This window comes from Ranitomeya imitator, chromosome 5 (assembly GCF_032444005.1).
Source record: "Ranitomeya imitator isolate aRanImi1 chromosome 5, aRanImi1.pri, whole genome shotgun sequence".
NCBI lineage: Eukaryota > Metazoa > Chordata > Amphibia > Anura > Dendrobatidae > Ranitomeya > Ranitomeya imitator.
In genome coordinates, this window is record NC_091286.1 from 125,591,263 (window position 1) to 125,872,464 (window position 281,202).

The 281,202-nt window shown below is 40.4% G+C and overlaps 115 non-coding genes across 115 annotated transcripts; 114 read left to right on the top strand and 1 right to left on the bottom strand.

Moving 5' to 3' along the window:
* Positions 1-12,863: 12,863 nt before the first annotated feature.
* Positions 12,864-12,946, top strand: TRNAL-UAA (transfer RNA leucine (anticodon UAA)). The gene has a single exon. It is a non-coding gene; the product is annotated as a tRNA-Leu (tRNA).
* A 70,920-nt stretch (positions 12,947-83,866) lies between these two features.
* On the top strand, positions 83,867-83,950 carry TRNAL-UAA (transfer RNA leucine (anticodon UAA)). The gene has a single exon. It is a non-coding gene; the product is annotated as a tRNA-Leu (tRNA).
* A 2,314-nt stretch (positions 83,951-86,264) lies between these two features.
* On the top strand, positions 86,265-86,347 carry TRNAL-UAA (transfer RNA leucine (anticodon UAA)). Its single transcript has one exon. It is a non-coding gene; the product is annotated as a tRNA-Leu (tRNA).
* A 3,354-nt stretch (positions 86,348-89,701) lies between these two features.
* On the top strand, positions 89,702-89,784 carry TRNAL-UAA (transfer RNA leucine (anticodon UAA)). Its single transcript has one exon. It is a non-coding gene; the product is annotated as a tRNA-Leu (tRNA).
* A 2,318-nt stretch (positions 89,785-92,102) lies between these two features.
* TRNAL-UAA (transfer RNA leucine (anticodon UAA)) lies at positions 92,103-92,185 on the top strand. The gene has a single exon. It is a non-coding gene; the product is annotated as a tRNA-Leu (tRNA).
* Positions 92,186-93,189: 1,004 nt separating this feature from the next.
* On the top strand, positions 93,190-93,272 carry TRNAL-UAA (transfer RNA leucine (anticodon UAA)). The gene has a single exon. It is a non-coding gene; the product is annotated as a tRNA-Leu (tRNA).
* Positions 93,273-94,274: 1,002 nt separating this feature from the next.
* TRNAL-UAA (transfer RNA leucine (anticodon UAA)) lies at positions 94,275-94,357 on the top strand. The gene has a single exon. It is a non-coding gene; the product is annotated as a tRNA-Leu (tRNA).
* A 1,003-nt stretch (positions 94,358-95,360) lies between these two features.
* TRNAL-UAA (transfer RNA leucine (anticodon UAA)) lies at positions 95,361-95,443 on the top strand. Its single transcript has one exon. It is a non-coding gene; the product is annotated as a tRNA-Leu (tRNA).
* A 1,002-nt stretch (positions 95,444-96,445) lies between these two features.
* TRNAL-UAA (transfer RNA leucine (anticodon UAA)) lies at positions 96,446-96,528 on the top strand. Its single transcript has one exon. It is a non-coding gene; the product is annotated as a tRNA-Leu (tRNA).
* Positions 96,529-105,596: 9,068 nt separating this feature from the next.
* TRNAL-UAA (transfer RNA leucine (anticodon UAA)) lies at positions 105,597-105,679 on the top strand. The gene has a single exon. It is a non-coding gene; the product is annotated as a tRNA-Leu (tRNA).
* A 2,090-nt stretch (positions 105,680-107,769) lies between these two features.
* TRNAL-UAA (transfer RNA leucine (anticodon UAA)) lies at positions 107,770-107,852 on the top strand. Its single transcript has one exon. It is a non-coding gene; the product is annotated as a tRNA-Leu (tRNA).
* A 1,006-nt stretch (positions 107,853-108,858) lies between these two features.
* TRNAL-UAA (transfer RNA leucine (anticodon UAA)) lies at positions 108,859-108,941 on the top strand. Its single transcript has one exon. It is a non-coding gene; the product is annotated as a tRNA-Leu (tRNA).
* Positions 108,942-109,708: 767 nt separating this feature from the next.
* TRNAL-UAA (transfer RNA leucine (anticodon UAA)) lies at positions 109,709-109,791 on the top strand. The gene has a single exon. It is a non-coding gene; the product is annotated as a tRNA-Leu (tRNA).
* Positions 109,792-110,777: 986 nt separating this feature from the next.
* TRNAL-UAA (transfer RNA leucine (anticodon UAA)) lies at positions 110,778-110,860 on the top strand. Its single transcript has one exon. It is a non-coding gene; the product is annotated as a tRNA-Leu (tRNA).
* Positions 110,861-112,932: 2,072 nt separating this feature from the next.
* On the top strand, positions 112,933-113,015 carry TRNAL-UAA (transfer RNA leucine (anticodon UAA)). The gene has a single exon. It is a non-coding gene; the product is annotated as a tRNA-Leu (tRNA).
* Positions 113,016-114,018: 1,003 nt separating this feature from the next.
* On the top strand, positions 114,019-114,101 carry TRNAL-UAA (transfer RNA leucine (anticodon UAA)). The gene has a single exon. It is a non-coding gene; the product is annotated as a tRNA-Leu (tRNA).
* Positions 114,102-115,105: 1,004 nt separating this feature from the next.
* TRNAL-UAA (transfer RNA leucine (anticodon UAA)) lies at positions 115,106-115,188 on the top strand. Its single transcript has one exon. It is a non-coding gene; the product is annotated as a tRNA-Leu (tRNA).
* A 1,004-nt stretch (positions 115,189-116,192) lies between these two features.
* TRNAL-UAA (transfer RNA leucine (anticodon UAA)) lies at positions 116,193-116,275 on the top strand. Its single transcript has one exon. It is a non-coding gene; the product is annotated as a tRNA-Leu (tRNA).
* A 1,005-nt stretch (positions 116,276-117,280) lies between these two features.
* TRNAL-UAA (transfer RNA leucine (anticodon UAA)) lies at positions 117,281-117,363 on the top strand. Its single transcript has one exon. It is a non-coding gene; the product is annotated as a tRNA-Leu (tRNA).
* A 1,004-nt stretch (positions 117,364-118,367) lies between these two features.
* On the top strand, positions 118,368-118,450 carry TRNAL-UAA (transfer RNA leucine (anticodon UAA)). Its single transcript has one exon. It is a non-coding gene; the product is annotated as a tRNA-Leu (tRNA).
* Positions 118,451-119,454: 1,004 nt separating this feature from the next.
* Positions 119,455-119,537, top strand: TRNAL-UAA (transfer RNA leucine (anticodon UAA)). The gene has a single exon. It is a non-coding gene; the product is annotated as a tRNA-Leu (tRNA).
* Positions 119,538-120,541: 1,004 nt separating this feature from the next.
* TRNAL-UAA (transfer RNA leucine (anticodon UAA)) lies at positions 120,542-120,624 on the top strand. The gene has a single exon. It is a non-coding gene; the product is annotated as a tRNA-Leu (tRNA).
* Positions 120,625-121,628: 1,004 nt separating this feature from the next.
* Positions 121,629-121,711, top strand: TRNAL-UAA (transfer RNA leucine (anticodon UAA)). Its single transcript has one exon. It is a non-coding gene; the product is annotated as a tRNA-Leu (tRNA).
* A 1,004-nt stretch (positions 121,712-122,715) lies between these two features.
* TRNAL-UAA (transfer RNA leucine (anticodon UAA)) lies at positions 122,716-122,798 on the top strand. Its single transcript has one exon. It is a non-coding gene; the product is annotated as a tRNA-Leu (tRNA).
* A 1,004-nt stretch (positions 122,799-123,802) lies between these two features.
* TRNAL-UAA (transfer RNA leucine (anticodon UAA)) lies at positions 123,803-123,885 on the top strand. Its single transcript has one exon. It is a non-coding gene; the product is annotated as a tRNA-Leu (tRNA).
* Positions 123,886-124,890: 1,005 nt separating this feature from the next.
* TRNAL-UAA (transfer RNA leucine (anticodon UAA)) lies at positions 124,891-124,970 on the top strand. The gene has a single exon. It is a non-coding gene; the product is annotated as a tRNA-Leu (tRNA).
* A 1,020-nt stretch (positions 124,971-125,990) lies between these two features.
* On the top strand, positions 125,991-126,073 carry TRNAL-UAA (transfer RNA leucine (anticodon UAA)). The gene has a single exon. It is a non-coding gene; the product is annotated as a tRNA-Leu (tRNA).
* A 767-nt stretch (positions 126,074-126,840) lies between these two features.
* TRNAL-UAA (transfer RNA leucine (anticodon UAA)) lies at positions 126,841-126,923 on the top strand. The gene has a single exon. It is a non-coding gene; the product is annotated as a tRNA-Leu (tRNA).
* Positions 126,924-127,927: 1,004 nt separating this feature from the next.
* TRNAL-UAA (transfer RNA leucine (anticodon UAA)) lies at positions 127,928-128,010 on the top strand. Its single transcript has one exon. It is a non-coding gene; the product is annotated as a tRNA-Leu (tRNA).
* Positions 128,011-129,014: 1,004 nt separating this feature from the next.
* Positions 129,015-129,097, top strand: TRNAL-UAA (transfer RNA leucine (anticodon UAA)). Its single transcript has one exon. It is a non-coding gene; the product is annotated as a tRNA-Leu (tRNA).
* Positions 129,098-130,102: 1,005 nt separating this feature from the next.
* Positions 130,103-130,185, top strand: TRNAL-UAA (transfer RNA leucine (anticodon UAA)). The gene has a single exon. It is a non-coding gene; the product is annotated as a tRNA-Leu (tRNA).
* A 1,005-nt stretch (positions 130,186-131,190) lies between these two features.
* TRNAL-UAA (transfer RNA leucine (anticodon UAA)) lies at positions 131,191-131,273 on the top strand. The gene has a single exon. It is a non-coding gene; the product is annotated as a tRNA-Leu (tRNA).
* A 991-nt stretch (positions 131,274-132,264) lies between these two features.
* Positions 132,265-132,347, top strand: TRNAL-UAA (transfer RNA leucine (anticodon UAA)). The gene has a single exon. It is a non-coding gene; the product is annotated as a tRNA-Leu (tRNA).
* Positions 132,348-133,351: 1,004 nt separating this feature from the next.
* Positions 133,352-133,434, top strand: TRNAL-UAA (transfer RNA leucine (anticodon UAA)). Its single transcript has one exon. It is a non-coding gene; the product is annotated as a tRNA-Leu (tRNA).
* Positions 133,435-134,438: 1,004 nt separating this feature from the next.
* Positions 134,439-134,521, top strand: TRNAL-UAA (transfer RNA leucine (anticodon UAA)). The gene has a single exon. It is a non-coding gene; the product is annotated as a tRNA-Leu (tRNA).
* Positions 134,522-135,526: 1,005 nt separating this feature from the next.
* Positions 135,527-135,609, top strand: TRNAL-UAA (transfer RNA leucine (anticodon UAA)). The gene has a single exon. It is a non-coding gene; the product is annotated as a tRNA-Leu (tRNA).
* Positions 135,610-136,613: 1,004 nt separating this feature from the next.
* TRNAL-UAA (transfer RNA leucine (anticodon UAA)) lies at positions 136,614-136,696 on the top strand. The gene has a single exon. It is a non-coding gene; the product is annotated as a tRNA-Leu (tRNA).
* Positions 136,697-137,702: 1,006 nt separating this feature from the next.
* Positions 137,703-137,785, top strand: TRNAL-UAA (transfer RNA leucine (anticodon UAA)). Its single transcript has one exon. It is a non-coding gene; the product is annotated as a tRNA-Leu (tRNA).
* A 1,005-nt stretch (positions 137,786-138,790) lies between these two features.
* Positions 138,791-138,873, top strand: TRNAL-UAA (transfer RNA leucine (anticodon UAA)). The gene has a single exon. It is a non-coding gene; the product is annotated as a tRNA-Leu (tRNA).
* Positions 138,874-140,946: 2,073 nt separating this feature from the next.
* Positions 140,947-141,029, top strand: TRNAL-UAA (transfer RNA leucine (anticodon UAA)). Its single transcript has one exon. It is a non-coding gene; the product is annotated as a tRNA-Leu (tRNA).
* A 990-nt stretch (positions 141,030-142,019) lies between these two features.
* On the top strand, positions 142,020-142,102 carry TRNAL-UAA (transfer RNA leucine (anticodon UAA)). Its single transcript has one exon. It is a non-coding gene; the product is annotated as a tRNA-Leu (tRNA).
* A 6,524-nt stretch (positions 142,103-148,626) lies between these two features.
* TRNAL-UAA (transfer RNA leucine (anticodon UAA)) lies at positions 148,627-148,709 on the top strand. The gene has a single exon. It is a non-coding gene; the product is annotated as a tRNA-Leu (tRNA).
* A 1,004-nt stretch (positions 148,710-149,713) lies between these two features.
* TRNAL-CAA (transfer RNA leucine (anticodon CAA)) lies at positions 149,714-149,796 on the top strand. The gene has a single exon. It is a non-coding gene; the product is annotated as a tRNA-Leu (tRNA).
* Positions 149,797-150,799: 1,003 nt separating this feature from the next.
* On the top strand, positions 150,800-150,882 carry TRNAL-UAA (transfer RNA leucine (anticodon UAA)). Its single transcript has one exon. It is a non-coding gene; the product is annotated as a tRNA-Leu (tRNA).
* A 990-nt stretch (positions 150,883-151,872) lies between these two features.
* TRNAL-UAA (transfer RNA leucine (anticodon UAA)) lies at positions 151,873-151,955 on the top strand. Its single transcript has one exon. It is a non-coding gene; the product is annotated as a tRNA-Leu (tRNA).
* A 990-nt stretch (positions 151,956-152,945) lies between these two features.
* On the top strand, positions 152,946-153,028 carry TRNAL-UAA (transfer RNA leucine (anticodon UAA)). The gene has a single exon. It is a non-coding gene; the product is annotated as a tRNA-Leu (tRNA).
* Positions 153,029-154,032: 1,004 nt separating this feature from the next.
* TRNAL-CAA (transfer RNA leucine (anticodon CAA)) lies at positions 154,033-154,115 on the top strand. Its single transcript has one exon. It is a non-coding gene; the product is annotated as a tRNA-Leu (tRNA).
* A 1,004-nt stretch (positions 154,116-155,119) lies between these two features.
* TRNAL-UAA (transfer RNA leucine (anticodon UAA)) lies at positions 155,120-155,202 on the top strand. Its single transcript has one exon. It is a non-coding gene; the product is annotated as a tRNA-Leu (tRNA).
* Positions 155,203-156,206: 1,004 nt separating this feature from the next.
* Positions 156,207-156,289, top strand: TRNAL-UAA (transfer RNA leucine (anticodon UAA)). Its single transcript has one exon. It is a non-coding gene; the product is annotated as a tRNA-Leu (tRNA).
* A 1,000-nt stretch (positions 156,290-157,289) lies between these two features.
* Positions 157,290-157,372, top strand: TRNAL-UAA (transfer RNA leucine (anticodon UAA)). Its single transcript has one exon. It is a non-coding gene; the product is annotated as a tRNA-Leu (tRNA).
* Positions 157,373-158,376: 1,004 nt separating this feature from the next.
* TRNAL-UAA (transfer RNA leucine (anticodon UAA)) lies at positions 158,377-158,459 on the top strand. Its single transcript has one exon. It is a non-coding gene; the product is annotated as a tRNA-Leu (tRNA).
* Positions 158,460-159,449: 990 nt separating this feature from the next.
* On the top strand, positions 159,450-159,532 carry TRNAL-UAA (transfer RNA leucine (anticodon UAA)). The gene has a single exon. It is a non-coding gene; the product is annotated as a tRNA-Leu (tRNA).
* Positions 159,533-160,522: 990 nt separating this feature from the next.
* TRNAL-UAA (transfer RNA leucine (anticodon UAA)) lies at positions 160,523-160,605 on the top strand. Its single transcript has one exon. It is a non-coding gene; the product is annotated as a tRNA-Leu (tRNA).
* Positions 160,606-161,595: 990 nt separating this feature from the next.
* TRNAL-UAA (transfer RNA leucine (anticodon UAA)) lies at positions 161,596-161,678 on the top strand. Its single transcript has one exon. It is a non-coding gene; the product is annotated as a tRNA-Leu (tRNA).
* A 990-nt stretch (positions 161,679-162,668) lies between these two features.
* Positions 162,669-162,751, top strand: TRNAL-UAA (transfer RNA leucine (anticodon UAA)). Its single transcript has one exon. It is a non-coding gene; the product is annotated as a tRNA-Leu (tRNA).
* A 990-nt stretch (positions 162,752-163,741) lies between these two features.
* Positions 163,742-163,824, top strand: TRNAL-UAA (transfer RNA leucine (anticodon UAA)). The gene has a single exon. It is a non-coding gene; the product is annotated as a tRNA-Leu (tRNA).
* A 1,004-nt stretch (positions 163,825-164,828) lies between these two features.
* On the top strand, positions 164,829-164,911 carry TRNAL-CAA (transfer RNA leucine (anticodon CAA)). Its single transcript has one exon. It is a non-coding gene; the product is annotated as a tRNA-Leu (tRNA).
* Positions 164,912-165,915: 1,004 nt separating this feature from the next.
* Positions 165,916-165,998, top strand: TRNAL-UAA (transfer RNA leucine (anticodon UAA)). Its single transcript has one exon. It is a non-coding gene; the product is annotated as a tRNA-Leu (tRNA).
* A 990-nt stretch (positions 165,999-166,988) lies between these two features.
* Positions 166,989-167,071, top strand: TRNAL-UAA (transfer RNA leucine (anticodon UAA)). Its single transcript has one exon. It is a non-coding gene; the product is annotated as a tRNA-Leu (tRNA).
* Positions 167,072-168,074: 1,003 nt separating this feature from the next.
* Positions 168,075-168,157, top strand: TRNAL-UAA (transfer RNA leucine (anticodon UAA)). The gene has a single exon. It is a non-coding gene; the product is annotated as a tRNA-Leu (tRNA).
* Positions 168,158-169,147: 990 nt separating this feature from the next.
* Positions 169,148-169,230, top strand: TRNAL-UAA (transfer RNA leucine (anticodon UAA)). Its single transcript has one exon. It is a non-coding gene; the product is annotated as a tRNA-Leu (tRNA).
* Positions 169,231-170,234: 1,004 nt separating this feature from the next.
* On the top strand, positions 170,235-170,317 carry TRNAL-UAA (transfer RNA leucine (anticodon UAA)). Its single transcript has one exon. It is a non-coding gene; the product is annotated as a tRNA-Leu (tRNA).
* Positions 170,318-171,317: 1,000 nt separating this feature from the next.
* TRNAL-UAA (transfer RNA leucine (anticodon UAA)) lies at positions 171,318-171,400 on the top strand. Its single transcript has one exon. It is a non-coding gene; the product is annotated as a tRNA-Leu (tRNA).
* Positions 171,401-172,404: 1,004 nt separating this feature from the next.
* Positions 172,405-172,487, top strand: TRNAL-CAA (transfer RNA leucine (anticodon CAA)). The gene has a single exon. It is a non-coding gene; the product is annotated as a tRNA-Leu (tRNA).
* Positions 172,488-173,491: 1,004 nt separating this feature from the next.
* On the top strand, positions 173,492-173,574 carry TRNAL-UAA (transfer RNA leucine (anticodon UAA)). The gene has a single exon. It is a non-coding gene; the product is annotated as a tRNA-Leu (tRNA).
* A 1,000-nt stretch (positions 173,575-174,574) lies between these two features.
* Positions 174,575-174,657, top strand: TRNAL-UAA (transfer RNA leucine (anticodon UAA)). Its single transcript has one exon. It is a non-coding gene; the product is annotated as a tRNA-Leu (tRNA).
* Positions 174,658-175,661: 1,004 nt separating this feature from the next.
* On the top strand, positions 175,662-175,744 carry TRNAL-CAA (transfer RNA leucine (anticodon CAA)). The gene has a single exon. It is a non-coding gene; the product is annotated as a tRNA-Leu (tRNA).
* A 1,004-nt stretch (positions 175,745-176,748) lies between these two features.
* TRNAL-UAA (transfer RNA leucine (anticodon UAA)) lies at positions 176,749-176,831 on the top strand. Its single transcript has one exon. It is a non-coding gene; the product is annotated as a tRNA-Leu (tRNA).
* Positions 176,832-177,831: 1,000 nt separating this feature from the next.
* Positions 177,832-177,914, top strand: TRNAL-UAA (transfer RNA leucine (anticodon UAA)). Its single transcript has one exon. It is a non-coding gene; the product is annotated as a tRNA-Leu (tRNA).
* Positions 177,915-178,918: 1,004 nt separating this feature from the next.
* Positions 178,919-179,001, top strand: TRNAL-CAA (transfer RNA leucine (anticodon CAA)). Its single transcript has one exon. It is a non-coding gene; the product is annotated as a tRNA-Leu (tRNA).
* A 1,004-nt stretch (positions 179,002-180,005) lies between these two features.
* On the top strand, positions 180,006-180,088 carry TRNAL-CAA (transfer RNA leucine (anticodon CAA)). Its single transcript has one exon. It is a non-coding gene; the product is annotated as a tRNA-Leu (tRNA).
* A 1,004-nt stretch (positions 180,089-181,092) lies between these two features.
* On the top strand, positions 181,093-181,175 carry TRNAL-UAA (transfer RNA leucine (anticodon UAA)). The gene has a single exon. It is a non-coding gene; the product is annotated as a tRNA-Leu (tRNA).
* Positions 181,176-182,175: 1,000 nt separating this feature from the next.
* Positions 182,176-182,258, top strand: TRNAL-UAA (transfer RNA leucine (anticodon UAA)). Its single transcript has one exon. It is a non-coding gene; the product is annotated as a tRNA-Leu (tRNA).
* A 1,004-nt stretch (positions 182,259-183,262) lies between these two features.
* Positions 183,263-183,345, top strand: TRNAL-CAA (transfer RNA leucine (anticodon CAA)). Its single transcript has one exon. It is a non-coding gene; the product is annotated as a tRNA-Leu (tRNA).
* Positions 183,346-184,349: 1,004 nt separating this feature from the next.
* Positions 184,350-184,432, top strand: TRNAL-UAA (transfer RNA leucine (anticodon UAA)). The gene has a single exon. It is a non-coding gene; the product is annotated as a tRNA-Leu (tRNA).
* Positions 184,433-185,436: 1,004 nt separating this feature from the next.
* Positions 185,437-185,519, top strand: TRNAL-CAA (transfer RNA leucine (anticodon CAA)). Its single transcript has one exon. It is a non-coding gene; the product is annotated as a tRNA-Leu (tRNA).
* Positions 185,520-186,519: 1,000 nt separating this feature from the next.
* On the top strand, positions 186,520-186,602 carry TRNAL-CAA (transfer RNA leucine (anticodon CAA)). Its single transcript has one exon. It is a non-coding gene; the product is annotated as a tRNA-Leu (tRNA).
* Positions 186,603-187,607: 1,005 nt separating this feature from the next.
* Positions 187,608-187,690, top strand: TRNAL-UAA (transfer RNA leucine (anticodon UAA)). The gene has a single exon. It is a non-coding gene; the product is annotated as a tRNA-Leu (tRNA).
* Positions 187,691-188,694: 1,004 nt separating this feature from the next.
* Positions 188,695-188,777, top strand: TRNAL-CAA (transfer RNA leucine (anticodon CAA)). Its single transcript has one exon. It is a non-coding gene; the product is annotated as a tRNA-Leu (tRNA).
* Positions 188,778-189,777: 1,000 nt separating this feature from the next.
* Positions 189,778-189,860, top strand: TRNAL-CAA (transfer RNA leucine (anticodon CAA)). The gene has a single exon. It is a non-coding gene; the product is annotated as a tRNA-Leu (tRNA).
* A 1,005-nt stretch (positions 189,861-190,865) lies between these two features.
* TRNAL-UAA (transfer RNA leucine (anticodon UAA)) lies at positions 190,866-190,948 on the top strand. Its single transcript has one exon. It is a non-coding gene; the product is annotated as a tRNA-Leu (tRNA).
* Positions 190,949-191,952: 1,004 nt separating this feature from the next.
* TRNAL-CAA (transfer RNA leucine (anticodon CAA)) lies at positions 191,953-192,035 on the top strand. The gene has a single exon. It is a non-coding gene; the product is annotated as a tRNA-Leu (tRNA).
* A 1,000-nt stretch (positions 192,036-193,035) lies between these two features.
* Positions 193,036-193,118, top strand: TRNAL-CAA (transfer RNA leucine (anticodon CAA)). Its single transcript has one exon. It is a non-coding gene; the product is annotated as a tRNA-Leu (tRNA).
* Positions 193,119-194,123: 1,005 nt separating this feature from the next.
* On the top strand, positions 194,124-194,206 carry TRNAL-UAA (transfer RNA leucine (anticodon UAA)). The gene has a single exon. It is a non-coding gene; the product is annotated as a tRNA-Leu (tRNA).
* Positions 194,207-195,196: 990 nt separating this feature from the next.
* Positions 195,197-195,279, top strand: TRNAL-CAA (transfer RNA leucine (anticodon CAA)). The gene has a single exon. It is a non-coding gene; the product is annotated as a tRNA-Leu (tRNA).
* Positions 195,280-196,284: 1,005 nt separating this feature from the next.
* On the top strand, positions 196,285-196,367 carry TRNAL-UAA (transfer RNA leucine (anticodon UAA)). Its single transcript has one exon. It is a non-coding gene; the product is annotated as a tRNA-Leu (tRNA).
* Positions 196,368-197,142: 775 nt separating this feature from the next.
* Positions 197,143-197,225, top strand: TRNAL-UAA (transfer RNA leucine (anticodon UAA)). The gene has a single exon. It is a non-coding gene; the product is annotated as a tRNA-Leu (tRNA).
* Positions 197,226-198,229: 1,004 nt separating this feature from the next.
* TRNAL-UAA (transfer RNA leucine (anticodon UAA)) lies at positions 198,230-198,312 on the top strand. Its single transcript has one exon. It is a non-coding gene; the product is annotated as a tRNA-Leu (tRNA).
* A 1,004-nt stretch (positions 198,313-199,316) lies between these two features.
* Positions 199,317-199,399, top strand: TRNAL-UAA (transfer RNA leucine (anticodon UAA)). Its single transcript has one exon. It is a non-coding gene; the product is annotated as a tRNA-Leu (tRNA).
* Positions 199,400-200,403: 1,004 nt separating this feature from the next.
* On the top strand, positions 200,404-200,486 carry TRNAL-CAA (transfer RNA leucine (anticodon CAA)). Its single transcript has one exon. It is a non-coding gene; the product is annotated as a tRNA-Leu (tRNA).
* A 1,004-nt stretch (positions 200,487-201,490) lies between these two features.
* Positions 201,491-201,573, top strand: TRNAL-UAA (transfer RNA leucine (anticodon UAA)). The gene has a single exon. It is a non-coding gene; the product is annotated as a tRNA-Leu (tRNA).
* Positions 201,574-202,577: 1,004 nt separating this feature from the next.
* Positions 202,578-202,660, top strand: TRNAL-UAA (transfer RNA leucine (anticodon UAA)). The gene has a single exon. It is a non-coding gene; the product is annotated as a tRNA-Leu (tRNA).
* Positions 202,661-203,664: 1,004 nt separating this feature from the next.
* Positions 203,665-203,747, top strand: TRNAL-UAA (transfer RNA leucine (anticodon UAA)). The gene has a single exon. It is a non-coding gene; the product is annotated as a tRNA-Leu (tRNA).
* Positions 203,748-204,751: 1,004 nt separating this feature from the next.
* On the top strand, positions 204,752-204,834 carry TRNAL-UAA (transfer RNA leucine (anticodon UAA)). Its single transcript has one exon. It is a non-coding gene; the product is annotated as a tRNA-Leu (tRNA).
* Positions 204,835-205,836: 1,002 nt separating this feature from the next.
* Positions 205,837-205,919, top strand: TRNAL-UAA (transfer RNA leucine (anticodon UAA)). The gene has a single exon. It is a non-coding gene; the product is annotated as a tRNA-Leu (tRNA).
* Positions 205,920-206,923: 1,004 nt separating this feature from the next.
* TRNAL-UAA (transfer RNA leucine (anticodon UAA)) lies at positions 206,924-207,006 on the top strand. The gene has a single exon. It is a non-coding gene; the product is annotated as a tRNA-Leu (tRNA).
* A 990-nt stretch (positions 207,007-207,996) lies between these two features.
* TRNAL-UAA (transfer RNA leucine (anticodon UAA)) lies at positions 207,997-208,079 on the top strand. The gene has a single exon. It is a non-coding gene; the product is annotated as a tRNA-Leu (tRNA).
* Positions 208,080-209,083: 1,004 nt separating this feature from the next.
* TRNAL-UAA (transfer RNA leucine (anticodon UAA)) lies at positions 209,084-209,166 on the top strand. The gene has a single exon. It is a non-coding gene; the product is annotated as a tRNA-Leu (tRNA).
* A 1,004-nt stretch (positions 209,167-210,170) lies between these two features.
* On the top strand, positions 210,171-210,253 carry TRNAL-UAA (transfer RNA leucine (anticodon UAA)). The gene has a single exon. It is a non-coding gene; the product is annotated as a tRNA-Leu (tRNA).
* A 991-nt stretch (positions 210,254-211,244) lies between these two features.
* Positions 211,245-211,327, top strand: TRNAL-UAA (transfer RNA leucine (anticodon UAA)). The gene has a single exon. It is a non-coding gene; the product is annotated as a tRNA-Leu (tRNA).
* Positions 211,328-213,111: 1,784 nt separating this feature from the next.
* TRNAL-UAA (transfer RNA leucine (anticodon UAA)) lies at positions 213,112-213,194 on the top strand. The gene has a single exon. It is a non-coding gene; the product is annotated as a tRNA-Leu (tRNA).
* A 1,004-nt stretch (positions 213,195-214,198) lies between these two features.
* TRNAL-UAA (transfer RNA leucine (anticodon UAA)) lies at positions 214,199-214,281 on the top strand. The gene has a single exon. It is a non-coding gene; the product is annotated as a tRNA-Leu (tRNA).
* Positions 214,282-215,285: 1,004 nt separating this feature from the next.
* TRNAL-UAA (transfer RNA leucine (anticodon UAA)) lies at positions 215,286-215,368 on the top strand. The gene has a single exon. It is a non-coding gene; the product is annotated as a tRNA-Leu (tRNA).
* Positions 215,369-216,359: 991 nt separating this feature from the next.
* TRNAL-UAA (transfer RNA leucine (anticodon UAA)) lies at positions 216,360-216,442 on the top strand. The gene has a single exon. It is a non-coding gene; the product is annotated as a tRNA-Leu (tRNA).
* A 1,004-nt stretch (positions 216,443-217,446) lies between these two features.
* On the top strand, positions 217,447-217,529 carry TRNAL-UAA (transfer RNA leucine (anticodon UAA)). The gene has a single exon. It is a non-coding gene; the product is annotated as a tRNA-Leu (tRNA).
* Positions 217,530-218,532: 1,003 nt separating this feature from the next.
* TRNAL-UAA (transfer RNA leucine (anticodon UAA)) lies at positions 218,533-218,615 on the top strand. Its single transcript has one exon. It is a non-coding gene; the product is annotated as a tRNA-Leu (tRNA).
* A 1,004-nt stretch (positions 218,616-219,619) lies between these two features.
* TRNAL-UAA (transfer RNA leucine (anticodon UAA)) lies at positions 219,620-219,702 on the top strand. The gene has a single exon. It is a non-coding gene; the product is annotated as a tRNA-Leu (tRNA).
* A 1,003-nt stretch (positions 219,703-220,705) lies between these two features.
* On the top strand, positions 220,706-220,788 carry TRNAL-UAA (transfer RNA leucine (anticodon UAA)). Its single transcript has one exon. It is a non-coding gene; the product is annotated as a tRNA-Leu (tRNA).
* A 1,004-nt stretch (positions 220,789-221,792) lies between these two features.
* Positions 221,793-221,875, top strand: TRNAL-UAA (transfer RNA leucine (anticodon UAA)). Its single transcript has one exon. It is a non-coding gene; the product is annotated as a tRNA-Leu (tRNA).
* Positions 221,876-222,879: 1,004 nt separating this feature from the next.
* TRNAL-UAA (transfer RNA leucine (anticodon UAA)) lies at positions 222,880-222,962 on the top strand. The gene has a single exon. It is a non-coding gene; the product is annotated as a tRNA-Leu (tRNA).
* A 993-nt stretch (positions 222,963-223,955) lies between these two features.
* On the top strand, positions 223,956-224,038 carry TRNAL-UAA (transfer RNA leucine (anticodon UAA)). The gene has a single exon. It is a non-coding gene; the product is annotated as a tRNA-Leu (tRNA).
* Positions 224,039-230,930: 6,892 nt separating this feature from the next.
* Positions 230,931-231,013, top strand: TRNAL-UAA (transfer RNA leucine (anticodon UAA)). The gene has a single exon. It is a non-coding gene; the product is annotated as a tRNA-Leu (tRNA).
* A 2,084-nt stretch (positions 231,014-233,097) lies between these two features.
* On the top strand, positions 233,098-233,180 carry TRNAL-UAA (transfer RNA leucine (anticodon UAA)). Its single transcript has one exon. It is a non-coding gene; the product is annotated as a tRNA-Leu (tRNA).
* Positions 233,181-275,146: 41,966 nt separating this feature from the next.
* TRNAL-UAA (transfer RNA leucine (anticodon UAA)) lies at positions 275,147-275,229 on the top strand. Its single transcript has one exon. It is a non-coding gene; the product is annotated as a tRNA-Leu (tRNA).
* A 264-nt stretch (positions 275,230-275,493) lies between these two features.
* Positions 275,494-275,576, bottom strand: TRNAL-UAA (transfer RNA leucine (anticodon UAA)). The gene has a single exon. It is a non-coding gene; the product is annotated as a tRNA-Leu (tRNA).
* Between the last annotated feature and the right edge of the window lie 5,626 nt (positions 275,577-281,202).

Here is a 281,202-nt window from a genome sequence, read left to right on the forward strand (position 1 = left end):
CCACATAGTATATTGCCCAGTGACGTAGTATATTGCCCAGTGACGCAGTATATTGTCCAGCCACGTAGTATATTGCGCAGCCACGTAGTATATTGCTCAGCCACGTAGTATATTGCCCAGCTACGTAGTATATTGCCCAGCCACGTAGTATATTGCCCAGTCACGTAGTATATTGCCCAGCCACGTAGTATATTGCCCAGTCACATAGTATATTGCCCAGCCACGTAGTATATAGCCCAGCTACATAGTATATTGCGCAGCCACGTAGTATATTTCCCAGTGACGTAGCATATTGCCCAGGGACGTAGTATATTGCCCAGTCACGTAGTATATTGCCCAGCCACGTAGTATATTGCCCAGCCACGTAGTATATTGCCCAGCCACGTAGTATATTGCCCAGTCACGTAGTATATTGCCCAGCCACGTAGTATATTGCCCAGCCACGTAGTATATTGCCCAGTCACGTAGTATATTGCCCAGCCACGTAGTATATTGCCCAGCTACATGATATATTGCACAGCCACATAGTATATTGCCCAGTGACGTAGTATATTGTCCAGCCACATAGTATATTGCGCAGCCACGTAGTATATTGCCCAGCCACGTAGTATATTGCCCAGCCACGTAGTATATTGCCCAGCTACGTAGTAATTGCCCAGCCATGTAGTATATTGCCCAGTCACGTAGTATATTGCCCAGCCACATAGTATATTGCCCAGTCACGTAGTATATTGCCCAGCCACGTAGTATATTGCTCAGTCACATAGTATATTGCCCAGCCATGTAGTATATAGCCCAGCTACATAGTATATTGCGCAGCCACGTAGTATATTGCCCAGTGACGTAGTATATTGTCCAGCCACGTAGTATATTGCGCAGCCACGTAGTATATTGCCCAGCGACGTAGTATATTGCCCAGCCACGTAGTATATTGCCCAGCTACGTAGTATATTGCCCAGCCACGTAGTATATTGCCCAGTCACGTAGTATATTGCCCAGCCACATAGTATATTGCCCAGTCACGTAGTATATTGCCCAGCCACGTAGTATATTGCCCAGTCACATAGTATATTGCCCAGCCACATAGTATATAGCCCAGCTACATAGTATATTGCGCAGCCACGTAGTATATTGCCCAGTGACGTAGCATATTGCCCAGGGACGTAGTATATTGCCCAGTCACGTAGTATATTGCCCAGCCACGTAGTATATTGCGCAGCCACGTAGTATATTGCCCAGTGACGTAGTATATTGGCCAGCCACATAGTATATTGCCCAGTGACGTGGTATATTGCACAGTGACGTAGTATATTGCCTTCCTCACTGTGTCACGTCACCTGATTTCCTGAGGACCCCTCCCCCACTGTGTCACCTAATTTCTTGAGGGCCCCCTGTGTGCCCCTTTGGGGCCCTTCCCCAGAGGTGAAATGGTGGGAGAGGTGACCCCACAGTAAATTAGCAGACAGTGGGGAAGGGGGACCACAGGAAATTAGAAATTTTCTATGGGGGCCCGGACCCCCACCTTGTGTCACCTTTAGATTGCAGGGGGGCCTCCCATGCCATAACTGTCTCAGTGGCTGTGTAGAACTATGCTGCAGGGTGCAGTCTGCCTCCAGGCATATTTTACTGTAAGTTACACATTACATTAGTGTACTACATTACATTAAAGGGACACTGTCACCTGAATTTGGAGGGAACAATCTTCAGCCATGGAGTCGGGGTTTTGGGGTTTTTGATTCACCCTTTCCTTACCCGCTGGCTGCATGCTGGCTGCAATATTGGATTGAAGTTGATTCTCTGTCCTCCGTAGTACATGCCTGCACAAGGCAATCTTGTGATTGTGCAGACCGTTCTCTGCAGAACACTGACTGACAGTGTCTCTGTTAGGCTAGGTTCACATTTGCGTATGTGTCTGCAGCGTATCGTCTGCATGTGCAAACGCATGCAAAAACGCATGCAAACACCCGCAAATGCATGTGTATGCAGCTTTTTTTATCTGCATGCTCTTACACATGACAAAAAAAATGCAGCGATTGCATGCGTTTGTATGCATTTTTGCATTTATGCACATACGTACATTATTTCCCAATGGGCATGGTTTATGGGTTTTCTATATATAGAGGCACTGCACAGATGGAATCCGCTTCTTTGGATGCTGGATGCTGCTGCAAGATGGATAGAGTGGAGGGCTTCAATCTGAATCTGGATTTATCATTGAAATTGGCTTTTGCTTTTGCTGTGGCTTGTGAAGAAGAAAGGAGAAGAGAAAGACTGAAAATACATCGTTGTCGCTATTGGCAACACCCCATTGTTGAACTCCGACATAGCCGTGGAGCCTACCACTCATTGTACACAGAGCTTCATGAAAACCCAGAGAAGTTTTTTTACTACACCAGGATGTCGCAACAGAGCTTCGATGACTTGCTGCAACGTGTCCGAGGATCCATCAGCAGGCAGGACAACCAACTACATAGAGCAATTCCTGCTGAGGAACGTCTGTTGGGGACATAATTTGAACAACAAACACCTGTCATTACTATTATTGTTAGAAAAGCCATGTGTGGGAATGATTTTAATTTTCTACCCCCACAACCTTTTCCTAACACTGAAGGACCGCTAATGCCGTTTGTTATGGTTGGGGATGAGGCCTTTCAAATGTGTGCCAACCTCATAAAACCGCTCTGCTTTCCTGCACTGACTGTGAGCACAGCGGCCGGAAAGCAGAGCGGTGACGTCACCGCTGTGCTTTCCGGCTGGCCGACGCTGACACAGGATGCAGGAGGAGTGCAGAGAAGCAGAGCGCCGGGAACAGACAGCTGAAGGTAAGTATGTAGTGTTTGTTTTTTTTACTTTTACGATGGTAACCAGGGTAAACATCAGGTTACTAAGCACGGCCCTGCGCTTAGTAACCCGATGTTTACCCTGGTTACCAGTGAAGACATCGCTGAATCGGCGTCACACACGCCGATTCAGCGATGTCTGCAGGGAGTCCAGCGACGAAATAAAATTCTGGACTTTCTGCAGTGACCAACGACATCACAGCAGGGGCCTGATCGCTGCTGCGTGTCAAACACAACGATATCGCTAGCCAGGACGCTGCAACGTCATGGATTGCTAGCGATATCGTTGTGAAGTTGTTTAGTGTGAAGGTACCTTTAAAAACACAAAACAAACATCAGATACACATATAATCAATGATTTCCAACACCTGTCCACTTAGCCTACATATCGCATAAAAATTATAGCATGTGTCATAATTTAATACTATGTTTACTATTGCATTGGCAAATCAACATATTGCATTCCTATTTCCATAGAGATCTTCCACCAATCCACAGGGTCATATGTTAATTATCCCAGCCTGTCATAGATTCTATACCAATGATGTTACTTATAGACAAATGTGCCAAAAAGATCAAATCACCAATCCCAAATTCCTTCACATCCCGGCGCTTTTACACCTCCCAATAGGGTCAATCCTACCAAGACTTAGTCATGCATTCGTCATCCAGCTGAGCCCCCGGAAAGCCTGTCCGACCGCAAGCCACGCTGGAGCCGCCTCACCTGCGATCATGCGCACAGCGCCATTAGAAGCGCCACTGTCACATGATCGGGACAGGGACCCATCACACAGCGCCACACGCCCACAACACACGTCATCAGCCCCACGTGACCGCAGCCAAGCAGGATCACCCCGGATACCCAGCCAAACTACGCTGCCACAATCAAGTCAATGCATAAAGGTAACTGCAGGGAAAATTAACTCTCTAGACAGAAATCAATCTTAATCCGCCCAGTAACCCAAATATACATTAAAGGGACCAATTATATTCCCTTAATAAGGAAAAAAGCCTCATCTTCAATCCTTATTTATCCAAAACATGAAAAAATATAAAAAAAAAATATATACTGTATATAGGTATACAGTAAACAGACAGTCGGAAGGCAAGGGAAGAAAAAAGCGATATTGGCGCATCCATGACACGCTCAAATCCCCAGTGTTTAACATCCTCCAATGTTTCTTTCCCAAGTCCGCCGACTGTTTCACCATATACCTAAAAAAGAAAAAGAAAAAAACACAAGAAAAAAATTAAAAAAAGACTAATTATGTAAATTATATATCTGAACAACTAAAAAATAAAAATAAAAAACACCCAATAATGAAACCCAAAAACAAAGGCACAGGTAATCAATTCAAGACAAGAGCACCTGTAGATTAAAGTCCAAATTTAGACCCTTAGGTTGTTAAGATCCCAATTCATAAATCCATCTCATTTCCTTCTCTTTTAATATCTGTAGTCGGTCACCCCCTCTTCTTAATGTTGGAACACTGTCAATGATCCTAAATCTTAATTGGTTTACCAAATGTCTGTTCTCAATAAAGTGTTTTGGAACCGGCAGCTCCGTAAGTCCTGTCCTTATTGTACTCTTGTGCTTACTGATACGAGCCCTAACTTCCATAGTGGTCTCACCTACCTATGTCAAACCACAAGGGCACACAATCATATATACTACATAACTTGATGCACAAATGTATCTTTCCTTCAAAAATTTTTTTTTGCCAGTATGGGGATGATAAAAAAATCCCCCTTTCAACATATTATTACAACAGGCACAGCCCAGACAGGGAAAATTTCCATGTCAGGCTGTACTCAAAGTTTGTTGGATAGAGGTCTTGGACGTCCCAATGTCAGATTTAACCAACTTATCTCTCAGATTTCGTCCCGTTTTGTATGACATCATAAGATACAACCCAAACTCAGGAACGGACGGCAAGCCCCGTTGTAATAAAGTCCAGTGTTTTTTTAGGATCCTACTGATCTGATTGCTTACTGGACTATATGTTGATACAAGTGGTATACGTTTACATACTTGTTTCTTAGAATCCTTTTTACGAATGTCTTCACGTGAGAGATTCAAAGCCCTCTCCTTATATCTGCCTACTTCTTTCTTGGGGTACCCTCTTGAAATGAACTTCAAACACATCTCATCTAACCTTTGATCTATCCTATCCTCGTCGGACACTATCCTCCGAACCCTCAACAACTAACTCCACGGTAATGAACTTACCATCCTGCTGGGGTGATTGCTATCAAACAACAATAGACCATTTCTATCAGTGTCCTTTACATAAATATCAGTTTTCAATCTATCCCCACCTTTGTAGACCAAGGCATCCAAAAATTGTATCTGGGACCTTGAGTGTGTCAAAGTGAATTGTAACTCAGGAAATATTTGATTCAAATCAGTCTGAAAATTACAAAGCTCTTCAAAGCTACCCTCCCAGATGAGAAAAATATCATCTATATAGCGCTATATATCCTGAGTTACAATTCACTTTGACACACTCAAAGTACAGGCCGACATGGAAATTTTCCCTGTCAATAGATAATAACAAATCACTTGCCACTCAGAGGTTCTTTTGCAAGATGAAATTGAACATTTCGTTTATTTATGCATCCAGTTCAAAGATTTAAACGTTTTCGGTCTAATCACAAGATCTTCATCAGAAACATCTTTAACAAAACTAAAAATATATGCAAAATTACATGGAGATTTAGCAAAAAGAATCAAATGATGCACAATCAGAATAACACATGAAAATATAATAAATTCTGTTCAAGAACAAGTACATCACATGCTATATAGAAGGTGACAACTGTGGCGGTCAGAACAGATCCAGACTGGTGCTCCAAGAGTCGTGGAACTTTCAATCATAGGAAGCTATAAGCTGTGAGCGTGGATAAGGAAATGAAAAAATGAGATGTAAAACATGATATGGATCTTAAGCCCTGTAGAAGGACTACAGTTGTGAAATGCAGCCTAAATGCCCCGAAGGATACTGAGTAAGAGGATTGCCAGGGCGCTCGGCCATAGCGCTAGGAGCGAGAGTGCAGAGTGAAAACCTATAATAGAGATGTGACATCATGAATTATTAAGCGCCAATGCCGATCCCGGGTATCGAGCTGCAAAGAAACGTGTCAGCACGTGACCACAATCAATATAAACAGAGAAGCCACCACATAAGTAAACACCATATAAATAAAAGGATGTCATTATAAGATGAAGAGTTCTACTGCTGAAATGTGGATCATAATGCATGCACCAGACATAGCACTATAAAAGGTACCTGGAAGCAACTAGCACGGTATACTGGCCTAGAAGGCCTGCGCATAAATGTACCCGGGAAATTACACCTGGGGAATATGAAGAGGGGAGGAAAGGAAAATTATAAATATGAACAGGGGGAGGTGTGCTGGATGCCATACGAAACGATAAACAGATTAGGTGTACTCCTAATTACCTCTAGGGTCCTGGAGAATATACTTGAGGTAAGGCGCAGAGGCAGGGCAAGGAATTGCAGGGAGAGATGGCGCTGAGAAGACAAGTGCACATGGGGACGGTGCCCTCAATATCGTGCAATGAGGCAAAGTCTATCATGCATACTCCCTCTGTTTTACCTGATATCTCCAGGTCCGTGGCGCTGAGCTGCAGAGGAGATGGTGATCCCGGGGGCCGCTGTGTGACAGAGGTACTTCCGGGTATAAATGCGCCCTGGGAGAGGGTCGTGTGACCTGCTGCGTCATCGCGGTCACGTGATCGCGGCTGCAGTAGCCGCGCCTGTGCAGACCTAACTCTGTGCTGAAGATCAGGGAATGACTGAATGCCTGAAGCATGCGCTGAGACTAAGTTGGGAGGTGCTTAAAGTACCGTAGAGGGCAGAGGGCCTGACTGCAGAGAACTGGGCAGTGCTATACTATAAGATGACTATAACAATAAAAGCGTGGGCACAGATGGTGTGAGGGTGGCAGTAATGCACATGTATGAGAGAAATAAAGAAAATCTCCATAGAGAGTACAGCGCATGAATACTCTACCATGTGAAGTGCCACCAGTGCCCTGTGCGTGACGTGACATTAACGATTCTAAAAGAGAACAACAAACAACATAATTAGGTAAAAACGCAAAATATCCTGATGAGCAAAATATTACATATCACATTAAACAAGAGCTTCACATTTATGCAGGCAATAGGTTATAAAAAAGCTGAAACATCATAATCCCTATTTAATCCCTTTGGCTCTAGGGTCTGTAAAGTAAAAATCCAGAACGCTTCCCTTCTTTTAAGCATTTTGATGCGATTCGGGCCTTTCCTCAGGGGGTCTATCTGCTCAAGAACCTGGAAACAGAGCTGGGAGATGTTATGGTTTTTTTCAAGAAAGTGGCGTGGAAGGGGGAGGTGGGTCTTTTTCCATCGGATGGTGGATTTATGTTGGGAACCGAACAGCTTGCGTGGTTTCCCCCACATAGGCCAAGCCACATGGGCATTTGATCAAGTAGATAACGAATGAGGATTCGCATGTGTAAAAAAGATCTAGTTAAAAAAGATCTAGTGTCAGTTCCAGAGGATAGATTATCTTACAATTTGACCTCTTTGGAGAATAGGTCTATTCAGGAATTACGTAGCCTAAAGCAGGTGGTAATTAAACCTGCAGATAAGGGGGGAAATGTTGTGATCTGGTCTTGCACTATGTACGAGCGTGAGGCGTTTCGACAGCTTCATAATAAGAAATGCTACAAGAGATTAGATGGCAATCCACTGGTTCCATTTAAGATGGAGCTAGATGCCATATTACAACAAGCATATCAAGAAGGTATTTTCACAGGTAGAATGTTGGAGGGGTTGGTCACCGACACACCCGTAGTTCCAACATTCTACCTGTTACCCAAAATACATAGGGATATGACTAACCCACCGGGTCGCCCTATCGTCTCGGGGATTGGGGGCATTAGTGAGGTCATTTGCCGCTTCATTGATTTCTATCTCCAGCGCTGTGTAGAAAACCTGCCATCATTTATAAAGGACACCACAGACATTTTGACACGTTTGAATAACATACAATTAATTGGAACAGGACATGTTCCTAGTGGTTTGTAACGTTGAGTCACTTTATACATCGATATGTCATGACCATGGGATCACGGCATCGAGGTCCTTCCTAGAGATGACAAATTTGGATGATTTTTTGGTGGGATTTATTTTAGACCTTTTAAAATTTGTTTTGACGCATCATTTTTTCACATTTAAGGACAGATTTTTCCTACAGCTCCAGGGAATAGCGATGGGGGCGACTTGTGCGCCCTCATACACTAACCTGTTCCTGGGGCTGTGGGAGAAAGAGGTGGTCTATGAAATGGGGGACTTCTCTGCCGTGGTCTCATGGTCCAGATATATCGATGATATATTGTTTATATGGCAGGGTTCAGAGACATCACTGATTTCTTTTATTAATCAATTAAATGACAATCAGTACAATAGCAAACTTACCTACAAATATAGTAAAAGGGAAGTGGAATTCCTTGATGTCTTGATACAGACATATATCAATGGCTATCTTACAACTGATGTTTTTTGCAAGAGCACTGCGGTAAATGCCTTTCTTCATGCCGCCTCAGCACATCACCCTCAGACGACAAGGGCGATACCGGTGGGACAATTTCTACGCATGAGGCGTATTTGTTCTGATGAGGGCATGTTTCAGAATCAGGCAGGGATCCTTACTAGGCATCTACAACAACGAGGATACAACCACAAATGTATACGGAAAGGTTATAGGAGAGCTACTAGTACACAGAGATGTGAACTTTTAGCAAAAAGGAAGAAATTACAACAACTGGAAGAACCAATAAGACTCATCACGACATTTAATTCTAGATGGACAAACATAATGGACATTTTGAGGAAAAACTGGCCCATTTTGCGAGCAGATGAGGATTTAAGCAGATATTTGCCCGAGAATCCCTCTGTGACTTGGAGGCGCTCAAAGAATCTCAAGGATTTGTTGATACGCAGCCATTATGTGGCACCGCAGAAGTCCCATTCTTCTGAACAAGTGGGCCCAACATGATGGTGTTTTAAATGTGGCGACTGCTCTGCGTGTCAATATATTGAAAGATCATTCACATTTGATAGCAGTGACGCCACCAAGACATATAAAATTACACACCATATCTTGTGTACTACGGATATGGTTGTGTATTATGCTTATTGACCATGCAAACTAATATATGTCGGGATGACAACTAGACAATTGAAAGTCAGGACCTTGGAACATGCTAGGGATATAAGGAATGCAGCAACGGTCCATGACCCTTCAATCCTGAAAACCATACCGAGACATTTTCGTACCCACCACAACAGTAATCCAAAAGTGCTCAGGGTTAAGGGTATAGACAGGGTTCAAATGGAGATTCGGGGTGGAAACTATAAAAAGGAACTATTGAAAAGGGAAACGAAATGGATAGTCTGCCTCGACACAGTCACTCCAAAAGGCCTTAACGAGACATTAAGCTTCAAGCCCTTTCTTTAATGAGTAGGCACGAATTTTATGTGTTTTTAACTTAATGGTTGTTGTGTGCTTTTTGTAATATGTGTTTCTCATTTTACTTTCATGATTTAGCTCTGTTTAATGATGCAACATATGTTACAATATATGTATGGGTTGGGACTTTGGGAGGCTGACGGTGGGGTACATGTTTTATGTATCCATATTTTTTGTCAGATGTGAATCTGTGCCGGGTTTGCAATGCTCATTTCTGCCCTTGGTACATTGTAATCGCACTCTTTAATATGTAATGACCTTTTGAGTGATTAGTATTCTAATATGATTCGGGATGTGCAGTTCGCAATTACTGGGCACAGATGATTGATACAATACCTCTTCAATTTCCTTGTTCCGTGGACCCCTTCTCTTTACCTAAGCCTGAGCACGCACCGCGCATGCACTGCCTCGCGTGGTGGAGGGAGGTGCTCAGTATGGGTGATGCATCGCCATGGTCGCGGGTCTGGTCATGTGACCGGGCCAGGTGACGTGATGACGTGCACTTTGAGCGCCGCTCTCCTCGGCGCGTCGCAAAATGGCGGGGGCGCGCCGTACATGGCTGTAAGTAATTAGATCAGATATCATCATTATATAAAAGGGTCACACAAGTCGCTTGCTCACCTTCTGACGAAGCCACGGATGTGGTGAAACGCGCGTCGAGATGCAGTAATTTCTGGATCACACTGAGGACACCATAACTGCAGGTACAACATGATTGCTATTATAACCGGACTGTCTTATGGGATTTATAAGGATATAGGCTATAGGGTGGAGTGCAATGATCGTGGTTACTGTTAATTTATATATTTTGAGTGAGTTTCTTTAGGATTTGCACATATGCACTTTCATCCCTTTGATACTAGCACCTGTTACCCATGGATTGGCTGGATAGATATACGGCTGTGAGCAATCTATAATATTTGAGTATGGTTACATGGCCTTTAGTTTTGTGATCCAGTATTCTCTTTCTCTGCTAAAACCTCTGTACAGATGGATAAAACCATCTGAATTGTACTCTTTTCACTATATGTGCTTAAAACAAAAAGGTTTTTTGTTGTAATGTAATAATTTTATGAAGATAAATTAATAAATATTGTTATACTGGGAATCGCTCCTTCAGTTGTCTCTCTATTGGCATATATCCACCACGTACTTGGCCCGCACATGTTTCCACATATTTGTGGTATTGAGGTTGCTGACACGTTTCCCTCTTTTGACTTTCTGATGACACAGCTTGCATTTGACAAAGCAAATGTCATCTGCAACTGTGTCAAAAAAGGACCAGGAACTGCAAGTCTTGGGAGCGCCCGTTTTGGAAGAGGCATGCTCCTAATAAGTGCCGAAGTGGAGGCTACAGGCAACGCAGTCTTCCCCCTCCCTCTCCCTCTTTTGGGCCGTTTGGGGAATCTCTTCCTCAGAGCTGCTCCCACCACCTTCCGGTACCTCACGCCATGATGGGTCAAGGACCTCATCATCTACACTACCCTCTTCCAACAACTGCTTCTCCTTGGTAGTCTCGGCAGCACAGTACGCACCAGAAAGTGGCACCTGAGTCTCATCATCAGATGCGTAGTGAGGTGTAGTGACCGTAGGCACTGGCCCACCCGCCTCTTCAGATTCAAAGAGAAGAGCTGTTGTGCATCACTGCATACTACCTCTTCAGATTCTAGAATGCTGCTTGGCTGGCCCCCTATTTCCAAGCCAAGAGATTCAGAGAACAGAAATAGAGATGGTTCCTGTAAAGGGCTCTCTGACTGCCTGGGCAATTTGGCAGGTGGTGAAGAGACAGATGGGTGCTCTTCAGTGCTCTGTGCCTGAGATGATGTGGCACTAATTGAAGTCAATGCGTTAGCTGCCATCCATCCAACAACGGCTTCAATTTGTTCGTCCCGCAGCAGCGGGGTACGGCGAGCTCCTACAAAGCTGCGCATGAAGGACTGTTCCCTGCTAAAACTGGGGGATAATGAGTCACCAGTGCCCACAGCAGGCACAGAATCCCCACGTCCTCTCCCTGCTCCACGCCCATGACCACGTGCCTTACTCCCTGCCTTTTTCATCTTGGTAGACTGATAAAGATAGGCAGAAAAGTACTAAGGGCTTAGTGTGCTTATTCCTGAACAGCTGCTAACAGGTATAAGAAACACTAATTTTATAAAGTGTGGACTAGACTTTAATATGAGCTAATGTGGCCTACACAACTGTAAAGTGGAGTGTTTGGTGAATCTTAATAACTTTTATGTTTTTTGCGCACAACAGACTACAGCGTGAGCTGAAGTCACACAGAGACCTTGCAGACAGCGGTGAACGGCACTGAAAGGCCTAAAAAAGCTCCTCTATGTTCTCCTATATAGTGTTTTTCCACAATCTAGCAGGATACGGATGGAAACCCACTAATAGGATAAATCAGATTCAGGACAAAATGTGCAGCAGGAAGCACTAATTGAAAAATGGGACAATGGAACAGTATGAGGCAGTGACGCCACTGAGCTGTCTACAATCGACTGTGGCTGCAGAACAGACTACAGAATGAGCTGCACTCACACACACAGAGACCTTGCAGACAGCCGTGAACAGGGCAAGGCAAAAACAAGGTTCTCACACAGCGGTTGCTAAATTAGCCTGGGTAAAGCAAAGTGAAGTAAATCGCTATCTCAAACTGGCCCTCAGTCAGAACACAGCGTCCTGTCCCTAACTGAATTCACAGCAGAGTGAACCCAAAATGGCGGCGGCGACTTTTATAGTGCATCATAACATCATTTCAGCCAATCACAGCCATGCCAGTAGTTACATGACTAACATGCATAACAGGATGTGCTCACACTTCTTATGATTCCTCATTGGCTGAATTAAAATAAACTGGCTCATTGAATTATGGGAACTTCCGATTCTGGTATCCGATATCGAGAAAGTATCGGAGCTCAGTATCGGAATTCCGATACCACGAATATCGGCCGATACCCGATACTTGCAGTATCGGAATGCTCAACACTAAGTGAAACATAAATATCTGACAAAATATAAAAAATCTTAACATAGTCAATATCTTTGTAACTCCGAACATCTTAAAAAAAAAATTAATTCTTGCTATTCCATTTGATTGGGCTAAACCTCTATGCCTTTAATGTCTCCTCCACCCCCCCCAATACATCCTACATTATTCTTAGTTGTTTTCCTTCACGTAGAATTAACCTACAAGGAAAGAAAGGGTTTATTTTAATTTCGATATTTTTGTCCCATTGACTTGCATTGGTATCGGGTATCGGTATCGGCGATATCCGATATTTTTGGGATATCGGCCGATCCAATCCGATACCGATATTTCCGAATATCGGAAGGTATCGCTCAACACTAGTTCCCAGTAAAAGTCTGTGTACTGCTCTTGATAAGTGTCTTAAAAAAAACTGTTAGTGCAAACTTCGTAAGAGAGCACACATTCAATAAACACTAGCTGTCTACAAAATCCAAAACTTCATGTACATTCACCAGGATGGCCGAGTGGTTAAGGCGTTGGACTTAAAATCCAATGGATGTGTATCCTTGTGGGTTTGAACCCCACTCCTGGTATGCGTTTTACACTTGAAATTCTACAAGATTTCTGAAAGAGGAGTAATGTTTCAGCAAAAGAAATGTTCTTGATGCCCGACAGCACAGTATTAACCCTTCAATATACCTGACTATGACCCTTTTATGTTTATTTTTTCCATTATGAGATGAATCTCTAGTACATTAGAGCATGATATTACAGTAAGTTCCAAACTTAAAAATTAAGGGGATTCGAACCCCACTCCTGGTATGAGTTTTATACTTGAAATTCTACAAGTTTCTGAAAATGGAGTAATGTTTGAGCAAAAGAAAGGTTCTTTTTGCCCGATAGCACAGTATTAACCCTTCAATATACCCAAGGTCATGAAGGAGTTAATAATCATCCTGAATACGTGCATATACCAATAAGACTGTGCCGTTAAGTGTTTTTCACTTACACAACCCTCATTGTTACACAGCATTGTTGAGGGCTGCTTGTATTGTATTTATTTACCTTAGGAGTTTCTTTGTGCCTGTGCTATCTGCCCTTGTAGTCCGGTGGTTTTTACCCCCCTCCCTCCCAGATTTTATTGTCTCTATGTAAAAATTATTTATTTATGTAATAAAATTAACCTTTTAATATCAATTCCTTTATCACTTCTTTTCTCATATGGTATTCCATATCTGAATATGTATCTATCGTCCTTTTATGTTTATTTTTTCCATTGTGAGATGAATTTCTAGTACATTAAAGCATGATATTACAGTAAGTTCCAAACTTAAAAATTGAGAGGGTTCGAACCCCACTCCTGGTATGAGTTTTACACTTGAAATTCTACAAGATTTCTAAAAAATGATTAATATTTCAGCAAAAGAATTGTTCTTGTTGTCAGAGAGTGCAGTATTAACCCTTCAATTAACCCTTCAATACACTCTTTTATTTTTATTTTTTCCATTATGAGATTAATCTCTAGTATATTATAGCATGATGTAACAGTAAATTCCAAACTTAAAAATTGAGGGGGTTCGAACCCCACTCCTGGTATGATTTTTATACTTCAAATTCTACAAGGTTTCTGAAAATGGAGTAATGTTTGAGCAAAAGAAAAGTTCTTGTTGCCCGATAGCACAGTATTAACCCTTCAATATACCTGACTATCGCTCTTTTATGTTTATTTTTTCCTTTATGAGATGAATCTCTAGTACATTAGAGCATGATATTACAGTAAGTTCCAGACTTAAAAATTGAGGAAAATGTAGGGATTAAGACAAATTTGAATATTTGAGGTAAATATTCAAACTACAGTCCCAACGAAACATTTGAAGTTTAAATAATATGAGAAATATAGAAATATAGCGCAATCCATTCACAAAAAAACATTATCTACTACAGGGGGTAATCCAAGAAAAAAAGATGGCCAGTGTAAGTAGGATGTCATGAAATGTAAAATATGCCTGAGAAAATCTGGCCTATGGTAAAGTGATGAATTTGACAACTATGAGCTTTGCTGAGAGTTTAACCCCTTCGCGCCACGCGCCGTACTAGTACTGCGCTGCTGGCACTGCATTTGTGCCAGCAGCAGTACTAGTACGGCGCGTCGATCACCGCGGTCTCGCGCTGAGCACCGCGGTGATCGGGTGCGGGTGTCAGCTGTATATGACATCTGACACCCCGCAGCAATGCCCACGATCGGCGCTATCGCCGATCGCGGGCATTTAACCCCTCTGATGCCGCTGTCAGTAGTGACAGCGACATAGAGGGGGATCGCGCAGGGACGGGGGCTCCCTGCGCTCTCCCACCGGAGCAACGCAATGAGATCGCGTTGCTCCGGTGACCCGGAAGGAGTCCCCGGATCCAAGATGGCCGCCGGACTCCTTCCGGGTCATGAAATGACCTGGCTAGCCGGCGCCTGCTGAGAGCAGGCGCTGGAAAGCCAGCTAAACTGCCTGTCAGATCGTTGATCTGACAGTGTGCTATGCACAGTGTCAGATCAACGATCTGATCTAATACAGAGATGTCCCACACTGGGACAATGTTAGAAAGTAAAAAAAAAAAAAAAAAATAGAATGTGTAAAAAAAAAAAAAAAATCCCCAAATAATAAAAAAAAACATTTCCCAATAAATCCATTTATGTATGTAAATTAAAAAAAAACAATAAATGTACACATATTTGGTATCGCCGCGTCCGTAACGACCCACTCTATAAAACTATCCCACTAGTTAACCCCTTCAGTGAACACCGCAAAAAAAATAAATAAAAAACAAGGCAAAAAACATTGCTTTATTATCATACAGGCGAACAAAAAGTGGAATAACACGCGATCAAAACGACGGATATAAATAACCATGGTACCGCTGAAAACGTCATCTTGTCCCGCAAAAAAAAAAGGTGCCATACAGCATCATCAGCAGAAAAATAAAAAAGTTATAGCTCTCAGAATAAAGCGATGCAAAAACAATTATTTTTTTATATAAAATAGTTTTTATTGTGTAAAAGCGCCAAAACATAAAAAAAATTACATAAATGAGGTATCGCTGTAATCGTACTGACCTGAAGAATAAAACTGCTTTATCCATTTTACCACATGTGGAACGGTATAAACGCCCCCCCTAAAAGAAATTCAGGAATTGCTGGTTTTTGTTCATTCCGCCTCCCAAAAATCGGAATAAAAAGCGATCAAAAAATGTCATCTGCCCGAAAATGGTACCAATAAAAACGTCAACTCGTCCCGCAAAAAACAAGATCTCACATGACTCTGTGGGCCAAAATATGGATAAATTATAGCTCTCAAAATGTGGTGATGCAAAAACTATTTTTTGCAATAAAAAGCGTTTTTTAGTGTGTGACGGCTGCCAATCATAAAAATCCGATATAAAAAATGCTATAAAAGTAAATCAAACCCCCCTTCATCACCCACTTACTTACGGAAAAATAATAAAATGTAAAAAAATGTATTTATTTCCATTTTCCCATTAGGGCTAGGGTTAGGGCTAGGGTTAGGGCTAGGGCTAGGATTAGGGCTAGGGTTAGGGCTAGGGTTAGGGCTAGGGTTAGGGCTAGGGTTAGGGTTGGGGTTAGGGTTAGGGGTGTGTTTGGATTAGGGTTTCAGTTATAATTGGGGGGTTTCCACTGTTTAGGCACATCAGGGGCTCTCCAAACGTGACATGGCGTCCGATCTCAATTCCAGCCAATTCTGCTTTGAAAAAGTAAAACAGTGCTACTTCCCTTCCGAGTTCTCCTGTGTGCCCAAACAGTGGTTCCCCCCAACATATGGGGTATCAGCGTTCTCAGGACAAGTTGGACAACAACTTTTGGGGTCCAATTTGTCCTGTTACCCTTGGGAAAATAAAAACATAGGGGATAAAATATCATTTTTGTGGGAAAAAAAATATTTTTTATTTTCACGGCTCTGCGTTATAAACTGTAGTGAAACACTTGTTGGTTCAAAGCTCTCACAACACATCTAGATAAGTTCCTTGGGGGGTCTAGTTTCCAATATGGGGTCACTTGTGGGGGGTTTCTACTGTTTAGGTACATCAGGGGCTCTGCAAATGCAACATGACACCTGCAGACCAATCCATCTAAGTCTGCATTTCAAATGGCGCTCCTTCCCTTCCGAGCTCTGCCGTGCACCCAAACAGTGGTTCCCCCCAACATATGGGGTATCAGCGTTCTCAGGACAAGTTGGACAACAACTTTTGGGGTCTAATTTGTCCTGTTACCCTTGGGAAAATAAAAACGTGGGGGCTAAAATATCATTTTCGTGGAAAAAAAATATTTTTTATTTTCACGGCTCTGCGTTATAAACTGTAGTGAAACACTTGTTGGTTCAAAGCTCTCACAACACATCTAGATAAGTTCCTTGGGGGGTCTAGTTTCCAATATGGGGTCACTTGTGGGGGGTTTCTACTGTTTAGGTACATCAGGGGCTCTGCAAATGCAACATGACACCTGCAGTCCATTCCATCTAAGTCTGCATTTCAAACGGTGCTCCTTCCCTTCCGAGCTCTGTCATGCACTCAAACGGTGGTTCCCCCCCACATGTGGGGTATCAGCGTACTCAGGACAAATTGGACAATAACATTTGTGGTCCAATTTCTCCTGTTACCCTTGGGGAAAAAAAAATTGCGGGCTAAAACATCATTTTGTGGAAAGAAAAAATGATTTTTTAATTTTCACAATGCTACATTCTAAACTTTAGTGAAACAATTGGGGGTTAAAAGTGCTCACCACACATCTAGATAAGTTCCTTAGGGGGTCTTCTTTCCAAAATGGGGTCACTTGTGGGGGGTTTCCACTGTTAAGGCACGTCAGGGGCTCTCCAAATGCGACATGGCGTCCGATCTCAATTCCAGCCAATTTTGCATTGAAAAGTCAAATGGCACTCCTTCCCTTCCGAGCTCTGCCATGCGCTCAAACAGTGGTTTATCCCCATATATGAAGTATCGGCGTACTCAGGACAAATTGCACAACAACTTTTGGGGTCCAATTTATCCTGTTACCCTTGGGAAAATAAAAAATTTGGGGCAAAAAGATCATTTTTTGTGTAAATTAATATAAAAATTTTTTACGGCTCTACATTATAAACTTCTGTGAAGCACTTGGAGGTTCAAAGTGCTCACCACACATCTAGATTAGTTCCTTAGGGGGTCTTCTTTCCAAAATGGGGTCACTTGTGGGGGTTTCAACTGTTTAGGCACATCAGGGGCTCTCCAATCGTGACATGGGCTCCGATCTCAATTCCAGCAAATCTTGCATTGAAAAGTCAAATGGCGCTCCTTCCCTTCCGAGCTCTGCCATGTGCCCAAACAGTGGTTTACCCCCACATATGGGGTATCGACGTACTCAGGACAAATTGTACAACGAGTTTTGGGGTCCAATTTATCCTGTTACCCTTGAAAAAATAAAAAATTTGGGGCAAAAAGATCATTTTTTGTGAAAATTAATATAAATTTTTTTTTACGGCTCTACATTATAAACTTCTGTGAAGCACTTGGAGGTTCAAAGTGCTCACCACACATCTAGATTAGTTCCTTAGGGGGTCTACTTTCCAAAATGGTGTCACTTGTGGGGGTTTCCACTGTTTAGGCACATCAGGGGCTCTCCAATCGTGACATGGGCTCCGATCTCAATTCCAGCAAATCTTGCATTGAAAAGTCAAATGGCGCTCCTTCCCTTCCGAGCTCTGCCATGTGCCCAAACAGTGGTTTACCCCCACATATGGGGTATCGGCGTACTCAGGACAAATTGTACAACGAGTTTTGGGGTCCAATTTATCCTGTTACCCTTGGTAAAATGAAACAAATTGGACCTGAAGTAAAAATTTTGTGAAAAAAAGTTAAATGTTCAATTTTTTTAAACATTCAAAAAAATCCTGTGAAGCACCTGAAGGGTTAATAAACTTTTTGAATGTGGTTTTGAGTACCTTGAGGGGTGCAGTTTTTAGAATGGTGTCACTTTTGAGCATTTTCTGTCATATAGACCCCTCAAAGTCACTTCAAGTGTGAGGTGGTCCGTAAAAAAATGGTTTTGCAAATTTTGTTGCAAAAATGAGAAATCGCTGGTCAAATTTTAACCCTTATAACGTCCTAACAAAAAAAAATTATGTTTCCAAAATTGTGCTGATGTAAAGCAGACATGTGGGAAATGTTGTTTATTAACTATATTATGTGATATAACTCTCTAATTTAAGGGCATAAAAACTAAGAGTTTGAAAATTGCTAAATTTTCATAATTTCCGACAAATTTTTGTTTTTTTCACAAATAAATGCAAGTCATATCGAAGAAGTTTTACCACTATCATGAAGTACAATATGTCACGAGAAAACAATGTCAGAATCACCATGATCCGTTGAAGCGTTTCAGAGTTATGACCTCATAAAGTGACAGTGGTCAGAATTGTAAAAATTGGCCCTGTCACTTAGGTGAAAACAGGCTTTTGGGTGAAGGGGTTAAAGTGTTTAAAAAAACTAAAACTTTGTGCTTAGTGCTGTTGACAAATCTCGATGGCATTTTATTCCAATATTCACTCTTGGTCACCACACTAAACATGTAATCAAAAATGAAAATCTACATATAGTGGAAAAATATTTTTTTCTGGATGAAATTTACAGACAACAGGAAGGTTCCCAGTAAAAGTCTGTGTACTGCTCTTGATAAGTGTCTTAAAAAAGATTTGTTAGTGCAAACTTCGTAAGAGAGTTCACTTTCAATAAACACTAGCTGCCTACGAAATCCAAAGCTTCATGTGCATTCACCAGGATGGCCGAGTGGTTAAGGCGTTGGACTTAAGATCCAATGGATATGTATCCTCGTGGGTTCAAACCCTGGTATGAGTTTTACACTTGAAATCCTACAAGATTTCTGAAAAAGGAGTAATGTTTCAGCAAAAGAAATGTTCTTGTTGGCAGATAGTGCAGTATTAACCTTTCAGTACCCCTGACTAGGGTTGAGCAAAACGGATCGGACAATTTCAAAAATTTCAAAGTCGGGTTTCGTGAAACCCGACCCTATCCTAGTGTGGGATCAGCCATGGGGTCGGCGATCTTCGCGCCAAAGTCGCATTTCGTATGACGCTTTTTTCATTTCTCTTCCAATGAAGGCGGACGCAGAGTGTGGGCAGCGTGATGACATAGGTCTCGGTCCCCACCATCTTAGAGAAGGGCATTACAGTGATTGGATTGCTTTCTGTGGTGTCACAGGGCTATAAAGGGGCGTTCACGCCGACCGCCATCTTACTTCTGCCGATCTTAGCATAGGGAGAGGTTGCAGCTTCTGCAGCTTCATCAGAAGAAGGGATATAGTTAGGAAGATTAACCCCGAAACTGCTTGTGCTGTAGCGATTTCCACTGTCCAACACCACCTTTTGTTTGCAGGGACAGTGGAGTTTTTTTTTGTGCATCAGCGCTGTAGGTTATTAGGCTGCCCCATAAGGCTCCCTGATAGCTGCATTGCTGTTTGTACGCCGCTGTGCAAACCAACTGCTTTTTTTAAAGCAAAAATCCTGTTGCTCATTTCTGCACAGTTCTCTTGTTTCTTTGTCCACACTTTTGTGTGCAGCAGTCCTTTTTATTGCTGCCATACTTTTCTTTTCTCTCGAGCATAAACAGTCGCACTCAAAATATCTTTAGAGTTTTTTTCAAAACAAGTGTTTTTTTTATTTTCAAAACACCAAAATAGAACAATTCACCGCAGTGTTGTAAGGTAACGTTTCGACCAACTGGGTCTTTGTCAAACCTTACTTATAGAAAAGAAAATAGGAAGAGGGCATATTCCCAGGAGAGGTGCTGGAGTCCCGTTAGGGGATATATGTGTGCAGCATCAGGCATCTGCAGTGGTAGTGTGTTTTGTCCTTTGATCATTGTAGGGATATTGAAATTGTACTACAGCCCTTGTATTTTTTAATATATCTGCCAGCCACGTTTTGCCACTTACTGTTGTGAATCCCGCTCTTGGGCTCCCTCCGGTGGTTGTAAGTGGCACTTTTGTGAGTTCTGCTCTTGGGCTCCTGTTATGAATAGGTAATTCAGAACCACAATGGACCTTGAAGTTCAGAGCACACAAGTGACCTGACAAAAACCACAAAACATAGGACGAGCTCTGAGACATGGGAACTCTGCTGACCGCAATCCCTAAACCTATCAAACCACACTAGAGGTAGCCGTGGATTGCGCCTAACGCTCCCTATGCAACTCGGCACAGCCTGAGAAACTAGCTAGACCTGAAGATAGAAAAATAAGCCTACCTTGCCTCAGAGAAATTCCCCAAAGGAAAAGGCAGCCCCCCACATATAATGACTGTGAGTAAGATGAAAACACAAACACAGAGATGAAATAGATTTAGCAAAGTGAGGCCCGACTTACTGAATAGACCGAGGATAGGAAAGATAGCTTTGCGGTCAACACAAAAACCTACAAACAACCACGCAGAGGGGCAAAAAGACCCTCCGCACCGACTAACGGTACGGAGGTGCTCCCTCTGCGTCTCAGAGCTTCCAGCCAGCAAGCAAAACCAAAAAAGCAAGCTGGACAGAAAATATAGCAACAAAAGTAACACAAGCAGAACTTAGCTTATGCTGAGCAGACAGGCCACAGGAACGATCCAGGAGGAAGCAAGACCAATACTAGAACATTGACTGGAGGCCAGGATCAAAGCACTAGGTGGAGTTAAATAGAGCAGCACCTAACGACTTAACCTCATCACCTGAGGAAGGAAACTCAGAAGCCGCAGTACCACTCGTGACCACAGGAGGGAGCTTGATCACAGAATTCACAACAGTACCCCCCCCTTGAGGAGGGGTCACCGAACCCTCCCCAGAGCCCCCAGGCCGACCAGGATGAGCCATATGAAAGGCACGAACAAGATCGGCAGCATGGACATCAGAGGCAAAGACCCAGGATTTATCTTCCTGACCATAACCCTTCCACTTAACCAGATACTGGAGTTTCCGTCTCGAAACACGAAAATCCAAAATCTTCTCCACTATATACTCCAACTCCCCCTCCACCAAAACCGGGGCAGGGGGATCAACAGATGGAACCACAGGCACCACGTATCTCCGCAACAATGACCTATGGAATACGTTATGGATGGAAAAAGAATCTGGAAGGGTCAAACGAAAAGACACAGGATTAAGAACCTCAGAAATCCTATATGGACCAATGAAACGAGGCTTAAACTTAGGAGAGGAAACCTTCATAGGAATATAACGAGATGACAACCAAACCAAATCCCCAACACGAAGTCGGGGACCCACACAGCATCTGCGATTAGCGAAACGTTGAGCCTTCTCCTGGGACAAGGTCAAATTGTCCACTACATGAGTCCAAATCCGCTGCAACCTGTCCATCACAGTATCCACACCAGGACAGTCCGCAGACTCAACCTGCCCTGAAGAGAAACGAGGGTGGAACCCAGAATTGCAGAAAAACGGCGAAACCAAAGTAGCCGAGCTGGCTCGATTATTAAGGGCGAACTCAGCCAAAGGCAAAAAGGACACCCAATCATCCTGATCAGCAGAAACAAAACATCTCAGATATGTTTCCAAGGTCTGATTGGTTCGTTCAGTCTGGCCATTTGTCTGAGGATGGAAAGCCGAGGAAAAAGACAAATCAATGCCCATCCTAGCACAAAAGGCTCGCCAAAACCTTGAAACAAACTGGGAACCTCTGTCAGAAACGATGTTCTCTGGAATGCCATGTAAACGAACCACATGCTGGAAGAACAATGGCACCAAATCAGAGGAGGAAGGTAATTTAGACAAGGGTACCAAATGGATCATCTTAGAGAAGCGATCACAAACTACCCAAATGACCGACATTTTTTGAGAGACGGGGAGATCCAAAATAAAATCCATAGAGATATGTGTCCAAGGCCTCTTCGGGATCGGCAAGGGTAAAAGCAACCCACTGGCACGAGAACAGCAGGGCTTAGCCCGAGCACAAATCCCACAGGACTGCACAAAAGAACGCACATCCCGCGACAGAGACGGCCACCAAAAGAATCTAGCCACCAAATCTCTGGTACCAAAGATTCCAGGATGACCAGCCAACACCGAACAATGAACCTCAGAGATAACTTTATTCGTCCACCTATCAGGGACAAACAGTTTCTCTGCTGGGCAACGATCAGGTTTATTAGCCTGAAATTTTTGCAGCACCCGCCGCAAATTAGGGGAGATGGCAGACACAATTACTCCCTCTTTGAGAATACCCGCCGCCTCAGGCAAACCCGGAGAGTCGGGCACAAAACTCCTAGACAGGGCATCCGCCTTCACATTTTTAGAGCCCGGAAGGTACGAAACCACAAAGTCAAAACGGGAGGAAAACAGCGACCAACGAGCCTGTCTAGGATTCAACCGTTTGGCAGACTCGAGATAAGTCAAGTTCTTGTGATCAGTCAAGACCACCACGCGATGCTTAGCTCCTTCAAGCCAACGACGCCACTCCTCGAATGCCCACCTCATGGCCAGCAACTCTCGACTGCCAACATCACAATTTCGCCCAGCAGGCGAAAACTTCCTGGAAAAGAAGGCGCATGGCCCCATCACCGAGCAATCAGCACCTCTTTGCGACAAAACAGCCCCCGCTCCAATCTCAGAAGCATCATCCTCAACCTGGAACGGAAGCAAAACATCTGGTTGACACAACACAGGGGCAGAAGAAAAACGACGCTTTAACTCTTGAAAAGCTTCCACAGCAGCAGAAGACCAATTGACCACATCAGCACCCTTCTTGGTCAAATCGGTCAATGGTTTAGCAATACTAGAAAAATTACAGATGAAGCGACGATAAAAATTAGCAAAGCCAAGGAACTTTTGCAGACTCTTCAGAGATGTCAGCTGAGTCCAATCTTAAATGGCCTGGACCTCAACAGGGTCCATCTCGATGGTAGAAGGGGAAAAAATGAACCCCAAAAATGAAACCTTCTGAACACCAAAGAGACACTTTGATCCCTTCACAAACAAAGAATTAGCACGCAGGACCTGGAACACCATTCTGACCTGCTTCACATGAGACTCCCAATCATCCGAGAAGACCAAAATATCATCCAAGTATACAATCAGGAATTTATCCAGGTACTCTCGGAAGATGTCATGCATAAAGGACTGAAATACTGATGGAGCATTGGCAAGTCCGAATGGCATAACTAGGTACTCAAAATGGCCCTCGGGCATATTAAATGCAGTTTTCCATTCATCGCCCCGTTTAATACGCACAAGATTATATGCACCACGAAGATCTATCTTGGTGAACCAACTAGCCCCCTTAATCCGAGCAAACAAATCAGATAGCAGCGGCAAGGGGTACTGAAATTTGACTGTGATTTTATTTAGAAGGCGGTAATCAATACAAGGTCTCAGCGAACCATCCTTCTTGGCCACAAAAAAAAACCCTGCTCCCAATGGCGATGACGACGGGCGAATATGACCCTTCTCCAAGGATTCTTTTACGTAACTCCGCATAGCGGCGTGCTCAGGTACAGATAAATTAAACAGTCGACCCTTAGGAAACTTACTGCCAGGAATCAACTCGATAGCACAATCACAATCCCTATGCGGAGGTAGGGCATTGGACTTGGGCTCATCGAATACATCCCGGTAATCAGACAAGAACTCTGGGACCTCAGAAGGGGTGGATGATGAGATAGACAGAAATGGAACATCACCATGTACCCCCTGACAACCCCAGCTGGACACAGACATTGATTTCCAATCTAATACTGGGTTATGGACTTGTAGCCATGGCAACCCCAACACGACCACATCATGCAGATTTTGCAACACCAGAAAGCGAAAATCCTCCTGGTACGCAGGAGCCATGCACATGGTCAGCTGGGTCCAATACTGAGGCTTATTCTTGGCCAAAGGCGTAGCATCTATTCCTCTCAATGGAATAAGACACTGCAAGGGCTCCAAGACAAACCCACAGCGCCTAGCAAACTCAAAGTCCATCAAATTCAGGGCAGCGCCTGAATCCACAAATGCCATGACAGAATAGGAAGACAAAGAGCAGATCAAAGTAACGGACAAAAGAAATTTCGACTGTACCGTACCAATGGTGGCAGACTTAGCGAACCGCTTAGTGCGCTTAGGACAATCGGAGATGGCATGAGTGGAATCACCACAGTAGAAACACAGCCCATTCTGACGTCTGTGTTCTTGCCTTTCAGCTCTGCATAGGCTCAGGTTTATGCTCAGATAATACCGCCAAATGGTGCACAGATTTACGCTCACGCAAGCGTCGACCGATCTGAATGGCCAAAGACATAGACTCATTCAGACCAACAGGCATAGGAAATCCCACCATGACATCCTTAAGGGCTTCAGAGAGACCCTTTCTGAAGATTGCTGCCAAAGCACATTCATTCCATTGAGTGAGCACAGACCACTTTCTAAACTTCTGACAATAAATCTCTATCTCATCCTGACCCTGACACAGAGCCAGCAAATTTTTTTCTGCCTGATCCACTGAATTAGGTTCATCGTACAGTAATCCGAGCGCCAGAAAAAATGCATCAATATTACATAATGCAGGATCTCCTGGTGCAAGGGAAAATGCCCAGTCTTGAGGGTCGCCACGTAATAAAGAAATAATGATCTTAACTTGTTGAACTGGGTCACCAGAGGAGCGAGGTTTCAACGCCAGAAACAGTTTGCAATTATTTTTGAAACTCAGAAATTTAGCTCTATCTCCAGAAAACAAATCAGGAATAGGAATTCTTGGTTCTAACATAGAATTCTGAGCCACAAAGTCTTGAATATTTTGTACTCTTGCAGTGAGAAGATCCACACATGAAGACAGACCTTTAATGTCCATCACCACACCTGTATCCTGAACCACCCAAATGTCTAGGGGAAAAAAAAGGCAAAACACAGTGCAAAGAAAAAAAAATGGTCTCAGAACTTCTTTTTTCCCTCTATTGAGAAGCATAGTACTTTGGGCCTCCAGTACTGTTATGAATAGGTAATTCAGAACCACAATGGACCTTGAAGTTCAGAGCACACAAGTGACCTGACAAAAACCACAAAACATAGGACGAGCTCTGAGACGTGGGAACTCTGCTGACCGCAATCCCTAAACCTATCAAACCACACTAGAGGTAGCCGTGGATTGCGCCTAACGCTCCCTATGCAACTCGGCACAGCCTGAGAAACTAGCTAGACCTGAAGATAGAAAAATAAGCCTACCTTGTCTCAGAGAAATTCCCCAAAGGAAAAGGCAGCCCCCCACATATAATGACTGTGAGTAAGATGAAAACACAAACACAGAGATGAAATAGATTTAGCAAAGTGAGGCCCGACTTACTGAATAGACCGAGGATAGGAAAGATAGCTTTGCGGTCAACACAAAAACCTACAAACAACCACGCAGAGGGGCAAAAAGACCCTCCGCACCGACTAACGGTACGGAGGTGCTCCCTCTGCGTCTCAAAGCTTCCAGCAAGCAAGCAAAACCAAAAAAGCAAGCTGGACAGAAAATATAGCAACAAAAGTAACACAAGCAGAACTTAGCTTATGCTGAGCAGACAGGCCACAGGAACGATCCAGGAGGAAGCAAGACCAATACTAGAACATTGACTGGAGGCCAGGATCAAAGCACTAGGTGGAGTTAAATAGAGCAGCACCTAACGACTTAACCTCATCACCTGAGGAAGGAAACTCAGAAGCCGCAGTACCACTCGTGACCACAGGAGGGAGCTTGATCACAGAATTCACAACAGGCTCCCTCTTGTGGTTTCTAGTGGTATGGCTGCTCCTTGGAGTTAGCTATCATCAGCTGCCTCCACTTATCGTCTCTTCTGCTCCGCTATTTAAGTCTGGCTCTTTCTTCAGCCTGTGCCACTTGTCAGTGTTTCCTGGCTGGATTCACATCTCTGCTTGGATTCTCCTGGTTTCCTGACCAGTTCTGCAAGATAAGTTCTGGCTTTGCTCATTTCAGTCCACATGTTGTGGACTTATTGTTCTAGTCAAAAGAAATACAAAAGAAAACCAGAGCAGCACAACGTCCCACACACAGAGAAACTTACAATAGGCTCATTTGTTTTGATCTAGCAGTCTGGGAAAGAGGGGGAGGTGCTATTTGCATGAAAAAAGTCTGTGTAAATCCAACATAGTAAGAAAGGATTGCAAATGCACTCACCGACTGCAGTTCAAAGTGTTTATTCCAACAACAAGTGAAACATCTTCACGGCACGGGGGAAAGGAAATTAGCCAGGGAGAGTGCGGCAGACGAGACGACGGCCGTTTCGCGCTGCACAAGAGCGCTTCTACGGGTCCATAGCCAGACGGGAAGTGACACCAGGTTAAGTAAGTAACTGAATACAAGCTCCACCTGTGTCATCAACCCGCCGGGCAAAGAAAGAAAGTGCACAGTGTGTTAAAACTAATTAAAAACAAACGCATATAACTGACACTGAACAGATGTTACATAGATATATACGTACAGTCCTACAAACGAAATCTAACAATGAATACTTCATATCTAGTTGCTGAGAGATTGCTGAAAGATTGCTTAACATAAATCACTAAATCCATAAAAGAGACAGGTATAAACAAATATATTTCCATATTGATTGTGACTAAGAATATGTAGACGTACCGAGAATACAATTCTATATCGGTCCTAGATATTCACACCTAAATCTAAATCATCACCTCGCTGCAAGACACGAAACAAATCCATGATAATATACAAGAGCTACAGAAAAACCGACATATCGACTCTGTCGTTTAGGCCGGCCGGGCCGGTGGCTTTCGTCTTTAATATCCATGTAGCTTCCTGTCTCAATAATATCTTATGGAGATCGCCGCCCTGTACCGGTAATGTTATTTTTTCTACCCCCGCGAATGTCAGAACTTCTGGGTTACCGTTGTGACTTTCTTTGATATGATCGATTAGTCTCGGTACACCCTTGCCTGAGGTGACTGATTTAAAGTGTTCCCTAAAACGCATATACAATCTACGAATGGTCTTACCGATATAAAAACGCCCACAAGGACAAAAAACGACATAGACTACAAACTCCGTCTTACAAGAGATGAATTGTCGGACCTGATGTATCACAGGTCCAATATGTAATGTTTGGCCCAATAGATGAAATCTACAGTACTGGCAATGACCACACCGATGGTTACCTATTGGAACAGACCGCTCCAGCCAATTTGATCTATCCCTAGTAATCCGATTCCGTACAAGTACGTCTCTAATCCGTGTCCCCCGTCTATTAGAGACCAAGGGGCCTCCTTTGCTCCTCCCAGTAAGCTCTCTATCTCTCTCCAAAACATGCCAATGTTTGCGGAGGGTGGCTTTAATCTCGCTATCCAAAGGACTGTATTGAAAGCAGAAGGAAAAGCGTTGTGACGCTGTGTCTGGTAATTTCTTTTTCTGACCGCAATGCACGGTTTCTACCCGTTCTAACGTAGATTTTAATAATTTTTCCGGATAACCTCTATCCCGAAGTCTACTGCAAAGTTCCTCTGACTGTTGCGCAAAGCCCTCCTGGGTATTGTTCACACGTCGTGTTCTAAGTAACTGGCTATACGGTAAAGATTTTTTTGTATGATGAGGGTGAAAACTGTTATAGTGTAGAATGGAATTAACCGAAGAAGGTTTTCGAAAGATGGAAGTACACACCTTCCCTTCCACCACTTCTAACCATACATCCAGAAACTCCAACGTACAACCCCCAAATTTATGTGTAAAAGACATCCCCATCACATTGCTGGTATTAAGATATTCCACAAAAGAATGAAATTCTGTCTCAGTGCCGTCCCATATCAAGAACAGGTCATCCACATATCTCAATAATAGCTTGATATGTTTCAAAAAAACGTTGTTAGTAGAGTAAATATAATCCTCCTCAAAGACAGCCATGTACAAATTAGCAAAAGTACATGCAGCCGGGGTCCCCATGGCAGTCCCCGTGGTCTGCCTATACCAGACATCCAAAAAGGTGAAGGCATTATGGGTTAGGATGAAATCTAAGCCTCCACATACAAATTCAATGTATGCCTGACTCTTATCTGTGGTATCCAGAATCCGTCTCACGGTTTCCACACCCAACACTTGGGGTATATTAGTGTATAAGCTGACCACGTCAATGGACACCATGGAGAACCCCGGCTGCCAAACAAAATCCTGAACATGTCTGAGAAAGGAATCCGTGTCCTTGATATAGGACGGCACATTAATGAGCAAAGGACGCAACAACCAATCAATGTATTGTGAAAGGGGTTCAGTAAGGGAGCCGACCCCTGACACAATAGGTCTCCCAGGGGGAGCAGTGTTAGATTTGTGAATCTTCGGTAAGTAATACCAATGAGGTCTCATGGGGAAATTGGGGAGCAATTTTTCGGCTTTCCTCTGCGGGATGACACCATTCTCTACTGCCCTCCTAAGGAAGGAGCAAAGCTCTCTTTTAAACCTCTGGGTAGGATCACCTTGCAATTTGGCATAAACGGAGGTATCAGATAATTGCCTATTGGCTTCGGCTATATATGACTCCCTCGGCAACAAGACCGTCTTTCCGCCTTTGTCTGCGGGACGTATAATAACATCAGTCCAATTGGCCATTTCTTTTAAAGCCTTACTTTCATTGATGCTCAAATTAGGAATGGCCTTGTTGTATACCAAGGCTTCTACATCCTTAAGGACCAAAGTTTCAAATAGATCGATCATGTTGCCGGGGGAGACTGGGGGTATATATGTAGAGGGAACTCCTCCCAAAAAAGGTTTATACCCATCAGAATTGGTGATCTCTTCACCAAGTCTCTCATCAGAAATGCTAAGCAGACATTTAGCATCTTCTTGTAAATCTGCTAACGCTCCCCCCTGTGCACTAGCCATAAAGCCCAAAGGTCCTATATTACAAGGACGTTCTCCTTCCAATACTGCCGATTCTACAGAATTGCAACGAAAATGTCTATACAAGTGCATTTTTCTTGTAGCCTTAAATAAGTCCACCTGGAAAGAAACAAAGTCAAATTCATCAGGGACACAGTAGTTCAGACCCCTGGCCAAAACAGACAATTGGGAGGAGTCTAAACTGCGTTGTGTCAAATTGACAACGTAGTCCTCAGGAGAAGTATTTAGAACCGTTCCTGTCTCCAAGAAACGAACTTCCTTTTGCGCTGCCATGTAGCGCCGGCACTTGTGCTGGCCCCTCCGTGTTTTTCTCCTAAAGGGATAGGGGTAGTGTGTTGAGAATCCAAGTGCACCTCTTCTGATGAACCTGCATTGGTAATAGGGCCTTCGCTGAGACTGGAATCCGATTCCGTTGTCAAGTAATCTCTCCCATATTGCTGGTTAGATCTTTTTTTCTGCTGGAAGCGACGTTTCCTTTGTCTGAATCTATTGCCTTGTGAATACATGGGCTGGTTATCTTTAGATATTTTATTCCAAGAGAAAATATTACCGGAATCATAGTCGCCCTTGTCGCGTAAAAATTTGTCTCTTTTACGTTGTTTTGTCTCTACTTGTATCAGAATCAGTTTGGAATCTAATTTTTTATTGAAAGCCAACCACTGGCTATCTGACAATCTACCCTGCAGCTCCGATTGAGCCTTCAGGATTTCTGCATTAAGTAACTCGTAGCTCTGTATATTGGATTTTAAGACCAATTCCAATAAGTCCTGGGAGCATTTCAACATGATTTTCTCCCATTCACTTTTAAAAGCCATATCATTATTATTATGCGCAATATCCTTCCATACTCGTAGACCTCTCGGCACTCTTTTATTATCCACATAGGACTGTAACGAATTATTCGTCCAAAAAAGTCTCACTTCCCTTTCGGAAAGATTAGTCAGTTTATGCTCTAAAGACCTGGTGCTTAACATCTGCACTTCATCAGTCTGCTCGCACTCTTTAAAATAATTAATGGCATCCTCCCGGCCGGCTTGTAAACTGCCACGAACAGGTGCTGACTCAGGCTGCATGACGTGGTGGAGCTGATCGCAATCACACCAAGATCCAGAGCCACGAGAATCTCAAAGGGAGTGTGCGTGCTAAAAAAGTCTTAGTCAAAAGAAATACAAAAGAAAACCAGAGCAGCACAACGTCCCACACACAGAGAAACTTACAATAGGCTCATTTGTTTTGATCTAGCAGTCTGGGAAAGAGGGGGAGGTGCTATTTGCATGAAAAAAGTCTGTGTAAATCCAACATAGTAAGAAAGGATTGCAAATGCACTCACCGACTGCAGTTCAAAGTGTTTATTCCAACAACAAGTGAAACATCTTCACGGCACGGGGGAAAGGAAATTAGCCAGGGAGAGTGCGGCAGACGAGACGACGGCCGTTTCGCGCTGCACAAGAGCGCTTCTACGGGTCCATAGCCAGACGGGAAGTGACACCAGGTTAAGTAAGTAACTGAATACAAGCTCCACCTGTGTCATCAACCCGCCGGGCAAAGAAAGAAAGTGCACAGTGTGTTAAAACTAATTAAAAACAAACGCATATAACTGACACTGAACAGATGTTACATAGATATATACGTACAGTCCTACAAACGAAATCTAACAATGAATACTTCATATCTAGTTGCTGAGAGATTGCTGAAAGATTGCTTAACATAAATCACTAAATCCATAAAAGAGACAAGTATAAACAAATATATTTCCATATTGATTGTGACTAAGAATATGTAGACGTACCGAGAATACAATTCTATATCGGTCCTAGATATTCACACCTAAATCTAAATCATCACCTCGCTGCAAGACACGAAACAAATCCATGATAATATACAAGAGCTACAGAAAAACCGACATATCGACTCTGTCGTTTAGGCCGGCCGGGCCGGTGGCTTTCGTCTTTAATATCCATGTAGCTTCCTGTCTCAATAATATCTTATGGAGATCGCCGCCCTGTACCGGTAATGTTATTTTTTCTACCCCCGCGAATGTCAGAACTTCTGGGTTACCGTTGTGACTTTCTTTGATATGATCGATTAGTCTCGGTACACCCTTGCCTGAGGTGACTGATTTAAAGTGTTCCCTAAAACGCATATACAATCTACGAATGGTCTTACCGATATAAAAACGCCCACAAGGACAAAAAACGACATAGACTACAAACTCCGTCTTACAAGAGATGAATTGTCGGACCTGATGTATCACAGGTCCAATATGTAATGTTTGGCCCAATAGATGAAATCTACAGTACTGGCAATGACCACACCGATGGTTACCTATTGGAACAGACCGCTCCAGCCAATTTGATCTATCCCTAGTAATCCGATTCCGTACAAGTACGTCTCTAATCCGTGTCCCCCGTCTATTAGAGACCAAGGGGCCTCCTTTGCTCCTCCCAGTAAGCTCTCTATCTCTCTCCAAAACATGCCAATGTTTGCGGAGGGTGGCTTTAATCTCGCTATCCAAAGGACTGTATTGAAAGCAGAAGGAAAAGCGTTGTGACGCTGTGTCTGGTAATTTCTTTTTCTGACCGCAATGCACGGTTTCTACCCGTTCTAACGTAGATTTTAATAATTTTTCCGGATAACCTCTATCCCGAAGTCTACTGCAAAGTTCCTCTGACTGTTGCGCAAAGCCCTCCTGGGTATTGTTCACACGTCGTGTTCTAAGTAACTGGCTATACGGTAAAGATTTTTTTGTATGATGAGGGTGAAAACTGTTATAGTGTAGAATGGAATTAACCGAAGAAGGTTTTCGAAAGATGGAAGTACACACCTTCCCTTTTTACATAAATTTGGGGGTTGTACGTTGGAGTTTCTGGATGTATGGTTAGAAGTGGTGGAAGGGAAGGTGTGTACTTCCATCTTTCGAAAACCTTCTTCGGTTAATTCCATTCTACACTATAACAGTTTTCACCCTCATCATACAAAAAAATCTTTACCGTATAGCCAGTTACTTAGAACACGACGTGTGAACAATACCCAGGAGGGCTTTGCGCAACAGTCAGAGGAACTTTGCAGTAGACTTCGGGATAGAGGTTATCCGGAAAAATTATTAAAATCTACGTTAGAACGGGTAGAAACCGTGCATTGCGGTCAGAAAAAGAAATTACCAGACACAGCGTCACAACGCTTTTCCTTCTGCTTTCAATACAGTCCTTTGGATAGCGAGATTAAAGCCACCCTCCGCAAACATTGGCATGTTTTGGAGAGAGATAGAGAGCTTACTGGGAGGAGCAAAGGAGGCCCCTTGGTCTCTAATAGACGGGGGACACGGATTAGAGACGTACTTGTACGGAATCGGATTACTAGGGATAGATCAAATTGGCTGGAGCGGTCTGTTCCAATAGGTAACCATCGGTGTGGTCATTGCCAGTACTGTAGATTTCATCTATTGGGCCAAACATTACATATTGGACCTGTGATACATCAGGTCCGACAATTCATCTCTTGTAAGACGGAGTTTGTAGTCTATGTCGTTTTTTGTCCTTGTGGGCGTTTTTATATCGGTAAGACCATTCGTAGATTGTATATGCGTTTTAGGGAACACTTTAAATCAGTCACCTCAGGCAAGGGTGTACCGAGACTAATCGATCATATCAAAGAAAGTCACAACGGTAACCCAGAAGTTCTGACATTCGCGGGGGTAGAAAAAATAACATTACCGGTACAGGGCGGCGATCTCCATAAGATATTATTGAGACAGGAAGCTACATGGATATTAAAGACGAAAGCCACCGGCCCGGCCGGCCTAAACGACAGAGTCGATATGTCGGTTTTTCTGTAGCTCTTGTATATTATCATGGATTTGTTTCGTGTCTTGCAGCGAGGTGATGATTTAGATTTAGGTGTGAATATCTAGGACCGATATAGAATTGTATTCTCGGTACGTCTACATATTCTTAGTCACAATCAATATGGAAATATATTTGTTTATACCTGTCTCTTTTATGGATTTAGTGATTTATGTTAAGCAATCTTTCAGCAATCTCTCAGCAACTAGATATGAAGTATTCATTGTTAGATTTCGTTTGTAGGACTGTACGTATATATCTATGTAACATCTGTTCAGTGTCAGTTATATGCGTTTGTTTTTAATTAGTTTTAACACACTGTGCACTTTCTTTCTTTGCCCGGCGGGTTGATGACACAGGTGGAGCTTGTATTCAGTTACTTACTTAACCTGGTGTCACTTCCCGTCTGGCTATGGACCCGTAGAAGCGCTCTTGTGCAGCGCGAAACGGCCGTCGTCTCGTCTGCCGCACTCTCCCTGGCTAATTTCCTTTCCCCCGTGCCGTGAAGATGTTTCACTTGTTGTTGGAATAAACACTTTGAACTGCAGTCGGTGAGTGCATTTGCAATCCTTTCTTACTATGTTGGATTTACACAGACTTTTTTCATGCAAATAGCACCTCCCCCTCTTTCCCAGACTGCTAGATCAAAACAAATGAGCCTATTGTAAGTTTCTCTGTGTGTGGGACGTTGTGCTGCTCTGGTTTTCTTTTGTATTTCTTTTGACTAAGACTTTTTTAGCACGCACACTCCCTTTGAGATTCTCGTGGCTCTGGATCTTGGTGTGATTGCGATCAGCTCCACCACGTCATGCAGCCTGAGTCAGCACCTGTTCGTGGCAGTTTACAAGCCGGCCGGGAGGATGCCATTAATTATTTTAAAGAGTGCGAGCAGACTGATGAAGTGCAGATGTTAAGCACCAGGTCTTTAGAGCATAAACTGACTAATCTTTCCGAAAGGGAAGTGAGACTTTTTTGGACGAATAATTCGTTACAGTCCTATGTGGATAATAAAAGAGTGCCGAGAGGTCTACGAGTATGGAAGGATATTGCGCATAATAATAATGATATGGCTTTTAAAAGTGAATGGGAGAAAATCATGTTGAAATGCTCCCAGGACTTATTGGAATTGGTCTTAAAATCCAATATACAGAGCTACGAGTTACTTAATGCAGAAATCCTGAAGGCTCAATCGGAGCTGCAGGGTAGATTGTCAGATAGCCAGTGGTTGGCTTTCAATAAAAAATTAGATTCCAAACTGATTCTGATACAAGTAGAGACAAAACAACGTAAAAGAGACAAATTTTTACGCGACAAGGGCGACTATGATTCCGGTAATATTTTCTCTTGGAATAAAATATCTAAAGATAACCAGCCCATGTATTCACAAGGCAATAGATTCAGACAAAGGAAACGTCGCTTCCAGCAGAAAAAAAGATCTAACCAGCAATATGGGAGAGATTACTTGACAACGGAATCGGATTCCAGTCTCAGCGAAGGCCCTATTACCAATGCAGGTTCATCAGAAGAGGTGCACTTGGATTCTCAACACACTACCCCTATCCCTTTAGGAGAAAAACACGGAGGGGCCAGCACAAGTGCCGGCGCTACATGGCAGCGCAAAAGGAAGTTCGTTTCTTGGAGACAGGAACGGTTCTAAATACTTCTCCTGAGGACTACGTTGTCAATTTGACACAACGCAGTTTAGACTCCTCCCAATTGTCTGTTTTGGCCAGGGGTCTGAACTACTGTGTCCCTGATGAATTTGACTTTGTTTCTTTCCAGGTGGACTTATTTAAGGCTACAAGAAAAATGCACTTGTATAGACATTTTCGTTGCAATTCTGTAGAATCGGCAGTATTGGAAGGAGAACGTCCTTGTAATATAGGACCTTTGGGCTTTATGGCTAGTGCACAGGGGGGAGCGTTAGCAGATTTACAAGAAGATGCTAAATGTCTGCTTAGCATTTCTGATGAGAGACTTGGTGAAGAGATCACCAATTCTGATGGGTATAAACCTTTTTTGGGAGGAGTTCCCTCTACATATATACCCCCAGTCTCCCCCGGCAACATGATCGATCTATTTGAAACTTTGGTCCTTAAGGATGTAGAAGCCTTGGTATACAACAAGGCCATTCCTAATTTGAGCATCAATGAAAGTAAGGCTTTAAAAGAAATGGCCAATTGGACTGATGTTATTATACGTCCCGCAGACAAAGGCGGAAAGACGGTCTTGTTGCCGAGGGAGTCATATATAGCCGAAGCCAATAGGCAATTATCTGATACCTCCGTTTATGCCAAATTGCAAGGTGATCCTACCCAGAGGTTTAAAAGAGAGCTTTGCTCCTTCCTTAGGAGGGCAGTAGAGAATGGTGTCATCCCGCAGAGGAAAGCCGAAAAATTGCTCCCCAATTTCCCCATGAGACCTCATTGGTATTACTTACCGAAGATTCACAAATCTAACACTGCTCCCCCTGGGAGACCTATTGTGTCAGGGGTCGGCTCCCTTACTGAACCCCTTTCACAATACATTGATTGGTTGTTGCGTCCTTTGCTCATTAATGTGCCGTCCTATATCAAGGACACGGATTCCTTTCTCAGACATGTTCAGGATTTTGTTTGGCAGCCGGGGTTCTCCATGGTGTCCATTGACGTGGTCAGCTTATACACTAATATACCCCAAGTGTTGGGTGTGGAAACCGTGAGACGGATTCTGGATACCACAGATAAGAGTCAGGCATACATTGAATTTGTATGTGGAGGCTTAGATTTCATCCTAACCCATAATGCCTTCACCTTTTTGGATGTCTGGTATAGGCAGACCACGGGGACTGCCATGGGGACCCCGGCTGCATGTACTTTTGCTAATTTGTACATGGCTGTCTTTGAGGAGGATTATATTTACTCTACTAACAACGTTTTTTTGAAACATATCAAGCTATTATTGAGATATGTGGATGACCTGTTCTTGATATGGGACGGCACTGAGACAGAATTTCATTCTTTTGTGGAATATCTTAATACCAGCAATGTGATGGGGATGTCTTTTACACATAAATTTGGGGGTTGTACGTTGGAGTTTCTGGATGTATGGTTAGAAGTGGTGGAAGGGAAGGTGTGTACTTCCATCTTTCGAAAACCTTCTTCGGTTAATTCCATTCTACATTATAACAGTTTTCACCCTCATCATACAAAAAAATCTTTACCGTATAGCCAGTTACTTAGAACACGACGTGTGAACAATACCCAGGAGGGCTTTGCGCAACAGTCAGAGGAACTTTGCAGTAGACTTCGGGATAGAGGTTATCCGGAAAAATTATTAAAATCTACGTTAGAACGGGTAGAAACCGTGCATTGCGGTCAGAAAAAGAAATTACCAGACACAGCGTCACAACGCTTTTCCTTCTGCTTTCAATACAGTCCTTTGGATAGCGAGATTAAAGCCACCCTCCGCAAACATTGGCATGTTTTGGAGAGAGATAGAGAGCTTACTGGGAGGAGCAAAGGAGGCCCCTTGGTCTCTAATAGACGGGGGACACGGATTAGAGACGTACTTGTACGGAATCGGATTACTAGGGATAGATCAAATTGGCTGGAGCGGTCTGTTCCAATAGGTAACCATCGGTGTGGTCATTGCCAGTACTGTAGATTTCATCTATTGGGCCAAACATTACATATTGGACCTGTGATACATCAGGTCCGACAATTCATCTCTTGTAAGACGGAGTTTGTAGTCTATGTCGTTTTTTGTCCTTGTGGGCGTTTTTATATCGGTAAGACCATTCGTAGATTGTATATGCGTTTTAGGGAACACTTTAAATCAGTCACCTCAGGCAAGGGTGTACCGAGACTAATCGATCATATCAAAGAAAGTCACAACGGTAACCCAGAAGTTCTGACATTCGCGGGGGTAGAAAAAATAACATTACCGGTACAGGGCGGCGATCTCCATAAGATATTATTGAGACAGGAAGCTACATGGATATTAAAGACGAAAGCCACCGGCCCGGCCGGCCTAAACGACAGAGTCGATATGTCGGTTTTTCTGTAGCTCTTGTATATTATCATGGATTTGTTTCGTGTCTTGCAGCGAGGTGATGATTTAGATTTAGGTGTGAATATCTAGGACCGATATAGAATTGTATTCTCGGTACGTCTACATATTCTTAGTCACAATCAATATGGAAATATATTTGTTTATACCTGTCTCTTTTATGGATTTAGTGATTTATGTTAAGCAATCTTTCAGCAATCTCTCAGCAACTAGATATGAAGTATTCATTGTTAGATTTCGTTTGTAGGACTGTACGTATATATCTATGTAACATCTGTTCAGTGTCAGTTATATGCGTTTGTTTTTAATTAGTTTTAACACACTGTGCACTTTCTTTCTTTGCCCGGCGGGTTGATGACACAGGTGGAGCTTGTATTCAGTTACTTACTTAACCTGGTGTCACTTCCCGTCTGGCTATGGACCCGTAGAAGCGCTCTTGTGCAGCGCGAAACGGCCGTCGTCTCGTCTGCCGCACTCTCCCTGGCTAATTTCCTTTCCCCCGTGCCGTGAAGATGTTTCACTTGTTGTTGGAATAAACACTTTGAACTGCAGTCGGTGAGTGCATTTGCAATCCTTTCTTACTATGTTGGACTTATTGTTCTGTGCATTCTATATTTGTCCAGCTTGTCAGTATGGATTATTTCTGTTAGCTGGAAGCTCTGGGAAGCAGATTTACCCTCCACACCTTTAGTCAGGTGTGGAGATTTTCTAAACTCTGTGTGGATTGTTTTGTAGTTTTTATACTGACCGCACAGTATCCTTTCCTGTCCTATCTATCAAGCTAGACTGGCCTCCTATGCTAAAATCTGATTTAATTTCTGCGTATGTTATTTTCCCCTCCTCTCACCGTCAATATTTGTGGGGGGCTATCTTTCCTTTGGGGATTTTCTCTGAGGCAAGATAGGTTTCCTGTTTCCATCTTTAGGGGAAGTTAGATCTTAGGCTGTGCCGAGGGGTCTAGGGAGCGTCAGGTACCCCCCACGGCTATTTTTAGTTGCGCTGCTAGTTTCAGGGTTTGCGGTCAGTACAGATACCACCTCCTTCAGAGCTTGTCATGTTGTTCCTAAACCACCAGATCATAACAGTACAAGTGGCCAAAAATGAATTAAATGTATCTCAAAAGAAGGAAAAGAAAGTTCTGAACGATTTTTTTTTCTGTGCTTTGGTTTGTCTTTTTTTTTCCTCTTGATATCTGGGTGGTTCAGGATATATGTTTTGGCATGGATGTTCAGGGTTTGTTTTCTCGTGTGGATCAACTTGCTGCAAGAGTACCGAGTATCCAGGACTATGTTTTCCAGACTCCGGCTTTAGAGCCCAGAATTCCTACTCCTGATTTGTTTTTTGGGGACAGATCCAAGTTTTTGAACTTTAAAAATAACTGCAAATTGTTTTTCGCTTTGAAACCCCGTTCTTCTGATGATCCCATTCAGCAGGTGAAAATCATCATATCCTTGCTGCGTGGTGACCCTCAAGACTGGGCTTTTTCTCTTGAAACAGGGGATCCGGCATTATTGAATGTAGATGCATTTTTTCAAGCGCTCGGATTATTGTATGACAAACCTAATTCTGTGGATCATGCTGAAAAAACCCTGTTGGCCTTGTGTCAAGGTCAGGAAGCGGCAGAATTATACTACCAGAAATTTAGAAAATGGTCTGTGCTCACTAAATGGAATGAAGAGGCTCTGGCTGCTATTTTCAGAAAAGGTCTTTCTGAAACCCTTAAAGATGTTATGGTGGGCTTTCCTGCGCCTGCCGGTTTGAGCGAATCTATGTCTCTAGCCATTCAGATTGATCGGCGTCTGCGCGAGCGCAAAGCTGTGCACCATATGGCAGTATCCTCTGAGCATAGTCCTGAACCTATGCAATGTGATAGGATTTTGACTAGAATAGAACGGCAGGAATTCAGACGTCAGAATAGGCTGTGTTTTTACTGTGGTGATTCGGCTCATGTTATCTCTGATTGCCCTAAGCGTACTAAGAGAGTCGCTAGGTCTGTTACCATTAGTACTATACAGCCTTAATTTCTCTTATCTGTGACCCTGATTTGCTCATTGTCATCCTTTTCTGTCATGGCATTTGTGGATTCAGGTGTTAGGGGTCGAGTTCCCGCTTCTGCACAGGGGGAATCTCGAGCCACCTCCGCTGCGGTCTTATCCAGCCGTAGTGGAGTCTGCTCAGCAAAGACGTCGGTCCCAGCGTCTTGCTCATTCTCACTCTGTTCTGAGAGTTACTGCTGTTTCTCCAGTCTCTGCCATTAAAGCCAGTGCTGGTCAGCAGCGAGCGGACTTCTCTGGGACTAAGTCCTTGTCTGCGCATACTGAGCATGCCCAGGGTAAGATCTCCCGTTGGAGATCGAGGGTCATGTGCTCAGGCTCTGCGGCACGTTCCATTGGTCCTCTTGACAGGTCTTGGAAGGGCAAAAGTCCTGTGGCCACTTCCTGTGCTGCAACTATATAAACTGCGCATGACCGCACGGCCATGCGCTAGTATTGTTCAATAATGATATATGTGTGTGTGTAGATGGATGTATGTCGATGGATGAAAGCTCCTAAATATCCCTCCCTAGAGTTGTTGTCTGCTCGCGGATGTTGGTAGCTATCTAGCGCCCGACTTATCATCTGCACGATACACACATTACAGCGTCCTCTTGCTGTGTCTGCCTGTACGGCGCCATGCGCTTGCCTTGCGCTTTCCATACCCAAGCCTCAGTGGTTGGTGGCGTCCGTCAGTGCGACATTGCTTGCACTCCTGTGCATTATATATTTCCATTTAGTTTCCTTACACACCCAGTTGCGGTGTAGTGCCAGCAAGGGTCATGGGGGATTTAGATCGTCCACAGATATGCTATTGTTTGTAGGTGTTAGTGCACAGCGGGGTGCGGGCAGGGTATCTGTATATGGGTCTAGAGACAGTGGGCGGTAACCCTGATGAAGAAGTGCGTGACACTTCGTAACGCGTAGGTTTGGACTGGCCCCACTGAGTCTCCTTAGGCCAAGTGACGTCACTCACTGCTCGGCGGTGTCGGCCATCTTCCACGTGTATCCAGAGACGCCTCCGGCCGGGACGTCTCTGGCTCTACACGCATTCCAAGCAGCCCTTGCCTGCCATACCCGCAGCCACCGCTATAGGCTGTGACTGATAGCTGTATACTCACCTACCAGAGGGACGGGACTTGTCTCCGGCGCATCGGACTTCTATGAGCGCAACCTCGTCATCCGAATCTGAGGCTAACAGTCCACCCGTGCGACGACACCTACGTACCAAGTAAGGACCATATTTTCAGTAGTCACCATTTATGTGTGCGATCCCCAGGCGGTCATTTGAATATTATATAGCAGCTACCGCTTAGGATCATATGCGGTTTTGCATAACATAGAAGCAAGGACTATACTATCAGCAGTCATCTTTAATGAGTGTGATCCCTTATATATAGCAGCTACTGCTCAGGATCATATGCGGTTCTGTACAATATAGGATTATCTCGCATGTTCATTAGTTCTAGCCACCTGTAGCGCGGTATTCCCACTGTCATATATCAGTTTCTTTCTCTTGTTTGTCGGATTGGGCACATTATCCGACTGGGATACCAGCGGCACTTGTGGAGTTTTCACGTGTTGTTTTAGCGCCAGTGTATTTCATTGTTTAGTATTTTCAGAAAAGGTCTTTCTGAAACCCTTAAAGATGTTATGGTGGGCTTTCCTACGCCTGCAGGTTTGAGCGAATCTATGTCTCTAGCCATTCAGATTGATCGGCGTCTGCGCGAGCGCAAAGCTGTGCACCATATGGCAGTATCCTCTGAGCATAGTCCTGAACCTATGCAATGTGATAGGATTTTGACTAGAATAGAACGGCAGGAATTCAGACGTCAGAATAGGCTGTGTTTTTACTGTGGTGATTCGGCTCATGTTATCTCTGATTGCCCTAAGCGTACTAAGAGAGTCGCTAGGTCTGTTACCATTAGTACTATACAGCCTAAATTTCTCTTATCTGTGACCCTGATTTGCTCATTGTCGTCATTTTCTGTCATGGCATTTGTGGATTCAGGTGTTAGGGGTCGAGTTCCCGCTTCTGCACAGGGGGAATCTCGAGCCACCTCCGCTGCGGTCTCCCATTCTTATCCAGCCGTAGTGGAGTCTGCTCAGCAAAGACGTCGGTCCCAGCGTCTTGCTCATTCTCACTCTGTTCTGAGAGTTACTGCTGTTTCTCCAGTCTCTGCCATTAAAGCCAGTGCTGGTCAGCAGCGAGCGGACTTCTCTGGGACTAAGTCCTTGTCTGCGCATACTGAGCATGCCCAGGGTAAGATCTCCCGTTGGAGATCGAGGGTCATGTGCTCAGGCTCTGCGGCACATTCCATTGGTCCTCTTGACAGGTCTTGGAAGGACAAAAGTCCTGTGGCCACTTCCTGTGCTGCAACTATATAAACTGCGCATGACCGCACGGCCATGCGCTAGTATTGTTCAATAATGATATATGTGTGTGTGTAGATGGATGTATGTCGATGGATGAAAGCTCCTAAATATCCCTCCCTAGAGTTGTTGTCTGCTCGCGGATGTTGGTAGCTATCTAGCGCCCGACTTATCATCTGCACGATACACACATTACAGCGTCCTCTTGCTGTGTCTGCCTGTACGGCGCCGTGCGCTTGCCTTGCGCTTTCCATACCCAAGCCTCAGTGGTTGGTGGCGTCCGTCAGTGCGACATTGCTTGCACTCCTGTGCATTATATATTTCCATTTAGTTTCCTTACACACCCAGTTGCGGTGTAGTGCCAGCAAGGGTCTAATCGGACTTCAATCCCAGTTGGGGTTAAGTACGCTGACTACTTGCTCGCGCTTTAGGTGCGGTACCGCGGTCCTGTGACTCAACAGGATTGCTCCTTTCACGCTGGGTGAGGTTGAACCCACGTGTATATACTTTAGTGTACCGCCATATAGTCTGCTATTTACTAGCAGCAGGGTTTCTCCTGCACGGTGGACCCCGGACTGCAAACGCATCTATAACATCTTTCTTGGTGCGTTCCGCCAGTCCTAACAGAATACTAGCGCCAGGGTCTGGCTAGTAAATGGTGGACGACCAGCGTTTACAGAGGTACATCCAGCAGCTGGAGGGAAGGTTGGCGGCTCTTGAGCGTACAACCTCAGCTGTGGATGTCACTGCTGTAGCTGTTCAGGCTGCTAGTGTAGCCGCAGCCAGTTTGTCCGCTGCCACCCCTGCTCCGACTTTATCCCGTCTCCCGCTTCCTGACAAGTTTGCTGGCGACAGTAAACAATGTCGCGGATTCGTGAGCCAGTGCTCCATACATCTTGAGCTCCTGGCGTCACTTTTCCCTACGGAACGGGCGAGAGTGGGATTTATTCTATCTCTCTTGTCGGGCAGGGCGTTGGAGTGGGCAACGCCACTTTGGGAGCGAGATGATCGTGTGGTACAGAGTGCTCCTCTCTTCTTGGACACTCTGAAGCAGGTCTTTTTAGGACCTCGTGTTACCCACGATACCGCGCTCCAGTTGTTGACTATTATTCAGGGCACGTCCGTGGTCAGCCAGTTTGCCATCCAGTTCCGGACTCTAGCTTCTGAGTTAGAGTGGCCAGACAAAGTTCTTATTCCGGTGTTCTGGAGGGGACTGGCAGACCATGTGAAGGACGCCTTGGCCACCAGGGAGATACCCGCCACACTGGAGGAACTTATTTCAGTATCTACCCGCATCGACCTCCGTTTTCACAAGCGGAGGTTGGAGCGGACCCAGTGTAGGCACAGGTTTCGGCTGGCTCCTACCTTCGCCAGACCTCTTGAATCTCCTGTCTTGGCGTCAGATTCCCATGAGGCCATGGAGGTTTCTCAAGCGGGACCTAAGTCTCAGGCCGCTCGAGTACCCGTGGTTTGTAAAAACTGTCATCAACTTGGACATTACGCCAATAAATGTCCGCGGCGGTCGGGAAGACGATCGCGTCTAGTAACCATTGGGGGAGGTTCACTAGACACAGCAGCATTTTCCTCCAAACTGTCCTTTAAAGGGACAATCCTGTTAGGCTCCTCCACTCTAACAGTCGAGCTTTGTGTGGATTCAGGAGCAGAGGGAAACTTCATGTCCTCTGCTTTTGCTCTACGCCATGCTATACCACTAGTCATGCTCGCCAAACCAGTTACAGTTAGAGTTGTGAATGGGGCGACACTTCCACTGCAGATCACACACCAGACAGTTCCGTTTACGCTGTCCATGTCCCCTTCCCACCAGGAGATTATTTCCCTTCTTGTTCTTCCCGAGGGAATGGATGAGATTTTGCTGGGAATACCCTGGCTCCGTTTCCACTCCCCACATATTGAGTGGTCCTCAGGGAGAATATTGGGTTGGAGTAAGTCTTGTATGGGCAGGTGTGTGAGTGAGTGTCTACAGGTTTCTACTACCGAGGTACCCGCAGACCTTTCATCTCTTCCTAGGTGCTATTGGTGCTATGCAGACGTATTCTCTAAGAAGGCTGCTGAGACCCTACGGCCTCATCGCCCCTACGACTGTCCTATAGACCTCTTGCCTGGAGCTGAACCTCCTCGGGGAAGAGTATATCCCCTCTCTCTTACAGAGACGGAGGCTATGTCTCAATACATTCAGGAGAATTTGGCAAGAGGGTTTATAAGGAAGTCGGTGTCTCCGGCAGGGGCGGGATTCTTCTTCGTACAGAAGAAGAACGGGGAGTTACGTCCTTGCATCGATTACAGGGGTCTCAATGCTATCACCATTAAAAATAAATACCCATTGCCCCTGATATCGGAGCTCTTTGACAGGCTAAGGGGAGCTAAGATATTCACCAAATTAGATCTGCGGGGTGCCTATAATCTGATTCGTATCCGTGAGGGGGACGAATGGAAAACGGCTTTCAATACCAGGGATGGGCACTATGAGTACCTGGTGATGCCCTTCGGGCTCTGTAATGCCCCAGCCGTTTTTCAGGACTTTGTCAACGATATCTTCCGGGATATGCTTTCCACCTCGGTTGTAGTCTATCTGGATGATATTCTCATCTTCTCTCCAGATATTGACTCCCACAGGAGAGATGTTGGCAGAGTCTTCGAACTCCTACGGGCGAATTCCTTATATGCAAAGTTGGAGAAGTGTGTGTTTGAGCAGGAGTCCTTACCTTTCTTGGGCTATATCATCTCGGCCCAGGGATTGGCTATGGATCCTGCCAAACTACAGGCAGTGATGGACTGGCAGGAACCCCATTCTCTTAAAGCGGTGCAGCGCTTTATGGGGTTCATAAATTACTATCGCCAGTTCATCCCCCACTTCTCAACTTTGGTAGCTCCCTTGGTATCCCTAACCAAGAAGGGAGCGAATCCCAAATTGTGGTCCGAAGGGGTCTCCAAGGCCTTCGCTTCTATAAAGTCCCATTTTGCTAGCGCTCCCATCTTACATCGTCCCGATGTAGATAAGCCATTCCTTATGGAGGTGGATGCCTCATCCGTTGGTGCTGGAGCAGTCCTCTATCAAAAGGATGCTCAAGGTCGGAAGCACCCATGCTTCTTCTTCTCAAAGACCTTCACACCAGCGGAGAGAAATTACTCCATCGGGGATAGGGAGTTGCTGGCAATGAAGTTGGCCTTTTCGGAGTGGAGACATCTCTTGGAGGGTGCTCGGTTCCCAATCCAAGTCTTCACGGACCACAAGAATTTGGTCTATTTGCAGACAGCCCAGCGGCTGAATTCTCGTCAGGCCAGATGGTCCTTGTTTTTCTCCCGGTTCCACTTTACTCTACATTATCTCGCCAGGGAGAAGAACATTCGTGCTGACGCTCTCTCTCGCTCCCTTGTGTTAACTGAGGAGGAGGAGGACGAGCCTCGGCTCATTGTCCCTTCGGAGAGTCTGAGAACCGTAGCTCCGGTTTCGCTTGAGTCTGTGCCTCCGGGCAAGACTTTTGTTCCCATCAATTTGCGACCGGAGGTTCTCTCCTGGGCTCATTCGTCCAGAGTGGGTGGACACTTTGGGGCAAAGAGGACATCAGAGTTGCTGGCGAGAATGTACTGGTGGCCACATATGGTTCGTGACGTCGGAGACTACGTTCGGGCATGTGTCTCTTGTGCCAAGAATAAGTCTCTCCGTCAACGGCCAGCTGGTTTGTTATACCCTCTGCCGGTGGCAGACAGGCCCTGGGAGATGGTCGGGATGGACTTTGGGGTGGGTCTGCCCAAGTCTCGTGGCTGTACCATTATTTGGGTAATCACCGACCATTTTTCTAAAATGGTGCATTTGGTGCCGCTTCCTCGGCTACCTTCTGCACGGGCCTTGGCAGCGTTGTTTATTAAACACATCTTCCGTCTTCACGGTATGCCAGACAAAATTGTCAGTGATCGGGGTCCCCAGTTTGCGTCTCGGTTCTGGAGAGAGCTTTGTCATCTTCTCACTATTGAGTTAAATCTCTCTTCGGCATATCATCCCGAGACGAATGGGTTGGTGGAGAGAGCCAACCAGACCTTGGTCACATATCTGCGACATTTTGTCTCTGCTAAGCAAGATGACTGGGCATCTTTGCTACCGTGGGCGGAGTTTGCTCTTAACAATGCTGTAGCTGACTCCACTGGACAGACCCCATTCCTCCTTAACTATGGTCAGCATCCGCGGGTACCTGTGCCCATGCCCGTGTCTTCCGCCGATTCCAGGGTGGCAGACTGGGCTGTGGAGGCACGGGACATTTGGGATTGCACTCAGGATGCCATTCGGGCTTCCAAGGAGAGAATGAGGTTCTCCGCCGACGCACATCGGCGCCCCGCTCCAACCTTTGCTCCTGGCGATTTGGTGTGGCTCTCCGCCCGTAACATCAGGCTGCGAGTTGAGTCTACCAAGTTTGCACCTCGCTACTTAGGTCCTTTTAAGGTCCTCGAACAGGTTAATCCTGTGGTTTACCGTCTGGCCCTTCCTCCACGCCTTGGTATCACCAACATTTTTCATGTGTCCCTCCTTAAGCCCGTCTACATGTCCTGTTTTTCTGAGTCTTCTACTGGGACGTCGGGTTCGTCTACGGACGATTACGAGGTGAACGCTATCTTGGGGTTCAAGGTGGTTCGTGGCAAAAAATTTTATTTGGTGGACTGGAGGGGTTACGGTCCTGAGGATAGATCCTGGGAGCCTGCTGAGCACATCCGGGCTCCGCAGCTCATTGCTGCCTTCGAACATAGCGAGGCCCAAGGAGGGGGGGCCCTAGAAGGGGGGGTAATGTTAGGGGTCGAGTTCCCGCTTCTGCACAGGGGGAATCTCGAGCCACCTCCGCTGCGGTCTCCCATTCTTATCCAGCCGTAGTGGAGTCTGCTCAGCAAAGACGTCGGTCCCAGCGTCTTGCTCATTCTCACTCTGTTCTGAGAGTTACTGCTGTTTCTCCAGTCTCTGCCATTAAAGCCAGTGCTGGTCAGCAGCGAGCGGACTTCTCTGGGACTAAGTCCTTGTCTGCGCATACTGAGCATGCCCAGGGTAAGATCTCCCGTTGGAGATCGAGGGTCATGTGCTCAGGATCTGCGGCACATTCCATTGGTCCTCTTGACAGGTCTTGGAAGGGCAAAAGTCCTGTGGCCACTTCCTGTGCTGCAACTATATAAACTGCGCATGACCGCACGGCCATGCGCTAGTATTGTTCAATAATGATATATGTGTGTGTGTAGATGGATGTATGTCGATAGATGAAAGCTCCTAAATTTCCCTCCCTAGAGTTGTTGTCTGCTCGCGGATGTTGGTAGCTATCTAACGCCCGACTTATCATCTGCACGATACACACATTACAGCGTCCTCTTGCTGTGTCTGCCTGCACGGCGCCGTGCGCTTGCCTTGCGCTTTCCATACCCAAGCCTCTGTGGTTGGTGGCGTCCGTCAGTGCGACATTGCTTGCACTCCTGTGCATTATATATTTCCATTTAGTTTCCTTACACACCCAGTTGCGGTGTAGTGCCAGCAAGGGTCTAATCGGACTTCAATCCCAGTTGGGGCTAAGTACGCTGACTACTTGCTCGCGCTTTAGGTGCGGTACCGCGGTCCTGTGACTCAACAGGATTGCTCCTTTCACGCTGGGTGAGGTTGAACCCACGTGTATATACAGTTAGGGCCAGAAATATTTGGACAGTGACACAATTTTCGTGAGTTGGGCTCTGCATGCCACCACATTGGATTTGAAATGAAACCTCTACAACAGAATTCAAGTGCAGATTGTAACGTTTAATTTGAAGGGTTGAACAAAAATATCTGATAGAAAATGTAGGAATTGTACACATTTCTTTACAAACACTCCACATTTTAGGAGGTCAAAAGTAATTGGACAAATAAACATAACCCAAGCAAAATATTTTCATTTTCAATATTTTGTTGCAAATCCTTTGGAGGCAATCACTGCCTTAAGTCTGGAACCCATGGACATCACCAAACGCTGGGTTTCCTCCTTCTTAATGCTTTGCCAGGCCTTTACAGCCGCAGCCTTCAGGTCTTGCTTGTTTGTGGGTCTTTCCGTCTTAAGTCTGGATTTGAGCAAGTGAAATGCATGCTCAATTGGGTTTAGATCTGGAGATTGACTTGGCCATTGCAGAATGTTCCACTTTTTGGCACTCATAAACTCCTGGGTAGCTTTGGATGTATGCTTGGGGTCATTGTCCATCTGTACTATGAAGCGCCGTCCAATCAACTTTGCAGCATTTGGCTGAATCTGGGCTGAAAGTATATCCCGGTACACTTCAGAATTCATCCAGCTACTCTTGTCTGCTCTTATGTCATCAATAAACACAAGTGACCCAGTGCCATTGAAAGCCATGCATGCCCATGCCATCACGTTGCCTCCACCATGTTTTACAGAGGATGTGGTGTGCCTTGGATCATGTGCCGTTCCCTTTCTTCTCCAAACTTTTTTCTTCCCATTATTCTGGTACAGGTTGATCTTTGTCTCATCTGTCCATAGAATACTTTTCCAGAACTGAGCTGGCTTCTTGAGGTGTTTTTCTGCAAATTTAACTCTGGCCTGTCTATTTTTGGTATTGATGAATGGTTTGCATCTAGATGTGAACCCTTTGTATTTACTGTCATGGAGTCTTCTCTTTACTGTTGACTTAGAGACAGATACACCTACTTCACTGAGAGTGTTCTGGACTTCAGTTGATGTTGTGAACGGGTTCTTCTTCACCAAATTAAGTATGCGGCGATCATCCACCACTGTTGTCATCCGTGGACGCCCAGGCCTTTTTGAGTTCCCAAGCTCACCAGTCAATTCCTTTTTTCTCAGAATGTACCCAACTGTTGATTTTGCTACTCCAAGCATGTCTGCTATCTCTCTGATGTATTTTTTCTTTTTTTTCAGCCTCAGGATGTTCTGCTTCACCTCAATTGAGAGTTCCTTTGACCGCATGTTGTCTGCTCACAGCAACAGCTTCCAAATGCAAAACCACACACCTGGAATCCACCCCTGACCTTTTAACTACTTCATTGATTACAGGTTAACGAGGGAGACGCCTTCAGAGTTAATTGCAGCCCTTAGAGTCCATTGTCCAATTACTTTTGGTCCCTTGAAAAAGAGGACGCTATGCATTACAGAGCTATGATTCCTAAACCCTTTCTCCGATTTGGATGTGGAAACTATCATATTGCAGCTGGGAGTGTGCACTTTCAGCCCATAGTATATATATAATTGTATTTCTGAACATGTTTTTGTAAACAGCTAAAATAACAAAACTTGTGTCACTGTCCAAATATTTCTGGCCCTAACTGTACTTTAGTGTACCGCCATATAGTCTGCTATTTACTAGCAGCAGGATTTCTCCTGCACGGTGGACCCCGGACTGCGAACGCATCTATAACATCTTTCTTGGTGCGTTCCGCCAGTCCTAACATCAGGCTCTGCCCTGAACTTAATGGACTTAGAATTCGCCAGGCGCTGTGGTTTTTCCTTGCAGCCTTTGCAGAGCCCTATTCCTTTGAGGGGCATTGATGCTACACCCTTGGCCAAGGATAAACCTCAGTACTGGACACAGATGACTATGTACATGACTCCTGCACATCAGGAAGATTGTTGCTTTCTGGTGTTGCATAACCTGCATGATGTTGTTGTACTGGGATTTCCATGGTTACAGGAACATAATCCGGTGCTGGATTGGAAAACTATGTCGGTGACTAGTTGGGGTTGTCGAGGAGTACATAGTGACGTTCCTTTGATGTCAATTTCCTCTTCCCCCTCTTCTGAGGTCCCTGAGTTTTTGTCGGATTTCCAGGATGTATTTGATGAGCCCAAGTCCAGTTCCCTTCCTCCACATAGGGACTGTGATTGTGTTATTAACTTGATTCCTGGTTGTAAGTTCCCTAAGGGCCGACTTTTCAATCTGTCTGTGCCAGAGCATGCCGCCATGCTGAGCTATGTTAAAGAATCTTTGGAGAAAGGGCATATTCGGCCCTCTTCGTCACCATTGGGAGCGGGTTTCTTTTTTGTTGCTAAGAAGGATGGCTCCTTGAGACCCTGTATTGATTATCGTCTTCTTAATAAGATCACGGTCAAATTCCAATACCCCTTGCCTTTGCTTACTGATTTGTTTGCTCAGATTAAGGGGGCTAGTTGGTTTACTAAGATTGACCTCCGAGGGGCATATAATCTTGTTCGTATTAAACAGGGTGACGAATGGAAAACTGCATTTAATACGCCCGAAGGCCATTTTGAATACCTTGTGATGCCATTTGGGCTCTCTAATGCTCCATCTGTGTTCCAGTCTTTCATGCATGATATTTTCTGCAATTATCTTGATAAATTCATGGTCGTATATTTGGATGATATTTTGATTTTTTCCAATGATTGGGAGTCTCATGTGAAGCAGGTCAGGATGGTGTTCCAGATCCTTCGTGATAATGCTTTATTTGTGAAGGGGTCTAAGTGCCTATTCGGAGTTCAGAAGGTCTCTTTTTTGGGTTTTATTTTTTCTCCCTCGTCTATAGAAATGGATCCTGTTAAGGTCCAAGCTATTCATGACTGGATCCAACCCACATCTGTGAAGGGTCTTAAAAATTTTTTGGGCTTTGCTAATTTCTATCGCCGTTTCATTGCCAACTTTTCCAGTGTGGTCAAGCCCCTTACTGATTTGACGAAGAAAGGCGCTGATGTGACGAATTGGTCCTCTGAGGCTGTTGAGGCCTTTCAGGAGCTTAAACTGTTATGGACCTGGTGGTTAGGAGCACCCGGAACGACCTGATGGTTAAACTCACACAGGACAAGCTCTGGGAAGTGGGAGCTCTGCTGACCACAACCCCTAATCCTATCACACAACTAGAAATAGCTGTGGAGCGTACCTAACACGACCTAGACGCCTCTTCACAGCCTAAGAGCTAACTAGCCCTAAAGATAGAAAATAAAGCCTACCTTGCCTCAGAGAAATTCCCCAAAGGAAAAGGCAGCCCCCCACATATATTGACTGTGAGTTAAGATGAAAGTCACAAACACAGAAATGAAACAGGTTTCAGCAAAGGGAGGCCAGACTTACTAAACAGACTGAGGATAGGAAAGGTATCTTTGCGGTCAGCACAAAAAACTACAAAAGACCACGCAGAGTGTGCAAAAAGACCTCCGCACCGACTCACGGTGCGGAGGTGCCACTCTGCATCCCAGAGCTTCCAGCTAGCAAGGCAAAATCATGATAGCCAACTGGACAAGGAAACAATGAACAAATAATAACTTATCAGGGACTTAGCTTCTGCTGGAGTAGACAGGTTACCAGAAAGATCCAAGAGCGAACTGAACCAGTACAAGAACATTGACAGCTGGCATGGAGTAACGATCTGAGTGGAGTTAAATAGAACAGACAGCCAAAGAATAAACTACGTCACCTGTGGAAGGAACCTCAGAAGCAGCAGCTCCACTCACAGCCACCAGAGGGAGTCCATGAACAGAACTCGCCGAAGTACCATTCATGACCACAGGAGGGAGTTCGAAAACAGAATTCACAATATTAAACGCCGATTTACTTCTGCCCCTGTGTTGCGTCAACCGGATGTTTCTCTTCCTTTTCAGGTTGAGGTCGACGCTTCTGAGATTGGGGCAGGGGCCGTTTTGTCTCAGAGGGAGTATGATGGTTCTTTGATGAAACCGTGTGCTTTTTTTTCCAGAAAGTTTTCGCCTGCGGAACGCAATTATGATGTCGGCAATCGGGAGTTGTTGGCTATGAAGTGGGCGTTTGAGAAGTGGCGAGTGGCGACATTGGCTTGAGGGAGCTAAACACCGTGTTGTGGTCCTGACTGATCATAAGAATCTGATTTACCTCGAGTCGGCCAAGCTGCTGAATCCTAGACAGGCTCGATGGTCCCTGTTTTTCTCCCGTTTTGATTTTGTGGTCTCGTATCTTCCGGGATCTAAGAATGTTAAGGCTGATGCCCTCTCTAGGAGTTTTTCGCCTGATTCTCCTGGAGTCCTGGAGCCGGTTGGTATTCTTAAGGAGGGGGTGATTCGTTCTGCTATATCCCCTGATTTGCGGTGGGTGCTTCAGGAATTTCAGGCTGATAGGCCTGACCGCTGTCCAGTGGGGAAGCTGTTTGTTCCTGATAGATGGACAAGTAAGGTAATTTCTGAGGTTCATTGTTCAGTGTTGGCTGGTCATCCTGGGATTTTTGGTACCAGAGATTTGGTTGCTAGGTCCTTTTGGTGGCCTTCCTTGTCTCGCGATGTGCGTGCTTTTGTGCAGTCCTGTGGGACTTGCGCCCGGGCCAAGCCTTGCTGTTCCCGCGCTAGTGGGTTGCTTTTGCCTTTGTCGGTCCCTGAGAGGCCCTGGGCACATATTTCTATGGATTTTAATTCGGATCTTCCTGTTTCCCAGAAGATGTCTGTTATCTGGGTTGTTTGTGACCGGTTCTCTAAAATGGTCCATCTGGTACCTTTGCCTAAGTTGCCTTCCTCCTCAGATCTGGTTCCAGTGTTTTTTCAGCATGTGGTTCGTTTGCATGGCATTCCGGAGAATATTGTGTCTGACAGAGGTTCTGAGTTTGTCTCTAGATTTTGGCGGGCCTTTTGTGCTAGGATGGGCATTGATTTATCTTTTTATTCGGCGTTTCATCCTCAGACTAATGGCCAAACTGAGCGAACTAATCAGACCTTGGAGACCTATTTGAGATGCTTTGTGTCTGCTGATCAGGATGATTGGGTGTCTTTCTTGCCGTTGGCCGAGTTTGCCCTTAATAATCGGGCTAGTTCGGCTACTTTGGTTTCACCTTTCTTTTGTAATTTTGGTTTTCATCCTCGTTTTTCTTCTGGGCAGGTTGAGCCTTCTGATTGTCCTGGTGTTAATTCTGTGGTGGACAGGCTGCAGCAGATTTGGACTCATGTGGTGGACAATTTGACGTTGTCTCAGGAAAGGGCTCAACGTTTTGCTAACCGCCGTCGGCGTGTTGGTCCCCGGCTTCATGTGGGGGATTTGGTTTGGTTGTCTTCTCGTCATGTTCCTATGAAGGTTTCTTCTCCTAAGTTTAAGCCTCGGTTTATTGGTCCTTATAAAATTTCTGAAATTATTAATCCGGTGTCTTTTCGTTTGGCTCTTCCTGCCTCTTTTGCCATTCATAATGTTTTCCATAGATCTTTGTTGCGGAGATATGTGGTGCCCGTTGTTCCCTCGGTTGACCCTCCTGCCCCGGTGTTGGTTGAGGGAGAGTTGGAATATGAGGTTGAGAAGATTTTGGATTCTCGTTTTTCGAGGCGGAGGCTTCAGTATCTTGTCAAGTGGAAGGGTTATGGCCAGGAGGATAATTCTTGGGTTGTTGCCTCCGATGTCCATGCTACCGATTTGGTTCGTGCTTTTCCCTTGGCTCATCCTGATCAGCCTGGGGGCTCTGGTGAGGGTTCGGTGACCCCTCCTCAAGGGGGGTACTGTTGTGAATTCCGCTCTTGGGCTCCCTCCGGTGGTTGTAAGTGGCACTTTTGTGAGTTCTGCTCTTGGGCTCCCTCTTGTGGTTTCTAGTGGTATGGCTGCTCCTTGGAGTTAGCTGTCATCAGCTGCCTCCACTTATCGTCTCTTCTCAGGGCCGTATTTAGAGTTTCTGCTGCCTTAGGCACTTTTAGCGCTGCCTCCCCCTCTGGTGAGTATGACACTATCGGCAGTGACTTTGGGAAGAATCACTGATGTGAAAGTTGCCGTTTGCAGCAGATAAGGCAGTTTTTCTGCATCTGCCACGTAACGGATCACTTACGGCAACACTGCGTTTGGTTTCATTCATTCCTTATGGGATTTGCGGTACTTGATGTGATCTGGGAAATGCGGTGCCATACCTCCCAACTTTTGAAGGGAAAAAGGTCTAAAGGTTGCGGTGCACATAGTGCGCCGCGGCAAATTTTAGGCCACGCCTCTGACCACACCCATTTCACAACTAATCACACCCATATCCAAGTCCCAACCACACCCATTTAGCACTGCTGATCACACTGTTTCATATACATTAAAACAAAAAAAAAATATGGCCACGCAGTGCTTCATACTGTACAATGGCTATGCAGTGCTCCACATACTGTATAATGGCCCTACATGATGTTCCATACTGTATAATGGCCACACAGTGCTCCATACTGTATAATGGCCACGTCTGTCCTGTGTCCTTATGTGTACCACATTGAGAATGGAGAAAAGAAAGAAGACCAAAGAACTGTCTGAGGACTTGAGAAACCAAATTGTGAGGAAGCATGAGCAATCTCAAGGCTACAAGTCCATCTCCAAAGACCTGAATGTTCCTGTGTCTACCATGCGCAGTGTCATCAAGAAGTGTAAAGCCCATGGCACTGTGGCTAACCTCCCTAGATGTGGATGGAAAAGAAAAATTGACAAGAGATTTCAACGCAAGATTGTGCGGATGTTGGATAAAGAACCTCGACTAACATCCAAACAAGTTCTAGCTGCCCTGCAGTCCGAGGGTACAACAGTGTCAACCCGTACTATCCGTCGGCGTCTGAATGAAAAGGGACTGTATGGTAGGAGACCCAGGAAGACCCCACTTCTTACCCCGAGACATAAAAAAGCCAGGCTGGAGTTTGCCAAAACTTACCTAAAAAAGCCTAAAACGTTTTGGAAGAATGTTCTCTGGTCAGATGAGACAAAAGTAGAGCTTTTTGGGCAAAGGCATCAACATAAAGTTTACAGGAGAAAAAAAAGAGGCATTCAAAGAGAAGAACACGGTCCCTACAGTCAAACATGGCGGAAGTTCCCTGATGTTTTGGGGGTGCTTTGCTGCCTCTGGCACTGGACTGCTTGACCGTGTGCATGGCATTATGAAGTCTGAAGACTACCAACAAATTTTGCAGCAGAATGTAGGGCCCAGTGTGAGAAAGCTGGGTCTCCCTCAAAGGTCATGGGTCTTCCAGCAGGACAATGACCCAAAACACACTTCAAAAAGCACTAGAAAATGGTTTGAGAGGAAGCACTGGAGACTTCTAAGGTGGCCAGCAATGAGTCCAGACCTGAATCCCATAGGACACCTGCGGAGAGATCAAAAAATGGCAGTTTGGAGAAGGCACCCTTCAAATATCAGGGACCTGGAGCAGTTTGCCAAAGAAGAATGGTCTAAAATTCCAGCAGAGCATTGGAAGCAACTCATTGATGGTTACCGGAAGCGGTTGGTCGCAGTTATTTTGGCTAAAGGTTGTGCAACCAAGTATTAGGCTGAGGGTGCCAATACTTTTGTCTGGCCCAATTTTGGAGTTTTGTGTGAAATGATCAATGTTTTGCTTTTTGCTTCATTCTCTTTTGTGTTTCTTCATTTAAGACAAATTAAATGAAGATAATAATACCAAAGAATTTGTGTTTGCAATCATTTTCAGGAAGAAACTGAGTATTATCTGACAGAATTGCAGGGGTGTCAATACTTTTGACCATGACTGTACTGAGCCCGAGTGACGGGCGAGACACCACATGTACTGAGCCCGAGTGACGGGCGAGACACCACATGTACTGAGCCCGAGTGACGGGCGAGACACCCCATGTACTGAGCCCGGGTGACACTGTAATATACAAGTAACATCAGACTGTATTGTTGGGACCATTCACTTCTATGGGAGGGTGTTAAAGGGAACCTGTTACCCCCAAAATCGCGGGTGAGGTAAGCCCACCGGCATCAGGGGCTTATCTACAGCATTCTGGAATGCTGTAGATAAGCCCCTGATGTATCCTAAAACATGAGAAAAAGACGTTATATTATACTCACCCAGGGGCGGTCCTGCTGTTGGTCCGGGTCCGGCGCCTCCCATCTTCATCAGATGACGTCCTCTTCTGGTCTTCACACCGCAGCTCCGGCGCAGGCGTACTTTGCCTGCCCTGTTGAGGGCAGAGCAAAGTACAGCATTGTGCAGGCGCCGGGCCTCTCTGACCTTTCCCGGCACCTGCGCAATGCAGTACTTTACTCTGCCCTCAACAGGGCAGGCAAAGTACGCCTGCGCCGGAGCTGCGGCGTGAAGACCAGAAGAGGACGTCATCTGATGAAGGTGGGAGGCGCCAGACCCGGACCAACAGCGGGACCGCCCCTGGGTGAGTATAATATAACGTCTTTTTCTCATGTTTTAGGATACATCAGGGGCTTATCTACAGCATTCCAGAATGCTGTAGATAAGCCCCTGATGCCGATGTGCCTACCTCACCCGCGATTTTGGCGGTGACAGGTTCCCTTTAAGGAGGAGGAGGAGGTGAGCTGTGACATCTCCTATTGTGACTGTTGGATCTGGTTGCCGGGGTCTACCTTCCTGTGGTTGTTACAAGTATCCTCCGCTCACCTTTCGGGGTGTTGCGCTCCTCGTCCACTTGTCTCAGGAGATTCGGTTGAACGCTCAGTCCGGCGCTGACATCCTGCAATATAATGGAAATGGCGGCTGAAGCTGCAGCACAAGGAGACACCGGAGAACGGCGGGGACAGAGCGCTCTGCGGCCGTGGACACGTGCAGTATAGCACGCGGCTGCCGGTCATGTGACGCCTGCACTCACTTTCACCAGAGGAGCGGCGCTATAGGTCAGAATATCAGAGTAGAAGCCTCGCTGTCTGATCACCGGATATTTCCGCGGGAGGACAGCGCTGATCCGAGCGGATGACACCGGCACAAGCGACTGCGGACGCGGGATCTCCCATTGTGGACGGGACTCCGCGGAGGATGGGGGTCGTCTGCCGTTATCTGCTCCATCTGCGCCCAACAGAGAAGACAAACATGTCCAATAACTCTACAGGACCGTCCGTGACAGCTGCAGAACATCGCCCCCCCCCCTCCCTCCCTCCCTGCAGAGCTTCATCGCCCCCCCTCCCTCCCTCCCTGCAGAGCTTCATCGCCCCCCCTCCCTCCCTGCAGAGCTTCATCATCGCCCCCCCTCCCTCCCTGCAGAGCTTCATCATCGCCCCCCTCCCTCCCTGCAGAGCTTCATCATCGCCCCCCTCCCTCCCTGCAGAGCTTCATCATCGCCCCCCTTCCCTCCCTGCAGAGTTCATCATCGCCCCCCCTCCCTCCCTGCAGAGCTTCATCATCGCCCCCCCTCCCTCCCTGCAGAGCTTCATCATCGCCCCCCCTCCCTCCCTGCAGAGCTTCATCATCGCCCCCCTCCCTCCCTGCAGAGCTTCATCATCGCCCCCCCTCCCTCCCTGCAGAGCTTCATCATCGCCCCCCTCCCTGCAGAGCTTCATCATCGCCCCCCCTCCTCCCTGCAGAGCTTCATCATCGCCCCCCTCCCTCCCTGCAGAGCTTCATCATCGCCCCCCCTCCCTCCCTGCAGAGCTTCATCATCGCCCCCTCCCTCCCTGCAGGGCTTCATCATCGCCCCCCCTCCCTCCCTGCAGAGCTTCATCATCGCCCCCCCTCCCTCCCTGCAGAGCTTCATCATCGCCCCCCCTCCCTCCCTCCCTGCAGAGCTTCATCATCGCCCCCCCTCCCTGCAGAGCTTCATCATCGCCCCCCCTCCCTCCCTGCAGATCTTCATCATCGCCCCCCTCCCTCCCTGCAGATCTTCATCATCGCCCCCCCTCCCTCCCTGCAGAGCTTCATCGCCCCCCCTCCCTCCCTCCCTGCAGAGCTTCATCGCCCCCCCTCCCTCCCTGCAGAGCTTCATCATCGCCCCCCCTCCCTCCCTGCAGAGCTTCATCATCGCCCCCCCTCCCTCCCTCCCTGCAGAGCTTCATCATCGCCCCCCCTCCCTCCCTGCAGAGCTTCATCATCGCCCCCCCTCCCTCCCTCCCTGCAGAGCTTCATCATCGCCCCCCCTCCCTCCCTCCCTGCAGAGCTTCATCATCGCCCCCCCTCCCTCCCTCCCTGCAGAGCTTCATCATCGCCCCCCCTCCCTCCCTCCCTGCAGAGCTTCATCATCGCCCCCCCTCCCTCCCTGCAGAGCTTCATCATCGCCCCCCCTCCCTCTTTGCAGAGCTTCATCATCGCCCCCCCTCCCTCCCTGCAGAGCTTCATTATTGCCCCCCCTCCCTCCCTGCAGAGCTTCATCATCAACCCCCCCTCCCTCCCTGCAGAGCTTCATCGCCCCCCCTCCCTCCCTCCCTCCCTGCAGAGCTTCATCGCCTCCCCCTCCCTTCCTCCCTGCAGAGCTTCATCGCCCCCCCCTCCCTCCCTCCCTGCAGAGCTTCATCGCCCCCCTCCCTCCCTCCCTGCAGAGCTTCATCGCCCCCCCTCCCTCCCTCCCTGCAGAGCTTCATCGCCCCCCCTCCCTCCCTCCCTGCAGAGCTTCATCGCCCCCCCTCCCTCCCTCCCTCCCTGCAGAGCTTCATCGCCCCCCCTCCCTGCAGAACATCGCCCCCGTCCGTCCTCATACTCACCTCCTGTCACTCAGCTCAGCTGCCTGTCCCACACACTGCGCGCGCCGCAGCCGCCGACATCCCTCTGGCGCTCTGTCCCGCCGCAGCGCCTTCTTCCTGACTGAGTGAGCGGTCATGTGATACTGCTCAATAAGGTCATGAATATGCGCATATTCATGACCTTAATGACCGGTACCATGTGACCGCTCACTCAGGACGCGCTACAGACAGTGAGAACAGGCATCGCTGGAGGCTGGAGCAGGAGGTGAGTATCGTCTCTCTTCATGGAGGGTGGGTGGAATGCGGAGGCGGGGAGGGGCGCGGGGAGGCAGGCGGGGGGGGGCGGGGTTTTGCGTCGGTCGCGTTTGTGACTTAAAAAAAAAAATCCTTGCCCAGGTGCCGCCCCCTGCAATGTCGCCGCCCTAGGCACGTGCCCTCGAGTGCCTAGTGGCAAATACGGCCCTGTCTCTTCTGCTCCGCTATTTAAGTCTGGCTCTTTCTTCAGCCTGTGCCACTTGTCAATGTTTCCTGGCTGGATTCACATCTCTGCTTGGATTCTCCTGGTTTCCTGACCAGTTCTGCAAGATAAGTTCTGGCTTTGCTCATTTCAGTCCACATGTTGTGGACTTATTGTTCTGTGCATTCTATTTTTGTCCAGCTTGTCAGTATGGATTATTTCTGTTAGCTGGAAGCTCTGGGAAGCAGATTTACCCTCCATATCTTTAGTCAGGTGTGGAGATTTTGTAAACTCTGTGTGGATTGTTTTGTAGTTTTTATACTGACCGCACAGTATCCTTTCCTGTCCTATCTATCAAGCTAGACTGGCCTCCTATGTTAAAATCTGATTTAATTTCTGCGTATGTTATTTTCCCCTCCTCTCACCGTCAATATTTGTGGGGGGCTATCTTTCCTTTGGGGATTTTCTCTGAGGCAAGATAGGTTTCCTGTTTCCATCTTTAGGGGAAGTTAGATCTTAGGCTGTGCCGAGGGGTCTAGGGAGCGTCAGGTACCCCCCACGGCTATTTTTAGTTGCGCTGCTAGGTTCAGGGTTTGCGGTCAGTACAGATACCACCTCCTTCAGAGCTTGTCTCATGTTGTTCCTAAACCACCATATCATAACACTTACATTGTGTAGTGTAATACACAGGGTCTGTTTTTTGCTGCAGTCTCCCCCCCCAAAAAAGTGAGATTTAAATTGACAACAAGCTTTTATACGTCAGTTCTGTTGGTCGTATATCTGCCAGCCACGTTGTGCCACTTACATTGTGTAGTGTAAAACACAGGGCCTTGAGAAAGACACCGAGTGTGTCGGAACGTGAGGATTCTGTACTCTTCCACACTCTGGCTGCACCGCTGCTCTAGGGACCAGGGGGTGACTGTAGTGGACCGGTTAGGGTAAAGTATATAACTGTCGTTTATTGCCTCTCTTTGCCAATTGTACCTGTGACCTATTATGTCGTTTGAGTTATGTGTGAGCATCTCTTGGGCAAACTAACAGGGTGCTTTAGATTATGGTATACACATACATTCTGATTGTACCTATTGCGGATAACATCGCCAGAGGGCTCATCACTTTATACTGGCATATGGTGAGGTCCACTTCCATCTAGACAGTGCCTTCAAAAAGGGTCCCACGTATATGGAAAAATCTTTCCTGTTAAACAATATATACAGCATTTGTATTATGTTATTTATTTGGTGCAGATAATCAGCTCATGGCCAGATTACATATATTTCAATGTGGAAGTTTGGAGTCTTTTACTCTTTGGAGTAACTTTTAAATGTTTTTAAATTGTGTGTAGCATTTCTTGTGTGCAAATAAAATTTGATACATTTTTTGTGAAAAACTTTGTGGAGTTCCAACCATTTTTTTGCATGTACTTTTTTCTTAAATTCATATACGGTATATATATTACATGCCTGGCAGTGAACCCAGAATATTTAGTGATAGGATTTTTTGGATGGTGCCCACTTGTTTAAAACTTTTTCTATACACAGGGCCTGTTTTTTGCTGCAGTCTCCTCCCCAAAAAAGTGAGATTTAAATTGACAACAAGCTTCTATACGTCAGTTCTGTTGGTCGTATATCTGCCAGCCATGTTGTGCCACTTACATTCTGTAGTGTAATACACAGGGCCTGTTTTTTGCTGCAGTCTCCCCCACCAAAAAAGTAAGATTTACACTGACAACATGTTTCTATATGTCAGTTCTGTTTGTCGTATATCTGCCAGCCACGTTCTGCCACTTACATTGTGTAGTGTAATACACAGGGCCTGTTTTTTGCTACAGTCTCCCCCCAAAAGAAGTGAGATTTAAATTGACAACAAGCTTCTATACGTCAGTTCTGTTGGTCGTATATCTGCCAGCCACGTTGTGCCACTTACATTGTGTAGTGTAATACACAGGGCCTGTTTTTTGCTGCAGTCTCCTCCCCAAAAAAGTGAGATTTAAAGTGACAGCAAGCTTCTATACGTCAGTTCTGTTGGTCGTATATCTGCCAGCCATGTTGTGCCACTTACATTGTGTAGTGTAATACACAGGGCCTGTTTTTTGCTGCAGTCTCCCCCCCAAAAAAGTGAGATTTACACTGACAACATGTTTCTATACGTCAGTTCTGTTTGTCGTATATCTGCCAGCCACGTTTGCCACTTACATTGTGTAGTGTAATACACAGGGCCTGTTTTTTGCTGCAGCCTCCCCCCCAAAAAAGTAAGATTGAAATTGCCAACAAGTTTCTATATGTCAGTTCTATTGGTCGCATATCTGCCAGCCACGTTGTGCCACTTACATTGTGTAGTGTAATACACAGGGCCTGTTTTTTGCTGCAGTCTCCTCCCCAAAAAAGTGAGATTTACATTGACAACAAGTTTCTATACGTCAGTTCTGTTTGCCGTATATCTGCCAGCCACGTTGTGCCACTTACATTGTGTAGTGTAATACACAGGGCCTGTTTTTTGCCGCAGTCTCCCACCCAAAAAAGTGAGATTTAAATTGCCAACAAGCATCTATACGTCAGTTCTGTTTGTCGTATATCTGCCAGCCACGTTGTGCCCACTTACATTGTGTAGTGTAATACACAGGGCCTGTTTTTTGCTGCAGTCTCCCCCCAAAAAAGTGAGATTTAAATTGCATTTGGCCTACTTGTTTAGTTTGGCCTTCTAACGGTGTCTGCCGCTGATTGTTGTTCTCCTCCGCTGAACAAAGCTGAGCCTCAATTTTCACCGTTTCAGATATTAACCCCTTCATGACCCAGCCTATTTTGACCTTAAAGACCTTGCCGTTTTTTGCAATTCTGACCAGTGTCCCTTTATGAGGTAATAACTCAGGAACGCTTCAACGGATCCTAGCGGTTCTGAGATTGTTTTTTCGTGACATATTGGGCTTCATGTTAGTGGTAAATTTAGGTCAATAAATTCTGCGTTTATTTGTGATAAAAATGGAAATTTGGCGAAAATTTTGAAAATTTTGCAATTTTCACATTTTTAATTTTTATTCTGTTAAACCAGAGAGATATGTGACACAAAATATTTAATAAATAACATTTCCCACATGTTTACTTTACACCAGCACAATTTTGGAAACAAAATTTTTTTTTGTTAGGAAGTTATAAGGGTTAAAATTTGACCAGCGATTTGTCATTTTTACAACGAAATTTACAAAACCATTTTTTTTAGGGACCACCTCACATTTGAAGTCAGTTTGAGGGGTCTATATGGCTGAAAATACCCAAAAGTGACACCATTCTAAAAACTGCACCCCTCAAGGTACTCAAAACCACATTCAAGAAGTTTATTAACCCTTCAGGTGCTTCACAGCAGCAGAAGCAACATGGAAGGAAAAAATGAACATTTAACTTTTTAGTCACAAAAATTATCTTTTAGCAACAATTTTTTTTATTTTCCCAATGGTAAAAGGAGAAACTGAACCACGAAAGTTGTTGTCCAATTTGTCCTGAGTACGCTGATACCTCATATGTGGGGGTAAACCACTGTTTGGGCGCACGGCAGGGCTTGGAAGGGAAGGAGAGCCATTTGACTTTTTGAATCAAAAATTGGCTCCACTCTTTAGCGGACACCATGTCACGTTTGGAGAGCCCCCGTGTGCCTAAAAATTGGAGCTCCCCCACAAGTGACCCCATTTTGGAAACTAGACATCCCAAGGAACTTATCTAGATGCATAGTGAGCACTTTGAACCCCCCCAGGTGCTTCACAAATTGATCCGTAAAAATGAAAAAGTACTTTTTTTTTCACAAAAAAATTCTTTTAGCCTCAATTTTTTCATTTTCACATGGGCAACAGGATAAAATGGATCCTAAAATGTGTTGGGCAATTTCTCCTGAGTACACCAATACCTCACATGTGGGGGTAAACCACTGTTTGGGCACATGGTAAGGCTCGGAAGGGAAGGAGCGCCATTTGACTTTTTGAATGAAAAATTATTTCCATCGTTAGCGGACACCATGTCGCGTTTGGATAGCTCCTGTGTGCCTAAACATTGGCGCTCCCCCACAAGTGACCCCATTTTGGAAACTAGACCCCCCAAGGAACTTATTTAGATGCCTAGTGAGCACTTTAAACCCTCAGGTGCTTCACAAATTGATCTGTAAAAATGAAAAAGTACTTTTTTTCACAAAAAAATTCTTTTCGCCTCACTTTTTTCATTTTCACATGGGCAGTAGGATAAAATGGATCCTAAAATTTGTTGGGCAATTTCTCCCGAGTACGCCGATACCTCATATGTGGGGGTAAACCACTGTTTGGGCACTCGGCAGGGCTCGGAAGGGAAGGCGCGCCATTTGACTTTTTGAATGGAAAATTAGCTCCAATTGTTAGCGGACACCATGTCGCGTTTGGAGAGCCCCTGTGTGCCTAAACATTGGAGCTCCCCCACAAGTGACCCCATTTTGGAAACTAGACCCCCCAAGGAACTTATCTAGATGCATATTGAGCACTTTAAACCCCCAGGTGCTTCACAGAAGTTTATAACGCAGAGCCATGAAAATAAAAAATAATTTTTCTTTCCTCAAAAATTATTTTTTAGCCTGGAATTTCCTATTTTGCCAAGGATAATAGGAGAAATTGGACCCCAAATATTGTTGTCCAGTTTGTCCTGAGTATGCTGATACCCCATATGTGGGGGTAAACCACTGTTTGGGCGCACGGCAGGGCTCGGAAGGGATGGCACGCCATTTGGCTTTTTAAATGGAAAATTAGCTCCAATCATTAGCGGACACCATGTCACGTTTGGAGAGCCCCTGTGTGCCTAAACATTGGAGATCCCCCAGAAATGACACCATTTTGGAAACTAGACCCCCAAAGGAACTAATCTAGATGTGTGGTGAGGACTTTGAACCCCCAAGTGCTTCACAGAAGTTTATAACGCAGAGCCATGAAAATAAAAAAAAAAAATTATTTTCTCAAAAATGATCTTTTAGCCTGCAATTTTTTATTTTCCCAAGGGTAACAGGAGAAATTTGACCCCAAAAGTTGTTGTCCAGTTTCTCCTGAGTACGCTGATACCCCATATGTGGGGGTAAATCACTGTTTGGGCACATGCCAGGGCTCGGAAGTGAAGTAGTGACGTTTTGAAATGCAGACTTTGATGGAATGCTCTGTGGGCGTCACGTTGTGTTTGCAGAGCCCCTGATGTGGCTTAACAGTAGAAACCCCCCACAAGTGACCCCATTTTGGAAACTAGACCCCCAAAGGAACTTATCTAGATGTGTGGTGAGCACTTTGAACCCCCAAGTGCTTCATAGAAGTTTATAATGCAGAGCCGTGAAAATAATAAATACGTTTTCTTTCCTCAAAAATAATTATTTAGCCCAGAATTTTTTATTTTCCCAAGGGTTACAGAAGAAATTGGACCCCAAAAGTTGTTGTCCAGTTTCTCCTGAGTACGCTGATACCCCATATGTGGGGGTAAACCACTGTTTGGGCACATGCCGAGGCTCGGAAGTGAAGTAGTGACGTTTTGAAATGCAGACTTTGATGGAATGCTCTGTGGGCGTCACGTTGCGTTTGCAGAGCCCCTGATGTGGCTTAACAGTAGAAACCCCCCACAAGTGACCCCATTTTGGAAACTAGACCCCGAAAGGAACTTATCTAGATGTGTGGTGAGCACTTTGAACCCCCAAGCGCTTCATAGAAGTTTATAATGCAGAGCCGTGAAAATAATAAATACGTTTTCTTTCCTCAAAAATAATTATTTAGCCCAGAATTTTTTATTTTCCCAAGGGTTACAGGAGAAATTGGACCCCAAAAGTTGTTGTCCAGTTTCTCCTGAATACGCTGATACCCCATGAGTGGGGGTAAACCACTGTTTGGGCACACGTCGGGGCTCAGAAGGGAAGTAGTGACATTTGAAATGCAGACTTTGATGGAATGGTCTACGGGTGTCACGTTGCGTTTGCAGAGCCCCTGGTGTGCCTAAACAGTAGAAACCCCCACAAGTGACCCCATTTTAGAAACTAGACCCCCCAAGGAACTTATCTAGATATGTGGTGAGCAGTTTGAACCCCCAAGTGCTTCACAGACGTTTACAACGCAGAGCCGTGAAAATAAAAAATCATTTTTCTTTCCTCAAAAATTATGTTTTAGCAAGCATTTTTTTAGATTCACAAGGGTAACAGGAGAAATTGGACCCCAGTAATTGTTGCGCAGTTTGTCCTGAGTATGCTGGTACCCCATATGTGGGGGTAAACCACTGTTTGGGCACACGTCGGGGCTCGGAAGTGAGGGAGCACCATTTGACTTTTTGAATACGAGATTGGCTGGAATCAATGGTGGCGCCATGTTGCGTTTGGAGACCCCTGATGTGCCTAAACAGTGGTAACCCCTCAATTCTACCTCCAACACTAACCCCAACACACCCCTAACTCTAATCCCAACTGTAGCCATAACCCTAATCACAACCCTAACCGCAACACACCCCTAACCACAACCCTAACCCCAACACACCCCTAACCCTAACCACAACCCTAATTCCAACCCTAACCCTAAGGCTATGTGCCCACGTTGCGGATTCGTGTGAGATATTTCCGCACCATTTTTGAAAAATCCGCGGGTAAAAGGCACTGCGTTTTACCTGCGGATTTTCCGCGGATTTCCAGTGTTTTTTGTGCGGATTTCACCTGCGGATTCCTATTGAGGAACAGGTGTAAAACGCTGCGGAATCCGCACAAAGAATTGACATGCTGCGGAAAATACAACGCAGCGTTTCCGCGCGGTATTTTCCGCACCATGGGCACAGCGGATTTGGTTTTTCATATGTTTACATGGTACTGTAAACCTGATGGAACACTGCTGCGAATCCGCAGCCAAATCCGCACCGTGTGCACATAGCCTAATTCTAAAGGTATGTGCACACGCTGTGGAAAACGCTGCGGATCCGCAGCAGTTTCCCATGAGTTTACAGTTCAATGTAAACCTATGGGAAACAAAAATCGCTGTACACATGCTGCGGAAAAACTGCACGGAAACGCAGCGGTTTACATTCCGCAGCATGTCACTTCTTTTGTGCGGATTCCGCAGCGGTTTTACAACTGCTCCAATAGAAAATCGCAGTTGTAAAACCGCAGTGAAATGCGCAGAAAAAAACGCGATAAATCCGCCATAAATCCGCAGCGGTTTAGCACTGCGGATTTATCAAATCCGCAGCGGAAAAATCCGCAGAGGACCAGAATACGTGTGCACATACCGAAACCCTAACCCTAGCCCTAACCCTAACCCTACCCCTAGCCCTAACCCTAACCCTACCCCTAACCCTACCCCTAACCCTACCCCTAGCCCTACCCCTAGCCCTAACCCTAGCCCTAACCCTACCCCTAACCCTACCCCTAACCCTAACCCTAACCCTATTCTAACATTAGTGGAAAAAAAAAATTTCTTTATTTTTTTATTGTCCCTACCTATGGGGGTGACAAAGGGGGGGGGTCATTTATTATTTTTTTTATTTTGATCACTGAGATAGATTATATCTCAGTGATCAAAATGCACTTTGGAACGAATCTGCCGGCCGGCAGATTCGGCGGGCGCACTGCACATGCGCCCGCCATTTTGGAAGATGGCGGCGCCCAGGGAGAAGACGGACAGGACCCCGGCTGGATCGGTAAGTATGATGGGGTGGGGGGGGAGCACGGGGGGGGATCGGAGCACGGGGGGGGATCGGAGCACGGGGGGGGAATCGGAGCGCGGGAGGGGTGGAACGGAGCACGGGGGGGCTGGAATGGAGCACGGGGGGGCTGGAATGGAGCACGGGGGGGTGGAACGGAGCACCGGGGGGGTGGATCGGAGTGCAGCGGGGGGTGATTGGAGCACGGGGGGGTGATTGGAGCACGGGGGGAGCGGACAAGAGCACGGGGGGGAGCGGAGCACTGGACGGAGGGGAGCCGTAGCAGTGTACCTGCCAGATCGGGGGGCTGCGGGGGCGATCGGTGGGGTGGGGTGGGGGCACATTAGTATTTCCAGCCATGGCCGATGATATTTCAGCATCGGCCATGGCTGGATTGTAATATTTCACCCGTTATAATAGGTAAAATATTACAAATCGCTTTGCTTGGCAGTTTCACTTTCAACAGCCAATCAGAGCGATCGTAGCCACGAGGGGGTGAAGCCACACCCCCTGGGCTAAACTACCACTCCCCCTGTCCCTGCAGATCGGGTGAAATGGGAGTTAACCCTTTCACCCGGCCTGCAGGGACGCGATCTTTCCATGACGCCGCATAGGCGTCATGGGTCGGATTGGCACCGACTTTCATGACGCCTACGTGGCGTCATGGGTCGGGAAGGGGTTAAACTGCATTTGGCCTACTTGTTTGATTGGGCCTACTAACGGTGTCTGCCGCTGCTTGTTGTTCTCCTTCAACTGTACAAAGCTGAGCCTCAATTTTCACCATTTCAGATGTTAAACTGCATTTGGCCTACTTGTTTGGTTGGGCCTACTAACAGTGTCTGCCGCTGCTTGTTGTTCTCCTTCAACTGTACAAAGCTGAGCCTCAATTTTCACCATTTCAGATATTAAACTGCATTTGGCCTACTTGTTTGGTTGGGCCTACTAACAGTGTCTGCCGCTGCTTGTTGTTCTCCTTCAACTGTACAAAGCTGAGCCTCAATTTTCACCATTTCAGATATTAAACTGCATTTGGCCTACTTGTTTGGTTGGGCATACTAACGGTGTCTACCGCTCCTTGTTGTTCTCCTCCACTGAACAAAGCTGAGCCTCAATTTTCACCATTTCAGATGTTAAACTGCATTTGGCCTACTTGTTTGGTTGGGCCTACTAACAGTGTCTGCCGCTGCTTGTTGTTCTCCTTCAACTGTACAAAGCTGAGCTTCAATTTTCACCGTTTCAGATATTAAACTGCATTTGGCCTACTTGTTTGGTTGGGCCTACTAATGGGGTCTGCCGCTCCTTGCTTTTCTCCTCCACTGAACAAAGCAATGCCGCCTGTCTACTCCTGTTACCTATTTTGAACTGCATTTAGCCTACTTACTTATTTGGGCCTAGTAACTGTGTCAGCCACTCCTTACAGTTGTCCTCCACTGAACAAAGCAATGCCGCCTGTGTACTCCTGATACCAATTTTGAACTGCTTTTAGCCTACTTTTTTATTTTAGGCCTATATCTGTGTTTCCTTCTCATCCTGCCCATTGCCCAGCCACTGCTAGATGAGTCTGCTGGTACATTGACCCAGACCACTACATGCCCCTTGCACTCTACACAGCCTGAATCTGACCCTGCTGAAAGTCAGGTTCCCCTTCCTGCATACTATGCCACCTTACACGGGGACAAAGAGGAAGGTGCAGATGAAAGTGCAGGTTCCTTCATCAGGTGTGGGGGCATACTCGTTGGCACTGGCACAGAGCCCCTCATAGTATGCAAAAGTGTCTCTGGCAGTGGGAGGCGCCGCCCACCGTCAAACACACCGCCTAAATATGAGGGGCCCTGTGCCAGTGCCAGCTAGTGGGCCCCCCCTGCTTGCTCAGGATCTCAGCACTTGCAAAGTTGTAATACTTACCTCTCCCTGCTCCACTGCCGTGACGTATTTCGCGTTTCCCGGGCCCATGAAAATATTGAGCCAGCCCTATGCCCCCACAACTTTAGCCAAATGAGCCCTGTTTTCAATGCCTAACTATTATTATAAAGTAAATTAAGATTGACAAGCTTAAGAAATAAGAATTGATGTTTTTGGCATTAAAATGGGCACTGTAGGTGTTTTCCTGTCCTCCACTCACTGCCGAATTTGATTCCCCATTGACTTGCATTGGTTTTGTGCTTCGGCCGAACCCCGACTTTTCGCAATAATCGGCCGATTTCACCCGACCCGACTTTTGAGAAAGTCGGGTTTCACGAAACCCGACTCGATCCTAAAAAAGTAAAAGTCGCTCAACTCTACCCCGACTATCGCCCTTTAATGTTTATTTTTTCCATTATGAGATGAATTTCTAGTACATTAGAGCATGATATTACATTAAGTTCGAAACTTAAAAATTGAGGGGGTTCGAACCCCACTCCTGGTATGAGTTTTATACTTGAAATTCTACAAGTTTCTGAAAATGTAGTAATGATTGAGCAAAAGAAAAGTTCTTGTTGCCCGATAGCACAGTATTAACCCCTCTCTGACCTTAGACGTAATATCCCGTCAAGGTGCCCTGGGCCTATCTGACCCTCGATGGGATACTATGTCATAGCGATCGGCCGCGCTCTCGGGGGAGCACGGCCGATTGCGGCCGGGTGTCAGCTGCCTATCGCAGCTGACATCCGGCGCTATGTGCCAGGAGAGGTGACGGACTGCCCCCGGGACATTAACCCCCGCCACACCACGATCATGTTTGATCGGCGGTATAGGGAAGCATCGCGCAGGGAGGGGGCTCCCTGCGGGCTTCCCTGAGACCCCCGCAGCAACGCGATATGATCGTGTTGCTGCGAGGGTCTCTTACCTCTCCTTCCTCGCTGCAGGCCCGGATCCAAGATGGCCGTGGCATCCGGGTCCTGCAGGGAGGGAGGTGGCTTCATAGCGCCTGCTCAGAGTAGGCACTGTGAAGCCTACAGCTGTGCATGTCAGATTGCTGATCTGACACACTGCACAGCAAGGTGTCAGATCAGCGATCTTACAATATAACATGATGCCCCCCTCTGGGGCAATGTTATAGTGTAAAAAAAAATAGTCCAATGTGTAAAAAAAATTTAAAAAAATTCCAAAAAATTCCCCCCCAAAAAAATATATATATTGTTCCTATAAATACATTTCTTTATCTAAATAAAAAAAAACAATAAAAGTACACATATTTAGTATCGCCGCATCCGTAACGACCCCACCTATAAAACTATATCTCTATTTAACCCCTTCAGTGAACACCGTAAAAAAAAAGGAGGCAAAAAACGCTTTATTCTCATACTGCCAAACAAAAAGTGGAATAACACGTGATCAAAAAGACAGATAAAAATAACCATGGTACCGCTGAAAACGTCATCTTGTCCCGCAAAAAACGAGCTGCCATACAGCATCATCAGCGAAAAAATGAAAAAGTTATAGTCCTCATAATAAAGCGATGCAAAAATAATAATTTTTTCTATAAAATAGTTTTTATCGTATAAAAGCGCCAAAACATAAAAAAATGATATAAATGAGGTATCGCTGTAATCGTACTGACCCGAAGAATAAAACTGCTTTATCAATTTTACCAAACGCGGAACGGTATAAACGCCTCCCCCAAAAGAAGTTCATGAATAGCTGGTTTTCGGTCATTCTGCCTCACAAAAATCGGAATAAAAAGCGATCAAAAAATGTCACATGCCCAAAAATGTTACCAATAAAAACGTTAACTCGTCCCGCAAAAAACTAGACTTCAGATGACTCTGTGGACTTAAATATGGAAAATTATAGCTCTCAAAATGTGGTAACGCAAAAAATATTTTTTGCAATAAAAAGCGTCTTTCAGTGTGTGACGGCTGCCAATCATAAAAATCTGTTAAAAAACCCGCTATAAAAGTAAATCAAACCCCCCTTCATCACCCCCTTAGTTTATTTCCATTTTCCCATTAGGGTTAGGGCTAGGGTTATAGGGCTAGGGTTAGGGCTAGGGTTAGCGTTAGGGCTAGGGTTAGGGTTAGGGCTAGGGTTAGGGCTAGGGTTAGGGTTAGGGCTAGGGTTAGGGCTAGGGTTAGGGCTAGGGTTAGGGTTAGGGCTAGGGTTAGGGTTAGGGCTAGGGTTAGAGTTAGGGCTAGGGTTAGGGCTAGGGTTAAGGCTACAGTTAGGGTTGGGGCTAAAGTTAGGGTTAGGGTTGGGGCTAAAGTTAGGGTTAGGGTTTGGATTACATTTACGGTTGGGAATAGGGTTGGGATTAGGGTTAGGGGTGTGTCTGGGTTAGAGGTGTGGTTAGGGTTATCGTTGGGATTAGGGTTAGGGGTGTGTTTGCATTAGGGTTTCAGTTATAATTGGGGGGTTTCCACTGTTTAGGCACATCAGGGGCTCTCCAAATGCGACATGGCGTCCGATCTGAATTCCAGCCAATTCTGCACTGAAAAAGTAAAACAGTGCTCCTTCCCTTCCGAGCTCTCCCGTGTGCCCAAACAGGGGTTTACCCCAACATATGGGGTATCAGCGTACTCAGGACAAATTGGACAACAACATTTGGGGTCCAAATTCTCCTGTTACCCTTGAGAAAATACAAAACTGGGGGCTAAAAAATAATTTTTGTGGAAAAAAAAAAGATTTTTTATTTTCCCAGCTCTGCGTTATAAATTGTAGTGAAACACTTGGGGGTTCAAAGTTCTCACAACACATCCAGATATGTTCCATGGGGGGTCTAGTTTCCAATGTGGGGTCATTTGTGGGGGGTTTCTACTGTTTAGGTACATTAGGGGCTCTGCAAACGCAATGTGACGCCTAGAGACTAATCCATCTAAGTCTGCATTCCAAATTATGCTCCTTCCCTTCTGAGCTCTGCCATGCGCTCAAATGGTGGTTCCCCCACATATGGGGTATCAGCATACTCAGGGCAAATTGGACAACAACTTTTGGGGTCCAATTTCAACTGTCACCCTTGGAAATATACAAAACTGGGGGCTAAAAAATAATTTTTGTGGAAAAAAAAGGATTTTTTATTTTAACGGCTCTGCGTTATAAACTGTAGTGAAACACTTAGAGGTTCAAAGCTCTCACAACACATCTAGATGAGTTCCTTAGGGGGTCTACTTTCCAAAATGGTGTCACTTGTGGGGGGTTTCAATGTTTAGGCACATTAGGGGCTCTGCAAACACAATGTGACGCCTGCAGACCAATCCATCTAAGTCTGCATTCCAAATGATGCTCCTTCTCTTCCGAGCTCTGCCATGCGCTCAAACGGTGGTTACCCCCACATATCAGGTATCAGCGTACTCAGGACAAATTGGACAACAACATTTAGGGTCCAATTTATCCTGTTACCTTTGGAAAAATACAAAACTGGGGGCTAAAAAATAATTTTTGTGGAAACATTTTTTTTTATTTGCACGGCTCTGCGTTATAAACTGTAGTGAAACACTTGGGGGTTCAAAGCTCTCACAACACATCTAAATGAATTCCTTGGGGGGTCTACTTTCCAAAATGGTGTCACTTGTGGGGGTTTCTACTGTTTAGGTACATTATGGGCTCTGCAAACGCAATGTGATGCCTGCAGACCAATCCATCTAAGTCTGCATTCCAAATGGCGCTCCTTCCCTTCCGAGCCCTCCCATGCGCCCAAACGGTGGTTGCCCCCCACATATGGGGTACTCAGGGCAAATTGGACAACAACTTTTCCAGTCCAATTTCTCCTGTTACCCTTGGGAAAATAAAAAATTGGGGGCAAAAAGATAATTGTTGTGAAAAAATATGATTTTTTATTTTTACGGTTCTGCATTATAAACTTCTGTGAAGCACTTGGTGGGTCAAAGTGCTCACCACACCTCTAGATAAGTTTCTTACGGGGTCTACTTTCCAAAATGGTGTCACTTGTGGGGGGTTTCAATGTTTAGGCACATCAGTGGCTCTCCAAACGCAACATGGCGTTCCATCTCAATTTCTGTCAATTTTGCATTGAAAAGTCAAACGGCGCTCCTTCCCTTCTGAGCTCTCCCATGCACCCAAACAGTGGTTTACCGCCATATATAGGGTATCAGCATACTCAGGACAAACTGTACAACAACTTTTGGGGTCCAATTTCTTCTCTTACCCTTGGGAAAATAAAAAATTGGGGGCGAAAAGATAATTTTTGTGAAAAAATATGATTTTTTATTTTTACGGTTCTGCATTATAAACTTCTGTGAAGCACTTGGTGGGTCAAAGTGCTCACTGCACCGCTAGATAAGTTTCTTAGGGGGTCTACTTTCCAAAATGGTGTCACTTGTGGGGGGTTTCAATGTTTAGGCACATCAGTGGCTCTCCAAACGCAACATGGCGTTCCATCTCAATTTCTGTCAATTTTGCATTGAAAAGTCAAACGGCGCTCCTTCCCTTCTGAGCTCTCCCATGCACCCAAACAGTGGTTTACCGCCATATATAGGGTATCAGCGTACTCAGGACAAACTGTACAACAACTTTTGGGGTCCAATTTCTTCTCTTACCCTTGGGAAAATAAAAAATTGGGGGCGAAAAGATAATTTTTGTGAAAAAATATGATTTTTTATTTTTACGGTTCTGCATTATAAACTTCTGTGAAGCACTTGGTGGGTCAAAGTGCTCACTGCACCGCTAGATAAGTTTCTTAGGGGGTCTACTTTCCAAAATGGTGTCACTTGTGGTGGGTTTCAATGTTTAGGCAAATCAGTGGCTTTCCAAACGCAACATGGCGTCCCATCTCAATTCCTGTCAATTTTGCATTGAAAAGTCAAATTGCCCTCCTTCGCTTCCGAGCTCTGTCATGTGCCCAAACAGTGGTTTACCCCCACATATGGGGTATCAGCGTACTCAGGACAAATTGTACAACAACTTTTGGGGTCCATTTTCTCCTTTTACCCTTGGTAAAAAAAAACTAATTGGAGCTGAAGTAAATTTTTTGTGAAAAAAAAGTTAACTGTTCATTTTTATTTAAACATTCCAAAAATTCCTGTGAAACACCTGAAGGGTTAATAAACTTCTTAAATGTGGTTTTGAGCTCCTTGTGGGGTGCAGTATTTAGAATGGTGTCACACTTGGGTATTTTCTATCATATAGACCCCTCAAAATGACTTCAAATGAGATGTGGTCCCTAAAAAAAAGGTGTTGTAAAAATGAGAAATTGCTGGTCAACTTTTAACCCTTATAACATACATAGTAACATAGTAACATAGTTAGTAAGGCCGAAAAAAGACATTTGTCCATCCAGTTCAGCCTATATTCCATCATAATAAATCCCCAGATCTACGTCCTTCTACAGAACCTAATAATTGTATGATACAATATTGTTCTGCTCCAGGAAGACATCCAGGCCTCTCTTGAACCCCTCGACTGAGTTCGCCATCACCACCTCCTCAGGCAAGCAATTCCAGATTCTCACTGCCCTAACAGTAAAGAATCCTCTTCTATGTTGGTGGAAAAACCTTCTCTCCTCCAGACGCAAAGAATGCCCCCTTGTGCCCGTCACCTTCCTTGGTATAAACAGATCCTCAGCGAGATATTTGTATTGTCCCCTTATATACTTATACATGGTTATTAGATCGCCCCTCAGTCGTCTTTTTTCTAGACTAAATAATCCTAATTTCGCTAATCTATCTGGGTATTGTAGTTCTCCCATCCCCTTTATTAATTTTGTTGCCCTCCTTTGTACTCTCTCTAGTTCCATTATATCCTTCCTGAGCACCGGTGCCCAAAACTGGACACAGTACTCCATGTGCGGTCTAACTAGGGATTTGTACAGAGGCAGTATAATGCTCTCATCATGTGTATCCAGACCTCTTTTAATGCACCCCATGATCCTGTTTGCCTTGGCAGCTGCTGCCTGGCACTGGCTGCTCCAGGTAAGTTTATCATTAACTAGGATCCCCAAGTCCTTCTCCCTGTCAGATTTACCCAGTGGTTTCCCGTTCAGTGTGTAATGGTGATATTGATTCCCTCTTCCCATGTGTATAACCTTACATTTATCATTGTTAAACCTCATCTGCCACCTTTCAGCCCAAGTTTCCAACTTATCCAGATCCATCTGTAGCAGAATACTATCTTCTCTTGTATTAACTGCTTTACATAGTTTTGTATCATCTGCAAATATCGATATTTTACTGTGTAAACCTTCTACCAGATCATTAATGAATATGTTGAAGAGAACAGGTCCCAATACTGACCCCTGCGGTACCCCACTGGTCACAGCGACCCAGTTAGAGACTATACCATTTATAACCACCCTCTGCTTTCTATCACTAAGCCAGTTACTAACCCATTTACACACATTTTCCCCCAGACCAAGCATTCTCATTTTGTGTACCAACCTCTTGTGCGGCACGGTATCAAACGCTTTGGAAAAATCGAGATATACCACGTCCAATGACTCACCGTGGTCCAGTCTATAGCTTACCTCTTCATAAAAACTGATTAGATTGGTTTGACAGGAGCGATTTCTCATAAACCCATGCTGATATGGAGTTAAACAGTTATTCTCATTGAGATAATCCAGAATAACATCCCTCAGAAACCCTTCAAATATTTTACCAACAATAGAGGTTAGACTTACTGGCCTATAATTTCCAGGTTCACTTTTAGAGCCCTTTTTGAATATTGGCACCGCATTTGCTATGCGCCAGTCCTGCGGAACAAACCCTGTCGCTATAGAGTCACTAAAAATAAGAAATAATGGTTTATCTATTACATTACTTAGTTCTCTTAGTACTCGTGGGTGTATGCCATCCGGACCCGGAGATTTATCTATTTTAATCTTATTTAGCCGGTTTCGCACCTCTTCTTGGGTTAGATTGGTGACTCTTAATATAGGGTTTTCATTGTTTCTTGGGATTTCACCTAGCATTTCATTTTCCACCGTGAATACCGTGGAGAAGAAGGTGTTTAATATGTTAGCTTTTTCCTCGTCATCTACAACCATTCTTTCCTCACTATTTTTTAAGGGGCCTACATTTTCAGTTTTTATTCTTTTACTATTGATATAGTTGAAGAACAGTTTGGGATTAGTTTTACTCTCCTTAGCAATGTGCTTCTCTGTTTCCTTTTTGGCAGCTTTAATTAGTTTTTTAGATAAAGTATTTTTCTCCCTATAGTTTTTTAGAGCTTCAATGGTGCCATCCTGCTTTAGTAGTGCAAATGCTTTCTTTTTACTGTTAATTGCCTGTCTTACTTCTTTGTTTAGCCACATTGGGTTTTTCCTATTTCTAGTCCTTTTATTCCCACAAGGTATAAACCGCTTACACTGCCTATTTAGGATGTTCTTAAACATTTCCCATTTATTATCTGTATTCTCATTTCTGAGGATATTGTCCCAGTCTACCAGATTAAGGGCATCTCTAAGCTGTTCAAACTTTGCCTTCCTAAAGTTCAATGTTTTTGTGACTCCCTGACAAGTCCCCCTAGTGAAAGACAGGTGAAACTGCACAATATTGTGGTCGCTATTTCCTAAATGCCCAACCACCTGCAGATTTGTTATTCTGTCAGGTCTATTAGATAGTATTAGGTCTAAAAGTGCTGCTCCTCTGGTTGGATTCTGCACCAATTGTGAAAGATAATTTTTCTTGGTTATTAGCAGAAACCTGTTGCCTTTATGGGTTTCACAGGTTTCTGTTTCCCAGTTAATATCCGGGTAGTTAAAGTCCCCCATAACCAGGACCTCATTATGGGTTGCAGCTTCATCTATCTGCTTTAGAAGTAGACTTTCCATGCTTTCTGTTATATTTGGGGGTTTGTAACAGACCCCAATGAGAATTTTGTTACCATTTTTCCCTCCATGAATTTCAACCCATATGGACTCGACATCCTCATTCCCTTCGCTAATATCCTCCCTTAAAGTGGACTTTAGACAAGACTTTACATAGAGACAAACCCCTCCTCCTCTCCGATTTTTACGATCCTTTCTAAACAGACTGTAACCCTGTAAGTTAACTGCCCAGTCATAGCTTTCATCTAACCATGTCTCGGTTATTCCCACTATGTCAAAGTTACCTGTAGATATTTCTGCTTCTAGTTCTTCCATCTTGTTTGTCAGGCTTCTGGCGTTTGCGAGCATGCAGTTTAGAGGATTTTGTTTTGTTCCAATCTCCTCACTGTGGATTGTTTTAGAAAAAAACTCCTTAACAAAAAAAAAATTTGGTTCCAAATTTGTGATGACGTAAAGTAGGCATGTGTGATGTATCTGTGATTTAATTGCATAAAAATTCAAGGTTGGAAAATTGCGAAATTATCAAAATTTTCGCCAAATTTCTGTTTTTTTTTCACAAATAAACGCAGGTAATATCAAAGAAATTTTACCACTATCATGAAGTACAATATGTCACGAGAAAACAGTGTCAGAATCACCAGGATCTGTTGAAGCGTTCCAGAGTTATAACCTCATAAAGGACAGTGGTCAGAATTGTGAAAATTGGCCTGGTCATTGACGTGCAAACCACTCTTGGGGGTAAAGGGGTTAAACCTTCAATACACCTGACTATCGCCCTTTTATGTTTATTTTTTCCATTATGAGATGAATCTCTAGTACATTAGAGCATGATATTACAGTAAGTTCCAAACTTAAAAATTGAGGGGGTTCGAACCTCACTCCTGGAATGAGTTTTACGCTTGAAATTCTACAAGATTTCTGAAAAATTATTAATATTTCAGCAAAAGAATTGTTCTTGTTGCCAGAGAGTGCAGTATTAACCCTTCAATTAACCCTTCAATACGCCCTTTTATGTTTTTTTTTTCCATTATGAGATTAATCTCTAGTATATTATAGCATGATATAACAGTAAATTCCAAACTTAAAAATTGAGGGGGTTCGAACCCCACTCCTGGTATGATTTTTATGCTTCAAATTCTACAAGGTTTCCGAAAATGGAGTAATATTTGAGCAAAAAAAAAAGTTCTTGTTGCCCGATAGCACAGTATTAACCCTTCAATATACCTGACTATCGCCCTTTTATGTTTATTTTTCCATTATGAGATGAATCTCTAGTACATTAGAGCATGATATTTGTTATGAACAGGTAATTGAGAACCACAATGGACCTTGAAGTTCAGAGCACACAAAGTGACCTGACATTTACCAAAAACATAGGACAAGCTCTGAGACGTGGAAACTCTGCTGACCGCAATCCCTAATCCTAACACACCACACTAGAGGTAGCCGTGGTTTGCGCCTAACACTCCCTTTGCAACTCGGCACAGCCTGAGAAACTAACTAGCCCTGAAGAAAGAAAAATAAGCCTACCTTGCCTCAGAGAAATTCCCCAAAGGAAACGGCAGCCCCCCACATATAATGACTGTGAGTAAAGATGAAATACAAACACAGAGATGAAATAGATTTAGCACAGTGAGGCCCGACTTACTGAATAGATCGAGGATAGGAAAGATAGCTTTGCGGTCAGCACAAAAACCTACAAACAACCACGCAGAGGGGCAAAAAGACCCTCCGCACCGACTAACGGTACGGACGTGCTCCCTCTGCGTCTCAGAGCTTCCAGCAAGCAAGAAAAAAACAATATAGCAAGCTGGACAGAAAATATAGCAAACAAAAATAACACAAGCAGAACTTAGCTTATGCAGGATAGAGAGGCCACAGGAACGATCCAGGAGGAAGCAAGACCAATACTAGAACATTGACTGGAGGCCAGGATCAAAGCACCAGGTGGAGTTAAATAGAGCAGCACCTAACAACTTAACCTCATCACCTGAGTAAGGAAACTCAGAAGCCGCAGTACCACTCTCATCCACCAAAGGAAGCTTATAGACAGAACCAGCCGCAGTACCACTCACGACCACAGGAGGGAGCTTGGCCACAGAATTCACAACAGTACCCCCCCCTTGAGGAGGGGTCACCGAACCCTCACCAGAGCCCCCAGGCCGACCAGGATGAGCCACATGAAAGGCACGAACCAGATCGGCAGCATGGACATCAGAGGCAAAGACCCAGGAATTATCTTCCTGACCATAACCTTTCCACTTAACCAGATACTGGAGTTTCCGTCTCGAAACACGAGAATCCAAAATCTTCTCCACAATATACTCCAATTCCCCTTCAACCAAAACCGGAGCAGGAGGATCAATAGATGGAACCACAGGTGCCACGTATCTCCGCAACAATGACCTATGGAACACGTTATGGATGGAAAAAGAAGCCGGAAGAGTCAAACGAAAAGACACAGGATTAAGAACCTCAGAAATCCTATATGGACCAATGAAACGAGGCTGAAATTTAGGAGAGGAAACCTTCATAGGAATATAATGAGATGACAACCAAACCAAATCCCCAACACGAAGTCAGGGACCCACACAGTGCCTGCGGTTAGCGAAACGTTGAGCCTTCTCCTGGGACAAAGTCAAATTGTCCACTACATGAGTCCAAATCTGCTGCAAACTATCCACCACAGTATCCACACCAGGACAGTCCGAAGACTCAACCTGCCCTGAAGAGAAACGAGGGTGGAACCCAGAATTGCAGAAAAACGGCGAAACCAAAGTAGCCGAGCTGGCCCGATTATTAAGGGCGAACTCAGCCAAAGGCAAAAAGGACACCCAATCATCCTGATCAGCAGAAACAAAACATCTTAGATATGTTTCCAAGGTCTGATTGGTTCGTTCAGTCTGGCCATTTGTCTGAGGATGGAAAGCCGAGGAAAAAGACAAATCAATGCCCATCCTAGCACAAAAGGCTCGCCAAAACCTCGAAACAAACTGGGAACCTCTGTCAGAAACGATGTTCTCTGGAATGCCATGTAAACGAACCACATGCTGAAAAAACAATGGCACCAAATCAGAGGAGGAAGGCAATTTAGACAAGGGCACCAAATGGACCATCTTAGAGAAGCGATCACAAACCACCCAAATGACCGACATTCTTTGAGAGACGGGGAGATCCGAAATAAAATCCATAGAGATATGTGTCCAAGGCCTCTTCGGGACCGGCAAGGGCAAAAGCAACCCACTGGCACGAGAACAGCAGGGCTTAGCCCGAGCACAAATCCCACAGGACTGCACATCCCGCGACAGAGACGGCCACCAAAAGGATCTAGCCACCAAATCTCTGGTACCAAAGATTCCAGGATGACCAGCCAACACCGAACAATGAACCTCAGAGATAACTTTATTCGTCCACCTATCAGGGACAAACAGTTTCTCCGCTGGGCAACGGTCAGGTCTATTAGCCTGAAATTTTTGCAGCACCCGCCGTAAATCAGGGGAGATGGCAGACAAAATTTCCCCCTCTTTGAGAATACCCGCCGGCTCAGACAAACCCGGAGAATCGGGCACAAAACTCCTAGACAGGGCATCCGCCTTCACATTTTTAGAGCCTGGAAGGTACGAAACCACAAAGTCAAAACGGGAGAAAAACAGCGACCAACGAGCCTGTCTAGGATTCAACCGTTTGGCAGACTCGAGATAAGTCAAGTTCTTGTGATCAGTCAAAACCACCACGCGATGCTTAGCTCCTTCAAGCCAATGACGCCACTCCTCGAATGCCCACTTCATGGCTAGCAACTCTCGATTGCCAACATCATAATTTCGCTCAGCAGGCGAAAATTTCCTGGAAAAGAAGGCGCATGGTTTCATCACCGAGCAATCAGAACTTCTCTGCGACAAAACAGCCCCTGCTCCAATTTCGGAAGCATCAACCTCGACCTGGAACGGAAGCGAAACATCTGGTTGGCACAACACAGGGGCAGAAGAAAAACGACGCTTCAACTCCTGAAAAGCTTCCACAGCAGCAGAAGACCAATTGACCACATCAGCACCCTTCTTGGTCAAATCAGTCAACGGTTTAGCAATGCTAGAAAAATTAGCGATGAAGCGACGATAAAAATTAGCAAAGCCCAGGAACTTCTGCAGACTCTTCAGAGATGTTGGCTGAGTCCAATCATAAATGGCCTGAACTTTAACAGGGTCCATCTCGATGGTAGAAGGAGAAAAAATGAACCCCAAAAATGAAATCTTCTGAACACCAAAGAGACACTTTGACCCCTTCACAAACAAAGAATTAGCACGCAGGACCTGGAACACCATTCTGACCTGCTTCACATGAGACTCCCAATCATCCGAGAAGACCAAAATATCATCCAAGTATACAATCAGGAATTTATCCAGGTACTCTCGGAAGATGTCATGCATAAAGGACTGAAACACTGATGGAGCATTAGAAAGTCCGAATGGCATAACCAGGTACTCAAAATGGCCTTCGGGCATATTAAATGCTGTTTTCCATTCATCGCCCCGTTTGATACGCACAAGATTATACGCACCATGAAGATCTATCTTGGTGAACCAACTAGCCCCCTTAATCCGAGCAAACAAATCAGACAGCAGCGGCAAGGGGTACTGAAATTTGACCGTAATTTTATTTAGAAGGCGGTAATCAATACAAGGTCTCAGCGAACCATCCTTCTTGGCCACAAAAAAGAAACCTGCTCCCAATGGCGACGATGACGGGCGAATATGACCCTTCTCCAAAGACTCCTTCACGTAATTCCGCATAGCGGCATGCTCAGGTACAGATAAATTAAACAGTCGACCCTTAGGAAACTTACTACCAGGAATCAAATCGATAGCACAATCACAATCCCTATGCGGAGGTAGGGCATTGGACTTGGGCTCATCGAATACATCCCGGTAATCAGACAAGAACTCTGGGACCTCAGAAGGGGTGGATGATGAGATAGACAGAAATGGAACATCACCATGTACCCCCTGACAACCCTAGCTGGCCACAGACATTGATTTCCAATCTAATACTGGTTTATGGACTTGTAGCCATGGCAACCCCAACACGACCACATCATGCAGATTATGCAACACCAGAAAGCGAATATCCTCCTGGTGCGCAGGAGCCATGCACATGGTCAGCTGGGTCCAATACTGAGGCTTATTCTTGGCCAAAGGCGTAGCATCAATTCCTCTCAATGGAATAGGACACTGCAAGGGCTCCAAGACAAACCCACAGCGCCTAGCATACTCCAAGTCCATCAAATTCAGGGCAGCGCCTGAATCCACAAATGCCATGACAGAATAGGAAGACAAAGAGCAGATCAAAGTAACGGACAAAAGAAATTTCGACTGTACCGTACCAATGGTGGCAGACCTAGCGAACCGCTTAGTGCGCTTAGGACAATCGGAGATAGCATGAGTGGAATCACCACAGTAGAAACACAGCCCATTCTGACGTCTGTGTTCTTGCCTTTCAGCTCTGGTCAAAGTCCTATCGCACTGCATAGGCTCAGGTTTATGCTCAGATAATACCGCCAAATGGTGCACAGATTTACGCTCGCGCAAGCGTCGACCGATCTGAATGGCCAAAGACATAGACTCATTCAGACCAGCAGGCATAGGAAATCCCACCATGACATCCTTAAGGGCTTCAGAGAGACCCTTTCTGAAAATAGCTGCCAGCGCACATTCATTCCATTGAGTGAGCACGGACCACTTTCTAAACTTCTGACAATATACCTCTATCTCATCCTGACCCTGACACAGAGCCAGCAAATTTTTCTCTGCCTGATCCACTGAATTAGGTTCGTCGTACAGCAATCCGAGCGCCAGAAAAAATGCATCAATATTACATAATGCAGGATCTCCTGGCGCAAGGGAGGGTCGCCACGTAATAAAGAAATAATGATTTTAACTTGTTGAACTGGGTCACCAGAGGAGCGGGGTTTCAAAGCCAGAAACAGTTTACAATTATTTTTAAAATTCAAAAACTTAGCTTTATCTTTAGAAAATAACTCAGGAATAGGAATTTTAGGTTCTAACATAGGATTCTGAACCACTAAATCTTGAATGTTCTGTACTCTTATAGTGAGATTATCCATCAAAGAGGACAGACCCTGAATATCCATGTCCACACCTGTGTTCTGAACCACCCTGATGTAAAGGGGAAAAGAAAGACAGAACACAGGGCAAAGAAAAAAAAATGGTCTCAGAACTTCTCTTTTCCCTCTATTGAGAAGCATTAGTACTTTGGTCCTCCAATACTGTTATGAACAGGTAATTCAGAACCACAATGGACCTTGAAGTTCAGAGCACACAAAGTGACCTGACATTTACCAAAAACATAGGACAAGCTCTGAGACGTGGAAACTCTGCTGACCGCAATCCCTAATCCTAACACACCACACTAGAGGTAGCTGTGGATTGCGCCTAACGCTCCCTATGCAACTCGGCACAGCCTGAGAAACTAACTAGCCCTGAAGAAAGAAAAATAAGCCTACCTTGCCTCAGAGAAATTCCTTAAAGGCAAAGGCAGCCCCCCACATATAATGACTGTGAGTAAAGAGGAAATACAAACACAGAGATGAAATAGATTTAGCAAAGTGAGGCCCAACTTACTGAATAGACCGAGGATAGGAAAGATAGCTTTGCGGTCAACACAAAAACCTACAAACAACCACGCAGAGGGGCAAAAAACCCTCCGCCCCGACTAACGGTACGGAGGTGCTCTCTCTGCGTCTCAGAGCTTCCAGCAAGCAAGAAAAAAACAATATAGCAAGCTGGACAGAAAATATAGCAAACAAAAATAACACAAGCAGAACTTAGCTTATGCAGGATAGAGAGGCCACAGGAACGATCCAGGAGGAAGCAAGACCAATACTAGAACATTGACTGGAGGCCAGGATCAAAGCACCAGGTGGAGTTAAATAGAGCAGCACCTAACGACTTAACCTCATCACCTGAGTAAGGAAACTCAGAAGCCGCAGTACCACTCTCATCCACCAAAAGAAGCTTATAGACAGAAACAGCCGCAGTACCACTCACGACCACAGGAGGGAGCTTGGCCACAGAATTCACAACAGATATTACATTAAGTTCCAAACTTAAAAATTGAGGGAGTTCGAACCCCACTCCTGGTATGAGTTTTACACTTGAAATTCTACTAGATTTCTGAAAAATGATTAATATTTCAGCAAAAGAATTGTTCTTATTGCCAGAGAGTGCAGTATTAACCCTTCAATTAACCCTTCAATACGCCCTTTATATATATTTTTTTCCATTATGAGATTAATCTCTAGTATATTATAGCATGTTATAACAGTAAATTCTAAACTTAAAAATTGGGGGGGTTTGAACCCCTCTCCTGGTATGATTTTAATACTTCAAATTCTACAAAGTTTCTGAAAATGGAGAAATGTTTGAGCAAAAGAAAAGTTCTTGTTGCCTGATAGCACAGTATTAACCTTCAATATACCTGACTATGGCCCTTTTATGTTTATTTTTCCATTATGAGATGAATCTCCTTTACATTAGAGCATGATATTACAGTAAGTTCCAAACTTAAAAATTGAGGAAAATGTAGGGATTAAGACAAATTTGAATATCTGAGGTAAATATTCAAACTACAGTCCCAAAGAAACAATTGAAGTTAAAATAATATGAGAAATATAGAAATATAGCGCAATGCATTCACAAAAAACATTATCTACTAGAGGGGGGTAATCCAGAAAAAAAGATGGCCAGTGTACGTAGGATGTCATGAAATGTAAAATATGCGGGAGAAAATCTGGCCTATGGTAAAGTGATGATTTTGACAACTGCGAGCTTTTTTGGAGAAGTTAAAGTTTTTAAAGAAACTAAAACTTTGTGCTTAGTGTTGTTGACAAATCTTGATGGCATTTTATTCCAATATTCACTCTTGGTCACCACACTAAACATGAAATGAAAAATGAAAATCTACATATAGTAGAAAAATATTTTTTTCTGGATGAAATTTACAGTCAACAGGAAGGTTCCCAGTAAAAATCTGTGTCCGGCTCTTGATAAGTGTCTTAAAAAAAATTTGTTAGTGCAAACTTCGTAAGAGAGTTCACTTTCAATAAACACTAGCTGCTGATGAAATCCAAAACTTCATGTGCATTCACCAGGATGGCCGAGTGGTTAAGGTGTTGGACTTAAGATCCAATGAATGTGTATCCTCGTGGGTTCGAACCCCCACTCCTGGTATGAGTTTCACACTTGAAATTCTACAAGAGTTCTGGAAAAGGAGTAATGTTTCAGCAAAAGAAATGTTCTTGTTGGCAGATAGTGCAGTATTAACCTTTCAGTACCCCAGCCCTTTAATGTTTATTTTTTCCATTGTGAGATGAATTTCTAGTACATTAGAGCATGATATTACAGTAAGTTCCAAACTTAAAAATTGAGGGGGTTCGAACCCCACACCTGGTATGATTTTTATACTTCAAATTCTACGAGGTTTCTGAAAATGGAGTAATGTTTGAGCAAAAGAAAAGTTCTTGTTGCCCGATAGCACAGTATTAACCCTTCAATATACCTGTCTATGGCCCTTTTATGTTTATTTTTTCCATTATGAGATGAATCTCTAGTACATTAGAGCATGATATTACAGTAAGTTCCAAACTTAAATATTGAGGAAAATGTAGGGATTAAACCAAATTTGAATATCTGAGGTAAATATTCAAACTACAGTCCCAAAGAAACATTTGAAGTTAAAATAATATGAGAAATATAGAAATATAGCGCAATCCATTCACAAAAAACATTATCTACTAGAGGGGGGTAATCCAGAAAAAAAGATGGCCAGTGTACGTAGGATGTCATGAAATGTAAAATATGCGGGAGAAAATCTGGCCTATGGTAAAGTGATGAATTTGACAACTATGAGCTTTTTTTGGACAAGTTAAAGTATTTAAAGAAACTAAAACTTTGTGCTTAGTGTTGTTGACAAATCTCGATGGCATTTTATTCCAATATTCACTCTTGGTCACCACACTAAACATGAAATGAAAAATGAAAATCTACATATAGTGGAAAAATATTTTTTTCTGGATGAAATTTACACTCAACAGTAAGGTTCCCAGTAAAAATTTGTGTCCGGCTCTTGATAAGTGTCTTAAAAAAAATTTGTTAGTGCACACTTTGTAAGAGAGTTCACTTTCAATAAACACTAGCTGCCTACAAAATCCAAAATTTTGTGTGCATTCACCAGGATGGCAGAGTGGTAAAGGCGTTGAACTTAAGATTCAATGAATATGTATCCTCGTGGATTCGAACCCCACTCCTGGTATTAGTTTTACACTTGAAATTCTACAAGATTTCTGAAAAAGGAGTAATGTTTCAGCAAAAGAAATGTTCTTGTTGGCAGATAGTGCAGTATTAACCTTTCAGTACCCCTGACTATCGCCCTTTAATCTTTATTTTTTCCATTATGAGATGAATTTCTAGTACATTAGAGCATGATATTACAGTAAGTTCCAAACTTAAAAATTGAGGGGGTTCGAACCCCACTCCTGATATGATTTTTATACTTCAAATTCTACAAGATTTCTGAAAATGGAGTAATGTTTGAGCAAAAGAAAAGTTCTTGATGCCCGACAGAACAGTATTAACCCTTCAATATACCTGACTATGGCCCTTGTATGTTTATTTTTTCCATTATGAGATGAATCTCTAGTACATTAGAGCATGATATTACAGTAAGTTCCAAACTTAAAAATTGAGGGGGTTCGAACCCCACTCCTGGTATGATTTTTATACTTCAAATTCTACAAGGTTTCTGAAAATGGAGTAATGTTTGAGCAAAAGAAAAGTTCTTGATGCCCGATAGCACAGTATTAACCTTTCAATATACCTGACTATGGCCCTTTTATGTTTATTTTTTCCATTATGAGATGAATCTCTAGTACATTAGAGCATGATATTACAGTAAGTTCCAAACTTAAATATTGAGGAAAATGTAGGGATTAAGACAAATTTGAATATCTGAGGTAAATATTCAAACTACAGTCCAAAAGAAACATTTGAAGTTAAGATAATATGAGAAATATAGAAATATAGCGCAATCCATTCACAATAAACATTATCTACTAGAGCGGGGTAATCCAGAAAAAAAGATGGCCAGTGTACGTAGGATGTCATGAAATGTAAAATATGCTGGAGAAAATCTGGCCTATGGTAAAGTGAGGATTTTGACAACTGTGAGTTTTTTTGGAGAAGTTAAAGTGTTTAAAGAAAGTAAAACTTTGTGCTTAGTGTTGTTGACAAATCTCGATGGCATTTTATTCCAATATTCACTCTTGGTCACCACACTAAACATGTAATGAAAAATGAAAATCTACATATAGTGGAAAAATATTTTTTTCTGGATGAAATTTACAGTCAACAGGAAGGTTCCCAGTAAAAATCTGTGTCCGGCTCTTGATAAGTGTCTTAAAAAAAATTTGTTAGTGCACACTTCGTAAGAGAGTTCACTTTCAATAAACACTAGCTGCCGATAAAATCCAAAACTTCATGTGCATTCACCAGGATGGCCGAGTGGTTAAGGCGTTGGACTTAAGATCCAATGGTTATGTATCCTCGTGTGTTCGAACCCCACTCCTGGTGTGAACTTTACACTTGAAATTCTATAAGACTTATGAAAAAGGAGTAATGTTTCAGCAAAAGAAATGTTCTTGTTGGCAGATAGTTTAGTATTAACCTTTCAGAACCCCTGACTGTCGCTCTTTAAAGTTAATATTTTCCATTATGAGAGGAAATTTCTAGTACATTAGAGCATGATATTACAGTAAGTTCCAAACTTAAAAATTGAGGAGGTTCGAACCCCACTCCTGGTATGATTTTCATACTTCAAATTCTACAAGGTTTCTGAAAATGGAGTAATGTTTGAGCAAAAGAAAAGTTCTTGATGCCCGATAGCACAGTATTAACCCTTCAATATACCTGACTATGGTCCTTTTATGTTTATTTTTTCCATTATGAGATGAATCTCTAGTACATTAGAGCATGATATTACAGTAGGTTCCAAACTTAAATATTGAGGAAAATGTGAGGAATAAGACAAATTTGAATATCTGAGGTAAATATTCAAACTACAGTCCCAAAGAAACATTTGAAGTTAAAATAATATGAGAAATATAGAAATATAGCGCAATCCATTCACAAAAAACAGGGGGGAATATAAGCCATGCAGGGGGGAATATAAGCCATGCAGGGGGGGATATGAGCCATGCAGGGGGGAATATAAGCCATGCAGGGGGGGATATGAGCCATGCAGGGGGGGATATGAGCCATGCAGGGGGGAATATGACTATGAGCCATGCAGGGGGGAATATGAGCCATGCAGGGGGGAATATGAGCCTTGCAGGGGGGGATATGAGCCATGCAGGGGGGAATATGAGCCATGCAGGGGGGAATATGAGCCATGCAGGGGGGAATATGAGCCATGCAGGGGGGAATATGAGCCATGCAGGGGGGAATATAAGCCATGCATACGGGGGGGGGGGGGGGGAATATGAGCCATGCATACAGGGGGGAATATAAGCCATGCATACAGGGGCGGAATATGAGCCATGCATACAGGGGGGGAATATGAGCCGTGCATACAGGGGGAGATATGAGTCATGCATGCAGGAGGGGTAATATGAGCTATGTATATGGGATAGGAGGGAGATGAGCCATGCATACAGGAGGGGGGTCATTATACAGTATTGAGCATCATGTGTGGCCGTTATACTGTATGGAGCATCATTTGTGGTCATTATACAGTATTGAGCATTATGTGGGATCATTATACAGTATGGAGAACTGTGTGGCCATTATACACTATGTAGCACTATGTGTGGGTGGTCATTATACAGTATGGAGCACTGTCTGGCCATTATACAGTATGGAGCAATGTGTGGCCATTAAACACTATGGAGCACTGTCTGGCCATTATACAGTATGGAGCAATGTGTGGCCATTATACACTATGGAGCATCATGTGTGGCCAGTATACAGTATGCAGCATCATGTGTGGCCATCATACAGTATGCAGCATCATGTGTGGTGGCCGTTATACAGTATTGAGCATCATGTGTGGCCATTATTCTATGGGGGTTACATTGAGTTGTATGGCAGGGCTGCGGGGGGGGGGCCCCATTTGGAAGTTCGCACCGGGGCCCCTAACTTTGTAGTTACGCCACTGCCCTTCAATATACCTGACTATGACCCTTTTATGTTTATTTTTTCCATTATGAGATGAATCTCTAGTACATTAGAGCATGATATTACAGTAAGTTCCAAATTTAAATATTGAGGAAAATGTAGGGATTAAGACAAATTTGAATATCTGAGGTAAATATTCAAACTACAGTCCAAAAGAAACAATTGAAGTTAAAATAATATGAGAAATATAGAAATATAGCGCAATCCATTCACAAAAAACATTATCTACTAGGGGGGGGGGGGTAATCCAGAAAAAAAGATGGCCAGTGTACGTAGGATGTCACGAAATGTAAAATATGCGGGAGAAAATCTGGCCTATGGTAAAGTGATGATTTTGACAACTGTGAGCTTTTTTGGTGAAGTTAAAGTGTTTAAAGAAAGTAAAACTTTGTGCTTAGTGTTGTTGACAAATCTCGATGGCATTTTATTCCAATATTCACTCTTGGTCACCACACTAAACATGTAATGAAAAATGAAAATCTACATATAGTGGAAAAATATTTTTTTCTGGATGAAATTTACAGTCAACAGGAAGGTTCCCAGTAAAAATGTGTGTCCGACTCATGATAAGTGTCTTAAAAAAAATTTGTTAGTGCAAACATCGTAAGAGAGTTCACTTTCAATAAACACTAGCTGCCTACGAAATCCAAAATTTCATGTGCATTCACCAGGAAGGCCGAGTGGTTAAGGTGTTGCACTTAAGATCCAATGGGTATGTATCCTCGTGGGTTCGAACCCCACTTCTGGCATGAGTTTTACACTTGAAATTCTACAAGATTTCTGAAAAAGGAGTAATGTTTCAGCAAAAGAAATGTTCTTGTTAGCAGATAGTGCAGTATTAACCTTTCAGTACCCCTGACTATCGCCCTTTAATGTTAATTTTTTCCATTATGAGATTAATTTCTAGTACATTAGAGCATGTTATTACAGTAAGTTCCAAACTTAAAAATTGAGGAGGTTCGAACCCCACTCCTGGTATGATTTTTATACTTCAAATTCTACAAGGTTTCTGAAAATGGAGTAATGTTTGAGCAAAAGAAAAGTTCTTGTTGCCCGATTGCACAGTATTAACCCTTCAATATACCTGACTATGGCCCTTTTATGTTTATTTTTTCCATTATGAGATGAATCTCTAGTACATTAGAGCATGATATTACAGTAAGTTCCAAACTTAAATATTGAGGAAAATGTAGGGATTAAGACAAATTTGAATATCTGAGGTAAATATTCAAACTACAGTCCCAAAGAAACATTTGAAGTTAAAATAATATGAGAAATATAGAAATATAGCGCAATCCATTCACAAAAAACATTATCTACTAGAGGGAGGTAATCCAGAAAAAAAGATGGCCAGTGTACGTAGGATATCATGAAATGTAAAATATGCGGGAGAAAATCTGGCTTATGGTAAAGTCATGAATTTGACAACTATGAGCTTTTTGGAGAAGGTAAAGTGTTTAAAGAAACTAAAACTTTGTGCTTAGTGTTGTTGACAAATCTCGATGGCATTTTATTCCAATATTCACTCTTGGTCACCACACTAAACATGTAATGAAAAATGAAAATCTACATATAGTGGAAAAATATTTTTTTCTGGATGAAATTTACAGTCAACATGAAGGTTCCCAGTAAAAATGTGTGTCCGACTCTTGATAAGTGTCTTAAAAAAAATTTGTTAGTGCAAACTTCGTAAGAGAGTTCACTTTCAATAAACACTAGCTGCCTACGAAATCCCAAATTTCATGTGCATTTACCAGGATGGCCGAGTGGTTAAGGCGTCGAACTTAAGATCCAATGGATATGTATCCTCGTGGGTTCGAACCCCACTCCTGGTATGAGTTTTACACTTGAAATTCTACAAGATTTCTGAAAAAGGAGTAATGTTTCAGCAAAAGAAATGTTCTTGTTGGCAGATAGTGTAGTATTAACCTTTCAGTACCCCTGACTATCGCCCTTTAATCTTTATTTTTTCCATTATGAGATGAATTTCTAGTACATTAGAGCATGATATTACAGTAAGTTCCAAACTTAAAAATTGAGGGGGTTCGAACCCCACTCCTGGTATGATTTTTATACTTCAAATTCTACAAGATTTCTGAAAATGGAGTAATGTTTGAGCAAAAGAAAAGTTCTTGATGCCCGACAGCACAGTATTAACCCTTCAATATACCTGACTATGGCCCTTTTATGTTTATTTTTTCCATTATGAGATGAATGTCTAGTACATTAGAGCATGATATTACAGTAAGTTCCAAACTTAAAAATTGAGGGGGTTCGAACCCCACTCCTGGTATGATTTTTATACTTCAAATTCTACAAGGTTTCTGAAAATGGAGTAATGTTTGAGCAAAAGAAAAGTTCTTGATGCCCGACAGCACAGTATTAACTCTTCAATATACCTGACTATGACCCTTTTATGTTTATTTTTTCCATTATGAGATGAATTTCTAGTACACTAGAGCATGATATTACAGTAAGTTCCAAACTTAAAAATTGAGGAGGTTCGAACCCCACTCCTGGTATGATTTTTATACTTCAAATTCTACAAGGTTTCTGAAAATGGAGTAATGTTTGAGCAAAAGAAAAGTTCTTGATGCCCGATAGCACAGTATTAACCCTTCAATATACCTGACTATGGCCCTTTTATGTTTATTTTTTCCATTATGAGATGAATCTCTAGTACATTAGAGCATGATATTACAGTAAGTTCCAAACTTAAATATTGAGGAAAATGTAGGGATTAAGACAAATTTGAATATCTGAGGTAAGTATTCAAACTACAGTCCCAAAGAAACATTTGAAGTTAAAATAATATGAGAAATATAGAAATATAGCGCAATCCATTCACAAAAAACATTATCTACTAGAGGGAGGTAATCCAGAAAAAAAGATGGCCAGTGTACGTAGGATGTCATGAAATGTAAAAAATGTGGGAGAAAATCTGGCCTATGGTAAAGTGATGAATTTGACAACTATAAGCTTTTTTTGGAGAAGTTAAAGTGTTTAAAGAAACTAAAACTTTGTGCTTAGTGTTGTTGACAAATCTCGATGGCATTTTATTCCAATATTCACTCTTGGTCACCACACTAAACATGTAATGAAAAATGAAAATCTACATATAGTGGAAAAATATTTTTTTCTGGATGAAATTTACAGTCAACAGGAAGGTTCCCAGTAAAAATGTGTGTCCGACTCTTGATAAGTGTCTTAAAAAAAATTGTTAGTGCAAACTTCGTAAGAGAGTTCACTTTCAATAAACACTAGCTGCCTACGAAATCCAAAATTTCATGTGCATTCACCAGAAAGGCCGAGTGGTTAAGGCGTTGCACTTAAGATCCAATAGGTATGTATCCTCGTGGGTTCGAACCCCACTTCTGGTATGAGTTTTACACTTGAAATTCTACAAGATTTTTGAAAAAGGAGTAATATTTCAGCAAAAGAAATGTTCTTGTTGGCAGATAGTGCAGTATTAACCCTTCAATATACCTAACTATGGCCCTTTTATGTTTATTTTTTCCAATATGAGATGAATCTCTAGTATATTAGAGCATGATATTACAGTAAGTTCCAAACTTAAATATTGAGGAAAATGTAGGGATTAAGACAAATTTGAATATCTGAGGTAAATATTCAAACTACAGTCCCAAAGAAACATTTGAAGTTAAAATAATATGAGAAATATAGAAATATAGAGCAATCCATTCACAAAAACATTATCTACTAGAGGGGGGTAATCCAGAAAAAAGATGGCCAGTGTACGTAGGATGTCATGAAATGTAAAATATGCGGGAGAAAATCTGGCCTATGGTAAAGTGATTAATTTGACAACTGTGAGATTTTTTGGAGAAGTTAAAGTGTTTAAAGAAACTAAAACTTTGTGCTTAGTGTTGTTGACAAATCTCGATGGCATTTTATTCCAATATTCACTCTTGGTCACCACACTAAACATGTAATGAAAAATGAAAATCTACATGTAGTGGAAAAATATGTTTTTCTGGATGAAATTTACAGTCAACAGGAAGGTTCCCACTAAAAATGTGTGTCCGACTCTTGATAAGTGTCTTAAAAAAAATTTGTTAGTGCAAACTTCGTAAGAGAGTTCACTTTCAATATACACTAGCTGCCGATGAAATCGAAAAGTTTATGTGCATTCACCGGGATGGCCGAGTGGTTAAGGCATTGGACTTAAGATCCAATGGATATGTATTCTCGTGGGTTCGAGCCCCACTCCTGGTATGAGTTTTACACTTGAAATTCTACAAGATTTCTAAAAAAAGGAGTAATGTTTCAGCAAAAGAAATGTTCTTGTTTGCAGATAGTGCAGTATTAACCTTTCAGTACCCCTGACTATCACCCTTTAATGTTTATTTTTTCCATTATGAGATGAATTTCTAGTACATTAGAGCATGATATTACAGTAAGTTCCAAACTTAAAAATTGACAGGGTTCGAACCCCTGTCCTGGTATAATTTTTATACTTCAAAATCTACAAGGTTTCTGAAAATGGAGTAATGTTTGTGCAAAAGAAAAGTTCTTGTTGCCCGATAGCACAGTATTAACCCTTCAATATACCTGACTATGGCCCTTTTATGTTTATTTTTTCCATTATGAGATGAATCTCTTGTACATTAGAGCATGATATTACAGTAAGTTCAAACTTAAATATTGAGGAAAATGTAGGGATTAAGACAAATTTGAATATCTGAGGTAAATATTCAAACTACAGTCCCAAAGAAACATTTGAAGTTAAAATAATATGAGAAATATAGAAATATAGCGCAATCCATTCACAAAAAACATTATCTACTAGAGGGAGGTAATCCAGAAAAAAAGATGGCCAGTGTACGTAGGATGTCATGAAATGTAAAATATGCGGGAGAAAATCTGGCCTATGGTAAAGTGATTAATTTGACAACTGTGAGACTTTTTGGAGAAGTTAAAGTGTTTAAAGAAACTAAAACTTTGTGCTTAGTGTTGTTGACAAATCTCGATGGCATTTTATTCCAATATTCACTCTTGGTCACCACACTAAACATGTAATGAAAAATGAAAATCTACATATAGTGGAAAAATATTTTTTTCTGGATGAAATTTACAGTCAACAGGAAGGTTCCCACTAAAAATGTGTGTCCGACTCTTGATAAGTGTCTTAAAAAAAATTTGTTAGTGCAAACTTCGTAAGAGAAATCACTTTCAATAAACACTAGCTGCCTACGAAATCCAAAACTTCATGTGCATTCACCAGGATGGCCGAGTGGTTAAGGCGTTGGACTTAAGATCCAATGGATATGTATCCTCTTGGGTTCGAACCCCACACCTGGTATGAGTTTTACACTTGAAATTCTACAAGATTTCTGAAAAAGGAGTAATGTTTCAGCAAAAGAAATGTTCTTGTTGGCAGATAGTGCAGTATTAACCTTTCAGTACCCCTGACTATCGCCCTTTAATGTTTATTTTTTCCATTATGAGATGAATTTCTAGTACATTAGAGCATGATATTACAGTAAGTTCCAAACTTAAAAATTGAGGAGGTTCGAACCCCACTCCTGGTATGATTTTCATACTTCAAATTCTACAAGGTTTCTGAAAATGGAGTAATGTTTGAGCAAAAGAAAAGTTCTTGTTGCCCGATAGCACAGTATTAACCCTTCAATATACCTGACTATGGCCCTTTTATGTTTATTTTTTCCATTATGAGATGAATCTCTAGTACATTAGAGCATGATATTACAGTAAGTTCCAAACTTAAATATTGAGGAAAATGTAGGGATTAAGACAAATTTGAATATCTGAGGTAAATATTCAAACTACAGTCCCAAAGAAACATTTGAAGTTAAAATAATATGAGAAATATAGAAATATAGAGCAATCCATTCACAAAAACATTATCTACTAGAGGGGGGTAATCCAGAAAAAAGATGGCCAGTGTACGTAGGATGTCATGAAATGTAAAATATGCGGGAGAAAATCTGGCCTATGGTAAAGTGATTAATTTGACAACTGTGAGATTTTTTGGAGAAGTTAAAGTGTTTAAAGAAACTAAAACTTTGTGCTTAGTGTTGTTGACAAATCTCGATGGCATTTTATTCCAATATTCACTCTTGGTCACCACACTAAACATGTAATGAAAAATGAAAATCTACATGTAGTGGAAAAATATTATTTTCTGGATGAAATTTACAGTCAACAGGAAGGTTCCCACTAAAAATGTGTGTCCGACTCTTGATAAGTGTCTTAAAAAAAATTTGTTAGTGCAAACTTCGTAAGAGAGTTCACTTTCAATATACACTAGCTGCCGATGAAATCGAAAAGTTTATGTGCATTCACCGGGATGGCCGAGTGGTTAAGGCATTGGATTTAAAATCCAATGGATATGTATCATCGTGGGTTCGAACCCCACTCCTGGTATGAGTTTTACACTTGAAATTCTACAAGATTTCTGAAAAAGGAGTAATGTTTCAGCAAAAGAAATGTTCTTGTTGGCATGTAGTGCAGTATTAACCTTTCAGTACCCCTGACTATCGCCCTTTAATGTTTTTTTTTTCCATTATGAGATGAATTTCTAGTACATTAGAGCATGATATTATAGTAAGTTCCAAACTTAAAAATTGAGGAGGATCGAACCCCACTCCTGGTATGATTTTTATACTTCAAATTCTGCAATTTTTCTGAAAATGGAGTAATGTTTGAGCAAAAGAAAAGTTCTTTTTGCCCGATAGCACAGTATTAACCCTTCAATATACCTGACTATGGCCCTTTTATGTTTATTTTTTCCATTATGAGATGAATCTCTAGTACATTAGAGCATGATATTACAGTAAGTTCCAAACTTAAATATTGAGGAAAATGTAGGGATTAAGACAAATTTGAATATCTGAGGTAAATATTCAAACTACAGTCCCAAAGAAACATTTGAAGTTAAAATAATATGAGAAATATAGAAATATAGCGCAATCCATTCACAGAAAACATTATCTACTAGAGGGGGGTAATCCTGGAAAAAAGATGGCCAGTGTAGGTAGATGTCATGAAATGTAAAATATGCGGGAGAAAATCTGGCGTATGGTAAAGTGATGAATTTGACAACTATGAGCTTTTTTGGAGAAGTTAAAGTGTTTAAAGAAACTAAAACTTTGTGCTTAGTGTTGTTGACAAATCTCGATGGCATTTTATTCCAATATTCACTCTTGGTCACCACACTAAACATGTAATGAAATATGAAAATCTACATATAGTGGAAAAATATTTTTTTATGGATGAAATTTACAGTCAACAGGAAGGTTCCCAGTAAAAATCTGTGTCCAGCTCTTGATAAGTGTCTTAAAAAAAATTTGTTAGTGCACACTTCGTAATGGAGTTCACGTTCAATAAACACTAGCTGCCTACGAAATCCAAAACTTCATGTTCATTCACCAGGATGGCCGAGTGGTTAAGGTGTTGGACTTAAGATCCAATGGATATGTAGCCTCGTGGGTTCGATTCCCACTCCTGGTATGAGTTTTACACTTGAAGCTCTACAAGATTTTTGAAAAAGGAGTAATGTTTCAGCAAAAGAAATGTTCTTGTTGGCAGATAGTGCAGTATTAACCTTTCAGTACCCCTGACTATCGCCCTTTAATGTTAATTTTTTCCATTATGAGATGAATTTCTAGTACATTAGAGCATGATATTACAGTAAGTTCCAAACTTAAAAATTGAAGAGGTTCGAACCCCACTCCTGGTATGATTTTTATACTTCAAATTCTACAAGGTTTCTGAAAATGGAGTAATGTTTGAGCAAAAGAAAAGTTCTTGTTGCCCGATAGAACAGTATTAACCCTTCAATATACCTGACTATGGCCCTTTTATGTTTATTTTTTCCATTATGAGATGAATCTCTAGTACATTAGAGCATGATATTACAGTAAGTTCCAAACTTAAATATTGAGGAAATGTAGGGATTAAGACAAATTTGAATATCTGAGGTAAATATTCAAATTACAGTACCAAAGAAACATTTGAAGTTAAAATAATATGAGAAATATAGAAATATAACGCAATCCATTCACAAAAAACATTATCTACTAGAGGGGGGTAATCCAGAAAGAAAGATGGCCAGTGTACGTAGGATGTCATGAAATGTAAAATATGCGGGAGAAAATCTGGCCTATGGTAAAGTGATTAATTTGACAACTGTGAGATTTTTTGGAGAAGTTAAAGTGTTTAAAGAAACTAAAACTTTGTGCTTAGTGTTGTTGACAAATCTCGATGGCATTTTATTCCAATATTCACTCTTGGTCACCACACTAAACATGTAATGAAAAATGAAAATCTACATATAGTGGAAAAATATTTTTTTCTGGATGAAATTTACAGTCAACAGGAAGGTTCCCAGTAAAAATCTGTGTCCGGCTCTTGATAAGTGTCTTAAAAAAAATTGTTAGTGCAAACTTCGTAAGAGAGTTCACTTTCAATAAACACTAGCTGCCGATGAAATAAAAAAATTCATGTGCATTCACCAGGATGGCCGAGTGGTTAAGGCGTTGGACTTAAGATCCAATGGATATGTATCCTCGTGGGTTCGAATCCCACTCCTGGTATGAGTTTTACACTTGAAGTTCTACAAGATTTCTGAAAAAGGAGTAATGTTTCAGCAAAAGAAATGTTCTTGTTGGCAGATAGTGCAGTATTAACCTTTCAGTACCCCTGACTATCGCCCTTTAATGTTAATTTTTTCCATTATGAGATGAATTTCTAGTACATTAGAGCATGATATTACAGTAAGTTCCAAACTTAAAAATTGAGGAGGTTCGAACCCCACTCCTGGTATGATTTTTATACTTCAAATTCTACAAGGTTTCTGAAAATGGAGTAATGTTTGAGCAAAAGAAAAGTTCTTGTTGCCCGATAGCACAGTATTAACCTTTCAGTACCCCTGACTATCGCCCTTTAATGTTAATTTTTTCCATTATGAGATTGTGACGCCCAGGAGACCGGGGTACCCAGCACCGGACCAATGGGGTCTGTCTCTTGAGGGGTATGTCACGGGTGGCTTGACCCGGTGCTGTGGCCTCAGGCAATGCACAGTGTAAGGGTATCGTGAGGGAACAGGCACTTACTTGATCAGCAGCAGGTTCTCCCAGCGGTGATGATCCCGATCCTGGATAGATGGCTATTGTCCAAATGAAAGACTGAGGCACTGAAACATTTAACCAGTTTACTTCAACATAAAGGGATTTACAACCAGTCCTGTCACCGGAGTCTGTATGGGAACTCTGAGTTACTTTGACCCTGCCGGGGTCTTCGCCTCTTATTGTACGCAGTTTCTGTGTGGCCCTGCTGCTGTATGTGAACTGGCTGCCAGCCCAATCTGTCCCCTCCGGGTCCTGGTTCGACGGGCAACCCGAGTCCTTTTATCGGCTTACCCCCTCCAGGAGTACCGCTGAACTCTGTGTCCGTTGCTGCGTCTGGCCCTAGTGAAGCTGATATCACCTCACGTTTTTCCGGTTGCTGTATTATATATAATGAGTACAGCCACGGATCCGGTATCCGTCTTTGCGCCTGTTCTGGGTAGTGATTAATGCTACCCGGTTCTCACAATGTCCTTTTTCTCTGTCCCTTTTCTCCTCAGGCCGGTGATTTGGGCCTGGAAACCGTCATAGGGCTGTTAGAAATTCAGCTGTATGACCTCTCACTTTCAGCTCCTTAGCCCAACTGCCAGTTCTTCTCTCAGACCAGAATGGATCAAGGGGAGTCTCTGGAGCTCCCCCTTCTGGCCGGAGGTGGTAGTGCAGTCTTGCTATTTTAGTATTTGTATCCAGTGTCAGTAACTGTTTTTGTGGCAAATACCCCTAGGGGGTGCCACATTCCCCCTTAGTTAAGAACAGTACTCCGGGACTGTGGGACGATAACATTTTGAAATAACAATTAATATGTACAGAGTCTTAAAAATGAAAAGTTACAAAAACCACTCAAAGAAATAAAAATAGAGTTCTGTAAAAAGTCACTTCAAATAGCGTCCATTAATACAGTTCTATCCTTGAAGGTACTAGGAAAGGCACTGCACTTTGTGTCCAGGAATTTAGTTCCATTTTTCCAACGAAGTTGTCAATATAAAGTCTAAAGAAAGTTCAAAAAGAGCAAAAAGCAAAGTTCAAAAAGCAGTCTTTCCGGAGCTTTGATTTAGTGCCTCCGGGCTGATAAGTTCAAGAATATGCAAGAAGTTCATACAGACAAGTCTCTGTAGGTACTGGTCTTAAACGTTGCAGAATGATAACAATGACTATAGTTTTATAATTGGTAATCTGCATACCTGGCCGGTAATTGACCCTGGGTACTACGCTGTGATCTACGTAATAGCGGTATCTCTTCATGTGGTGTACTACTGTCTCCTGCGGATGTAGTATCTGCCCGCTCTGCTAAAGATAATTCCATGACTATGGAGTTGGCAAGTCCACCGTGAATTGGATTACTCTGATCAGGAATCTGTTCTTCCTGGCCTGGAACCTCCCGTAGTACGGGGTCAGCCTCTTCCTGTCTTGGGACTTCTGGTATTGGGTTCGGTGTTGGGTAAAAGGCCACCATGGGAACCACTACTGCACCATGGTATGTTAGTAGGGTTTTGGGAAAGTCTCCTATACAGGTGTGATACATTTCCTCTTCTTTTTCCTTTACTGGTTGGACCTGCATGGGTTGAATAACTTCTGGTTCTGGCTGGACAACTTCTGGCTCTTTCAATGCTTCCGGACATAATTTAAGATTGTCTCTTGACACTAGTACAGATGTTAAGCCTCCATTTTTGCTAATGAGACACATTTTAGGATTATCCATTCTTGTTGGTAAAACTGTGTAGGGTACGGCTTCCCACTGATTGTCTAGCTTATTGGTTCGACGATTTCTCTTGAGCACTTGGTCATCCGGTCTTAATGGGGTCGCTAGAGCATTCTGGTTGAAAGTTCGCTCTTGTCTTTCTCTAGTTTGCTGAAGGCTTCTTTCCACACTCTCTTGCACTTGGCGATACTGCTTTTGCCGTATGATATCCCAATTAGAGTCTTGAACTTCTACGTCTGGTTTCAGAATTCCCATTTCTAGATCAATTGGTAATTGGCCGGGTCTTGCACGCATAAGGTAAGCTGGGGTGCAGTTGGTGAAGCTCACCGGGACATGATTATACAGATCCACCAAGTCAGGCAATTTCTCTGGCCATTGATTCCTTTCTGTCTCAGGTAAAGTCTTTAGTAGGTCTATTACAATATGGTTCATCTTCTCGCATAAGCCGTTTGTTTGTGGATGATAGGCCGTCGTCCGGATCTTTTTGCAACCATAGATATTACAAAATTCTCTGAAGATCTCTGATTCAAAGGCTGTACCTTGGTCGGTGAGAACCTGTTCCGGATATCCATGGGGTCTACAAAAGTACGTTTGGATCGCTTTGGCTGCTGTTTTTGCTGTCAGATCTTTTACGGGTACTACTACCAAGAAGCGTGAATAATGGTCCACGATGGTCAAGGCATAGACATAGCCGGACCGGCTTGGTGTCAACTTCACGTGGTCCATGGCTACAAGTTCAAGTGGTTGTTTGGTGATTATGGGCTGCAGTGGTGCTCTTTGGTTCTTTTGATCGTTTCTTCTGAGGTTGCACGGGCCACAATTTCTGCACCACTGTTCGATTGATTTTCTCATCCCGACCCAATAAAATCTTTCTCTTAGAAGTACTTCTAACTTTTTCCAACCGAAGTGACCAGCACCATTATGGTAAGCTTCGAGGACCATCTTGACATCTTGTTTAGGCACGATAATCTGCCAAACCAATTCATGTGTTTTCGGATTGGTGTACCTTCTACAGAGCTTCCCTTGATACAGGAACATTTTGCCTCTCTCTTTCCAGAGTTGATGCGTCTCTTCTGGGGCATCCTCATCGGGATATGCACTTTGCTCAGTTAACAGTTCCTTCACCAACTTGACAGCCGGATTGCTGTCTTGGGTGTCAGCCTATCTATGGTGTGCTAACGGATTAAAATTCACCTCTTGTTGTTTCTGATAGGTACTTGACTGATGATGTTTTGCCTTGGGATGATGGAAGGCTGGTAGTTCAATTTCTTCAAGCTCCCCCGTTTCTTCTTCTACATCTCTCAAGTGTGGCATCCGGATAGGGCATCGGCATTTCCATTCTTGCGACCTGCTCGATACTTGATCTTGAAGTTGTAATTAGATAACCGGGCTATCCATCGCTGTTCTAACGCACCTAATTTGGCTGTGTCCAGGTGGGTCAACGGATTGTTGTCAGTATAGACAATAAATTCTGCAGCGGCCAGATAGTGTTTGAAACGTTCAGTCACAGCCCAAACTACTGCCAGTAGTTCCAATTTGAAGGAGCTATAATTTTCTGGATTTCTTTCAGTAGGCCGGAGCTTTCTACTTGCAAAGGCGATGACTTTCTCCCGACCTTCTTGCTTTTGTGACAGCACCGCTCCTAGTCCCACATTACTGGCATCAGTGTAGAGAATGAAAGGTTGATGGTAATCTGGGTATGCCAGAACCTCTTCACCGGTTAGTGCCTTCTTTAGTTGTTCAAAGGAGTCTTCCCTTTCGTCGTTCCACTGAAAAGGAGGGTTTCGGTTTGAAGGTTTCTTCGTCTGCCCTACCAAGGCGTCTTGCAAGGGTGCTACCAACTTGGTAAATCCTTTTATAAATCTGCGATAGTAACCCACCAATCCCAGGAATTGCCTCACTTCTTTTGCGCTGGTAGGTCTCGGCCAATCCCTTATGGCGGTTATTTTCTCGGGATCCGGTGCTACTCCCTCCGAACTCACGATATGTCCCAGGTACTGTACCTTTGGCTTGAGAAGGTGACATTTGGATGGTTTGATTTTCATGCCATACCTGGATAAGGCTTCAAACACTTCTGCCAGGTCTTTTAAGTGTTGTTCGTAAGTCTTTGAGTAGACGATCACATCATCTAGGTACAGGAGGACGGTCTCGAAGTTCTTGTGTCCGAGGCAGCATTCCATCAGCCGCTGGAAGGTACCGGATGCATTGCAGAGTCCGAACGGCATGCGATTAAATTCACTTAGACCCATTGGTGTGGTGAATGCCGTCTTTTCCTTATCTCTCTCAGCCACAGGGACTTGCCAATACCCGCTTGTTAAGTCTAAGGTGGAAAAATAATTAGCAGATTTCAAAGCGGTCAAGGACTCTTCTATCCTAGGCAAGGGGTAGGCGTCTTTATGGGTGATGTTATTAATCTGCCGGTAGTCTACGCACATCCTCATGGTTCCGTCTTTTTTTTTGACAATCACTAGAGGGGCCGCCCAGGGGCTACAGCTGTCTCTTATTACCCCGGCCTGTTTCATATCCCTCAGCATATCTTTTGCACATTGATAGTGAGCGGGCGGTATGGGTCTATATCTTTCTTTTATTGGGGGATGGTCACCGGTGGGGATTGTGTGTTCTACCCCTTCTATCCGTCCGAAGTCCAATGGGTGTTTACTGAAGACTTGTTCTTATTCCGTCACTAGCCTATACACCCCTTGTTTTTGATGGGTAGGTGTTGAATTTATGCCCACGTGTAGCTGTTGGCACCAATCCTCCAATTCTCCATCTGAGCCGTTGACTTCCACCTGACAGGTTGGTTCTAAGGGCTCAATGGTTGTGATGGCATTGTTGTCAACAGTATATAGCTTTGCCACTGTAGCATACCTTGGCAAAGTGACCTCTTCCTCTCCACAGTTCAAAAGTCGTACCAGCACTCGTCCCCGGTGTACCTCGACTACCCCTCGTGCTGTGAGTATAGTGGGCCTACTGTCGGTGTACACTGGTTCTATTAAGGCTTGATAATCTCGTCCCTTAGTACCAATGGCTGCTCTACACCATACCAGCATTTCTGTTTTTGGTGGGATTACAATAGACGTTGGATCACTTACCCTCACACTGCCGATTTCTCCACCTGCAACTTCTACCTGTTGCCTTAACATCAATACTTTTATTTCCCTTTGGAGAACTCTCTGCTGGTAGGATTGGGCAGTTTCAGCAATTTGCTGTAAGACAGAAATAACTTCGGCAAAGCAGTTCTCTAACACATTCATTCCTATCAATACAGTTGGTTCACAGTTCCGCCGGTCAACATCAACAACAATTATACCCTGTTTCTTCAATTCTACTTTACCAATCTTTATGGTCATCTCCCTGAATCCTAGTTTCGGTACCAACTTACCATTACTGGCCCATATATCTAGTTCAACATCAGAGGGCCCTTTATCAATATCTGCATCAGCCCAGTACCTCTTATAAAGGATATACGGTATAGATGAAATCTGGGAACCTGTGTCCAGCAAAGCGTTGAGGGGAATTCCGTCCAGCATGATAGGGATAATGGGTCGTCCTCCGATGTACCTGTCGTGCCAGGGTGTTGGGCCTTGAAAGTTCATTCCTGCGAAGCAGCCCGCATTCCCAGGGGATTGCCGTTTAAATCACAATCTCGTGCAAAGTGGCCTGGCTGCTGGCAACGGCAGCAAATGGGCTGTCCATCCGGTTGGTAGCGGTCGCGGGGTCGTCCTCTCCATGTCGGGTATCTCCGGGGTCTCATCCATGGAACATCTTCTCTATGGTTTGCTAACTCCATCTTGGGTCCTCTCATCTCCTGCATGGTTTTAGCCATTGAAGCAACAATATCAGTTAAAGAGTCAAGCTTTTGTTGAAGAGCCTCATTAGTACTGGGCCCCAGGGGCTTAGCAATGGCCCCGGACATAGCTGATGTCACTGGCACTCCCTGTTGTTGAGGAGCCTCTGCCATGGGTTGCGCAGGCTCCTGATCCCGAGGTGCCTCTGCCAGCTGAAGACGTATAGCGCTCTCCTTTAATTGGGCAAATGTCAATTCAGGGTTCTTAAAAACAAGCATGCTCACATGCCCCCGGTGAGAAGGGGTGTAGAGTCCCTCAATAAATTGATCTCTTAGCAGTTTATCCGCTCCGGTGTTAAAAATGGGTTCAGCCAGTGTAAGTGATTTAAGGGCTTCCTGCAGGTTTAAGGCAAAGTCTCTCACGCCCTCATTAGCTTTTTGTTTGCAATTAAAGAATCGTACTTTAGCTTTGCTGCCGGCAGTGGTTTCAAATGTAGCTTTTAATCCAGCAAATATGCGTTCAACAGTGCCTTTTAGATCAGCTGCCCATGCTGTGACTTCTCGCTTAGCATGGCCACTTAACTGCATCATCAGGAGACTAACACGCTGAACTTCACCCACGGGGAACATGTCAAAATGGGCCAGCATCTTTTCTCTGAAATCGTCAAGGGTATTAGGCTCACCTTCATACATTGGAAGCCACGGGCCACCCGGAGTATATGGCATCAGCACCGGCATGATGGGCGCCACTCCTTGCACCGCTGCACTGCCGGACTCTCTATCGACACTCTGTCTTTCAGCTGCATTAGCGTCACCGGGTGCTGCGGCGACTCCGTGCTGCGACATACTGTGCCCCCTTAGTTAATCCGGACCCTTCCGGTCCTCCGCTTCCGTCAGGATAGTGTAGATTCGTTCCACCGTGCAGCAGGATTGGTTTTCCTCTTGCTCTGATGTCAGGGCGCTCAGCTTGGTGCCGCCCACAATGACACGCCCCCTGCTGCTCCCGCCTGCCGCGCGCTCTGTAATGGCGGATTCTGAAGTTTTTCAGTCAGACTGGGGCTCAGGTAATGGCGTAGCTCAATTAACAGTCTCGTGCCTAACGGTTATGAGGTGATGGCGGCCATCTTTACTCCATTATAACCAATGGGGAAAAGTCACTTTCAATAGTTTTTAATGGGAAATGGAATTTTCTTTAATAAAGTCAATTTTCAAGATTTTTCATCCAAGTTTTCACAGTTTTGGGCTCCAATCACGGCACACAATACCCGGTATACGGGCTGGCTGGATCCTTTTCGTGACGCCAATTGTGATGCCCAGGAGACCGGGGTACCCAGCACCGGACCAATGGGGTCTGTCTCTTGAGGGGTATGTCACGGGTGGCTTGACCCGGTGCTGTGGCCTCAGGCAATGCACAGTGTAAGGGTATCGTGAGGGAACAGGCACTTACTTGATCAGCAGCAGGTTCTCCCAGCGGTGATGATCCCAATCCTGGATAGATGGCTATTGTCCAAATGAAAGACTGAGGCACTGAAACATTTAACCAGTTTACTTCAACATAAAGGGATTTACAACCAGTCCTGTCACCGGAGTCTGTATGGGAACTCTGAGTTACTTTGACCCTGCCGGGGTCTTCGCCTCTTATTGTACGCAGTTTCTGTGTGGCCCTGCTGCTGTATGTGAACTGGCTGCCGGCCCAATCTGTCCCCTCCGGGTCCTGGTTCGACGGGCAACCCGAGTCCTTTTATCGGCTTACCCCCTCCAGGAGTACCGCTGAACTCTGTGTCCGTTGCTGCGTCTGGCCCTAGTGAAGCTGATATCACCTCACGTTTTTCCGGTTGCTGTATTATATATAATGAGTACAGCCACGGATCCGGTATCCGTCTTTGCGCCTGTTCTGGGTAGTGATTAATGCTACCCGGTTCTCACAATGTCCTTTTTCTCTGTCCCTTTTCTCCTCAGGCCGGTGATTTGGGCCTGGAAACCGTCATAGGGCTGTTAGAAATTCAGCTGTATGACCTCTCACTTTCAGCTCCTTAGCCCAACTGCCAGTTCTTCTCTCAGACCAGAATGGATCAAGGGGAGTCTCTGGAGCTCCCCCTTCTGGCCGGAGGTGGTAGTGCAGTCTTGCTATTTTAGTATTTGTATCCAGTGTAAGTAACTGTTTTTGTGGCAAATACCCCTAGGGGGTGCCACAAGATGAATTTCTAGTACATTAGAGCATGATATTACAGTAAGTTCCAAACTTAAAAATTGAGGAGGTTCGAACCCCACTCCTGGTATTATTTTTATACTTCAAATTCTACAAGGTTTCTGAAAATGGAGTAATGTTTGAGCAAAAGAAAAGTTCTTGTTGCCCGATAGCACAGTAATAACCCTTCAATATACCTGACTATGGCCCTTTTATGTTTATTTTTTCCATTATGAGATGAATCTCTAGTACATTAGAGCACGATATTACAGTAAGTTCCAAACTTAAATATTGAGGAAAATGTAGGGATTAAGACAAATTTGAATATCTGAGGTAAATATTCAAACTACAGTCCCAAAGAAACATTTGAAGTTAAAATAATATGAGAAATATAGAAATATAGAGCAATCCATTCACAAAACATTATCTACTAGAGGGGGGTAATCCAGAAAAAAAGATGGCCAGTGTACGTAGGATGTCATGAAATGTAAAATATGCGGGAGAAAATCTGGCCTATGGTAAAGTGATTAATTTGACAACTGTGAGATTTTTTTTGGAGAAGTTAAAGTGTTTAAAGAAACTAAAACTTTGTGCTTAGTGTTGTTGACAAATCTCGATGGCATTTTATTTCAATATTCACTCTTGGTCACCACACTAAACATGTAATGAAAAATGAAAATCTACATATAGTGGAAAAATATTTTTTTCTGGATGAAATTTACAGTCAACAGGAAGGTTCCCACTAAAAATCTGTGTCCGGCTCTTGATAAGTGTCTTAAAAAAAATTTAGTGCAAACTTCGTAAGAGAGTTCACTTTCAATAAACACTAGCTGCCGATGAAATCGAAAAATTCATGTGCATTCACCAGGATGGCCGAGTGGTTAAGGCGTTGGACTTAAGATCCAATGGATATGTATCCTCGTGGGTTCGAACCCCACTCCTGGTATGAGTTTTACACTTGAAATTCTACAAGATTTCTGAAAAAGGAGTAATGTTTCAGCAAAAGAAATGTTCTTGTTGGCAGATAGTGCAGTATTAACCTTTCAGTACCCCTGACTATCGCCCTTTAATGTTTATTTTTTCCATTATGAGATGAATTTCTAGTACATTAGAACATGATATTATAGTAAGTTCCAAACTTAAAAATTGAGGGGGTTTGAACCCCATTCCTGGTATGATTTTTATACTTCAAATTCTACAAGGTTTCTGAAAATGGAGTAATGTTTGAGCAAAAGAAAAGTTCTTGTTGCCTGATAGCACAGTATTAACCCTTCAATATACCTGACTATGGCCCTTTTATGTTTATTTTTTCCATTATGAGATGAATCTCTAGTACATTAGAGCACGATATTACAGTAAGTTCCAAACTTAAATATTGAGGAAAATGTAGGGATTAAGACAAATTTGAATATCTGAGGTAAATATTTAAACTACAGTCCCAAAGAAACATTTGAAGTTAAAATAATATGAGAAATATAGAAATATAGCGCAATCCATTCACAAAAAAACATTATCTACTAGAGGGGGGTAATCCAGAAAAAAAGATGGCCAGTGTACGTAGGATGTCATGAAATGTAAAGTATGCGGGAGAAAATCTGGCCTATGGCAAGGTGATTAATTTGACAACTATGAGCTTTTTTGGAGAAGTTAAAGTGTTTAAAGAAACTAAAACTTTGTGCTTAGTGTTGTTGACAAATCTCGATGGCATTTTATTCCAATATTCACTCTTGGTCACCACACTAAACATGTAATGAAAAATGAAAATCTACATATAGTGGAAAAATATTTTTTTCTGGATGAGATTTACAGTCAACAGGAAGGTTCCCACTAAAAATCTGTGTACGGCTCTTGATAAGTGTCTTAAAAAAAATTGTTAGTGCAAACTTCGTAAGAGAGTTCACTTTCAATAAACACTAGCTGCCGATGAAATCCAAAAGTTCATGTGCATTCACCAGGATGGCTGAGTGGTTAAGGGGTTGGACTTAAGATCCAATGGATATTTATCCTCGTGTGTTCCAACTCCACTCCTGGTATGAGTTTTACACTTGAAATTCTACAAGATTTCTGAAAAAGGAGTAATGTTTCAGCAAAAGAAATGTTCTTGTTGGCAGATAGTGCAGTATTAACCTTTCAGTACCCCTGACTATCGCCCTTTAATGTTTATTTTTTCCATTATGAGATGAATTTCTAGTACATTAGAGCATGATATTACAGTAAGTTCCAAACTTAAAAATTGAGAGGGTTCGAACCCCCGTCCTGGTATAATTTTTATACTTCAAAATCTACAAGGTTTCTGAAAATGGAGTAATGTTTGCGCAAAAGAAAAGTTCTTGTTGCCCGATAGCACAGTATTAACCTTTCAACATACCTGACTATGGCCCTTTTATGTTTATTTTTTCCATTATGAGATGAATCTCTAGTACATTAGAGCATGATATTACAGTAAGTTCCAAACTTAAATATTGAGGAAAATGTAGGGATTAAGACAAATTTGAATATCTGAGGTAAATATTCAAACTACAGCCCCAAAGAAACATTTGAAGTTAAAATAATATGAGAAATATAGAAATATAGCGCAATCCATTCACAAAAAACATTATCTACTAGAGGGGGGTAATCCAGAAAAAAAGATGGCCAGTGTACGTAGGATGTCATGAAATGTAAAATATGCGGGAGAAAATCTGGCCTATGGTAAAGTGATTAATTTGACAACTATGAGCTTTTTTGGAGAAGTTAAAGTGTTTAAAGAAACTAAAACTTTGTGCTTAGTGTTGTTGACAAATCTCGATGGCATTTTATTCCAATATTCACTCTTGGTCACCACACTAAACATGTAATGAAAAATGAAAATCTACATATAGTGGAAAAATATTTTTTTCTGGATGAAATTTACAGTCAACAGGAAGGTTCCCAGTAAAAATCTGTGTCCGGCTCTTGATAAGTGTCTTAAAAAAAATTTGTTAATGCAAACTTGTAAGAGAGTTCACTTTCAATAAACACTAGCTGCCTACGAAATCCAAAACTTCATGTGCATTCACCAGGATGGCCGAGTGGTTAAGGCGTTGGACTTAAGATCCAATGGATATGTATCCTCGTGGGTTCGAACCCCACTCCTGGTATGAGTTTTACACTTGAAATTCTAAGCGATTTGTGAAAAAGGAGTAATGTTTCACCAAAAGAAATGTTCTTGTTGGCAGATAGTGCAGTATTAACCTTTCAGAACCCCTGAGTATCGCCCTTTAATGTTTATTTTTTCCATTATGAGATGAATTTCTAGTACATTAGAGCATGATATTACAGTAAGTTCCAAACTTAAAAATTGAGGAGGTTCGAACCCCACTCCTGGTATGATTTTTATACTTCAAATTCTACAAGGTTTCTGAAAATGGAGTAATGTTTGAGCAAAAGAAAAGTTCTTGTTGCCCGATAGAACAGTATTAACACTTCAATATACCTGACTATGGCCCTTTTATGTTTATTTTTTTTCCATTATGAGACGAATCTCTAGTACATTAGAGCATGATATTACAGTAGGTTCCAAACTTAAATATTGAGGAAAATGTGAGGAATAAGACAAATTTGAATATCTGAGGTAAATATTCAAACTACAGTCCCAAAGAAACATTTGAAGTTAAAATAATATGAGAAATATAGAAATATAGCGCAATCCATTCACAAAAAACATTATCTACTAGAGGGGGGTAATCCAGAAAAAAAGATGGCCAGTGTACGTAGGATGTCATGAAATGTAAAATATGCGGGAGAAAATCTGGCCTATGGTAAAGTGATGAATTTGACAACTATGAGCTTTTTTGGAGAAGTTAAAGTGTTTAAAGAAACTAAAACTTTGTGCTTAGTGTTCTTGACAAATCTCGATGGCATTTTATTCCAATATTCACTCTTGGTCACCACACTAAACATGTAATGAAAAATGAAAATCTACATATAGTGGAAAAATATTTTTTTCTGGATGAAATTTACAGTCAACAGGAAGGTTCCCACTAAAAATGTGTGTCCGGCTCTTGATAAGTGTCTTAAAAAAAATTTGTAAGTGCAAACTTCGTAAGAGAGTTCACTTTCAATAAACACTAGCTGCCTACGAAATCCAAAACTTCATGTGCATTCACCAGGATGGCCGAGTGGTTAAGGCGTTGGACTTAAGATCCAATGGATATGTATCCTCGTGGGTTCGAACCCCACTCCTTTTACACTTGAAATTCTACGAGATTTCTGAAAAAGTAGTAATGTTTGAGCAAAAGAAAAGTTTTTGTTGCCCGATAGAACAGTATTAACACTTCAATATACCTGACTATGGCCCTTTTATGTTTATTTTTTTCCATTATGAGACGAATCTCTAGTACATTAGAGCATGATATTACAGTAGGTTCCAAACTTAAATATTGAGGAAAATGTGAGGAATAAGACAAATTTGAATATCTGAGGTAAATATTCAAACTACAGTCCCAAAGAAACATTCGAAGTTAAAATAATATGAGAAATATAGAAATATAGCGCAATCCATTCACAAAAAACATTATCTACTAGAGGGGGGTAATCCAGAAAAAAAGATGGCCAGTGTACGTAGGATGTCATGAAATGTAAAATATGCGGGAGAAAATCTGGCCTATGGTAAAGTGATGAATTTGACAACTATGAGCTTTTTTGGAGAAGTTAAAGTGTTTAAAGAAACTAAAACTTTGTGCTTAGTGTTGTTGACAAATCTCGATGGCATTTTATTCCAATATTCACTCTTGGTCACCACACTAAACATGTAATGAAAAATGAAAATCTACATATAGTGGAAAAATATTTTTTTCTGGATGAAATTTACAGTCAACAGGAAGGTTCCCACTAAAAATGTGTGTCCGGCTCTTGATAAGTGTCTTAAAAAAAATTTGTTAGTGCAAACTTCGTAAGAGAGTTCACTTTCAATAAACACTAGCTGCCTACGAAATCCAAAACTTCATGTTCATTCACCAGGATGGCCGAGTGGTTAAGGCGTTGGACTTAAGATCCAATGGATATGTATCCTCGTGGGTTCGAACCCCACTCCTGGTATGAGTTTTACACTTGAAATTCTACGAGATTTCTGAAAAAGGAGTAATGTTTCAGCAAAAGAAATGTTCTTGTTGGCAGATAGAACCCCTGAGTATCGCCCTTTAATGTTTATTTTTTCCATTATGAGATGAATTTCTAGTACATTAGAGCATGATATTACAGTAAGTTCCAACCTTAAAAATTGAGGAGGTTCGAACCCCACTCCTGGTATGATTTTTATACTTCAAATTCTACAAGGTTTCTGAAAATGGAGTAATGTTTGAGCAAAAGAAAAGTTCTTGTTGCCCGATAGAACAGTATTAACACTTCAATATACCTGACTATGGCCCTTTTATGTTTATTTTTTTCCATTATGAGACGAATCTCTAGTACATTAGAGCATGATATTACAGTAGGTTCCAAACTTAAATATTGAGGAAAATGTGAGGAATAAGACAAATTTGAATATCTGAGGTAAATATTCAAACTACAGTCCCAAAGAAACATTCGAAGTTAAAATAATATGAGAAATATAGAAATATAGCGCAATCCATTCACAAAAAACATTATCTACTAGAGGGGGGTAATCCAGAAAAAAAGATGGCCAGTGTACGTAGGATGTCATGAAATGTAAAATATGCGGGAGAAAATCTGGCCTATGGTAAAGTGATGAATTTGACAACTATGAGCTTTTTTGGAGAAGTTAAAGTGTTTAAAGAAACTAAAACATTGTGCTTAGTGTTGTTGACAAATCTCGATGGCATTTTATTCCAATATTCACTCTTGGTCACCACACTAAACATGTAATGAAAAATGAAAATCTACATATAGTGGAAAAATGTTTTTTTCTGGATGAAATTTACAGTCAACAGGAAGGTTCCCAGTAAAAATCTGTGTCCGGCTCTTGATAAGTGTCTTAAAAAAAATTTGTTAGTGCAAACTTCGTAAGAGAGTTCACTTTCAATAAACACTAGCTGCCTACGAAATCCAAAACTTCGTGTGCATTCACCAGGATGGCCGAGTGGTTAAGGCGTTGGACTTAAGATCCAATGGATATGTGTCCTCGTGAGTCCGAACCCCACTCCTGGTATGAGTTTTACACTTGAAATTCTAAGCGATTTCTGAAAAAGGAGTAATGTCTCAGCAAAAGAAATGTTCTTGTCAGCAGATAGTGCAGTATTAACCTTTCAGAACCCCTTTAATGTTTTTTTTTTCCATTATGAGATGAATTTCTAGTACATTAGAGCATGATATTACAGTAAGTTCCAAACTTAAAAATTGAGGAGGTTCGAACCCCACTCCTTGTATGATTTTTATACTTCAAATTCTACAAGGTTTCTGAAAATGGAGTAATGTTTGAGCAAAAGAAAAGTTCTTGTTGCCCGATAGCACAGTATTAACCCTTCACTATACCTGACTATGGCCCTTTTATGTTTATTTTTTCCATTATGAGATGAATCCCTAGTACATTAGAGCATGATATTACAGTAGGTTCCAACTTAAATATTGAGGAAAATGTGAGGATTAAGACAAATTTGAATATCTGAGGTAAATAATCAAACTACAGTAACAAAGAAACATTTGAAGTAAAAATAATATGAGAAATATAGAAATATAGCGCAATCCATTCACAAAAAACATTATCTACTAGAGGGGGGTAATCCAGAAAAAAAGATGGCCAGTGTACGTAGGATGTCATGAAGTGTAAAATATGCGGGAGAAAATCTGGCCTATGGTAAAGTGATTAATTTGACAACTGTGAGCTTTTTTGGAGAAGTTAAAGTGTTTAAAGAAACTAAAACTTTGTGCTTAGTGTTGTTGACAAATCTCGATGGGATTTTATTCCAATATTCACTCTTGGTCACCACACTAAACATGTAATGAAAAATGAAAATCTACATATAGTGGAAAAATATTTTTTTCTGGATGAAATTTACAGTCAACAGGAAGGTTCCCAGTAAAAATATGTGTCCGGCTCTTGATAAGTGTCTTAAAAAAAATTTGTTAGTGCAAACTTCGTAAGAGAGTTCACTTTCAATAAACACTAGCTGCCTACGAAATCCAAAACTTCATGTGCATTCACCAGTTTGGCCGAGTGGTTAAGGTGTTGGACTTAAGATCCAATGGATATGTATCCTCGTGGGTTCGAACCCAGCTCCTGGTATGAGTTTTACACTTGAAATTCTACGAGATTTCTGATAGAGGAATAATGTTTCAGCAAAAGAAATGTTCTTGTTGGCAGATAGTGCAGTATTAACCTTTCAGAACCCCTGAGCCCTTTAATGTTTATTTTTTCCATTATGAGATGAATTTCTAGTACATTAGAGCATGATATTACAGTAAGTTCCAAACTTAAAAATTGAGGAGGGTCGAACCCCACTCCTGGTATGATTTTTATACTTCAAATTCTACAAGGTTTCTGAAAATGGAGTAATGTTTGAGCAAAAGAAAAGTTCTTGTTGCCCGATAGCACAGTATTAACCCTTCAATATACCTGACTATGGCCCTTTTATGTTTATTTTTTCCATTATGAGATGAATCTCTAGTACATTAGAGCATGATATTACAGTAGGTTTCAACTTAAATATTGAGGAAAATGTAGGGGTTAAGACAAATTTGAATATCTGAGGTAAATAATCAAACTACAGTAACAAAGAAACATTTGAAGTAAAAATAATATGAGAAATATAGAAATATAGCGCAATCCATTCACAAAAAACATTATCTACTAGAGGGGGGTAATCCAGAAAAAAAGATGGCCAGTGTACCTAGGATGTCATGAAATGTAAAATATGCGGGAGAAAATCTGGCCTATGGTAAAGTGATTAATTTGACAACTGTGAGCTTTTTTGGAGAAGTTAAAGTGTTTAAAGAAACTAAAACTTTGTGCTTAGTGTTGTTGACAAATCTCGATGGCATTTTATTCCAATATTCACTCTTGGTCACCACACTAAACATGTAATGAAAAATGAAAATCTACATATAGTGGAAAAATATTTTTTTCTGGATGAAATTTACAGTCAACAGGAAGGTTCCCACTAAAAATGTGTGTCCGGCTCTTGATAAGTGTCTTAAAAAAAATTTGTCAGTGCAAACTTCGTAAGAGAGTTCACTTTCAATAAACACTAGCTGCCTACGAAATCCAAAACTTCATGTGCATTCACCAGGATGGCCGAGTGGTTAAGGCGTTGGACTTAAGATCCAATGGATATGTATCCTCGTGGGTTCGAACCCTGCTCCTGGTATGAGTTTTACACTTGAAATTCTACGAGATTTCTGAAAGAGGAGTAATGTTTCAGAAAAAGAAATGTTCTTGTCAGCAGATAGTGCAGTATTAACCTTTCAGAACCCCTGAGTATCGCCCTTTAATGTTTATTTTTTCCATTATGAGATGAATTTCTAGTACATTAGAGCATGATATTACAGTAAGTTCCAAACTTAAAAATTGAGGAGGTTCGAACCCCACTCCTTGTATGATTTTTATACTTCAAATTCTACAAGGTTTCTGAAAATGGAGTAATGTTTGAGCAAAAGAAAAGTTCTTGTTGCCCGATAGAACAGTATTAACACTTCAATATACCTGACTATGGCCCTTTTATGTTTATTTTTTCCATTATGAGATGAATCTCTAGTACATTAGAGCATGATATTACAGTAGGTTCCAACTTAAATATTGAGGAAAATGTAGGGATTAAGACAAATTTGAATATCTGAGGTAAATAGTCAAACTACAGTAACAAAGAAACATTTGAAGTAAAAATAATATGAGAAATATAGAAATATAGCGCAATCCATTCACAAAAAACATTATCTACTAGAGGGGGGTAATCCAGAAAAAAAGATGGCCAGTGTACGTAGGATGTCATGAAATGTAAAATATGCGGGAGAAAATATGGCCTATGGTAAAGTGATTAATTTGACAACTGTGAGCTTTTTTGGAGAAGTTAAAGTGTTTAAAGAAACTAAAACTTTGTGCTTAGTGTTGTTGACAAATCTCAATGGCATTTTATTCCAATATTCACTCTTGGTCACCACACTAAACATGTAATGAAAAATGAAAATCTACATATAGTGGAAAAATATTTTTTTCTGGATGAAATTTACAGTCAACAGGAAGGTTCCCACTAAAAATGTGTGTCCGGCTCTTGATAAGTGTCTTAGAAAAAATTTGTTAGTGCAAACTTCGCAAGAGAGTTCACTTTCAATAAACACTAGCTGCCTACGAAATCCAAAACTTCATGTTCATTCACCAGGATGGCCGAGTGGTTAAGGCGTTGGACTTAAGATCCAATGGATATGTATCCTCGTGGGTTCGAACCCCACTCCTGGTATGAGTTTTACACTTGAAATTCTACGAGATTTCTGAAAAAGGAGTAATGTTTCAGCAAAAGAAATGTTCTTGTTGGCAGATAGTGCAGTATTAACCTTTCAGAACCCCTGAGTATCGCCCTTTAATGTTTATTTTTTCCATTATGAGATGAATTTCTAGTACATTAGAGCATGATATTACAGTAAGTTCCAACCTTAAAAATTGAGGAGGTTCGAACCCCACTCCTGGTATGATTTTTATACTTCAAATTCTACAAGGTTTCTGAAAATGGAGTAATGTTTGAGCAAAAGAAAAGTTCTTGTTGCCCGATAGAACAGTATTAACACTTCAATATACCTGACTATGGCCCTTTTATGTTTATTTTTTCCATTATGAGATGAATCTCTAGTACATTAGAGCATGATATTACAGTAGTTTCCAAACTTAAATATTGAGGAAAATGTAGGGATTAAGACAAATTTGAATATCTGAGGTAAATATTCAAACTACAGTCCCAAAGAAACATTCGAAGTTAAAATAATATGAGAAATATAGAAATATAGCGCAATCCATTCACAAAAAACATTATCTACTAGAGGGGGGTAATCCAGAAAAAAAGATGGCCAGTGTACGTAGGATGTCATGAAATGTAAAATATGCGGGAGAAAATCTGGCCTATGGTAAAGTGATGAATTTGACAACTATGAGCTTTTTTGGAGAAGTTAAAGTGTTTAAAGAAACTAAAACTTTGTGCTTAGTGTTGTTGACAAATCTCGATGGCATTTTATTCCAATATTCACTCTTGGTCACCACACTAAACATGTAATGAAAAATGAAAATCTACATATAGTGGAAAAATATTTTTTTCTGGATGAAATTTACAGTCAACAGGAAGGTTTCCACTAAAAATGTGTGTCCGGCTCTTGATAAGTGTCTTAAAAAAAATTTGTTAGTGCAAACTTCGTAAGAGAGTTCACTTTCAATAAACACTAGCTGCCTACGAAATCCAAAACTTCATGTTCATTCACCAGGATGGCCGAGTGGTTAAGGCGTTGGACTTAAGATTCAATGGATATGTATCCTCGTGGGTTCGAACCCCACTCCTGGTATGAGTTTTACACTTGAAATTCTACGAGATTTCTGAAAAAGGAGTAATGTTTCAGCAAAAGAAATGTTCTTGTTGGCAGATAGTGCAGTATTAACCTTTCAGAACCCCTGAGTATCGCCCTTTAATGTTTATTTTTTCCATTATGAGATGAATTTCTAGTACATTAGAGCATGATATTACAGTAAGTTCCAACCTTAAAAATTGAGGAGGTTCGAACCCCACTCCTGGTATGATTTTTATACTTCAAATTCTACAAGGTTTCTGAAAATGGAGTAATGTTTGAGCAAAAGAAAAGTTCTTGTTGCCCGATAGAACAGTATTAACACTTCAATATACCTGACTATGGCCCTTTTATGTTTATTTTTTCCATTATGAGATGAATCTCTAGTACATTAGAGCATGATATTACAGTAGGTTCCAAACTTAAATATTGAGGAAAATGTGAGGAATAAGACAAATTTGAATATCTGAGGTAAATATTCAAACTACAGTCCCAAAGAAACATTTGAAGTTAAAATAATATGAGAAATATAGAAATATAGCGCAATCCATTCACAAAAAACATTATCTACTAGAGGGGGGTAATCTAGAAAAAAAGATGGCCAGTGTACGTAGGATGTCATGAAATGTCAAATATGCGGGAGAAAATCTGGCCTATGGTAAAGTGATGAATTTGACAACTATGAGCTTTTTTGGAGAAGTTAAAGTGTTTAAAGAAACTAAAACTTTGTGCTTAGTGTTGTTGACAAATCTCGATGGCATTTTATTCCAATACTCACTCTTGGTCACCACACTAAACATGTAATGAAAAATGAAAATCTACATATAGTGGAAAAATATTTTTTTCTGGATGAAATTTACAGTCAACAGGAAGGTTCCCACTAAAAATGTGTGTCCGGTTCTTGATAAGTGTCTTAAAAAAAATTTGTTAGTGCAAACTTCGTAAGAGAGTTCACTTTCAATAAACACTAGCTGCCTACGAAATCCAAAACTTCATGTTCATTCACCAGGATGGCCGAGTGGTTAAGGCGTTGGACTTAAGATCCAATGGATATGTATCCTCGTGGGTTCGAACCCCACTCCTGGTATGAGTTTTACACTTGAAATTCTACGAGATTTCTGAAAAAGGAGTAATGTTTCAGCAAAAGAAATGTTCTTGTTGGCAGATAGTGCAGTATTAACCTTTCAGAACCCCTGAGTATCGCCCTTTAATGTTTATTTTTTCCATTATGAGATGAATTTCTAGTACATTAGAGCATGATATTACAGTAAGTTCCAACCTTAAAAATTGAGGAGGTTCGAACCCCACTCCTGGTATGATTTTTATACTTCAAATTCTACAAGGTTTCTGAAAATGGAGTAATGTTTGAGCAAAAGAAAAGTTCTTGTTGCCCGATAGAACAGTATTAACACTTCAATATACCTGACTATGGCCCTTTTATGTTTATTTTTTCCATTATGAGATGAATCTCTAGTACATTAGAGCATGATATTACAGTAGGTTCCAAACTTAAATATTGAGGAAAATGTGAGGAATAAGACAAATTTGAATATCTGAGGTAAATATTCAAACTACAGTCCCAAAGAAACATTTAAAGTTAAAATAATATGAGAAATATAGAAATATAGCGCAATCCATTCACAAAAAACATTATCTACTAGAGGGGGGTAATCCAGAAAAAAAGATGGCCAGTGTACATAGGATGTCATGAAATGTAAAATATGTGGGAGAATATCTGGCCTATGGTAAAGTGCTGAATTTGACAACTATGAGCTTTTTTTGGAGAAGTTAAAGTGTTTAAAGAAACTAAAACTTTGTGCTTAGTGTTGTTGACAAATCTCAATGGCATTTTATTCCAATATTCACTCTTGGTCACCACACTAAACATGTAATGAAAAATGAAAATCTACATATAGTGGAAAAATATTTTTTTCTGGATGAAATTTACAGTCAACAGGAAGCTTCCCAGTAAAAATCTGTGTCCGGCTCTTGATAAGTGTCTTAAAAAAAATTTGTTAGTGCAAACTTCGTAAGAGAGTTCACTTTCAATAAACACTAGCTGCCTACGAAATCCAAAACTTCATGTTCATTCACCAGGATGGCCGAGTGGTTAAGGCGTTGGACTTAAGATTCAATGGATATGTATCCTCGTGGGTTCGAACCCCACTCCTGGTATGAGTTTTACACTTGAAATTCTACGAGATTTCTGAAAAAGGAGTAATGTTTCAGCAAAAGAAATGTTCTTGTTGGCAGATAGTGCAGTATTAACCTTTCAGAACCCCTGAGTATCGCCCTTTAATGTTTATTTTTTCCATTATGAGATGAATTTCTAGTACATTAGAGCATGATATTACAGTAAGTTCCAACCTTAAAAATTGAGGAGGTTCGAACCCCACTCCTGGTATGATTTTTATACTTCAAATTCTACAAGGTTTCTGAAAATGGAGTAATGTTTGAGCAAAAGAAAAGTTCTTGTTGCCCGATAGAACAGTATTAACACTTCAATATACCTGACTATGGCCCTTTTATGTTTATTTTTTCCATTATGAGATGAATCTCTAGTACATTAGAGCATGATATTACAGTAGGTTCCAAACTTAAATATTGAGGAAAATGTGAGGAATAAGACAAATTTGAATATCTGAGGTAAATATTCAAACTACAGTCCCAAAGAAACATTTGAAGTTAAAATAATATGAGAAATATAGAAATATAGCGCAATCCATTCACAAAAAACATTATCTACTAGAGGGGGGTAATCTAGAAAAAAAGATGGCCAGTGTACGTAGGATGTCATGAAATGTCAAATATGCGGGAGAAAATCTGGCCTATGGTAAAGTGATGAATTTGACAACTATGAGCTTTTTTGGAGAAGTTAAAGTGTTTAAAGAAACTAAAACTTTGTGCTTAGTGTTGTTGACAAATCTCGATGGCATTTTATTCCAATACTCACTCTTGGTCACCACACTAAACATGTAATGAAAAATGAAAATCTACATATAGTGGAAAAATATTTTTTTCTGGATGAAATTTACAGTCAACAGGAAGGTTCCCACTAAAAATGTGTGTCCGGTTCTTGATAAGTGTCTTAAAAAAAATTTGTTAGTGCAAACTTCGTAAGAGAGTTCACTTTCAATAAACACTAGCTGCCTACGAAATCCAAAACTTCATGTTCATTCACCAGGATGGCCGAGTGGTTAAGGCGTTGGACTTAAGATCCAATGGATATGTATCCTCGTGGGTTCGAACCCCACTCCTGGTATGAGTTTTACACTTGAAATTCTACGAGATTTCTGAAAAAGGAGTAATGTTTCAGCAAAAGAAATGTTCTTGTTGGCAGATAGTGCAGTATTAACCTTTCAGAACCCCTGAGTATCGCCCTTTAATGTTTATTTTTTCCATTATGAGATGAATTTCTAGTACATTAGAGCATGATATTACAGTAAGTTCCAACCTTAAAAATTGAGGAGGTTCGAACCCCACTCCTGGTATGATTTTTATACTTCAAATTCTACAAGGTTTCTGAAAATGGAGTAATGTTTGAGCAAAAGAAAAGTTCTTGTTGCCCGATAGAACAGTATTAACACTTCAATATACCTGACTATGGCCCTTTTATGTTTATTTTTTCCATTATGAGATGAATCTCTAGTACATTAGAGCATGATATTACAGTAGGTTCCAAACTTAAATATTGAGGAAAATGTGAGGAATAAGACAAATTTGAATATCTGAGGTAAATATTCAAACTACAGTCCCAAAGAAACATTTAAAGTTAAAATAATATGAGAAATATAGAAATATAGCGCAATCCATTCACAAAAAACATTATCTACTAGAGGGGGGTAATCCAGAAAAAAAGATGGCCAGTGTACATAGGATGTCATGAAATGTAAAATATGTGGGAGAATATCTGGCCTATGGTAAAGTGCTGAATTTGACAACTATGAGCTTTTTTGGAGAAGTTAAAGTGTTTAAAGAAACTAAAACTTTGTGCTTAGTGTTGTTGACAAATCTCAATGGCATTTTATTCCAATATTCACTCTTGGTCACCACACTAAACATGTAATGAAAAATGAAAATCTACATATAGTGGAAAAATATTTTTTTCTGGATGAAATTTACAGTCAACAGGAAGCTTCCCAGTAAAAATCTGTGTCCGGCTCTTGATAAGTGTCTTAAAAAAAATTTGTTAGTGCAAACTTCGTAAGAGAGTTCACTTTCAATAAACACTAGCTGCCTACGAAATCCAAAACTTCATGTGCATTCACCAGGATGGCCGAGTGGTTAAGGCGTTGGACTTAAGATCCAATGGATATGTATTCTCGTGGGTTCGAACCCCACTCCTGGTATGAGTTTTACACTTGAAATTCTACGAGATTTCTGAAAAAGGAGTAATGTTTCTGCAAAAGAAATGTTCTTGTTGGCAGATAGTGCAGTATTAACCTTTCAGAACCCCTGAGTATCGCCCTTTAATGTTTATTTTTTCCATTATGAGATTAATTTCTAGGACATTAGAGCATGATATTAAAGTAAGTTCCAAACTTAAAAATTGAGGAGGTTCGAACCCCACTCCTGGTATGATTTTTATACTTCAAATTCTACAAGGTTTCTGAAAATGGAGTAATGTTTGAGCAAAAGAAAAGTTCTTGTTGCCCGATAGAACAGTATTAACACTTCAATATACCTGACTATGGCCCTTTTATGTTTATTTTTTCCATTATGAGATGAATCTCTAGTACATTAGAGCATGATATTACAGTAGTTTCCAAACTTAAATATTGAGGAAAATGTAGGGATTAAGACAAATTTGAATATCTGAGGTAAATATTCAAACTACAGTCCCAAAGAAACATTCGAAGTTAAAATAATATGAGAAATATAGAAATATAGCGCAATCCATTCACAAAAAACATTATCTACTAGAGGGGGGTAATCCAGAAAAAAAGATGGCCAGTGTACGTAGGATGTCATGAAATGTAAAATATGCGGGAGAAAATCTGGCCTATGGTAAAGTGATGAATTTGACAACTATGAGCTTTTTTGGAGAAGTTAAAGTGTTTAAAGAAACTAAAACTTTGTGCTTAGTGTTGTTGACAAATCTCGATGGCATTTTATTCCAATATTCACTCTTGGTCACCACACTAAACATGTAATGAAAAATGAAAATCTACATATAGTGGAAAAATATTTTTTTCTGGATGAAATTTACAGTCAACAGGAAGGTTCCCACTAAAAATGTGTGTCCGGCTCTTGATAAGTGTCTTAAAAAAAATTTGTTAGTGCAAACTTCGTAAGAGAGTTCACTTTCAATAAACACTAGCTGCCTACGAAATCCAAAACTTCATGTTCATTCACCAGGATGGCCGAGTGGTTAAGGCGTTGGACTTAAGATCCAATGGATATGTATCCTCGTGGGTTCGAACCCCACTCCTGGTATGAGTTTTACACTTGAAATTCTACGAGATTTCTGAAAAAGGAGTAATGTTTCAGCAAAAGAAATGTTCTTGTTGGCAGATAGTGCAGTATTAACCTTTCAGAACCCCTGAGTATCGCCCTTTAATGTTTATTTTTTCCATTATGAGATGAATTTCTAGTACATTAGAGCATGATATTACAGTAAGTTCCAACCTTAAAAATTGAGGAGGTTCGAACCCCACTCCTGGTATGATTTTTATACTTCAAATTCTACAAGGTTTCTGAAAATGGAGTAATATTTGAGCAAAAGAAAAGTTCTTGTTGCCCGATAGAACAGTATTAACACTTCAATATACCTGACTATGGCCCTTTTATGTTTATTTTTTCCATTATGAGATGAATCTCTAGTACATTAGAGCATGATATTACAGTAGTTTCCAAACTTAAATATTGAGGAAAATGTAGGGATTAAGACAAATTTGAATATCTGAGGTAAATATTCAAACTTCAGTCCCAAAGAAACATTTGAAGTTAAAATAATATGAGAAATATAGAAATATAGCGCAATCCATTCACAAAAAACATTATCTACTAGAGGGGGGTAATCCAGAAAAAAAGATGGCCAGTGTACGCAGGATGTCATGAAATGTAAAGTATGCGGGAGAAAATCTGGCCTATGGTAAAGTGATGAATTTGACAACTATGAGCTTTTTTGGAGAAGTTAAAGTGTTTAAAGAAACTAAAACTTTGTGCTTAGTGTTGTTGACAAATCTCGATGGCATTTTATTCCAATATTCACTCTTGGTCACCACACTAAACATGTAATGAAAAATGAAAATCTACATATAGTGGAAAAATATTTTTTTCTGGATGAAATTTACAGTCAACAGGAAGGTTCCCACTAAAAATGTGTGTCCGGCTCTTGATAAGTGTCTTAAAAAAAATTTGTTAGTGCAAACTTCGTAAGAGAGTTCACTTTCAATAAACACTAGCTGCCTACGAAATCCAAAACTTCATGTGCATTCACCAGGATGGCCGAGTGGTTAAGGCGTTGGACTTAAGATCCAATGGATATGTATCCTCGTGGGTTCGAACCCCACTCCTGGTATGAGTTTTACACTTGAAATTCTAAGCGATTTCTGAAAAAGGAGTAATGTTTCAGCAAAAGAAATGTTCTTGTTGGCAGATAGTGCAGTATTAACCTTTCAGAACCCCTGAGTATCGCCCTTTAATGTTTATTTTTTCCATTATGAGATGAATTTCTAGTACATTAGAGCATGATATTACAGTAAGTTCCAAACTTAAAAATTGAGGAGGTTCGAACCCCACTCCTGGTATGATTTTTATACTTCAAATTCTACAAGGTTTCTGAAAATGGAGTAATGTTTGAGCAAAAGAAAAGTTCTTGTTGCCCGATAGAACAGTATTAACACTTCAATATACCTGACTATGGCCCTTTTATGTTTATTTTTTCCATTATGAGATGAATCTCTAGTACATTAGAGCATGATATTACAGTAGTTTCCAAACTTAAATATTGAGGAAAATGTAGGGATTAAGACAAATTTGAATATCTGAGGTAAATATTCAAACTACAGTCCCAAAGAAACATTCGAAGTTAAAATAATATGAGAAATATAGAAATATAGCGCAATCCATTCACAAAAAACATTATCTACTAGAGGGGGGTAATCCAGAAAAAAAGATGGCCAGTGTACGTAGGATGTCATGAAATGTAAAATATGCGGGAGAAAATCTGGCCTATGGTAAAGTGATGAATTTGACAACTATGAGCTTTTTTGGAGAAGTTAAAGTGTTTAAAGAAACTAAAACTTTGTGCTTAGTGTTGTTGACAAATCTCGATGGCATTTTATTCCAATATTCACTCTTGGTCACCACACTAAACATGTAATGAAAAATGAAAATCTACATATAGTGGAAAAATATTTTTTTCTGGATGAAATTTACAGTCAACAGGAAGGTTCCCACTAAAAATGTGTGTCCGGCTCTTGATAAGTGTCTTAAAAAAAATTTGTTAGTGCAAACTTCGTAAGAGAGTTCACTTTCAATAAACACTAGCTGCCTACGAAATCCAAAACTTCATGTTCATTCACCAGGATGGCCGAGTGGTTAAGGCGTTGGACTTAAGATCCAATGGATATGTATCCTCGTGGGTTCGAACCCCACTCCTGGTATGAGTTTTACACTTGAAATTCTACGAGATTTCTGAAAAAGGAGTAATGTTTCAGCAAAAGAAATGTTCTTGTTGGCAGATAGTGCAGTGTTAACCTTTCAGAACCCCTGAGTATCGCCCTTTAATGTTTATTTTTTCCATTATGAGATGAATTTCTAGTACATTAGAGCATGATATTACAGTAAGTTCCAACCTTAAAAATTGAGGAGGTTCGAACCCCACTCCTGGTATGATTTTTATACTTCAAATTCTACAAGGTTTCTGAAAATGGAGTAATATTTGAGCAAAAGAAAAGTTCTTGTTGCCCGATAGAACAGTATTAACACTTCAATATACCTGACTATGGCCCTTTTATGTTTATTTTTTCCATTATGAGATGAATCTCTAGTACATTAGAGCATGATATTACAGTAGTTTCCAAACTTAAATATTGAGGAAAATGTAGGGATTAAGACAAATTTGAATATCTGAGGTAAATATTCAAACTTCAGTCCCAAAGAAACATTTGAAGTTAAAATAATATGAGAAATATAGAAATATAGCGCAATCCATTCACAAAAAACATTATCTACTAGAGGGGGGTAATCCAGAAAAAAAGATGGCCAGTGTACGCAGGATGTCATGAAATGTAAAGTATGCGGGAGAAAATCTGGCCTATGGTAAAGTGATGAATTTGACAACTATGAGCTTTTTTGGAGAAGTTAAAGTGTTTAAAGAAACTAAAACTTTGTGCTTAGTGTTGTTGACAAATCTCGATGGCATTTTATTCCAATATTCACTCTTGGTCACCACACTAAACATGTAATGAAAAATGAAAATCTACATATAGTGGAAAAATATTTTTTTCTGGATGAAATTTACAGTCAACAGGAAGGTTCCCACTAAAAATGTGTGTCCGGCTCTTGATAAGTGTCTTAAAAAAAATTTGTTAGTGCAAACTTCGTAAGAGAGTTCACTTTCAATAAACACTAGCTGCCTACGAAATCCAAAACTTCATGTGCATTCACCAGGATGGCCGAGTGGTTAAGGCGTTGGACTTAAGATCCAATGGATATGTATCCTCGTGGGTTCGAACCCCACTCCTGGTATGAGTTTTACACTTGAAATTCTAAGCGATTTCTGAAAAAGGAGTAATGTTTCAGCAAAAGAAATGTTCTTGTTGGCAGATAGTGCAGTATTAACCTTTCAGAACCCCTGAGTATCGCCCTTTAATGTTTATTTTTTCCATTATGAGATGAATTTCTAGTACATTAGAGCATGATATTACAGTAAGTTCCAAACTTAAAAATTGAGGAGGTTCGAACCCCACTCCTGGTATGATTTTTATACTTCAAATTCTACAAGGTTTCTGAAAATGGAGTAATGTTTGAGCAAAAGAAAAGTTCTTGTTGCCCGATAGAACAGTATTAACACTTCAATATACCTGACTATGGCCCTTTTATGTTTATTTTTTTCCATTATGAGACGAATCTCTAGTACATTAGAGCATGATATTACAGTAGGTTCCAAACTTAAATATTGAGGAAAATGTGAGGAATAAGACAAATTTGAATATCTGAGGTAAATATTCAAACTACAGTCCCAAAGAAACATTCGAAGTTAAAATAATATGAGAAATATAGAAATATAGCGCAATCCATTCACAAAAAACATTATCTACTAAAGGGGGGTAATCCAGAAAAAAAGATGGCCAGTGTACGTAGGATGTCATGAAATGTAAAATATGCGGGAGAAAATCTGGCCTATGGTAAAGTGATGAATTTGACAACTATGAGCTTTTTTGGAGAAGTTAAAGTGTTTAAAGAAACTAAAACTTTGTGCTTAGTGTTGTTGACAAATCTCGATGGCATTTTATTCCAATATTCACTCTTGGTCACCACACTAAACATGTAATGAAAAATGAAAATCTACATATAGTGGAAAAATATTTTTTTCTGGATGAAATTTACAGTCAACAGGAAGGTTCCCACTAAAAATGTGTGTCCGGCTCTTGATAAGTGTCTTAAAAAAAATTTGTTAGTGCAAACTTCGTAAGAGAGTTCACTTTCAATAAACACTAGCTGCCTACGAAATCCAGAACTTCATGTTCATTCACCAGGATGGCCGAGTGGTTAAGGCGTTGGACTTAAGATCCAATGGATATGTATCCTCGTGGGTTCGAACCCCACTGGTATGTGGGTAAACTGGTATGAGTTTTACACTTGAAATTCTACGAGATTTCTGAAAAAGGAGTAATGTTTCAGCAAAAGAAATGTTCGTGTTGGCAGATAGTGCAGTATTAACCTTTCAGAACCCCTGAGTATCGCCCTTTAATGTTTATTTTTTCCATTATGAGATGAATTTCTAGTACATTAGAGCATGATATTACAGTAAGTTCCAACCTTAAAAATTGAGGGGGTTCGAACCCCACTCCTGGTATTATTTTTATACTTCAAATTCTACAAGGTTTCTGAAAATGGAGTAATGTTTGAGCAAAAGAAAAGTTCTTGTTGCCCGATAGAACAGTATTAACACTTCAATATACCTGACTATGGCCCTTTTATGTTTATTTTTTCCATTATGAGATGAATCTCTAGTACATTAGAGCATGATATTACAGTAGGTTCCAAACTTAAATATTGAGGAAAATGTGAGGAATAAGACAAATTTGAATATCTGAGGTAAATATTCAAACTACAGTCCCAAAGAAACATTTGAAGTTAAAATAATATGAGAAATATAGAAATATAGCGCAATCCATTCACAAAAAACATTATCTACTAGAGGGGGGTAATCTAGAAAAAAAGATGGCCAGTGTACGTAGGATGTCATGAAATGTCAAATATGCGGGAGAAAATCTGGCCTATGGTAAAGTGATGAATTTGAAAACTATGAGCTTTTTTGGAGAAGTTAAAGTGTTTAAAGAAACTAAAACTTTGTGCTTAGTGTTGTTGACAAATCTCGATGGCATTTTATTCCAATATTCACTCTTGGTCACCACACTAAACATGTAATGAAAAATGAAAATCTACATATAGTGGAAAAATATTTTTTTCTGGATGAAATTTACAGTCAACAGGAAGGTTCCCACTAAAAATATGTGTCCGGCTCTTGATAAGTGTCTTAAAAAAAATTTGTTAGTGCAAACTTCGTAAGAGAGTTCACTTTCAATAAACACTAGCTGCCTACGAAATCCAAAACTTCATGTGCATTCACCAGGATGGCCGAGTGGTTAAGGCGTTGGACTTAAGATCCAATGGATATGTATCCTCGTGGGTTCGAACCCCACTCCTTTTACACTTGAAATTCTACGAGATTTCTGAAAAAGGAGTAATGTTTGAGCAAAAGAAAAGTTCTTGTTGCCCGATAGAACAGTATTAACACTTCAATATACCTGACTATGGCCCTTTTATGTTTATTTTTTTCCATTATGAGACGAATCTCTAGTACATTAGAGCATGATATTACAGTAGGTTCCAAACTTAAATATTGAGGAAAATGTGAGGAATAAGACAAATTTGAATATCTGAGGTAAATATTCAAACTACAGTCCCAAAGAAACATTCGAAGTTAAAATAATATGAGAAATATAGAAATATAGCGCAATCCATTCACAAAAAACATTATCTACTAGAGGGGGGTAATCCAGAAAAAAAGATGGCCAGTGTACGTAGGATGTCATGAAATGTAAAATATGCGGGAGAAAATCTGGCCTATGGTAAAGTGATGAATTTGACAACTATGAGCTTTTTTGGAGAAGTTAAAGTGTTTAAAGAAACTAAAACTTTGTGCTTAGTGTTGTTGACAAATCTCGATGGCATTTTATTCCAATATTCACTCTTGGTCACCACACTAAACATGTAATGAAAAATGAAAATCTACATATAGTGGAAAAATATTTTTTTCTGGATGAAATTTACAGTCAACAGGAAGGTTCCCACTAAAAATGTGTGTCCGGCTCTTGATAAGTGTCTTAAAAAAAATTTGTTAGTGCAAACTTCGTAAGAGAGTTCACTTTCAATAAACACTAGCTGCCTACGAAATCCAAAACTTCATGTTCATTCACCAGGATGGCCAAGTGGTTAAGGCGTTGGACTTAAGATCCAATGGATATGTATCCTCGTGGGTTCGAACCCCACTCCTGGTATGAGTTTTACACTTGAAATTCTACGAGATTTCTGAAAAAGGAGTAATGTTTCAGCAAAAGAAATGTTCTTGTCGGCAGATAGTGCAGTATTAACCTTTCAGAACCCCTGAGTATCGCTCTTTAATGTTTATTTTTTCCATTATGAGATGAATTTCTAGTACATTAGAGCATGATATTACAGTAAGTTCCAACCTTAAAAATTGAGGAGGTTCGAACCCCACTCCTGGTATGATTTTTATACTTCAAATTCTACAAGGTTTCTGAAAATGGAGTAATGTTTGAGCAAAAGAAAAGTTCTTGTTGCCCGATAGAACAGTATTAACACTTCAATATACCTGACTATGGCCCTTTTATGTTTATTTTTTCCATTATGAGATGAATCTCTAGTACATTAGAGCATGATATTACAGTAGTTTCCAAACTTAAATATTGAGGAAAATGTAGGGATTAAGACAAATTTGAATATCTGAGGTAAATATTCAAACTACAGTCCCAAAGAAACATTCGAAGTTAAAATAATATGAGAAATATAGAAATATAGCGCAATCCATTCACAAAAAACATTATCTACTAGAGGGGGGTAATCCAGAAAAAAAGATGGCCAGTGTACGTAGGATGTCATGAAATGTAAAATATGCGGGAGAAAATCTGGCCTATGGTAAAGTGATGAATTTGACAACTATGAGCTTTTTTGGAGAAGTTAAAGTGTTTAAAGAAACTAAAACTTTGTGCTTAGTGTTGTTGACAAATCTCGATGGCATTTTATTCCAATATTCACTCTTGGTCACCACACTAAACATGTAATGAAAAATGAAAATCTACATATAGTGGAAAAATATTTTTTTCTGGATGAAATTTACAGTCAACAGGAAGGTTCCCACTAAAAATGTGTGTCCGGCTCTTGATAAGTGTCTTAAAAAAAATTTGTTAGTGCAAACTTCGTAAGAGAGTTCACTTTCAATAAACACTAGCTGCCTACGAAATCCAAAACTTCATGTTCATTCACCAGGATGGCCGAGTGGTTAAGGCGTTGGACTTAAGATCCAATGGATATGTATCCTCGTGGGTTCGAACCCCACTCCTGGTATGAGTTTTACACTTGAAATTCTACGAGATTTCTGAAAAAGGAGTAATGTTTCAGCAAAAGAAATGTTCTTGTTGGCAGATAGTGCAGTATTAACCTTTCAGAACCCCTGAGTATCGCCCTTTAATGTTTATTTTTTCCATTATGAGATGAATTTCTAGTACATTAGAGCATGATATTACAGTAAGTTCCAACCTTAAAAATTGAGGAGGTTCGAACCCCACTCCTGGTATGATTTTTATACTTCAAATTCTACAAGGTTTCTGAAAATGGAGTAATGTTTGAGCAAAAGAAAAGTTCTTGTTGCCCGATAGAACAGTATTAACACTTCAATATACCTGACTATGGCCCTTTTATGTTTATTTTTTCCATTATGAGATGAATCTCTAGTACATTAGAGCATGATATTACAGTAGTTTCCAAACTTAAATATTGAGGAAAATGTAGGGATTAAGACAAATTTGAATATCTGAGGTAAATATTCAAACTACAGTCCCAAAGAAACATTTGAAGTTAAAATAATATGAGAAATATAGAAATATAGCGCAATCCATTCACAAAAAACATTATCTACTAGAGGGGGGTAATCCAGAAAAAAAGATGGCCAGTGTACGCAGGATGTCATGAAATGTAAAGTATGCGGGAGAAAATCTGGCCTATGGTAAAGTGATGAATTTGACAACTATGAGCTTTTTTGGAGAAGTTAAAGTGTTTAAAGAAACTAAAACTTTGTGCTTAGTGTTGTTGACAAATCTCGATGGCATTTTATTCCAATATTCACTCTTGGTCACCACACTAAACATGTAATGAAAAATGAAAATCTACATATAGTGGAAAAATATTTTTTTCTGGATGAAATTTACAGTCAACAGGAAGGTTCCCACTAAAAATGTGTATCCGACTCTTGATAAGTGTCTTAAAAAAAATTTGTTAGTGCAAACTTCGTAAGAGAGTTCACTTTCAATAAACACTAGCTGCCTACGAAATCCAAAACTTCATGTGCATTCACCAGGATGGCCGAGTGGTTAAGGCGTTGGACTTAAGATCCAATGGATATGTATCCTCGTGGGTTCGAACCCCACTCCTGGTATGAGTTTTACACTTGAAATTCTAAGCGATTTCTGAAAAAGGAGTAATGTTTCAGCAAAAGAAATGTTCTTGTTGGCAGATAGTGCAGCATTAACCTTTCAGAACCCCTGAGTATCGCCCTTTAATGTTTATTTTTTCCATTATGAGATGAATTTCTAGTACATTAGAGCATGATATTACAGTAAGTTCCAAACTTAAAAATTGAGGAGGTTCGAACCCCACTCCTGGTATGATTTTTATACTTCAAATTCTACAAGGTTTCTGAAAATGGAGTAATGTTTGAGCAAAAGAAAAGTTCTTGTTGCCCGATAGAACAGTATTAACACTTCAATATACCTGACTATGGCCCTTTTATGTTTATTTTTTTCCATTATGAGACGAATCTCTAGTACATTAGAGCATGATATTACAGTAGGTTCCAAACTTAAATATTGAGGAAAATGTGAGGAATAAGACAAATTTGAATATCTGAGGTAAATATTCAAACTACAGTCCCAAAGAAACATTCGAAGTTAAAATAATATGAGAAATATAGAAATATAGCGCAATCCATTCACAAAAAACATTATCTACTAGAGGGGGGTAATCCAGAAAAAAAGATGGCCAGTGTACGTAGGATGTCATGAAATGTAAAATATGCGGGAGAAAATCTGGCCTATGGTAAAGTGATGAATTTGACAACTATGAGCTTTTTTGGAGAAGTTAAAGTGTTTAAAGAAACTAAAACTTTGTGCTTAGTGTTGTTGACAAATCTCGATGGCATTTTATTCCAATATTCACTCTTGGTCACCACACTAAACATGTAATGAAAAATGAAAATCTACATATAGTGGAAAAATATTTTTTTCTGGATGAAATTTACAGTCAACAGGAAGGTTCCCACTAAAAATGTGTGTCCGGCTCTTGATAAGTGTCTTAAAAAAAATTTGTTAGTGCAAACTTCGTAAGAGAGTTCACTTTCAATAAACACTAGCTGCCTACGAAATCCAGAACTTCATGTTCATTCACCAGGATGGCCGAGTGGTTAAGGCGTTGGACTTAAGATCCAATGGATATGTATCCTCGTGGGTTCGAACCCCACTCCTGGTATGAGTTTTACACTTGAAATTCTACGAGATTTCTGAAAAAGGAGTAATGTTTCAGCAAAAGAAATGTTCGTGTTGGCAGATAGTGCAGTATTAACCTTTCAGAACCCCTGAGTATCGCCCTTTAATGTTTATTTTTTCCATTATGAGATGAATTTCTAGTACATTAGAGCATGATATTACAGTAAGTTCCAACCTTAAAAATTGAGGGGGTTCGAACCCCACTCCTGGTATTATTTTTATACTTCAAATTCTACAAGGTTTCTGAAAATGGAGTAATGTTTGAGCAAAAGAAAAGTTCTTGTTGCCCGATAGAACAGTATTAACACTTCAATATACCTGACTATGGCCCTTTTATGTTTATTTTTTCCATTATGAGATGAATCTCTAGTACATTAGAGCATGATATTACAGTAGTTTCCAAACTTAAATATTGAGGAAAATGTAGGGATTAAGACAAATTTGAATATCTGAGGTAAATATTCAAACTACAGTCCCAAAGAAACATTTGAAGTTAAAATAATATGAGAAATATAGAAATATAGCGCAATCCATTCACAAAAAACATTATCTACTAGAGGGGGGTAATCCAGAAAAAAAGATGGCCAGTGTACGCAGGATGTCATGAAATGTAAAATATGCGGGAGAAAATCTGGCCTATGGTAAAGTGATGAATTTGACAACTATGAGCTTTTTTTGGAGAAGTTATAGTGTTTAAAGAAACTAAAACATTGTGCTTAGTGTTGTTGACAAATCTCGATGGCATTTTATTCCAATATTCACTCTTGGTCACCACACTAAACATGTAATGAAAAATGAAAATCTATATATAGTGGAAAAATGTTTTTTTCTGGATGAAATTTACAGTCAACAGGAAGGTTCCCAGTAAAAATCTGTGTCCGGCTCTTGATAAGTGTCTTAAAAAAAATTTGTTAGTGCAAACTTCGTAAGAGAGTTCACTTTCAATAAACACTAGCTGCCTACGAAATCCAAAACTTCATGTGCATTCACCAGGATGGCCGAGTGGTTAAGGCGTTGGACTTAAGATCCAATGGATATGTGTCCTCGTGAGTCCGAACCCCACTCCTGGTATGAGTTTTACACTTGAAATTCTAAGCGATTTCTGAAAAAGGAGTAATGTTTCAGCAAAAGAAATGTTCTCGTCAGCAGATAGTGCAGTATTAACCTTTCAGAACCCCTTTAATGTTTTTTTTTTCCATTATGAGATGAATTTCTAGTACATTAGAGCATGATATTACAGTAAGTTCCAAACTTAAAAATTGAGGAGGGTCGAACCCCACTCCTGGTATGATTTTTATACTTCAAATTCTACAAGGTTTCTGAAAATGGAGTAATGTTTGAGCAAAAGAAAAGTTCTTGTTGCCCGATAGCACAGTATTAACCCTTCAATATACCTGACTATGGCCCTTTTATGTTTATTTTTTCCATTATGAGATGAATCTCTAGTACATTAGAGCATGATATTACAGTAGGTTTCAACTTAAATATTGAGGAAAATGTAGGGGTTAAGACAAATTTGAATATCTGAGGTAAATAATCAAACTACAGTAACAAAGAAACATTTGAAGTAAAAATAATATGAGAAATATAGAAATATAGCGCAATCCATTCACAAAAAACATTATCTACTAGAGGGGGGTAATCCAGAAAAAAAGATGGCCAGTGTACCTAGGATGTCATGAAATGTAAAATATGCGGGAGAAAATCTGGCCTATGGTAAAGTGATTAATTTGACAACTGTGAGCTTTTTTGGAGAAGTTAAAGTGTTTAAAGAAACTAAAACTTTGTGCTTAGTGTTGTTGACAAATCTCGATGGCATTTTATTCCAATATTCACTCTTGGTCACCACACTAAACATGTAATGAAAAATGAAAATCTACATATAGTGGAAAAATATTTTTTTCTGGATGAAATTTACAGTCAACTGGAAGGTTCCCAGTAAAAATATGTGTCCGGCTCTTGATAAGTGTCTTAAAAAAAATTTGTTAGTGCAAACTTCGTAAGAGAGTTCACTTTCAATAAACACTAGCTGCCTACGAAATCCAAAACTTCATGTTCATTCACCAGGATGGCCGAGTGGTTAAGGCGTTGGACTTAAGATCCAATGGATATGTATCCTCGTGGGTTCGAACCCCACTCCTGGTATGAGTTTTACACTTGAAATTCTAAGCGATTTCTGAAAAAGGAGTAATGTTTCAGCAAAAGAAATGTTCTTGTTGGCAGATAGTGCAGTATTAACCTTTCAGAACCCCTGAGTATCGCCCTTTAATGTTTATTTTTTCCATTATGAGATGAATTTCTAGTACATTAGAGCATGATATTACAGTAAGTTCCAACCTTAAAAATTGAGGAGGTTCGAACCCCACTCCTGGTATGATTTTTATACTTCAAATTCTACAAGGTTTCTGAAAATGGAGTAATGTTTGAGCAAAAGAAAAGTTCTTGTTGCCCGATAGAACAGTATTAACACTTCAATATACCTGACTATGGCCCTTTTATGTTTATTTTTTCCATTATGAGATGAATCTCTAGTACATTAGAGCATGATATTACAGTAGTTTCCAAACTTAAATATTGAGGAAAATGTAGGGATTAAGACAAATTTGAATATCTGAGGTAAATATTCAAACTACAGTCCCAAAGAAACATTCGAAGTTAAAATAATATGAGAAATATAGAAATATAGCGCAATCCATTCACAAAAAACATTATCTACTAGAGGGGGGTAATCCAGAAAAAAAGATGGCCAGTGTACGTAGGATGTCATGAAATGTAAAATATGCGGGAGAAAATCTGGCCTATGGTAAAGTGATGAATTTGACAACTATGAGCTTTTTTGGAGAAGTTAAAGTGTTTAAAGAAACTAAAACTTTGTGCTTAGTGTTGTTGACAAATCTCGATGGCATTTTATTCCAATATTCACTCTTGGTCACCACACTAAACATGTAATGAAAAATGAAAATCTACATATAGTGGAAAAATATTTTTTTCTGGATGAAATTTACAGTCAACAGGAAGGTTCCCACTAAAAATGTGTGTCCGGCTCTTGATAAGTGTCTTAAAAAAAATTTGTTAGTGCAAACTTCGTAAGAGAGTTCACTTTCAATAAACACTAGCTGCCTACGAAATCCAAAACTTCATGTTCATTCACCAGGATGGCCGCGTGGTTAAGGCGTTGGACTTAAGATCCAATGGATATGTATCCTCGTGGGTTCGAACCCCACTCCTGGTATGAGTTTTACACTTGAAATTCTACGAGATTTCTGAAAAAGGAGTAATGTTTCAGCAAAAGAAATGTTCTTGTTGGCAGATAGTGCAGTATTAACCTTTCAGAACCCCTGAGTATCGCCCTTTAATGTTTATTTTTTCCATTATGAGATGAATTTCTAGTACATTAGAGCATGATATTACAGTAAGTTCCAACCTTAAAAATTGAGGAGGTTCGAACCCCACTCCTGGTATGATTTTTATACTTCAAATTCTACAAGGTTTCTGAAAATGGAGTAATGTTTGAGCAAAAGAAAAGTTCTTGTTGCCCGATAGAACAGTATTAACACTTCAATATACCTGACTATGGCCCTTTTATGTTTATTTTTTCCATTATGAGATGAATCTCTAGTACATTAGAGCATGATATTACAGTAGTTTCCAAACTTAAATATTGAGGAAAATGTAGGGATTAAGACAAATTTGAATATCTGAGGTAAATATTCAAACTACAGTCCCAAAGAAACATTTGAAGTTAAAATAATATGAGAAATATAGAAATATAGCGCAATCCATTCACAAAAAACATTATCTACTAGAGGGGGGTAATCCAGAAAAAAAGATGGCCAGTGTACGCAGGATGTCATGAAATGTAAAGTATGCGGGAGAAAATCTGGCCTATGGTAAAGTGATGAATTTGACAACTATGAGCTTTTTTGGAGAAGTTAAAGTGTTTAAAGAAACTAAAACTTTGTGCTTAGTGTTGTTGACAAATCTCGATGGCATTTTATTCCAATATTCACTCTTGGTCACCATACTAAACATGTAATGAAAAATGAAAATCTACATATAGTGGAAAAATATTTTTTTCTGGATGAAATTTACAGTCAACAGGAAGGTTCCCACTAAAAATGTGTGTCCGGCTCTTGATAAGTGTCTTAAAAAAAATTTGTTAGTGCAAACTTCGTAAGAGAGTTCACTTTCAATAAACACTAGCTGCCTACGAAATCCAAAACTTCATGTTCATTCACCAGGATGGCCGAGTGGTTAAGGCGTTGGACTTAAGATCCAATGGATATGTATCCTCGTGGGTTCGAACCCCACTCCTGGTATGAGTTTTACACTTGAAATTCTAAGCGATTTCTGAAAAAGGAGTAATGTTTCAGCAAAAGAAATGTTCTTGTTGGCAGATAGTGCAGTATTAACCTTTCAGAACCCCTGAGTATCGCCCTTTAATGTTTATTTTTTCCATTATGAGATGAATTTCTAGTACATTAGAGCATGATATTACAGTAAGTTCCAAACTTAAAAATTGAGGAGGTTCGAACCCCACTCCTGGTATGATTTTTATACTTCAAATTCTACAAGGTTTCTGAAAATGGAGTAATGTTTGAGCAAAAGAAAAGTTCTTGTTGCCCGATAGAACAGTATTAACACTTCAATATACCTGACTATGGCCCTTTTATGTTTATTTTTTTCCATTATGAGACGAATCTCTAGTACATTAGAGCATGATATTACAGTAGGTTCCAAACTTAAATATTGAGGAAAATGTGAGGAATAAGACAAATTTGAATATCTGAGGTAAATATTCAAACTACAGTCCCAAAGAAACATTCGAAGTTAAAATAATATGAGAAATATAGAAATATAGCGCAATCCATTCACAAAAAACATTATCTACTAGAGGGGGGTAATCCAGAAAAAAAGATGGCCAGTGTACGTAGGATGTCATGAAATGTAAAATATGCGGGAGAAAATCTGGCCTATGGTAAAGTGATGAATTTGACAACTATGAGCTTTTTTGGAGAAGTTAAAGTGTTTAAAGAAACTAAAACTTTGTGCTTAGTGTTGTTGACAAATCTCGATGGCATTTTATTCCAATATTCACTCTTGGTCACCACACTAAACATGTAATGAAAAATGAAAATCTACATATAGTGGAAAAATATTTTTTTCTGGATGAAATTTACAGTCAACAGGAAGGTTCCCACTAAAAATGTGTGTCCGGCTCTTGATAAGTGTCTTAAAAAAAATTTGTTAGTGCAAACTTCGTAAGAGAGTTCACTTTCAATAAACACTAGCTGCCTACGAAATCCAAAACTTCATGTTCATTCACCAGGATGGCCGAGTGGTTAAGGCGTTGGACTTAAGATCCAATGGATATGTATCCTCGTGGGTTCGAACCTCACTCCTGGTATGAGTTTTACACTTGAAATTCTACGAGATTTCTGAAAAAGGAGTAATGTTTCAGCAAAAGAAATGTTCGTGTTGGCAGATAGTGCAGTATTAACCTTTCAGAACCCCTGAGTATCGCCCTTTAATGTTTATTTTTTCCATTATGAGATGAATTTCTAGTACATTAGAGCATGATATTACAGTAAGTTCCAACCTTAAAAATTGAGGAGGTTCGAACCCCACTCCTGGTATGATTTTTATACTTCAAATTCTACAAGGTTTCTGAAAATGGAGTAATGTTTGAGCAAAAGAAAAGTTCTTGTTGCCCGATAGAACAGTATTAACACTTCAATATACCTGACTATGGCCCTTTTATGTTTATTTTTTCCATTATGAGATGAATCTCTAGTACATTAGAGCATGATATTACAGTAGTTTCCAAACTTAAATATTGAGGAAAATGTAGGGATTAAGACAAATTTGAATATCTGAGGTAAATATTCAAACTACAGTCCCAAAGAAACATTTGAAGTTAAAATAATATGAGAAATATAGAAATATAGCGCAATCCATTCACAAAAAACATTATCTACTAGAGGGGGGTAATCCAGAAAAAAAGATGGCCAGTGTACGCAGGATGTCATGAAATGTAAAGTATGCGGGAGAAAATCTGGCCTATGGTAAAGTGATGAATTTGACAACTATGAGCTTTTTTGGAGAAGTTAAAGTGTTTAAAGAAACTAAAACTTTGTGCTTAGTGTTGTTGACAAATCTCGATGGCATTTTATTCCAATATTCACTCTTGGTCACCATACTAAACATGTAATGAAAAATGAAAATCTACATATAGTGGAAAAATATTTTTTTCTGGATGAAATTTACAGTCAACAGGAAGGTTCCCACTAAAAATGTGTGTCCGGCTCTTGATAAGTGTCTTAAAAAAAATTTGTTAGTGCAAACTTCGTAAGAGAGTTCACTTTCAATAAACACTAGCTGCCTACGAAATCCAAAACTTCATGTTCATTCACCAGGATGGCCGAGTGGTTAAGGCGTTGGACTTAAGATCCAATGGATATGTATCCTCGTGGGTTCGAACCCCACTCCTGGTATGAGTTTTACACTTGAAATTCTAAGCGATTTCTGAAAAAGGAGTAATGTTTCAGCAAAAGAAATGTTCTTGTTGGCAGATAGTGCAGTATTAACCTTTCAGAACCCCTGAGTATCGCCCTTTAATGTTTATTTTTTCCATTATGAGATGAATTTCTAGTACATTAGAGCATGATATTACAGTAAGTTCCAAACTTAAAAATTGAGGAGGTTCGAACCCCACTCCTGGTATGATTTTTATACTTCAAATTCTACAAGGTTTCTGAAAATGGAGTAATGTTTGAGCAAAAGAAAAGTTCTTGTTGCCCGATAGAACAGTATTAACACTTCAATATACCTGACTATGGCCCTTTTATGTTTATTTTTTTCCATTATGAGACGAATCTCTAGTACATTAGAGCATGATATTACAGTAGGTTCCAAACTTAAATATTGAGGAAAATGTGAGGATTAAGACAAATTTGAATATCTGAGGTAAATATTCAAACTACAGTCCCAAAGAAACATTCGAAGTTAAAATAATATGAGAAATATAGAAATATAGCGCAATCCATTCACAAAAAACATTATCTACTAGAGGGGGGTAATCCAGAAAAAAAAGATGGCCAGTGTACGTAGGATGTCATGAAATGTAAAATATGCGGGAGAAAATCTGGCCTATGGTAAAGTGATGAATTTGACAACTATGAGCTTTTTTGGAGAAGTTAAAGTGTTTAAAGAAACTAAAACTTTGTGCTTAGTGTTGTTGACAAATCTCGATGGCATTTTATTCCAATATTCACTCTTGGTCACCACACTAAACATGTAATGAAAAATGAAAATCTACATATAGTGGAAAAATATTTTTTTCTGGATGAAATTTACAGTCAACAGGAAGGTTCCCACTAAAAATGTGTGTCCGGCTCTTGATAAGTGTCTTAAAAAAAATTTGTTAGTGCAAACTTCGTAAGAGAGTTCACTTTCAATAAACACTAGCTGCCTACGAAATCCAAAACTTCATGTTCATTCACCAGGATGGCCGAGTGGTTAAGGCGTTGGACTTAAGATCCAATGGATATGTATCCTCGTGGGTTCGAACCTCACTCCTGGTATGAGTTTTACACTTGAAATTCTACGAGATTTCTGAAAAAGGAGTAATGTTTCAGCAAAAGAAATGTTCGTGTTGGCAGATAGTGCAGTATTAACCTTTCAGAACCCCTGAGTATCGCCCTTTCATGCTTATTTTTTCCATTATGAGATGAATTTCTAGTACATTAGAGCATGATATTACAGTAAGTTCCAACCTTAAAAATTGAGGGGGTTCGAACCCCACTCCTGGTATTATTTTTATACTTCAAACTCTACAAGGTTTCTGAAAATGGAGTAATGTTTGAGCAAAAGAAAAGTTCTTGTTGCCCGATAGAACAGTATTAACACTTCAATATACCTGACTATGGCCCTTTTATGTTTATTTTTTCCATTATGAGATGAATCTCTAGTACATTAGAGCATGATATTACAGTAGGTTCCAAACTTAAATATTGAGGAAAATGTGAGGAATAAGACAAATTTGAATATCTGAGGTAAATATTCAAACTACAGTCCAAAAGAAACATTTGAAGTTAAAATAATATGAGAAATATAGAAATATAGCGCAATCCATTCACAAAAAACATTATCTACTAGAGGGGGGTAATCCAGAAAAAAGGATGGCCAGTGTACGTAGGATGTCATGAAATGTAAAATATGCGGGAGAAAATCTGGCCTATGGTAAAGTGATGAATTTGACAACAATAAGCTTTTTTGGAGAAGTTAAAGTGTTTAAAGAAACTAAAACTTTGTGCTTAGTGTTGTTGACAAATCTCGATGGCATTTTATTCCAATATTCACTCTTGGTCACCACACTAAACATGTAATGAAAAATGAAAATCTACATATAGTGGAAAAATATTTTTTTTCTGGATGAAATTTACAGTCAACAGGAAGGTTCCCAGTAAATATCTGTGTCCTGCTCTTGATAAGTGTCTTAAAAAAAATTTGTTAGTGCAAACTTCGTAAGAGAGTTCACTTTCAATAAACACTAGCTGCCTACGAAATCTAAAACTTCATGTGCATTTACTAGGATGGCCAAGTGGTTAAGGCGTTGGACTTAAGATCCAATGGATATGTATCCTCGTGGGTTCGAACCCCACTCCTGGTATGAGTTTTACACTTGAAATTCTACGAGATTTCTGAAAAAGGAGTAATTTTTCTGCAAAAGAAATGTTCTTATTGGCAGATAGTGCAGTATTAATCTTTCAGAACCCCTGAGTATCGCCCTTTAATGTTTATTTTTTCCATTATGAGATGAATTTCTAGTACATTAGAGCATGATATTACAGTAAGTTCCAAACTTAAAAATTGAGGAGGTTCGAACCCCACTCCTGGTATGATTTTTATACTTCAAATTCTACAAGGTTTCTGAAAATGGAGTAATGTTTGAGCAAAAGAAAAGTTCTTGTTGCCCGATAGAACAGTATTAACACTTCAATATACCTGACTATGGCCCTTTTATGTTTATTTTTTCCATTATGAGATGAATCTCTAGTACATTAGAGCATGATATTACAGTAGGTTCCAAACTTAAATATTGAGGAAAATGTGAGGAATAAGACAAATTTGAATATCTGAGGTAAATATTCAAACTACAGTCCCAAAGAAACATTTGAAGTTAAAATAATATGAGAAATATAGAAATATAGCGCAATCCATTCACAAAAAACATTATCTACTAGAGGGGGGTAATCCAGAAAAAAAGATGGCCAGTGTACGTAGGATGTCATGAAATGTAATATATGTGGGAGAAAATCTGGCCTATGGTAAAGTGATGAATTTGACAACTATGAGCTTTTTTGGAGAAGTTAAAGTGTTTAAAGAAACTAAAACTTTGTGCTTAGTGTTGTTGACAAATCTCGATGGCATTTTATTCCAATATTCACTCTTGGTCACCACACTAAACATGTAATGAAAAATGAAAATCTACATATAGTGGAAAAATATTTTTTTCTGGATGAAATTTACAGTCAACAGGAAGGTTCCCACTAAAAATCTGTGTCCGGCTCTTGATAAGTGTCTTAAAAAAAATTTGTTAGTGCAAACTTCGTAAGAGAGTTCACTTTCAATAAACACTAGCTGCCTACGAAATCCAAAACTTTATGTGCATTCACCAGGATGGCCGAGTGGTTAAGGCGTTGGACTTAAGATCCAATGGATATGTATTCTCGTGGGTATGAGTTTTACACTTGAAATTCTACGAGATTTCTGAAAAAGGAGTAATGTTTCTGCAAAAGAAATGTTCTTGTTGGCAGATAGTGCAGTATTAACCTTTCAGAACCCCTGAGTATCGCCCTTTAATGTTTATTTTTTCCATTATGAGATGAATTTCTAGTACATTAGAGCACGATATTACAGTAAGTTCCAAACTTAAAAATTGAGGAGGTTCGAACCCCACTCCTGGTATGATTTTTATACTTCAAATTCTACAATGTTTCTGAAAATGGAGTAATGTTTGAGCAAAAGAAAAGTTCTTGTTGCCTGATAGAACAGTATTAACACTTCAGTATACCTGACTATGGCCCTTTTATGTTTATTTTTTCCATTATGAGATGAATCTCTAGTACATTAGAGCATGATATTACAGTAGTTTCCAAACTTAAATATTGAGGAAAATGTAGGGATTAAGACAAATTTGAATATCTGAGGTAAATATTCAAACTACAGTCCCAAAGAAACATTTGAAGTTAAAATAATATGAGAAATATAGAAATATAGCGCAATCCATTCACAAAAAACATTATCTACTAGAGGGGGGTAATCTAGAAAAAAAGATGGCCAGTGTACGTAGGATGTCATGAAATGTCAAATATGCGGGAGAAAATCTGGCCTATGGTAAAGTGATGAATTTGACAACTATGAGCTTTTTTGGAGAAGTTAAAGTGTTTAAAGAAACTAAAACTTTGTGCTTAGTGTTGTTGACAAATCTCGATGGCATTTTATTCCAATATTCACTCTTGGTCACCACACTAAACATGTAATGAAAAATGAAAATCTACATATAGTGGAAAAATATTTTTTTCTGGATGAAATTTACAGTCAACAGGAAGGTTCCCACTAAAAATCTGTGTCCGGCTCTTGATAAGTGTCTTAAAAAAAATTTGTTAGTGCAAACTTCGTAAGAGAGTTCACTTTCAATAAACACTAGCTGCCTACGAAATCCAAAACTTCATGTGCATTCACCAGGATGGCCGAGTGGTTAAGGCGTTGGACTTAAGATCCAATGGATATGTATCCTCGTGGGTTCGAACCCCACTCCTGGTATGAGTTTTACACTTGAAATTCTACGAGATTTCTGAAAAAGGAGTAATTTTTCTGCAAAAGAAATGTTCTTGTTGGCAGATAGTGCAGTATTAACCTTTCAGAACCTTTAATGTTCATTTTTTCCATTATGAGATGAATTTCTAGTACATTAGAGCATGATATTACAGTAAGTTCCAAACTTAAAAATTGAGGAGGTTCGAACCCCACTCCTGGTATGATTTTTATACTTCAAATTCTACAAGGTTTCTGAAAATGGAGTAATGTTTGAGCAAAAGAAAAGTTCTTGTTGCCTGATAGAACAGTATTAACACTTCAGTATACCTGACTATGGCCCTTTTATGTTTATTTTTTCCATTATGAGATGAATCTCTAGTACATTAGAGCATGATATTACAGTAGTTTCCAAACTTAAATATTGAGGAAAATGTAGGGATTAAGACAAATTTGAATATCTGAGGTAAATATTCAAACTACAGTCCCAAAGAAACATTTGAAGTTAAAATAATATGAGAAATATAGAAATATAGCGCAATCCATTCACAAAAAACATTATCTACTAGAGGGGGGTAATCTAGAAAAAAAGATGGCCAGTGTACGTAGGATGTCATGAAATGTCAAATATGCGGGAGAAAATCTGGCCTATGGTAAAGTGATGAATTTGACAACTATGAGCTTTTTTGGAGAAGTTAAAGTGTTTAAAGAAACTAAAACTTTGTGCTTAGTGTTGTTGACAAATCTCGATGGCATTTTATTCCAATATTCACTCTTGGTCACCACACTAAACATGTAATGAAAAATGAAAATCTACATATAGTGGAAAAATATTTTTTTCTGGATGAAATTTACAGTCAACAGGAAGGTTCCCACTAAAAATCTGTGTCCGGCTCTTGATAAGTGTCTTAAAAAAAATTTGTTAGTGCAAACTTCGTAAGAGAGTTCACTTTCAATAAACACTAGCTGCCTACGAAATCCAAAACTTCATGTGCATTCACCAGGATGGCCGAGTGGTTAAGGCGTTGGACTTAAGATCCAATGGATATGGATCCTCGTGGGTTCAAACCCCACTCCTGGTATGAGTTTTACACTTGAAATTCTACGAGATTTCTGAAAAAGGAGTAATTTTTCTGCAAAAGAAATGTTCTTGTTGGCAGATAGTGCAGTATTAACCTTTCAGAACCTTTAATGTTCATTTTTTCCATTATGAGATGAATTTCTAGTACATTAGAGCATGATATTACAGTAAGTTCCAACCTTAAAAATTGAGGAGGTTCGAACCCAACTCCTGGTATGATTTTTATACTTCAAATTCTACAAGGTTTCTGAAAATGGAGTAATGTTTGAGCAAAAGAAAAGTTCTTGTTGCCCGATAGAACAGTATTAACCCCTTCAAGACCCAGCCTATTTTGACCTTAAAGACCTTGCCGTTTTTTGCAATTCTGACCAGTGTCCCTTTATGAGGTAATAACTCAGGAACGCTTCAACGGATCCTAGCGGTTCTGAGATTGTTTTTTCGTGACATATTGGGCTTCATGTTAGTGGTAAATTTAGGTCAATAAATTCTGCGTTTATTTGTGATAAACACGGAAATTTGGCGAAAATTTTGAAAATTTCGCAATTTTCACATTTTGAATTTTTATTCTGTTAAACCAGAGAGATATGTGACACAAAATAGTTAATAAATAACATTTCCCACATGTTTACTTTACATCAGCACAATTTTGGAAACAAAATTTTTTTTTGTTAGGAAGTTATAAGGGTTAAAATTCGACCAGCGATTTGTCATTTTTACAACGAAATTTACAAAACCATTTTTTTTAGGGACCACCTCACATTTGAAGTCAGTTTGAGGGGTCTATATGGCTGAAAATACCCAAAAGTGACACCATTCTAAAAACTGCACCCCTCAAGGTACTCAAAACCACATTCAAGAAGTTTATTAACCCTTCAGGTGCTTCACAGCAGCAGAAGCAACATGGAAGGAAAAAATGAACATTTAACTTTTTAGTCACAAAAATTATCTTTTAGCAACAATTTTTTTATTTTCCCAATGGTAAAAGGAGAAACTGAACCATGAAAGTTGTTGTCCAATTTGTCCTGAGTACGCTGATACCTCATATGTGGGGGTAAACCACTGTTTTGGCGCATGGCAGGGCTTGGAAGGGAAGGAGCGCCATTTGACTTTTTGAATCAAAAATTGGCTCCACTCTTTAGCGGACACCATGTCACGTTTGGAGAGCCCCCGTGTGCCTAAAAATTGGAGCTCCCCCACAAGTGACCCCATTTTGGAAACTAGACGCCCCAAGGAACTTATCTAGATGCATAGTGAGCACTTTGAACCCCCAGGTGCTTCACAAATTGATCCGTAAAAATGAAAAAGTACTTTTTTTTCACAAAAAAATTCTTTTAGCCTCAATTTTTTCATTTTCACGTGGGCAACAGGATAAAATGGATCCTAAAATGAGTTGGGCAATTTCTCCTGAGTACACCAATACCTCACATGTGGAGGTAAACCACTGTTTGGGCACATGGTAAGGCTCGGAAGGGAAGGAGCGCCATTTGACTTTTTGAATGAAAAATTATTTCCATCGTTAGCGGACACCATGTCGCGTTTGGATAGCTCCTGTGTGCCTAAACATTGGCGCTCCCCCACAAGTGACCCCATTTTGGAAACTAGACCCCCCAAGGAACTAATTTAGATGCCTAGTGAGCACTTTAAACCCTCAGGTGCTTCACAAATTGATCTGTAAAAATGAAAAAGTAATTTTTTTTCACAAAAAAATTCTTTTCGCCTCAATTTTTTCATTTTCACATGGGCAGTAGGATAAAATGGATCATAAAATTTGTTGGGCAATTTCTCCCGAGTACGCCGATACCTCATATGTGGGGGTAAACCACTGTTTGGGCACTCGGCAGGGCTCGGAAGAGAAGGCGCGCCATTTGACTTTTTGAATGGAAAATTAGCTCCAATTGTTAGCGGACACCATGTCGCGTTTGGAGAGCCCCTGTGTGCCTAAACATTGGAGCTCCCGCACAAGTGACCCCATTTTGGAAACTAGACCCCCCAAGGAACTTATCTAGATGCATATTGAGCACTTTAAACCCCCAGGTGCTTCACAGAAGTTTATAACGCAGAGCCATGAAAATAAAAAATAATTTTTCTTTCCTCAAAAATGATTTTTTAGCCTGGAATTTCCTATTTTGCCAAGGATAATAGGAGAAATTGGACCCCAAATATTGTTGTCCAGTTTGTCCTGAGTACGCTGATACCCCATATGTGGGGGTAAACCACTGTTTGGGCGCACGGCAGGGCTCGGAAGGGATGGCACGCCATTTGGCTTTTTAAATGGAAAATTAGCTCCAATCATTAGCGGACACCATGTCACGTTTGGAGAGCCCCTGTGTGCCTAAACATTGGAGATCCCCCAGAAATGACACCATTTTAGAAACTAGACCCCCAAAGGAACTAATCTAGATGTGTGGTGAGGACTTTGAACCCCCAAGTGCTTCACAGAAGTTTATAACGCAGAGCCATGAAAATAAAAAAAAAAATTATTTTCTCAAAAATGATCTTTTAGCCTGCAATTTTTTATTTTCCCAAGGGTAACAGGAGAAATTTGACCCCAAAAGTTGTTTTCCAGTTTCTCCTGAGTACGCTGATACCCCATATGTGGGGGTAAATCACTGTTTGGGCACATGCCGGGGCTCGGAAGTGAAGTAGTGACGTTTTGAAATGCAGACTTTGATGGAATGCTCTGTGGGCGTCACGTTGCGTTTGCAGAGCCCCTGATGTGGCTTAACAGTAGAAACCCCCCACAAGTGACCCCATTTTGGAAACTAGACCCCCAAAGGAACTTATCTAGATGTGTGGTGAGCACTTTGAACCCCCAAGTGCTTCATAGAAGTTTATAATGCAGAGCCGTGAAAATAATAAATACGTTTTCTTTCCTCAAAAATAATTATTTAGCCCAGAATTTTTTAATTTTCCCAAGGGTAACAGGAGAAATTTGACCCCAATATTTGTTGTCCAGTTTCTCCTGAGTACGGTGATACCCCATATGTGGGGGTAAACTACTGTTTGGGCACATGCCGGGGCTTGGAATTGAAGTAGTGACGTTTTGAAATGCAGACTTTGATGGAATGCTCTGCGGGCGTCACGTTGCGTTTGCAGAGCCCCTGATGTGCCTAAACAGTAGAAACCCCCCACAAGTGACCCCATTTTGGAAACTAGACCCTGAAAGGAACTTATCTAGATGTGTGATGAGCACTTTGAACCCCCAAGTGCTTCATAGAAGTTTATAATGCAGAGCCGTGAAAATAATAAATACGTTTTCTTTCCTCAAAAATAATTATTTAGCCCAGAATATTTTATTTTCCCAAGGGTTACAGGAGAAATTGGACCCCAAAAGTTGTTGTCCAGTTTCTCCTGAGTACGCTGATACCCCATATGTGGGGGTAAACCACTGTTTGGGCACACGTCGGGGCTCAGAAGGGAAGTAGTCACTTTTGAAATGCAGACTTTGATGGAATGGTCTGCGGGTGTCACGTTGCGTTTGCAGAGCCCCTGGTGTGCCTAAACAGTAGAAACCCCCCACAAGTGACCCCATTTTAGAAACTAGACCCCCCAAGGAACTTATCTAGATATGTGGTGAGCACTTTGAACCTCCAAGTGCTTCACAGACGTTTACAACGCAGAGCCGTGAAAATAAAAAATCATTTTTCTTTCCTCAAAAATTATGTTTTAGCAAGCATTTTTTTATTTTCACAAGGGTAACAGGAGAAATTGGACCCCAGTAATTGTTGCGCAGTTTGTCCTGAGTATGCTGGTACCCCATATGTGGGGGTAAACCACTGTTTGGGCACACGTCAGGGCTCGGAAGTGAGGGAGCACCATTTGACTTTTTGAATACGAGATTGGCTGGAATCAATGGTGGCGCCATGTTGCGTTTGGAGACCCCTGATGTGCCTAAACAGTGGTAACCCCTCAATTCTAACTCCAACACTAACCCCAACACACCCCTAACCCTAATCCCAACTGTAGCCATAACCCTAATCACAACCCTAACCCCAACACACCCCTAACCACAACACTAACCCCAACACACCCCTAACCCTAACCACAACCCTAATTCCAACCCTAACCCTAAGGCTATGTGCCCACGTTGCGGATTCGTGTGAGATATTTCCGCACCATTTTTGAAAAATCTGCGGGTAAAAGGCACTGCGTTTTACCTGCGGATTTTCCGCGGATTTCCAGTGTTTTTTGTGCGGATTTCACCTGCGGATTCCTATTGAGGAACAGGTGTAAAACGCTGCGGAATCCGCACAAAGAATTGACATGCTGCGGAAAATACAACGCAGCGTTCCCGCGCGGTATTTTCCGCACCATGGGCACAGCGGATTTGGTTTTTCATATGTTTACATGGTACTGTAAACCTGATGGAACACTGCTGCGAATCCGCAGCCAAATCCGCACCGTGTGCACATAGCCTAATTCTAAAGGTATGTGCACACGCTGCGGAAAACGCTGCGGATCCGCAGCAGTTTCCCATGAGTGTACAGTTCAATGTAAACCTACGGGAAACAAAAATCGCTGTACACATGCTGCGGAAAAACTGCACGGAAACGCAGCGGTTTACATTCCGCAGCATGTCACTTCTTTGTGCGGATTCCGCAGCGGTTTTACAACTGCTCCAATAGAAAATCGCAATTGTAAAACCGCAGTGAAATGCGCAGAAAAAAACGCGGTAAATCCGCCATAAATCCGCAGCGGTTTAGCACTGCGGATTTATCAAATCCGCAGCGGAAAAATCCGCAGAGGACCAGAATACGTGTGCACATTCCTAACCCTAACCCTAACCCTAGCCCTAACCCTAGCCCTACCCCTAACCCTAACCCTACCCCTAACCCTAACCCTACCCCTACCCCTAACCCTAACCCTACCCCTAACCCTACCCCTAACCCTAACCCTACCCCTACCCCTAACCCTAACCCTATTCTAACATTAGTGGGAAAAAAAAAATTTCTTTATTTTTTTATTGTCCCTACCTATGGGGGTGACAAAGGGGGGGGGTCATTTATTATTTTTTTTATTTTGATCACTGAGATAGATTATATCTCAGTGATCAAAATGCACTTTGGAACGAATCTGCCGGCCGGCAGATTCGGCGGGCGCACTGCGCATGCGCCCGCCATTTTGGAAGATGGCGGCGCCCGGGAGAAGACGGACGGGACCCCGGCTGGATCGGTAAGTATGATAGGGTGGGGGGGGACCACGGGGGGGGGGATCGGAGCACGGGGGGGGGAATCGGAGCGCGGGAGGGGTGGAACGGAGCGCGGGGGGCGTGGAACGGAGCACGGGGGGGCTGGAACGGAGCACGGGGGGGTGGAACGGAGCACGGGGGGGGGTGGATCGGAGTGCAGGGGGGGTGATTGGAGCACGGGGGGGTGATTGGAGCACGGGGCGAGCGGACACGAGCACGGGGGGGAGCGGAGCACAGGGCGGAGGGGAGCCGGAGCAGTGTACCGGCCAGATCGGGGGGGTGGGGGGGCGATCGGAGGGGTGGGGTGGGGGCACACTAGTATTTCCAGCCATGGCCGATGATATTTCAGCATCGGCCATGGCTGGATTGTAATATTTCACCCGTTATAATGGGTGAAATATTACAAATCGCTCTGATTGGCAGTTTCACTTTCAACAGCCAATCAGAGCGATCGTAGCCACGAGGGGGTGAAGCCACCCCCCCTGGGCTAAACTACCACTCCCCCTGTCCCTGCAGATCGGGTGAAATGGGAGTTAACCCTTTCACCCGGCCTGCAGGGACGCGATCTTTCCATGACGCCGCATAGGCGTCATGGGTCGGAATGGCACCGACTTTCATGACGCCTACGTGGCGTCATGGGTCGGGAAGGGGTTAACACTTCAATATACCTGACTATGGCCCTTTTATGTTTATTTTTTCCATTATGAGATGAATATCTAGTACATTAGAGCATGATATTACAGTAGGTTCCAAACTTAAATATTGAGGAAAATGTGAGGAATAAGACAAATTTGAATATCTGAGGTAAATATTCAAACTACAGTCCCAAAGAAACATTTGAAGTTAAAATAATATGAGAAATATAGAAATATAGCGCAATCCATTCACAAAAACCATTATCTAATAGAGGGGGGTAATCCAGAAAAAAAGATGGCCAGTGTACGTAGGATGTCATGAAATGTAAAATATGCGGGAGAAAATCTGGCCTATGGTAAAGTGATGAATTTGAAAACTATGAGCTTTTTTGGAGAAGTTAAAGTGTTTAAAGAAACTAAAACTTTGTGCTTAGTGTTGTTGACAAATCTCGATGGCATTTTATTCCAATATTCACTCTTGGTCACCACACTAAACATGTAATGAAAAATGAAAATCTACATATAGTGGAAAAATATTTTTTTCTGGATGAAATTTACAGTCAACAGGAAGGTTCCCAGTAAAAATCTGTGTCCGGCTCTTGATAAGTGTGTTAAAAAAAATTTGTTAGTGAAAACTTCAAAAGAGAGTTCACTTTCAATAAACACTAGCTGCCTACGAAATCCAAAACTTCATGTGCATTCACCAGGATGGCCGAGTGGTTAAGGCGTTGGACTTAAGATCCAATGGATATGTATCCTCGTGGGTTCGAACCCCACTCCTGGTATGAGTTTTACACTTGAAATTCTACGAGATTTCTGAAAAAGGAGTAATGTTTCTGCAAAAGAAATGTTCGTGTTGGCAGATAGTGCAGTATTAACCTTTCAGAACCCCTGAGTATCGCCCTTTAATGTTTATTTTTTCCATTATGAGATGAATTTCTAGTACATTAGAGCATGATATTACAGTAAGTTCCAAACTTAAAAATTGAGGAGGTTCGAACCCCACTCCTGGTATGATTTTTATACTTCAAATTCTACAAGGTTTCTGAAAATGGAGTAATGTTTGAGCAAAAGAAAAGTTCTTGTTGCCCGATAGAACAGTATTAACACTTCAATATACCTGACTATGGCCCTTTTATGTTTATTTTTTCCATTATGAGATGAATCTCTAGTACATTAGAGCATGATATTACAGTAGGTTCCAAACTGAAATATTGAGGAAAATGTGAGGAATAAGACAAATTTGAATATCTGAGGTAAATATTCAAACTACAGTCCCAAAGAAACATTTGAAGTTAAAATAATATGAGAAATATAGAAATATAGCGCAATCCATTCACAAAAAACATTATCTAATAGAGGGGGGTAATCCAGAAAAAAAGATGGCCAGTGTACGTAGGATGTCATGAAATGTAAAATATGCGGGAGAAAATCTGGCCTATGGTAAAGTGATGAATTTGAAAACTATGAGCTTTCTTGGAGAAGTTAAAGTGTTTAAAGAAACTAAAACTTTGTGCTTAGTGTTGTTGACAAATCTCGATGGCATTTTATTCCAATATTCACTCTTGGTCACCACACTAAACATGTAATGAAAAATGAAAATCTACATATAGTGGAAAAATATTTTTTTCTGGATGAAATTTACAGTCAACAGGAAGGTTCCCAGTAAAAATCTGTGTCCGGCTCTTGATAAGTGTCTTAAAAAAAATTTGTTAGTGCAAACTTCGTATGAGAGTTCACTTTCAATAAACACTAGCTGCCTACGAAATCCAAAACTTTATGTGTATTCACCAGGATGGCCGAGTGGTTAAGGCGTTGGACTCAAGATCCAATGGGTATGTATCCTCGTGGGTTCGAACCCCACTCCTGGTATGAGTTTTACACTTGAAATTCTATGAGATCTCTGAAAAAGGAGTAATGTTTCAGCAAAAGAAATGTTCTTGTTGGCAGATAGTGCAGTATTAACCTTTCAGAACCCCTGAGTATCGCCCTTTAATGTTTATTTTTTCCATTATGAGATGAATTTCTAGTACATTAGAGCACGATATTACAGTAAGTTCCAAACTTAAAAATTGAGGAGGTTCGAACCCCACTCCTGGTATGATTTTTATACTTCAAATTCTACAATGTTTCTGAAAATGGAGTAATGTTTGAGCAAAAGAAAAGTTCTTGTTGCCTGATAGAACAGTATTAACACTTCAGTATACCTGACTATGGCCCTTTTATGTTTATTTTTCCCATTATGAGATGAATCTCTAGTACATTAGAGCATGATATTACAGTAGTTTCCAAACTTAAATATTGAGGAAAATGTAGGGATTAAGACAAATTTGAATATCTGAGGTAAATATTCAAACTACAGTCCCAAAGAAACATTTGAAGTTAAAATAATATGAGAAATATAGAAATATAGCGCAATCCATTCACAAAAAACATTATCTACTAGAGGGGGGTAATCTAGAAAAAAGATGGCCAGTGTACGTAGGATGTCATGAAATGTCAAATATGCGGGAGAAAATCTGGCCTATGGTAAAGTGATGAATTTGACAACTATGAGCTTTTTTGGAGAAGTTAAAGTGTTTAAAGAAACTAAAACTTTGTGCTTAGTGTTGTTGACAAATCTCGATGGCATTTTATTCCAATATTCACTCTTGGTCACCACACTAAACATGTAATGAAAAATGAAAATCTACATATAGTGGAAAAATATTTTTTTCTGGATGAAATTTACAGTCAACAGGAAGGTTCCCACTAAAAATCTGTGTCCGGCTCTTGATAAGTGTCTTAAAAAAAATTTGTTAGTGCAAACTTCGTAAGAGAGTTCACTTTCAATAAACACTAGCTGCCTACGAAATCCAAAACTTCATGTGCATTCACCAGGATGGCCGAGTGGTTAAGGCGTTGGACTTAAGATCCAATGGATATGTATCCTCGTGGGTTCGAACCCCACTCCTGGTATGAGTTTTACACTTGAAATTCTACGAGATTTCTGAAAAAGGAGTAATTTTTCTGCAAAAGAAATGTTCTTGTTGGCAGATAGTGCAGTATTAACCTTTCAGAACCTTTAATGTTCATTTTTTCCATTATGAGATGAATTTCTAGTACATTAGAGCATGATATTACAGTAAGTTCCAACCTTAAAAATTGAGGAGGTTCGAACCCAACTCCTGGTATGATTTTTATACTTCAAATTCTACAAGGTTTCTGAAAATGGAGTAATGTTTGAGCAAAAGAAAAGTTCTTGTTGCCCGATAGAACAGTATTAACACTTCAATATACCTGACTATGGCCCTTTTATGTTTATTTTTTCCATTATGAGATGAATCTCTAGTACATTAGAGCATGATATTACAGTAGGTTCCAAACTTAAATATTGAGGAAAATGTGAGGAATAAGACAAATTTGAATATCTGAGGTAAATATTCAAACTACAGTCCCAAAGAAACATTTGAAGTTAAAATAATATGAGAAATATAGAAATATAGCGCAATCCATTCACAAAAACCATTATCTAATAGAGGGGGGTAATCCAGAAAAAAAGATGGCCAGTGTACGTAGGATGTCATGAAATGTAAAATATGCGGGAGAAAATCTGGCCTATGGTAAAGTGATGAATTTGAAAACTATGAGCTTTTTTGGAGAAGTTAAAGTGTTTAAAGAAACTAAAACTTTGTGCTTAGTGTTGTTGACAAATCTCGATGGCATTTTATTCCAATATTCACTCTTGGTCACCACACTAAACATGTAATGAAAAATGAAAATCTACATATAGTGGAAAAATATTTTTTTCTGGATGAAATTTACAGTCAACAGGAAGGTTCCCAGTAAAAATCTGTGTCCGGCTCTTGATAAGTGTCTTAAAAAAAATTTGTTAGTGCAAACTTCGTAAGAGAGTTCACTTTCAATAAACACTAGCTGCCTACGAAATCCAAAACTTCATGTGCATTCACCAGGATGGCCGAGTGGTTAAGGCGTTGGACTTAAGATCCAATGGATATGTATCCTCGTGGGTTCGAACCCCACTCCTGGTATGAGTTTTACACTTGAAATTCTACGAGATTTCTGAAAAAGGAGTAATTTTTCTGCAAAAGAAATGTTCTTGTTGGCAGATAGTGCAGTATTAACCTTTCAGAACCTTTAATGTTCATTTTTTCCATTATGAGATGAATTTCTAGTACATTAGAGCATGATATTACAGTAAGTTCCAACCTTAAAAATTGAGGAGGTTCGAACCCAACTCCTGGTATGATTTTTATACTTCAAATTCTACAAGGTTTCTGAAAATGGAGTAATGTTTGAGCAAAAGAAAAGTTCTTGTTGCCCGATAGAACAGTATTAACACTTCAATGTACCTGACTATGGCCCTTTTATGTTTATTTTTTCCATTATGAGATGAATCTCTAGTACATTAGAGCATGATATTACAGTAGGTTCCAAACTTAAACATTGAGGAAAATGTGAGGAATAAGACAAATTTGAATATCTGAGGTAAATATTCAAACTACAGTCCCAAAGAAACATTTGAAGTTAAAATAATATGAGAAATATAGAAATATAGCGCAATCCATTCACAAAAACCATTATCTAATAGAGGGGGGTAATCCAGAAAAAAAGATGGCCAGTGTACGTAGGATGTCATGAAATGTAAAATATGCGGGAGAAAATCTGGCCTATGGTAAAGTGATGAATTTGAAAACTATGAGCTTTTTTGGAGAAGTTAAAGTGTTTAAAGAAACTAAAACTTTGTGCTTAGTGTTGTTGACAAATCTCGATGGCATTTTATTCCAATATTCACTCTTGGTCACCACACTAAACATGTAATGAAAAATGAAAATCTACATATAGTGGAAAAATATTTTTTTCTGGATGAAATTTACAGTCAACAGGAAGGTTCCCAGTAAAAATCTGTGTCCGGCTCTTGATAAGTGTGTTAAAAAAAATTTGTTAGTGCAAACTTCAAAAGAGAGTTCACTTTCAATAAACACTAGCTGCCTACGAAATCCAAAACTTCATGTGCATTCACCAGGATGGCCGAGTGGTTAAGGCGTTGGACTTAAGATCCAATGGATATGTATCCTCGTGGGTTCGAACCCCACTCCTGGTATGAGTTTTACACTTGAAATTCTACGAGATTTCTGAAAAAGGAGTAATGTTTCTGCAAAAGAAATGTTCGTGTTGGCAGATAGTGCAGTATTAACCTTTCAGAACCCCTGAGTATCGCCCTTTAATGTTTATTTTTTCCATTATGAGATGAATTTCTAGTACATTAGAGCATGATATTACAGTAAGTTCCAAACTTAAAAATTGAGGAGGTTCGAACCCCACTCCTGGTATGATTTTTATACTTCAAATTCTACAAGGTTTCTGAAAATGGAGTAATGTTTGAGCAAAAGAAAAGTTCTTGTTGCCCGATAGAACAGTATTAACACTTCAATATACCTGACTATGGCCCTTTTATGTTTATTTTTTCCATTATGAGATGAATCTCTAGTACATTAGAGCATGATATTACAGTAGGTTCCAAACTGAAATATTGAGGAAAATGTGAGGAATAAGACAAATTTGAATATCTGAGGTAAATATTCAAACTACAGTTCCAAAGAAACATTTGAAGTTAAAATAATATGAGAAATATAGAAATATAGCGCAATCCATTCACAAAAAACATTATCTAATAGAGGGGGGTAATCCAGAAAAAAAGATGGCCAGTGTACGTAGGATGTCATGAAATGTAAAATATGCGGGAGAAAATCTGGCCTATGGTAAAGTGATGAATTTGAAAACTATGAGCTTTCTTGGAGAAGTTAAAGTGTTTAAAGAAACTAAAACTTTGTGCTTAGTGTTGTTGACAAATCTCGATGGCATTTTATTCCAATATTCACTCTTGGTCACCACACTAAACATGTAATGAAAAATGAAAATCTACATATAGTGGAAAAATATTTTTTTCTGGATGAAATTTACAGTCAACAGGAAGGTTCCCAGTAAAAATCTGTGTCCGGCTCTTGATAAGTGTCTTAAAAAAAATTTGTTAGTGCAAACTTCGTATGAGAGTTCACTTTCAATAAACACTAGCTGCCTACGAAATCCAAAACTTCATGTGTATTCACCAGGATGGCCGAGTGGTTAAGGCGTTGGACTCAAGATCCAATGGATATGTATCCTCGTGGGTTCGAACCCCACTCCTGGTATGAGTTTTACACTTGAAATTCTACAAGATTTCTGAAAAAGGAGTAATGTTTCTGCAAAAGAAATGTTCTTGTTGGCAGATAGTGCAGTATTAACCTTTCAGAACCCCTGAGTATCGCCCTTTAATGTTTATTTTTTCCATTATGAGATGAATTTCTAGTACATTAGAGCATGATATTACAGTAAGTTCCAAACTTAAAAATTGAGGAGGTTCGAACCCCACTCCTGGTATGATTTTTATACTTCAAATTCTACAAGGTTTCTGAAAATGGAGTAATGTTTGAGCAAAAGAAAAGTTCTTGTTGCCCGATAGAACAGTATTAACACTTCAATATACCTGACTATGGCCCTTTTATGTTTATTTTTTCCATTACGAGATGAATCTCTAGTACATTAGAGCATGATATTACAGTAGGTTCCAAACTTAAATATTGAGGAAAATGTGAGGAATAAGACAAATTTGAATATCTGAGGTAAATATTCAAACTACAGTCCCAAAGAAACATTTGAAGTTAAAATAATATGAGAAATATAGAAATATAGCGCAATCCATTCACAAAAAACATTATCTAATAGAGGGGGGTAATCCAGAAAAAAAGATGGCCAGTGTACGTAGGATGTCATGAAATGTAAAATATGCGGGAGAAAATCTGGCCTATGGTAAAGTGATGAATTTGAAAACTATGAGCTTTTTTGGAGAAGTTAAAGTGTTTAAAGAAACTAAAACTTTGTGCTTAGTGTTGTTGACAAATCTCGATGGCATTTTATTCCAATATTCACTCTTGGTCACCACACTAAACATGTAATGAAAAATGAAAATCTACATATAGTGGAAAAATATTTTTTTCTGGATGAAATTTACAGTCAACAGGAAGGTTCCCAGTAAAAATCTGTGTCCGGCTCTTGATAAGTGTCTTAAAAAAAATTTGTTAGTGCAAACTTCGTAAGAGAGTTCACTTTCAATAAACACTAGCTGCCTACGAAATCCAAAACTTCATGTGCATTCACTAGGATGGCCGAGTGGTTAAGGCGTTGGATTTAAAATCCAATTGATATGTATCCTCGAGGGTTCGAACCCCACTCCTGGTATGAGTTTTACACTTGAAATTCTACGAGATTTCTGAAAAAGGAGTAATGTTTCTGCAAAAGAAATGTTCTTGTTGGCAGATAGTGCAGTATTAACCTTTCAGAACCCCTGAGTATCGGCCTTTAATGTTTATTTTTTCCATTATGAGATGAATTTCTAGTACATTAGAGCATGATATTACAGTAAGTTCCAAACTTAAAAATTGAGGAGGTTCGAACCCCACTCCTGGTATGATTTTTATACTTCAAATTCTACAAGGTTTCTGAAAATGGAGTAATGTTTGAGCAAAAGAAAAGTTCTTGTTGCCCGATAGAACAGTATTAACACTTCAATATACCTGACTATGGCCCTTTTATGTTTATTTTTTCCATTATGAGATGAATCTCTAGTACATTAGAGCATGATATTACAGTAGGTTCCAAACTGAAATATTGAGGAAAATGTGAGGAATAAGACAAATTTGAATATCTGAGGTAAATATTCAAACTACAGTCCCAAAGAAACATTTGAAGTTAAAATAATATGAGAAATATAGAAATATAGCGCAATCCATTCACAAAAAACATTATCTACTAGAGGGGGGTAATCTAGAAAAAAAGATGGCCAGTGTACGTAGGATGTCATGAAATGTAAAATATGCGGGAGAAAATCTGGCCTATGGTAAAGTGATGAATTTGACAACTATGAGCTTTTTTGGAGAAGTTAAAGTGTTTAAAGAAACTAAAACTTTGTGCTTAGTGTTGTTGACAAATCTCGATGGCATTTTATTCCAATATTCACTCTTGGTCACCACACTAAACATGTAATGAAAAATGAAAATCTACATATAGTGGAAAAATATTTTTTTCTGGATGAAATTTACAGTCAACAGGAAGGTTCCCACTAAAAATCTGTGTCCGGCTCTTGATAAGTGTCTTAAAAAAAATTTGTTAGTGCAAACTTCGTAAGAGAGTTCACTTTCAATAAACACTAGCTGCCTACGAAATCCAAAACTTCATGTGCATTCACCAGGATGGCCGAGTGGTTAAGGCGTTGGACTTAACATCCAATGGATATGTATCCTCGTGGGTTCGAACCCCACTCCTGGTATGAGTTTTACACTTGAAATTCTACGAGATTTCTGAAAAAGGAGTAATTTTTCTGCAAAAGAAATGTTCTTGTTGGCAGATAGTGCAGTATTAACCTTTCAGAACCTTTCAGAACCTTTAATGTTCATTTTTTCCATTATGAGATGAATTTCTAGTACATTAGAGCATGATATTACAGTAAGTTCCAAACTTAAAAATTGAGGAGGTTCGAACCCAACTCCTGGTATGATTTTTATACTTCAAATTCTACAAGGTTTCTGAAAATGGAGTAATGTTTGAGCAAAAGAAAAGTTCTTGTTGCCCGATAGAACAGTATTAACACTTCAATATACCTGACTATGGCCCTTTTATGTTTATTTTTTCCATTATGAGATGAATCTCTAGTACATTAGAGCATGATATTACAGTAGGTTCCAAACTTAAATATTGAGGAAAATGTGAGGAATAAGACAAATTTGAATATCTGAGGTAAATATTCAAACTACAGTCCCAAAGAAACATTTGAAGTTAAAATAATATGAGAAATATAGAAATATAGCGCAATCCATTCACAAAAACCATTATCTAATAGAGGGGGGTAATCCAGAAAAAAAGATGGCCAGTGTACGTAGGATGTCATGAAATGTAAAATATGCGGGAGAAAATCTGGCCTATGGTAAAGTGATGAATTTGAAAACTATGAGCTTTTTTGGAGAAGTTAAAGTGTTTAAAGAAACTAAAACTTTGTGCTTAGTGTTGTTGACAAATCTCGATGGCATTTTATTCCAATATTCACTCTTGGTCACCACACTAAACATGTAATGAAAAATGAAAATCTACATATAGTGGAAAAATATTTTTTTCTGGATGAAATTTACAGTCAACAGGAAGGTTCCCAGTAAAAATCTGTGTCCGGCTCTTGATAAGTGTGTTAAAAAAAATTTGTTAGTGCAAACTTCAAAAGAGAGTTCACTTTCAATAAACACTAGCTGCCTACGAAATCCAAAACTTCATGTGCATTCACCAGGATGGCCGAGTGGTTAAGGCGTTGGACTTAAGATCCAATGGATATGTATCCTCGTGGGTTCGAACCCCACTCCTGGTATGAGTTTTACACTTGAAATTCTACGAGATTTCTGAAAAAGGAGTAATGTTTCTGCAAAAGAAATGTTCTTGTTGGCAGATAGTGCAGTATTAACCTTTCAGAACCCCTGAGTATCGCCCTTTAATGTTTATTTTTTCCATTATGAGATGAATTTCTAGTACATTAGAGCATGATATTACAGTAAGTTCCAAACTTAAAAATTGAGGAGGTTCGAACCCCACTCCTGGTATGATTTTTATACTTCAAATTCTACAAGGTTTCTGAAAATGGAGTAATGTTTGAGCAAAAGAAAAGTTCTTGTTGCCCGATAGAACAGTATTAACACTTCAATATACCTGACTATGGCCCTTTTATGTTTATTTTTTCCATTATGAGATGAATCTCTAGTACATTAGAGCATGATATTACAGTAGGTTCCAAACTGAAATATTGAGGAAAATGTGAGGAATAAGACAAATTTGAATATCTGAGGTAAATATTCAAACTACAGTCCCAAAGAAACATTTGAAGTTAAAATAATATGAGAAATATAGAAATATAGCGCAATCCATTCACAAAAAACATTATCTAATAGAGGGGGGTAATCCAGAAAAAAAGATGGCCAGTGTACGTAGGATGTCATGAAATGTAAAATATGCGGGAGAAAATCTGGCCTATGGTAAAGTGATGAATTTGAAAACTATGAGCTTTTTTGGAGAAGTTAAAGTGTTTAAAGAAACTAAAACTTTGTGCTTAGTGTTGTTGACAAATCTCGATGGCATTTTATTCCAATATTCACTCTTGGTCACCACACTAAACATGTAATGAAAAATGAAAATCTACATATAGTGGAAAAATATTTTTTTCTGGATGAAATTTACAGTCAACAGGAAGGTTCCCAGTAAAAATCTGTGTCCGGCTCTTGATAAGTGTCTTAAAAAAAATTTGTTAGTGCAAACTTCGTAAGAGAGTTCACTTTCAATAAACACTAGCTGCCTACGAAATCCAAAACTTCATGTGCATTCACTAGGATGGCCGAGTGGTTAAGGCGTTGGATTTAAAATCCAATGGATATGTATCCTCGTGGGTTCGAACCCCACTCCTGGTATGAGTTTTACACTTGAAATTCTACGAGATTTCTGAAAAAGGAGTAATTTTTCTGCAAAAGAAATGTTCTTGTTGGCAGATAGTGCAGTATTAACCTTTCAGAACCTTTAATGTTCATTTTTTCCATTATGAGATGAATTTCTAGTACATTAGAGCATGATATTACAGTAAGATCCAAACTTAAAAATTGAGGAGGTTCGAACCCCACTCCTGGTATGATTTTTATACTTCAAATTCTACAAGGTTTCTGAAAATGGAGTAATGTTTGAGCAAAAGAAAAGTTCTTGTTGCCCGATAGAACAGTATTAACACTTCAATATACCTGACTATGGCCCTTTTATGTTTATTTTTTCCATTATGAGATGAATGTCTAGTACATTAGAGCATGATATTACAGTAGGTTCCAAACTTAAATATTGAGGAAAATGTGAGGAATAAGACAAATTTGAATATCTGAGGTAAATATTCAAACTACAGTCCCAAAGAAACATTTGAAGTTAAAATAATATGAGAAATATAGAAATATAGCGCAATCCATTCACAAAAAACATTATCTAATAGAGGGGGGTAATCCAGAAAAAAAGATGGCCAGTGTACGTAGGATGTCATGAAATGTAAAATATGCGGGAGAAAATCTGGCCTATGGTAAAGTGATGAATTTGAAAACTATGAGCTTTTTTGGAGAAGTTAAAGTGTTTAAAGAAACTAAAACTTTGTGCTTAGTGTTGTTGACAAATCTCGATGGCATTTTATTCCAATATTCACTCTTGGTCACCACACTAAACATGCAATGAAAAATGAAAATCTACATATAGTGGAAAAATATTTTTTTCTGGATGAAATTTACAGTCAACAGGAAGGTTCCCACTAAAAATCTGTGTCCGGCTCTTGATAAGTGTCTTAAAAAAAATTTGTTAGTGCAAACTTCGTAAGAGAGTTCACTTTCAATAAACACTAGCTGCCTACGAAATCCAAAACTTCATGTGCATTCACTAGGATGTCCGAGTGGTTAAGGCGTTGGATTTAAAATCCAATGGATATGTATCCTCGTGGGTTCGAACCCCACTCCTGGTATGAGTTTTACACTTGAAATTCTACGAGATTTCTGAAAAAGGAGTAATTTTTCTGCAAAAGAAATGTTCTTGTTGGCAGATAGTGCAGTATTAACCTTTCAGAACCTTTAATGTTCATTTTTTCCATTATGAGATGAATTTCTAGTACATTAGAGCATGATATTACAGTAAGTTCCAAACTTAAAAATTGAGGAGGTTCGAACCCCACTCCTGGTATGATTTTTATACTTCAAATTCTACAAGGTTTCTGAAAATGGAGTAATGTTTGAGCAAAAGAAAAGTTCTTGTTGCCCGATAGAACAGTATTAACACTTCAATATACCTGACTATGGCCCTTTTATGTTTATTTTTTCCATTATGAGATGAATCTCTAGTACATTAGAGCATGATATTACAGTAGGTTCCAAACTGAAATATTGAGGAAAATGTGAGGAATAAGACAAATTTGAATATCTGAGGTAAATATTCAAACTACAGTCCCAAAGAAACATTTGAAGTTAAAATAATATGAGAAATATAGAAATATAGCGCAATCCATTCACAAAAAACATTATCTAATAGAGGGGGGTAATCCAGAAAAAAAGATGGCCAGTGTACGTAGGATGTCATGAAATGTAAAATATGCGGGAGAAAATCTGGCCTATGGTAAAGTGATGAATTTGAAAACTATGAGCTTTTTTGGAGAAGTTAAAGTGTTTAAAGAAACTAAAACTTTGTGCTTAGTGTTGTTGACAAATCTCGATGGCATTTTATTCCAATATTCACTCTTGGTCACCACACTAAACATGTAATGAAAAATGAAAATCTACATATAGTGGAAAAATATTTTTTTCTGGATGAAATTTACAGTCAACAGGAAGGTTCCCAGTAAAAATCTGTGTCCGGCTCTTGATAAGTGTCTTAAAAAAAATTTGTTAGTGCAAACTTCGTAAGAGAGTTCACTTTCAATAAACACTAGCTGCCTACGAAATCCAAAACTTCATGTGCATTCACTAGGATGGCCGAGTGGTTAAGGCGTTGGATTTAAAATCCAATGGATATGTATCCTCGTGGGTTCGAACCCCACTCCTGGTATGAGTTTTACACTTGAAATTCTACGAGATTTCTGAAAAAGGAGAAATTTTTCTGCAAAAGAAATGTTCTTGTTGGCAGATAGTGCAGTATTAACCTTTCAGAACCTTTAATGTTCATTTTTTCCATTATGAGATGAATTTCTAGTACATTAGAGCATGATATTACAGTAAGATCCAAACTTAAAAATTGAGGAGGTTCGAACCCCACTCCTGGTATGATTTTTATACTTCAAATTCTACAAGGTTTCTGAAAATGGAGTAATGTTTGAGCAAAAGAAAAGTTCTTGTTGCCCGATAGAACAGTATTAACACTTCAATATACCTGACTATGGCCCTTTTATGTTTATTTTTTCCATTATGAGATGAATGTCTAGTACATTAGAGCATGATATTACAGTAGGTTCCAAACTTAAATATTGAGGAAAATGTGAGGAATAAGACAAATTTGAATATCTGAGGTAAATATTCAAACTACAGTCCCAAAGAAACATTTGAAGTTAAAATAATATGAGAAATATAGAAATATAGCGCAATCCATTCACAAAAAACATTATCTAATAGAGGGGGGTAATCCAGAAAAAAAGATGGCCAGTGTACGTAGGATGTCATGAAATGTAAAATATGCGGGAGAAAATCTGGCCTATGGTAAAGTGATGAATTTGAAAACTATGAGCTTTTTTGGAGAAGTTAAAGTGTTTAAAGAAACTAAAACTTTGTGCTTAGTGTTGTTGACAAATCTCGATGGCATTTTATTCCAATATTCACTCTTGGTCACCACACTAAACATGCAATGAAAAATGAAAATCTACATATAGTGGAAAAATATTTTTTTCTGGATGAAATTTACAGTCAACAGGAAGGTTCCCACTAAAAATCTGTGTCCGGCTCTTGATAAGTGTCTTAAAAAAAATTTGTTAGTGCAAACTTCGTAAGAGAGTTCACTTTCAATAAACACTAGCTGCCTACGAAATCCAAAACTTCATGTGCATTCACTAGGATGTCCGAGTGGTTAAGGCGTTGGATTTAAAATCCAATGGATATGTATCCTCGTGGGTTCGAACCCCACTCCTGGTATGAGTTTTACACTTGAAATTCTACGAGATTTCTGAAAAAGGAGTAATTTTTCTGCAAAAGAAATGTTCTTGTTGGCAGATAGTGCAGTATTAACCTTTCAGAACCTTTAATGTTCATTTTTTCCATTATGAGATGAATTTCTAGTACATTAGAGCATGATATTACAGTAAGTTCCAAACTTAAAAATTGAGGAGGTTCGAACCCCACTCCTGGTATGATTTTTATACTTCAAATTCTACAAGGTTTCTGAAAATGGAGTAATGTTTGAGCAAAAGAAAAGTTCTTGTTGCCCGATAGAACAGTATTAACACTTCAATATACCTGACTATGGCCCTTTTATGTTTATTTTTTCCATTATGAGATGAATCTCTAGTACATTAGAGCATGATATTACAGTAGGTTCCAAACTTAAATATTGAGGAAAATGTGAGGAATAAGACAAATTTGAATATCTGAGGTAAATATTCAAACTACAGTCCCAAAGAAACATTTGAAGTTAAAATAATATGAGAAATATAGAAATATAGCGCAATCCATTCACAAAAAACATTATCTAATAGAGGGGGGTAATCCAGAAAAAAAGATGGCCAGTGTACGTAGGATGTCATGAAATGTAAAATATGCGGGAGAAAATCTGGCCTATGGTAAAGTGATGAATTTGAAAACTATGAGCTTTTTTGGAGAAGTTAAAGTGTTTAAAGAAACTAAAACTTTGTGCTTAGTGTTGTTGACAAATCTCGATGGCATTTTATTCCAATATTCACTCTTGGTCACCACACTAAACATGTAATGAAAAATGAAAATCTACATATAGTGGAAAAATATTTTTTTCTGGATGAAATTTACAGTCAACAGGAAGGTTCCCAGTAAAAATCTGTGTCCGGCTCTTGATAAGTGTCTTAAAAAAAATGTGTTAGTGCAAACTTCGTAAGAGAGTTCACTTTCAATAAACACTAGCTGCCTACGAAATCCAAAACTTCATGTGCATTCACTAGGATGGCCGAGTGGTTAAGGCGTTGGATTTAAAATCCAATGGATATGTATCCTCGTGGGTTCGAACCCCACTCCTGGTATGAGTTTTACACTTGAAATTCTACGAGATTTCTGAAAAAGGAGTAATTTTTCTGCAAAAGAAATGTTCTTGTTGGCAGATAGTGCAGTATTAACCTTTCAGAACCTTTAATGTTCATTTTTTCCATTATGAGATGAATTTCTAGTACATTAGAGCATGATATTACAGTAAGTTCCAAACTTAAAAATTGAGGAGGTTCGAACCCCACTCCTGGTATGATTTTTATACTTCAAATTCTACAAGGTTTCTGAAAATGGAGTAATGTTTGAGCAAAAGAAAAGTTCTTGTTGCCCGATAGAACAGTATTAACACTTCAATATACCTGACTATGGCCCTTTTATGTTTATTTTTTCCATTATGAGATGAATCTCTAGTACATTAGAGCATGATATTACAGTAGTTTCCAAACTTAAATATTGAGGAAAATGTAGGGATTAAGACAAATTTAAATATCTGAGGTAAATATTCAAACTACAGTCCCAAAGAAACATTTGAAGTTAAAATAATATGAGAAATATAGAAATATAGCGCAATCCATTCACAAAAAACATTATCTACTAGAGGGGGGTAATCTAGAAAAAAAGATGGCCAGTGTACGTAGGATGTCATGAAATGTCAAATGTGCGGGAGAAAATCTGGCCTATGGTAAAGTGATGAATTTGACAACTATGAGCTTTTTTGGAGAAGTTAAAGTGTTTAAAGAAACTAAAACTTTGTGCTTAGTGTTGTTGACAAATCTCGATGGCATTTTATTCCAATATTCACTCTTGGTCACCACACTAAACATGTAATGAAAAATGAAAATCTACATATAGTGGAAAAATATTTTTTTCTGGATGAAATTTACAGTCAACAGGAAGGTTCCCACTAAAAATCTGTGTCCGGCTCTTGATAAGTGTCTTAAAAAAAATTTGTTAGTGCAAACTTCGTAAGAGAGTTCACTTTCAATAAACACTAGCTGCCTACGAAATCCAAAACTTCATGTGCATTCACCAGGATGGCCGAGTGGTTAAGGCGTTGGACTTAAGATCCAATGGATATGTATCCTCGTGTGTTCGAACCCCACTCCTGGTATGAGTTTTACACTTGAAATTCTACGAGATTTCTGAAAAAGGAGTAATGTTTCTGCAAAAGAAATGTTCTTGTTGGCAGATAGTGCAGTATTAACCTTTCAGAACCCCTGAGTATCGCCCTTTAATGTTTATTTTTTCCATTATGAGATGAATTTCTAGTACATTAGAGCATGATATTACAGTAAGTTCCAAACTTAAAAATTGAGGAGGTTCGAACCCCACTCCTGGTATGATTTTTATACTTCAAATTCTACAAGGTTTCTGAAAATGGAGTAATGTTTGAGCAAAAGAAAAGTTCTTGTTGCCCGATAGAACAGTATTAACACTTCAATATACCTGACTATGGCCCTTTTATGTTTATTTTTTCCATTATGAGATGAATCTCTAGTACATTAGAGCATGATATTACAGTAGGTTCCAAACTGAAATATTGAGGAAAATGTGAGGAATAAGACAAATTTGAATATCTGAGGTAAATATTCAAACTACAGTCCCAAAGAAACATTTGAAGTTAAAATAATATGAGAAATATAGAAATATAGCGCAATCCATTCACAAAAAACATTATCTAATAGAGGGGGGTAATCCAGAAAAAAAGATGGCCAGTGTACGTAGGATGTCATGAAATGTAAAATATGCGGGAGAAAATCTGGCCTATGGTAAAGTGATGAATTTGAAAACTATGAGCTTTCTTGGAGAAGTTAAAGTGTTTAAAGAAACTAAAACTTTGTGCTTAGTGTTGTTGACAAATCTCGATGGCATTTTATTCCAATATTCACTCTTGGTCACCACACTAAACATGTAATGAAAAATGAAAATCTACATATAGTGGAAAAATATTTTTTTCTGGATGAAATTTACAGTCAACAGGAAGGTTCCCAGTAAAAATCTGTGTCCGGCTCTTGATAAGTGTCTTAAAAAAAATTTGTTAGTGCAAACTTCGTATGAGAGTTCACTTTCAATAAACACTAGCTGCCTACGAAATCCAAAACTTTATGTGTATTCACCAGGATGGCCGAGTGGTTAAGGCGTTGGACTCAAGATCCAATGGATATGTATCCTCGTGGGTTCGAACCCCACTCCTGGTATGAGTTTTACACTTGAAATTCTACGAGATTTCTGAAAAAGGAGTAATGTTTCTGCAAAAGAAATGTTCTTGTTGGCAGATAGTGCAGTATTAACCTTTCAGAACCCCTGAGTATCGCCCTTTAATGTTTATTTTTTCCATTATGAGATGAATTTCTAGTACATTAGAGCATGATATTACAGTAAGTTCCAAACTTAAAAATTGAGGAGGTTCGAACCCCACTCCTGGTATGATTTTTATACTTCAAATTCTACAAGGTTTCTGAAAATGGAGTAATGTTTGAGCAAAAGAAAAGTTCTTGTTGCCCGATAGAACAGTATTAACACTTCAATATACCTGACTATGGCCCTTTTATGTTTATTTTTTCCATTATGAGATGAATCTCTAGTACATTAGAGCATGATATTACAGTAGGTTCCAAACTTAAATATTGAGGAAAATGTGAGGAATAAGACAAATTTGAATATCTGAGGTAAATATTCAAACTACAGTCCCAAAGAAACATTTGAAGTTAAAATAATATGAGAAATATAGAAATATAGCGCAATCCATTCACAAAAAACATTATCTAATAGAGGGGGGTAATCCAGAAAAAAAGATGGCCAGTGTACGTAGGATGTCATGAAATGTCAAATATGCGGGAGAAAATCTGGCCTATGGTAAAGTGATGAATTTGACAACTATGAGCTTTTTTGGAGAAGTTAAAGTGTTTAAAGAAACTAAAACTTTGTGCTTAGTGTTGTTGACAAATCTCGATGGCATTTTATTCCAATATTCACTCTTGGTCACCACACTAAACATGTAATGAAAAATGAAAATCTACATATAGTGAAAAAATATTTTTTTCTGGATGAAATTTACAGTCAACAGGAAGGTTCCCACTAAAAATCTGTGTCCGGCTCTTGATAAGTGTCTTAAAAAAAATTTGTTAGTGCAAACTTCGTAAGAGAGTTCACTTTCAATAAACACTAGCTGCCTACGAAATCCAAAACTTCATGTGCATTCACCACGATGGCCGAGTGGTTAAGGCGTTGGACTTAAGATCCAATGGATATGCATCCTCGTGGGTTCGAACCCCACTCCTGGTATGAGTTTTACACTTGAAATTCTACGAGATTTCTGAATAAGGAGTAATTTTTCTGCAAAAGAAATGTTCTTGTTGGCAGATAGTGCAGTATTAACCTTTCAGAACCTTTAATGTTCATTTTTTCCATTATGAGATGAATTTCTAGTACATTATAGCATGATATTACAGTAAGTTCCAAACTTAAAAATTGAGGAGGTTCGAACCCCACTCCTGGTATGATTTTTATACTTCAAATTCTACAAGGTTTCTGAAAATGGAGTAATGTTTGAGCAAAAGAAAAGTTCTTGTTGCCCGATAGAACAGTATTAACACTTCAATATACCTGACTATGGCCCTTTTATGTTTATTTTTTCCATTATGAGATGAATCTCTAGTACATTAGAGCATGATATTACAGTAGGTTCCAAACTGAAATATTGAGGAAAATGTGAGGAATAAGACAAATTTGAATATCTGAGGTAAATATTCAAACTACAGTCCCAAAGAAACATTTGAAGTTAAAATAATATGAGAAATATAGAAATATAGCGCAATCCATTCACAAAAAACATTATCTAATAGAGGGGGGTAATCCAGAAAAAAAGATGGCCAGTGTACGTAGGATGTCATGAAATGTAAAATATGCGGGAGAAAATCTGGCCTATGGTAAAGTGATGAATTTGAAAACTATGAGCTTTTTTGGAGAAGTTAAAGTGTTTAAAGAAACTAAAACTTTGTGCTTAGTGTTGTTGACAAATCTCGATGGCATTTTATTCCAATATTCACTCTTGGTCACCACACTAAACATGTAATGAAAAATGAAAATCTACATATAGTGGAAAAATATTTTTTTCTGGATGAAATTTACAGTCAACAGGAAGGTTCCCAGTAAAAATCTGTGTCCGGCTCTTGATAAGTGTGTTAAAAAAAATTTGTTAGTGCAAACTTCATAAGAGAGTTCACTTTCAATAAACACTAGCTGCCTACGAAATCCAAAACTTCATGTGCATTCACCAGGATGGCCGAGTGGTTAAGGCGTTGGACTTAAGATCCAATGGATATGTATCCTCGTGGGTTCGAACCCCACTCCTGGTATGAGTTTTACACTTGAAATTCTACGAGATTTCTGAAAAAGGAGTAATGTTTCTGCAAAAGAAATGTTCTTGTTGGCAGATAGTGCAGTATTAACCTTTCAGAACCCCTGAGTATCGCCCTTTAATGTTTATTTTTTCCATTATGAGATGAATTTCTAGTACATTAGAGCATGATATTACAGTAAGTTCCAAACTTAAAAATTGAGGAGGTTCGAACCCCACTCCTGGTATGATTTTTATACTTCAAATTCTACAAGGTTTCTGAAAATGGAGTAATGTTTGAGCAAAAGAAAAGTTCTTGTTGCCCGATAGAACAGTATTAACACTTCAATATACCTGACTATGGCCCTTTTATGTTTATTTTTTCCATTATGAGATGAATCTCTAGTACATTAGAGCATGATATTACAGTAGTTCCAAACTTAAATATTGAGGAAAATGTAGGGATTAAGACAAATTTAAATATCTGAGGTAAATATTCAAACTACAGTCCCAAAGAAACATTTGAAGTTAAAATAATATGAGAAATATAGAAATATAGCGCAATCCATTCACAAAAAACATTATCTACTAGAGGGGGGTAATCTAGAAAAAAAGATGGCCAGTGTACGTAGGATGTCATGAAATGTCAAATATGCGGGAGAAAATCTGGCCTATGGTAAAGTGATGAATTTGACAACTATGAGCTTTTTTGGAGAAGTTAAAGTGTTTAAAGAAACTAAAACTTTGTGCTTAGTGTTGTTGACAAATCTCGATGGCATTTTATTCCAATATTCACTCTTGGTCACCACACTAAACATGTAATGAAAAATGAAAATCTACATATAGTGGAAAAATATTTTTTTCTGGATGAAATTTACAGTCAACAGGAAGGTTCCCACTAAAAATCTGTGTCCGGCTCTTGATAAGTGTCTTAAAAAAAATTTGTTAGTGCAAACTTCGTAAGAGAGTTCACTTTCAATAAACACTAGCTGCCTACGAAATCCAAAACTTCAGGTGCATTCACCAGGATGGCCGAGTGGTTAAGGCGTTGGACTTAAGATCCAATGGATATGTATCCTCGTGGGTTCGAACCCCACTCCTGGTATGAGTTTTACACTTGAAATTCTACGAGATTTCTGAAAAAGGAGTAATTTTTCTGCAAAAGAAATGTTCTTGTTGGCAGATAGTGCAGTATTAACCTTTCAGAACCTTTAATGTTCATTTTTTCCATTATGAGATGAATATCTAGTACATTATAGCATGATATTACAGTAAGTTCCAAACTTAATAATTGAGGAGGTTCGAACCCCACTCCTGGTATGATTTTTATACTTCAAATTCTACAAGGTTTCTGAAAATGGAGTAATGTTTGAGCAAAAGAAAAGTTCTTGTTGCCCGATAGAACAGTATTAACACTTCAATATACCTGACTATGGCCCTTTTATGTTTATTTTTTCCATTATGAGATGAATCTCTAGTACATTAGAGCATGATATTACAGTAGGTTCCAAACTTAAATATTGAGGAAAATGTGAGGAATAAGACAAATTTGAATATCTGAGGTAAATATTCAAACTACAGTCCCAAAGAAACATTTGAAGTTAAAATAATATGAGAAATATAGAAATATAGCGCAATCCATTCACAAAAAACATTATCTAATAGAGGGGGGTAATCCAGAAAAAAAGATGGCCAGTGTACGTAGGATGTCATGAAATGTAAAATATGCGGGAGAAAATCTGGCCTATGGTAAAGTGATGAATTTGAAAACTATGAGCTTTTTTGGAGAAGTTAAAGTGTTTAAAGAAACTAAAACTTTGTGCTTAGTGTTGTTGACAAATCTCGATGGCATTTTATTCCAATATTCACTCTTGGTCACCACACTAAACATGTAATGAAAAATGAAAATCTACATATAGTGGAAAAATATTTTTTTCTGGATGAAATTTACAGTCAACAGGAAGGTTCCCAGTAAAAATCTGTGTCCGGCTCTTGATAAGTGTGTTAAAAAAAATTTGTTAGTGCAAACTTCATAAGAGAGTTCACTTTCAATAAACACTAGCTGCCTACGAAATCCAAAACTTCATGTGCATTCACCAGGATGGCCGAGTGGTTAAGGCGTTGGACTTAAGATCCAATGGATATGTATCCTCGTGGGTTCGAACCCCACTCCTGGTATGAGTTTTACACTTGAAATTCTACGAGATTTCTGAAAAAGGAGTAATGTTTCTGCAAAAGAAATGTTCTTGTTGGCAGATAGTGCAGTATTAACCTTTCAGAACCCCTGAGTATCGCCCTTTAATGTTTATTTTTTCCATTATGAGATGAATTTCTAGTACATTAGAGCATGATATTACAGTAAGTTCCAAACTTAAAAATTGAGGAGGTTCGAACCCCACTCCTGGTATGATTTTTATACTTCAAATTCTACAAGGTTTCTGAAAATGGAGTAATGTTTGAGCAAAAGAAAAGTTCTTGTTGCCCAATAGAACAGTATTAACACTTCAATATACCTGACTATGGCCCTTTTATGTTTATTTTTTCCATTATGAGATGAATCTCTAGTACATTAGAGCATGATATTACAGTAGGTTCCAAACTGAAATATTGAGGAAAATGTGAGGAATAAGACAAATTTGAATATCTGAGGTAAATATTCAAACTACAGTCCCAAAGAAACATTTGAAGTTAAAATAATATGAGAAATATAGAAATATAGCGCAATCCATTCACAAAAAACATTATCTACTAGAGGGGGGTAATCTAGAAAAAAAGATGGCCAGTGTACGTAGGATGTCATGAAATGTCAAATATGCGGGAGAAAATCTGGCCTATGGTAAAGTGATGAATTTGACAACTATGAGCTTTCTTGGAGAAGTTAAAGTGTTTAAAGAAACTAAAACTTTGTGCTTAGTGTTGTTGACAAATCTCGATGGCATTTTATTCCAATATTCACTCTTGGTCACCACACTAAACATGTAATGAAAAATGAAAATCTACATATAGTGAAAAAATATTTTTTTCTGGATGAAATTTACAGTCAACAGGAAGGTTCCCACTAAAAATCTGTGTCCGGCTCTTGATAAGTGTCTTAAAAAAAATTTGTTAGTGCAAACTTCGTAAGAGAGTTCACTTTCAATAAACACTAGCTGCCTACGAAATCCAAAACTTCATGTGCATTCACCAGGATGGCCGAGTGGTTAAGGCGTTGGACTTAAGATCCAATGGATATGTATCCTCGTGGGTTCGAACCCCACTCCTGGTATGAGTTTTACACTTGAAATTCTACGAGATTTCTGAAAAAGGAGTAATTTTTCTGCAAAAGAAATGTTCTTGTTGGCAGATAGTGCAGTATTAACCTTTCAGAACCTTTCAGAACCTTTAATGTTCATTTTTTCCATTATGAGATGAATTTCTAGTACATTATAGCATGATATTACAGTAAGTTCCAAACTTAAAAATTGAGGAGGTTCGAACCCCACTCCTGGTATGATTTTTATACTTCAAATTCTACAAGGTTTCTGAAAATGGAGTAATGTTTGAGCAAAAGAAAAGTTCTTGTTGCCCGATAGAACAGTATTAACACTTCAATATACCTGACTATGGCCCTTTTATGTTTATTTTTTCCATTATGAGATGAATCTCTAGTACATTAGAGCATGATATTACAGTAGGTTCCAAACTTAAATATTGAGGAAAATGTGAGGAATAAGACAAATTTGAATATCTGAGGTAAATATTCAAACTACAGTCCCAAAGAAACATTTGAAGTTAAAATAATATGAGAAATATAGAAATATAGCGCAATCCATTCACAAAAAACATTATCTAATAGAGGGGGGTAATCCAGAAAAAAAGATGGCCAGTGTACGTAGGATGTCATGAAATGTAAAATATGCGGGAGAAAATCTGGCCTATGGTAAAGTGATGAATTTGAAAACTATGAGCGTTTTTGGAGAAGTTAAAGTGTTTAAAGAAACTAAAACTTTGTGCTTAGTGTTGTTGACAAATCTCGATGGCATTTTATTCCAATATTCACTCTTGGTCACCACACTAAACATGTAATGAAAAATGAAAATCTACATATAGTGGAAAAATATTTTTTTCTGGATGAAATTTACAGTCAACAGGAAGGTTCCCAGTAAAAATCTGTGTCCGGCTCTTGATAAGTGTGTTAAAAAAAATTTGTCAGTGCAAACTTCATAAGAGAGTTCACTTTCAATAAACACTAGCTGCCTACGAAATCCAAAACTTCATGTGCATTCACCAGGATGGCCGAGTGGTTAAGGCGTTGGACTTAAGATCCAATGGATATGTATCCTCGTGGGTTCGAACCCCACTCCTGGTATGAGTTTTACACTTGAAATTCTACGAGATTTCTGAAAAAGGAGTAATGTTTCTGCAAAAGAAATGTTCTTGTTGGCAGATAGTGCAGTATTAACCTTTCAGAACCCCTGAGTATCGCCCTTTAATGTTTATTTTTTCCATTATGAGATGAATTTCTAGTACATTAGAGCATGATATTACAGTAAGTTCCAAACTTAAAAATTGAGGAGGTTCGAACCCCACTCCTGGTATGATTTTTATACTTCAAATTCTACAAGGTTTCTGAAAATGGAGTAATGTTTGAGCAAAAGAAAAGATCTTGTTGCCCGATAGAACAGTATTAACACTTCAATATACCTGACTATGGCCCTTTTATGTTTATTTTTTCCATTATGAGATGAATCTCTAGTACATTAGAGCATGATATTACAGTAGGTTCCAAACTGAAATATTGAGGAAAATGTGAGGAATAAGACAAATTTGAATATCTGAGGTAAATATTCAAACTACAGTCCCAAAGAAACATTTGAAGTTAAAATAATATGAGAAATATAGAAATATAGCGCAATCCATTCACAAAAAACATTATCTAATAGAGGGGGGTAATCCAGAAAAAAAGATGGCCAGTGTACGTAGGATGTCATGAAATGTAAAATATGCGGGAGAAAATCTGGCCTATGGTAAAGTGATGAATTTGAAAACTATGAGCTTTCTTGGAGAAGTTAAAGTGTTTAAAGAAACTAAAACTTTGTGCTTAGTGTTGTTGACAAATCTCGATGGCATTTTATTCCAATATTCACTCTTGGTCACCACACTAAACATGTAATGAAAAATGAAAATCTACATATAGTGGAAAAATATTTTTTTCTGGATGAAATTTACAGTCAACAGGAAGGTTCCCAGTAAAAATCTGTGTCCGGCTCTTGATAAGTGTCTTAAAAAAAATTTGTTAGTGCAAACTTCGTATGAGAGTTCACTTTCAATAAACACTAGCTGCCTACGAAATCCAAAACTTTATGTGTATTCACCAGGATGGCCGAGTGGTTAAGGCGTTGGACTCAAGATCCAATGGATATGTATCCTCGTGGGTTCGAACCCCACTCCTGGTAAGAGTTTTACACTTGAAATTCTACGAGATTTCTGAAAAAGGAGTAATGTTTCTGCAAAAGAAATGTTCTTGTTGGCAGATAGTGCAGTATTAACCTTTCAGAACCCCTGAGTATCGCCCTTTAATGTTTATTTTTTCCATTATGAGATGAATTTCTAGTACATTAGAGCATGATATTACAGTAAGTTCCAAACTTAAAAATTGAGGAGGTTCGAACCCCACTCCTGGTATGATTTTTATACTTCAAATTCTACAAGGTTTCTGAAAATGGAGTAATGTTTGAGCAAAAGAAAAGTTCTTGTTGCCCGATAGAACAGTATTAACACTTCAATATACCTGACTATGGCCCTTTTATGTTTATTTTTTCCATTATGAGATGAATCTCTAGTACATTAGAGCATGATATTACAGTAGTTTCCAAACTTAAATATTGAGGAAAATGTAGGGATTAAGACAAATTTAAATATCTGAGGTAAATATTCAAACTACAGTCCCAAAGAAACATTTGAAGTTAAAATAATATGAGAAATATAGAAATATAGCGCAATCCATTCACAAAAAACATTATCTACTAGAGGGGGGTAATCTAGAAAAAAAGATGGCCAGTGTACGTAGGATGTCATGAAATGTCATATATGCGGGAGAAAATCTGGCCTATGGTAAAGTGATGAATTTGACAACTATGAGCTTTTTTGGAGAAGTTAAAGTGTTTAAAGAAACTAAAACTTTGTGCTTAGTGTTGTTGACAAATCTCGATGGCATTTTATTCCAATATTCACTCTTGGTCACCACACTAAACATGTAATGAAAAATGAAAATCTACATATGGTGGAAAAATATTTTTTTCTGGATGAAATTTACAGTCAACAGGAAGGTTCCCACTAAAAATCTGTGTCCGGCTCTTGATAAGTGTCTTAAAAAAAATTTGTTAGTGCAAACTTCGTAAGAGAGTTCACTTTCAATAAACACTAGCTGCCTACGAAATCCAAAACTTCATGTGCATTCACCAGGATGGCCGAGTGGTTAAGGCGTTGGACTTAAGATCCAATGGATATGTATCCTCGTGGGTTCGAACCCCACTCCTGGTATGAGTTTTACACTTGAAATTCTACGAGATTTCTGAAAAAGGAGTAATTTTTCTGCAAAAGAAATGTTCTTGTTGGCAGATAGTGCAGTATTAACCTTTCAGAACCTTTCAGAACCTTTAATGTTCATTTTTTCCATTATGAGATGAATTTCTAGTACATTATAGCATGATATTACAGTAAGTTCCAAACTTAAAAATTGAGGAGGTTCGAACCCCACTCCTGGTATGATTTTTATACTTCAAATTCTACAAGGTTTCTGAAAATGGAGTAATGTTTGAGCAAAAGAAAAGTTCTTGTTGCCCGATAGAACAGTATTAACACTTCAATATACCTGACTATGGCCCTTTTATGTTTATTTTTTCCATTATGAGATGAATCTCTAGTACATTAGAGCATGATATTACAGTAGGTTCCAAACTTAAATATTGAGGAAAATGTGAGGAATAAGACAAATTTGAATATCTGAGGTAAATATTCAAACTACAGTCCCAAAGAAACATTTGAAGTTAAAATAATATGAGAAATATAGAAATATAGCGCAATCCATTCACAAAAAACATTATCTAATAGAGGGGGGTAATCCAGAAAAAAAGATGGCCAGTGTACGTAGGATGTCATGAAATGTAAAATATGCGGGAGAAAATCTGGCCTATGGTAAAGTGATGAATTTGAAAACTATGAGCTTTTTTGGAGAAGTTAAAGTGTTTAAAGAAACTAAAACTTTGTGCTTAGTGTTGTTGACAAATCTCGATGGCATTTTATTCCAATATTCACTCTTGGTCACCACACTAAACATGTAATGAAAAATGAAAATCTACATATAGTGGAAAAATATTTTTTTCTGGATGAAATTAACAGTCAACAGGAAGGTTCCCAGTAAAAATCTGTGTCCGGCTCTTGATAAGTGTGTTAAAAAAAATTTGTTAGTGCAAACTTCATAAGAGAGTTCACTTTCAATAAACACTAGCTGCCTACGAAATCCAAAACTTCATGTGCATTCACCAGGATGGCCGAGTGGTTAAGGCGTTGGACTTAAGATCCAATGGATATGTATCCTCGTGGGTTCGAACCCCACTCCTGGTATGAGTTTTACACTTGAAATTCTACGAGATTTCTGAAAAAGGAGTAATGTTTCTGCAAAAGAAATGTTCTTGTTGGCAGATAGTGCAGTATTAACCTTTCAGAACCCCTGAGTATCGCCCTTTAATGTTTATTTTTTCCATTATGAGATGAATTTCTAGTACATTAGAGCATGATATTACAGTAAGTTCCAAACTTAAAAATTGAGGAGGTTCGAACCCCACTCCTGGTATGATTTTTATACTTCAAATTCTACAAGGTTTCTGAAAATGGAGTAATGTTTGAGCAAAAGAAAAGTTCTTGTTGCCCGATAGAAAAGTATTAACACTTCAATATACCTGACTATGGCCCTTTTATGTTTATTTTTTCCATTATGAGATGAATCTCTAGTACATTAGAGCATGATATTACAGTAGGTTCCAAACTTAAATATTGAGGAAAATGTGAGGAATAAGACAAATTTGAATATCTGAGGTAAATATTCAAACTACAGTCCCAAAGAAACATTTGAAGTTAAAATAATATGAGAAATATAGAAATATAGCGCAATCCATTCACAAAAAACATTATCTACTAGAGGGGGGTAATCTAGAAAAAAAGATGGCCAGTGTACGTAGGATGTCATGAAATGTCAAATATGCGGGAGAAAATCTGGCCTATGGTAAAGTGATGAATTTGACAACTATGAGCTTTTTTGGAGAAGTTAAAGTGTTTAAAGAAACTAAAACTTTGTGCTTAGTGTTGTTGACAAATCTCGATGGCATTTTATTCCAATATTCACTCTTGGTCACCACACTAAACATGTAATGAAAAATGAAAATCTACATATAGTGGAAAAATATTTTTTTCTGGATGAAATTTACAGTCAACAGGAAGGTTCCCAGTAAAAATCTGTGTCCGGCTCTTGATAAGTGTCTTAAAAAAAATTTGTTAGTGCAAACTTCGTATGAGAGTTCACTTTCAATAAACACTAGCTGCCTACGAAATCCAAAGCTTTATGTGTATTCACCAGGATGGCCGAGTGGTTAAGGCGTTGGACTCAAGATCCAATGGATATGTATCCTCGTGGGTTCGAACCCCACTCCTGCTATGAGTTTTACACTTGAAATTCTACGAGATTTCTGAAAAAGGAGTAATGTTTCTGCAAAAGAAATGTTCTTGTTGGCAGATAGTGCAGTATTAACCTTTCAGAACCCCTGAGTATCGCCCTTTAATGTTTATTTTTTCCATTATGAGATGAATTTCTAGTACATTAGAGCATGATATTACAGTAAGTTCCAAACTTAAAAATTGAGGAGGTTCGAACCCCACTCCTGGTATGATTTTTATACTTCAAATTCTACAAGGTTTCTGAAAATGGAGTAATGTTTGAGCAAAAGAAAAGTTCTTGTTGCCCGATAGAACAGTATTAACACTTCAATATACCTGACTATGGCCCTTTTATGTTTATTTTTTCCATTATGAGATGAATCTCTAGTACATTAGAGCATGATATTACAGTAGTTTCCAAACTTAAATATTGAGGAAAATGTAGGGATTAAGACAAATTTAAATATCTGAGGTAAATATTCAAACTACAGTCCCAAAGAAACATTTGAAGTTAAAATAATATGAGAAATATAGAAATATAGCGCAATCCATTCACAAAAAACATTATCTACTAGAGGGGGGTAATCTAGAAAAAAAGATGGCCAGTGTACGTAGGATGTCATGAAATGTCAAATATGCGGGAGAAAATCTGGCCTATGGTAAAGTGATGAATTTGACAACTATGAGCTTTTTTGGAGAAGTTAAAGTGTTTAAAGAAACTAAAACTTTGTGCTTAGTGTTGTTGACAAATCTCGATGGCATTTTATTCCAATATTCACTCTTGGTCACCACACTAAACATGTAATGAAAAATGAAAATCTACATATAGTGGAAAAATATTTTTTTCTGGATGAAATTTACAGTCAACAGGAAGGTTCCCACTAAAAATCTGTGTCCGGCTCTTGATAAGTGTCTTAAAAAAAATTTGTTAGTGCAAACTTCGTAAGAGAGTTCACTTTCAATAAACACTAGCTGCCTACGAAATCCAAAACTTCATGTGCATTCACCAGGATGGCCGAGTGGTTAAGGCGTTGGACTTAAGATCCAATGGATATGTATCCTCGTGGGTTCGAACCCCACTCCTGGTATGAGTTTTACACTTGAAATTCTACGAGATTTCTGAAAAAGGAGTAATTTTTCTGCAAAAGAAATGTTCTTGTTGGCAGATAGTGCAGTATTAACCTTTCAGAACCTTTCAGAACCTTTAATGTTCATTTTTTCCATTATGAGATGAATTTCTAGTACATTATAGCATGATATTACAGTAAGTTCCAAACTTAAAAATTGAGGAGGTTCGAACCCCACTCCTGGTATGATTTTTATACTTCAAATTCTACAAGGTTTCTGAAAATGGAGTAATGTTTGAGCAAAAGAAAAGTTCTTGTTGCCCGATAGAACAGTATTAACACTTCAATATACCTGACTATGGCCCTTTTATGTTTATTTTTTCCATTATGAGATGAATCTCTAGTACATTAGAGCATGATATTACAGTAGGTTCCAAACTTAAATATTGAGGAAAATGTGAGGAATAAGACAAATTTGAATATCTGAGGTAAATATTCAAACTACAGTCCCAAAGAAACATTTGAAGTTAAAATAATATGAGAAATATAGAAATATAGCGCAATCCATTCACAAAAAACATTATCTAATAGAGGGGGGTTATCCAGAAAAAAAGATGGCCAGTGTACGTAGGATGTCATGAAATGTAAAATATGCGGGAGAAAATCTGGCCTATGGTAAAGTGATGAATTTGAAAACTATGAGCTTTTTTGGAGAAGTTAAAGTGTTTAAAGAAACTAAAACTTTGTGCTTAGTGTTGTTGACAAATCTCGATGGCATTTTATTCCAATATTCACTCTTGGTCACCACACTAAACATGTAATGAAAAATGAAAATCTACATATAGTGGAAAAATATTTTTTTCTGGATGAAATTTACAGTCAACAGGAAGGTTCCCAGTAAAAATCTGTGTCCGGCTCTTGATAAGTGTGTTAAAAAAAATTTGTTAGTGCAAACTTCATAAGAGAGTTCACTTTCAATAAACACTAGCTGCCTACGAAATCCAAAACTTCATGTGCATTCACCAGGATGGCCGAGTGGTTAAGGCGTTGGACTTAAGATCCAATGGATATGTATCCTCGTGGGTTCGAACCCCACTCCTGGTATGAGTTTTACACTTGAAATTCTACGAGATTTCTGAAAAAGGAGTAATGTTTCTGCAAAAGAAATGTTCTTGTTGGCAGATAGTGCAGTATTAACCTTTCAGAACCCCTGAGTATCGCCCTTTAATGTTTATTTTTTCCATTATGAGATGAATTTCTAGTACATTAGAGCATGATATTACAGTAAGTTCCAAACTTAAAAATTGAGGAGGTTCGAACCCCACTCCTGGTATGATTTTTATACTTCAAATTCTACAAGGTTTCTGAAAATGGAGTAATGTTTGAGCAAAAGAAAAGTTCTTGTTGCCCGATAGAACAGTATTAACACTTCAATATACCTGACTATGGCCCTTTTATGTTTATTTTTTCCATTATGAGATGAATCTCTAGTACATTAGAGCATGATATTACAGTAGGTTCCAAACTGAAATATTGAGGAAAATGTGAGGAATAAGACAAATTTGAATATCTGAGGTAAATATTCAAACTACAGTCCCAAAGAAACATTTGAAGTTAAAATAATATGAGAAATATAGAAATATAGCGCAATCCATTCACAAAAAACATTATCTAATAGAGGGGGGTAATCCAGAAAAAAAGATGGCCAGTGTACGTAGGATGTCATGAAATGTAAAATATGCGGGAGAAAATCTGGCCTATGGTAAAGTGATGAATTTGAAAACTATGAGCTTTCTTGGAGAAGTTAAAGTGTTTAAAGAAACTAAAACTTTGTGCTTAGTGTTGTTGACAAATCTCGATGGCATTTTATTCCAATATTCACTCTTGGTCACCATACTAAACATGTAATGAAAAATGAAAATCTACATATAGTGGAAAAATATTTTTTTCTGGATGAAATTTACAGTCAACAGGAAGGTTCCCAGTAAAAATCTGTGTCCGGCTCTTGATAAGTGTCTTAAAAAAAATTTGTTAGTGCAAACTTCGTATGAGAGTTCACTTTCAATAAACACTAGCTGCCTACGAAATCCAAAACTTTATGTGTATTCACCAGGATGGCCGAGTGGTTAAGGCGTTGAACTCAAGATCCAATGGATATGTATCCTCGTGGGTTCGAACCCCACTCCTGGTATGAGTTTTACACTTGAAATTCTACGAGATTTCTGAAAAAGGAGTAATGTTTCTGCAAAAGAAATGTTCTTGTTGGCAGATAGTGCAGTATTAACCTTTCAGAACCCCTGAGTATCGCCCTTTAATGTTTATTTTTTCCATTATGAGATGAATTTCTAGTACATTAGAGCATGATATTACAGTAAGTTCCAAACTTAAAAATTGAGGAGATTCGAACCCCACTCCTGGTATGATTTTTATACTTCAAATTCTACAAGGTTTCTGAAAATGGAGTAATGTTTGAGCAAAAGAAAAGTTCTTGTTGCCCGATAGAACAGTATTAACACTTCAATATACCTGACTATGGCCCTTTTATGTTTATTTTTTCCATTATGAGATGAATCTCTAGTACATTAGAGCATGATATTACAGTAGGTTCCAAACTTAAATATTGAGGAAAATGTGAGGAATAAGACAAATTTGAATATCTGAGGTAAATATTCAAACTACAGTCCCAAAGAAACATTTGAAGTTAAAATAATATGAGAAATATAGAAATATAGCGCAATCCATTCACAAAAAACATTATCTACTAGAGGGGGGTAATCTAGAAAAAAAGATGGCCAGTGTACGTAGGATGTCATGAAATGTCAAATATGCGGGAGAAAATCTGGCCTATGGTAAAGTGATGAATTTGACAACTATGAGCTTTTTTGGAGAAGTTAAAGTGTTTAAAGAAACTAAAACTTTGTGCTTAGTGTTGTTGACAAATCTCGATGGCATTTTATTCCAATATTCACTCTTGGTCACCACACTAAACATGTAATGAAAAATGAAAATCTACATATAGTGGAAAAATATTTTTTTCTGGATGAAATTTACAGTCAACAGGAAGGTTCCCAGTAAAAATCTGTGTCCGGCTCTTGATAAGTGTCTTAAAAAAAATTTGTTAGTGCAAACTTCGTATGAGAGTTCACTTTCAATAAACACTAGCTGCCTACGAAATCCAAAGCTTTATGTGTATTCACCAGGATGGCCGAGTGGTTAAGGCGTTGGACTCAAGATCCAATGGATATGTATCCTCGTGGGTTCGAACCCCACTCCTGCTATGAGTTTTACACTTGAAATTCTACGAGATTTCTGAAAAAGGAGTAATGTTTCTGCAAAAGAAATGTTCTTGTTGGCAGATAGTGCAGTATTAACCTTTCAGAACCCCTGAGTATCGCCCTTTAATGTTTATTTTTTCCATTATGAGATGAATTTCTAGTACATTAGAGCATGATATTACAGTAAGTTCCAAACTTAAAAATTGAGGAGGTTCGAACCCCACTCCTGGTATGATTTTTATACTTCAAATTCTACAAGGTTTCTGAAAATGGAGTAATGTTTGAGCAAAAGAAAAGTTCTTGTTGCCCGATAGAACAGTATTAACACTTCAATATACCTGACTATGGCCCTTTTATGTTTATTTTTTCCATTATGAGATGAATCTCTAGTACATTAGAGCATGATATTACAGTAGTTTCCAAACTTAAATATTGAGGAAAATGTAGGGATTAAGACAAATTTAAATATCTGAGGTAAATATTCAAACTACAGTCCCAAAGAAACATTTGAAGTTAAAATAATATGAGAAATATAGAAATATAGCGCAATCCATTCACAAAAAACATTATCTACTAGAGGGGGGTAATCTAGAAAAAAAGATGGCCAGTGTACGTAGGATGTCATGAAATGTCAAATATGCGGGAGAAAATCTGGCCTATGGTAAAGTGATGAATTTGACAACTATGAGCTTTTTTGGAGAAGTTAAAGTGTTTAAAGAAACTAAAACTTTGTGCTTAGTGTTGTTGACAAATCTCGATGGCATTTTATTCCAATATTCACTCTTGGTCACCACACTAAACATGTAATGAAAAATGAAAATCTACATATAGTGGAAAAATATTTTTTTCTGGATGAAATTTACAGTCAACAGGAAGGTTCCCACTAAAAATCTGTGTCCGGCTCTTGATAAGTGTCTTAAAAAAAATTTGTTAGTGCAAACTTCGTAAGAGAGTTCACTTTCAATAAACACTAGCTGCCTACGAAATCCAAAACTTCATGTGCATTCACCAGGATGGCCGAGTGGTTAAGGCGTTGGACTTAAGATCCAATGGATATGTATCCTCGTGGGTTCGAACCCCACTCCTGGTATGAGTTTTACACTTGAAATTCTACGAGATTTCTGAAAAAGGAGTAATTTTTCTGCAAAAGAAATGTTCTTGTTGGCAGATAGTGCAGTATTAACCTTTCAGAACCTTTCAGAACCTTTAATGTTCATTTTTTCCATTATGAGATGAATTTCTAGTACATTATAGCATGATATTACAGTAAGTTCCAAACTTAAAAATTGAGGAGGTTCGAACCCCACTCCTGGTATGATTTTTATACTTCAAATTCTACAAGGTTTCTGAAAATGGAGTAATGTTTGAGCAAAAGAAAAGTTCTTGTTGCCCGATAGAACAGTATTAACACTTCAATATACCTGACTATGGCCCTTTTATGTTTATTTTTTCCATTATGAGATGAATCTCTAGTACATTAGAGCATGATATTACAGTAGGTTCCAAACTTAAATATTGAGGAAAATGTGAGGAATAAGACAAATTTGAATATCTGAGGTAAATATTCAAACTACAGTCCCAAAGAAACATTTGAAGTTAAAATAATATGAGAAATATAGAAATATAGCGCAATCCATTCACAAAAAACATTATCTAATAGAGGGGGGTTATCCAGAAAAAAAGATGGCCAGTGTACGTAGGATGTCATGAAATGTAAAATATGCGGGAGAAAATCTGGCCTATGGTAAAGTGATGAATTTGAAAACTATGAGCTTTTTTGGAGAAGTTAAAGTGTTTAAAGAAACTAAAACTTTGTGCTTAGTGTTGTTGACAAATCTCGATGGCATTTTATTCCAATATTCACTCTTGGTCACCACACTAAACATGTAATGAAAAATGAAAATCTACATATAGTGGAAAAATATTTTTTTCTGGATGAAATTTACAGTCAACAGGAAGGTTCCCAGTAAAAATCTGTGTCCGGCTCTTGATAAGTGTGTTAAAAAAAATTTGTTAGTGCAAACTTCATAAGAGAGTTCACTTTCAATAAACACTAGCTGCCTACGAAATCCAAAACTTCATGTGCATTCACCAGGATGGCCGAGTGGTTAAGGCGTTGGACTTAAGATCCAATGGATATGTATCCTCGTGGGTTCGAACCCCACTCCTGGTATGAGTTTTACACTTGAAATTCTACGAGATTTCTGAAAAAGGAGTAATGTTTCTGCAAAAGAAATGTTCTTGTTGGCAGATAGTGCAGTATTAACCTTTCAGAACCCCTGAGTATCGCCCTTTAATGTTTATTTTTTCCATTATGAGATGAATTTCTAGTACATTAGAGCATGATATTACAGTAAGTTCCAAACTTAAAAATTGAGGAGGTTCGAACCCCACTCCTGGTATGATTTTTATACTTCAAATTCTACAAGGTTTCTGAAAATGGAGTAATGTTTGAGCAAAAGAAAAGTTCTTGTTGCCCGATAGAACAGTATTAACACTTCAATATACCTGACTATGGCCCTTTTATGTTTATTTTTTCCATTATGAGATGAATCTCTAGTACATTAGAGCATGATATTACAGTAGGTTCCAAACTGAAATATTGAGGAAAATGTGAGGAATAAGACAAATTTGAATATCTGAGGTAAATATTCAAACTACAGTCCCAAAGAAACATTTGAAGTTAAAATAATATGAGAAATATAGAAATATAGCGCAATCCATTCACAAAAAACATTATCTAATAGAGGGGGGTAATCCAGAAAAAAAGATGGCCAGTGTACGTAGGATGTCATGAAATGTAAAATATGCGGGAGAAAATCTGGCCTATGGTAAAGTGATGAATTTGAAAACTATGAGCTTTCTTGGAGAAGTTAAAGTGTTTAAAGAAACTAAAACTTTGTGCTTAGTGTTGTTGACAAATCTCGATGGCATTTTATTCCAATATTCACTCTTGGTCACCATACTAAACATGTAATGAAAAATGAAAATCTACATATAGTGGAAAAATATTTTTTTCTGGATGAAATTTACAGTCAACAGGAAGGTTCCCAGTAAAAATCTGTGTCCGGCTCTTGATAAGTGTCTTAAAAAAAATTTGTTAGTGCAAACTTCGTATGAGAGTTCACTTTCAATAAACACTAGCTGCCTACGAAATCCAAAACTTTATGTGTATTCACCAGGATGGCCGAGTGGTTAAGGCGTTGAACTCAAGATCCAATGGATATGTATCCTCGTGGGTTCGAACCCCACTCCTGGTATGAGTTTTACACTTGAAATTCTACGAGATTTCTGAAAAAGGAGTAATGTTTCTGCAAAAGAAATGTTCTTGTTGGCAGATAGTGCAGTATTAACCTTTCAGAACCCCTGAGTATCGCCCTTTAATGTTTATTTTTTCCATTATGAGATGAATTTCTAGTACATTAGAGCATGATATTACAGTAAGTTCCAAACTTAAAAATTGAGGAGATTCGAACCCCACTCCTGGTATGATTTTTATACTTCAAATTCTACAAGGTTTCTGAAAATGGAGTAATGTTTGAGCAAAAGAAAAGTTCTTGTTGCCCGATAGAACAGTATTAACACTTCAATATACCTGACTATGGCCCTTTTATGTTTATTTTTTCCATTATGAGATGAATCTCTAGTACATTAGAGCATGATATTACAGTAGGTTCCAAACTTAAATATTGAGGAAAATGTGAGGAATAAGACAAATTTGAATATCTGAGGTAAATATTCAAACTACAGTCCCAAAGAAACATTTGAAGTTAAAATAATATGAGAAATATAGAAATATAGCGCAATCCATTCACAAAAAACATTATCTAATAGAGGGGGGTAATCCAGAAAAAAAGATGGCCAGTGTACGTAGGATGTCATGAAATGTAAAATATGCGGGAGAAAATCTGGCCTATGGTAAAGTGATGAATTTGAAAACTATGAGCTTTTTTGGAGAAGTTAAAGTGTTTAAAGAAACTAAAACTTTGTGCTTAGTGTTGTTGACAAATCTCGATGGCATTTTATTCCAATATTCACTCTTGGTCACCACACTAAACATGTAATGAAAAATGAAAATCTACATATAGTGGAAAAATATTTTTTTCTGGATGAAATTTACAGTCAACAGGAAGGTTCCCAGTAAAAATCTGTGTCCGGCTCTTGATAAGTGTGTTAAAAAAAATTTGTTAGTGCAAACTTCATAAGAGAGTTCACTTTCAATAAACACTAGCTGCCTACGAAATCCAAAACTTCATGTGCATTCACCAGGATGGCCGAGTGGTTAAGGCGTTGGACTTAAGATCCAATGGATATGTATCCTCGTGGGTTCGAACCCCACTCCTGGTATGAGTTTTACACTTGAAATTCTACGAGATTTCTGAAAAAGGAGTAATGTTTCTGCAAAAGAAATGTTCTTGTTGGCAGATAGTGCAGTATTAACCTTTCAGAACCCCTGAGTATCGCCCTTTAATGTTTATTTTTTCCATTATGAGATGAATTTCTAGTACATTAGAGCATGATATTACAGTAAGTTCCAAACTTAAAAATTGAGGAGGTTCGAACCCCACTCCTGGTATGATTTTTATACTTCAAATTCTACAAGGTTTCTGAAAATGGAGTAATGTTTGAGCAAAAGAAAAGTTCTTGTTGCCCGATAGAACAGTATTAACACTTCAATATACCTGACTATGGCCCTTTTATGTTTATTTTTTCCATTATGAGATGAATCTCTAGTACATTAGAGCATGATATTACAGTAGGTTCCAAACTGAAATATTGAGGAAAATGTGAGGAATAAGACAAATTTGAATATCTGAGGTAAATATTCAAACTACAGTCCCAAAGAAACATTTGAAGTTAAAATAATATGAGAAATATAGAAATATAGCGCAATCCATTCACAAAAAACATTATCTAATAGAGGGGGGTAATCCAGAAAAAAAGATGGCCAGTGTACGTAGGATGTCATGAAATGTAAAATATGCGGGAGAAAATCTGGCCTATGGTAAAGTGATGAATTTGAAAACTATGAGCTTTCTTGGAGAAGTTAAAGTGTTTAAAGAAACTAAAACTTTGTGCTTAGTGTTGTTGACAAATCTCGATGGCATTTTATTCCAATATTCACTCTTGGTCACCATACTAAACATGTAATGAAAAATGAAAATCTACATATAGTGGAAAAATATTTTTTTCTGGATGAAATTTACAGTCAACAGGAAGGTTCCCAGTAAAAATCTGTGTCCGGCTCTTGATAAGTGTCTTAAAAAAAATTTGTTAGTGCAAACTTCGTATGAGAGTTCACTTTCAATAAACACTAGCTGCCTACGAAATCCAAAACTTTATGTGTATTCACCAGGATGGCCGAGTGGTTAAGGCGTTGGACTCAAGATCCAATGGATATGTATCCTCGTGGGTTCGAACCCCACTCCTGGTATGAGTTTTACACTTGAAATTCTACGAGATTTCTGAAAAAGGAGTAATGTTTCTGCAAAAGAAATGTTCTTGTTGGCAGATAGTGCAGTATTAACCTTTCAGAACCTTTCAGAACCTTTAATGTTCATTTTTTCCATTATGAGATGAATTTCTAGTACATTAGAGCATGATATTACAGTAAGTTCCAAACTTAAAAATTGAGGAGGTTCGAACCCCACTCCTGGTATGATTTTTATACTTCAAATTCTACAAGGTTTCTGAAAATGGAGTAATGTTTGAGCAAAAGAAAAGTTCTTGTTGCCCGATAGAAAAGTATTAACACTTCAATATACCTGACTATGGCCCTTTTATGTTTATTTTTTCCATTATGAGATGAATCTCTAGTACATTAGAGCATGATATTACAGTAGGTTCCAAACTTAAATATTGAGGAAAATGTGAGGAATAAGACAAATTTGAATATCTGAGGTAAATATTCAAACTACAGTCCCAAAGAAACATTTGAAGTTAAAATAATATGAGAAATATAGAAATATAGCGCAATCCATTCACAAAAAACATTATCTACTAGAGGGGGGTAATCTAGAAAAAAAGATGGCCAGTGTACGTAGGATGTCATGAAATGTCAAATATGCGGGAGAAAATCTGGCCTATGGTAAAGTGATGAATTTGACAACTATGAGCTTTTTTGGAGAAGTTAAAGTGTTTAAAGAAACTAAAACTTTGTGCTTAGTGTTGTTGACAAATCTCGATGGCATTTTATTCCAATATTCACTCTTGGTCACCACACTAAACATGTAATGAAAAATGAAAATCTACATATAGTGGAAAAATATTTTTTTCTGGATGAAATTTACAGTCAACAGGAAGGTTCCCAGTAAAAATCTGTGTCCGGCTCTTGATAAGTGTCTTAAAAAAAATTTGTTAGTGCAAACTTCGTATGAGAGTTCACTTTCAATAAACACTAGCTGCCTACGAAATCCAAAACTTCATGTGCATTCAACAGGATGGCCGAGTGGTCAAGGCGTTGGACTCAAGATCCAATGGATATGTATCCTCGTGGGTTCGAACCCCACTCCTGGTATGAGTTTTACACTTGAAATTCTACGAGATTTCTGAAAAAGGAGTAATGTTTCTGCAAAAGAAATGTTCTTGTTGGCAGATAGTGCAGCATTAACCTTTCAGAACCCCTGAGTATCGCCCTTTAATGTTTATTTTTTCCATTATGAGATGAATTTCTAGTACATTAGAGCATGATATTACAGTAAGTTCCAAACTTAAAAATTGAGGAGGTTCGAACCCCACTCCTGGTATGATTTTTATACTTCAAATTCTACAAGGTTTCTGAAAATGGAGTAATGTTTGAGCAAAAGAAAAGTTCTTGTTGCCCGATAGAACAGTATTAACACTTCAATATACCTGACTATGGCCCTTTTATGTTTATTTTTTCCATTATGAGATGAATCTCTAGTACATTAGAGCATGATATTACAGTAGGTTCCAAACTTAAATATTGAGGAAAATGTGAGGAATAAGACAAGTTTGAATATCTGAGGTAAATATTCAAACTACAGTCCCAAAGAAACATTTGAAGTTAAAATAATATGAGAAATATAGAAATATAGCGCAATCCATTCACAAAAAAACATTATCTAATAGAGGGGGGTAATCCAGAAAAAAAGATGGCCAGTGTACGTAGGATGTCATGAAATGTAAAATATGCGGGAGAAAATCTGGCCTATGGTAAAGTGATGAATTTGAAAACTATGAGCTTTCTTGGAGAAGTTAAAGTGTTTAAAGAAACTAAAACTTTGTGCTTAGTGTTGTTGACAAATCTCGATGGCATTTTATTCCAATATTCACTCTTGGTCACCACACTAAACATGTAATGAAAAATGAAAATCTACATATAGTGGAAAAATATTTTTTTCTGGATGAAATTTACAGTCAACAGGAAGGTTCCCAGTAAAAATCTGTGTCCGGCTCTTGATAAGTGTCTTAAAAAAAATTTGTTAGTGCAAACTTCATAAGAGAGTTCACTTTCAATAAACACTAGCTGCCTACGAAATCCAAAACTTCATGCGCATTCACCAGGATGGCCGAGTGGTTAAGGCGTTGGACTTAAGATCCAATGGATATGTATCCTCGTGGGTTCGAACCCCACTCCTGGTATGAGTTTTACACTTGAAATTCTACGAGATTTCTGAAAAAGGAGTAATGTTTCTGCAAAAGAAATGTTCTTGTTGGCAGATAGTGCAGTATTAACCTTTCAGAACCCCTGAGTATCGCCCTTTAATGTTTATTTTTTCCATTATGAGATGAATTTCTAGTACATTAGAGCATGATATTACAGTAAGTTCCAAACTTAAAAATTGAGGAGGTTCGAACCCCACTCCTGGTATGATTTTTATACTTCAAATTCTACAAGGTTTCTGAAAATGGAGTAATGTTTGAGCAAAAGAAAAGTTCTTGTTGCCCGATAGAACAGTATTAACACTTCAATATACCTGACTATGGCCCTTTTATGTTTATTTTTTCCATTATGAGATGAATCTCTAGTACATTAGAGCATGATATTACAGTAGGTTCCAAACTGAAATATTGAGGAAAATGTGAGGAATAAGACAAATTTGAATATCTGAGGTAAATATTCAAACTACAGTCCCAAAGAAACATTTGAAGTTAAAATAATATGAGAAATATAGAAATATAGCGCAATCCATTCACAAAAAACATTATCTAATAGAGGGGGGTAATCCAGAAAAAAAGATGGCCAGTGTACGTAGGATGTCATGAAATGTAAAATATGCGGGAGAAAATCTGGCCTATGGTAAAGTGATGAATTTGAAAACTATGAGCTTTCTTGGAGAAGTTAAAGTGTTTAAAGAAACTAAAACTTTGTGCTTAGTGTTGTTGACAAATCTCGATGGCATTTTATTCCAATATTCACTCTTGGTCACCATACTAAACATGTAATGAAAAATGAAAATCTACATATAGTGGAAAAATATTTTTTTCTGGATGAAATTTACAGTCAACAGGAAGGTTCCCAGTAAAAATCTGTGTCCGGCTCTTGATAAGTGTCTTAAAAAAAATTTGTTAGTGCAAACTTCGTATGAGAGTTCACTTTCAATAAACACTAGCTGCCTACGAAATCCAAAACTTTATGTGTATTCACCAGGATGGCCGAGTGGTTAAGGCGTTGGACTCAAGATCCAATGGATATGTATCCTCGTGGGTTCGAACCCCACTCCTGGTATGAGTTTTACACTTGAAATTCTACGAGATTTCTGAAAAAGGAGTAATGTTTCTGCAAAAGAAATGTTCTTGTTGGCAGATAGTGCAGTATTAACCTTTCAGAACCTTTCAGAACCTTTAATGTTCATTTTTTCCATTATGAGATGAATTTCTAGTACATTAGAGCATGATATTACAGTAAGTTCCAAACTTAAAAATTGAGGAGGTTCGAACCCCACTCCTGGTATGATTTTTATACTTCAAATTCTACAAGGTTTCTGAAAATGGAGTAATGTTTGAGCAAAAGAAAAGTTCTTGTTGCCCGATAGAAAAGTATTAACACTTCAATATACCTGACTATGGCCCTTTTATGTTTATTTTTTCCATTATGAGATGAATCTCTAGTACATTAGAGCATGATATTACAGTAGGTTCCAAACTTAAATATTGAGGAAAATGTGAGGAATAAGACAAATTTGAATATCTGAGGTAAATATTCAAACTACAGTCCCAAAGAAACATTTGAAGTTAAAATAATATGAGAAATATAGAAATATAGCGCAATCCATTCACAAAAAACATTATCTACTAGAGGGGGGTAATCTAGAAAAAAAGATGGCCAGTGTACGTAGGATGTCATGAAATGTCAAATATGCGGGAGAAAATCTGGCCTATGGTAAAGTGATGAATTTGACAACTATGAGCTTTTTTGGAGAAGTTAAAGTGTTTAAAGAAACTAAAACTTTGTGCTTAGTGTTGTTGACAAATCTCGATGGCATTTTATTCCAATATTCACTCTTGGTCACCACACTAAACATGTAATGAAAAATGAAAATCTACATATAGTGGAAAAATATTTTTTTCTGGATGAAATTTACAGTCAACAGGAAGGTTCCCAGTAAAAATCTGTGTCCGGCTCTTGATAAGTGTCTTAAAAAAAATTTGTTAGTGCAAACTTCGTATGAGAGTTCACTTTCAATAAACACTAGCTGCCTACGAAATCCAAAACTTCATGTGCATTCAACAGGATGGCCGAGTGGTCAAGGCGTTGGACTCAAGATCCAATGGATATGTATCCTCGTGGGTTCGAACCCCACTCCTGGTATGAGTTTTACACTTGAAATTCTACGAGATTTCTGAAAAAGGAGTAATGTTTCTGCAAAAGAAATGTTCTTGTTGGCAGATAGTGCAGCATTAACCTTTCAGAACCCCTGAGTATCGCCCTTTAATGTTTATTTTTTCCATTATGAGATGAATTTCTAGTACATTAGAGCATGATATTACAGTAAGTTCCAAACTTAAAAATTGAGGAGGTTCGAACCCCACTCCTGGTATGATTTTTATACTTCAAATTCTACAAGGTTTCTGAAAATGGAGTAATGTTTGAGCAAAAGAAAAGTTCTTGTTGCCCGATAGAACAGTATTAACACTTCAATATACCTGACTATGGCCCTTTTATGTTTATTTTTTCCATTATGAGATGAATCTCTAGTACATTAGAGCATGATATTACAGTAGGTTCCAAACTTAAATATTGAGGAAAATGTGAGGAATAAGACAAGTTTGAATATCTGAGGTAAATATTCAAACTACAGTCCCAAAGAAACATTTGAAGTTAAAATAATATGAGAAATATAGAAATATAGCGCAATCCATTCACAAAAAAACATTATCTAATAGAGGGGGGTAATCCAGAAAAAAAGATGGCCAGTGTACGTAGGATGTCATGAAATGTAAAATATGCGGGAGAAAATCTGGCCTATGGTAAAGTGATGAATTTGAAAACTATGAGCTTTCTTGGAGAAGTTAAAGTGTTTAAAGAAACTAAAACTTTGTGCTTAGTGTTGTTGACAAATCTCGATGGCATTTTATTCCAATATTCACTCTTGGTCACCACACTAAACATGTAATGAAAAATGAAAATCTACATATAGTGGAAAAATATTTTTTTCTGGATGAAATTTACAGTCAACAGGAAGGTTCCCAGTAAAAATCTGTGTCCGGCTCTTGATAAGTGTCTTAAAAAAAATTTGTTAGTGCAAACTTCATAAGAGAGTTCACTTTCAATAAACACTAGCTGCCTACGAAATCCAAAACTTCATGCGCATTCACCAGGATGGCCGAGTGGTTAAGGCGTTGGACTTAAGATCCAATGGATATGTATCCTCGTGGGTTCGAACCCCACTCCTGGTATGAGTTTTACACTTGAAATTCTACGAGATTTCTGAAAAAGGAGTAATGTTTCTGCAAAAGAAATGTTCTTGTTGGCAGATAGTGCAGTATTAACCTTTCAGAACCCCTGAGTATCGCCCTTTAATGTTTATTTTTTCCATTATGAGATGAATTTCTAGTACATTAGAGCATGATATTACAGTAAGTTCCAAACTTAAAAATTGAGGAGGTTCGAACCCCACTCCTGGTATGATTTTTATACTTCAAATTCTACAAGGTTTCTGAAAATGGAGTAATGTTTGAGCAAAAGAAAAGTTCTTGTTGCCCGATAGAACAGTATTAACACTTCAATATACCTGACTATGGCCCTTTTATGTTTATTTTTTCCATTATGAGATGAATCTCTAGTACATTAGAGCATGATATTACAGTAGGTTCCAAACTGAAATATTGAGGAAAATGTGAGGAATAAGACAAATTTGAATATCTGAGGTAAATATTCAAACTACAGTCCCAAAGAAACATTTGAAGTTAAAATAATATGAGAAATATAGAAATATAGCGCAATCCATTCACAAAAAACATTATCTAATAGAGGGGGGTAATCCAGAAAAAAAGATGGCCAGTGTACGTAGGATGTCATGAAATGTAAAATATGCGGGAGAAAATCTGGCCTATGGTAAAGTGATGAATTTGAAAACTATGAGCTTTCTTGGAGAAGTTAAAGTGTTTAAAGAAACTAAAACTTTGTGCTTAGTGTTGTTGACAAATCTCGATGGCATTTTATTCCAATATTCACTCTTGGTCACCATACTAAACATGTAATGAAAAATGAAAATCTACATATAGTGGAAAAATATTTTTTTCTGGATGAAATTTACAGTCAACAGGAAGGTTCCCAGTAAAAATCTGTGTCCGGCTCTTGATAAGTGTCTTAAAAAAAATTTGTTAGTGCAAACTTCGTATGAGAGTTCACTTTCAATAAACACTAGCTGCCTACGAAATCCAAAACTTTATGTGTATTCACCAGGATGGCCGAGTGGTTAAGGCGTTGGACTCAAGATCCAATGGATATGTATCCTCGTGGGTTCGAACCCCACTCCTGGTATGAGTTTTACACTTGAAATTCTACGAGATTTCTGAAAAAGGAGTAATGTTTCTGCAAAAGAAATGTTCTTGTTGGCAGATAGTGCAGTATTAACCTTTCAGAACCTTTCAGAACCTTTAATGTTCATTTTTTCCATTATGAGATGAATTTCTAGTACATTAGAGCATGATATTACAGTAAGTTCCAAACTTAAAAATTGAGGAGGTTCGAACCCCACTCCTGGTATGATTTTTATACTTCAAATTCTACAAGGTTTCTGAAAATGGAGTAATGTTTGAGCAAAAGAAAAGTTCTTGTTGCCCGATAGAAAAGTATTAACACTTCAATATACCTGACTATGGCCCTTTTATGTTTATTTTTTCCATTATGAGATGAATCTCTAGTACATTAGAGCATGATATTACAGTAGGTTCCAAACTTAAATATTGAGGAAAATGTGAGGAATAAGACAAATTTGAATATCTGAGGTAAATATTCAAACTACAGTCCCAAAGAAACATTTGAAGTTAAAATAATATGAGAAATATAGAAATATAGCGCAATCCATTCACAAAAAACATTATCTACTAGAGGGGGGTAATCTAGAAAAAAAGATGGCCAGTGTACGTAGGATGTCATGAAATGTCAAATATGCGGGAGAAAATCTGGCCTATGGTAAAGTGATGAATTTGACAACTATGAGCTTTTTTGGAGAAGTTAAAGTGTTTAAAGAAACTAAAACTTTGTGCTTAGTGTTGTTGACAAATCTCGATGGCATTTTATTCCAATATTCACTCTTGGTCACCACACTAAACATGTAATGAAAAATGAAAATCTACATATAGTGGAAAAATATTTTTTTCTGGATGAAATTTACAGTCAACAGGAAGGTTCCCAGTAAAAATCTGTGTCCGGCTCTTGATAAGTGTCTTAAAAAAAATTTGTTAGTGCAAACTTCGTATGAGAGTTCACTTTCAATAAACACTAGCTGCCTACGAAATCCAAAACTTCATGCGCATTCAACAGGATGGCCGAGTGGTCAAGGCGTTGGACTCAAGATCCAATGGATATGTATCCTCGTGGGTTCGAACCCCACTCCTGGTATGAGTTTTACACTTGAAATTCTACGAGATTTCTGAAAAAGGAGTAATGTTTCTGCAAAAGAAATGTTCTTGTTGGCAGATAGTGCAGCATTAACCTTTCAGAACCCCTGAGTATCGCCCTTTAATGTTTATTTTTTCCATTATGAGATGAATTTCTAGTACATTAGAGCATGATATTACAGTAAGTTCCAAACTTAAAAATTGAGGAGGTTCGAACCCCACTCCTGGTATGATTTTTATACTTCAAATTCTACAAGGTTTCTGAAAATGGAGTAATGTTTGAGCAAAAGAAAAGTTCTTGTTGCCCGATAGAACAGTATTAACACTTCAATATACCTGACTATGGCCCTTTTATGTTTATTTTTTCCATTATGAGATGAATCTCTAGTACATTAGAGCATGATATTACAGTAGGTTCCAAACTTAAATATTGAGGAAAATGTGAGGAATAAGACAAGTTTGAATATCTGAGGTAAATATTCAAACTACAGTCCCAAAGAAACATTTGAAGTTAAAATAATATGAGAAATATAGAAATATAGCGCAATCCATTCACAAAAAAACATTATCTAATAGAGGGGGGTAATCCAGAAAAAAAGATGGCCAGTGTACGTAGGATGTCATGAAATGTAAAATATGCGGGAGAAAATCTGGCCTATGGTAAAGTGATGAATTTGAAAACTATGAGCTTTCTTGGAGAAGTTAAAGTGTTTAAAGAAACTAAAACTTTGTGCTTAGTGTTGTTGACAAATCTCGATGGCATTTTATTCCAATATTCACTCTTGGTCACCACACTAAACATGTAATGAAAAATGAAAATCTACATATAGTGGAAAAATATTTTTTTCTGGATGAAATTTACAGTCAACAGGAAGGTTCCCAGTAAAAATCTGTGTCCGGCTCTTGATAAGTGTCTTAAAAAAAATTTGTTAGTGCAAACTTCATAAGAGAGTTCACTTTCAATAAACACTAGCTGCCTACGAAATCCAAAACTTCATGCGCATTCACCAGGATGGCCGAGTGGTTAAGGCGTTGGACTTAAGATCCAATGGATATGTATCCTCGTGGGTTCGAACCCCACTCCTGGTATGAGTTTTACACTTGAAATTCTACGAGATTTCTGAAAAAGGAGTAATGTTTCTGCAAAAGAAATGTTCTTGTTGGCAGATAGTGCAGTATTAACCTTTCAGAACCTTTAATGTTCATTTTTTCCATTATGAGATGAATTTCTAGTACATTAGAGCATGATATTACAGTAAGTTCCAAACTTAAAAATTGAGGAGGTTCGAACCCCACTCCTGGTATGATTTTTATACTTCAAATTCTACAAGGTTTCTGAAAATGGAGTAATGTTTGAGCAAAAGAAAAGTTCTTGTTGCCCGATAGAAAAGTATTAACACTTCAATATACCTGACTATGGCCCTTTTATGTTTATTTTTTCCATTATGAGATGAATCTCTAGTACATTAGAGCATGATATTACAGTAGGTTCCAAACTTAAATATTGAGGAAAATGTGAGGAATAAGACAAATTTGAATATCTGAGGTAAATATTCAAACTACAGTCCCAAAGAAACATTTGAAGTTAAAATAATATGAGAAATATAGAAATATAGCGCAATCCATTCACAAAAAACATTATCTACTAGAGGGGGGTAATCTAGAAAAAAAGATGGCCAGTGTACGTAGGATGTCATGAAATGTCAAATATGCGGGAGAAAATCTGGCCTATGGTAAAGTGATGAATTTGACAACTATGAGCTTTTTTGGAGAAGTTAAAGTGTTTAAAGAAACTAAAACTTTGTGCTTAGTGTTGTTGACAAATCTCGATGGCATTTTATTCCAATATTCACTCTTGGTCACCACACTAAACATGTAATGAAAAATGAAAATCTACATATAGTGGAAAAATATTTTTTTCTGGATGAAATTTACAGTCAACAGGAAGGTTCCCAGTAAAAATCTGTGTCCGGCTCTTGATAAGTGTCTTAAAAAAAATTTGTTAGTGCAAACTTCGTATGAGAGTTCACTTTCAATAAACACTAGCTGCCTACGAAATCCAAAACTTCATGTGCATTCAACAGGATGGCCGAGTGGTCAAGGCGTTGGACTCAAGATCCAATGGATATGTATCCTCGTGGGTTCGAACCCCACTCCTGGTATGAGTTTTACACTTGAAATTCTACGAGATTTCTGAAAAAGGAGTAATGTTTCTGCAAAAGAAATGTTCTTGTTGGCAGATAGTGCAGCATTAACCTTTCAGAACCCCTGAGTATCGCCCTTTAATGTTTATTTTTTCCATTATGAGATGAATTTCTAGTACATTAGAGCATGATATTACAGTAAGTTCCAAACTTAAAAATTGAGGAGGTTCGAACCCCACTCCTGGTATGATTTTTATACTTCAAATTCTACAAGGTTTCTGAAAATGGAGTAATGTTTGAGCAAAAGAAAAGTTCTTGTTGCCCGATAGAACAGTATTAACACTTCAATATACCTGACTATGGCCCTTTTATGTTTATTTTTTCCATTATGAGATGAATCTCTAGTACATTAGAGCATGATATTACAGTAGGTTCCAAACTTAAATATTGAGGAAAATGTGAGGAATAAGACAAGTTTGAATATCTGAGGTAAATATTCAAACTACAGTCCCAAAGAAACATTTGAAGTTAAAATAATATGAGAAATATAGAAATATAGCGCAATCCATTCACAAAAAAACATTATCTAATAGAGGGGGGTAATCCAGAAAAAAAGATGGCCAGTGTACGTAGGATGTCATGAAATGTAAAATATGCGGGAGAAAATCTGGCCTATGGTAAAGTGATGAATTTGAAAACTATGAGCTTTCTTGGAGAAGTTAAAGTGTTTAAAGAAACTAAAACTTTGTGCTTAGTGTTGTTGACAAATCTCGATGGCATTTTATTCCAATATTCACTCTTGGTCACCACACTAAACATGTAATGAAAAATGAAAATCTACATATAGTGGAAAAATATTTTTTTCTGGATGAAATTTACAGTCAACAGGAAGGTTCCCAGTAAAAATCTGTGTCCGGCTCTTGATAAGTGTCTTAAAAAAAATTTGTTAGTGCAAACTTCATAAGAGAGTTCACTTTCAATAAACACTAGCTGCCTACGAAATCCAAAACTTCATGCGCATTCACCAGGATGGCCGAGTGGTTAAGGCGTTGGACTTAAGATCCAATGGATATGTATCCTCGTGGGTTCGAACCCCACTCCTGGTATGAGTTTTACACTTGAAATTCTACGAGATTTCTGAAAAAGGAGTAATGTTTGAGCAAAAGAAAAGTTCTTGTTGCCCGATAGAACAGTATTAACACTTCAATATACCTGACTATGGCCCTTTTATGTTTATTTTTTCCATTATGAGATGAATCTCTAGTACATTAGAGCATGATATTACAGTAGGTTCCAAACTTAAATATTGAGGAAAATGTGAGGAATAAGACAAATTTGAATATCTGAGGTAAATATTCAAACTACAGTCCCAAAGAAACATTTGAAGTTAAAATAATATGAGAAATATAGAAATATAGCGCAATCCATTCACAAAAAACATTATCTAATAGAGGGGGGTAATCCAGAAAAAAAGATGGCCAGTGTATGTAGGATGTCATGAAATGTAAAATATGCGGGAGAAAATCTGGCCTATGGTAAAGTGATGAATTTGAAAACTATGAGCTTTTTTGGAGAAGTTAAAGTGTTTAAAGAAACTAAAACTTTGTGCTTAGTGTTGTTGACAAATCTCGATGGCATTTTATTCCAATATTCACTCTTGGTCACCACACTAAACATGTAATGAAAAATGAAAATCTACATATAGTGGAAAAATATTTTTTTCTGGATGAAATTTACAGTCAACAGGAAGGTTCCCAGTAAAAATCTGTGTCCGGCTCTTGATAAGTGTGTTAAAAAAAATTTGTTAGTGCAAACTTCATAAGAGAGTTCACTTTCAATAAACACTAGCTGCCTACGAAATCCAAAACTTCATGTGCATTCACCAGGATGGCCGAGTGGTTAAGGTGTTGGACTTAAGATCCAATGGATATGTATCCTCGTGGGTTCGAACCCCACTCCTGGTATGAGTTTTACACTTGAAATTCTACGAGATTTCTGAAAAAGGAGTAATGTTTCTGCAAAAGAAATGTTCTTGTTGGCAGATAGTGCAGTATTAACCTTTCAGAACCCCTGAGTATCGCCCTTTAATGTTTATTTTTTCCATTATGAGATGAATTTCTAGTACATTAGAGCATGATATTATAGTAAGTTCCAAACTTAAAAATTGAGGAGGTTCGAACCCCACTCCTGGTATGATTTTTATACTTCAAATTCTACAAGGTTTCTGAAAATGGAGTAATGTTTGAGCAAAAGAAAAGTTCTTGTTGCCCGATAGAACAGTATTAACACTTCAATATACCTGACTATGGCCCTTTTATGTTTATTTTTTACATTATGAGATGAATCTCTAGTACATTAGAGCATGATATTACAGTAGGTTCCAAACTTAAATATTGAGGAAAATGTGAGGAATAAGACAAATTTGAATATCTGAGGTAAATATTCAAACTACAGTCCCAAAGAAACATTTGAAGTTAAAATAATATGAGAAATATAGAAATATAGCGCAATCCATTCACAAAAAACATTATCTAATAGAGGGGGGTAATCCAGAAAAAAAGATGGCCAGTGTACGTAGGATGTCATGAAATGTAAAATATGCGGGAGAAAATCTGGCCTATGGTAAAGTGATGAATTTGAAAACTATGAGCTTTCTTGGAGAAGTTAAAGTGTTTAAAGAAACTAAAACTTTGTGCTTAGTGTTGTTGACAAATCTCGATGGCATTTTATTCCAATATTCACTCTTGGTCACCACACTAAACATGTAATGAAAAATGAAAATCTACATATAGTGGAAAAATATTTTTTTCTGGATGAAATTTACAGTCAACAGGAAGGTTCCCAGTAAAAATCTGTGTCCGGCTCTTGATAAGTGTGTTAAAAAAAATTTGTTAGTGCAAACTTCATAAGAGAGTTCACTTTCAATAAACACTAGCTGCCTACGAAATCCAAAACTTCATGTGCATTCACCAGGATGGCCGAGTGGTTAAGGCGTTGGACTTAAGATCCAATGGATATGTATCCTCGTGGGTTCGAACCCCACTCCTGGTATGAGTTTTACACTTGAAATTCTACGAGATTTCTGAAAAAGGAGTAATGTTTCTGCAAAAGAAATGTTCTTGTTGGCAGATAGTGCAGTATTAACCTTTCAGAACCTCTGAGTATCGCCCTTTAATGTTTATTTTTTCCATTATGAGATGAATTTCTAGTACATTAGAGCATGATATTACAGTAAGTTCCAAACTTAAAAATTGAGGAGGTTCGAACCCCACTCCTGGTATGATTTTTATGCTTCAAATTCTACAAGGTTTCTGAAAATGGAGTAATGTTTGAGCAAAAGAAAAGTTCTTGTTGCCCGATAGAACAGTATTAACACTTCAATATACCTGACTATGGCCCTTTTATGTTTATTTTTTCCATTATGAGATGAATCTCTAGTACATTAGAGCATGATATTACAGTAGGTTCCAAACTTAAATATTGAGGAAAATGTGAGGAATAAGACAAATTTGAATATCTGAGGTAAATATTCAAACTACAGTCCCAAAGAAACATTTGAAGTTAAAATAATATGAGAAATATAGAAATATAGCGCAATCCATTCACAAAAAACATTATCTAATAGAGGGGGGTAATCCAGAAAAAAAGATGGCCAGTGTATGTAGGATGTCATGAAATGTAAAATATGCGGGAGAAAATCTGGCCTATGGTAAAGTGATGAATTTGAAAACTATGAGCTTTTTTGGAGAAGTTAAAGTGTTTAAAGAAACTAAAACTTTGTGCTTAGTGTTGTTGACAAATCTCGATGGCATTTTATTCCAATATTCACTCTTGGTCACCACACTAAACATGTAATGAAAAATGAAAATCTACATATAGTGGAAAAATATTTTTTTCTGGATGAAATTTACAGTCAACAGGAAGGTTCCCAGTAAAAATCTGTGTCCGGCTCTTGATAAGTGTGTTAAAAAAAATTTGTTAGTGCAAACTTCATAAGAGAGTTCACTTTCAATAAACACTAGCTGCCTACGAAATCCGAAGCTTCATGTGCATTCACCAGGATGGCCGAGTGGTTAAGGCGTTGGACTTAAGATCCAATGGATATGTATCCTCGTGGGTTCGAACCCCACTCCTGGTATGAGTTTTACACTTGAAATTCTACGAGATTTCTGAAAAAGGAGTAATGTTTCTGCAAAAGAAATGTTCTTGTTGGCAGATAGTGCAGTATTAACCTTTCAGAACCCCTGAGTATCGCCCTTTAATGTTTATTTTTTCCATTATGAGATGAATTTCTAGTACATTAGAGCATGATATTATAGTAAGTTCCAAACTTAAAAATTGAGGAGGTTCGAACCCCACTCCTGGTATGATTTTTATACTTCAAATTCTACAAGGTTTCTGAAAATGGAGTAATGTTTGAGCAAAAGAAAAGTTCTTGTTGCCCGATAGAACAGTATTAACACTTCAATATACCTGACTATGGCCCTTTTATGTTTATTTTTTCCATTATGAGATGAATCTCTAGTACATTAGAGCATGATATTACAGTAGGTTCCAAACTTAAATATTGAGGAAAATGTGAGGAATAAGACAAATTTGAATATCTGAGGTAAATATTCAAACTACAGTCCCAAAGAAACATTTGAAGTTAAAATAATATGAGAAATATAGAAATATAGCGCAATCCATTCACAAAAAACATTATCTAATAGAGGGGGGTAATCCAGAAAAAAAGATGGCCAGTGTACGTAGGATGTCATGAAATGTAAAATATGCGGGAGAAAATCTGGCCTATGGTAAAGTGATGAATTTGAAAACTATGAGCTTTTTTGGAGAAGTTAAAGTGTTTAAAGAAACTAAAACTTTGTGCTTAGTGTTGTTGACAAATCTCGATGGCATTTTATTCCAATATTCACTCTTGGTCACCACACTAAACATGTAATGAAAAATGAAAATCTACATATAGTGGAAAAATATTTTTTTCTGGATGAAATTTACAGTCAACAGGAAGGTTCCCAGTAAAAATCTGTGTCCGGCTCTTGATAAGTGTCTTAAAAAAAATTTGTTAGTGCAAACTTCGTATGAGAGTTCACTTTCAATAAACACTAGCTGCCTACGAAATCCAAAACTTTATGTGTATTCACCAGGATGGCCGAGTGGTTAAGGCGTTGAACTCAAGATCCAATGGATATGTATCCTCGTGGGTTCGAACCCCACTCCTGGTATGAGTTTTACACTTGAAATTCTACGAGATTTCTGAAAAAGGAGTAATGTTTCTGCAAAAGAAATGTTCTTGTTGGCAGATAGTGCAGTATTAACCTTTCAGAACCCCTGAGTATCGCCCTTTAATGTTTATTTTTTCCATTATGAGATGAATTTCTAGTACATTAGAGCATGATATTACAGTAAGTTCCAAACTTAAAAATTGAGGAGATTCGAACCCCACTCCTGGTATGATTTTTATACTTCAAATTCTACAAGGTTTCTGAAAATGGAGTAATGTTTGAGCAAAAGAAAAGTTCTTGTTGCCCGATAGAACAGTATTAACACTTCAATATACCTGACTATGGCCCTTTTATGTTTATTTTTTCCATTATGAGATGAATCTCTAGTACATTAGAGCATGATATTACAGTAGGTTCCAAACTTAAATATTGAGGAAAATGTGAGGAATAAGACAAATTTGAATATCTGAGGTAAATATTCAAACTACAGTCCCAAAGAAACATTTGAAGTTAAAATAATATGAGAAATATAGAAATATAGCGCAATCCATTCACAAAAAACATTATCTAATAGAGAGGGGTAATCCAGAAAAAAAGATGGCCAGTGTATGTAGGATGTCATGAAATGTAAAATATGCGGGAGAAAATCTGGCCTATGGTAAAGTGATGAATTTGAAAACTATGAGCTTTTTTGGAGAAGTTAAAGTGTTTAAAGAAACTAAAACTTTGTGCTTAGTGTTGTTGACAAATCTCGATGGCATTTTATTCCAATATTCACTCTTGGTCACCACACTAAACATGTAATGAAAAATGAAAATCTACATATAGTGGAAAAATATTTTTTTCTGGATGAAATTTACAGTCAACAGGAAGGTTCCCAGTAAAAATCTGTGTCCGGCTCTTGATAAGTGTGTTAAAAAAATTTTGTTAGTGCAAACTTCATAAGAGAGTTCACTTTCAATAAACACTAGCTGCCTACGAAATCCAAAACTTCATGTGCATTCACCAGGATGGCCGAGTGGTTAAGGCGTTGGACTTAAGATCCAATGGATATGTATCCTCGTGGGTTCGAACCCCACTCCTGGTATGAGTTTTACACTTGAAATTCTACGAGATTTCTGAAAAAGGAGTAATGTTTCTGCAAAAGAAATGTTCTTGTTGGCAGATAGTGCAGTATTAACCTTTCAGAACCCCTGAGTATCGCCCTTTAATGTTTATGTTTTCCATTATGAGATGAATTTCTAGTACATTAGAGCATGATATTACAGTAAGTTCCAAACTTAAAAATTGAGGAGGTTCGAACCCCACTCCTGGTATGATTTTTATACTTCAAATTCTACAAGGTTTCTGAAAATGGAGTAATGTTTGAGCAAAAGAAAAGTTCTTGTTGCCCGATAGAACAGTATTAACACTTCAATATACCTGACTATGGCCCTTTTATGTTTATTTTTTCCATTATGAGATGAATCTCTAGTACATTAGAGCATGATATTACAGTAGGTTCCAAACTTAAATATTGAGGAAAATGTGAGGAATAAGACAAATTTGAATATCTGAGGTAAATATTCAAACTACAGTCCCAAAGAAACATTTGAAGTTAAAATAATATGAGAAATATAGAAATATAGCGCAATCCATTCACAAAAAACATTATCTAATAGAGGGGGGTAATCCAGAAAAAAAGATGGCCAGTGTACGTAGGATGTCATGAAATGTAAAATATGCGGGAGAAAATCTGGCCTATGGTAAAGTGATGAATTTGAAAACTATGAGCTTTCTTGGAGAAGTTAAAGTGTTTAAAGAAACTAAAACTTTGTGCTTAGTGTTGTTGACAAATCTCGATGGCATTTTATTCCAATATTCACTCTTGGTCACCACACTAAACATGTAATGAAAAATGAAAATCTACATATAGTGGAAAAATATTTTTTTCTGGATGAAATTTACAGTCAACAGGAAGGTTCCCAGTAAAAATCTGTGTCCGGCTCTTGATAAGTGTCTTAAAAAAAATTTGTTAGTGCAAACTTCATAAGAGAGTTCACTTTCAATAAACACTGGCTGCCTACGAAATCCAAAACTTCATGTGCATTCACCAGGATGGCCGAGTGGTTAAGGCGTTGGACTTAAGATCCAATGGATATGTATCCTCGTGGGTTCGAACCCCACTCCTGGTATGAGTTTTACACTTGAAATTCTACGAGATTTCTGAAAAAGGAGTAATGTTTCTGCAAAAGAAATGTTCTTGTTGGCAGATAGTGCAGTATTAACCTTTCAGAACCCCTGAGTATCGCCCTTTAATGTTTATTTTTTCCATTATGAGATGAATTTCTAGTACATTAGAGCATGATATTATAGTAAGTTCCAAACTTAAAGATTGAGGAGGTTCGAACCCCACTCCTGGTATGATTTTTATACTTCAAATTCTACAAGGTTTCTGAAAATGGAGTAATGTTTGAGCAAAAGAAAAGTTCTTGTTGCCCGATAGAACAGTATTAACACTTCAATATACCTGACTATGGCCCTTTTATGTTTATTTTTTCCATTATGAGATGAATCTCTAGTACATTAGAGCATGATATTACAGTAGGTTCCAAACTTAAATATTGAGGAAAATGTGAGGAATAAGACAAATTTGAATATCTGAGGTAAATATTCAAACTACAGTCCCAAAGAAACATTTGAAGTTAAAATAATATGAGAAATATAGAAATATAGCGCAATCCATTCACAAAAAACATTATCTAATAGAGGGGGGTAATCCAGAAAAAAAGATGGCCAGTGTACGTAGGATGTCATGAAATGTAAAATATGCGGGAGAAAATCTGGCCTATGGTAAAGTGATGAATTTGAAAACTATGAGCTTTCTTGGAGAAGTTAAAGTGTTTAAAGAAACTAAAACTTTGTGCTTAGTGTTGTTGACAAATCTCGATGGCATTTTATTCCAATATTCACTCTTGGTCACCACACTAAACATGTAATGAAAAATGAAAATCTACATATAGTGGAAAAATATTTTTTTCTGGATGAAATTTACAGTCAACAGGAAGGTTCCCAGTAAAAATCTGTGTCCGGCTCTTGATAAGTGTGTTAAAAAAAATTTGTTAGTGCAAACTTCATAAGAGAGTTCACTTTCAATAAACACTAGCTGCCTACGAAATCCAAAACTTCATGTGCATTCACCAGGATGGCCGAGTGGTTAAGGCGTTGGACTTAAGATCCAATGGATATGTATCCTCGTGGGTTCGAACCCCACTCCTGGTATGAGTTTTACACTTGAAATTCTACGAGATTTCTGAAAAAGGAGTAATGTTTCTGCAAAAGAAATGTTCTTGTTGGCAGATAGTGCAGTATTAACCTTTCAGAACCCCTGAGTATCGCCCTTTAATGTTTATTTTTTCCATTATGAGATGAATTTCTAGTACATTAGAGCATGATATTACAGTAAGTTCCAAACTTAAAAATTGAGGAGGTTCGAACCCCACTCCTGGTATGATTTTTATACTTCAAATTCTACAAGGTTTCTGAAAATGGAGTAATGTTTGAGCAAAAGAAAAGTTCTTGTTGCCCGATAGAACAGTATTAACACTTCAATATACCTGACTATGGCCCTTTTATGTTTATTTTTTCCATTATGAGATGAATCTCTAGTACATTAGAGCATGATATTACAGTAGGTTCCAAACTTAAATATTGAGGAAAATGTGAGGAATAAGACAAATTTGAATATCTGAGGTAAATATTCAAACTACAGTCCCAAAGAAACATTTGAAGTTAAAATAATATGAGAAATATAGAAATATAGCGCAATCCATTCACAAAAAACATTATCTAATAGAGGGGGGTAATCCAGAAAAAAAGATGGCCAGTGTACGTAGGATGTCATGAAATGTAAAATATGCGGGAGAAAATCTGGCCTATGGTAAAGTGATGAATTTGAAAACTATGAGCTTTCTTGGAGAAGTTAAAGTGTTTAAAGAAACTAAAACTTTGTGCTTAGTGTTGTTGACAAATCTCGATGGCATTTTATTCCAATATTCACTCTTGGTCACCACACTAAACATGTAATGAAAAATGAAAATCTACATATAGTGGAAAAATATTTTTTTCTGGATGAAATTTACAGTCAACAGGAAGGTTCCCAGTAAAAATCTGTGTCCGGCTCTTGATAAGTGTGTTAAAAAAAATTTGTTAGTGCAAACTTCATAAGAGAGTTCACTTTCAATAAACACTAGCTGCCTACGAAATCCAAAACTTCATGTGCATTCACCAGGATGGCCGAGTGGTTAAGGCGTTGGACTTAAGATCCAATGGATATGTATCCTCGTGGGTTCGAACCCCACTCCTGGTATGAGTTTTACACTTGAAATTCTACGAGATTTCTGAAAAAGGAGTAATGTTTCTGCAAAAGAAATGTTCTTGTTGGCAGATAGTGCAGTATTAACCTTTCAGAACCCCTGAGTATCGCCCTTTAATGTTTATTTTTTCCATTATGAGATGAATTTCTAGTACATTAGAGCATGATATTACAGTAAGTTCCAAACTTAAAAATTGAGGAGGTTCGAACCCCACTCCTGGTATGATTTTTATACTTCAAATTCTACAAGGTTTCTGAAAATGGAGTAATGTTTGAGCAAAAGAAAAGTTCTTGTTGCCCGATAGAACAGTATTAACACTTCAATATACCTGACTATGGCCCTTTTATGTTTATTTTTTCCATTATGAGATGAATCTCTAGTACATTAGAGCATGATATTACAGTAGGTTCCAAACTTAAATATTGAGGAAAATGTGAGGAATAAGACAAATTTGAATATCTGAGGTAAATATTCAAACTACAGTCCCAAAGAAACATTTGAAGTTAAAATAATATGAGAAATATAGAAATATAGCGCAATCCATTCACAAAAAACATTATCTAATAGAGGGGGGTAATCCAGAAAAAAAGATGGCCAGTGTACGTAGGATGTCATGAAATGTAAAATATGCGGGAGAAAATCTGGCCTATGGTAAAGTGATGAATTTGAAAACTATGAGCTTTCTTGGAGAAGTTAAAGTGTTTAAAGAAACTAAAACTTTGTGCTTAGTGTTGTTGACAAATCTCGATGGCATTTTATTCCAATATTCACTCTTGGTCACCACACTAAACATGTAATGAAAAATGAAAATCTACATATAGTGGAAAAATATTTTTTTCTGGATGAAATTTACAGTCAACAGGAAGGTTCCCAGTAAAAATCTGTGTCCGGCTCTTGATAAGTGTGTTAAAAAAAATTTGTTAGTGCAAACTTCATAAGAGTTCACTTTCAATAAACACTAGCTGCCTACGAAATCCAAAACTTCATGTGCATTCACCAGGATGGCCGAGTGGTTAAGGCGTTGGACTTAAGATCCAATGGATATGTATCCTCGTGGGTTCGAACCCCACTCCTGGTATGAGTTTTACACTTGAAATTCTACGAGATTTCTGAAAAAGGAGTAATGTTTCTGCAAAAGAAATGTTCTTGTTGGCAGATAGTGCAGTATTAACCTTTCAGAACCCCTGAGTATCGCCCTTTAATGTTTATTTTTTCCATTATGAGATGAATTTCTAGTACATTAGAGCATGATATTACAGTAAGTTCCAAACTTAAAAATTGAGGAGGTTCGAACCCCACTCCTGGTATGATTTTTAAACTTCAAATTCTACAAGGTTTCTGAAAATGGAGTAATGTTTGAGCAAAAGAAAAGTTCTTGTTGCCCGATAGAACAGTATTAACACTTCAATATACCTGACTATGGCCCTTTTATGTTTATTTTTTCCTTTATGAGATGAATCTCTAGTACATTAGAGCATGATATTACAGTAGGTTCCAAACTTAAATATTGAGGAAAATGTGAGGAATAAGACAAATTTGAATATCTGAGGTAAATATTCAAACTACAGTCCCAAAGAAACATTTGAAGTTAAAATAATATGAGAAATATAGAAATATAGCGCAATCCATTCACAAAAAACATTATCTACTAGAGGGGGGAAATCCAGAAAAAAAGATGGCCAGTGTACGTAGGATGTCATGAAATGTAAAATATGCGGGAGAAAATCTGGCCTATGGTAAAGTGATGAATTTGAAAACTATGAGCTTTTTTGGAGAAGTTAAAGTGTTTAAAGAAACTAAAACTTTGTGCTTAATGTTGTTGACTAATCTCGATGGCATTTTATTCCAATATTCACTCTTGGTCACCACACTAAACATGTAATGAAAAATGAAAATCTACATATAGTGGAAAAATATTTTTTTCTGGATGAAATTTACAGTCAACAGGAAGGTTCCCAGTAAAAATCTGTGTCCGGCTCTTGATAAGTGTCTTAAAAAATATTTGTTAGTGCAAACTTCGTAAGAGAGTTCACTTTCAATAAACACTAGCTGCCTACGAAATCCCAAACTTCATGTGCATTCACCAGGATGGCCGAGTGGTTAAGGCGTTGGGCTTAAGATCCAATGGATATGTATCCTCGTGGGTTCGAACCCCACTCCTGGTATGAGTTTTACACTTGAAATTCTACGAGATTTCTGAAAAAGGAGTAATGTTTCAGCAAAAGAAATGTTCTTGTTGGCAGATAGTGCAGTATTAACCTTTCAGAACCTTTAATGTTCATTTTTTCCATTATGAGATGAATTTCTAGTACATTAGAGCATGATATTACAGTAAGTTCCAAACTTAAAAATTGAGGAGTTTCAAACCCCACTCCTGGTATGATTTTTATACTTCAAATTCTACAAGGTTTCTGAAAATGGAGTAATGTTTGAGCAAAAGAAAAGTTCTTGTTGCCCGATAGAACAGTATTAACACTTTAATATACCTGACTATGGCCCTTTTATGTTTATTTTTTCCATTATGAGATGAATCTCTAGTACATTAGAGCATGATATTACAGTAGGTTCCAAACTTAAATATTGAGGAAAATGTGAGGAATAAGACAAATTTGAATATCTGAGGTAAATATTCAAACTACAGTCCCAAAGAAACATTTGAAGTTAAAATAATATGAGAAATATAGAAATATAGCGCAATCCATTCACAAAAAACATTATCTAATAGAGCGGGGTAATCCAGAAAAAAAGATGGCCAGTGTACGTAGGATGTCATGAAATGTAAAATATGCGGGAGAAAATCTGGCCTATGGTAAAGTGATGAATTTGAAAACTATGAGCTTTCTTGGAGAAGTTAAAGTGTTTAAAGAAACTAAAACTTTGTGCTCAGTGTTGTTGACAAATCTCGATGGCATTTTATTCCAATATTCACTCTTGGTCACCACACTAAACATGTAATGAAAAATGAAAATCTACATATAGTGGAAAAATATTTTTTTCTGGATGAAATTTACAGTCAACAGGAAGGTTCCCAGTAAAAATCTGTGTCCGGCTCTTGATAAGTGTCTTAAAAAAAATTTGTTAGTGCAAACTTCATAAGAGAGTTCACTTTCAATAAACACTAGCTGCCTACGAAATCCCAAACTTCATGTGCATTCACCAGGATGGCCGAGTGGTTAAGGCGTTGGACTTAAGATCCAATAGATATGTGTCCTCGTGGGTTCGAACCCCACTCCTGGTATGAGTTTTACACTTGAAATTCTACGAGATATCTGAAAAAGGAGTAATGTTTCAGCAAAAGAAATGTTCTTGTTGGCAGATAGTGCAGTATTAACCTTTCAGAACCCCTGAGTATCGCCCTTTAATGTTTATTTTTTCCATTATGAGATGAATTTCTAGTACATTAGAGCATGATATTACAGTAAGTTCCAAACTTAAAAATTGAGGAGGTTCGAACCCCACTCCTGGTATGATTTTTATACTTCAAATTCTACAAGGTTTCTGAAATTGGAGTAATGTTTGAGCAAAAGAAAAGTTCTTGTTGCCCGATAGAACAGTATTAACACTTCAATATACCTGACTATGGCCCTTTTATGTTTATTTTTTCCATTATGAGATGAATCTCTAGTACATTAGAGCATGATATTACAGTAGGTTCCAAACTTAAATATTGAGGAAAATGTGAGGAATAAGACAAATTTGAATATCTGAGGTAAATATTCAAACTACAGTCCCAAAGAAACATTTGAAGTTAAAATAATATGAGAAATATAGAAATATAGCGCAATCCATTCACAAAAAACATTATCTACTAAAGGGGGGTAATCCAGAAAAAAAGATGGCCAGTGTACGTAGGATGTCATGAAATGTAAAATATGCGGGAGAAAATCTGGCCTATGGTAAAGTGATGAATTTGAAAACTATGAGCTTTCTTGGAGAAGTTAAAGTGTTTAAAGAAACTAAAACTTTGTGCTCAGTGTTGTTGACAAATCTCGATGGCATTTTATTCCAATATTCACTCTTGGTCACCACACTAAACATGTAATGAAAAATGAAAATCTACATATAGTGGAAAAATATTTTTTTCTGGATGAAATTTACAGTCAACAGGAAGGTTCCCAGTAAAAATCTGTGTCCGGCTCTTGATAAGTGTCTTAAAAAAAATTTGTTAGTGCAAACTTCATAAGAGAGTTCACTTTCAATAAACACTAGCTGCCTACGAAATCCCAAACTTCATGTGCATTCACCAGGATGGCCGAGTGGTTAAGGCGTTGGACTTAAGATCCAATAGATATGTGTCCTCGTGGGTTCGAACCCCACTCCTGGTATGAGTTTTACACTTGAAATTCTACGAGATATCTGAAAAAGGAGTAATGTTTCAGCAAAAGAAATGTTCTTGTTGGCAGATAGTGCAGTATTAACCTTTCAGAACCCCTGAGTATCGCCCTTTAATGTTTATTTTTTCCATTATGAGATGAATTTCTAGTACATTAGAGCATGATATTACAGTAAGTTCCAAACTTAAAAATTGAGGAGGTTCGAACCCCACTCCTGGTATGATTTTTATACTTCAAATTCTACAAGGTTTCTGAAATTGGAGTAATGTTTGAGCAAAAGAAAAGTTCTTGTTGCCCGATAGAACAGTATTAACACTTCAATATACCTGACTATGGCCCTTTTATGTTTATTTTTTCCATTATGAGATGAATCTCTAGTACATTAGAGCATGATATTACAGTAGGTTCCAAACTTAAATATTGAGGAAAATGTGAGGAATAAGACAAATTTGAATATCTGAGGTAAATATTCAAACTACAGTCCCAAAGAAACATTTGAAGTTAAAATAATATGAGAAATATAGAAATATAGCGCAATCCATTCACAAAAAACATTATCTACTAAAGGGGGGTAATCCAGAAAAAAAGATGGCCAGTGTACGTAGGATGTCATGAAATGTAAAATATGCGGGAGAAAATCTGGCCTATGGTAAAGTGATGAATTTGAAAACTATGAGCTTTTTTGGAGAAGTTAAAGTGTTTAAAGAAACTAAAACTTTGTGCTTAATGTTGTTGACAAATCTCGATGGCATTTTATTCCAATATTCACTCTTGGTCACCACACTAAACATGTAGTGAAAAATGAAAATCTACATATAGTGGAAAAATATTTTTTTCTGGATGAAATTTAAAGTCAACAGGAAGGTTCCCAGTAAAAATCTGTGTCCGGCTCTTGATAAGTGTCTTAAAAAATATTTGTTAGTGCAAACTTCGTAAGAGAGTTCACTTTCAATAAACACTAGCTGCCTACGAAATCCCAAACTTCATGTGCATTCACCAGGATGGCCGAGTGGTTAAGGCGTTGGACTTAAGATCCAATGGATATGTATCCTCGTGGGTTCGAACCCCACTCCTGGTATGAGTTTTACACTTGAAATTCTACGAGATTTCTGAAAAAGGAGTAATGTTTCAGCAAAAGAAATGTTCTTGTTGGCAGATAGTGCAGTATTAACCTTTCAGAACCTTTAATGTTCATTTTTTTCCATTATGAGATGAATTTCTAGTACATTAGAGCATGATATTACAGTAAGTTCCAAACTTAAAAATTGAGGAGTTTCAAACCCCACTCCTGGTATGATTTTTATACTTCAAATTCTACAAGGTTTCTGAAAATGGAGTAATGTTTGAGCAAAAGAAAAGTTCTTGTTGCCCGATAGAACAGTATTAACACTTTAATATACCTGACTATGGCCCTTTTATGTTTATTTTTTCCATTATGAGATGAATCTCTAGTACATTAGAGCATGATATTACAGTAGGTTCCAAACTTAAATATTGAGGAAAATGTGAGGAATAAGACAAATTTGAATATCTGAGGTAAATATTCAAACTACAGTCCCAAAGAAACATTTGAAGTTAAAATAATATGAGAAATATAGAAATATAGCGCAATCCATTCACAAAAAACATTATCTAATAGAGGGGGGTAATCCAGAAAAAAAGATGGCCAGTGTACGTAGGATGTCATGAAATGTAAAATATGCGGGAGAAAATCTGGCCTATTGTAAAGTGATGAATTTGAAAACTATGAGCTTTCTTGGAGAAGTTAAAGTGTTTAAAGAAACTAAAACTTTGTGCTCAGTGTTGTTAACAAATCTCGATGGCATTTTATTCCAATATTCACTCTTGGTCACCACACTAAACATGTAATGAAAAATGAAAATCTACATATAGTGGAAAAATATTTTTTTCTGGATGAAATTTACAGTCAACAGGAAGGTTCCCAGTAAAAATCTGTGTCCGGCTCTTGATAAGTGTCTTAAAAAAAATTTGTTAGTGCAAACTTCATAAGAGAGTTCACTTTCAATAAACACTAGCTGCCTACGAAATCCCAAACTTCATGTGCATTCACCAGGATGGCCGAGTGGTTAAGGCGTTGGACTTAAGATCCAATGGATATGTATCCTCGTGGGTTCAAACCCCACCCCTGGTATGAGTTTTACACTTGAAATTCTACGAGATTTCAGATAAAGGAGTAATGTTTCTGCAAAAGAAATGTTCTTGTTGGCAGATAGTGCAGTATTAACCTTTCAGAACCCCTGAGTATCGCCCTTTAATGTTTATTTTTTCCATTATGAGATGAATTTCTAGTACATTAGAGCATGATATTACAGTGAGTTCCAAACTTAAAAATTGAGGAGGTTCGAACCCCACTCCTGGTATGATTTTTATACTTCAAATTCTACAAGGTTTCTGAAAATGGAGTAATGTTTGAGCAAAAGAAAAGTTCTTGTTGCCCGATAGAACAGTATTAACACTTCAATATACCTGACTATGGCCCTTTTATGTTTATTTTTTCCATTACGAGATGAATCTCTAGTACATTAGAGCATGATATTACAGTAGGTTCCAAACTTAAATATTGAGGAAAATGTGAGGAATAAGACAAATTTGAATATCTGAGGTAAATATTCAAACTACAGTCCCAAAGAAACATTTGAAGTTAAAATAATATGAGAAATATAGAAATATAGCGCAATCCATTCACAAAAAACATTATCTACCAGAGGGGGGTAATCCAGAAAAAAAGATGGCCAGTGTACGTAGGATGTCATGAAATGTAAAATATGCGGGAGAAAATCTGGCCTATGGTAAAGTGATGAATTTGACAACTATGAGCTTTTTTGGAGAAGTTAAAGTGTTTAAAGAAACTAAAACTTTGTGCTTAGTGTTGTTGACAAATGTCGATGGCATTTTATTCCAATATTCACTCTTGAATTTACACTTGAAATTCTACGAGATTTCAGAAAAAGGAGTAATGTTTCTGCAAAAGAAATGTTCTTGTTGGCAGATAGTGCAGAATTAACCTTTCAGAACCCCTGAGTATCGCCCTTTAATGTTTATTTTTTCCATTATGAGATGAATTTCTAGTACATTAGAGCATGATATTACAGTAAGTTCCAAACTTAAAAATTGAGGAGGTTCGAACCCCACTCCTGGTATGATTTTTATACTTCAAATTCTACAAGGTTTCTGAAAATGGAGTAATGTTTGAGCAAAAGAAAAGTTCTTGTTGCCCGATAGAACAGTATTAACACTTCAATATACCTGACTATGGCCCTTTTATGTTTATTTTTTCCATTACGAGATGAATCTCTAGTACATTAGAGCATGATATTACAGTAGGTTCCAAACTTAAATATTGAGGAAAATGTGAGGAATAAGACAAATTTGAATATCTGAGGTAAATATTCAAACTACAGTCCCAAAGAAACATTTGAAGTTAAAATAATATGAGAAATATAGAAATATAGCGCAATCCATTCACAAAAAACATTATCTACCAGAGGGGGGTAATCCAGAAAAAAAGATGGCCAGTGTACGTAGGATGTCATGAAATGTAAAATATGCGGGAGAAAATCTGGCCTATGGTAAAGTGATGAATTTGACAACTATGAGCTTTTTTGGAGAAGTTAAAGTGTTTAAAGAAACTAAAACTTTGTGCTTAGTGTTGTTGACAAATGTCGATGGCATTTTATTCCAATATTCACTCTTGGTCACCACACTAAACATGTAATGAAAAATGAAAATCTACATATAGTGGAAAAATATTTTTTTCTGGATGAAATTTACAGTCAACAGGAAGGTTCCCAGTAAAAATCTGTGTCCGGCTCTTGATAAGTGTCTTAAAAAAAATTTGTTAGTGCAAACTTCGTAAGAGAGTTCACTTTCAATAAACACTAGCTGCCTACGAAATCCAAAACTTCATGTGCATTCACCAGGATGGCAGCGTGGTTAAGGCGTTGGACTTAAGATCCAATGGATATGTATCCTCGTGGGTTCGAACCCCACTCCTGATATGAGTTTTACACTTGAAATTCTACGAGATTTCCGAAAAAGGAGTAATGTTTCAGCAAAAGAAATGTTCTTGTTGGCAGATAGTGCAGTATTAAACTTTCAGAACCCCTGAGTATCGCCCCTTAATGTTTATTTTTTCCATTATGAGATGATTTTCTAGTACATTAGAGCATGATATTACAGTAAGTTCCAAACTTAAAAATTGAGGAGGTTCGAACCCCACTCCTTGTATGATTTTTATACTTCAAATTCTACAAGGTTTCTGAAAATGGAGTAATGTTTGAGCAAAAGAAAAGTTCTTGTTGCCCGATAGAACAGTATTAACACTTCAATATACCTGACTATGGCCCTTTTATGTTTATTTTTTCCATTATGAGATGAATCTCTAGTACATTAGAGCATGATATTACAGTAGGTTCCAAACTTAAATATTGAGGAAAATGTAGGGATTAAGACAAATTTGAATATCTGAGGTAAATAATCAAACTACAGTAACAAAGAAACATTTGAAGTAAAAATAATATGAGAAATATAGAAATATAGCGCAATCCATTCACAAAAAACATTATCTACTAGAGGGGGGTAATCTAGAAAAAAAGATGGCCAGTGTACGTAGGATGTCATGAAATGTAAAATATGCGAGAGAAAATCTGGCCTATGGTAAAGTGATGAATTTGACAACTATGAGCTTTTTTGGAGAAGTTAAAGTGTTTAAAGAAACTAAAACTTTGTGCTTAGTGTTGTTGACAAATCTCGATGGCATTTTATTCCAATATTCACTCTTGGTCACCACACTAAACATGTAATGAAAAATGAAAATCTACATATAGTGGAAAAATATTTTTTTCTGGATGAAATTTACAGTCAACAGGAAGGTTCCCAGTAAAAATCTGTGTCCGGCTCTTGATAAGTGTCTTAAAAAAAATTTGTTAGTGCAAACTTCGTAAGAGAGTTCACTTTCAATAAACACTAGCTGTCTACGAAATCCAAAACTTCATGTGCATTCACCAGGATGGCCGAGTGGTTAAGGCGTTGGACTTAAGATCCAATGGATATGTCTCTTCGTGGGTTCGAACCCCACACCTGGTATGAGTTTTACACTTGAAATTCTACGAGATTTCTGAAAAAGGAGTAATGTTTCAGCAAAAGAAATGTTCTTGTTGGCAGATAGTGCAGTATTAACCTTTCAGAACCCCTGAGTATCGCCCTTTAATGTTTATTTTTTCCATTATGAGATGAATTTCTAGTACATTAGAGCATGATATTACAGTAAGTTCCAAACTTAAAAATTGAGGAGGTTCGAACCCCACTCCTGGTATGATTTTTATACTTCAAATTCTACAAGGTTTCTGAAAATGGAGTAATGTTTGAGCAAAAGAAAAGTTCTTGTTGCCCGATAGAACAGTATTAACACTTCAATATACCTGACTATGGCCCTTTTATGTTTATTTTTTCCATTATGAGATGAATCTCTAGTACATTAGAGCATGATATTACAGTAGGTTCCAAACTTAAATATTGAGGAAAATGTGAGGAATAAGACAAATTTGAATATCTGAGGTAAATATTCAAACTACAGTCCCAAAGAAACATTTGAAGTTAAAATAATATGAGAAATATAGAAATATAGCGCAATCCATTCACAAAAAACATTATCTACTAGAGGGGGGTAATCCAGAAAAAAAGATGGCCAGTGTACGTAGGATGTCATGAAATGTAAAATATGCGGGAGAAAATCTGGCCTATGGTAAAGTGATTAATTTGACAACTGTGAGCTTTTTTGGAGAAGTTAAAGTGTTTAAAGAAACTAAAACTTTGTGCTTAATGTTGTTGACAAATCTCGATGGCATTTTATTCCAATATTCACTCTTGGTCACCACACTAAACATGTAGTGAAAAATGAAAATCTACATATAGTGGAAAAATATTTTTTTCTGGATGAAATTTACAGTCAACAGGAAGGTTCCCAGTAAAAATCTGTGTCCGGCTCTTGATAAGTGTCTTAAAAAATATTTGTTAGTGCAAACTTCGTAAGAGAGTTCACTTTCAATAAACACTAGCTGCCTACGAAATCCCAAACTTCATGTGCATTCACCAGGATGGCCGAGTGGTTAAGGCGTTGGACTTAAGATCCAATGGATATGTATCCTCGTGGGTTCGAACCCCACTCCTGGTATGAGTTTTACACTTGAAATTCTACGAGATTTCTGAAAAAGGAGTAATGTTTCAGCAAAAGAAATGTTCTTGTTGGCAGATAGTGCAGTATTAACCTTTCAGAACCTTTAATGTTCATTTTTTTCCATTATGAGATGAATTTCTAGTACATTAGAGCATGATATTACAGTAAGTTCCAAACTTAAAAATTGAGGAGTTTCAAACCCCACTCCTGGTATGATTTTTATACTTCAAATTCTACAAGGTTTCTGAAAATGGAGTAATGTTTGAGCAAAAGAAAAGTTCTTGTTGCCCGATAGAACAGTATTAACACTTTAATATACCTGACTATGGCCCTTTTATGTTTATTTTTTCCATTATGAGATGAATCTCTAGTACATTAGAGCATGATATTACAGTAGGTTCCAAACTTAAATATTGAGGAAAATGTGAGGAATAAGACAAATTTGAATATCTGAGGTAAATATTCAAACTACAGTCCCAAAGAAACATTTGAAGTTAAAATAATATGAGAAATATAGAAATATAGCGCAATCCATTCACAAAAAACATTATCTAATAGAGGGGGGTAATCCAGAAAAAAAGATGGCCAGTGTACGTAGGATGTCATGAAATGTAAAATATGCGGGAGAAAATCTGGCCTATGGTAAAGTGATGAATTTGAAAACTATGAGCTTTCTTGGAGAAGTTAAAGTGTTTAAAGAAACTAAAACTTTGTGCTCAGTGTTGTTAACAAATCTCGATGGCATTTTATTCCAATATTCACTCTTGGTCACCACACTAAACATGTAATGAAAAATGAAAATCTACATATAGTGGAAAAATATTTTTTTCTGGATGAAATTTACAGTCAACAGGAAGGTTCCCAGTAAAAATCTGTGTCCGGCTCTTGATAAGTGTCTTAAAAAAAATTTGTTAGTGCAAACTTCGTAAGAGAGTTCACTTTCAATAAACACTAGCTGCCTACGAAATCCCAAACTTCATGTGCATTCACCAGGATGGCCGAGTGGTTAAGGCGTTGGACTTAAGATCCAATGGATATGTATCCTCGTGGGTTCAAACCCCACCCCTGGTATGAGTTTTACACTTGAAATTCTACGAGATTTCAGAAAAAGGAGTAATGTTTCTGCAAAAGAAATGTTCTTGTTGGCAGATAGTGCAGTATTAACCTTTCAGAACCCCTGAGTATTGCCCTTTAATGTTTATTTTTTCCATTATGAGATGAATTTCTAGTACATTAGAGCATGATATTACAGTAAGTTCCAAACTTAAAAATTGAGGAGGTTCGAACCCCACTCCTGGTATGATTTTTATACTTCAAATTCTACAAGGTTTCTGAAAATGGAGTAATGTTTGAGCAAAAGAAAAGTTCTTGTTGCCCGATAGAACAGTATTAACACTTCAATATACCTGACTATGGCCCTTTTATGTTTATTTTTTCCATTACGAGATGAATCTCTAGTACATTAGAGCATGATATTACAGTAGGTTCCAAACTTAAATATTGAGGAAAATGTGAGGAATAAGACAAATTTGAATATCTGAGGTAAATATTCAAACTACAGTCCCAAAGAAACATTTGAAGTTAAAATAATATGAGAAATATAGAAATATAGCGCAATCCATTCACAAAAAACATTATCTACCAGAGGGGGGTAATCCAGAAAAAAAGATGGCCAGTGTACGTAGGATGTCATGAAATGTAAAATATGCGGGAGAAAATCTGGCCTATGGTAAAGTGATGAATTTGACAACTATGAGCTTTTTTGGAGAAGTTAAAGTGTTTAAAGAAACTAAAACTTTGTGCTTAGTGTTGTTGACAAATGTCGATGGCATTTTATTCCAATATTCACTCTTGGTCACCACACTAAACATGTAATGAAAAATGAAAATCTACATATAGTGGAAAAATATTTTTTTCTGGATGAAATTTACAGTCAACAGGAAGGTTCCCAGTAAAAATCTGTGTCCGGCTCTTGATAAGTGTCTTAAAAAAAATTTGTTAGTGCAAACTTCGTAAGAGAGTTCACTTTCAATAAACACTAGCTGCCTACGAAATCCCAAACTTCATGTGCATTCACCAGGATGGCCGAGTGGTTAAGGCGTTGGACTTAAGATCCAATGGATATGTATCCTCGTGGGTTCAAACCCCACCCCTGGTATGAGTTTTACACTTGAAATTCTACGAGATTTCTGAAAAAGGAGTAATGTTTCTGCAAAAGAAATGTTCTTGTTGGCAGATAGTGCAGTATTAACCTTTCAGAACCCCTGAGTATCGCCCTTTAATGTTTTTTTTTTCCATTATGAGATGAATTTCTAGTACATTAGAGCATGATATTACAGTAAGTTCCAAACTTAAAAATTGAGGAGGTTCGAACCCCACTCCTGGTATGATTTTTAAACTTCAAATTCTACAAGGTTTCTGAAAATGGAGTAATGTTTGAGCAAAAGAAAAGTTCTTGTTGCCCGATAGAACAGTATTAACACTTCAATATACCTGACTATGGCCCTTTTATGTTTATTTTTTCCATTATGAGATGAATCTCTAGTACATTAGAGCATGATATTACAGTAGGTTCCAAACTTAAATATTGAGGAAAATGTGAGGAATAAGACAAATTTGAATATCTGAGGTAAATATTCAAACTACAGTCCCAAAGAAACATTTGAAGTTAAAATAATATGAGAAATATAGAAATATAGCGCAATCCATTCACAAAAAACATTATCTACTAGAAGGGGGTAATCCAGAAAAAAAGATGGCCAGTGTACGTAGGATGTCATGAAATGTAAAATATGCGGGAGAAAATCTGGCCTATGGTAAAGTGATTAATTTGACAACTGTGAGCTTTTTTGGAGAAGTTAAAGTGTTTAAAGAAACTAAAACTTTGTGCTTAGTGTTGTTGACAAATCTCGATGGCATTTTATTCCAATATTCACTCTTGGTCACCACACTAAACATGTAATGAAAAATGAAAATCTACATATAGTGGAAAAATATTTTTTTCTGGATGAAATTTACAGTCAACAGGAAGGTTCCCAGTAAAAATCTGTGTCCGGCTCTTGATAAGTGTCTTAAAAAAATTTGTTAGTGCAAACTTCATAAGAGAGTTCACTTTCAATAAACACTAGCTGCCTACGAAATCCAAAACTTCATGTGCATTCACCAGGATGGCAGCGTGGTTAAGGCGTTGGACTTAAGATCCAATGGATATGTATCCTCGTGGGTTCGAACCCCACTCCTGATATGAGTTTTACACTTGAAATTCTACGAGATTTCCGAAAAAGGAGTAATGTTTCAGCAAAAGAAATGTTCTTGTTGGCAGATAGTGCAGTATTAACCTTTCAGAACCCCTGAGTATCGCCCTTTAATGTTTATTTTTTCCATTATGAGATGAATTTCTAGTACATTAGAGCATGATATTACAGTAAGTTCCAAACTTAAAAATTGAGGAGGTTCGAACCCCACTCCTGGTATGATTTTTATACTTCAAATTCTACAAGGTTTCTGAAAATGGAGTAATGTTTGAGCAAAAGAAAAGTTCTTGTTGCCCGATAGAACAGTATTAACACTTCAATATACCTGACTATGGCCCTTTTATGTTTATTTTTTCCATTATGAGATGAATCTCTAGTACATTAGAGCATGATATTACAGTAGGTTCCAAACTTAAATATTGAGGAAAATGTGAGGAATAAGACAAATTTGAATATCTGAGGTAAATATTCAAACTACAGTCCCAAAGAAACATTTGAAGTTAAAATAATATGAGAAATATAGAAATATAGCGCAATCCATTCACAAAAAACATTATCTACTAGAGGGGGGTAATCCAGAAAAAAAGATGGCCAGTGTACGTAGGATGTCATGAAATGTAAAATATGCGGGAGAAAATCTGGCCTATGGTAAAGTGATTAATTTGACAACTGTGAGCTTTTTTGGAGAAGTTAAAGTGTTTAAAAAAACTAAAACTTTGTGCTTAGTGTTGTTGACAAATCTCGATGGCATTTTATTCCAATATTCACTTTTGGTCACCACACTAAACATGTAATGAAAAATGAAAATCTACATATAGTGGAAAAATATTTTTTTCTGGATGAAATTTACAGTCAACAGGAAGGTTCCCAGTAAAAATCTGTGTCCGGCTCTTGATAAGTGTCTTAAAAAAAATTTGTTAGTGCAAACTTCGTAAGGGAGTTCACTTTCAATAAACACTAGCTGTCTACGAAATCCAAAACTTCATGCGCATTCACCAGGATGGCCGAGTGGTTAAGGCGTTGGACTTAAGATCCAATGGATATGTATCCTCGTGGGTTCGAACCCCACACCTGGTATGAGTTTTACACTTGAAATTCTACGACATTTCTGAAAAAGGAGTAATGTTTCAGCAAAAGAAATGTTCTTGTTGGCAGATAGTGCAGTATTAACCTTTCAGAACCACTGAGTATCGCCCTTTAATGTTTATTTTTTCCATTATGAGATGAATTTCTAGTACATTAGAGCATGATATTACAGTAAGTTCCAAACTTAAAAATTGAGGAGGTTCGAACCCCACTCCTGGTATGATTTTTAAACTTCAAATTCTACAAGGTTTCTGAAAATGGAGTAATGTTTGAGCAAAAGAAAAGTTCTTGTTGCCCGATAGAACAGTATTAACACTTCAATATACCTGACTATGGCCCTTTTATGTTTATTTTTTCCATTATGAGATGAATCTCTAGTACATTAGAGCATGATATTACAGTAGGTTCCAAACTTAAATATTGAGGAAAATGTGAGGAATAAGACAAATTTGAATATCTGAGGTAAATATTCAAACTACAGTCCCAAAGAAACATTTGAAGTTAAAATAATATGAGAAATATAGAAATATAGCGCAATCCATTCACAAAAAACATTATCTACTAGAAGGGGGTAATCCAGAAAAAAAGATGGCCAGTGTACGTAGGATGTCATGAAATGTAAAATATGCGGGAGAAAATCTGGCCTATGGTAAAGTGATTAATTTGACAACTGTGAGCTTTTTTGGAGAAGTTAAAGTGTTTAAAGAAACTAAAACTTTGTGCTTAGTGTTGTTGACAAATCTCGATGGCATTTTATTCCAATATTCACTCTTGGTCACCACACTAAACATGTAATGAAAAATGAAAATCTACATATAGTGGAAAAATATTTTTTTCTGGATGAAATTTACAGTCAACAGGAAGGTTCCCAGTAAAAATCTGTGTCCGGCTCTTGATAAGTGTCTTAAAAAAATTTGTTAGTGCAAACTTCATAAGAGAGTTCACTTTCAATAAACACTAGCTGCCTACGAAATCCAAAACTTCATGTGCATTCACCAGGATGGCAGCGTGGTTAAGGCGTTGGACTTAAGATCCAATGGATATGTATCCTCGTGGGTTCGAACCCCACTCCTGATATGAGTTTTACACTTGAAATTCTACGAGATTTCCGAAAAAGGAGTAATGTTTCAGCAAAAGAAATGTTCTTGTTGGCAGATAGTGCAGTATTAACCTTTCAGAACCCCTGAGTATCGCCCTTTAATGTTTATTTTTTCCATTATGAGATGAATTTCTAGTACATTAGAGCATGATATTACAGTAAGTTCCAAACTTAAAAATTGAGGAGGTTCGAACCCCACTCCTGGTATGATTTTTATACTTCAAATTCTACAAGGTTTCTGAAAATGGAGTAATGTTTGAGCAAAAGAAAAGTTCTTGTTGCCCGATAGAACAGTATTAACACTTCAATATACCTGACTATGGCCCTTTTATGTTTATTTTTTCCATTATGAGATGAATCTCTAGTACATTAGAGCATGATATTACAGTAGGTTCCAAACTTAAATATTGAGGAAAATGTGAGGAATAAGACAAATTTGAATATCTGAGGTAAATATTCAAACTACAGTCCCAAAGAAACATTTGAAGTTAAAATAATATGAGAAATATAGAAATATAGCGCAATCCATTCACAAAAAACATTATCTACTAGAGGGGGGTAATCCAGAAAAAAAGATGGCCAGTGTACGTAGGATGTCATGAAATGTAAAATATGCGGGAGAAAATCTGGCCTATGGTAAAGTGATTAATTTGACAACTGTGAGCTTTTTTGGAGAAGTTAAAGTGTTTAAAAAAACTAAAACTTTGTGCTTAGTGTTGTTGACAAATCTCGATGGCATTTTATTCCAATATTCACTTTTGGTCACCACACTAAACATGTAATGAAAAATGAAAATCTACATATAGTGGAAAAATATTTTTTTCTGGATGAAATTTACAGTCAACAGGAAGGTTCCCAGTAAAAATCTGTGTCCGGCTCTTGATAAGTGTCTTAAAAAAAATTTGTTAGTGCAAACTTCGTAAGGGAGTTCACTTTCAATAAACACTAGCTGTCTACGAAATCCAAAACTTCATGCGCATTCACCAGGATGGCCGAGTGGTTAAGGCGTTGGACTTAAGATCCAATGGATATGTATCCTCGTGGGTTCGAACCCCACACCTGGTATGAGTTTTACACTTGAAATTCTACGACATTTCTGAAAAAGGAGTAATGTTTCAGCAAAAGAAATGTTCTTGTTGGCAGATAGTGCAGTATTAACCTTTCAGAACCACTGAGTATCGCCCTTTAATGTTTATTTTTTCCATTATGAGATGAATTTCTAGTACATTAGAGCATGATATTACAGTAAGTTCCAAAATTAAAAATTGAGGAGGTTCGAACCCCACTCCTGGTATGATTTTTATACTTCAAATTCTACAAGGTTTCTGAAAATGGAGTAATGTTTGAGCAAAAGAAAAGTTCTTGTTGCCCGATAGAACAGTATTAACACTTCAATATACCTGACTATGGCCCTTTTATGTTTATTTTTTCCATTATGAGATGAATCTCTAGTACATTAGAGCATGATATTACAGTAGTTTCCAAAATTAAATATTGAGGAAAATGTAGGGATTAAGACAAATTTGAATATCTGAGGTAAATATTCAAACTTCAGTCCCAAAGAAACATTTGAAGTTAAAATAATATGAGAAATATAGAAATATAGCGCAATCCATTCACAAAAAACATTATCTACTAGAGGGGGGTAATCCAGAAAAAAAGATGGCCAGTGTACGTAGGATGTCATGAAATGTAAAATATGCGGGAGAAAATCTGGCCTATGGTAAAGTGATGAATTTGACAACTATGAGCATTTTTGGAGAAGTTAAAGTGTTTAAAGAAACTAAAACTTTGTGCTTAGTGTTGTTGACAAATCTCGATGGCATTTTATTCCAATATTCACTCTTGGTCACCACACTAAACATGTAATGAAAAATGAAAATCTACATATAGTGGAAAAATATTTTTTTCTGGATGAAATTTACAGTCAACAGGAAGGTTCCCAGTAAAAATCTGTGTCCGGCTCTTGATAAGTGTCTTAAAAAACATTTGTTAGTGCAAACTTCGTAAGAGAGTTCACTTTCAATAAACACTAGCTGTCTACGAAATCCAAAACTTCATGCGTATTCACCAGGATGGCCGAGTGGTTAAGGCGTTGGACTTAAGATCCAATGGATATGTATCCTCGTGGGTTCGAACCCCACTCCTGGTATGAGTTTTACACTTGAAATTCTACGAGATTTCTGAAAAAGGAGTAATGTTTCAGCAAAAGAAATGTTCTTGTTGGCAGATAGTGCAGTATTAACCTTTCAGAACCCCTTTAATGTTTATTTTTTCCATTATGAGATGAATTTCTAGTACATTAGAGCATGATATTACAGTAAGTTCCAAACTTAAAAATTGAGGAGGTTCGAACCCCACTCCTGGTATGATTTTTATACTTCAAATTCTACAAGGTTTCTGAAAATGGAGTAATGTTTGAGCAAAAGAAAAGTTCTTGTTGCCCGATAGAACAGTATTAACACTTCAATATACCTGACTATGGCCCTTTTATGTTTATTTTTTCCATTATGAGATGAATCTCTAGTACATTAGAGCATGATATTACAGTAGTTTCCAAACTTAAATATTGAGGAAAATGTAGGGATTAAGACAAATTTGAATATCTGAGGTAAATATTGAAACTACAGTCCCAAAGAAACATTTGAAGTTAAAATAATATGAGAACTATAGAAATATAGCGCAATCCATTCACAAAAAAACATTATCTACTAGAGGGGGGTAATCTAGAAAAAAAGATGGCCAGTGTACGTAGGATGTCATGAAATGTAAAATATGCGGGAGAAAATCTGGCCTATGGTAAAGTGATGAATTTGACAACTATGAGCTTTTTTGGAGAAGTTAAAGTGTTTAAAGAAACTAAAACTTTGTGCTTAGTGTTGTTGACAAATCTCGATGGCATTTTATTCCAATATTCACTCTTGGTCACCACACTAAACATGTAATGAAAAATGAAAATCTACATATAGTGGAAAAATATTTTTTTCTGGATGAAATTTACAGTCAACAGGAAGGTTCCCAGTAAAAATCTGTGTCCGGCTCTTGATAAGTGTCTTAAAAAAAATTTGTTAGTGCAAACTTCGTAAGAGAGTTCACTTTCAATAAACACTAGCTGTCTACGAAATCCAAAACTTCATGCGCATTCACCAGGATGGCCGCGTGGTTAAGGCGTTGGACTTAAGATCCAATGGATATGTATCCTCGTGGGTTCGAACCCCACTCCTGGTATGAGTTTTACACTTGAAATTCTACGAGATTTCTGAAAAAGGAGTAATGTTTCAGCAAAAGAAATGTTCTTGTTGGCAGATAGTGCAGTATTAACCTTTCAGAACCCCTGAGTATCGCCCCTTAATGTTTATTTTTTCCATTATGAGATGATTTTCTAGTACATTAAAGCATGATATTACAGTAAGTTCCAAACTTAAAAATTGAGGAGGTTCGAACCCCACTCCTGGTATGATTTTTATACTTCAAATTCTACAAGGTTTCTGAAAATGGAGTAATGTTTGAGCAAAAGAAAAGTTCTTGTTGCCCGATAGCACAGTATTAACCCTTCAATATACCTGACTATGGCCCTTTTATGTATATTTTTTCCATTATGAGATGAATCTCTAGTACATTAGAGCATGATATTACAGTAGGTTCCAACTTAACCCCTTCCCGACCCATGACGCCACGTAGGCGTCATGAAAGTCGGTGCCAATCCGACCCATGACGCCTATGTGGCGTCATGGAAAGATCGCGTCCCTGCAGGCCGGGTGAAAGGGTTAACTCCCATTTCACCCGATCTGCAGGGACAGGTGGAGTGGTAGTTTAGCCCAGGGGGGGTGGCTTCACCCCCTCGTGGCTACGATCGCTCTGATTGGCTGTTGAAAGTGAAACTGCCAATCAGAGCGATTTGTAATATTTCACCTATTATAACTGGTGAAATATTACAATCCAGCCATGGCCGATGCTGAAATATCATCGGCCATGGCTGGAAATACTAATGTGCCCCCACCCCACCCCTCCGATCGCCCCCCCAGCCCTCCGATCTGCCCGGTACACTGCCCCGCTCCCCTCCGTCCTGTGCTCCGCTCCCCCCGTGCTCTTGTCCGCTCACCCCCGTGCTCCAATCACCCCCCCGTGCTCCAATCACCCCCCCTGCACTCCGATCCACCCCCCCCGGTGCTCCGTTCCACCCCCCCGTGCTCCATTCCAGCCCCCCCGTGCTCCGTTCCACACCCCCCGTGCTCCGTTCCACCCCTCCCGCGCTCCGATTCCCCCCCCATGCTCCGATCCCCCCTCCCCATGGTCCCCCCCACCCCATCATACTTACCGATCCAGCCGGGGTCCCGTCTGTCTTCTCCCTGGGCGCCGCCATCTTCCAAAATGGCGGGCGCATGCGCAGTGCGCCCGCCGAATCTGCCGGCCGGCAGATTCGTTCCAAAGTGCATTTTGATCACTGAGATAGATTATATCTCAGTGATCAAAATAAAAAAAAATAATAAATGACCCCCCCCCCCTTTGTCACCCCCATAGGTAGGGACAATAAAAAAATAAAGAATTTTTTTTTTCCACTAATGTTAGAATAGGGTTAGGGTTAGGGGTAGGGTTAGGGTTAGGGGTAGGGGTAGGGTTAGGGGTAGGGTTAGGGGTAGGGTTAGGGTTAGGGTTAGGGGTAGGGTTAGGGGTAGGGTTAGGGGTAGGGTTAGGGGTAGGGTTAGGGCTAGGGTTTCGGTATGTGCACACGTATTCTGGTCCTCTGCGGATTTTTCCGCTGCGGATTTGATAAATCCGCAGTGCTAAACCGCTGCGGATTTATGGCGGATTTACCGCGTTTTTTTCTGCGCATTTCACTGCGGTTTTACAACTGCGATTTTCTATTGGAGCAGTTGTAAAACCGCTGCGGAATCCGCACAAAGAAGTGACATGCTGCGGAATGTAAACCGCTGCGTTTCCGTGCAGTTTTTCCGCAGCATGTGTACAGCGATTTTTGTTTCCCGTAGGTTTACATTGAACTGTAAACTCATGGGAAACTGCTGCGGATCCGCAGCGTTTTCCGCAGCGTGTGCACATACCTTTAGAATTAGGCTATGTGCACATGGTGCGGAGTTGGCTGCGGATCTGCAGCGGATTGGCCGCTGCGGATTCGCAGCAGTGTTCCATCAGGTTTACAGTACCATGTAAACCTATGGAAAACCAAATCCGCTGTGCCCATGGTGCGGAAAATACCGCGCGGAAACGCTGCGTTGTATTTTCCACAGCATGTCAATTCTTTGTGCGGATTCCGCAGCGTTTTACACCTGTTCCTCAATAGGAATCCGCAGGTGAAATCCGCACAAAAAACACTGGAAATCCGCGGAAAATCCGCAGGTAAAACGCAGTGCCTTTTACCCGCGGATTTTTCAAAAATGGTGCGGAAATATCTCACACGAATCCGCAACGTGGGCACATAGCCTTAGGGTTAGGGTTGGAATTAGGGTTGTGGTTAAGGGTGTGATTAGGGTTATGGCTACAGTTGGGATTAGGGTTAGGGGTGTGTTGGGGTTAGTGTTGGAGTTAGAATTGAGGGGTTACCACTGTTTAGGCACATCAGGGGTCTCCAAACGCAACATGGCGCCACCATTGATTCCAGCCAATCTCGTATTCAAAAAGTCAAATGGTGCTCCCTCACTTCTGAGCCCTGACGTGTGCCCAAACAGTGGTTTACCCCCACATATGGGGTACCAGCATACTCAGGACAAGCTGCGCAACAATTACTGGGGTCCAATTTCTCCTGTTACCCTTGTGAATCTAAAAAAATGCTTGCTAAAACATAATTTTTGAGGAAAGAAAAATGATTTTTTATTTTCACGGCTCTGCGTTGTAAACGTCTGTGAAGCACTTGGGGGTTCAAAGTGCTCACCACATATCTAGATAAGTTCCTTGGGGGGTCTAGTTTCTAAAATGGGGTCACTTGTGGGGGTTTCTACTGTTTAGGCACACCAGGGGCTCTGCAAACGCAACGTGACACCCGCAGACTATTCCATCAAAGTCTGCATTTCAAAAGTCACTACTTCCCTTCTGAGCCCCGACGTGTGCCCAAACAGTGGTTTACCCCCACTCATGGGGTATCAGCGTACTCAGGAGAAACTGGACAACAACTTTTGGGGTCCAATTTCTCCTGTAACCCTTGGGAAAATAAAAAATTCTGGGCTAAATAATTATTTTTGAGGAAAGTAAACGTATTTATTATTTTCACGGCTCTGCATTATAAACTTCTATGAAGCACTTGGGGGTTCAAAGTGCTCACCACACATCTAGATAAGTTCCTTTCGGGGTCTAGTTTCCAAAATGGGGTCACTTGTGGGGGGTTTCTACTGTTTAGGCACATCAGGGACTCTGCAAACGCAACGTGACGCCCGCAGAGCATTCCATCAAAGTCTGCATTTCAAAACGTCACTACTTCAATTCCAAGCCCCGGCATGTGCCCAAACAGTAGTTTACCCCCACATATGGGGTATCACCGTACTCAGGAGAAACTGGACAACAAATATTGGGGTCAAATTTCTCCTGTTACCCTTGGGAAAATTAAAAAATTCTGGGCTAAATAATTATTTTTGAGGAAAGAAAACGTATTTATTATTTTCACGGCTCTGCATTATAAACTTCTATGAAGCGCTTGGGGGTTCAAAGTGCTCACCACACATCTAGATAAGTTCCTTTCGGGGTCTAGTTTCCAAAATGGGGTCACGTGTGGGGGGTTTCTACTGTTAAGCCACATCAGGGGCTCTGCAAACGCAACGTGACGCCCACAGAGCATTCCATCAAAGTCTGCATTTCAAAACGTCACTACTTCACTTCCGAGCCTCGGCATGTGCCCAAACAGTGGTTTACCCCCACATATGGGGTATCAGCGTACTCAGGAGAAATTGGACAACAACTTTTGGGGTCCAATTTCTTCTGTAACTCTTGGGAAAATAAAATATTCTGGGCTAAATAATTATTTTTGAGGAAAGAAAACGTATTTATTATTTTCACGGCTCGGCATTACAAACTTCTATGAAGCACTTGGGGGTTCAAAGTGCTCACCACACATCTAGATAAGTTCCTTTGGGGGTCTAGTTTCCAAAATGGGGTCACTTGTGGGGGGTTTCTACTGTTAAGCCACATCAGGGGCTCTGCAAACGCAACGTGACGCCCACAGAGCATTCCATCAAAGTCTGCATTTCAAAACGTCACTACTTCACTTCCGAGCCCCGGCATGTGCCCAAACAGTGGTTTACCCCCACATATGGGGTATCAGCGTACTCAGGAGAAACTGGACAACAACTTTTGGGGTCAAATTTCTCCTGTTACCCTTGGGAAAATAAAAAATTGCAGGCTAAAAGATCATTTTTGAGAAAATATTTTTATTTTTTTATTTTCATGGCTCTGCGTTATAAACTTCTGTGAAGCACTTGGGGGTTCAAAGTCCTCACCACACATCTAGATTAGTTCCTTTGGGGGTCTAGTTTCCAAAATGGGGTCATTTCTGAGGGATCTCCAATGTTTAGGCACACAGGGGCTCTCCAAACGTGACATGGTGTCCGCTAATGATTGGAGCTAATTTTCCATTTAAAAAGCCAAATGCCGTGCCATCCCTTCCGAGCCCTGCCGTGCGCCCAAACAGTGGTTTACCCCCACATATGGGGTATCAGCGTACTCAGGACAAACTGGACAACAATATTTGTGGTCCAATTTCTCCTATTATCCTTGGCAAAATAGGAAATTCCAGGCTAAAAAATCATTTTTGAGGAAAGAAAAATTATTTTTTATTTTCATGGCTCTGCGTTATAAACTTCTGTGAAGCACCTGGGGGTTTAAAGTGCTCAATATGCATCTAGATAAGTTCATTGGGGGGTCTAGTTTCCAAAATGGGGTCACTTGTGGGGGAGCTCCAATGTTTAGGCACACAGGGGCTCTCCAAACGCGACATGGTGTCCGCTAACAATTGGAGCTAATTTTCCATTCAAAAAGTCAAATGGCGCGCCTTCCCTTCCGAGCCTTACCATGTGCCCAAACAGTGGTTTACCCCCACATATGAGGTATCGACGTACTCGGGAGAAATTGCCCAACAAATTTTATGATCCATTTTATCCTACTGCCCATGTGAAAATGAAAAAATTGAGGCGAAAAGAATTTTTTTGTGAAAAAAAGTACTTTTTCATTTTTACAGATCAATTTGTGAAGCACCTGAGGGTTTAAAGTGCTCACTAGGCATCTAAATAAGTTCCTTGGGGGGTCTAGTTTCCAAAATGGGGTCACTTGTGGGGGAGCGCCAATGTTTAGGCACACAGGAGCTATCCAAACGCGACATGGTGTCCGCTAACGATGGAAATAATTTTTCATTCAAAAAGTCAAATGGCGCTCCTTCCCTTCCGAGCCTTACCATGTGCCCAAACAGTGGTTTACCCCCACATGTGAGGTATTGGTGTACTCTGGAGAAATTGCCCAACACATTTTTGGATCCATTTTATCCTGTTGCCCATGTAAAAATGAAAAAATTTAGGCTAAAAGAATTTTTTTGTGAAAAAAAAGTACTTTTTCATTTTTACGGATCAATTTGTGAAGCACCTGGGGGTTCAAAGTGCTCACTATGCATCTAGATAAGTTCCTTGGGGCATCTAGTTTCCAAAATGGGGTCACTTGTGGGGGAGCTCCAATTTTTAGGCACACGGGGGCTCTCCAAACGTGACATGGTGTCCGCTAAAGAGTGGAGCCAATTTTTAATTCAAAAAGTCAAATGGCGCTCCTTCCCTTCCAAGCCCTGCCGTGCGCCCAAACAGTGGTTTACCCCCACATATGAGGTATCAGCGTACTCAGGACAAATTGGACAACAACTTTCGTGGTTCAGTTTCTCCTTTAACCATTGGGAAAATAAAAAAATTGTTGCTAAAAGATAATTTTTGTGACTAAAAAGTTAAATGTTCATTTTTTCCTTCCATGTTGCTTCTGCTGCTGTGAAGCACCTGAAGGGTTAATAATCTTCTTGAATGTGGTTTTGAGTACCTTGAGGGGTGCAGTTTTTAGAATGGTGTCACTTTTGGGTATTTTCAGCCATATAGACCCCTCAAACTGACTTCAAATGTGAGGTGGTCCCTAAAAAAAATGGTTTTGTAAATTTCGTTGTAAAAATGACAAATCGCTGGTCAAATTTTAACCCTTATAACTTCCTAGCAAAAAAAAATTTTGTTTCCAAAATTGTGCTGATGTAAAGTAAACATGTGGGAAATGTTATTTATTAACTATTTTGTGTCACATATCTCTCTGGTTTAACAGAATAAAAATTCAAAATGTGAAAATTGCGAAATTTTCAAAATTTTCGCCAAATTTCCGTTTTTATCACAAATAAACGCAGAATTTATTGACCTAAATTTAACACTAACATGAAGCCCAATATGTCACGAAAAAACAATCTCAGAACCGCTAGGATCCGTTGAAGCGTTCCTGAGTTATTACCTCATAAAGGGACACTGGTCAGAATTGCAAAAAACGGCAAGGTCTTTAAGGTCAAAATAGGCTGGGTCATGAAGGGGTTAAATATTGAGGAAAATGTAGGGATTAAGACAAATTTGAATATCTAAGGTAAATAATCAAACTACAGTAACAAAGAAACATTTGAAGTAAAAATAATATGAGAAATATAGAAATATAGCGCAATCCATTCACAAAAAACATTATCTACTAGAGGGGGTAATCCAGAAAAAAAGATGGCCAGTGTACGTAGGATGTCATGAAATGTAAAATATGCGGGAGAAAATCTGGCCTATGGTAAAGTGATTAATTTGACAACTGTGAGCTTTTTTGGAGAAGTTAAAGTGTTTAAAGAAACTAAAACTTTGTGCTTAGTGTTGTTGACAAATCTCGATGGCATTTTATTCCAATATTCACTCTTGGTCACCACACTAAACATGTAATGAAAAATGAAAATCTACATATAGTGGAAAAATATTTTTTTCTGGATGAAATTTACAGTCAACAGGAAGGTTCCCAGTAAAAATCTGTGTCCGGCTCTTGATAAGTGTCTTAAAAAAAATTTGTTAGTGCAAACTTCGTAAGAGAGTTCACTTTCAATAAACACTAGCTGCCTACGAAATCCAAAACTGCATGTACATTCACCAGGAAGGCCGAGTGGTTAAGGCGTTGGACTTAAGATCCAATGGATATGTATCCTCGTGGGTTCGAACCCCACTCCTTGTATGAGTTTTACACTTGAAATTCTACGAGATTTCTGAAAAAGGAGTAATGTTTCAGCAAAAGAAATGTTCTTGTTGGCAGATAGTGCAGTATTAACCTTTCAGAACCCCTGAGTATCGCCCTTTAATGTTTATTTTTTCCATTATGAGATGAATTTCTAGTACATTAGAGCATGATATTACAGTAAGTTCCAAACTTAAAAATTGAGGAGGTTCGATCCCCACTCCTGGTATGATTTTTATACTTCAAATTCTACAAGGTTTCTGAAAATGGAATAATGTTTGAGCAAAAGATAAGTTCTTGTTGCCCGATAGCACAGTATTAACCCTTCAATATACCTGACTATGGCCCTTTTATGTTTATTTTTTCCATTATGAGATGAATCTCTAGTACATTAGAGCATGATATTACAGTAGGTTCCAACTTAAATATTGAGGAAAATGTAGGGATTAAGACAAATTTGAATATCTGAGGTAAATAATCAAACTACAGTAACAAAGAAACATTTGAAGTAAAAATAATATGAGAAATATAGAAATATAGCGCAATCCATTCACAAAAAACATTATCTACTAGAGGGGTGTAATCCAGAAAAAAAGATGGCCAGTGTACGTAGGATGTCATGAAATGTAAAATATGCGGGAGAAAATCTGGCCTATGGTAAAGTGATTAATTTGACAACTGTGAGCTTTTTTGGAGAAGTTAAAGTGTTTAAAGAAACTAAAACTTTGTGCTTAGTGTTGTTGACAAATCTCGATGGCATTTTATTCCAATATTCACTCTTGGTCACCACACTAAACATGTAATGAAAAATGAAAATCTACATATAGCGGAAAAATATTTTTTTCTGGATGAAATTTACAGTCAACAGGAAGGTTCCCAGTAAAAATCTGTGTCCGGCTCTTGATAAGTGTCTTAAAAAAAATTTGTTAGTGCAAACTTCGTAAGAGAGTTCACTTTCAATAAACACTAGCTGCCTACGAAATCCAAAACTTCATGTGCATTCACCAGGATGGCCGAGTGGTTAAGGCGTTGGACTTAAGATCCAATGGATATGTATCCTCGTGGGTTCGAACCCTGGTATGAGTTTTACACTTGAAATTCTACGACATTTCTGAAAAAGGAGTAATGTTTCAGCAAAAGAAATGTTCTTGTTGGCAGATAGTGCAGTATTAACCTTTCAGAACCCCTGAGTATCACCCTTTACTGTTTATTTTTTCCATTATGAGATGAATTTCTAGTACATTAGAGCATGATATTACAGTTAGTTCCAAACTTAAAAATTGAGGAGGTTCGAACCTCACTCCTGGTATGATTTTTATACTTCAAATTCTACAAGGTTTCTGAAAATGGAGTATTGTTTGAGCAAAAGAAAAGTTCTTGTTGCCCGATAGCACAGTATTAACCCTTCAATATACCTGACTATGGCCCTTTTATGTTTATTTTTTCCATTATGAGATGAATCTCTAGTACATTAGAGCATGATATTACAGTAAGTTCCAAACTTAAATATTGAGGAAAATGTAGGGATTAAGACAAATTTGAATATCTGAGGTAAATATTCAAACTACAGTCCCAAAGAAACATTTGAAGTTAAAATAATATGAGAAATATAGAAATATAGCGCAATCCATTCACAAAAAAACATTATCTACTAGAGGGGGGTAATCTAGAAAAAAAGATGGCCAGTGTACGTAGGATGTCATGAAATGTAAAATATGCGGGAGAAAATCTGGCCTATGGTAATGTGATTAAATTGACAACTGTGAGCTTTTTTGGAGAAGTTAAAGTGTTTAAAGAAACTAAAACTTTGTGCTTAGTGTTGTTGACAAATCTCGATGGCATTTTATTCCAATATTCACTCTTGGTCACCACACTAAACATGTAATGAAAAATGAAAATCTACATATAGTGGAAAAATATTTTTTTCTGGATGAAATTTACAGTCAACAGGAAGGTTCCCAGTAAAAATCTGTGTCCGGCTCTTGATAAGTGTCTTAAAAAAAATTTGTTAGTGCAAACTTCGTAAGAGAGTTCACTTTCAATAAACACTAGCTGCCTACGAAATCCATAATTCACGTGCATTCACCAGGATGGCCGAGTGGTTAAGGCGTTGGACTTAAGATCCAATGGATATGTATCCTCGTGGGTTCGAACCTCATTTTTGGTATGAGTTTTACACTTGAAATTCTACAAGATTTCTGAAAAAGGAGTAATGTTTCAGCAAAAGGAGTAATGTTTCAGCAAATGTTTTTGTTGGCAGATAGTGCAGTATTAACCTTTCAGTGTCCCTGACTATCGCCCTTTAATGTTTATTTTTTCCATTATGAGATGAATTTCTAGTACATTAGAGCATGATATTACAGTAAGTTCCAAACTTAAAAAGTGAGGGGGTTCGAACCCCACTCCTGGTATGATTTTTATACTTGAAATTCTACAGGTTTCTGAAAATGGAGTAATGTTTGAGCAAAAGAAAAGTTTTTTTGGTTATAGGATTTTTCGCCTCAGCAGTTCGCCTCCAGCTGTTCGCCCACAGTAGTTCGCCCCCAGCAGTTTGCCCCTGGGTACATTTCGCCCCCGCACATTTCGTTCCCAGCATTTTGCCCCAGGATGTTTTGCACCCGCACATTTCACCCCTGCACATTTTGCCCCCAGAAGTTCGCCCCCAGTAGTTCACCCCTGGGTACATTTCGCCCCTGCACATTTCGTCACCAGCATTTGGCCCCCAGGATGTTTTGCCCCCGCACATTTCACCCCCGCACATATTGCCCCCAGCAGTTCGCCCCTGGGTACATTTCACCCCCGCAAATTTTGTCCCCAGGATGTTTCGCCCCCGCACATTTTACCCCTACACATTTCGCCCCCAGCAGTTTCCCCCCCGGCAGTTTGCCCCGGATGTTTGTACCCTTGTGGTTCACGAATTCCCCTCCGTCATCAATGTTTCGACTCCAGCAGTTTGCCCCCGGATATTTGTACCCTTGTGGTTCATGAATTCTTGTCCGTCATCAATGTTTGCCCCTGGCAGTTCGCCCCTGGATATTTGTACCCTTGTGGTTCATGAATTCCTGTCCATCATCAATGTTTCACCCCCGGCAGTTCGCCCCCGGATATTTGTACCCTTGTGGTTCATGAATTCCCATCCGTCATCATAATTTCACCTCCAGCAGTTCGCCCCAGGATGTTTGTACCCTTGTGGTTCATGAATTCCCATCCGTCATCATAATTTCACCCCCGGCAGTTCGCCCCAGGATGTTTTTACCCTTGTGGTTCATGAATTCCCGTCTGTCATCAATGTTTCGCCCCCAGCAGTTCGCCCCCAGCAGTTCGCCCCCGGATGTTTGTACCCTGTTTTGCCCCCAGAATTTTGTGTTTGGATGTTTCGCCAGTTTGTCCTTGTGGTTCATGAATTCCGTCCATCATCAATCCACATGCCACAAAAGTACTGTACAGAGTGCTGCACTTTTGTGACATGTTTAACCTTAGTCCGGCTGAGTAGGTACAATTGTAACTATTCCGTTTTAAAATTGCAATAACTTTTTATTTCAATAAGCCGTAGAGGGCTAAAATTTCGTGACATCTCTGCAGTTTTGGCCCAGAATATATTGGCCAAATTTCAATAAAATATATATGAAGGTACAATTATACTTCTGCAGCCTGTTAACGTTGTAAAATTATGCAGCCTGACGAAGGTTAATCAACTGTTTCCATCTGTAAACCTCACAAGTGACTGCATTATAGTGTCATAGCATTTTGCCTGCAATTTTAACAAGACATTTTCCAAAACTTCTCTAAGCCTGTGTGCACACATTCAGGATTTTTCGCTTTTTTTCATGTTTTTTCACTATAAAAACGCTTAAAAAACGCATACATATGCATCCCATCATTTAGGCTATGTGCACACAATCAGGATTTTTCGCGTTTTTTTCACATTTTTTCGCTATAAAAACACAATAAAAACGCTTTAAAAATGCATACATATGCATCCAATCATTTATAATGCATTCTGCAATTTTTGTGCATATGTTGCATTTTTTTCCGTGAAAAAAACGCATCGTGGTAAAAAAATGCAGCATGTTCATTAATTTAGCATTTTTTTCGCGTTTTTACTGATATATAATGCTTTGGGAAAGCTCCGGAAAAAAAGTGGTAAATACGCAAGAAAAACGCGAAAAAACGCATGCGGATTTCATGCAGAAAATGTCCGATTTTCTTCAGGAAATTTCTGCAAGAAATCCTGACGTGTGCACATAGCCTTATAATGCATTCTGCAATGTTGGTGCAAAATAAGGCAGCATACTTTCAGCAACCATGTTGCGGTAAGAATGCTGCCGATCTTCCCCTCCTGGTACTCACCTAGACGTCTTCTGCTCATCTTTGCCTGATCTTCTCCTGGCTGTGTGGGCTAGCGATCGCCATGCTGGATCCGGAGGCCACCACGAGTCCTCTCCATCTTCCCAGCTTCCTCTTCTTCTGCCTGATCTCATCGTGGCACTGCACATGTGCAGCAGTGTCTTGGTGACTGGAGAGGCATCCTGCCCCCTGGATTGACTGATGAATGGGGCAGGAGTGACGTCATGTCAGTGAGCGACCTGGAGATTGGCATTCATCATGCTTCATGGATCAGTGATCCAGGCAAGATGAAAAGACAGCCAGAAGCAGGAGAAGACATCACAGGGAACCTCTAGACTGCACTCCATGACCCAAAGAGCTGCAGCTGTGACAGGTAAGCATGTCAGGTTTTTTTTTGTTCTAGGGTGATAATACTCCTTTAAGGCCAGCCAGAAGAGACACTAAGTGAGCTGCTGAAAAGGCAGCCACAGGAATCCCCAGCAATTGGGGTCCTGTACATTTTACCCCACGTATGTTCAACCCTAGATGTTTTGTTCCCTGCATGTTGACCCCAAAAGATGAGGGTGAAATATCTGGGGTCAAAATGTTAGGGGCAAAACATCAGATGGCGACACATCCAGGGACAAAATACTGTAGGAGAAACATTCGGGGGCAAAACATCTGGGGGCAAACTGCTGGGGGTGAAACATTGATGACAGACGGGAATTCATGAACTGCAAGGCTACAAACATCCGGGGGCAAACTGCTGGGGACGAAGTGGGCGAACTGCTGGGGGCGAACTGCTGGGGGCAAAATGTGCAGGTGTGAAATGCGCGGGGGCGAAACATCCTGAGGGCCAAATGCTGGGGATGAAATGTTTGGGGGCGAAATGTACAAACATCTGGGGGCCAACTGCTGGGGGTGAACTGCCGGGGGCAAAACATCCTGGGGGCCAAATGCTGGGGACGAAATGTGCGGGGGCGAAATGTACCCAAGGGCGAACTGCTGGGGGTGAACTGCTGGGGGCAAAATGTGCGGGGGTGAAATGTGCAGGGGCAAAACATTCTGGGGGCCAAATGCTAGGGATGAAATGTTCGGGGGCGAAATGTACCCAGGGGCGAACTGCTGGGGGCGAACTTCGGGGTGGTCTTCAGGGTCGTTGTCTTTAGGGTCGTCATCAGGGAGATCCAGAGTGATTAGCAAAAACCATTTCCAGAAGCTTGAACATGGAAATGTAGTAGAAGGTACAAGAAGGCTGAGGAACTGCCAAGAACCAGCTGTTGGTACTGGAACCCGGATGGCTACCCGAAGGTACAAGAGCCAATGGAACTAACGAGTTCCAGCTGACTGTACTGGAACCCCTTTAATAAGCAGGAGGTACCCGTGCCAGAAAGCACTACCAAGGACCACCAGATGTTGGTGGAACTCAGATACCGAGAAGGAGGCACCGAAGCCAAAGGCTCTGCCTGGAACCCGCTGACGGTACTGGAACCAGGATGGTAGCAGAAGGTACAAGAGCAAAAGACACTGCCGAGAACCAGCTGATGATACTGGAACCCGGATGGGTAGCCGAAGGTACAAGAGCCAACGGAACTACCTAGGACCAGCTGATGGTACTGGAACCCGGTTACTAAGCAGGAGGTACCCGTGCCAGAAAGCACTACCAAGGACCACCAGACGTTGGTGGAACTCGGATACCAAGAAAGAGGCACCTAAGCCAAAGGCTCTGCCTGGAACCAGCTGACGTGTTGTGAATTCCGCTCTTGGGCTCCCTCCGGTGGTTGTAACTGGCACTTTTGTGAGTTCTGCTCTTGGGCTCCCTCTTGTGGTTTCTAGTGGTATGGCTGCTCCTTGGAGTTAGCTGTCATCAGCTGCCTCCACTTAGTGTCCGCTATTTAAGTCTGGCTCTTTCTTCAGCCTGTGCCACTTGTCAATGTTCCTGGCTGGATTCACATCTCTGCTTGGATTCTCCTGGTTTCCTAACCAGTTCTGCAAGATAAGTTCTGGCTTTGCTCATTTCAGTCCACATGTTGTGGACTTATTGTTCTGTGCATTCTATATTTGTCCAGCTTGTCAGTATGGATTTTTTCTGTTAGCTGGAAGCTCTGGGAAGCAGATTTACCCTCCACACCTTTAGTCAGGTGTGGAGATTTTGTAAACTCTGTGTGGATTGTTTTGTAGTTTTTATACTGACCGCACAGTATCCTTTCCTGTCCTATCTATCAAGCTAGACTGGCCTCCTATGCTAAAATCTGATTTCATTTCTGCATATGTTATTTTCCCCTCCTCTCACCGTTAATATTTGTGGGGGGCTATCTTTCCTTTGGGGATTTTCTCTGAGGCAAGATAGGTTTCCTGTTTCCATCTTTAGGGGAAGTTAGATCTTAGGCTGTGCCGAGAGGTCTAGGGAGCGTCAGGTACCCCCCACGGCTATTTTTAGTTGCGCTGCTAGGTTCAGGGTTTGCGGTCAGTACAGATACCACCTCCTTCAGAGCTTGTCTCATGTTGTTCCTAACCCAACAGATCATAACAGTACAAGTGGCCAAAAATGAATTAAATGTATCTCAAAAGAAGGAAAAGAAAGTTCTGAACCATTTTTTTTTCTGTGCTTTGGTTTGTCTTTTTTTTTTCCTCTTGATATCTGGGTAGTTCAGGATATATGTTTTGGCATGGATGTTAAGGGTTTGTTTTCTCGTGTGGATCAACTTGCTGCAAGAGTACAGAATATCCAGGACTATGTTGTCCAGACTCTGGCTTTGGAGCCCAGAATTCCTACTCCTGATTTGTTTTTTGGGGACAGATCCAAGTTTTTGAACTTTAAAAATAACTGCAAATTGTTTTTTGCTTTGAAACCCCGTTCTTCTGGTGATCCCATTCAGCAGGTGAAAATCATCATATCCTTGCTGCGTGGTGATCCTCAAGACTGGGCTTTTTCTCTTGAAACAGGGGATCCGGCATTATTGAATGTAGATGCATTTTTTCAAGCGCTCGGATTATTGTATGATGAACCTAATTCTGTGGATCATGCAGAAAAGACCCTGTTGGCCTTGTGTCAAGGTCAGGAAGCGGCAGAGTTATACTGCCAGAAATTTAGAAAATGGTCTGTGCTCACTAAATGGAATGAAGAGGCTCTGGCTGCTATTTTCAGAAAAGGTCTTTCTGAAACCCTTAAAGATGTTATGGTGGGCTTTCCTACACCAGCCGGTTTGAGCGAATCTATGTCTCTAGCCATTCAGATTGATCGGCGTCTGCGCGAGCGCAAAGCTGTGCACCATATGGCAGTATCCTCTGAGCATAGTCCTGAACCTATGCAATGTGATAGGATTTTGACTAGAATAGAACGGCAGGAATTCAGACGTCAGAATAGGCTGTGTTTTTACTGTGGTGATTCGGCTAATGTTATCTCTGATTGCCCTAAGCGTACTAAGAGAGTCGCTAGGTCTGTTACCATTAGTACTATACAGCCTAAATTTCTCTTATCTGTGACCCTGATTTGCTCATTGTCGTCCTTTTCTGTCATGGCATTTGTGGATTCAGGCGCTGCCCTGAACTTAATGGACTTAGAATTCGCCAGGCGCTGTGGTTTTTCCTTGCAGCCTTTGCAGAGCCCTATTCCTTTGAGGGGCATTGATGCTACACCCTTGGCCAGGGATAAACCTCAGTACTGGACACAGATGACTATGTACATGGCTCCTGCACATCAGGAAGATTGCCGTTTTCTGGTGTTGCATAACCTGCATGATGTTGTTGTGCTGGGATTTCCATGGTTACAGGAACATAATTCGGTGCTGGATTGGAAAACTATGTCGGTGACTAGTTGGGGTTGTCGAGGAGTACATAGTGACGTTCCTTTGATGTCAATTTCCTCTTCCCCCTCTTCTGAGGTCCCTGAGTTTTTGTCGGATTTCCAGGATGTATTTGATGAGCCCAAGTCCAGTTCCCTTCCTCCACATAGGGACTGTGATTGTGCTATTAACTTGATTCCTGGTTGTAAGTTCCCTAAGGGCTGACTTTTCAATCTGTCTGTGCCAGAGCATGCCGCCATGCGGAGCTATGTTAAGGAATCTTTGGAGAAAGGGCATATTCGGCCCTCTTCGTCACCATTGGGAGCGGGTTTTCTTTTTGTTGCTAAGAAGGATGGCTCCTTGAGACCCTGTATTGATTATCGTCTTCTTAATAAGATCACGGTTAAATTCCAATGACTCCTTGCCTCTGCTTACTGATTTGTTTGCTCAGATTAAGGGGGCTAGTTGGTTTACTAAGATTGACCTTCGAGGGGCATATAATCTTGTTCGTATTAAACAGGGTGACGAATGGAAAACTGCATTTAATACGTCCGAAGGCCATTTTGAATACCTTGTGATGCCATTTGGGCTCTCTAATGCTCCATCTGTGTTCCAGTCTTTCATGCATGATATTTTCCGCAATTATCTTGATAAATTCATGGTCGTATATTTGGATGATATTTTGATTTTTTCCAATGATTGGGAGTCTCATATGAAGCAGGTCAGGATGGTGTTCCAGATCCTTCGTGATAATGCTTTATTTGTGAAGGGGTCTAAGTGCCTATTTGGAGTTCAGAAGGTCTCTTTTTTGGGTTTTATTTTTTCTCCCTCGTCTATAGAAATGGATCCTGTTAAGGTCCAAGCTATTCATGACTGGATCCAACCCACATCTGTGAAGGGACTTCAAAAATTTTTGGGCTTTGCTAATTTCTATCGCCGTTTCATTGCCAACTTTTCCAGTGTGGTTAAGCCCCTTACTGATTTGACGAAGAAAGGCGCTGATGTGACGAATTGGTCCTCTGAGGCTGTTGAGGCCTTTCAGGAGCTTAAACGCCGATTTACTTCTGCCCCTGTATTGCGTCAACCGGATGTTTCTCTTCCTTTTCAGGTTGAGGTCGACGCTTCTGAGATTGGGGCAGGGGCCGTTTTGTCTCAGAGGGAGTCTGATGGTTCTTTGATGAAACCGTGTGCTTTTTTTTCCAGAAAGTTTTCACCTGCGGAACGCAATTATGATGTCAGCAATCGGGAGTTGTTGGCTATGAAGTGGGCATTTGAGGAGTGGCGACATTGGCTTGAGGGAGCTAAACACCGTGTTGTGGTCCTGACCGATCATAAGAATCTGATTTACCTCGAGTCGGCCAAGCGGCTGAATACTAGACAGGCTCGATGGTCCCTGTTTTTCTCCCGTTTTGATTTTGTGGTCTCGTATCTAACGGGATCTAAGAATGTTAAGGCTGATGCCCTCTCTAGGAGTTTTTCGCCTGATTCTCCTGGAGTCCTGGAGCCGGTTGGCATTCTTAAGGAGGGGGTGATTCTTTCTGCTATCTCCCCTGATTTGCGGCGGGTGCTTCAGGAATTTCAGGCTGATAGGCCTGACCGCTGTCCAGTGGGGAAGCTGTTTGTTCCTGATAGATGGACAAGTAAGGTAATTTCTGAGGTTCATTGTTCAGTGTTGGCTGGTCATCCTGGGATTTTTGGTACCAGAGATTTGGTTGCTAGGTCCTTTTGGTGGCCTTCCTCGTCTCGCGATGTGCGTGCTTTTGTGCAATCCTGTGGGACTTGCGCCCGGGCCAAGCCTTTCTGTTCCCGCGCTAGTGGGTTGCTTTTGCCTTTGCCGGTCCCTGAGAGGCCCTGGACGCATATTTCCATGGATTTTATTTCAGATCTTCCTGTTTCCCAGAAGATGTCTGTTATCTGGGTTGTTTGTGACCGGTTCTCTAAAATGGTCCATCTGGTACCTTTGCCTAAGTTGCCTTCCACCTCAGATCTGGTTCCATTGTTTTTTCAGCATGTGGTTCGTCTGCATGGCATTCCGGAGAATATTGTGTCTGACAGAGGTTCTCAGTTTGTCTCTAGATTTTTATGTAGAGAAAATTGGCGCGCACTCAGGATAAGGAGCGAGGTGCTGGTGTAGTGGGCTCTGTAAGCCCCACGTGTACAAAGGATATAGTACACCGCACACTCTTTTGTTGTATGCAAAGTAGTGGAGAATTTATTAACAAATGGAACTGTGTTACATGAAAAAGCGACCAGAGGTAATTATAATGACGTTTCGGCCCTACCAGGGCCTTAATCATACAATCGCTATAGAAAGAAAATAAAAGAAAAGAAACAAAAATAAACATACAGTATATACAATGAATCATATGACTCAGCAAAACATAGAAGTTCCCAACCTGGAAAAAATTAGAACAAAGGAATGGATAAGATAAAACGGGGAAGGATCATAGTAACAGTGACTTAGCAAGATACATATGCAGTATGACACCATGTAAGATCCCAGACGGGGATATAATCAGAAGCGAGGCTGCAGGGTAAGGCTAAGATATTAGAAGCCAGTTCACATGACAATCAATATGAAGATTAAATGTACAATGGCATTACCTTAGATGTGCACAGAGAAGAGGAGAGGAGAAGGTCCTTGTAGAAAAAGGCATACACTGCAGTAAAGATATTACAGGCACGTAAGATTAATGAAGTACATAGAAGGTAGAGTTTTAGTAATGGTATGAAATGTACCTGGGATGCCTAGCAATTGTGCGTGTAGTAACGCAAAGGAAGCCCTGAGGTGGGTACTGTGAAGATAAGAGACATAGCCATGTAAGGGGCAATAGGTATGATAATATAGCGGTGCCTTTGGTAAAGACCGAGGCTAGTGGGGGAGTGTAAGATACCTGCTAAATGGAGAGGCTAAGCGGCGCTCCCGCGCCCTGCTGCTGTTGTGTAGTGGTGCCGGCGCTGTAATGTTTTAAGAGCGCTAGACCGGAAGTGGACCCTGCCGCACCGGAAGTGATGCGGGCGGTCCGGGAGCGCAACTGCGCATGCGCGGCCGGTCATTCAATGCGTGCCTGGTAGCTTAGCAACCCAGGCACCGTGTCTGTCAGTAGCTAGTCTATGCGGGCTGTTAGTAGAGGCGGCGTTAGATGCTGTATACACTATGGAGCTGCTGTGATGGTCAGTACAGGGAGCAACATAGGAACCAGAAACTCTGGTAAAAACCGGACCGTATTGAAAAAGTAGAGAACGGCCCAAGGTGGTATAATAAAAATAAATAATAAATGACAGAGTATGCCTAAGACTATAGGCAGGTAGATGTGTCTGTGTGGGCAGCGGGACGTAGGGGCGTATGGTGCTGGGGGGATGCCAAAGCTACCAAAAGTGGTGAGCTGGGCCATACGAATATACGGTGATGAATATTAGAACGTGCTAGATGGTATGAAGATGGGCATGGGTTAAATGCTATATTAACCGTAGAGCTGCCGAGATGGTACAAAAAACAACATGGATATCAGGGCCTGTGGAAAACATCGGTCGGCCCTAAAAAAGTAAAGGTGGTACGCAAAAAAAAAAAAAAAAAATAAAAGACAGAGTATGTCTATGGCTATTGGCAGAAAGATGTCTGTGTGGGTCGCGGAATGTAGAGGCGTATGGAGCTGAGGAGACGCCGAAGCTGCAAACAGTAGTGGACGGGGCCATATGTATATATGGTAATGAATAAAAAACGTGCCGGATGGTAAAAAGATTAAAGCTGGGCATAGGTTATAGATATGGCATCAATGGTACTAGTGGAGAGAAAAAAGGAGGATCTAGGGAGGTACTAACGCTATAGATAATGTGTATGGTGTAGAGCTAAAGTCGGTAGTATTTACTTAAGGAACTCACCGGGTGCCTCAATGGATCTGTAAGGGAAAAGGGACATGTTAGTGAATGCCAGTATTTAGATCAGCCAATCTATTTCCCTATTCAAGCCCCTAGGTGCCAGGGTGTCTAGTGTGTATATCCAATAGGTTTCCCTGGATTTCAGTAGTTTGATGTGATTGCCGCCTCGTCTGGGACGGGGTACATGTTCTAGGACCTGGAATTTAAGTTGGGCCACTGTGTGTCTAGCTTTCATAAAATGATCCGGTAAGGGAAGCCAGATTTTGTTACACCTGATGGTAGATTTGTGGCTTGCAATTCTATCTCGTATGTGTTGCGTGGTTTCGCCTACATAAAGTAGTCCGCATGGGCACTTGATGACGTAGACTACAAAATTTGTGTCACACGTAAAAAAGCCACGGATAGGGTAAGATTTACCAGTCCTTGGGTGTGTCACATTGTCCGATTTTATCACGTTAGAACAGGCGGCACAGTTCAAGCATGGGAAGGTCCCATTGCGGCGTGAGCTTAAGAATTGTTGTGTGGGTATACGATGTGTGCTACCCATATCCGCCCTGACAATTTGGTCACGGATGTTGGGAGGTCTCCTTGTGCTCATAAGTGCGGGTACCCTGAAGGATGGGATTTCCGGATGAGCTCTACCCAGGAGGGGCCAGTGTTTTTTTATTACTGAATAAACTTTGGTCATGAACGGATGATGAGTGTGTACAAATGGTATCCTCTCCTGGGGTTGACGTGGTGTGGGATCCGTTGGTGGATTAGAAGCTCTATTAAGCTCTTGTGTTAAGAGGGTCGAGGGATAGCTCCTGTCGCTGAACTTCTGTGCCATGGTTGTGAGTCGGGATTGTCGCGTCTCAGGGTCCGTGACAATGCGGGAAACTCTTTTGAATTGGGACCTAGGTAGGCTGTTTTTGGTAGTGAAAGGATGGCAGCTGGAGTAAAGTAACAAACTATTGCAATCCGTGGGTTTTGTGTAGAGGTCCGTTTTTAGGAATCCATTGGTATCTTTTAGCACCAGGGTGTCTAAAAAGGCTATTTGTGCTTCATGGGTATGGATGGTAAACTTAAGCTCTTGGAAAGTAGAGTTAAGAGTAGAATAGAATGTTTCAAGGGTACTAAATGTCCCTGTCCAAATCAGGAAAATATCATCTATGTACCTGCAATAATCTAGGACATGTTGAGAAAAGAGCTCGTGGGAATAGACGTAATGTGTTTCGAAGTGATCCATGTATGCATTGGCGTAAGCCGGGGCCACATTCGAGCCCATGGCGGTCCCGCATACTTGGGCATAGTAGGTGTCCTCATAAAGGAAGTAGTTTTCAAATAGAACCATATGTAGGAGTTCAAGACAGAAGGATATGGCATTCCGAGACATGTCAGTTTGTTCAAGGAGTTCCCTGGTAGCACGTATGCCCTTCTCATGGGTTATGGAGGTATATAAACTATTAACATCCATGGTGACGAGGATACTCTGGGAGGGTACCTGGTGTATCTGTTTGATTTTCTCCAGAAATTGATTGGTGTCCAGTATAAAGGACCTGGTATTTTTTGTCAGCGGTGTGAGAATTTTTTCGAGAAAGATTGAAAGTGGTGATAGAACTGAATCTGTGGAAGCCACGATTGGTCTTCCTGGGGGGTTTTGGAGGGATTTGTGAATTTTCGGTAGGACGTAGAAAACTGGGATGATGGGGTGGGGGTTCTGTAGGAAAGTGGCTGTTTTACTATCGATAGTACCATTGTCAAGGTATATTTGAATAAGTTCCCTGATTCTTCTGGTGATGGCTGTGGTAGGGTCTCTCGGTATGGCTTTGTAAGTATTAGTGTCCGCTAGTTGTCTTAGTATCTCACCCCGGTATTGTGACCGGTCCATGACGACTATGGCACCCCCCTTGTCAGCCGGTTTTATGGTGATGGTGTTGTTAGACCGTATGGAGGAGAGTGCCTGTTTCTCTTCTAGTGTCATGTTGGTGTGTGTGGGAAAGAAACCTAATCTTTGTTCATGTGATAGGGATTTAATATCACGGTCCACTAGAGAGATAAATGTTTCGATAGCATGGTGAGAATGCGGAGGGGAGAAGGTGCTGGTATTACGGAGTCCCAGAGAAGAGATAGAAAGTGCCGGGATGATTTCGGTGGATCCGGAAGGTCTCCCAACTGGGACTGACGTTGGCAAGTTGCCAAAATGAGTCTTAAGTCTGATAGATCTGTAGAATCGATGCAAGTCTTTCTCAAGTTGGAATGAATCCCAGTGAGGTGTTGGACAGAATGACAATCCTTTCTGTAAGACGGTCAGTTCTGCTGGTGACAGGGAGTAGCTGGAGATCTTAACCACTTGATTGGTTGGCTTACCTGGCTTCGGGTCACCATCCTTTCGCCGCGATCTTCGGGTTGGTCTGTTTGAAACTACTGTTTGCAGCTTCGGCGTCTCCTCAGCTCCATACGCCTCTACATTCCGCGACCCACACAGACATCTTTCTGCCAATAGCCATAGACATACTCTGTCTTTTATTTTTTTTTTTTTTTTTTTTGCGTACCACCTTTACTTTTTTAGGGCCGACCGATGTTTTCCACAGGCCCTGATATCCATGTTGTTTTTTGTACCATCTCGGCAGCTCTACGGTTAATATAGCATTTAACCCATGCCCATCTTCATACCATCTAGCACGTTCTAATATTCATCACCGTATATTCGTATGGCCCAGCTCACCACTTTTGGTAGCTTTGGCATCCCCCCAGTACCATACGCCCCTACGTCCCGCTGCCCACACAGACACATCTACCTGCCTATAGTCTTAGGCATACTCTGTCATTTATTATTTATTTTTATTATACCACCTTGGGCCGTTCTCTACTTTTTCAATACGGTCCGGTTTTTACCAGAGTTTCTGGTTCCTATGTTGCTCCCTGTACTGACCATCACAGCAGCTCCATAGTGTATACAGCATCTAACGCCGCCTCTACTAACAGCCCGCATAGACTAGCTACTGACAGACACGGTGCCTGGGTTGCTAAGCTACCAGGCACGCATTGAATGACCGGCCGCGCATGCGCAGTTGCGCTCCCGGACCGCCCGCATCACTTCCGGTGCGGCAGGGTCCACTTCCGGTCTAGCGCTCTTAAAACATTACAGCGCCGGCACCACTACACAACAGCAGCAGGGCGCGGGAGCGCCGCTTAGCCTCTCCATTTAGCAGGTATCTTACACTCCCCCACTAGCCTCGGTCTTTACCAAAGGCACCGCTATATTATCATACCTATTGCCCCTTACATGGCTATGTCTCTTATCTTCACAGTACCCACCTCAGGGCTTCCTTTGCGTTACTACACGCACAATTGCTAGGCATCCCAGGTACATTTCATACCATTACTAAAACTCTACCTTCTATGTACTTCATTAATTTTACGTGCCTGTAATATCTTTACTGCAGTGTATGCCTTTTTCTACAAGGACCTTCTCCTCTCCTCTTCTCTGTGCACATCTAAGGTAATGCCATTGTACATTTAATCTTCATATTGATTGTCATGTGAACTGGCTTCTAATATCTTAGCCTTACCCTGCAGCCTCGCTTCTGATTATATCCCCGTCTGGGATCTTACATGGTGTCATACTGCATATGTATCTTGCTAAGTCACTGTTACTATGATCCTTCCCCGTTTTATCTTATCCATTCCTTTGTTCTAATTTTTTCCAGGTTGGGAACTTCTATGTTTTGCTGAGTCATATGATTCATTGTATATACTGTATGTTTATTTTTGTTTCTTTTCTTTTATTTTCTTTCTATAGCGATTGTATGATTAAGGCCCTGGTAGGGCCGAAACGTCATTATAATTACCTCTGGTCGCTTTTTCATGTAACACAGTTCCATTTGTTAATAAATTCTCCACTACTTTGCATACAACAAAAGAGTGTGCGGTGTACTATATCCTTTGTCTCTAGATTTTGGCGGGCCTTTTGTGCTAGGATGGGCATTGATTTGTCTTTCTCTTCGGCGTTTCATCCTCAGACTAATGGCCAAACTGAGCGAACTAATCAGACCTTGGAGACCTATTTGAGATGCTTTGTGTCTGCTGATCAGGATGATTGGGTGTCTTTCTTGCCGTTGGCCGAGTTTGCCCTTAATAATCGGGCTAGTTCGGCTACTTTGGTTTCACCTTTCTTTTGTAATTTTGGTTTTCATCCTCGTTTTTCTTCTGGGCAGGTTGAGCCTTCTGATTGTCCTGGTGTTAATCCTGTGGTGGACAGGCTGCAGCAGATATGGACTCATATGGTGGACAATTTGACGTTGTCTCAGGAAAGGGCTCAACGTTTTGCTAACCGCCGTCGGCGTGTTGGTCCCCGGCTTCGTGTGGGGGATTTGGTTTGGTTGTCTTCTCGTCATGTTCCTATGAAGGTTTCTTCTCCTAAGTTTAAGCCTCGGTTTATTGGTCCTTATAAAGTTTCTGAAATTATTAATCCGGTGTCTTTTCGTTTGGCTCTTCCTGCCTCTTTTGCCATTCATGATGTTTTCCATAGATCTTTGTTGCGGAGATATGTGGTGCCCGTTGTTCCCTCGGTTGACCCTCCTGCCCCGGTGTTGGTTGAGGGAGAGTTGAAATATGAGGTTGAGAAGATTTTGGATTCTCGTTTTTCGAGGCGGAGGCTTCAGTATCTTGTCAAGTGGAAGGGTTATGGCCAGGAGGATAATTCTTGGGTTGTTGCCTCCGATGTCCATGCTACCGATTTGGTTCGTGCTTTTCACTTGGCTCGCCCTGATCGGCCTGAGGGCTCTGGTGAGGGTTCGGTGACCCCTCCTCAAGGGGAGGTACTGTTGTGAATTCCGCTCTTGGGCTCCCTCCGGTGGTTGTAAGTGGCACTTTTGTGAGTTCTGCTCTTGGGCTCCCTCTTGTGGTTTCTTGTGATATGGCTGCTCCTTGGAGTTAGCTGTCATCAGCTGCCTCCACTTAGTGTCGGCTATTTAAGTCTGGCTCTTTCTTCAGCCTGTGCCACTTGTCAATGTTCCTGGCTGGATTCACATCTCTGCTTGGATTCTCCTGGTTTCCTAACCAGTTCTGCAAAGATAAGTTCTGGCTTTGCTCATTTCAGTCCACATGTTGTGGACTTATTGTTCTGTGCATTCTATATTTGTCCAGCTTGTCAGTATGGATTTTTTCTGTTAGCTGGAAGCTCTGGGAAGCAGATTTACCCTCCACACCTTTAGTCAGGTGTGGAGATTTTGTAAACTCTGTGTGGATTGTTTTGTAGTTTTTATACTGACCGCACAGTATCCTTTCCTGTCCTATCTATCAAGCTAGACTAGCCTCCTATGCTAAAATCTGATTTCATTTCTGCGTATGTTATTTTCCCCTCCTCTCACCGTTAATATTTGTGGGGGGCTATCTTTCCTTTGGGGATTTTCTCTGAGGCAAGATAGGTTTCCTGTTTCCATCTTTAGGGGAAGTTAGATCTTAGGCTGTGCCGAGGGGTCTAGGGAGCGTCAGGTACCCCCCACGGCTATTTTTAGTTGCGCTGCTAGGTTCAGGGTTTGCGGTCAGTACAGATACCACCTCCTTCAGAGCTTGTCTCATGTTGTTCCTAACCCAACAGATCATAACACTGACGGTACTGGAACCAGGATGGTAGCAGAAGGTACAAGAGCAAAAGACACTGCCGAGAACCAGCTGACGGTACTGGAACCCGGATGGGTAGCAGAAGGTACAAGAGCCAAAGGAACTACCGAGGACCAGCTGATGGTACTGGAACCCGGTTACTAAGCAGGAGGTACCCGTGCCAGAAAGCACTACCAAGGACCACCAGACGTTGGTGGAACTCGGATACCAAGAAAGAGGCACCTAAGCCAAAGGCTCTGCCTGGAACCAGCTGACGGTATGGGAACCAGGATGGGGAGCAGAAGGTACAAGAGCAAAAGACACTGCCAAGAACCAGCTGATGGTACTGGAACCCGGATGGGTAGCAGAAGGTACCAGAGCCAATGGAACTACCGAGGACCAGCTGACGGTACTGGAACCCGGTTACTGAGCAGGAGGTACCCGTGCCAGAAAGCACTACCAAGGACCACCAGACATTGGTGGAACTCAGATACCGAGAAGGAAGCACCTAAGCCAAAGGCTCTGCCTGGAACCAGCTGACGGTACTGGAACCAGGGGGACCTATTCAAGATTGTCTTCCAAAGAACCAGCTAATGGTGCTGGAACTCAGATAGGCAGCAGAAGGTCCACATGAAAAAAAATTGCTAGGCCGCGAGCTGGCCGTAGTTACCAAAAACCCACAGTCCTACAGGGGGAGCTTGTCCTATTGGCACTACGGAACCAGACTTGATTGCCTGTTCCACATAGGAAGCACCTAAACTGCAGGCACCATAGAGTTGGCTAACCCGACCGCAACCCGACAGGACAATGTATTGGAGGCAAAGTGACCTTGACACTACACGTAAACAGCTGGCGTGCTGGAACCAGGCTGGGCAGGAGGGAGTACCCGTGCCAAAGACACTTCTGAGCAGCAACTGGTGCTGTTGAAGCCCAGGGATTACAGGAGAAATAGAGTGTAGGCTGAGGCCTAATTGGAGCAAGTTTAAAATCTGTAGCGGTGTCAATGTGGAGGGAGCAGGAGAAATTGCCGCACACACAGCTGGGGATCAGCTGACGTTACTGAACCCCAATAACATGGCAGCAAGTGTTGACTGTGCAGACTGCACTACCGAGCAGCAACTGGTGGTGTTGGAGCCCAGGGATTACAGGAGAAACAGAGTGTAGGCTGAGGCCTGTAATGTATAAGAATTAGATCTGTCTCTTTAAGAAAGCGAGGGCGGGAGTTGAGAGGAGTTTCAGCTTCAGTTCTGGCCTGAGGAGGAAATCTTATGCTGCTGTATGTTGTGTGCTGGAGGAAGAAGAGGAGAATAAAATACAGTTAAAGCTTACTCTCTCTTAAATTCCTTACACCGTGTGGACATTACAAGGCCTAATTGGAGCAAGTTGAAAGGGAACCTGTAACCCCCCCAGGCGTTTGTAACTAAAAGAGCCACCTTGGGCAGCACTAATGCTGCACAAGGAAAAGGTGGCTCTTTTAGTTATGCTCCTTGCACACGCTGAAGTAAACACTTATAAAATGTGCCCCCTCATACCGTGAAACGGTCCCGGAGGCGGGACTTTCCTTCTTTTTTTTTTTTTTTTAATTCTGTTTATTAAGTTTTTCAACAGGTATCAAAACAGTCATACAATAATAGTAATTCCAACAATTCCCTTCCTTGGAACCCACCCCTAGCCCTCCCCCATAACTTCTGTGTGCACATCTTTAACAATTAAATTATGGAATTGGTGAGCGACCACTTATCCGTTGTAACAAATACCATTGCGTATTTTCAAATTGGGTACGTAGTTTCTCTCTGGTTTCTAAAGGAAGCGAGGGAATAAAAAGAGACCATGTATTCAAAAATTTACTCGATAACCTCTCCTTGTTTGTCTGAGCCTCCAACCACTCCATTTTAAACAAAAAATTAATCTTTGTGTGTATAAGAGAAAGCGATGGGACCACAGGATTCAGCCAATGCTGTAGTATGCTTTTCCTAGTTGCCGAGGCCCAAATCACTAAAGTTGCCGTAATGTGTTTAGGCCAGTTATGATTTGCATCGTCTATAATGTTAAAGATGGCCCATTGCGGCGTAAGTGTGAAGCTGATCCCGCACATTCTCTGTAGCTCAAAATGTACGTTGTCCCATAGATCGCAAATTTTTGAACAACTCCACAGATGATGGTAAATATCGGTGTTGCGCGATTTGCATTTTGAGCACAAGTATACATTTGAGGGAGTCATTCTAGACTATAAGTAAGGAGTGATATAGGCTCTATGTAAAATCAAAAGGGCCATGTCAGTATAGCTACTATATGTAATAAATTTCCTTTGTGTTGTGGTTGCATCAAGGAAGTCTCCCACTTGGAAGCCTGTGAGATCCCCAGACTACCTTGCGACACCTGTGGTCATACCTTCCCACGACCATTTTCTTCATATTACTGAGTAAATAGTATTTATAGACGTCGGTTGGGGCCCGGTGTTTCTAATAAAACCATCCAGATTGGTCCTCCTCTCCTCTTTCCCCCCAGTAAGAAGGCATTTCTGAACTAGACTGCGCGCTTGAAGAAATAGAAAAGGATTGTTGCCAAATAATGGGAAACGGAGCGAGGCAGATTCAAAAGAAGACAAAGAAAAGTTAAGGTCTAGCAAATCTATTGCCTGTCTGCATCCCTGAGTCGCTAATTGAGTATAGAATGACGGAGCCTTGCCCCCCAAAAATCCAGGATTCTTAAGAAATGGCTGAAAAGGGGAAATCCCAGCACTCAACCCACAAAGTCTCCTACATCGACTCCAGGTCAGCACTGTCTGCCATAACGTTGGGTATTCTTGTATTTCCGCCGGAACTTCAAGAACCTGTTGTTCTAAGCTCACGTTAGCAAAATGAGAGATACCCCTTATCCAATCAATGCCAAATCTAAAGTTAGCAGCTAGGTTGTACCTACCTATGTCCGGAAAATTAATTAAACCATCTTTTTTTGTCGCCTGCAATTTTACAAGGCCAATGCGCGTCCTACCTCCCACACCCCAAATAAATTTTCGGAAACTGGAGTTAAGTAAGCTAAGATCTGTCTTGGACAACAGAAGGGGCAGAGTCTGAAAGGCATATAGCAGTTTAGGGAAGACTATCATTTTGATTAAATGACATCTGCCTGAAAATGATAATGTGAAATGTTTCCATGAGTGAAGGAGATTATTGAAGATATCAGTGGTTTATAATTGGCTGTGTACAAATTAGACATATCTGCTGTCAACCATATCCCTAAGTATTTGATAGACCCTTGGCTCCAGTGAAATGGGAACATTGGATCATGCAACCTACCAGTTCTAAAAACTGCCAGGGCTTCTGATTTACTATAATTGACTTTAAAGCCCGAGCACGAACCAAAATCTTTTAGAATTTTCATAATTGCCGGAATTGCTCGGGCTGGATTGGCGATAAATAAAAGAATGTCATCTGCAAAGGCTAAAAGTTTTACAAAATTTGTTCCCACTCTAACCCCCTCAAAAACCGCTTCATTCTGCAATGTTCTCAGGAGCGGGTCCAATGCCAAATTAAATAGCAGAGGGGACAAAGGACATCCCTGGCGAGTTCCCCGTTGAATTTCGAATGGTTTAGATAGGATGTTATTCACGGACAACCTAGACATCGGATTCTTATAGATTGTTTTTACAGCTTCACAGAACCAGGGGCCAAAATTTCAAAATGCTAATAGGTCATGCAGATAATCCCATGCCACCCTGTCGAATGCCTTGTCAGCATCTAAGCTGACCACGATTGATTTCGTATTATTTTGTAATCTGCAATAGGATATGACTCCCAAGGATGTTCTAATATTGTAAGTAATGGATTTCCCGTGAACAAACCCGGTTTGTTGTGGTGTGATTAAGTTAGGGATAATTCTTTGAAGTCTGTCAGCCAAAATTTTTGTAAAGATCTTAAAGTCGGAGTTAAGTAAAGATATTGGCCTATACCCTTCCACTTGCATATGATCTTTGCCCGGCTTTGGAAGGACTATGACTACCGCCTCGTTAAATCGGTCTGGGAGACGCCCCCCCTTAACCATATCATTGTACAAATCACAAAGGTGAGGCGCCAAACTAGGTCCTAGAATCTTATAATGTTCATTGCTAAACCCGTCCGGGCCCGGTGCCTTGGAGATTTTGAGATTGTTAATAACCTGTAAAATTTCGGAAGTGGATATGGGGGCATTGATTGCCTCCCTCTCGTCCTCAGTTAATGTTGATGCTAAGTGACTTTTGAGGAATTTCTCATTCTCTTCTCCCCCCTTAGGTTCTAATTTGTATAAATTCACTGAAAAATAGTCTAAATTCATCTACTATTTCTTCGTCATTAGTTACTTGATGTCCGTTGGGGTGTTGTATTTTGTGTATCTTTGCTCTCTTCCTATAAGGTTTGTGAAGTGAAGTCAGGACCCTTCCTGGTTTATTGCCCCACTTGTAAAATTTGTGTTTCTGGTAATCTAAATTCAACATGGCCCTCTCATGTGCCAAAGCATCCACCTTCTCTCTGGCCTCTAAAAACTGTGTTCTTGTTAGTGGGTTATTTGACTTGAATGCCTTGTAGGCCTGGGTCAACAAATTTTGTGTATCTACGGTTCTTTTCATTAGATCTTTCTTTTTATGACTAACATAGGAGATAATCTGACCTCTTATTACTGCTTTTGATGCCATCCAAAACAAATGTGAGTCATTCCAATGAATGTGATTATCCTGTTTATAAACTTCCCATAACATTTGCAAATGTTTCTTAAAATCATCTGATTGATAGAGATAGGAGGGGAAGCGCCACCCCCTCTCCTGATGCATTGGGGATGTCAATCTAGATTTAAATGTCACTGGAGCATGGTCTGAGATATGGATGTTGAGTATATCTGTTTGAATTAGTGTGGGGAGTAGTGAAGAGTGTAGGAGCCAGCAGTCTATCCTAGCATGGGAGTCATGTACGTGGGAGTAATGGGAGTAATCTCTTTCAAGAGGGTGTTGCAGTCTCCAAATATCCACTAGATCTAGATGTTTCAAAAGTGATTGAATGCTGTTTCTTTGTGCTAATCTATGGGTGACTTTCGAACCAGATCTATCTATGGAGGCATCAGCCACCTCGTTAAAGTCGCCACCCATAACCACCCTAGATGTGTCCCACCCCGCCATTCCCTCCAGAATCTTGACTTGGAACTGTATATCTGGTGTATTCGGAGCATAAATATTAATTAGACTATAGTTCATCCCCTCAATTACAATCCTGACTAAAAGAAATCTGCCCTGCGGGTCCTCCAGGGTATCAATAACTTCATACTTAAGGCCATTGTAGATTAATATAGCCACCCCTCGTTTCTTGGAGTAAGATGCCTCTGCGCAAAGTGTATATTTCCTACTAAGCAAAGATGGGTGATTATTTTTTATCCATTGCATTTCCTGTAGGAAGATAATACGGAAATTTTGTTTATGTCAAAAATTTAAAACCTTTTTTCTCTTAATTGGAGAATTCAGCCCATTTACATTCCATGAGCACCATTGTAGAGAACGGATTGTGGTATCTTTAACAATATCTTGACTCGTCATCAACCCACACCTGTTCAATTAAACAATTGTCCAACATGTAAATACTTTAAATGAGATCCCCGCCCATCCCAGCGACTAAGCGTGAGACCTCGCCTTACTGAAACAGAATGGATGCGCACACAGTAATCCCTCCCTCTCCCCCCACCCCAGTTAACTTTTATAACTATCATCAGAAAGCTCAATTGTAAAATGAACATCTTACAGAATAAAAAGATGCCACTCAATGGGCAAAGGAGCAACAATATAAACTCAACATCGCTGACGATGAAAGAATCATGGTAGATCTCGTCGTTCAAGTAGGGCTAGAGTTAGCAGGTGGTTGGATCTCCCCACGGAGAAACTCCAAAGCCTTATTTGGGTCATTAAAGGCCCAGTTTTTCCCTGCCAAGTTAAATCACAGAATTGAAGGGTACTGCAAACTGAAACGGATGTTATTTTCCACAAGAATTTTGCAGGCAGGGTTGAAAGCTTTGCGTTTGGCTGCCATGGTAGCCGAATAATCTTGGAACAAGAGTAATTTATGATTGTCATATAACAGGGATCGTTGTTTCCTGAAAGCTGATAGGATGCAGGTTTTATCTTGAAAATCAAGGACTTTGAAAATGACTGGTCTTGGTCTGCCTCCGTCCCCATCCCTAAAAGGTCCCAACCTGTGGGCTCTCTCAATGGCCATTGCACCTGATGGTAGTGAGATGCCGAGAGATTTCAGAAGCCATTCTGAAGTTAGTTTAATCAATTCTGATGAGGGGACAGATTCAGGTATGCCTATGAGTCTCAGATTGTTGCGGCGGGATCTTTTCTCAAGGTCATCCACCTTATCGAGGAGGTCTGAAATGTCTTTTTCTTTATTAGTCAGTTTGTCCTTGAGGGCCCTAGTGGAGTCTTCCAAGTCTGAGATTATCTGTTCTGCTTCTGCTATGCACGCTCCCTGGGCATTGACTTGTGACAGAATCGAATCTAAAGAAGACTGGAAGGCTGCCAGAAGGTTGTCAATTACAGGCGTTAACCGGTCTAAGATAGCATCTGCTATGGATTGTGTGTTCTCACTATTAATCTCAGAAGCTTGTGGAGTTGGAGATGCGCCTGCCTGGTTGCGCGTGGAGCTTCTGCCAGATTTGACGTTTTTGCCCATATATTTATCCATAATGAGATGAAATGAGAGTCTGTAATATTAAATAAAGGAGTCAGTGATGTCGTAGTAAGTGCCGCTTACATCTAGCAGCTAAGTTAGAGAGATATATAAATCAGTGCTGCCTTCTTTCTCCTCTCCCCACTTCAGCTGCTCATAAGTACTATGTGGGATCCCCCCTTATTCCGGACAGTGGTCAGCCTGTAGCCTATGTATTATTATTATTATTATTATTATTTATTATTATAGCGCCATTTATTCCATGGCGCTTTACATGTGAGGAGGGGTATACATAATAAAACAAGTACAATAATCTTGAAAAATACAAGTCACAACTGGTACAGGAGGAGAGAGGACCCTGCCCGCGAGGGCTCACAATCTACAAGGGATGGGTGAGGATACAGTAGGCGAGGGTTGAGCTGGTCGTGCAGCGGTCTGGTCGATCGGTGGTTACTGCAGGTTGTAGGCTTGTCGGAAGAGGTGCGTCTTCAGGTTCTTTTTGAAGGTTTCGATGGTAGGTGAGAGTCTGATGTGTTGTGGTAGAGAGTTCCAGAGTAGGGGGGATGTATAGAGACAGTCAGCGGTGTGATGATTTTAAAGGGGCTGCGCTGCTAGGATGACTCAGGAGGGATGTGCTGATGCCTAGCACACCGAGCTGCAGCGTGGTGTATTGTCCCAGAGCCCAACACGTGGGTCTGTAAGATGGCGCCGATCTGACTCTGCCTCCTGCCTTCCCCTCTCCTGCACCGCTCTTACCACTGATCCAGCCAGGAGTATGCCTCGTTCTCGCCGGAGCTGCTCACCGTCGTGCCGCACCTGGCCGGTAAGCTAAATGAGAACTTGGCGGGTGTGCCTCTGTACTTTCCTCCACCGTCGCGGCTTCCCGCTGCAGAGGCTTCGCTGTGCGCAGCTTTATCTTCGGCGCTGCTTGCACCCTGTGCCTCCGGGGCAGCCGGAGAGCTGGGTCAGCGTTACCGACCCTTGTCCGGACCTTATCCTGGTGCTGGGTTAGATGGAAGTCAGGAATTTAACTTCATATAGGGCCCGCGATCCAGGAGCTCATCTAAAAGGCGGCCATCCCAAGGCTCCGCCTTAAATAAATCAGAAGACACTGTGGGGCGGGATCTCGGACAGCGTGGCTGCACAGGCACAGTCAGCCTTACATCAAATGATGTCAGAAGACGGGCAGCGCTAACTGCACGTGGCCAAGGGACAACATAACAGTGCAGGCTCCGGGACAGATTCAAACAACGCTCAGGAGGCGGCACACGGCACCAAAGGGGTATGAATGACAGCTGTACCGCGTCTGATTACGAAGGAAAGTCCCGCCTCCGGGACTTTCACGGTATGAGGGGACACATTTTATAAGTGTTTAGTTCAGCGTGTGCAAGGAGCATAACTAAAAGACCACCTTGTCCAAAAGCAGCATTAGTGCTGCACAAGGTGGCTCTTTTAGTTACAAACGCCTGGGGAGACAGGTTTAAAATCTGTAATAGTGTGAGTGTGGAGGGAGCAGGAGAAATTGCCGGATACACAGCAGGGGATTAGCTGACATTACTGAACCCCAATAACACTGCAGCAAGTGTTGACTGTGCAGACAGCACTTCCGAGTAGCAACTGGCGGTGTTGGAGCCCAGGGTCAATGCTAGAAGCAGAGTGTAGGCCGACGCCTAAGTGGAGCAAGTTTAATATCTGTTGTAGTCTTAGTGTGGAGGGAGTAGGAGAAATTGCCGCACACACAGAAGGGGAGCAGCTGGCATTACTGAACCTCAATAACAGAGGAGCAACTGTTGACTGTGCAGACGGCACTTCTGAGCAGCAACTGGTGGTGTTAGAGCCCAGGGTCAATGCTAGAAGCAGAGTGTAGGCCGAGGCCTAAGTGGAGCAAGTTTAATATGTGTTGTAGTCTTAGTGTGGAGGGAGCAGGAGAAATTGCCGCACACACAGCAGGGGAGCAGCTGGCGTTACTGAACCCCAATAACAGAGGAGCAACTGTTGACTGTGCAGATGGCACTTCCGAGCAGCAACTGGCAGTGTTGGAGCCCAGGGTCAATGCTAGAAACAGAGTGGAGAAATTGCCGCACACACAGCAGGGGAGCAGATGGCGTTACTGAACCCCAATAACAGAGGAGCAACTGTTGACTGTGCAGATGGCACTTTCGAGCAGCAACTGGCGGTGTTGGAGCCCAGAGTCAATGCTAGAAGCAGAGTGTAGGCCGACGCCTAAGTGGAGCAAGTTTAATATCTGTTGTAGTCTTAGTGTGGAGGGAGTAGGAGAAATTGCCGCACACACAGAAGGGGAGCAGCTGGCATTACTGAACCTCAATAACAGAGGAGCAACTGTTGACTGTGCAGACGGCACTTCCGAGTAGCAACTGGCGGTGTTGGAGCCCAGGGTCAATGCTAGAAGCAGAGTGTAGGCCGACGCCTAAGTGGAGCAAGTTTAATATCTGTTGTAGTCTTAGTGTGGAGGGAGTAGGAGAAATTGCCGCACACACAGCAGGGGAGCAGCTGGCGTTACTGAACCCCAATAACAGAGGAGCAACTGTTGACTGTGCAGATGGCACTTCCGAGCAGCAACTGGCAGTGTTGGAGCCCAGGGTCAATGCTAGAAACAGAGTGGAGAAATTGCCGCACACACAGCAGGGGAGCAGATGGCGTTACTGAACCCCAATAACAGAGGAGCAACTGTTGACTGTGCAGACGGCACTTCCGAGCAGCAACTGGCGGTGTTGGAGCCCAGGGTCAATGCTAGAAACAGAGTGTAGGCCAAGGCCTAAGTGGAGCAAGTTTAATATCTGTTGTAGTCTTAGGCTACTTTCACACTGGCGTCGGTATGGGGCCATTGCCATTTGTCGGCCCGACGTACCGACGGACAGTGTGTTAAATGTAGCACAACGTGGGCAGCGGATGCAATTTTACAACGCATCCGCTGCCCATTGCAATGAGCGGGGAGGAGGGGGCGGAGTTTCGGCCACGCATGTGGGGTCGAAAATGGCGATCACGACGCACAAAAAAACATTACATTGAACGTTTTTTGTGCGTCACGTCCGCCAAAACACGACGCACCCATCGGATGCGACGTGTGGCCATATGTCGCAATGCGTCGCTAATGCAAGTCAATGGAGAAAAAACGCATCCTGCAGGCAACTTTGCAGGATGCGTTTTTTCTCAAAAATGACGCATTGCGACATACGCCTAACAATGCAAGCGTGACAGTAGCCTTAGTGTGGAGGGAGCAGGAGAAATTGCCGCACACACAGCAGGGGAGCAGCTGGCGTTACTGAACCCCAATAATAGAGGAGCAACTGTTGACTGTGCAGACAGCACTTCCGAGCAGCAACTGGCGGTGTTGGAGCCCAGGGAATCCAGGAGAAGCAGAATGTAGGCTGAGGCCTAATTGGAGCAAATATAATATCTGTTGTAGTGTGAGTTTGGACGGAGTAGGAGAAATTGACGGATACACCGCTGGGGATCAGCTGACGTTACTGAAACCCAATAACAGAGGAGCAACTGTTGACTGTGCAGACAGCACTTCCAAGCAGCAATTAGCGGTGTTGGAGCCGAGGGAATCCAGGAGGAGCAGAGTGTAGGCTGAGGCCTAATTGGAGCAAGTTTAATATCTGAAGTAGATTTGAGCGACTTTTACTTTTTTAGGATCGAGTCGGGTTTCGCGAAACCTGACTTTCTCAAAAGTCAGGTCGGGTGAAATCGGCCGATTATTACGAAAAGTCGGGGGCTGACCGAAACACGAAACCCAATGCAAGTCAATGGGGAATCAAAGTCGGCAGTGAGTGGAGGACAGGAAAACACCTACATTGCCCATTTTAATGCCAAATACATCAATTCGTATTACTGAAGCTTGTCAATATTAATTTACTTTATAATAATAGTTAGGCATTGAAAACAGGGGGTCATTTCGCTAAAGTTGTGGGGGCGTAGGGCCCCTCATAGTACGGCGGTGTGTTAGACGGTGCCTCCCACTGCCAGAGACACTTTTGCGTACTATGAGGGGCCCTGTTCCAGTGCCAACGAGTATGCCCCCCCACCTGATGAAGGAACCTGCACTTTCATCTGCACCTTCCTCTTTGTCCCGGTGTAAGGTGGTATAGTATGCGGGAAGGGGAACCTGACTTTCAGCAGGGTCAGATTCTGGCTGTGTAGAGTGCAAGGGGAATGTAGTGGTCTGGGTCAATGTACCAGCAGACTCATCTAGCAGTGGCTGGGCAATGGGAAGGATGAGGAGGAAACACAGATATAGGCCCAAATAAGAAAGTAGGCTAAATGCAGTTCAAAATTGGTAACAGGACTAAACAGGCGGCATTGCTTTGTTCAGCGGAGGACAACTGTAATGAGAGGCTGACACAGTTAGTAGGCCCCTAAAAGTAAGTAGGCTAAATGCAGTTCAAAATTGCTAACAGGATTAAACTGGCGACATTGCTTTGTTCAGCGGAGGACAACTGTAATGAGGGGCAGACACAGTTAGTAGGCCCAAATAAGAAAGTAGGCTAAATGCAGTTCAAAATTGGTAACAGGACTAAACGGGCGGCATTGCTTTGTTCAGCGGAGGAGGACAACTGTAATGAGAGGCTGACACAGTTACTAGGCCCAAATAAGTAAGTACGCTAAATGCAGTTCAAAATTGGTAACAGGAGTACACAGGTGGCATTGCTTTGCTCAGTGGAGGACAACTGTAATAAGTGGCTGACACAATTAGTAGGCCAAAATAATAAAGTGGGCTAAATGTCAGCCAAAAAAATGTTCATAAATAAACTGGTGGCATAGCTAGGTACAGAGGTGGGCTCCTCTGCTGAGTAGCAGACAGTGGTAGTTGGCGCAAAGTATTAACTGGTCTAAAAGGAGGCCAGGGCCCCTGTATATTTTTACTATCATCTATCATTTCAACAAATTTGTATTGGCAGCGCCATTGAAGGATTTAACAGCACAGACTACACAGTGGTGGAGCAGGGAGAGGTAAGTTTTGCAAGTGGTTGAGCACTGTTCGAGCTGGGGGGAACACCCTCTCGTGGGCGGCGGTACTGGCACAGGGCCCCTCATATTACAACGGTGTGTCTGACGTTGGTTGTGCACCACCACCATCAGAGACACTTTATTGTACTATGAGGGACCCTGTGCCAAAGCCGTCGCCCAAGAGTGGGCCCACTCACCTGTCCAGGCAAACGGCACTCGCATGGGTGCTTGCGCCAAGTGGTGACCATGGCCCTGTGGGGGGAGTCAGCCCATTTAGGGAGGTATAAAAATGGCCTATGGTGAACATTCAGCAGCTGCAAATGGAGGAATTGGAGCAGTCAGTAAGAGGAGGCCAAAAGCAAGACATTTTTCCGGCAAGCTACGTGTCAGCAGGGGAAGGTGGAGCAAAATAATTTGAAATCCATGATTGGTTCATTTTAATGAAGATTAGATCATCAACATTTCGGGTAGCCAGGCGTGTCCTTTTTTCGGTCAGTATTGAACCAGCATCACTGAAGACTCTTTCTGATAGCACACTAGCAACTGGGCAAGCGAACTCCTGTAATGCATATTCTGCCAATTCAGGCCAGGTGTCTATTTTAGATGCCCAGTAATCAAATGGGAATGACCTGTGAGGGAGAACATTGATAAGGGAGGAAAAATAGTTGGTAGCCATACTGGACAAATGCTGTCTCCTGTGACTTTGAATTGATGCAGCAGTACCTGCCGTGTCTGCGGTCATTGCGAAATCACTACACAAACTGGTCATAAAACCCCTCTGTCCAACGCCATTTCGGATTTGTGCACCTCTAACACCTCTGCCATGTTGCCCCCTACAGCTCGTGTGAGAACCATCACCGCCTCTGTGTGCTGGGAATGCCTGAACCAAACAGTCTTCAACAGTTGCTTGTTTGGTAGCCAGTATTTGCTCAAAGTTCTCATGTAGCATGATATTTTGTAATTTTCCCTTGTATCATGGATCCAGGAGGCAGGCCAACCAGTAATCGTCATCGGTCATTATTTTCATAATGCGGGGGGCCCTTTTTAGGATACGCAAGGCATACTCTGCCATGTGGGCCAATGTTCCAGGTGTCAATTCACTGCTTGTGGTGGGTTGAGGTGCACTTTCTTGCAAATCAACATCACTTGTGGCCCGCAAAAACCCTGTACCTGACCTTGCAATGCCACCAGTTTCTATTTCCCCCTGAGAAGCATCCTCTTCCCATAAATATTCATCCCCATCATTCCCCTCCTCCTCTTCATCCGCCACCTCGTCCAGGAGAGTTCCTGGCGTATCTGGAATGCTCTCCCCCAAGATATTAGGACCATCCATAATTTGCATAGTTTTAGGCGCTCGCTCAAAACACATTTGTTCAGAGCGGCCTATCATGTTCACTAATCAAAGTCATTTTATGTTTGTGTGTGTGTGTAGCTCATTCACTATCCCCATCTATTCCCCAACCCCTGAAGATGGCTGGACCATGATTGTAAATACATCATTGTAAATACACACCTGTACTTTGCATCTCCCCCACCTCATTGTAGATTGTAAGCTCTCACGAGCAGGGTCGTCTTATTTTGCTTTAATTATTGTATTGTTAACGTTGTTACTTATGACTTTTGTGTTTGAAACTGTTAAACTGTAAAGCGCTGCGGAATATGTTGGCGCTATATAAAAAAAGATTATTATTATTATTCCCTGACCAGACAATGGCTGACTGTAATCAAGGCTTCCCTCCTCCTCGGCTGCAGAAGCCTGCTCCTTGATGTGCGTCAAACTTTGCATCAGCAGACGTATTAGTGGGATGCTCATGCTTATGATGGCGTCGTCTGCACTTACCAGCCGTGTGCATTCCTCAGAACACTAAAGGACTTGACAGAGGTCTTGGAGCTTCGACCACTGCACACCAGACAACTCCATGTCTGCCATCCAACTGCCTGCCCGTGTATGTGTATCCTCCCACAAATAAATGACAGCCCGCCTCTGTTCGCACAGCCTCTGAAGCATGAGCAGTGTGGAGTTCCACCTTTTTGCAACATCGATTATTAGGCGGTGCTGGGGAAGATTCAGCGATCGCTGATGGTTCTGCATACGGCTGGACTGTATGGGCGACCGGCGGATGTGCGAACAAAGTCTTCGCACCTTCAGAAGCAGGGCTGGTAACTCCGGATAATATTTCAGGAAGCACTGCACCACCAGGTTCAAGGTGTGAGCCAGGCAAGGAATGTGTTTCAGTTCTGAAAGGGCTATGGCAGACATAACATTCCTTCCGTTATCACTGACTACCTTGCCTGCCTCAAGATGTACACTGCCCAGCCATGACTGAGTTTCTTGCTGCAGCTGCGGATGGCGTGGTCATGCGACTGCGCTCTGTGGACGAGCTTTCACTTCTGGAGGAGGAGGAGGAGGGGTGGCGAACGCCTACAGCAAACTGTTTCCTAGACCGTGGGCTAGGCATAACTGTCCCACTATGGCTGTCCCCTGTGGCCCTGCATCCACCACATTAACCCAGTGCACCGTGATGGACACGTAACGTCCCTGGCCATGCCTACTGGTCCATGCATCTGTTGTGAGGTGCACCTTTCTACTGACTGATTGCCTCAGTGCATGGACAATGCGGTCTTTGACATGCTGGTGGAGGGCTGGGATGGCTTTTCTCACAAAGAAGTATCGACTGGGTAGGTCATAGCGCGGTACTGCGTAGGCCATCAGGGCTTTGAAAGCTTCGTTTTCAACCAACCGGTAGGGCATCATCTCTAAGGAGATTAGTCTAGCAATGTGGGCATTCAAACCCTGTGTACGCGGATGACAGGATGAGTACTTTCTTTTCCTAATAAGAGTCTCTTGTAGGGTGAGCTGCACTGGAGAGCTGCATATAGTAGAACTAGCGGGGGTGGTGGTGGACATGGCAGATTGAGAGAGGGTAGGTGATGGTATTCTTGATGTTGGCCTACCTACAGTGTTTCCTAACAAGAACCTTGTGATTCCCTGACTGCTTTGGCCTTGCAACGATACCTCAACATTTGCTGCTGGTGGTGTCCTAACCGGTGGGCTTACTGTGAGGGAAGCAATGTAGCATTGCTGACTACCTTCATTCTGAGCAGGTGCACCAACGGTACTGGATGTTTTGTAGTTAGTCCAGGCTTGCAAGTGTATGCTGGTTAAATGTCTATGCATGCACATTGTATTTAAATTTAGGAGATTCTTCCCTCTGCTAAAGGTCTTTGAGCACTTCTTACAGATAACTTTGCACTGATCATTCGGATCTTGGTTAAAAAATGCCCACACTGCACTCTTCCTACTATGGAATACTTTCTGCTACTTTCACCGGATGGCCACGCTGTCCTAAAACTGTTTTTGGTTTTGACAAACATTTTTGGCCAGATATGGGCCTGCCAGATGAAAGCTGTTGCAATGTAGATGGCTGCTGCAGATCATCCGCCTCCACTTCTGAGCTACTGGCAGCAGCACCCTCTTCCCCAATGGCTGTCAATCTGAGTCAACAACTGGATCATCTATCACCTCCTCTTCAATGTCATATGCACCTTCCTCTGTGTCACCGTGTAAGGTGCTATAGTGTTCGTGATGGGGCACCATAGTCTCATCAGGGTCAGATTCTGGCTCAGTACACTGCGAGGGCAATGTAGTGATCTGAGTCAATAGAACAGCATAATAATCTAGCTGTGGTTGTGCATCTGTGCACTCCATGTCCGATTCATCTTGTAATGGGCTTTTAACAATTTCCCTCTCTAACCCAGGCACGGTATGTGTAAAGAGCTCCATGGAGTAACCTGTAGTGTCGCCTGACGCATCCTTCACTTTTGGTTTGGGTGAAAGACACAAGGAAGCGACTTTATCCTGACCGGGAGCATCCACTGACGACTCTCTGCTTTTAGATTTCGAACCTTCTGAAGAGGAGGCGAAAGAGCTAGAGGCTGAGTCAGCAAGGAAAGCCAAAACTTTTTCCTGCTGCTCCGGCTTTAAAACCTGTTTTCCTACTCCCAGATAAGGGAGCCTTCGAGGCCTTGTGTAGCCAGACGATGACGCTGGCTCAACACCTCTAGCCTTTGGTGCTATTTTGCTTTTCCCACTACCACCAGATGCTCCACCACCACCACCATCAGTACCAGCTGGCAACGACCGCCCACGGCCTCTTCCACCAGACTTCCTCATTTTTGGAAAAATCTAACCAAAATAACAATCGTTATATGGTACTGTAAAACAAGGTAGAAGGTGTATACAAACTTGTGGAGATTTTAAATCTCCTTTTTTGGGGCAGGAGACTGCAACAAAACTCAGGCCCAGTGTATTACACTACAGAATGTAAGTGGCAGAACGTGGCTGGAAGATGTACGACAAACTAACAGAACTGTGACGTAGATCCACTTAGTGCCAATTTAAATCTCCCTTTTTCTGGGGGGAGACTGCAACAAAATTCAGGCCCAGTGTATTACACTACACAATGTAAGTGGCAGAACGTGGCTGGAAGATGTACGACAAACTAACAGAACTGTGACGTAGATCCGCTTAGTGCCAATTTAAATCTCCCTTTTTTGGGGGGGAGAATGCAATCAAACTCAGGCGTAGTGTATTACACTACACAATATAAGTGGCAGAATGTGGCTGGAAGATATACGACAAACTAACAGAACTGACGTAGATCGACTTAGTGCTAATTTCAATCTCCCTTTTTTGGGGGGGAGACTGCAACAAAACTGAGGCCCAGTGTATTACACTACACAATGTAAGTGGCAGAATGTGGCTGGAAGATATATAAAAATACAAGGGCTGTAGTACAATTTCAATCTCCCTACAATGATCTCAGGACAAGTATGGCAGCAATAAAAAGGACTGCTGCACACAAAAGTGTGGACAAATAAACAAGAGAACTGTGCAGAAAGGGGCAACAGGATTTTTGCTTTTAAAAAAGCAGTTGGTTTGCACAGCGGCATACAAACAGCAATGCAGCTATCAGGGAGCCTTATAGGGCAGCCTAATAAGCTACAGAGCTGATGCACAAAAATATAAACTCCACTGTCCCTGCAAAGAAAAGGTGGTGATGGACAGTGGAAATCGCTACAGCACAAGCAGTTTCGGGGTTAATCTTCCCACCCTAACTATATCCCTTCTTCTGATGAAGCTGCAGCAACCTCTCCCTATGCTAAGATCGGCAGAAGTAAGATGGCAGTCGGCGTGCATGCCCCTTTATAGCCCCTGTGACGCCGCAGAAAGCAAGCCAATCACTGTAATGCCCTTCACTAAGATGGTGGGGACCGAGACCTATGTCATCACGCTGCCCACACTCTGCATCCTCCTTCATTGGCTGAGAAATGGCGCTGAAAACGTCAAATGAAACGCGACTTTGGTGCGAAGATCGCCGACCTCATGGCCGATCCCACACTAGGATCAGGTCGGGTTTCACGAAACCCGACTTTGCCGAAAGTCGGTGACTTTCGAATTTGTCCGATCTGTTTCGCTCAACCCTAATCTGAAGTAGTGTGAGTGTGGACGGAGCAGGAGAAATTGCCAGATACACAGCAGGGGATCAGCTGACGTTACTGAACCCCAATAACACGGCAGCAAGTGTTGACTGTGCAGACGGCACTTCTGAGCAGCAACTGGCGGTGTTGGGGCCCAGGGATTGCAGTTCAGGTGGTAGAAACATGAACACAACAGGAGACCTGGATACTGTTGCCAACCAATTATTTAATCTGGAAGAGGAGTGGCAAATTACTGTGAGATCCAGGCCTTGTTCACTATCAGAAAAGTAAGCTGGTCAACATTATCGGAGGATAGTCACATGCAACGGTCTGTTAGTACACCACCTGCGGCACTAAAGACGCGTTCTGATAATACACTAGCAGCGGGGCAAGCCAGCACCTCCAATGCATACTGGCTAAGCTCTGGCCATGTATCCAGCTTAGAGACCCAAAACTTGAAGGGGGAAGAGCCGTCTGGGAGTACACTGAGAGGGCAAGACATGTAGTCTGTCACCATCTGATGGAAACGTTGCCTCCTGCTGACTGGAGCCATCTGTGATGGTGTAGACATTTGCGGCGGGCACACAAAACTTTGCCACATTTGGGCCAAACTGGTCTTGCCTTGTGCTGAGGCACTGCTTCTGCTCCCTCTTTGTGCAGAGCTTCCTCCACTGCCTCGACGCACTGAGCTGCTTTGTAAAGCACTAGCAGCACTGCTCTCGGTTGGAATGGAGAAGATGATGGAATGCACCAGTGTGTCTTGGTACTCCTGCATTTTAAGCTCCCGGTTCAATGGTGTTATGAGGCTTTGTAAGTTGTCCCGGTAGCGAGGATCTAGGAGGGTGTACACCCAATAATCAGCCGTGATGAGAATGTGGGCGATGCGGAGGTCGTTTCTCAGGCACTGCAGCATGAAATCAACCATGTGCTGCAGACAGCCAACTGGCCAAGAAACGCTGTCCCCTGTTTGAGGCGTGATCTCTGCCTGCTCTGCATCACCCCACCCTCGCTCTACATACTGACTACTAGAGCATTGTGTAACTTCCTCCTCTGGACAGATGTCTTCCTCCTCCATTGACTGCTCATCATCCTCCTCACAAAATGTCCCCTGCCTAGGTCTTTGTGAGGAGCCACGTTGTGCAGACTGTCCAGAAGCAGATGGCATTTGTGACTCCTCATCCTCCACCTCTTCCACAACCTCCTCCCTTAGCACTTGCAGTGTTTTTTCAAGCCGATAAGGGTGATAGTCATGCTGACTAGTGCATCATCTGCACTCGCCATCAGCATGGAATCATCGAAGGCATGCAAAACCTGGCAGATGTCCTTCATAGTGACCCACTCAGTGGTTGTGAAGTCTGAACGGCGCGCAGTTCGACTTTTTTGCGCCTGATGCAGCTGGTACTCCATTACTGCTGCCTGCTGCTCACACAACCGCTCCAACATATGTAACGCTGAATTCCACCTGGTGGGTAGGTCACATATGATGCGATGTTCCGAATCGGCGATGCAGAGCTGCAATGCGCGATCTTGCCATGCTGGAACGCCGCAAGTGAGCGCACTTTAGGCGGACCTTGTGCAGCAGTGCATCAAGATCCGGATAGTCCCTCAAAAAACTCTGCACGACCAAGTTGAGCACATGTGCCAGACATAAGATGTGAGTGAGGTTGCCTAGGCCCAGAGCTGCCACCAGATTTCGGCCATTGTCACACATTACCATTCCCGGCTGGAGATTCACTGGCACAAACCACACGTCGTTCTCCTGCTTGATGGCATTCCAGAGCTCCTGCACTGTGTGGCTTCGATTCCCCAAAGAAATTAATATCAATATGGCCTGTTGACGTTTGGCCACGGCTGTGCTCATATCGGTCGTAACAGGTAAGCATTCATGGGTCCATATGGGGGTAGACTGTGACGGCTCCTGCAGCGCTGATTCAGAGGAACTGGAGTATGAGGAGGAGTCAATGTGTACAGACTGGATTTCTGCAATCTTTGGAGTTGGCAGAACACGTACAGTGCCACTCTCAAGATCTGTACCCGGCTCCACAACATTTACCCTATGGGCAGTGAGGGAAAGGTATCGTCCCTGTCCATGGTGACTGGTTCACGCATCGGTGGTGAGGTGACCCTTGCTATTGACGGCATTTAGTAGCGCATGTTTAATGTTTCCCTCCACATGCTTTTGCAGGGCAGGGACGGCTTGCCTGCTGAAATAAAAGCGGCTGGGCACGTTGTATTGTTGGACTGCCAATGCCATCAAGTTATGGAAGGTGTCAGTCTCCACCAGCCTGAATGACAGCATTTCAAGGGACAGTAGTTTTGCAATGCCAGCATTCAGAGCCTGTGCTCGGGGTGGTTTGCCGAGGATGGCCGCCTATTCTCCCATGCCTGTGCTACCGATGGCTGTAGACTGGGCTGGGAGTGTGAGGATGACAGGGAACGTGGTGCTGTGGGTGGAATTACACTGGGTCTCTGTACAACAGTGCCAGAGGTTCTTCCATGGCGATCCTGTGAGGAAGCCGAACCAGCTGTGTGTGAGCTGGAGGAAGAGGCTACACCACGAGCTAAAGAGGTGGTAGGTGCCGCTGTAGGTTGGCCTAGGTCTTCAGTGTGTTTTTGTAACTCCACCATGTGCTTGGCCCGCACATGTTTCCACATATTTGTGGTATTGAGGTTGCTGACACTTTTCCCTCTTTTGACTTTCTGATTACACAGCTTGCATTTGACAATGCAAATGTCATCTGCAACTGTGTCAAAAAAGGACCAGGCACTGCAAGTTTTGGGAGCGCCCGTTTTGGGTTTTGGAAGAGGCATGCTCCTAATGGGTGCCGAAGTGGAGGCTACAGGCAACGCAGTCTTCCCCCTCCCTTTCTTCCTTTTCGGGCCGTTCGGGGAATCTCTTCCTCAGAGCTGCTCCCACCACCTTCCTGTACCTCACGCCATGATGGGTCAAGGACCTCATCATCTACACTACCCTCTTCCAACAACTGCTTCTCCTTGGTAGTCTCGGCAGCACAGTATGCACCAGAAAGTGGCACCTGAGTCTCATCATCAGATGCGTACTGAGGTGTGCTGACCGTAGGCACTGGCCCACCCGCCTCTTCAGATTCAGAGAGACAAAGCAGTTGCGCATCACTGCATACTGCCTCTTCTTCAGTTTCTCGAATGCTGCTTGGCTGGCCCCCTCTTCCAAGCCAAGAGATTCAGAGAACAGAAGTAGAGATTGCTCCTGTCCTGGGTTCTCTGACTGTCTGGGCAATTTGGCAGGTGGTGAGGAGACAGATGGGTGCTCTTCAGTGCTCTGTGCCTCAGAGGATGTGGCACTAATTGAAGTCGATGCGTTGGCTGCCATCCATCTGACAACGGCTTCAATTTGTTTGTCCCACAGCAGTTGGGTATGGCGAGCTCCTACAAAGCTGCGCATGAAGGACTGTTCCCTGCTAAAACTGGGGAATGAGTCACCGGTGCCCGCAGCAGGCGCAGAATCCCCACGTCCTCTCCCTGCAGAAACTCCACACCCACAACCACGTGCCTTACTCCCTGCCTTCTTCATCTTGGTAGACTGATAAAGATAGGCAGAAAAGTACTAAGGGCTTAGTGTTCTTATTCCTGAACAGCTGCTAACAGGTATAAGAAACACTAATTTTATAAAGTGTGGACTAGACTTTAATTTGAGCTAATGTGGCCTACACAACTGTAAAGTGGAGTGTTTGGTGAACTTTATTAACTTTTTGTTTTTTTCACAAAAAGACACTGGATGTGCCCAAAGATCTAAAACCGATAGTATCACAAACTTTTTGAAGCGATTACAATGCAGGAAGGTAACCTACAATGCAATAGATGAGGCTCCAAAAAATAGGCTAATACTAATCTGGCTGGGGCTGCAGGGCACAAGGCTGCAGAAAGACTCCTCTATGTTCTCCTATATAGTGTTTTTCCGCAATCTAGCAGGATACGGATGGAAGCCCACTAATAGGATAAATCTGGAAAAATGTGCAGCAGGCAGCATTAATTGAAAAAAGGACAATGGAACAGTATGAGGCAGTGACGCACGCTGAGCTGACTACAACCAGCTGTGGCTGCAGAACAGACTACAGCGTGAGCTGAACTCACACAGAGACATTGCAGACAGCTGTGAACAGCTCTGCAAGGCCGAAAAAAGCTCCTCTATGTACTCCTATATAGTTTTTTTCCGCAATCTAGCAGGATACGGATGGAAACCCACTAATAGGATAAATCTGGAAAAATGTGCGGCAGGCAGCACTAATTGAAAAAAAGACAATGGAACAGTATGAGGCAGTGACGCCACTGAGCTGACTACAATCAGCTGTGGCTGCAGAACAGACTACAGAGTGAGATGCACTCACACAGAGACCTTGCAGACAGCCGTGAACAGCGCTGCAAGGCAAAAACAAGGTTCTCACACAGCGGTTGCTAAATTAACCTGGGTAAAGCACAATAAAGCAAATCGCTATCTCAAACTATCCCTCAGTCAGAACAACAGCGTCCTGTCCCTAACTGAATTCACAGCAGCGTGAACCCAAAATGGCGACGGCGGCTTTTATAGTGCATCATGACATAATTTCAGCAGCCAATCACAGCCATGGGAGTAGTTACATGCCTAACATGCAGAACAGGATGTGCCCACACTTTTAATGATTCCTCATTGGCTGAATTAAATCAAACTGGCTCATTGCATTATGGGAACTTCCAATTGCAGTATACGATATTGCAAAAGTATAGGAACTCAGTATCGGAATTCCGATACCGCGAAATATCGGCTGATACACGATATTTGCAGTATCGGAATGCTCACCACTACTCACAACCCTAAACAGTTATTCAACACCTTCAACTCTCTCCTCCATCCCCCACCACCTCCTCCCTCCCCACTAATCTCAGCTTAAGACTTTGCCTCATTTTTCAAGCAGAAGATTGAGAACATCAGAGTTTTAGTCGACAACCTCCAGAGCCCTTCCTCCCAACTACCCAGCCCTCCACCTCCAAAACCAACTTGTCCACCATTACAGAAGATCGACTCTCCACTCTACTCTCAAGATCGCATCTCACCACCTGTGCACTTGATCAGATCCCTTCCCACTTCATCCCAAACCTCGCCACAGTCTTCATCCCAACTCTAACCCATCTCTTCAACCTATCACTAACAACTGGTGTTTTCCCCTCAAGCTTTAAACATGCCTCAATCACACCTATCCTCAAAAAGCCCTCTCTTGACCCATCCTCTGTATCTAGCTATCACCCTATATCACTTCTCCCCTGTGCCTCAAAACTACTGGAACAACACGTCCATCTTGAACTGTCCTCCCATCTATCTTCCTGCTCCCTCCTCGACCGCTTACAATCAGGCTTCCAGTCACACCACTTCACTGAAACTGCCCTAACTAAGGTCACCAATGACCTATTAACCGCCAAGAGCAAGCGACACTACTCTATCCTCCTCCTCCTGGACCAGTCCTCTGCCTTTGACATGGTGGACCATTCCCTATTACTACAGACCCTCTCATCCCTTGGCATCACAGACTTGGCCCTATCCTGGATTTCGTCATACCTAACTGACCGAACATTCAGCGTCTCCCATTCAGACACCACATCCTCACCTCGCCCCCTATCTGTCGGAGTCCCGCAAGGTTCAGTTCTAGGGCCCCTGCTCTCCATTTACACGTTTGGCCTGGGACAACTCATAGAATCTCATGGTTCTCAGTATCATCTCTGTGCTGATGACACACAGATCTACATCTCTGAACCAGATATCACCACCCTACTAACCAGAATCCCTCAATGTCTACCCGCTATTTCATCCTTCTTTTCCGCTAGATTTCTAAAACTTAACATGGACAAAACAGAATTCATTGTCTTAACCCCATCTCACGCGACCCCCCCAACGACCCTATCCATTACAGTAAACGGCTGCCCACTCTCCCCAGTCCCACAAGCTCGCTGTCTCGGGGTAATCCTTGACACTGATCTCTCCTTCAAACCACATATCCAAGCCCTTTCCACTATATGCCACCTTCAACTCAAAAATATTTCATGGATCCATACATTCCTAAACCAAGAATCTGCAAAAACCCTAGTCCCTGCCCTCATCATCTCCTGCCTCGACTACTGTAACCTCCTGCTCTGTGGCCTCCCCTCGAACACTCTCGCACCCCTCCAATCTATTCTAAACTCAGCTGCCCGACTAATCCACCTGTCCCCCCGCTATTCCCCGGCCTCTCCCCTCTGTCAATCCCTTCACTGGCTCCCCATTACCCAGAGACTCCAGTACAAAAGCCTAACCATGACGTACAAAGCCATCCACAACCTGTCTCCTCCATACATCTGTGACCTCGTCTCCCGGTACTTTCCTGCACGCAACCTCCGATCCTCACAAGATCTCCTTCTCTATTCCCCTCTTATCTCCTCTTCCCACAATCACATACAAGATTTCTCTTGCGCATCACCCCTACTCTGGAACTCTCTACAACAACATATCAGACTCTCACCTACCATCGAAACCTTCAAAAAGAACCTGAAGACCTACCTCTTCCGGCAAGCCTACAACCTGCAGTAACCACTGATCAACCAAACCACTGCACAGCCAGCTCTATCCTCACCTACTGTATCCTCACCCATCCCTTGTAGATTGTGAGCCCTCGTGGGCAGGGTGCTCTCTCCTCCTGTACCAGTCGTGACTTGTATTGTTCAAGATTATTGTACCTGTTTTTATTATGTATACCCCCTCCTCACATGTAAAGCGCCATGGAATAAATGGCGCTATAATAATAATTAATAATAATAATATAATACAGCCCCATAGCGGTAAAATGCACCCCCATAGTATAATGCAGCCCCATAGTGGTATAATGCAGGCCCATAGTAGTATAATGCACTTCATAATACAATGCACCCCAAATGTGGTATAATGCACCCCCATAGTGGTATAATGCGCCCCACAGTATGATGCAGCCCCATAGTAGTATAATGCACTCCAATAGTAGTATAATGCAGCCCCATAGTAGTATAATGCACCCCATAATATAATGCATCCCCATTGTGGTATAACGCACCCCCATAGTAATATACTGCAGACCCATTTTAGTATAATGCATGCCTATTGTATAATGCAGCCCCATAGCAGTGTAATGCAGCCCCATAGCAGTGTAATGCAGGCCCATAGTATAATGCAGCCCCATAGCAGTATAATGCACCTCAGAGTATAATGCAGCCCAATTGCAGTAAAATACACCCCCATAGTATAATACACCCCCCATAGTATGATGCACTCCCATAGTATAATGCAGCCCCATAGTATAATGCAGCCCATTAACAGTATAATGCAGGAGTATAATGAACCTCCATAGTAGTATAATGCACCTCCATAGTATAATGCACCCCCATAGTGTAAAATGCAGCCCCATAGGACTATAATGCACCCCCATAGTATAATGCACCCCTATAGTATATTGCACCCCCATAGTGCATAATGCACCCCCATAGTACTATAATGCACCCCCATAGTGTATAATGCAGTCCCATAGTATAATGCACCCCCAGAGTGTATAATGCACCCTCATAGTATAACGCACCCTATAGTATAATGCATTCCATAGTATAATGCACCCCATAGTGTATAATGCACCTTAATAGTAGTATAATGGACCCCATAGTATAATGCACCTCATAGTATAATGCACTCCCATAGTATAATGCACCCCCAGAGTGTATAATGCACCCTCATAGTATAACGCACCCTATAGTATAATGCATTCCATAGTATAATGCACCCCATAGTGTATAATGCACCTTAATAGTAGTATAATGGACCCCATAGTATAATGCACCTCATAGTATAATGCACTCCCATAGTATAATGCAGCCCCATAGTGTATAATGCATCCCAATAGCGGTCTAATGGACCCCCACAGTATAATTCACCCCATAGTATATTGCACCCCCATAGTGCATAATGCACCCCCATAGTGCTATCATGCACCTCATAGTAGTAAAATGCACCCCCTTAGTGTATAATGCAGCCCCATAGTATAATGCACCCCTATAGTGTATAATGCACCCCCATAGTATAATGCGCCCCGTAGTATAATGCACTCTATAGCATAATGCACCCCCATAGTGTATAATGCACCTCAATAGTAGAATGGACACCATAGTATAATGCACCCCCATAGTATAATGCACTCTATAGTGCATAGTGCACCCCAATAGTATAATGTACCCCATAGTATAATGCACTCCATAGTATAATACACCCCAATAGTATAATGCACCCCCATAGTGTATAATGCAGCCCTATACCGTGGCTTTACGAAAAAATAAAAGTTTCTTCTTACCTGGCCGAGATCTAGTGATGTCCTCCGCTCGATACATCTGAGGCGCGGACCTTCGTTCCGGTGCTGGCGACGTGCCTGCTGACATCAGCTGCCAGCCTGTGATTGGCTGGCGGCTGTTAACTTTTGCCGTGCAGGAGGAATCTCCCGCACAGTAACAAATTTTAACTGCCTGTGGACCCACGGGCAGTTACTGAAGCGGCAGGATCCTGCCGCTGGAGCCTGGTGAGCAGAGGAGAGGGGGCCTGATGCAGACTCCCTCTGCTCATCGGGTCCCATATGCCAGTAAGGTAATGCCCTGATGGCGGCCCTGATAATGGGCCTCGTACTTTTTAGGCCTCCGCACTGTATGACGCTCCCACAGTTACACTACAAATTTTAATTAAAATAAAAATTATCATATTACACATATTACATATTACCTATTACAGGATCCTGATGAGTCCACGGGTAAAGTGTGGGTAGACCAGTGCATTGACGTCATCGCGCCAGCGCACGCACAGGATGTTGGAGTCCCGGCGCAGTGTAATGACGTCACAGTGCTGGGACTCTGACATCTTGTTCGTGTGCCAGTGCCTGTACACTGCAGGCTTAAAGGAGCCTCTGGTCTACAGAATGGAGGGAGATAGATAGTATTAAGAGTGTTGGTGGCTCCGGGTGGACCCCTCTGAGAGAGGAGCCCGGGGTGAGAGCCCCCTCTGTTCCCCGCTAGCTACGCTACTGTAGACACTAACAAAAACTATATAAGTTTGGCATCAGCCATAATTGAAAAGACCTGGACAATTATTTTGCCAGGTCATTTTGACAGCACACTTGAACGCCTTGGAAACAAAACCTAAAAAGAAAAATGAAAAAAATGGTGGAATTGTTTTTTTCACCATTTCAATTCATTAGATGTTTCTCATTTTTTCATTACATGATATGGTAAATTGAATAGTGTTGTTCAAAAGGACAACCAGCTCTGCAAAAATGGAATGTGAGAGTGAAAATGATCTCTGAAGGGTTAACATAGGACACATACAGGAGGTTGGTACTCAGAGAGGCACAGCACCCGCAGCTCAGCTCATCACCACCAGGATGGCCGAGTGGTTAAGGCGTTGGACTTAAGATCCAATGGACATATGTCCGCGTGGGTTCGAACCCCACTCCTGGTAAGGTTTTTGTAAAGGAAAAAAAAGTGTTGCTTGAATAGTTAAAACAGATCTTTCTCCACTCTTGTGAAGTAAAAACGTGTTCCTAATACTATTTCCATAAAATATGTACATGCAGAAATTCTCTTTTATGCCATTGCTTTAATAGTGTATGAAGTGTCTGAAACTTAAGACAGCTGTATTGCTAAATGCTTCGGCTTTTTATATTAACTAAAAAAATTTGGTTTCCATGTAATATAAAAGAATGATCAACAAAAAAAAATATTCTACCAGGAGTGGGGTTCGAACCCACGCGGACATATGTCCATTGGATCTTAAGTCCAACGCCTTAACCACTCGGCCATCCTGGTGAACACATGGAGGAGGCGCTCACAGGCTCTTACACGTGGTGCCGGAGGTGACAGCCTGTGACAATGTGTGCCATAACCGATAGAACGTTACACTATAGACTCTGTACGAAGTCACTCTCCGCCATTACAGCCGTACGTGTGCTGCGTTGTGAGGCAAAACAAGACGCACGGCCATGAATGAGGCGGAGCTGGAGCGCTATTCAGACCGCCCTCTAGCGTTACCTCACACGTCTGCGCCTGTCAGCTGCTCTAGCACTAAGGGCGGTTACCTCCTGAATCCGCACTATAAGCATCAGCATGCGTTGTCATACTCGCAATGAATGCTGGGTGATCCTCGGAGCGTCCCCGTGTGACTGTGGGGAAAGTAATGGCAGACGTACTCCAGTCACTGGCCTCACGGCAGGGAGCACGCCGCACCCACAGCGACCCCAAAACACGTCACAGTGAGGGCCACAGCTGTCCAGAAATACGATGACAGCGTGCCCCTATGACAACACTTACTGGCCCTCAGCACTATAAGGAGCCACATTACCTCATACCATGCTGAATAAAAACCCCAATACCTCTTCTAGAAAGTAACATGTCAGCAGCCAAGAAGGGGCTGAAATATCCCCTGGTGGGCCTGTGGAGTCTGCACGAATGGGCACAAATAATGGGGGCCATGTCTGCCGCTCCTCAGCATCTAAACACTAATGCAGCGATAGGTTGGGGAATGCAATCCCTGGCCACATCCCTGTACTGCCCGTCAGCAAGCTGGGGTATTCCTGTTACCATCTGCCCTCAGGGAAGGGGATAACTTCTAGATTGGTGGGGTCCGACAGCCAAGACCCCCACCAAGTGTCAGAATGGAGTGCCAGTGCATATGTTCCACCACCACTGTACTCTGTAAGAGAGCCACATTGTAGCGTTCAGTGGGGGGTCTCAGGGGTCGGACCCCACCGATCTAGAAGTTATCACTAGGGTTGAGCGAAACGGATCAAATTCAAAAATCGCCGACTTTTGGCAAAGTCGGGTTTCGTGACACCCGACCCGATCCTAGTGTGGGATCGGCCATGAGGTCGGCGATCTTCGCGCCAAAGTCGCGTTTCATATGACGCTTTCAGCGCCATTTTTCAGCCAATGAAGGAGGACGCAGAGTGCGGGCAGCGTGATGACATAGGTCTCAGTCTCCACCATCTTAGAGAAGGGCATGACGGTGATCGCTTTCTGCAGCGTCACAGGGGCTATAAAGGGGCGTGCACGCCGACCGTCATCTTACTGCTGCTGATCTGAGCATAGGGAGAGGTTGCTGCAGCTTCATCAGAAGAAGGGATAGCGTTAGGGAGGGAAGATTAACCCCCAAACTGCTTGTGCTGTAGCGATTTCCACTGTCCAACACCACCATTTTTTTGCAGGCACAGTGGAGGCTAGATTTTTGTGCATCAGCTCTGTAGCTTATTAGGCTGCCTTATAAGGCCAGCATCACACACAGCGTAAAACAATACGGTCCGTATATTACGGCCGTAAGACGCTGAAAAGTCCCCAAAATAGTGGTCCGTAGCTCCTCCGTAGGCAGGGTGTGTCAGCGTTTTTTGCGCATGGCATCCTCCGTATGTAATCCGTACTGCGTGTTTTTCTCGCAGGCTTGCAAAACCAACATACCGCTATAGAAGGGATCCATGTGTCGCAAAAAAAAAAAAAATATATATATATACTGTCTATATATATATTTATGTCAGTAGACACATATATATATATATATATATATATATATATATATATATATATATATATATATTTCTTCCAGTGCTAGACAGCTTTAAAGTCGGTAATTCAATTACCGGCTTTTGCTCTCTCCTTCCTAAACCCGACATGATATGAGACCTGGTTTACATACAGTAAACCATCTCATATCCCCCTTTTTTTTGCATATTCCACACTACTAATGTTAGTAGTGTGTATGTGCAAAATTTGGCCGTTCTATCTACTAAATTGAAGGGTTAAATGGCGGAAAAAATTGGCGTGGGCTCCCGCGCAATTTTCTCCGCCAGAGTAGTAAAGCCAGTGACTGAGGGCAGATATTAATAGCCTGGAGAGGGTCCATGGTTATTGGCCCCCCCTGGCTAAAAACATCTGCCCCAGCCACCCCAGAAAAGGCACATCTGGAAGATGCGCCTATTCTGGCACTTGGCCGCTCTCTTCCCATTCCCGTGTAGCGGTGGGATATGGGGTAATGAAGGGTTAATGCCACCTTGCTATTGTAAGGTGACATTAAGCCAAATTAATAATGGAGAGGCGTCAATTATGACACCAATCCATTATTAATCCAATACTAGTAATGGGTTAAAAAAATACACAAACACATTATTAAAAATTATTTTAATGAAATAAAAACAAAGGTTGTTGTAATAATTTATTCAACGCCCAATCCAATCACTGAAGACCCTCGTTCTGTAACAAAAATAACATAATAAATCAACAATATCCTTACCTTCCGCAGATCTGTAAAGTCCAACGATGTAAATCTATCTGAAGGGGTTAAAATATATTGCAGCCACGAGCTTTGCTAATGCAACGTTGTTCGTGGCTGCAAAACCCCGGGGAATGAAGGTAAAGTAGGTCAATGACCTATATTTACCATCATTTGCGGTGAGGCGCCCTCTGCTGGTTGTTCCTAGATCGTGGGAATTTTCCTAGAAAGCTCCCAGGCTCGAGTTCATATGAGGACAACCAGCAGAGGGCGCCTCTTCTGAACTCGAGCCTGGGAGCTTTCTAGGAAAATTCCCACGATCTAGGAACAACCAGCAGAGGGCGCCACACCGCAAATGAAGGTAAATATAGGTCATTGACCTACTTTACCTTCATTCCCCGGGGTTTTGCAGCCACGAACAACGTTGCATTAGCAAAGCTCGTGACTGCAAAATATTTTAACCCCTTCAGATGGATTTACATCGTTGGACTTTACAGATCTGCGGAAGGTAAGGATATTGTTGGTTTATTACGGTATGTTATTTTTGTTACAGAACGAGGATCTTCAGTGATTGGATTGGGCGTTGAATAAAATATTACAACAACCTTTGTTTTTATGTCATTAAAATAATTTTTAATAATGTGTTTGTGTATTTTTTTAACCCTTTACTAGTATTGGATTAATAATGGATAGGTGTCATAATTGACGCCTCTCCATTATTAATTTGGCTTAATGTCACCTTACAATAGCAAGGTGGCATTAACCCTTCATTACCCCATATCCCACCGCTACACGGGAATGGGAAGAGAGTGGCCAAGTGCCAGAATAGGCGCATCTTCCAGATGTGCCTTTTCTGGGGTGGCTGGGGGCAGGTGTTTTTAGCCAGGGGGGGGCAATAACCGTGGACCCTCTCCAGGCTATTAATATCTGCCCTCAGTCACTGGCTTTACTACTCTGGCGGAGAAAATTGCGCGGGAGCCCACGCCAATTTTTTCCGCCATCTAACCCTTCAATTTAGTAGATAGAACGGCCAAATTTTGCATATACACACTACTAACATTAGTAGTGTGGAATATGCAAAAAAAAGGGGGATATGACATGGTTTACTGTATGTAAACCATGTCTCAAATCATGTCGGGTTTTAACCGCTTTACCCCCAAGATGGTTTGCACGTTAATGACCGGGCCAATTTTTACAATTCTGACCACTGTCCCTTTGTGAGGTTATAACTCTGGAACGCTTCAACGGATCCCAGTGATTCTGACATTGTTTTCTCGTGACATATTGTACTTCATGACAATGGTAAAAATTCTTTGATAGTACCTGCGTTTATTTGTGAAAAAAACGGAAATTTGGCGAAAATTATGAAAATTTCGCAATTTTCCAACTTTGAATTTTTATGCAATTAAATCACAGAGATTTGTCACACAAAATACTTAATAAGTAACATTTCCCACATGTCTACTTTACACCAGCACAATTTTGGAACCAAAATTTTTTTTTGTTAGGGAGTTATAAGGGTTAAAAGTTGACCAGCAATTTCTCATTTCTACAACACTATTTTTTTTAGGGACCACATCTCATTTGAAGTCATTTTGAGGGGTCTATATGATAGAAAATACCCAAGTGTGACACCATTCTAAAAACTGCACCCCTCAAGGTGCTCAAAACCATATTCAAGAAGTTTATTAACCATTCTGGTGCTTCACAGGAATTTTTTGAATGTTTAAATAAAAATGAACATTTAACTTTTTTTCACAAAAAATTTAATTCAGCTCCAATTTGTTTAATTTTACCAAGGGTAACAGGAGAAAATAGACCCCAAACATTGTTGTACAATTTGTCCTGAGCACGACAATACCCCACATGTGGGGATAAACCACTGTTTGGGCGCATGGCAGAGCTCGGAAGCGAAGGAGCACCATTTGACTTTTCAATGCAAAATTGACTGGAATTGAGATGGGACGCCATGTTTCGTTTGGAGAGCCCCTGATGTGCCTAAACATTGAAACCCCCCACAAGTGACACCATTTTGGAAAGTAGACCCCATAAGGAACTTATCTAGATGTGTAGTGAGCACTTTGACCCACCAAGTGCTTCACAGAAGTTTATAATGTAGAACCGTAAAAATAAAAAATCATATTTTTTCACAAACATTAACTTTCCGCCCCCAATTTTTTATTTTCCCAAGGGTAAGAGAAGAAATTGGACCCCAAAAGTTGTTGTACAATTTGTCCTGAGTACGCTGATAACCCATATGTGGGGGTAAACCACTGTTTGGGCGGATGGGAGAGCTCGGAAGGGAAGGAGCGCCGTTTGACTTTTCAATGCAAAATTGACAGGAATTGAGATGGGACGCCATGTTGCGTTTGGAGAGCCACTGATGTGCCTAAACATTGAAACCCCCCACAAGTCACACCATTTTGGAAAGTAGACCCCCTAAGGAACTTATCTAGAGGTGTGGTGAGCACTTTGACCCACCAAGTGCTTCACAGAAGTTTATAATGCAGAGCCGTAAAAATAAAACAAAAAATTTTTCCCACAAAAATTATTTTTTTAGCCCCCAGTTTTGTATTTTCCCGAGGGTAACAGGAGAAAGTGGACCCCAAAATTTGTTGCCCAATTTGTCCTGAGTGCGATGATACACCATATGTGGGGGGAACCACTGTTTGGGCGCATGGGAGGGTTCGGAAGGGAAGGAGTGCCATTTGAATGCAGACTTAGATGGAATGGTCTGCAGGTGTCACATTGCATTTGCAGAGCCCCTAATGTACCGAAACAGTAGAAACCCCCCACAAGTGACACCATTTTGGAAACTAGACCCCCTAAGGAACTCATCTAGATGTGTTGTGAGAGCTTTGAACCCCCAAGTGTTTCACTACAGTTTGTAACGCAGAGCCGTGAAAATTGAAAAAAAAAATCTTTCCCCCAAAAATTATTTTTTAGCCCCCAGTTTTGTATTTTTCCGAGGGTAAGAGGAGAAATTTGACCCCAAAAGTTGTTGTCCAATTTGTCCTGAGTACGCTGATACCCCATATGTTGGGGGGAACCACCGTTTGGGCGCATGGGAGGGCTCGGAAGGGAAGGAGTGCCATTTGGAATGCAGACTTAGATGGAATGGTCTGCAGGCGTCACATTGCGTTTGCAGAACCCCTAATGTACCTAAACAGTAGAAAT